General features: G+C 43.8%; 6 protein-coding genes and 1 pseudogene across 14 annotated transcripts; 3 read left to right on the top strand and 4 right to left on the bottom strand.

Annotated features, from left to right (window-relative positions):
- Nucleotides 1-6,436: 6,436 nt before the first annotated feature.
- Nucleotides 6,437-41,498, bottom strand: asz1 (ankyrin repeat, SAM and basic leucine zipper domain containing 1). Of its 2 annotated transcripts, none has more exons than XM_024380057.2 (14): nt 41,392-41,498; nt 41,139-41,268; nt 40,548-40,650; nt 36,486-36,608; nt 34,687-34,798; nt 15,375-15,486; nt 14,843-14,977; nt 13,157-13,281; nt 12,406-12,478; nt 11,885-11,941; nt 11,545-11,657; nt 9,353-9,458; nt 8,979-9,092; nt 6,437-6,836 (listed from the first exon to the last, which is right to left on the bottom strand). In XM_024380057.2, exons 1-14 carry the CDS (start codon nt 41,466-41,468, stop codon nt 6,684-6,686), a joined length of 1,533 nt encoding a protein of 510 aa, XP_024235825.1. In that variant the 5' UTR covers nt 41,469-41,498; the 3' UTR covers nt 6,437-6,683. The 2 variants fall into 2 exon arrangements, with proteins under 2 accessions (XP_024235825.1, XP_024235826.1); XM_024380058.2 differs by having other exon boundaries at nt 41,139-41,265.
- Nucleotides 41,499-54,898: 13,400 nt separating this feature from the next.
- Nucleotides 54,899-123,622, top strand: LOC112219020 (cystic fibrosis transmembrane conductance regulator-like). The gene is made up of 29 exons (XM_042301751.1): nt 54,899-55,310; nt 56,437-56,547; nt 58,233-58,344; nt 59,238-59,453; nt 59,702-59,791; nt 75,761-75,924; nt 76,468-76,593; nt 77,239-77,356; nt 77,643-77,771; nt 79,999-80,091; nt 81,985-82,161; nt 82,780-82,971; nt 88,536-88,630; nt 89,893-89,979; nt 90,710-91,262; nt 95,730-95,990; nt 96,226-96,354; nt 97,182-97,219; nt 98,216-98,502; nt 98,744-98,823; nt 99,560-99,710; nt 104,523-104,750; nt 105,770-105,870; nt 107,892-108,116; nt 109,422-109,577; nt 111,175-111,264; nt 113,808-113,980; nt 116,556-116,661; nt 120,879-123,622. The coding sequence occupies exons 1-29, from the start codon at nt 55,258-55,260 to the stop codon at nt 121,092-121,094; spliced, it is 4,557 nt and encodes a 1,518-aa protein (XP_042157685.1). The 5' UTR covers nt 54,899-55,257; the 3' UTR covers nt 121,095-123,622.
- Nucleotides 123,623-124,208: 586 nt separating this feature from the next.
- LOC121840086 (cortactin-binding protein 2-like) lies at nt 124,209-128,742 on the bottom strand. 2 transcript variants are annotated; one of them, XR_006079380.1, is made up of 6 exons: nt 128,670-128,742; nt 128,143-128,326; nt 127,988-128,039; nt 125,037-125,140; nt 124,702-124,803; nt 124,209-124,450 (listed from the first exon to the last, which is right to left on the bottom strand). XR_006079380.1 is itself a non-coding variant. In XM_042301750.1 (6 exons), the coding sequence occupies exons 4-6, from the start codon at nt 125,065-125,067 to the stop codon at nt 124,292-124,294; spliced, it is 297 nt and encodes a 98-aa protein (XP_042157684.1). In that variant the 5' UTR covers nt 125,068-125,140; nt 127,988-128,039; nt 128,143-128,326; nt 128,670-128,742; the 3' UTR covers nt 124,209-124,291. The 2 variants fall into 2 exon arrangements, 1 of the variants encoding a protein (XP_042157684.1); XM_042301750.1 differs by having other exon boundaries at nt 125,032-125,140.
- A 172-nt stretch (nt 128,743-128,914) lies between these two features.
- Nucleotides 128,915-230,833, bottom strand: LOC112219019 (cortactin-binding protein 2). Of its 7 annotated transcripts, none has more exons than XM_042301743.1 (11): nt 230,367-230,833; nt 218,224-218,331; nt 159,665-159,892; nt 144,502-145,782; nt 141,739-141,944; nt 140,020-140,111; nt 136,527-136,676; nt 135,493-135,728; nt 129,806-129,886; nt 129,364-129,508; nt 128,915-129,142 (listed from the first exon to the last, which is right to left on the bottom strand). In XM_042301743.1, the coding sequence occupies exons 1-5, from the start codon at nt 230,445-230,447 to the stop codon at nt 141,927-141,929; spliced, it is 1,716 nt and encodes a 571-aa protein (XP_042157677.1). In that variant the 5' UTR covers nt 230,448-230,833; the 3' UTR covers nt 128,915-129,142; nt 129,364-129,508; nt 129,806-129,886; nt 135,493-135,728; nt 136,527-136,676; nt 140,020-140,111; nt 141,739-141,926. The 7 variants fall into 7 exon arrangements, with proteins under 7 accessions (XP_042157677.1, XP_042157679.1, XP_042157678.1 ...); XM_042301745.1 differs by having other exon boundaries at nt 128,915-129,137; XM_042301744.1 differs by having other exon boundaries at nt 129,364-129,460.
- An 8,651-nt stretch (nt 230,834-239,484) lies between these two features.
- LOC112218845 (high choriolytic enzyme 2-like) lies at nt 239,485-244,566 on the bottom strand. The gene is made up of 8 exons (XM_024380056.2): nt 244,540-244,566; nt 244,092-244,170; nt 243,863-243,908; nt 243,501-243,653; nt 241,438-241,555; nt 240,303-240,481; nt 240,035-240,116; nt 239,485-239,701 (listed from the first exon to the last, which is right to left on the bottom strand). Exons 2-8 carry the CDS (start codon nt 244,155-244,157, stop codon nt 239,575-239,577), a joined length of 771 nt encoding a protein of 256 aa, XP_024235824.1. The 5' UTR covers nt 244,158-244,170; nt 244,540-244,566; the 3' UTR covers nt 239,485-239,574.
- A 1,752-nt stretch (nt 244,567-246,318) lies between these two features.
- On the top strand, nt 246,319-248,988 carry LOC121838720 (nuclear pore complex protein Nup160-like). Its single transcript, XM_042301180.1, has 4 exons — nt 246,319-246,496; nt 248,390-248,463; nt 248,691-248,837; nt 248,965-248,988. The coding sequence occupies exons 1-4, from the start codon at nt 246,394-246,396 to the stop codon at nt 248,986-248,988; spliced, it is 348 nt and encodes a 115-aa protein (XP_042157114.1). The 5' UTR covers nt 246,319-246,393.
- Nucleotides 248,989-253,852: 4,864 nt separating this feature from the next.
- On the top strand, nt 253,853-264,079 carry LOC112219018 (annotated as a pseudogene).
- The last annotated feature ends 724 nt before the right edge of the window (nt 264,080-264,803 follow it).

The raw sequence follows: 264,803 nt of genomic DNA, 5'->3' as shown, positions 1-264,803 counted from the left end.
GTGAGAATGCCAACAGGTGTGGTTCCCATGGGGGAAATATTCTATTCGGGAAAGGTTCCCATGGGGGTTGCCATGGAAGCCAAGAAGAGGAGGTGAGGTGTGTGTGTTTGCGCTCAAACACACATGCATGTGGGGGTCTGGGAGAGGAAGTGTGTTCATCTGATGAATGGGCATGTGCCTGAACTCAATTTTATACACTAATTGTAGCCTCAACCATTCATTTCTAATGACCGGGAACACCACAGGTGTACAAAAGTTAAATAAAACACCCAAAATGTAATGAAAATCATCTAAATGTATTTTGTGTGTTCAGATGCCCTGTGTGGACAAAATCATGGAACTTTATGACAATCAGATTAAATTAACTACATTTTTCAGAGAGAAAACATGTAAATTGGTCAAATTCCACCGGAACACAGCAGGAGGGTTAATATTAGGTATATTCGTAGTCATTAAATGCACAGATTCCTCAAAGGCCGCAACAAAAGGTGATGTGTGCATTTAAAATGGGATTATCACATTCTTTTGAACTCTTCTCAATCTGTACGATTGTCACATTGTATTTGCTTTATCTTTGATCTCTGTTTTATGTAAGCGATTTAATGTTCATCTCGTCTTTGTATTGGGAGGTCTGATCTTCTGACCGGATGAGATTAATGCTCAAATTTAAGTCACTCTCATGATCTTCGTGGAAGAATTGAACAAAACGGAAGTAAAATTCATAAAACCAATATGCCACCAGTATCAGGAAGAAACTTTGAGGCTTCATTGCTTGCTTTTTCAGCATTAAACACCACTCTATCAGGTGCAAGTATAGGCTAGTCCTACAGATTGCAGTGAAAGGATGATCAACTGAATTGCGTCACATGATATTCAATGAATTTTTATAGAGGCATTATAAACATGTAAGAATGAATAATACTAATTATAATCCCACAATATGGATGTCTTGAAACTATTTAGTTTATAAATTGTTAGATGTTCAATAGCAAAACTATCCACAAGTTGTTTCAATATCTGTTTTATTATGCTTAATGCTATAAACTATTTGGAGACAAAATATTAACCATAGTAATCTTTCAATTAAGTTTATGAACTCAATATAAATCTGTTCGAAAATAAACATAATTGAAATGGAAAATCTCTACTAAAAAGTATCTTTAAGGGAAGAAAAAAAATCTCCCAAAGACATATTTACTTTATATCTGAACATTTCAATATAGTATGCACCATTGACAGCATCCTGTCGGGCTGTATCACTGCCTGGTACGGCAACTGCACCTCGTGCAACCTCAGGGCTCTCCAGAGGGTGGTGCGGTCTACTCAATGCATCACCGGGGGCACACTGCCTGCCCCAGGACACCTACAGCACCCTAAGTCACAGGAAGGCCAAAAAGATCATCAAAGACATCAACTACCTGAGCCTCGGCCTGTTCACCCTGCAATCATCCAGAAGGCGAGATCAGGACAGGTACAGCAAAGCTGGGACTGGAAAAACAGCTTCTATCTCAAATCAAATCAAATGTATTTGTCACATACACATGGTTAGCAGATGTTAATGCGAGTGTAGCGAGATGCTTGTGCTTCTAGTTCCGACAATGCAGTAATAACCAACAAGTAATCTAGCTAACAATTCCAAAACTACTGTCTTATACACACAAGTGTAAGGGGATAAAGAATATGTACATAAAGATATATGAATGAGTGATGGTACAGAGCGGCATAGGCAAGATACAGTAGATGGTATCGAGTACAGTATATACATATGAGATGAGTATGTAAACAAAGTGGCATAGTTAAAGTGGCTAGTGATACATGTATTACATAAAGATGCAGTAGATGATATAGAGTACAGTATATACGTATACATATGAGATGAATGATGTAGGGTATGTAAACATTATATTAGGTAGCATTGTTTAAAGTGGCTAGTGATATATTTTACATCATTTCCCATCAATTCCCATTATTAAAGTGGCTGGAGTTGAGTCAGTGTGTTGGCAGCAGCCACTCAATGTTAGTGGTGGCTGTTTAACAGTCTGATGGCCTTGAGATAGAAGCTGTTTTTCAGTCTCTCTGTCCCAGCTTTGATGCACCTGTACTGACCTCGCCTTCTGGATGATAGCGGAGTGAACAGGCAGTGGCTCGGGTGGTTGTTGTCCTTGATGATCTTTATGGCCTTCCTGTGACATCGGCTGGTGTAGGTGTCCTGGAGGGCAGGTAGTTTGCCCCCGGTGATGCGTTGTGCAGACCTCACTACCCTCTGGAGAGCCTTACAGTTGTGGGCGGAGCAGTTGCCGTACCAGGCGGTGATACAGCCCGACAGGATGCTCTCGATTGTGCATCTGTAGAAGTTTGTGAGTGCTTTTGGTGACAAGCCGAATTTCTGCTACCCCTAACAGCACTGTACCCCCCACAGCAACTCGCCCAAGCCTTCCCCATTTCTCCTTCTCCCAAATCCAGTCAGCTGATGTTCTGAAAGAGCTGCAAAATCTGGACCCCTACAAATCGGCCGGGCTAAACAATCTGGACCCTTTCTTTCTAAAAGGATCTGCCGAAATTGTTGCAACCCCTATTACTAGCCTGTTCAACCTCTCTTTCGTGTCGTCTGAGATTCCCAAAGATTGGAAAGCAGCTGCGGTCATCCCCCTCTTCAAAGTAGGGGACACTCTTGACCCAAACTGCTACAGACCTATATCTATCCTACCCTGCCTTTCTAAGGTCTTCGAAAGCCAAGTCAACAAACAGATTACCGACCATTTTGAATCCCACCGCACCTTCTCCGCTATGCAATCTGGTTTCAGAGCTGGTCATGGATGCACCTCAACCACGCTGCCCAATACTACGCAGCCGTATTCATTGACCTGGCCAAGGCTTTTGACTCTGTCAATCACCACATCCTCATCGGTAGACTGGATAGCCTTGGTTTCTCAAATGATTGCCTCGCCTGGTTCACCAACTACTTCTCAGATAGAGTTCAGTGTGTCAAATCGGATGGTCTGTTGTCTGGGCCTCTGGCAGTCTCTATGGGGGTGCCACAGGGTTCAATTCTTGGGCCGACTCTCTTCTCTGTATACATCAATGATGTCGCTCTTGCTGCTGGTGTCTCTGATCCACCTCTACGCAGATGACACCATTCTGTATACTTCTGGCCCTTCTTTGGACACTGTGTTAACCCTCCAGATGTGCTTCAATGCCATACAACTCTCCTTCCATGGCCTCCAACTGCTCTTAAATACAAGTAAAACCAAATGCATGCTCTTCAATCGATCACTGCCTGCACCTGCCCACCCGTCCAGCATCACTACTCTGGATGGTTCTGACTTGTATATGTGGACATCTACAAATACCTAGGTGTCTGGTAAGACTCTCCTTCCAGACTCACATCAAACATCTCCAATCCAAAGTTAAATCTAGAATTGGCTTCCTATTTCGCAACAAAGCATCCTTCACTCATGCTGCCAAACATACCCTCGTAAAACTGACCATCCTACCGATCCTCGACTTCGGCGATGTCATTTACAAAATAGCCTCCAATACCCTACTCAATAAATTGGATGAAGTCTATCACAGTGCCATCCGTTTTGTCACCAAAGCCCCATATACTACCCACCACTGCGACCTGTACGCTCTCATTGGCTAGCCCTCGCTTCATACTCGTCGCCAAACCCACTGGCTCCAGGACATCTACAAGACCCTGCTAGGTAAAGTCCCCCCTTATCTCAGCTCGCTGGTCACCATAGCAGCACCCACCTGTAGCACGCGCTCCAGCAGGTATATCTCTCTGGTCACCCCCAAAACCAATTCTTCCTTTGGCCGCCTCTCCTCTCCTCTGCTGCCAATGACTGGAACGAACTACAAAAATCTCTGAAACTGAAAACACTTATCTCCCTCACTAGCTTTAAGCACCAGCTGTTAGAGCAGCTCACAGATTACTGCACCTGTACATAGCCCATCTATAATTTAGCCCAAACAAGTACCACTTCCCCTACTGTATTTATTTTGCTCCTTTGCACCCCATTATTTCTACTTCGCACATTCTTCCACTGCAAATCTGTCATTCCAGTGTTTTACTTGCTATATTGTATTTACTTCGCCACCATGGCCTTTTTTTTTTGCCTTTACCTCCCTTATCTCACTTCATTTGCTCACATCGTATGTAGACTTATTTTTCTACTGTATTATTGACTGTATGTTTGTTTTACTCCATGTGTAACTCTGTGTTGTGTGTCGAACTGCTTTGCTTTATCTTGGCCAGATCGCAATTGTAAATGAGAACTTGTTCTCAACTTGCCTACCTGGTTAAATAAAGGTGATTTTTTTCTCCAATCAATTGAATTCACCACAGGTGGACTCAAGAATGATCAATGGAAACAGGATGCACCTGAGCTCAATTTTGAGTCTCATAGAAAAGGGTCTGTATACATTTTCAAAAAATTCGAATGACCTTTTTTTGCTTCGTCATTATGGGGTATTCTGTATAGATTGATGAGGAAAATATGTATTTAAATCCATTTTTGAATAAGGCTGTAACATAAAATGTGAAAAAAGTCAAGGGGTCAGAATACTTTCGAATGTACTGTACATAGACATGGAATCCCTGGTCACTGTTTACATACTGTTTTATTCATTTCATATTTATATACTGTATTCTAGTCAATTCCATCCTATTAAACTATTGCTGTTTATGTACTATTCTATCCTATGTACTCTATAGACATACGAAATACTCTATCCACACACTGTCCATGATATCTATACATCCCATTCCATCCATCCATTCATATACTTAATAAAAATATAAACGCAACATGCAACAATGTCAAATATTTTACTGTTTCAGTACATATGAGGAAATCAGTCAATTGAAATTCATTAGGCTCTAAAATGCAATTGTGTTCATTGTCTGTAGCTTATGCCTGCCCATACCATAATTCCACAGCCACCATGAGGCACTCCTTCACAACGTTGACATCAGCAAACCACTCGCCCACACAACGCCATACGTGGTCTCTAAAACCACGTTGGAGGCAGCTTATGGTAGAGAAATTAACATTCAATTATCTGGCAACAGTTCTGGGGGACATTCCTACAGTCAGCATGCCAATTGCACGCTCCCTCAAAACTTGAGACATCTGTGGAATTGTTTTGTGTGACAAAACTGCACATTTTAGAGCTTCCTTTTATTGTCCTCAGCACAAGGTGCACCTGTCTAATGATCATGCTGTTTAATATGCCACACTTGTCAGGTGGTGGGATTCTTGGCAAAGGAGAAATGCTCACTAACAGGGATGTAGAGCTTAGAGAGAAATAAGCTTTTCATGCGCCTGGAAAATTTCTGGGATCTTTTATTTCAGCTCATGAAACATGCAACCAACACTTTACATTTGCGTTTATATTTTTGTTCAGTGTACACAAACACAGTACCAGTTAAAAGTTTGGGCACACCTACTCATTCAAGGGTTTTTCTTTATTTTTATTATTTTCTACATTGTAGAATTATAGTGAAGACAAAATATATTTGATGTTTCAGATTCATCCTCCCGTTGCCTTGACAGCTTTGCTGGCATTCTCTCAACCAGCTAATAAGGTAATGCATTTCAATTAACAGGTGTGCCTTGTTAAAAAGTATTTGTGGAATTTCTTTCCTTCTTAATGCGTTTGAGCCAATCAGTGACCATGAAGGCCTGATTCAGTCTCTGAACAGTTGATGTTGAGATGTCTGTTACTTGAACTCTGAAGCATTTATTTGGGCTGCAATTTCTGAGGCTGGGAACGCCAATGAACTTATCCTCTGCAGCAGAGGTAACTCTGGGTCTTCCTTTCCTGTGGCGGTCCTCATGAGATCCAGTTTCATCACGGCACTTGATGGTTTTTGCGACTGCACTTGAAGAAACTTTCTTGAAATGTTCCGGATTGACTGACCTACATGTCTGAAGCAAAGAGAAACGACAGTCCATCGTTACTTTATTTGAGCCGATTTTGATTTACCACCTTTTTTCTTATTACATGATTCCATATGTGTTATTTCATAGTTTTGATGTCTTCACTTTTCTTCTACCATGTAGAAAATAGTAAAAATAAAGAAACCTTTGAATGAGTAGGTGTGTCCAAACTTGACAGGTACTGTACATACCCTGGACATTGCTCGACTTAACATTTATATATTTCTTAATTACATTCTTTAACTTTTATATTTATGTGTATTGTTAGATATTACTTCACTGTTGGAACTAGGAATGCAAGTATTTCGCTACACCCGCAATAACATCTGCTAAATATGTGTATGTGACCAAAAAAATGTGATTAGATTTTTAGTAGCCTAAATAGTTTGTCATATAGTCAACTACATAAAGTATTGAATAATATGTAGGGGATGGATTTCCCTAATAGTGTCCTAACTTGTGCAGCAACTTAATGCAAAGAAAATGCTGGATAAAGAAATAGTTTTTATTTTACAAAAGCCCAGAAAATTGCTTAAAACAATTAAGAACTCAATAAAAAACAAGAACAAAGTATATAACAAATATAAGGAATCTCAATCAAAAACCAAACTTTTGCATTCGAGTTATTCTCATTCGGCATAATTCCTCAAACAGAAATGTAAATTAAGACAATTAAGCTAATTGATTGATAACCTATGACAAAGTAAGAGTAAATTGGATAATAAAGGAGCTGTCAGTCTAAAGGTAAACCTTGGCACTCTTTGCTCTGGACAGGGCAAACAGCAGGCCTGCGCCAAGCATGCTCAGTGCAAGCCTCTTCAGGACCCGTCTCCTCCAGTCGCCGTGGGAACCAGGTTGAGGAAGTGGGCAGAAATCTCCTGCTGGGTCCATCTTAGGAAGAGGAGCAGCAGAACGTCACAAGGTAAGAGGTGAGAAAGAGCACAATGGACACACAAACTAGAGATGCGCACACACCATGGACGTGTCCAAATACCCATACTAGTATAAAAAAATAAAGTGTTAAAGTATGACATTTTGAAAATAGTACTCCCCAAGTTAATCTGATTATCATGGGAGGGGGGAGGAGAGATTCGGTCTTCAACAAGGTCCACATTGAATTTGATTAGATTTCCTTGCCCTCAAAATATAGTTTTTTCTTCTCTTTTTTTAATGCTCCCTGACTATCTAGCTTTCATTTCAGTGATTATCAGTGAGCTGGAAAGTCCAGAAACTGTATGAATATAAGTCCATTATTGTTACTACACTGTTTCCATTTGGTTTTAGTCATATTGAGTTTGTTTCCCCCCCTTGGATTGAACAGCGTCAGATTGTATATTTGACACCCCTGCCCTACAAGAACCTTCCGTCTCGACACTAGATGGTAGCCATGAGCAGTGTTTTGTCATGTGACTTGTGTCCTATCAATCATTTATTAGGAATAAAATTAAACCGATCTGGGTGAGGTGATCAGCTTAAGTATGCAAATTAGAGTTTGAATAAGAGAACCACTCTGCACAGTGCTGCACCTGACAGGTACATATGGCACAGATCTACCATTCTACACAGTAATGTCCAACCCAGGGAACAATTCATGTCCCCCCCCCCCATCTCCAAACTTTCTGGCCGGGCAGATAGATTGTGTGTGTGTGCGCACCTGCGCTCTGTGTAGGGGGATGGGTGTCAAGACAAGCCCCCACAGATAAGATAAACGGGTGCAAGGGCCTTCCCCCCCTAGGCACTGAGCCAGTGTCTCCAAATGGCCTCTGTTGGTTGTCGGATTCCTGTCTGACACCGACAGCGTCAGGGGCTACCCCACTCCTTCCTCACCCCCTGCCCCCCCCATCTCTACTCTGACAGGACACTGTCACACTGTCTCTGAGTTATAGGCTGTGAGGACTCGCCCTGTCAGAATCCTACACACAGCGCACACACGCCGTGTGTAAACGCTGGATGAGCAATAGCGAGGATGAGAAGGGGAGTTGACCCAAGTTTGCAGGAAGCTTGGACCAGACCTGGGAAGAGATGGTTAGGGCAGTGAAAGGGTGTGGGGGACCAGACCTGGGAAGAGATGGTTAGGGCAGTGAAAGGGCGTGGAGGACCAGACAGAGAGATGGTTAGGGCAGTGAAAGGGCGTGGAGGACCAGACAGAGAGATGGTTAGGGCAGTGAAAGGGCGTGGAGGACCAGACAGAGAGATGGTTAGGGCAGTGAAAGGGCGTGGAGGACCAGACAGAGAGATGGTTAGGGCAGTGAAAGGGCGTGGAGGACCAGACAGAGAGATGGTTAGGGCAGTGAAAGGGCGTGGAGGACCAGACAGAGAGATGGTTAGGGCAGTGAAAGGGCGTGGAGGACCAGACAGAGAGATGGTTAGGGCAGTGAAAGGGCGTGGAGGACCAGACAGAGAGATGGTTAGGGCAGTGAAAGGGCGTGGAGGACCAGACAGAGAGATGGTTAGGGCAGTGAAAGGGCGTGGAGGACCAGACAGAGAGATGGTTAGGGCAGTGAAAGGGCGTGGAGGACCAGACAGAGAGATGGTTAGGGCAGTGAAAGGGCGTGGAGGACCAGACAGAGAGATGGTTAGGGCAGTGAAAGGGCGTGGAGGACCAGACAGAGAGATGGTTAGGGCAGTGAAAGGGCGTGGAGGACCAGACAGAGAGATGGTTAGGGCAGTGAAAGGGTGTGGAGGACCAGACAGAGAGATGGTTAGGGCAGTGAAAGGGTGTGGAGGACCAGACAGAGAGCTGGTTAGGGCAGTGAAAGGGTGTGGAGGACCAGACAGAGAGCTGGTTAGGGCAGTGAAAGGGTGTGGAGGACCAGACAGAGAGATGGTTAGGGCAGTGAAAGGGTGTGGGGGACCAGACCGAGAGATGGTTAGGGCAGTGAAAGGGTGTTGAGGACCAGACGAAGGAAACAGACCGTTCTCCAATTCGTTCTCTCAGAGTGGCCCACTGAGGGGAGCAGAAACATAGTGGCGGGTGCTCTTGGGTGACAGTGACACGTACACAGCAGTCAGAGACAAAGGTGTGAGATGTACCTTGTGCAGCAGGTTCTTGAGGCAGGCGACCTCTTTCTGCAGGTCTCCAGTCTGGGCCACCAGCTCATTACAGATGGCCTGGGCCTCCTTCTTAGGGTCCAGGGACAACACCAGCTGAGGACAAAGAAAGTTAGGGGAGCTAGAAACAGGTTCGCTCTAGAAAAATCCATCAGTACTATAGTGTCGGACTGAAAACGCACTCACTTAATCTAACCACAAACATGAGTGGGGGCGCCCTCCTTTCAGGGCTGAAAGGGAATTTGCTTTAGTAAGTTATACAACCATACTGTCTGCTTTCAGTCAGACAACAGCATTGATGGATCAGTAGCCAGTCCTTTAGATTATCAGAGAGGGACAGGGAATGACACACACACCTCAGAAGCTCGGCGGGGGAAGCGGCTGATGACGTCCTGTACTGTCTCTGTCAAGTAGCAGCATTGCTGCCTCAGACTGATCAGGAAGTTATACAGCTCCTCACTTCTATAAGGACACACATACACCATTAGACAACTTTTCACAATACTTCCCACTATCAGTGTTGATGACAGGGATGGTCATTTTAAATTATACAATTTTTATAGTCAACTCTTGACCAATTAGAATGCTGAAATGTACATGGCAGAGGTAAACAGCGGACAGGGTGCTTTTCTTCTGTAATTTGTCATCAACAGCGAAGGAAAAGTCAGATTTTGGCAATGATAGAACTGATTCTGTTACAAATAGCCTTTCTGGTGAGTGTTTTGCATTGATACATTTGCAGAGTGCCTTTAATTTCTACTTGAAGAGGGGTAAACAGCATACCGATGCCAGGGCAACCTGGAGGGCAGTAACTCAATGCACCGTTAGAAAAACTACATTGAAAAGATTTTTGTTTTACTAAATTAAAAATTTCAAATGTCATGGTATATCCTTGTAGGTAGAAATGTCACAAGGATAATTTAATTTAGACATAGCCTTTTCATTGTTAAAATAGGCCAAACATCCGGATATTCGATTAACCGTGACCATGCCTAGTTGATGAGTCTCCTTCTACCTCAACCCAAGTGTGTTTATGTGTGACTGTCAGTGTGAGTGGGTGAGCAGCACAACCCGTGTCAGTCTGCATTCCTGCCCATCTCAAGTATACCCCCTATAGGTCTCACCTAGACCAGGAGGGAGGGAGAGACAGAGGTCACCTACAACAGACAGACATCTCCCCCTCTCCTCTGCTCCTCTCTATCCTGTACTATCAGTCTTGGGTGCGCTAGATAAACTAACAGAGCTGTAGTCCCTGGTCCCGAGCCTCTGGAAGGAGATAGTAACTCCAGTCTGACTGACACTGTTTACACGACCACTGACAGAGTGTGAGCATCACAAAACGGCTGCTACACATGCAGGGATATGTACCACTAAGATAAAACAATCCAAAAACATACAAAGGGCATTGGAACAATCGCAGCAAAACATATTTAAAGATCGGGCCGCAATGAATACGATGTACAAATAATTTGGATGTAAAAGTTTTTAATCTAGTTTTGAGTTATGAGAGGAAATCCTAGCCATTGGCCACACACAGTCTTATGTCTGTTCATTTGTCTGTTGTGTAGAGGTCAGTTGATTTAACTGTGTCTGCCCAGTCGCCCGTCCGTGTCAGTTGTCCCCAAGTGTGAAGACCCCCCCCACCCATCTCTGTCTGTCAGTCCATTAGTGATGTACTACAAGTAAAAATCCATCTAACATCCCAGGCCAACTAGAACATCTAACATCCCAGGCCAACTAGAACATCTAACATCCCAGGCCAACTAGAACATCTAACATCCCAGGCCAACTAGAACATGAACATCTAACATCCCAGGCCAACTAGAACATGGACATCTAACCATCCCAGGCCAACTAGAACATGAACATCTAACATCCCAGGCCAACTAGAACATGGACATCTAACCATCCCAGGCCAACTAGAACATGAACATCTAACATCCCAGGCCAACTAACATCCCAGGCCAACTAGAACATGGCCAACTAACATCCCAGGCCAACTAGAACATGGCCACTAGGTCCTGGGATGAGCATAAAGCATAAGGGATGTGGTAATCTAGTGCTTTAATGTTTACAGTGTGGCCATCATCAGAGGATTTACTCCTGGGGGATTTAAAGGCTCAGTAAAAGGACCCCTGTACCCCTGGCCCTGACACTACAGTACTGCTTGGCCTGAGAGCTATCCTATCATCAGTCACAGAGAGAAGGGGGGGGGTGAAAGAGGGGATTTCATTCCATCTCCTCTCACCTTACAAATCATTACGGCCCCATTTAATAAACCATTAGGACTCTGCTCTCAGAAGCTCGGAGAGGATATAGGAGGTGAGGCAGTGGGAGAATAACAGTGGGATGGATGCTTTAGGTCAGTCTGAGGAATGACTTCCAGTGGTGTGCTGGAGGATGGACTGTGTCTAGTATGTCATGTAAGTCTGTAGGTGTTTGTGTTGCATATATCATGTGTCAAGAAAATATGTTATTGTGCTTGATGATTTGACCTGGAAGGAATTGCTCAAAATAATATTTTTTTCCCATTGTACTTTAATGTTACCCGGTGTCTATGTTCTCCAGCTGGTCGACAGTGTCCAGGTCGACCCGGTCTAGATGCATCTCCTTCACTGCACTCAGAACCTTCTGCTGGTCCTTTGGGTCAGAGATACCAATCTGGGGGAGAACGCAACATTAATAACTGGGCAACATACTGGTAACTCAGGTTGCAAAATTCCCAAAACGTTCCCAAAGTTCCCAGGTTTTTCAGAAATCCTGGTTGAAGCATTCCCAGTTGGAGGATTCCTTCCATGCTAATTCTCTACTGATTCCAGGAACCATAGATTTCTGAAAAACCTGGAAACTTGCTGCCAGACAGACTGACATAAAGAGGTCTTTCATACCTTCTCCAGGTCATCCTTCTCCATGGTTACCAGGTAGCTCCAAGTGATGTCATTTTCCTGCGGAGAGAAGAAAAACTACTTTGACGATCTGACAACTTGCAAACCAGCCTAAACCCTGAACAGATATTGTACAATCATTTACAATCTGCATTTGTGTAGCTACCTTTTAAATACCGGTAACCGATTACAGTATGTGTTTGTGTTGTGTAGCTACTTGTTACCGGTATGTCTATTCGATCTAATGATGAAAATATCAATCCACCCCCACCACCCCAAACTGAGCTTCATACACTATAGTTTTTCACCCAATCACTCCAGAGTCAGAACCACAGTCTTTACACCTGCCTGCTCAACATCAATAAGCCAGCAGTAGGGTTGGACAGGTATTTGATAATACCATATGCTGGGATATGGCATGAGGGAGATATGGAAATCTGAAAACTGTCCAATCACAGTGAGGATGAGGTACAGTACTCAAACAATGTCAGAGGTACTCCTGTGTGTGTGTGTACACTACTTACTAGCATTATGTCAGAGAGGTACTCCAGGTTGAGTCCGTGCAGAAGCAGCTCGATATCACACAGTTTGGACAGACTAGGAGACATTCAAAGTCGTTATTTTGAAAGTGAATGGGCGCGTTTGAGATTGACCACATTGCAGTCCAACTGTGCAGAATCTCTGATCAACAAATCAACCTTTAAATCACCTACTCAACATTATTTGTAAAATCAGTCAGTTTGCTCATGCTCACAGACAAGTAATGCATTCTCAATAACTTCCCCGGGTTAAATAAAAGCAATAAATACATAAATAGGTTTAAGAGCGTAAAACATCAACCCCACGTTGCCAAGTCGGCCGCCTAAAATATTTCAGAACAGATAAACATTGACAGATTAAACAATCCAAATTAAAACAGTGAATTTTCAACAGTCAAATAAAGACTAAATATGTTAAAGCATTATGGTGCAGATTTAGCAGCTAGTCCCTAGATGTTTGTTTACATCTAAAAACTGGTCTCATGGCATGGGACACTTAACTCTACGTCCACTAGAGGGCCCCAAATACCAATCACGGCTGCTGGCCTCCACTGACTGATCTGTGGCCTTTTCTCAATTCATCTTACCTCGATTCCTCGCATCCTCTGTCCTAAAAACAAATTGTAAAAGAACTCCTGAGGGGAGGGACCTTTTACCTTCTCCATTACGGTTGAGAAGAGGATATAGGATGTAAGGAATAGCAATAAGACGAATTGAGATTTAGCCATGGTCTCACCGCTCCTTGGAGTCAGCAGATAGATCTGGGTCCCTCTTGAAGAACTTGAAGAGGGTCTCCTCCTTCGAGGAGGTTACCTGCCCGTTGGTGAGGGCATTGCCTGGGGACGCCAGGATCCTGGCAATCTGCAAGGAAAGAAGACCTGATACACAAAACTCTTTCCATGGCAGACTGACCAGGTGAAAGCTATGATCCCTTATTGATGTCCCTTGTTAAATCCATTTCCGCCGGTGTAGATGAAGGGGAGGAGAGATTTTTTAAAAGGATTATTAAGCCTTGAGACATCGAGGATTGTGTATGTGTACCATTTAGAGGGTGAATGGGAAAGAAAATATTGAAGTGCCATTGAACAAGGTATGGTAGTAGGTGCCAGGTGCACCGGTTTGAGTGTCAAGAACTGCAGTGCTGCTGGGTTTTTCATGCTCAACAGTTTCCTGTGTGCATCAAGAATGGTCAGCCACCCAAAGGACATCCAGACAACTTCACACAACTGTGGGAAGCATTGGCGTCAACACGGACCAGCATCCCTGTGGAACGCTTTAGACACCTTGTAGAGTCCAAGCCCCGACGAATTGAGGCTGTTCTGAGTGCAAAAGGGGGTGCAATTCAATATTAGGAAGGTGTTCCTAAAGTTTTGTACACTCAGTGTATTTTATATGTTTGCAAGAGAAGGGGAAATTGGCGCTAGTCTACCGCCGCAAGACTACCATTTCATAGTGTGGTAAATTTGTGGCTGTGGTTAGTGTTTGGTTTTACTGTACCTGTGGTTGTTTAAACACCAGATTTAGGTGCCAGAGTTATGTACTTGGCTAACTATGTGGGAAACAAAGTTGTGACTGAGGTTCTGTTGGTTCTACATGTGGTCAATTGAACACTGTGGCTATGTCAGAAGCACTCTTTCCAGCCTCTTGATAATATATACTGAACTAAAATAGACGTAACATGTTGGCCCCATGTTTCATGAGCTGAAATAAGAGATCCCAGAAATGTTCCATACGCACAAAAAGCTTATTTCTCTCAAATTTTGTGCACACATTTGTTTACATCCCTGTTCGTGAGTATTTCTCCTTTGTCAAGATAATCCATCCACCTGACAGGTGTGGCATTTCAAGAAGCTGATTAAACAGCATGATCATTACAAAGGTGCACCTTGTGCTGGGGACAATAAAAGGCCACTCTAATATGTGTAGTTTTGTCACACAATGGCACAGATGTCTCAAGTTTAGAGGGAGAATGCCGTTGGCAAGCTGACTGCAGGAATATCGACCGGAACTGTTGCCAGAGAATTGAATGTTAATTTTCCAGTACGTCCAACCGGCCTCACAACCGCAGACCACGTGTAACCATGCCGGCCCAGGACCTCCACATTCAGCTTCTTTACCTGCGAGATCGTCTGAGACCAGCCATACGGACAGCTAATGAAAAAGAGGAGTATTTCTGTCTGTAATAAAGATTTTTTGTGGGGGATTTGCTGGGCCTGGCTCCCAGGTGGGTGGGCCTATGCCCTCCCAGGCCCACACATGGCTGCGCCCCTGCCCAGTCATGTGAAATCCGTAGATTAGGGCCTAGTTAATTTATTTCAATTGACTTATTTCCTTATATGAACTGTAACTAAGTAAAATCGTTAAAATTGTTGCATTTATATTTTTGTTCAGTATAAATAATATAATTACTGGTTGTGTTTACCTGTGGTCGTTTGAAGACCTTGGCCAAGTCGGCAGCACTCTTCTCTGCTTTGGTCTTGAGGGTCTTGTCTGCCCCCAGCTGGAGCAGCTTGAGGACGGCCTCTTCTCTTCCATACTGCACCGCCACACTCAGGGCCTGGGGTCAAAGGTCACAGCAGGTCATCACCTATCAATGTCTAGCGGCATCCTAATTACTATTAATAACCACAGTGTCACCAATCATTACTATCAATCACAGTTAGAATCAAGCAAGATAATGTAAAAGCATTTGATTGTTGTTAGCATGGGCTGGAGGGAGTTTCCAACATATTTCCTAAACCAGTCATTACCTTTCAAATAACATGTACACATATTTAGCAGATGTTATTGCGGGTGTAGCAAAATGCTTGTAAATGCTTTCAAACTATGTCCCAAGGGAAGTGAACAAGTCCGCACTTTTGGAGAAAGGAGAGATTATTGGGACGTAGGGAAGGCTGATGAATAAAATTGTCCGCTTATGTGAGACAGGCATTACACCAGGTAGGCATTCTTACCGTGTACCCATTTTCATCCTGGGAGTTGACCTCTGCCCCGTGAGACAACAGCAGGTTGATTACCTGACTGTAGCCGTCCCGGGACGCCAGCATCAGGGATGTCATACGAGACCTGGCAATTAGACTAGAATGAATAGGGTATCCACCTCATCTACCTAGAATGGGTGAAAATGCACTTCGGTAATGAAATTTCACTGCCTTCAGAAAGTATTCACACTCCTCGACTTCATTTGTTTATGTAGGTAGGGGTAAAGTGACTATGCATAGATAACAAACAGCGTGTACCAGCAGTGTAAAAACAAGTGTGTGTGTGGTGGTGGTGGGGGGGTGGGGTCAATGTAAATAGTCCGGGTGGCCATTTGATTAATTGTTCAATAGTCTTATGGCTTGGGCGTAGAAGTTGTTAATGAGCCTTTCGGTCCTAGACTAGGTGCTCCGGTACCGCTTGCCGTGCTTTAGCAGAGAGAACAAGTCTGAGACTTGGGTGAATGGAGCCATTGACAATATTTTGGGCTTTCCTCTGACACTGCCTAGTATATAGGTCCTGGATGGCCCCAGTGATGTACTGGCCCGTAAGCACTACCCTCTGTAGCGCCTTGTGGTCAAATGCCGAGCATTGCCATACCAGGCGGTGATGCAACCCGTCCGGATGCTCTCAACGGTTCAGCTGTAGAACTTTTTCAGGATCTGGAGACCCATGACAAATCTTTTCAGTCTCCCGTGGGGGAAAAGGTGTTGTCGTGCCCTCTTCACGACTGTCTTGGTGTGTTTGGATCATGATAGTTTGTTGGTGATGTGGACACCAAGGAACTTGAAACTCTCGACCCGCTCCACTACAGCCCCGTCGATGGTAATGGAGGCCTGTTTGGCCCGCCTTTCCCTGTAGTTCACGATTGGCTTCTTTGTCTTGCTCACAATCTTGTGGGTGAACAGGGAGTACAGGAGGGGACTAAACACGCACCCCTGTGGGACCCCAGTGTTGAGGATCAGCGTGGCAGACGTGTTGTTGCCTACACTTATTACCTGGGGGCGGTCTGTCAGGAAGTCCAGGATCCAGTTACAGAGGGAGGTGTTGTCCCAGGGTCTTTAGCTTAGTGATGAGCTTTGTGGGAAATATGGTATTGAACGCTGAGCTGTAGTCAATGAACAGAATTCTCACATAGGTGTTCCTTTTGTCCAGGTGGGAAAGGGCATTGAGATTGCATCATATGTGGATTTGTTGGGGCGGTACGCGAATTGGAGTGGGTCTAGAGTATCCAGGATGATGCGGTTGATAGCCTGTCAAAGCCTTTCAAAGCACTTCATAGCTACTGACATGAGTGCTACGGGGCAATAATAATTTAGGCAGGTTACCTTCGCTTCCTTGGGCATAGGGACTATGGTGGTCTGCTTGAAACATGTAGGCATTACAGACTCGGTCAGGGAGAGGTTGAAAAATGTCAGCGAAGACACTTGCCAGTTGGTCTGCGCTGAACACGTCCTGGCAATCCGTCTGGCCCCGCAGCTTTGTGAATGTTGACCTGTTTGAAGGTCTTGCTCACATCAGCTACCGAGAGCATTATCACACAGTCGTCCAGAATAGCTGGTGCTCTCATGCATGTTTAAGTGTTGCTTGTCTCGAAGCGAGCATAAAACGAATTTAGCTCATCTGATAGGCTCGCGTCACTGGGCAGCTCGCGGCTGGTTTTCCTTTTGTAGTCCGTAGTTTTCAAGCCCTGCCACATCCGACAAGCGTCTGAATCCTACTACACCGGCGCTATCTTAATCCTATATTGACACTTTTCCTGTTTGTTGGTTCGTCTGAGGGCATAGCAGGACTTCTTATAAGCATCCGGATTAGTGTCCCGCTCCTTAACCTCTCTAGGGTACATGGGCATCCCACCTCGTCAACAGCCAGTGAAATTCAAAACAGAAATCCCATAATTAAAATTCCTCAAACATACAAGTATTTTACACCATTTTAAAGATACACTTTGTAAATCCAGCCACAGTGTCCGATTTCAAAAAGGCTTTACGATGAAAGCACACCAAACAATTATATTAGGTCAGAGCCAAGTCACAGAAAAACACAGCCATTTTTCCAGCCAAAGAGAGGAGTCACAAAAAGCAGAAATAGAGATCAAATTAATCACTAACCTTTGATGATCTTCATCAGTTAACACACATAGGACTTCATGTTACACGATACATGTATGTTTTGTTCGGTAAAGTTCATATTTATATCCAAAAATCTGAGTTTACATTTGCGCATTATGTTCAGTAGTTCCAAAACCACCAGTGATTTCAATCAATTTACTCCCTCTTGCAGGAACTGCTGACACACTCCAGCCACATGAGGTCTAACATTGTCTTGCATTAGGAGGAACCCAGGGCCAACCGCACCAGCATATGGTCTCACAAGGGGTCTGAGGATCTCATCTCGGTACCTAATGGCAGTCAGGCTACCTCTGGCGAGCACATGGAGGGCTGTGCGGCCCCCCACAGAAATGCCACCCCACACCATGACTGACCCACCGCCAAACCGGACATGCTGGAGGATGTTGCAGGCAGCAGAACGTTCTCCACGGCGTCTCCAGACACTGTCACGTCAGTCACATGTGCTCAGTGTTAACCTGCTTTCATCTGTGAAGAGCACAGGGCGCCAGTGGCGAATTTGCCAATGTTGGTGTTCTCTGGCAAATGCCAAACGTCCTGCACGGTGTTGGGCTGTAAGCACAACCCCCACCTGTGGACGTCGGGCCCTCATACCACCCTCATGGGGTCTGTTTCTGACCGTTTGAGCAGACACATGCACATTTGTAGCCTGCTGGAGGTCCTTTTCCTGCTCCTCCTTGCACAAAGGTGGAGGTAGCGGTCCTGCTGCTGGGTTGTTGCCCTCCTACGGCCTCCTCCATGTCTCCTGATGTACTGGCCTGTCTCCTGGTAGCGCCTCCATGCTCTGGACACTACGCTGACAGACCTGCACTACCTGAGCCACTTGTGTGGGTTGTAGACTCTGTCTCATGCTACCACTAGAGTGAAAGCACCGCCAGCATTCAAAAGTGGCCAAAACATCAGCCAGGAAGCATAGGAACTGAGAAGTGGTCTGTGGTTCTTTTTTTTGTTGTATTTAAAAAAAAAAAAAATGTACCCCTTTTTCTCCCCAATTTCGTGGTATCCAATTGTTGTTGTAGCTACTATCTTGTCTCATCGCTACAACTCCCGTAGGGGCTCGGGAGAGACGAAGGTTGAAAGTCATGCATCCTCCGATACACAACCCAACCAGCCGTACTGCTTCTTAACACAGCGCGCATCCAACCCGGAAGCCAGCCGCACCAATGTGTCGGAGGGTACACCGTGCACCTGGCAACCTTGGTTAGCGCGCACTGCGCCCGGCCCGCCACGGGAGTCGCTGGTGCACGATGAGACAAGGACATCCCTACCGACCAAGCCCTCCCTAACCCGGACGACGCTAGACCAATTGTGCGTCGCCCCACGGACCTCCCGGTCGCGGCCGGTTGCGACAGAGCCTGGGCGCGAACCCAGGGACTCTGATGGCACAGCGCGCTGCAGAACCACTCCTTTATTGGGGATGTCTTGCTAATTGCCTATAATTTCCACCTGTTGTCTATTCCATTTGCACAACAGCATGTGAAATGTATTGTCAATCAGTGTTGCTTCCTAAGTGGACAGTTTGATTTCACAGAAGTGTGATTGACTTGGAGTTACATTGTGTTGTTTAAGTGTTCCCTTTATTTTTTTGAGCAGTGTATATATAATAATATATACATATTTAAAAAAAATCCTGTTTCTTCATTTCCATAATTAGTTAATGTTTGTAGTAATGTAGGAAATTTATGCAAAGGATTTTACCTCTCACCAGTCGAGCCATTACCAAATGTACATTATTGCAAGCAATTATTATATTAGCAAACAATCATTGTGAATCATCCTATATTGTCCCTAACATCTTTTACTCCTTCGCAACAGTTGTGGGATACGCATGCACACACACACACTCAACCATTTCCCCCCCAAACAACCATAGGCTACATTCTCAACAGTTGCACCATCCCAGAGTCCAACTCAAGAAAGGTCTTGATTTACAAATTAATATAAAGTTGCAGCTGTATGAGAAGGCCTGCAAGACCATGCAGGAAAAAATGGGCAGAAATGGAGAGATTTTATTAACCATTGCCACATCCTAGATGATGCAGGTCAAATGTACACATTTTCGCTGAAAACATCCACAATACGGTCCCCTGTATTGACCATATTCCCAAGCATCTCCATGCAGTCAGACTTTTGATTTTGTGCCACAATAATATACCCCCTCTCTGAATGTCCGAGTGTGACCCCCTCCACATGGGTTACTGCAGCTAGTGTTGCCAGTACTGCCACGGCCTGGGTGGGGGCACCCCACCGGAATCCCCACCGGCTAAGTACAAGGTTGTTATAACGTTCTCAATAGCAGCTTTGAGAATTTCCTTGTATAGTATGCTCTCCCTTTAGGGGGCTTTGGCTTTGCAGGTCCAACCCTGCCAAGCAGACTCAGAATCTTGAGGGGGCAGTGCTGCTCTAGGTCTCTGACCGCATTTTGACTGCATACATACCGCTTACAGCAGGCCCATAAAACAGTTCGGGACTTCTCCTTAGTATCTGGGTCATTCAGGTGGGTGTCTAGGGTATAGGGTTGTGGACTGTTCCATCAATATAGGATCAGAAACAAATAAGATATACAATTTATTTTTTAAATGTAATTCCCCATTATAGGACAATAAATAAATTAAATGTATAATTTAAAAAAACACTGTTCCACCATGATAGGACAATAAATTAGACAATTCATTATAAAAAGTATATCCATCATCTGAACAACAACATTGATACCCCGGCTCACAGCAATACATTGGTTCTGAGATATGCAACCATTTCCTTTCTCACTCAACGCCACACATTCCCAAACATAAAAAAAACACACCACACCATCCACACATACTGTGCCTTCTGTTTACTGAGTTTTTATCTTCACCATGTTGAATTAGTGCTTTTGTGTTCCAATTAGTTCTATTTGAAGATATATAGAAAAGCTATATTTTTTATTGTATTATTACAATCCATAACCGGGATAGAATTGTTTTATTGTTTTCCTCATCTATAAGAACGTAATACTTTTTAAAATAGCCATGGAGTAGTCTTTGTGTCTCTGAACAACTGGTTATCAATATATAGTTTATCGACGACGAGAGCTACTCGTTTCCCTTTTAATCTATTTTCCTTGAAAATTGGATACAGAACTCTACGCCGTTCTGCAATTTCCTTCGAGAACTGATCATTCATGCCAATTTTGGTCCCAGCAAGTCTTTTACCCAGGCTTCTCATCCATTATTTTATATTTAAATGAAGCAAATTTGCCAACGATTGGGTGTTTATATCTCTGCCCTCTTTGTCCGAATAGGTGTACACGTTCGAGTTACATTTAGTTGATAGCTTCTCGTGGAATCTGAACTCTAACTACAGATTCAGGAACTTCTCCTTTCTCTTGGATACCTGTAAGTACCAGATTCTAGTCTGTATTTCAAGTAAGGCTTCTCTCAGAACGGTTTTATCATTCACTTCGGTTTCAATCTTATTGACTCTCACTTTTAGCTTGTTTGTTTCCTTCTCCAATGTTGCAGCTTTTTCATCACTCATCTCGAGACTTGCCTTCAACTCTTATATCGTTACTGACTAATTCAAGTATACCCAGTTTGTCATTTATAGATTTTAACAGATCCGTTTCGACCTTTACCATCCCCGGTGGTGAAAATATTAAATCGTCTGTGTCTGTAGAAGAATCACGTTTTCGTTTTGAAATCTGTTCCCATGTCTTACTCTCCATCATGTTTGGGTGTTGCTTGTTTTCGTGATATTTGTCAATAAATTTCTCTATTCTTAAGATTTGTTTTGTGTTAATTATCCAGATTGAAGGTTATCACCCACCATGAAAAATATTTTACATTCACTGTCTAGTGATATGAATAACAATTTCAAAGTAGAGAAGTGTATGCAAGAAATAAAGAAATATTCCGTCATTGTTGACAACGATGGAATCTGTCTGACATACAAAAAGCTTGGGGAAAAATACAGAGGATGTCTAACTCGTTGACTAAAAAAAAGAGGGTCTTTAACTGTTCTAGCCGAAGTAAGAAAACAGGATGAGAAATTATTTCTGGAGAATCATGACAGGACATTGCAGAAAGATAAGAATAGTTTGAAAGCTCTTGGTGAACATAAAAACCTTGAGAGAAGAGATTCAACAATTACAGGAGAGGGTTGTAAAAAACAGACTTGGCTCCAACAAGTGGACCCTTTGTTCCCTCAATCTACCCTCACACTGAGTTGCGCAGGGATGATCGGGTTTCAAGAATCTGGTCAGCATTGCCTGGCATTGAGTCAACAGATTCTGACAGCAGTGATGAAAAATGTCTTAGGCCAACCAGAACATAGGCTGTAAAAGGTAGTAAAGAGAAACCTCCGGTGACAGTAATCACACATAAATCAGCATCTCCAAAACAGTTGGATGAATGGTCAAAAACTTTGAAGCATCCACAAGACGTGGGTATCAGAGATACGCAGGTTCCAAGTGAAACCAACATTATTCGTTCAGCAGATGAGAAACCTGGTGTGTCATTATTGCAGGATATGGTCACTGGCAACGAGAATGTCGGAAAAGAAAATGTGTTCTTATGAGGAATGGCCAGGAGAAGCAGGGTCTAAGGGGAAATGGAATGAAGACAGCCCCAACAACGCAAAGCTGATGCAGAAACTTAAGAAGCTCCAGCAGCAGAGTTTGCTGGATGCTGTGGAGGGGAACTTATAGACCCCCTCTTATGTTCCATCTCAGCTGGTGTACATATGAAATCAGATGGAATATGTGAACATGATGGTTAACAACTTTGCAGTAGATTTTTCAGTAGATACGGATGCTGAAGTCACTGTATTGCCCATATCTTATGTAAAACATATACAGTTGAATTTGAAAGTTTACATACACCTTAGCCAAATACATTTAAACTCAGTCTTTCACAATTCCTGACATTTTATCCGAGTAAAAATTCTTAGGTCAGTTAGGATCACCACTTTATTTTAAGAATGTGAAATGTCAGAATAGTAGTAGAGAAAATGATTTATTTCAGCTTTTCTTTCTTTCATCACATTCCCAGTGGGTCAGAAGTTTACACATACTCAATTAGTATTTGTTAGCATTGCCTTTAAATTGTTTAACTTAAGTCAAACGTTTTGGGTGGCCTTCCACAAGCTTCCCACAATAAGTTGGGTGAATTTTGGCCAGAGTCAGGTTTGTAGGCTTCCTTGCTCGCACATGCTTTTTCAGTTCTGCTCACAAAATGTTCTATAGGCTTGAGGTCAGGGCTTTGTGATGGCCACTCCAATACCTTGACTTTGTTGTCCTTAAGCCATTTTGCCACAACTTTGGAAGTATGCTTGGGGTCATTGTCCATTTGGATGATCCATTTGCAACCAAGCTTTAACTGATGTCTTGAGATGTTGCTTCAATATATCCACATTGCCTCATGATGCAATCTATTTTGTGAAGTGCACTAGTCCCTCCTGCAGCAAAGCCCCCAACAACATGATGCTGCCACCCCCGTGCTTCACGGTTGGGATGGTGTTCTTCAGCTTGCAAGACTCCCCCTTTTTCCTTCAAACATGACAATGGCCATTATGGCCAAACAGTTCTATTTTTGTTTCATCAGACCAGAGGACATTTCTCCAAAAAGTACGATCTTTGTCCCCATGTGCAGTTGCAAACCGTAGTCTGGCTTTTATGGCGGTTTTTGAGCAGTGGCTTCTTCCTTGCCGAGTGGCTTTTCAGGTTATGTCGATATAGGACTCATTTTACTGTGCATATAGATACTTTTGTACCAATTTCCTCCAGCATCTTCTCAAAGTCCTTTGCTGTTGTTCTGGGAGTGATTTGCACTTTTCACACCAAAGCACGTTCATCTTTAGGAGACAGAACGCGTCTCTTTCCTGAGCGGTATGACGACTGCGTGGTCCCATGGTGTTTATACTTGCGTACTATTGTTTGTACAGATGAACGTGGTACCTTCAGGCATTTGGAAATTGCTCCCAAGGATGAACCAGACTTGTGGAAGTCTACAAATGTTCTTTTGATTTCTCCATGATGTCAAGCAAAGAGGCACTGAGTTTGGAGGTAGGCCTTGAAATACATCCACAGGTACACCTCCAATTGACTCAAATTATGTCAAATTAGCCTTTCAGAAGCTTCTAAAGCCATGACATCATTTTCTGGGATTTTCCAAGCTGTTTAAAGGCACATTCAAATTAGTGTATGTAAACTTCTGACCCACTGGAATTGTGATACAGTGAATTATAAGTGAAATAATTTGTCTGTAAACAATTGTTGGAAAAATGACTTGTGTCATGCACAAAGAAGATGTCCTAACCAACCTGCCAAAACTATAGTTTGTTAAACAATACATTTGTGGAGTAGTTGAAAAACGAGTTTTAATGAGTCCAACCTAAATGTATGTAAACTTCCGACATCAACTGTATGTCCTCAGTACACCGGCAAGAAGATGAGAGCGACAGGAGTGGGTGGGAGACAGATATAATACAAACCGTTATCAATTTCTATTGGTCCAATGAAGATTGATGCAGGGCTGTTTGAACAACCTATTTTAGGCCTTGATGTTATTTTGCAACTTGACTCTACATTGAACAATTCAAGAAGGGATGGCATGACCGGAAGCATTGCCTAAGGTATTATGTAGTATACGAGCAACACATAAGAAAACCACAGGGTTGAGTCCGTTTGAGGTCATCACAGGTCGACCCATGTCACTACTAGGCATGTTAGATTTGAGAAAAGCAGACATTCACTTTATGAGTGACACAATGCTTAACTATTGCATACAACTCTAATGCAGTAAGGGAAGCAGACAGACAAGTAAAAGAGGTGTGGGGGATAAGTCCCGAGGGGGGACATAACATAGTACCAGGACAGTGGGTGATGGTAAAAAAAAAATTGTTTAAATGTGACAGACACATTAGGGCCAAAATAGGAAGGTCCTTATACATTTTTTGTCATAATGAGGTCAGCAATAAAAGTCTAGGGAAAATCACAATGTTACTCATTGTAAGGTTTTCCATTTTGATGACAAAGCAGAGCCTGGAGAATAAAGAACTGATTGATTAGCAATTGGGGGCCAATCTCGGGTGAAGAAGCATAGTAAGATGATCAGAACCTAATAAGATTCCATGTTGTACACCGCAGTCATCATATTAGGGATATCTAGGTGAAATGTCCAACTTTTTCATGAAAATCGGGACATGAGTCGCAATTCAACGGCTCAGACACAAGAGGTATGTGGCAGGGTCTACAGTCAATCACGGATTAAAAAAAGAAAACCAGCCCCGTCGCGGACCAGGGTGTCTTGCTCCCAGACACCTAAATAACTTTTTTGCTCGCTTTGAGGACAAAACAGTGCCACAGCCTGCTACCAAAACCGGCGGACTCTCCTTCACTGCAACCGACTCACTAAAACATTTAACCCTCGCAAGGCTACAGGCCCAGACGGCATCCCCAGCCACGTCCTCAGAGCATGCACAGACCAGCTGGCTGGTGTGTTTATGGACATATTCAATCAATCAATCCTTATCCCAGTCAGCTGTTCCCACATGCTTCAAGAGGGCCACCATTGTTGCTGTTCCCAAGAAAGCTAAGGTAACTGAGCTAAACGACTACCGCCCCGTAGCACTCCGTCATTATGAAGTGCTTTGAGAGACTAGTCAAGGACCATATCAACTCCACCCTACCTGACACCCTAGACCCACTCCAATTTTCTTACCACCCCAATAGGTCCACAGACGACACAATCGCAACCACACTGCCCTAACCCATCTGGACAAGAGGAATACCTATGTGAGAATGCTGTTCATCGACTACAGCTCAGCATTCAACACCATAGTACCCTCCAAACTCGTCATCAAGCTCGAGACCCTGGGTCTCGATCCCGCCCTGTGCAACTGGGTACTGGACTTCCTGACGGGCCGCCCCCAGGTTGAGGTGAGGGCCCTCGGAGTGTGGTGTCAGGAAAATAACCTCACACTCAACGTCAACAAAACAAAGGAGATGATTGTGGACTTCAGGAAACAGCAGAGGGAGCACCCCCCTATCCACATCGACAGGACAGGACAGTAGTGGAGAGGGTAGTAAGTTAAGTTCCTTGGGGCACACATCACGGACAAACTGAATTGGTCCACCCACACAGACTGCATTGTGAAGAAGGCGCCTCTTCAACCTCAGGAGGCTGAAGAAATTCGGCTTGTCACCAAAAGCACTCACAAACTTCTACAGATGCACAATCGAGAGCATCCTGTCTCGGGCTGTATCACCGCCTGGTATGGCAACTGCTCCGCCCACAACCTTAAGGCTTTCCAGAGGGTAGTGAGGTCTGCACAACGCGTCACCGGGGGCAAACTACCTGCCCTCAAGGACACCTACACCACCCGATGTCACAGGAAGGCCATAAAGCTCATCAAGGACAACAACCAACGAGCCACTGCCTGTTCACCCCGCTATCATCCAGAAGGCGAGGTCAGTACAGGTGCATCAAAGCAGGGACCGAGAGACTGAAAAACCGCTTCTATCTCAAGGCCATCAGACTGTTAAACAGCCACCACTAACATTGAGTGGATGCTGCCAACATACTGACTCAACTCCAGCCACTTTAATAATGGAAATGGATGGAAATGTATGTAAAAAAAGGTATCACTAGCCACTTTAAACTATGCCATTTTGTTTACATACCCTACATTACTCATCTCATATGTATATACTGTACTTGATACCATCTACTGCATCTTGCCTATGCCATTCTGTACCATCACTCATTCATAGATCTTTATGTACATATTCTTTATCCCTTTACACTTGTGTGTATAGTAGTTGTGGAATTGTTAGGTTAATTGTTGGAACTAGAAGCACAAGCATTTCGCTACACTCGCATTAACATCTGCTAACCATGTGTATGTGACAAATAAAATTTGATTTGCTTATTTAGGGAAATCTATGTGAAATACTCATTTCTCTTGAAACCAGGATATGTTACTTTCACTTTTTTGTTTCTTTTGTTACAGGCTATGAGAATCTACCGTCTGAAACTTAAGCAATAACCCTTGACCCAAGGACTGTACCTTAAACGATACAAGATCACCAATGAAGTGTTCATTAGAGAAGTCTTTATCAACTAGTGGAACAGAAGAATTCCTCACTATCGTCAGAACATCATTTATAATAGTTATCTATGAGGGACTGATACCAGTGTGGAAGAGATGATCACTTAAAATACTTGGTGAATGATTACCTTGCCAATAGGACAATTTAATATTATTGTCTTGATAATAGTAATAATAGTGTGTGTGCGCGCGAGTTTCCTCCTAATACGGGATGTGGTAGGAATCGTAAGGGACATCATCATTACACCTGTTAATACTTATTTTCTATAACTTTGTTCGAAATATATTTCTTATTGTAACAGCAAGTAAAATATTCCCTTTGTGTTTTATAGAAATGCAAGGTGTTTAATGTGAATTATTTAATTTTACATGTTTTCTATTGTTTTCTAAATATACATTGCAAGTATATATATATATTTTTAAATGGTCTAGGGAGAGTAAGAATATGTCGAAGATAAATACACAACGCAGAGGATGAGAGGACGAGAATTAACAATCAATGGAAATAGTTGTTTTTCAGTTCAACATCTGTTTAGAATCTGTTAGGAATCTCAGTCCTGAACTCAAAGCTACATGTGCTATGTTTTCATTTGTCTGAGTTTAGAGGATACTTTTTATTTGGCCATTGGCCCAGTTGTACTGCAAGGACTATTAATTGGTCAGGATAATTGGTCAGCCACAGGCTAGGGTGGGAAGTTATAAATGACATCCTGTTTTTTTTTTTCTGGGGAGAGAATCACTGAGGACAGGGGAGCCTGAATATCTACAACCCTGCATGATTTGTCCTCTTTGAATAAGAATAAACCCCAATCACTGCCCTGGGGCATTGGGATATTTCTTTTTTTAGACCAGAGGAAAGAGTGCCTCCTACTGGCCCTCCAACACCACTTCCAGCAGCATCTGTTCTCCCATCCAGGTACTGACCAGGACCAACCCTGCTTAGCTTCAGAAGCAAACCAGCAGTGGTATGCAGGGTGGTACACCTGTCTACACCTGTTGTATTCGGCGCGTGTGACAAATAACATTTGATTTTAAATAGCTGTGCAGCGACCCTCCACATCCAACCTGATAGAGCTTGAGGTTCTGCAGAGAAGAATGGGAGAAACTTCCCAAATACAGGTATGCCAAGCTTGTAGCGTCATACCCAAGAAGACTCGAAGCTGTAATCGCTGCTAAAGGTGCTTCAACAAAGTAATGAGTAAAGGGTCTGAATACTTATGTAAATATGTTTTTTAAAATAAATTTTCAAAAATTTCTAATAACCGGTTTTCGCTTTGTTATTATAGGGTATTGTGTGTAGGTTGAGGAAACAAATTAATTTATCAATTTTAGAATAAAGGCTGTAATGTAACAAATGTGGAATGATTCAAGGGGTCTGAATACTTTCCGAATGCACTGTATCTGGCCTCCATTGATTTAGTCACCCTAATTCTGGCCATCCTATAAGGGTAAAAATTCCAATAGAGAGACCTGAGGTTTGGACCAATGGCTTTCTTATAGGATTATCTACACAATTAACACTATTTTACCCATTGGCCCAAATATGTTTTTGATTGGACATCAAAGAAGGAAATGGAATAGAATAGATACTTTGTCATTTTTCTTTTTTAAGAAACAGACGTTTTTCTTCTCCCAATCTCAATGTCTTCTGCCGCTCTAGGTATGAAAGAATGATTGGTAGAACAGCTTTAAAACACTGGAGGGAGACAGACACCAAGCCCTCAACTCTTGAGTGACCAGCTACAGCAGACCTGCCCAGGTTACATTCACTATGAAAACATGCTGTAAGGGAGAACATTTTCCACAAAGCAGCGCTTGGCTTTGACACCTCTAGGGTGACATTAAACATATTGTAACTTACAGTAAGTAGTCTAAGTTAAACAATTACTGCAAGTACTGTATTACTTAGTGGCTCACCACACTGTTTGGCCCAAACAAGCAGTCTTCTAGGTCAGTCCCAAACTCTGTCCTGGGGCCCCCCTGGGTGCATGTTTTGGTTTCTGCCCTAGCACTACACAGCTGATTCAAATAATCAAAGCTTGAATTGGTTATTTGAATTAGCTGTGTGGTGCGAGGGCAGAAACCAAAATGTGCACCCAGGGGGGTGAGAAACCCTGCTCTACGTCAGTTGTTGTTAATCTGCCTTCTAACATTGGGGAACACCCAAAACACTATATTTTTGGGGAAAGAGTGAGGCAGCCCATGCCATTGGTTACCCATCCTATTGTGTTGAGCAACAAACCGGCAAGTGTCAACCACTGACACAATTCAACTTTAAATCACCCGACACTGACAGAACAGAGGGTGAGAAACTGCATCAATCCAGAGGTGTGGGAATGGCCTGTGGCCATTCATCACAATATGTGACGTTTCCCAGGGACACAGAGGGAGGATGTGTGTGTGAGAGAGAGAGAGTTTGTAAATCTGTGTGTATTGGTGACATCTAGAACTAGGAGAGTCAGGGCGTAGTAATCTATCATCCTAACACATTCCAGGTATTCCATTTTTCCTTCCTCTGAGCAGAGGAGACAGGAAAAACAGGTTTGGCCTAAGGTATTAGTCTCAGTGGCAAACCAGTGACAAGGTCATTGGCTCACGGTGGGGTGCAGCTAGAGAGTGAAGGGTGGTGTGTGTTTGTACTGTATGCGTTTTTCATCACCAGTTCCAAATGAGCAGAGAATCGATACGTAGACGGTTTTGAGCAAACACAACTCCGACGTCACAACTCTGAGAACAATGGCCTCGAGAGATAAAACAACCATACCAGATAAAACGATCAAACTCCCCTTCCTATGAAACCATTGTGACAGGTTATAATCAGTACATATCCTGTTCATAACCTCTGGAGAAGATGACCACACCATACACAGGCTGCCTACTCTCATCCTGCATCCCAAACAGTCCTTATCTCCTCAAAGGTTTCAGTTGAAACTGATTTCCAGGTCTTATCCAACTGATAGGGCTATAGGCTGGAGGAAAATGCTTGACTTTTTCACCTGTTATTCAAAAGCCAGAGGACAGACACCGTAGAGGACGCAGAGGACAGACACCGTAGAGGACGTAGAGGACAGACACCGTAGAGGATGCAGAGGACAGACACAGTAGAGGATGCAGAGGACAGACACAGTAGAGGATGCAGAGGACAGACACAGTGAGGACGCAGAGGACAGACACAGTAGAGGACGCAGAGGACAGACACAGTAGAGGATGCAGAGGACAGACACAGTAGAGGATGCAGAGGACAGACACAGTAGAGGATGCAGAGGACAGACACAGTAGAGGATGCAGAGGACAGACACAGTAGAGGATGCAGAGGACAGACACAGTAGAGGATGCAGAGGACAGACACAGTAGAGGACAGACACAGTAGAGGACGCAGAGGACAGACACCGTAGAGGACGTAGAGGACAGACACCGTAGAGGACGTAGAGGACGTAGACAGACACCGTAGAGGACGTAGAGGACAGACACAGTAGAGGACGCAGAGGACAGACACCGTAGAGGATGCAGAGGACAGACACAGTAGAGGATGCAGAGGACAGACACAGTAGAGGATGCAGAGGACAGACACAGTAGAGGATGCAGAGGACAGACACAGTAGAGGATGCAGAGGACAGACACAGTAGAGGATGCAGAGGACAGACACAGTAGAGGATGCAGAGGACAGACACAGTAGAGGACGCAGAGGACAGACACAGTAGAGGACGCAGAGGACAGACACAGTAGAGGACGCAGAGGACAGACACAGTAGAGGACGCAGAGGATAAACCAGAGATGTGATCATAACACCTGCTCTTTCCATTTATAGACTGACCAGGTGAAACCGATGATCCCCTATTGATGTCACACACGCACGCGCGCGCGCACACACACACACGAAGGAGACAGGTTACAGAAGGACTTTTAAGGCTTGAGAGATTGTGTATTTATTTGTGCCATTGAGGGTGAATGGCAAAGACAAAAGATTTAAGTGCCTTTGAATGGGGTATGGTAGTAGGTGCCAGACGCACTGGTTTGTGTCAAGAACTAACGCTGCTGGATTTTTCACACTCAACAGTTTCCTGTGTATCAGTAATGGTACACCACCCAAATGACATCCAGCCAACTTGACACAACTGTGGGAAGCATTGGAGTCAACAGGGCCAGCATCCCTGTGGAACACTTGACACCCTGTAGAGTCCATGCCCTGACAAATTGAGGCTGTTCTGAGGGCAAAACGGGGTATAACTCAATATTAGGAAGGTGTTTCTAATGTGTGGTATACTCAGTAGAGGTCGACTGATGATTTTTCAACGCCGATACCGATACTCGATTATTGGAGTACCAAAAAAGCCGATACCGATTAAATCGGCCGATTTAAAAAAATATTTATTTGTAATAATGGCAATTACAACAATACTGAATGAACACTTAATTGAATATAATAAATCAATAAAATGAATTTAGCCTCAAATAAGTAATGAAACATGTTCAATTTGGTTAAAATAATACAAAAACAAAGTGTTAGGGGGTCAGTTTGTTATATCTGGAGTACTTCTCCTGTCCTATTCGGTGTCCTGTGTGAATCTAAGTGTGCGTTCTCTAATTCTCTCCTTCTCTCTCTCTGAGGACCTGAGCCCTAGGACCATGCCCCAGGACTACCTGACATGATGACTCCTTGCCGTCCCCAGTCCATCTGACTGTTCTGCCTTTCTGCCTTATTATTATACGACCATGCTGGTCATTTATGAACATTTGAACATCTTGGCCATGTTCTGTTATAATCTCCACCCGGCACAGCCAGAAGAGGACTGGCCACCCCACATAGCCTGGTTCCTCTCTAGGTTTCTTCCTAGGTTTTGGCCTTTCTAGGGAGTTTTCCCTAGCCACCGTGCTTCTACACCTGCATTGCTTGCTGTTTGGGGTTTTAGGCTGGGTTTCTGTACAGCACTTTGAGATATCAGCTGATGTACGAAGGGCTATATAAATAAATTTGATTTGATTTGAAGAAAGTAATATGTGCCCATATGCACTATGTGCCATGTATGTGCCATGTAAAAATGTGTGCCATGTAAAAAAGCTAACGTTTAAGTTCCTTGCTCAGAACATGAGAACATGAAAGTTGGTGGTTCCTTTTAACATGAGACTTCAATATTCCAAGGCAAGAGGTTTTTAGGTTGTAGTTAATATAGTATTTATAGGACTATTTCTCTCTATACCATTTGCATTTCATATACTTTGACTATTGGATGTTCTTACAGGCAATATAGTATTGCCAGTGTAACAGTATAGCTTCCGTCCCTCTCCTCGCCCCCTTTCACATTGGTTACACCAGCTATTAGGCTGATAGGCTTCAAGTCATAAACAGCGCTGTGCTTGCGAAGAGCTGCTGGCAAAACGGACGAAAGCTGCTCAGTCAGACTGCTCTATCAAATCAGACTAAATTATAACATAATAACACACAGAAATACGAGCCTTTGGTCATTAATATGGTCGAATCCGGAAACTATAATTTCGAAAACAAACGTTTATTATTTCAGTGAAATATAGAACCGTTCTGTATTTTATCTAACGGGTGGCATCCCTAAGTCTAAATATTCTTGTTACATTGCACAACCTTCAATATTATGTCATAATTACGTAAAATTCTGGCAAATTAGTTCGCAATGAGCCAGGCAGCCCAAACTGTTGCATATACACTGACTCTGCGTACAATGAACGCAAGAGAAATGACCATTTCACCTGGTTAATATTGCCTGCTAAAATGGATTAGTAGTTATAACTAGTGATTATGATTGATTGTTTTTTATAAGTTAAGTTTAATGCTAGCTAGCAATTTACCTTGGCTTCTACTACATTCGCGTAACAGGCAGGCTCCTCGTGGAGTGCAATGGTTAGAGCGTTGGACTAGTTAACTGTACATTTGCAAGATTGGATCCCCCGAGCTGACAAGGTGAAAATCTGTCGTTCTGACCCTGAACAAGGCAGTTAACCCAACACTTTTTGGTTTCAGGTATAACCCATTTGTTTCCAGAGAGGTTTTTTACATTTTTTAAAATTTAACTAGGCCGTCATTGAAAATAAGAATGTGTTCTTAACTGACTTGCCTAGTTAAATAAAAGGTCAAAAAAATAAAATAAAAATCGGCGCCCAAAAATATCGATTTCCGATTGTTATGAAAACTTGAAATCGGCCCTAATTAATCGCCCATTCCGATTAATCGGGCGACCTCTAATACTCAGTGTATGTAATATTGTGTATGCAAAAGGATCTCACTTTGCTGCACCATCCAATGATTCAGGTTATTGTAGACCACGGTTCCCAAACTAATTTTATATGGCCTTCCTAAGTTCTGAGCAAAATATATAAATATATTTAAAAAATTATATACATATATTAAAAAATATATTATTAGTATTTTGGACATCTGTTCAAAAGTATTCCCACGCATTATATATAAATGCAAGCAAGATTTGAAAAGGTTGTGTTTTAGTCCAATATTATATATGTTTTGGCTTCTTGCAGTCAATTTGCAGTCTACAAATGATCTGAAATTATGTTCCGGCCCCCTGACCATCCACTCAAGAAAAAAAATGATGTAGTTGATGATCCCTGCTGTAGGTTGAGAGAGTGGACCCCACATCTTGCTCCTGAACAAACACACCATCTTTAAAGGTTCATTTGTTTATGATGCTGAGGGAAAGAAATGCATCTGGTGTGAATTGCTGGTCAAATACTCAGAGGTTAAGGCCATAGCTCTCTACCCACAAGAACCCCTGATCCTCTTTCTTCTCCTCCTGTTGTTGTAACTCTGTTCTTCCCCCCTTTCTTCTCGTCCACATCCCTTCTGTCTCTCGTTACCGTTCTTCAAATATTTTGTCTGGAGAGGAAACAATCAATTTCCTACCGCCTGCTCTCGCTCGCTTTCAGGACGGTGTGTGTGTGTAGGAGGGATGGGGTGGTGTGTGGCACGGGCAACGGCATAAGACAAGGGTGGCGGAGAGTTTGTGAGGGCAATGGAGGTGGAGGGGAGAAGGCTAAGTTCGGGGCTTTCTCCTTGACTTGCCATGAGAAATGTCCAGCGATAATGACAACGTGTAAGTGGTTCCAGAATCCTCCCTCCCTCCCTGCCTGCTCTCCCTCCCTGCCTGCCCCCCTCCCTCCCTCCTGCCTCCCCCCTCCCTCCCTCCCTCCGTGTCTGGGCAGCATCAGGCAGTACAGTGTGTTTAGGTGGTGTGGAGGAGGGCTTCTCTTACTCTTGTTTAGTCCTTCTCCCCCCCTGCTCTGTAAGTGTTTATTGTCTGTCTGAAGGGGATCTGGGTATGTGTGCATGCAAATGCCATAACAGGGCATTCCACACAAAAGATAAATGCAGACCAACACACACTGTACTGAAACAAACACACACTGTACTCCAAGTGGTATAGTGGTGAACAGGGACACTGGACAGCACAGGAGAATGTCACAAGGTGGTCAAAGCCAGGGTCAAGACATGGTGCCAGGCAACAGGAAACACTGCTTCAGTCCTGGTACATTCCATCACAGTAAATCATGTCTAAATTAATAAAACAGTGGGTGAATGGGAACTCTAACCCTTAATGAATGTAATAACATGTTGCTGTTCACGTCTATTATGCGATGCCAACATAACAGTGTGGTCCTGTGGCTAAAAGGAAATACATACTGTAGTAGTTTTCACAAGCTTGGCCATCAGAGGCTATATTATATTGTTACATTTTTTATTTAACCTTTTTAACTAGGCAAGTCAGTTAAGAAAAAAAATCTTATTTACAATGACGGCCTACCCTGGCCAAACCCAGACGACGCTGGGCCAATTGTGCACTGCCCCTATGGGGCTCTCAATCACGGCCGGATGTGATACAGCCTGAATTCGAACCATGGACTGTTGTGATGCCTCTTGCACTGAGATGCAGTGCCTTAGACCGCTGCGCCACTCTGGAGCCCATATCAGTCCCTGTGCTGCAGAGTATAAAATGTACCATGTCTTATGATGAAATGACATGAAAATCCACACAGAGATACTCAAAACATGACAGACAAAGACAGGCACATACACCGTCTCTCTCACCTGGTGAATGTGTTGGGATCAGCGTTTCTGGACAAGAGCAGCTCCACACACTGGACGATCTTGTCCTCACTGGCAGAAGCTGTGCATGCAGCCATCAGTACAGTGTACTGGTCTATGTAACACACAAAGAGCATTAGTACTGGGGCAGAATATGCAGTCCATGCATAATCTCATGACTATCATTTAACTAGACACAATTCAATGCCAACAAAACCAATGTCAATGGATAAAACATCACATTAGACATTCAATCAATAGTCATTACAATAATAAGAAACCAGACATCACACCAGACAGTGCAGGATGAGGCAGCATAATAAATATCATTTTGAAATTGGCCCTGTGAACGTTGATGTGATCGATATCCTTTTATCTTAACTCGGGATCTGTGGTGTCGACTTCAGTGGCATTGTCTTGACATCTCAAACTTGGAACACGAGAATGATGGCAATCTGCTGAATTCCTGCTTCGGCATGGACTGACTGTGTGCGTGTGTGGAGTGTACGTGTCTGTGAGTATGTTTTAGGTGGGAGCAATCATTGAGGGCAGTTGCAACCAGACTGACGGTTTGCGTCTGCAGTGGACCGGGGAAAATAAATACAAGTCTGGGGTTGGCCTAGTGCTATGACGACAGCACCACGCTCTGTGTACCAGCTTTATCAATCACTCCTGCATTCCTCCCCCTCTCTTTCTCTCTCTCTTGGAGAAACACAAAATAGGAAGTGACCGCCGCTCTCCCGTTTAATTGTTTCCTTTCAAAGCCTCTGGCAACAGACGCCGCCACGGTGTGTGTAAACACAGACACACACCAGTATTGTACACAACCATCCCTGTCGTATGTACTGACTGGAATAACATACACACAGACCAAGACACCTGTAACATCCAAATGTGGTAGCACTGTCCCCAGTCTATCCATGACTTAAAGTCTCCCTTTCCAAGATCACCAATACAACAGATGCATTCAATTTCTCCACGAGAGATAGAGAGAAAGACAAGAGGAATGAAACAGTCGAAGCTGTAAACTGAAAACACCCGCGGATTAGCAGCATGTTTTTCGACGGTTCCTCTTTAACGTCATAGATATTAAGTAATGGCAGATGAACTATGTAGCGAGGCTTCTAATTCGCTCTCCAGTCTTTGGCCGGGGCACGTGTGGAAATTGAAAGAAGGTGTGAGAAGTGGAGGGGGGGGGGTCACTCTGTATCACTGTGTGTGCATTGGAGTGCATGTGTGTGCTTCGAGTGCAGTGTGTGTGTGTGTGTGCGCATCATCAAGGAAAGCTGAAGTGGCACGTCAGAGGACGGGAAGATTAAGTCTGACCAAGCAAGGCTTGTGTCGTTCGATATCACAGAATTCATTCGTTTCCTTGTCCATTGTGGGTGTTCTGTTTCAGTATCCCGCCATCTGTCCTAGTTCTGACAGGCTGATGTAGTCAGCGGGAGCATTCTCTTTATTGCTCTCAGTCTCTACAGAGGTGGGTAGAGCAGATAGTCTCTTCTACAAGCAGAGACTTGCATAAACTGGAAGATGTGAAAGAGTCTGGCAGCAATGAGTCAAATTCTAGATCACACACCTGTCTATGAAACCCTGAAAATCCATGAAGTGCCAAAAATAACTCCCTGGTCGAATGATTCAACATTTAGGTCTATTAACTTTTGTTAGAATAAGGCTGTACTTTTGTTCAACTACAATGCAACACATCACACCTGTACTGCACCAGGATGTTGTCAACATCTGAGTGCTGGTGAGGGCATAGTATTGAATACAGCTAACATAATATGGCACGTCTTTCTTACCTCTGCTGAAGTTAGCGCTGGCCCCTCTGTCCAGCAGCAGCTTGGCGATGTCATAGTGAGCCATGTGCACAGCACACATCAGCGGTGTCCACTCAAACCCCAGCCTTGTCTCCACATCCAGGCCTAACAAGGCAGGGATTAGAAAGGTTAAACCAGTCCATACAGAGTTACAGCACTTCGCTATCTTACTAGGTACAAAGACCACAGATGGGTAAAATGTATATAGTATGTATAAGCTGGAAGTAGAGGCCTAAGTGTTGTTGTCCATTAGTTTACTCCAATTAGAGAAGGGTGGTAGGGTTAGGGGAAAATAATAAAGGATTTTTTTAAAGTTTTTTTTTAAATACATACGGGGAATTGGAAATGACACAGACAATTACATTGATGGAAGCTACAATCTATCTGCAATATTAAAGCTGAAAATATGAACATTTTATATATATATATATATATATATATATATTATATATACACACACACACACAAACAATCGTTCAAAAGTTTGGGTCCCTTAGAAATAAAAAGCACATTTTTGTCCATTTAAAATAACACCAAATTGATAAGAAATACAGTGTAGACATTGTTAATGTTGTAAATGACTATTGTAGCTGGAAACGGCTGATTTTTTAAATGGAATATCTACAGAGGTCCATTATCAGCAACCACCACTCATGTGTTTCAGTGGCACGTTGTGTTAGCTACTCGAAATGTATAATTTAAAAAGGCTAATTGATCATTAGAAAACACTTTTGCAATTATATTAGCACAGCTGAAAACTGTTGTTGTTCTAATTAAAGAAGCAATAAAACCATGCCTTCTTTAGACTTTTATTTTACCTTTATTTAACCAGGTAGGCCAGTTGAGAACAAGTTCTCATTTACAACTGCGACCTGGCCAAGATAAAGCACAGCAGTGTGACAAAAAACAACAGAGTTACACATGGGATAAACAAATGTACAGTCAATAACACAATAGAAAAATATACGTACAGTGTGTGCAAATGTAGTAAGATTAGGGAGTTAAGGCAATAAATAGGCCATAGTGGTCGAAATATTTACAATTTAGCATTAACACTGGAGTGATACATGTGCAGATGATAATGTGCAAGTAGAGATACCAGGGTGCAAAACAGCAAGATTATATATACATATATGACACAGATATAAATATAAAAACAATACGGGGATGAGGTAGTTGGATGTGCTATTTACAGATGCGCTGTGTACAGGTACAGTGATCCGTAAGCTGCACTGTCAGTTGATGCTTGAAGTTAGTGAAGGAGATATGACTCCAGCTTCAGTGATTTTTGCAATTCGTTCCAGTCATTGGCTGCAGAGAACTGGAAGGAAAGGCGGCCAACGAGGTGTTGGCTTTGGGGATGACCAGTGAAATATACCTGCTGGAGCGCGTGCTACAGGTGGGTGTTACTATGGTGACCAGTGAGCTGAGATAAGGCGGAGCTTTACCTAGCAAAGACTTATAGATGACCTGGAGCCAGTGGGTTTGGCGGCGAATATGTCAGGAGGACCAGCCAACGAGAGCATACAGGTCGCAATGGTGGGTAGTATATTGGGCTTTGTGACAAAACGGATGGCACTGTGATAGCAAATTGGATGCAGTCTGAGTAGTGTTGGAGGCTATTTTGTAAATGACATCGCCGAAGTCAAGGATCAGTAGAATAGTCAGTTTTAAGAGGGTAAGTTTGGCAGCATGAGTGAAGGAGGCTTTGTTGTGAAATAGGAAGCCATTTCTAGATGTAATTTTGGATTGGAGATGCATATTGTGAGTCTGGAAGGAGAGTTTACAGTCTAACCAGACACCTAAGTATTTGTAGTTGTCCACATATTCTAAGTCAGAACCGTCCAGAGTAGTGATGCTACGCAGGCGGGCGGGTGCGGGCAGCAATCGGCATGCATTTAGTTTTACTAGCATTTAAGCGCAGTTGGAGGCCACGGAAGGAGTGTTGTATGACATTGAAGCTCGTTTGGAGGTTTGTTAACACAGTGTCCAAAGAAGGGCCAGATGTATACAGAATGGTGTCGTCTGCGTAGAGATGGATCAGAGAATCACAAGCAGCAAGAGCGACATCATTGATATATACAGAGAAAAGAGTCGGCCCGAGTATTGAACCCTGTGGCACCCACGTAGACTGCCATAGGTCCGGACAACAGGCCCTCCAATTTGACACACTGAACTCGATCTGAGAAGTAGTTGGTGAACCAGGCGAGGCAGTCATTTGAGAAACAAAGGCTATTGAGACTGCCGATAAGAATGCAGTGATTGACAGAGTCGAAAGCCTTGGCCATGGGTCTAGTGTCTCGCCCAATGAAGAGGGGGATGACCGCGGCAGCTTTCCAATCTTTAGGGATCTCAGGCGATACGAAAGAGGTTGAACAGGCTAGTAATAGGGAATGCAACCATTTTGGCTGATAACTTTAGAAAGAGAGTTTTGTTTAGCCCAGATGATTTGTAGGGATCCAGATTTTGCAGCTCTTTCAGAACATCAGCTATCTTGATTTGGGGAAGTTACTGCGGGGGGTGCAGAGCTGTTGGCCGGGTTGGGGTAGCCAGGTGGAAAGCATGGCAAGCCGTAGAAAAATGCTTATTGAAATTCTCGATTATCGTGGATTTATCGGTGGTGACAGTGCTTCCTAGCCTCAGTGCAGTGGGCAGCTGGGAGGAAGTGCTCTTATTCTCCATGGACTTTACAGTGTCCCAAAACTTTTTGAAATTAGCGGTACAGGATGCAAATTTCTGTTTGAAAAAGCTAGCCTTAGCTTTCCTAACTGACTGTGTATATTGGTTCCTGACTTCCCTGAAAAGCTACATATCGTGGGGGCTACTCAATGCAGTACACCACAGGATGTTTTTGTGCTGGTCAAGGGCAGTCAAGTCTGGAGTGAACCAATGGCTATATCTGTTCTTAGTTCTACATTTTTTCAATGGGGCATGCTTATTTAAGATGGTGAGGAATGCACTTTTAAAGAACAACCAGGCATCCTCTACGGACGGGATGAGGTCAATATCCTTCCAGGATACCCCGGCCAGGTCAATTAGAAAGGCTTGCTCGCTGAAGACTATTTGAGTATCTGGAGAATCAGCATTTGTGGGTTCGATTACAGGTTCAAAATGGCCAGAAACAAAGTACTTTCTTCTGAAACTCATCAGTCCATTCTTGTTCTGAGAAATGAAGCCGATTCCATGCAAGAAATTGCCAAGAAACTCAAGACCTCATAAAACGCTGTGTACTACTCCCTTCTACTGTACTACTCCCTTCTAACCAGAATAGAGAGTGGGAGACCCCGGTGCACAACTGAGCAAGGGGACAAGTACATTAGAGTGTCTAGTTTGAGAAACAGGCGCCTCACAAGTCCTCAACTGGTAGCTTCATTAAATGGTACCTGCAAAACACCAACAGCGAAGAGGCGACTCCGGGATGCTGGCCTTCTAGGCAGAGTTGCAAAGAAAAAGCCATATCTCAGACTGGCCAATAAAAATAAAAGATGTAGATGGGAAAAAGAACACAGACACTGGACAGAAGAACTCTGCATCGAAGGCCAGCATCCAATCCAGCATCATTGGAACACAGGAGTGATGGTTGCTGATAAATGTAGATATTAAATAAAAAATCTGCTGTTTCCAGCTACAATAGTCAATTACAACATTAACAATGTCTACACTGTATTCCTGATCAATTTGATGTTATTTTAAAATGTTCCAAAAATGTGATTTTCTATCAAAAACAAGGACATTTCTAAGTGACCCCCAACTCTTGAACGGTAGTATACACACAATTTTTTTTAGGGGTTAGACCAGCTTTAATAGGACTAACAGATTGTAGCTTCCATCAATGTAATTGATATAAAAAAATAACTCAGATCAGTACCAAAGGTTGCAAACACTGTCATTTACAGAACATTGCCTGAACAAGAGGGCTAAAACCAAAGATTATAATATTCAGTAAAAGACTGACTGTATAACTGATGCTTCAATTTCAAAATTGTAACAGATCATAATGGCAATTTCCTAATGTAGAATTGACTGTTCATTATCAAAACCTGCCATTGTCCAACAGCTGCTGGACCAGCTGGACATCTTTGGTGTTGATGGCTCTTTTCAAAGTGGAGACCTTATCCTCTGCTTCTGGGACCCCTGCATCTGTGCTCTGTTAGTTTCAAGTTTTAATGTCACATGCACAAGTACAGTGAAATGCCTTTCTGTTAGAAATGAATTACACAATGCTGGTACATTAAATGATGAGTACTTCACTGTGTGTTGTATTTTAAAAGTGATTGTTGTCTGGTTGGTAGCTAGGTCATGAAGCTAGCCTGGCCAAACTACTAGACAAGACAGACCGTCTGGGATAGTTGTCGCCACCTGCTGGATTGGATTTACCATCTTCCTCTCACACGGTTACATGCACGCAATAGCTAGCTAGCTAGATTTTTTTAAAGTATCGTAACTAAACAATAAAAATACTTGTCTTGGATCATAATCAAACGAGATAACCTGACAAGTTACTGCGCATTCAACAGAGCTGGCAAATACCTAGCCAATTCATCTTAAACATTAACTATAGCTATCTAGCTGGCATTAGCATTTTAGCTGGCTCGAGCGAAATTATTGGAGAAACAAATAGGAAATATGTGTCACCTCAATTAAGGGGACCTTTATCGACTTTGAAAATCCAATGTCCCACTCGTCGTTGCTCCCATCGCTTTCGTCTCCTGCAGGGAAGGCATATTCCACCTTGTTGGACATGATGACCTCGAGTATGGATCTTCTGTAAAAAGGGGAACACTCTTTTCACCGCACTTCGATACCGAAGTTACTTTTTCGTAACAGGTTAGGAGACTGAGATTAGGGTTAGGAAAAGAGTTAGGGTTTGCGAAAATGATATTCTAACCTGGTACGAAAATCACTTCGTATCGAAGTAACGTGAAGAGTGTGTTCTGTATAAAGCTTCGAGACGCACGTGACCATGGAGGGCGCTCCATGAGGTCACCCGGGTGACCATGTCAGATTCAGGTCAAGTTTGCGCATCCAGGTCTACATCGTTCATATGCTATATACATCAGTGGTCTAGACCATAATCCAAAAGTATTTTAAGAACAGGAATTGTGGGTGTTGTAAAAACGTTTCAGAGTTCTACCCAGTGGAAAACTGATGGACCAAAGGGGCAACCTATTTGACTTTGAAGCTGCCATACCAGTTGTTGTAAGAATGTGCATGTTCTGTTCGTTGCAGCTATGCCAGCCTGCATGATTGTCAACCCAATCACTTCAAAAAGTAGGATTCCTGTGCAGTTCGAGATATAAGAGAGGAAGCCATATACAAGGTCAGTGCCAGTACCACATATTCAATGTGCAAGGATACTGAAGCCTGATCTCAGGAGCTTACATTCTCAGGAGCTTACATTCTATTTCGAAAAGATAGCTATTCTCTGAAGCAAGTGTGGACACTAGGCTGAGGAGTAAATTTCACACATCCCCATGAGCTACATAGGCAGGGATTACGAGAAAGTGACTGGTAAGCAGGGTAATTTTAGGGTAAAGTTGTGGTTGTGTGCATGGTGGTGTGTGTGTATGTAAGCAGCCGCATAGGGCCCCAGGCCCCCAAAATGTTTATATATTACATTTTTAGGAACTCAGTTAGGGTTTTAATTTACTTGTTATGTCAGTCACTGACAGTCACTCAATTAGCCATGTCAGCATTTTTTTTTTTTAGATTGATAAATTAGTCTAGCCAGATATCTAAACTTGGCTGACTACCGACCAGTCACGCAGGGCATGTGCCCAGGGGCCCTGACCTCAAGGGGGCCCCCATTGATTTTGTTAGTCAATCTCACTCAAGTATCATTAATTTCAGGAAATTAGCTGTAAAACTACAAAATGTTCTCTTCACTCCATGACATAATGTGTAGAATTGCACGTTTTTTTTTACTTTAACACTTTTATTTTATTTTAATCTCTGTCGTCAGGGGGGCCACTAAAATGTATTGTTTCTGAGGTGAGGGGCCCCACAAGTGTGTGTGTGTGTGTGTGTGTAACAGTATAACTTAACTTAGACCGTCCCCTCGCCCATACCCGGGTGCGAACCAGGGACCCTCTGCACACATCAACAACAGTCACCCACGAAGCATCGTTACCCATCGCTCCACAAAAGCCACGGCCCTTGCAGAGCAAGGGGAAGTACTACTTCAAGGTCTCAGAGCAGGTGACGTCACTGATTGAAACGCTATTTAGTGCACACCGCTAACTAAGCTAGCCGTTTCACATCCGTTACATGTGCAAGAGTGTCTATTACTATAACCTTTTAACACTTGCAGAAATTCATTTGCATTTTAATTACACTGAACAAAAATATAAATGCAAAATGTATGCACAAAAAGCTTGTCTCGCAAAAACGTTGTGCAAAAAATGTGTTTACATCCTTGTTAGTAAGCATTTCTCCTTTGCCAAGATAATCCCTCCACCTGGCAAGTGTGGCATATCAAAAAGATGATTAAACATGATCATTACACATGTGCACCTTGTGCTGGAGACAATAAAAGGCCACTCTAAAATATGCAGTTTTCTCACACAAAAAAATGCCATAGATGACTGAAGTTTTGAGGGAGTGTGAAATTGGCATGCTGACTGCAGGAATGTCAACTAGAGCTGTTTCTAGATAATTGAATGTTAATTTCTCTACCATAAGCCTCTTCAACGTTATTTTGGAGAATTTTGCAGTCCTTCTCTATGCAAAGGAGATGTGTCGTGCTAAATTAGGCTTATGGTCTTGCATGAGGTCTTCTCTGTTGCTAATACTGTTTTCTGATCCACGCCCCTACTTTTTCTTTAAGGTATCTGTGACAAACAGATGCATATCTGTATTCCCAGTCATGTGAAATTCATAGATTAGGTCCTCATTTATTTATTTCAATTGACTCATTTCCTTATGTGAGTTGTAACACAGTAAAATCTTTAAAATTGTTGCATGTTGTGTTTATATTTCTGTTAAGTGTATATAGTATCAAACATGTTTTGACACGCAATCTAAGTAGGGTGAGTCTAAACATCTCAGCATTGGTTTGGAGTTAATTGAGCCCCACAGTAGGTGCGTTGTAATACAATTCGTTTTTCCACCATTCATTTTTCCCAAATGAGATTTTAGAAACACTTAAAATTAAGTATGTGTTTGGTGTAGACTTACCTTAGCGTGACATTTTGATAACTGTGTAATTTCTCTCTCAGACAAGGTGAGTTTGATCAATATATTTACTCTCAAAATTGTTTACTCTCAAAATTGTTAAATGCTAATTTGCAACAGAGAAGACCTCATGCGAGACTACAAATTCCTGCAGGAAGCTTCTGCACGTCATCTGACCCTGTCAGGTACCCTCTGTGCCCAATCAATGAGGAATCCAAGTGCTGTATTAAAATGAATTGAATTAAATGTGATGAACTTCTTCAGTCCCCTTTCTCTCTGTCTTAGCTACCCACTGACTACACCTTAGCTAGCTAGTTAGCAGAGCAGTAGATACCAAACTATATGTTTTTACTTAGCCTGTATAATTGTTTGTACAGTATGTTGACTTTGGTCTCTATTTCAGACCTTATGGCATTTTTTGAAGGATGAGCTTGAGCATTAAAAGGTGGAAAGACTACTATAAGTCTGGCCATGTGGAGAAGTGCAGCTATGATGAAGGGCAACATACCGGTTTGGTCAGGGCCAGCATGAGGGATAAAGTTTATCCTGTGTTGGTGAGTGTAGCTATTAAGAAAAGTTTGAGCATCTTAGCAATACAGTGTGGATACCAGACTTAGATGAGTGATAACTCCGTTCTAGAATGTTGTCATTGATGAGAATGAATCAAAAAATCTATTAACATATTTATTGTTGAGACATCCAGAGACAAATCTTCAAATTTACTTTTTAGGAGTGGTCTGTCATAGAGCAGTAGTTCCCAACCTTTTTCGGCTACAGTATCACCAATTGAATTTTTTCTCTGCCCGGAGTACCCTTAAAGTACGCCCACATGTGCATTTTACCATTAGGCCTATGGTCTCATGAGTCTTCTCAAGTACCCCCTGTGGGTAGGCCAAGAACCTTCAGGGGTCCTAGTACCTCAGGTTGGGAACTACTGTCACAAAGCTATATGCATTCACAGTCTTAATTTGTATGATCCTTCCCATTGTAATTGATAAGTCAAGTGATAAAATCCAAAGTGATCAATTAAAAGTTTATGGAAAAACTGCACTAGTCCTCATATGAAAAGTATAGGAAAGTACTGATCCCATTATTTATCTTGTGTATTTCTGTATGGTTGTTGTTTTTAGTGTTGTCTGACACAGATACTGTATACAGGTCGCTGCAGTATGTTAAAACCACATTAGTTGCAACTCCCAGGAGTAGCTTGAAGGAGTGCATCGAACGGTACACTGAGTAGGTTTACTTCTGCAGATCCATCTAACTTGGAGTAGCAACTTCTACGTCAGTACAGTCAATGACCATCCAGTTGACGCATCAAACCTTAAAGTCAGACAGGAAAGTGATGTTCAACAGAGACCCAGGACCGTATTTGGGGAAGCCCTGACTTATAGGAGCCATGGGCTTAAGTCAAGTCGGTCAGTCATTTAACTAGTCATGTTCAAACTGTCTTTGATTTGTGTGGGGAAACTGTTGAGCCAGTCCCCAACAGCCTGAAGAAACACCTGGTGGGAATAACAAGAACCACAACTAGGCTACTAACTAAAGGCTATGGAGGCAAGCCTCACTCACTGGACAAAGAGTTGAAGCACTCCATTTTCTTAGAACACGGAGGTCACCACTTCTGGCAAATGTTTCCCTCAGAATGCTGAGCTGAAAAACCATGGGATGGAGGATTTATCTGTAATGCTCACCTAGATGATCAGGACAGTTTAGGATACTATTTGCCCCGAAAGAGGTGAAGTCTTGCGGTGAGCTATACGACTGTATTTCTGATTCTAATTCTCAAGAGGAAAGTTAACCGTCTGAGTCACGAGATCACTAAGGAGGACCAACAGTGGTTGTCGGATTGTCTGTACTGTACCACAGATGCATTCGTAAAACAAAACAGTTTTTGTGGTTTGTATGGGAAAAACATTTAGCCCACAAGATGCACCTCAGTGAGAACATTCTGGAATTGTGCCATGGTGGAGATGCCTGAAACTTCAATGTTTCCATTGGAGTCCAAATAAGAAGTAAGTAGAGTTGGATAGGACACCCTACGGAAATCATCTGGACTGCTTAACTAGACAGAGAGCAAGAGAGAGAGAATACATCTAAGAATGGGAGAGCCATTACTTCCACCAGATCTCCTTAAGGAGGGTGGCATTGAACATCATGCACTGCTTCTCATGGGGGGAGCCTGAAGATGTTCTGCATGTCATGCCTCATGTCTAAAACATGGGGAAAAAGGGGAGACAAAAGTCAATCTATAAATTCAATGTTTTACACAATATTGTATCACATTTGATGAGTTACTGACCTGTCCGTCCACATGCTCGATTGGCTGTCACATTTGATGAGTTACTGACCTGTCTGTCCACATGCTCGATCGGCTGTAGCCTCTACAACTGACTCTCGTGCTGGATCACACTGGCACAAGATGTCCATGCACCGGATGGCCTGAGGGATGTGGTGGGTCTTTTTCAATGCTGTATCACCATCTTTATCTGGACAGAAAATTTATTGTTTATCCTAACACAAACACACCTTGGACAACGTGACAAGTGGTCCCTCAACACCCAATCCTAAATCATGAGAACCATACACAAACATACTGTGCAGATATACAATGCATTCGGAAAGTATTCAGACCCCTTCCCTTTTCCACATTTTGTTACATTACAGCCTTATTCTAAAATTGATTAAATACAACTTTCCCCCCATCAATATACACACAATACCCCATAATGACATAATGAAAATGTATACAAAATAAAAAAACAGAAATACCTTATTTATATGTATTTGCTATGAGACTCCAAATTGAGCTCAGATGCATCCTGTTTCTATTGATCATCCTTGCGATTTTTCTACAACTTGATTGGAGTCCACATGTGGTAAATTCAATTGATTGGACATGATTTGGAAAGGCACACACCTGTCTATATAAGGTCCCACAGTTGACAGTGCATGTCAGAGCAAAAACCAAGCCATGACGTCGAAGGAATTGTCTGTAGAGCTCTAAGACAAGATTGTGGCGAGGTACAGATCTGGGGGTTGGGTACCAAAACATATATGCAGCTTGGAAGGTCAAAAAAAGAACACAGTGACCTCCATCATTTTTAAATGGAAGAAGTTTGGAAGCATCAAGACTCTTCCTTGAGCTGGCCGCCCAGCCAAACTGAGCAATCGGGGAGAACGGCCTTGGTCAGGGAGGTGACCAAGAACCTGATGGTCACTCTGACATAGCTTCAGAGTTCTTCTGTGTTGATGAGAGAACCTTCCAGAAGGACAACCATCTCTGAGGAACTCCACCAATCAGGCCTTTATGGTAGTGTGGCCAGACAAAAGCCACTCCTCAGTAAAAGGCTAATGATAGCCCGCTTGGGGTTTGCAAAAAGGCACTTAAAGGACTCTCAGACCCTGAGAAACAAGGTTATCTGGTCTAATGAAGCCAAGAGAGCTCAGACTGGGGCGAAGGTTCACCTCAACAGGACAATGACCCTAAGCACACAGCCAAGACAACGCAGGAGGAATGGCTTCGGGACTGGTATCTAAATGTCCTGAGCCCGGACTTAAACTTATCTAACATATCTGAAGAGACCTAAAAAAAATAGCTGTACAGAAATGCTCCCCATCCATCCTGACAGAGCTTGAGAGGATCTGCAGGTGTGTCAAGCTTGTAGTGTCATACCCAAGAAAACTCGAGGCTGTAATCGCTGCCAAAGGTGCTTCAACATACTAATGTAGCTAGCTAGCCAACCAAGGTGCCTAACTAGCTAGCCCACCAGGTGATATTTAGCTAGTTAACATTAGCTCACCGTTCATGTAGTCAGACTTTACTATGTGGTGACATGCTAGTTAACGATCCTTGCCATGGTGCTGTGCTAACGTTAGCTAGCAATATCACTACATCAAAAAGTATTACTACACGAACTGTGAGCTAAGGTTAACTAGCTGGCTTGTCAATAATAAAAGGTCACAACAGTAATTTTGCTAGCCTATGCTGGTTTTCTTTTTACTTGTAAGAAAGGTAACCGGTGTTATACACGTAACTATAGTCAGTGGTTATGTAGTTAATTTTCATAAGCACCTAGCTAACCACAGATCTTTGACTTATTACCCAAAATAGTTTGTTAGCAGCTAGCAAACGGCTTAGCTTATCACACGGCTCCAGCGACGGCTCTTAGAGGTTGGAAAACGATAAAGCACGTGTCTTTATCGGAGTAGTGGTTATAATCCGGTACATAGCACAGAACCATGCTTGCTTCTATCAACATAGATACCTAAGCTTAGCTAGCTAGCTATAAAGGCCAAGGTCATTTTCAAAAATCTGGTTTTAAAAAATGCTATGGTAGGTCATTTGAAAAATTCTGAACAACAATCAACATGATAAGTATACAACTTCAATGATGTAATCGAGAAACTACAAAAAGGCTATGATATTCTATTTGGCTTGACTTGGTAGGTTACTAGCTACTTGTTGACGTGAGTTTGCATGAAGAAATGTGGAGGTTTTTCCAACCCTTGAAACACTGCCTTGGGTGACGAAGTCAAAGCTTGAGACAGGATGTGTAATTCTGTATGATAGTCACATTAGCGGCTAGTTAGCATTTAATTTAGATGGGGTAAATGCAAGGTGAAAATATTGATAAAAGTGACCTTGTCCGAGAGAGATTTACACGGTCATCAAAACATCAAGCCAGGGTAAGCCTATATGAAACACAGACCTTATATGAAGTGGTTCTAAAATCCCCTATGGAAAACTGAATGGTGGAAAAACAGTTGGAACAATTTCCGTGTTTGACCTCAAGGTTTTATGGGTATTATGACTCATACTGTGGTATACTATAGCTGCGTTTAAAAAATGAGATAGGTCTAGAATTGTATTACCATTCTAGTCAGTGGCCCTTTTTTTTTGCCATTGTAATGCATTGGTATCCATAGCAACGGCTCCCGTTTGAGCTGCTCAATGATGCGATATGAAAGAGCTGTTAGCTGACGTTAGTTAGCTGCTTTTTGTCACTCTAAACTCTGACAAACAGCTGTAAGCGTTTACTCGAAATTTGTATGAGTATTCATAGCAACCATAGTATCTATAGCAACAGCTCCGTTTGAGCTGATCAATGATGAGTAGGCAGGCCGTCATTGTAAATAATAATTTGTTCTTAACTGACTTGTCTAGTTAAATAAAGGTTACATTTTTTTTTTAAAGAAGGTTTTATTGAGACATGAGAAACCTGTTAGCTGATGTTAGCTTTTTTTCCCCCCGTCACTCTAAACTCCTACAAAAACAGCTGTATGTTAGATCCATTGCGGAAATGTTTGTTCCGCAGACAGATTTGAATTGCAGAGTAGACAAAGATGGCATAGTCTCTAACTTTTTCTCTAACTTATTCGGAAAGTGGTCAAAATGTCAGTTGTTTATAAAACGTTACAGAAGATGTTGTCGATACGTTCACTTAAACAGCTGTAACGTGTGATTGGTACCAAATCATTTTGTTATTATTTTAGATTTGAATAGCAGAGAAGTAGAGGAAGATGTCATGCCCTCTAACTTTTTGTGTAAGTGTTTCGCAAAGTGGTCAAAGTAGCTGATTTGTGTCAAAAGTTGCATTTACAGGGAACGGAAGCTGGAAGTGATGATGTCACAATGAGGAGCTTTAGAATGTTGAATGAAGGACAAAAGAAAGACACAAATGTATACCGGTAGTTTAAAAAGTATAAATAATATTTAAAAAGTTGTATGCAAGCACATTATTCTAGACCAGTCTGCATATTTTAAAAGTTTGAATGGCTTTCTAGCTAGAACGGTGTAAGAGGAGTAGCATGCAGAAGAAGAATAATAAGAAAAAGAGGTATGACGAAGATTAAAGTCGGGACTTTTGCTTTGCAAGTCCCACCTAATAAAAAGTATGTCGAGAATTTAAAGTCGGGAATAAGAAGAAGTATAACGAATATGTAAAGTTGGGACTTGCGAAGCAAAAGTTTGCCTTTGTAGCAGTATATTCACCACTCTCAAACGTTTAACTCTGCCCTCTCACGGCACAGGCCGGGGGCCTGAGAGGTGAAACGTCCTACCCCAGCTCGGAGCCCGCTCAATTGAGCAACTAGAGACCCCGCAGACAGTGTGTTTGCGAGATACCGGAAAAAAAACTGTCCCGCGACTCTACAGACATCCCAATACAAACAAAAACCGACTTTCGGAGAAAGAGTGCACAACTGGTACTGTAAATAGTCGCTTATACCTGCCACCAGAGACTTCTATTGCAGTAATGTTGAAGGTTCCTGGCAAGTATTACTTAGCCAGCTAGGATGAAGGAGAAGCTAACGTTAAACTGAGTAAGAAATACATTACTAACTTCTCATAGGCTACCGAGACAGACAGTGGCATGGTGATCAGTGGTGTGGCTGAAGGCTGGTAAAGCAGAGGAAACAAGCATGAGGGGTTAGTACAGTGGTTCCCAAACATGGGGTCGGGGCCCCTTGTGGGGTCCCCTGAGGAAATCTGTACTAATCTCATCAAACAAGTTAACAACTTTAAAAAATAAGATATGTTTCATATAGGCCATGTGGATATTTTCATATCTTCCATATAGGCCGACATTAAAATGCAATCAAAATGCAAACAATACAGTAAAAAAATGTCATAGGTTTCTGTTTTGTCTCTGATGCTACGTGTCAGTGTGAATCATTTCTAATATTTCTCACTTTCAGGGGTACAACATTACAATTGTATAACTAATGTTTTTTCTCTTCTCCAAATAGCATATTACATTTTTTTATTTGTAAATAATTGCAGTAAATTATTTCGGAAACAGCCCCCCTCCTTCCAGACCTCACTAAAACTAAAATCTTGATTACGGCCCTGACCATGGTAGCTGTTTGGAGAATAGGGATTTTGTATGGTCTCACCTGACCATGGTAGCTGTTTGGAGAATAGACTAAAAGTTGAAAATTGATTTTATATTTGAGATTCTTCAAAGTAGCCACCCTTTGCCTTAGGCATTTTGCATGGTCTCACCTGATGGTGAACTAAGAAACACTGTGTGTAACCCGGCATGAGTGAATAGGGATTTTGCATGGTCTCACCTGATGGTGAACTGAGAAACACTGTTTGTAACCCGGCATGAGAGAATACCCGATGTGTCCTACACTCTTTGAAAAGGGATCTTCGGCTGTCCCTGTAGGAGAACCCTTTTGGGATCCATGTAGAACTGCAACTGTTCATGGGCTCCAGAGTGGCGCAGTGATCTAAGGCACTGCATCTCAGTGCAAGAGGTGTCACTACAGCCCCTGGTTCGATTCCAGGCTGTATCACAACCGGCTGTGATTGTGAGTCCCATAGAGCGGTGCACAATTGGCCCAGTGTCGTCTGAGTTAGGGTTTGGTCAGGGTAGGCTGTCATTGTAAATAAGAACTTGTTCTTAGCTGACTTTTTATTAGATATTTTTTATTTAACCTTTATCTACCTAGGCAAGTCAGTTAAGAACAACATTTTATTTTCAATTTTCAACCTCTGGAACCAAATGGGTTATACCTGAAACCAAAAAAGGGTTCTCCTATGGGGACTGCCGAAAAACCCTTTTAGGTTCGAGCACCTTTTTTTCTAAGAGTGTACAGATTATGATGAGGGGTCAAGATGTGAGAGAAGACTGTTTGTAGCCCACTAGCACGCTTCTTAAAGGCTACAAAGGAAGTTAAGGCTGGCTTTCACTTTTTATCTGTGTTCCATAATGGAATGTCTTGACTTTGTCTTGACTTTTTCATCCTCCCTAAAACTGTACTGATTAAATTGTGATTAAGCTGATAGAAAGTTTCAAGTTCTCTCAGTTAGCAGAGCCATGTTTGTTTTTGCTCCAGTAATCTCCGAATACGATTGTAAGAATTGTTGGTACTATACCTTTTTATGTCTGACATGGTGTGATCTGATCATTCTACAGCAATTTGTGAATGACATTGTTGAATCATTTGTTTCCTATCTCTATCTCTACTTGTTTCCTATCTCTACTCTAACGTTTTGTGAGTAAATACACTCAGGTTATTAAAATATAATACAGCATTGTGCATTAAGTAGCCTATTTTATTCTAAGCCATTGGATGTCGCACACACTATTCATTATTTTCTTGAAATTTCAACGTGTAGAAGAGTTGTTCCACGGAGTGAATCCTTTTTGTGTAGTGTAACTTGTTGAAAAAGGATGTTTGATTTCACCAAATTTGAACATTCTGTCATGAAGAGCACATAATAAAAACTTAATTAAAAAAAACATGTTTTCCCATTTTAAAGCTTCAGTATGTAACTTCTTGTGTGAAGTAGAAAAGTGAGTTATAGATCTGTCACTCTCATTGAAAGCATGTCTAAGAAGCGGTAGATCTGTTCTATGTGTGCTATTTATATGTTTCCCATTCTTAAGTTTAGCTTTTGCCTTACTTTCAGTTTTGTACACCAGCCTCAAACAGCTGAAAATACAATATTTTTGGTTAATGAAAATATCTCTCAGCATTTTAGATTGTACAATGATTCTCTACACATAATTCCCCCCAAAATTGTACCCTTATTTTACCAGGTAAGTTGACTGAGAACAAATTCTCATTTACAGCAATGACCTGGGGAATAGTTATAGTGGAGCCAGATTTGTATGAGGGCCAGACTGGTACGAGGGCCAGATTGGAATTTAGCCAGGACACCGGGGTTAACACCCCTACTCTTATGATAAGTGCCATGGGATCTTTAGTGACCACAGAGAGTCAGTTTAACGTCCCATCTGAAAGACGGCACCCTACACAGGGCAATGTCCCCAATCACCGGGGCATTGTTTTTAGACCAGAGGAAAGAGTGCCTCCTACTTGCCATATGAAAAGCCTTTTTAGTTCCTTTTACTGCACACATTCAGTTTAATCATTTGAAAAGATATTGCATCTCCTTTTTGGAAGATTTTGGCTTTCTGATAATATATCAATAATAACAAATAAAAATGTTAATGAGAAAATACAAGTTGGGCATAAACTCAAATTTTACCGCCTCTCAAACCTGATTCTGGGGCCCATTCCTCCCACACTGTCACTGTCCTCAAGCCGACTATCACAATCAGAGGGTATGCTCGATTAGGCTCCTTTCGCCCATAGAATGTCCCTGTGTTCATTGCCTGCGAAGGCTGTGAATGTCAGTGGATATGTTGGCATACCATTGACCAAGGCCATCATTTTACATCAAATTATGTCATTCATTGAGAATTATATTGCCCTGAAAAGTTGTCTACTGAACAACATTTCCCAGAGGCAACAAAAAAAGTAGCCTCTCCTAACAAAAATATATATATTTTTTTAAATATACAGTACCAGTCAAAAGTTTGGACACGCCTGCTAATTCAAGGTTTTTTTTTCTCTATGTTCTCCATTGTAGAATAATAGTGAAGACATCAAAACTATGAAATAACACATATGGAATCATGTAGTAACGAAAAAAGTTGAAAATTGATTTTATATTTGAGATTCTTCAAAGTAGCCACCCTTTGCCTTGATGACAGCTTTACACACTCTTGGCATTCTCTCAACCAGCTTCAGACATTGCACCCCAAATACATGCTTCACAGAGTTCAAGTAACAGACACATCTCAACATCAACTGTTCAGAGGAGACTGCGTGAATCAGCCCTTCATGGTCGAATTGCTGCAAAGAAACCACTACTAAAGGACACCAATAATAAGAAGAGACTTGCTTAGGCCAAGAAACATGAGCAATGGACATTAGATCGGTAGAAATCTGTCCTTTGGTCTGATGAGTCCAAATGTGAGATTTTTTGTTCCAACCGCTGTGTCTTTTTGAGACGCAGAGTAGGTGAACGGTGAACGGATGATCTCCACATGTGAAGCATGGAGGAGGAAGTGTGATGTTGTAGGGGTGCTTTGCTGGAGACACTGTCTGTGATTTATTTAGAATTCAAGGCACACTTAACCAGCATGGCTCCCACAGAATTCTGCAGCGATACGCCATCTCATCTGTTTTTCGCTTAGTGGGACTATCATTTGTTTTTCAACAGAACAATGACCCAACACAACTCCAGCCTGTGTAAGTGCTATTTTACCAAGAAGGAGAGTGATGGAGTGCTGCATCAGATGACCTGGCCTTCACAATCACCTGACCTGAACCCAACTGAGATGGTTGGGATGAGTTGGACCACAGAGTGAAGGAAAAGCAGCCAACAAGTGCACAGCATATGCGGGAACTCCTTCAAGACTGTTGGAAAAGCTACTTTAAAGAATCTAAAATATATTTTGATTTGTTTAACACTTTTTTGGTTTCTACAGAATCCATGTGTTATTTCATAGTTTTGATGTTTACACTATTATTCTATAATGTAGAAAATAGTGAAATAAAGAAAAACCCTTGAATGAGTAGGCGTGTCCAAACTTTTGGCTGGTACTGTATATAAAAACAAAATATGTTTTTTTTAAAAACAATAAAATATGCTTCTTTAGAGGTTATTACACTACTACATTTTTTTGGTCAATTTAGCTCTATTGAAACATGAAAAATAATTACATGTAATGTTACTGTACTTTTCACTCACACAATGCACTCAGGTGCTATTGGTTCCTGAAAGAAGGTCCCTCCCCCAATTGAGACATCATACCGACTTCTGGACCTCATTAGATTGTTTACAGACGTGTCATCACATATTATCATCACATATTGTCATGTGTAGGAATTTAAACAAATATAATTGGGGGGATAAAATGTTTCCTGTTGCCGATGTGCAGTTAGAGGGTTAAAAATCAGATTTATTGAATTTTCCACATGGTCTATATTAAAGGGCACTTAGTTTAATATAACAGGCATTTAAAATTAATTTCGTGGAATGACCTACAAAAAGATTTCACCTACTTTGTCTTGAATATTCTCCAGACTAACTCTATCATCTAATCTTTTTAGACTAATGCGTTCATTGCTTGGAGCCTCAGGTGATATAACTGGATTTTCTGAAGGATCACATTCATTCTATAAAATGTATGATATCACATATCCTCTTATTGATTCAAATAATAGGTCACATAATTGCAGAAGAGGTGATTTCTCTGAAACCTGCCCGCTAAAAGTTGTACGCCGTGTAGTAGTTTATGTCTCTGCAAATTGGGTTGCCACAATATGCAACCCGTGTCATTTTTGCAAAGGCCTGTCAGTATGGAAATGACGCGCTCGGGATCTTTGGCGAGACCATAAATTATTCTCTTGCTAACCACGGTGTTCTCATTGTTAGGATCAAGGAAAGGACAAGACAGCCCATTTTGCTGCGGTCAGTGTTGTGCGCTCCGCAGTGTGTGAGAACAGTGAATGCTGATCTGAGAAGTCGGATAGTGCGATAGTGGGTTGGATAGTGGTCGCAACTCCGGGTTGGGAAGAGACAATTTCACAACAGTGACATCACCTCTGATCTGCGCATTTAGGCTACAATCCGCACAAGGTGGGACAGTCAGAAAATCACAAGCGCTGGGTCATCCTCGAGAAAAAGGGAAGCAGAGGGACACAAATGTGAGCGACACAGCGAGGTGCAGTGATTTCACAGGTGCAGTGAAATCAAACTGGCGGTTCTCTTAGGATGCAGAAGTCACCGGTGGAAGATGCAAACTTCCTCTCCAAATATTTCTTCTGGTAAGGAATTATATGTTTTCTTCATCTATGTGCCGGCTGATTTGACGCGTAAATAAACCATGGAATGATTTTCTAGACGTGGTTGCTAGATTTGGAGAGCGCACTGTTGTTGAAAGGGGACCAGGTCAGGTCAAGGCAGGTCCCAGGGATCTTACTTATTATTTTATAGATGTTTCAATGGTCACTTTTAGGGCAACTATGCACCATAGACAGTTTCTGTGTCCTGTTTTGCTCTGAGAGGAAATTCCAGCAGCCCTTTTGCGCTCCAGTGCGTCACGTGTCGATTGTCCTCCAACTTTCATAATGATTATCTTTGTATGAAATGTGTAATTGATACTAAACATCTTTCGTCATTTTTCAGGCGCGTAAAAGACTTCTACATTGTCATCTTGTAGCCTACAATAGGCCTACTCACCACACGCTTCCTGCCATTAGAAAATCCCTTGTCATCCCAAAACTCATTATAATGCACATAGCCTACTCAGGATTGCCTATATATATTTTTTAACAAATAGATATTAAGCTATCATTTAACTATCTATATCGCTATCTAAGATGTAGTAGGCCTAATTCTCCAGCTACATACACTCTGCTATTTGCTTGCTGTTTGATTTTGTTACCCTATAGATATGACTGGGCGTTTGCTTAATTCATTTATACATTTATTGATTTGGCCGATCTGTGGTCAACTTCGGAGGACATTGATCTATGTAGGTACCCCAGAAGTAGGCTATATTCTATACACGCTGTATAGCCAACTCACTTGTTGTGAGTTTTCCACTGTGCAAAAACTGGTTGAATCAACGTTGTTTACATGTCATTTTAAAATCATGTTAAATCAACGTAGAAAACTGATTGGATTTGCAAAAAGTCCTAAACATGAGGGAATTTGGTATTTTTTTCATCCCACTGTTAACCTAAATCCAATGACATGGTGACATTAAAAAAAATGTAATGTTGAATTTGAATTTAAATGAATTGATAACTACATCAAATGTAAATCAAAACAGAACTTTGAAATTATGGCTGTGCTCAGTGGGATAATGTGTTCGCTTGTGTGAGTTGAGAAATGTGATAGGAGTTTGTTACCAACCTAACCTCCTATACCCATTTGGTTGTTTTGCAGGTGGACATCTCCACTGTTGAGGAAGGGCTTCAGAAAGAAGTTGGAGTTGACAGATGTTTATAAAGCACCATATTTTGATCTCGCAGACAATCTTTCTGAACGACTAGAAAGGTTTGTATCAGCCAAAGTGCCTCACTTTATGAAAATGTAAGGCACATTGGACTCATATTAAATTGATATAACCATTTTATAACTATTATTCTTAATCTAAATCAGAATCACAGACGTGTGCGGCATTGGAAGTTACTAAATACAAAATTAGAAACAAATTGGATTACACACATGTAGGCACATACAGTAGCCTACTTAGAGAACCTCTTTTTACTTGTGTCTTGTTCATTTGATTCCAGCCATATGAATGATATAGAACACAAAATATTTTGATGGAGGATTAGCCTAATGCTATATCAATATATCAAATTGAGTGCTCCTGTTGGCATTGTTGTTGGTCCTTTCTTTGTTGTTGTCTTGTTGAGTTGTGAGAGTTGATCATTTATGTTTCTTACTGCCCTTTAAGTGTATTTACTGTAATAACCCCCCATTCATTCCACCGCCCATCCAATGATTGCAATGTTTAGCTACGGAACTGGAAATTCTAGACAGACAACCCCAACCTTAAATATGGGATGCTTTTTGGTTGGAGGTGGACAGACAAACATAAACCTTAGCGTGTCCCAAACAAACACACTGGAGACGGGCTGGGCTCTCTTTCTCTAACGTCCTCCTCTCTCTCAATCTCACTTTCTCTCCAATCTCTCTGTCCCTTTCTCTCTCTGTCTCTCCCCTTTCCCCTCACTGTATGTGCCCTCTCCTCTCCGCTCTGTCCCCGTTATTTAAGAGCAAGTAAATGTCACACCTTTGAGAGGATTGTAGAAAGAACAAAGAAAAAAGGGAAGGATCTTAGGCCACCCGTTAAATGCCACCCGTGTTTTCGCCCCCGAAACAATGCAAACACAACCCTTATCCTGCTGCGGGGGCCCCTATGAGGCGGGGGCAGGGGCAGCGTCACGGTAAAGGGTGCCAGCAGCCCTCTAAATGGGTGTAAAAGTCGACCTTTAAAAGGGCCAGATGCCCGGAGAGTGATAAATGACCGGGTCATTTTTTAAATCTGCCAAATACTGTTGGTAGCTGCATGGGAATTTGAACTTTACATTGAATTAACAGGTTGGTATGGTCCCTCAATCTATGATGCGCGCACGTGTTCTCTTACACCCTCTTTCTCTGTCTCTCTTTCTCTCTCAATCTCTCACTGTCTCTCTCTCTTTCTCTGTCTCTCTCTCTCTCAATCTCTCACTCTCTTTCTCTGTCTCCCTCTCTCTCAATCTCTCATTCTCTTTCTCTGTCTCTGTCTCTCTCTCTCTCAATCTCTCACTCTCTTTCTCTGTCTCTCAATCTCTCACTGTCTCTCTCTCTTTCTCTGTCTCTCTCTCTCTCTCTCTCTATTACCCTCTTTCTCTGTCTCTCTTTCTCACTCAATGTCTCTTTCTTTCTCTCTCTCTCTCTCTCTCTCTCTCTCTCTCTCTCTCTCTCTCTCACATTTTCACATTTTTTCATCCTCTCTGCTTTTCTCCCTCCCTCCTTGCTCTATTTTTCTCATAAATGTTGTCATCTTTTTCTCTTTCCTCTTGTTCTCCCTCATTTGTTAAGGTCTCGCACGCCGTGTAATAAGTTAACCAAATCACCCAGGTTATACACCAGTGCCCTGAACTATGTGCCCCTACTCTACTTTTACTGTTAGCTAATGTGTGTGTTTTTTGAACAGTTTCTAACTCCTCTGGTCTGTGTTCTTGGTGTAGAGAATGGGACCGAGAAGTGGCATCGGCCAAGAAGAAGCCTCGGCTCTTGCGGGCACTCTCCCGTTGTTTCCTCTGGCCTTTTGTGTTCTACGGAATCCTGCTGTACTTTGGGGTGAGTCCATCTCTCCGCGTGAAGCACAGTTGGCCAACGGTTACCTGGAGAGGCTGCAGTTTAACAGTCTAATTGATCAGGTGTGTTGGAACTGGGCTGGAGCAAAAGCCTGCACACATCGTGGGCATTGGAGTTGTCAAAAACGTTTGTCAAAAAGGCCTCCATACTTTATTAGTACGATACCAGATGATGAATCACTTTGTATTTCAAATGTAGGTCACTGTTTGGTTCTTATTATAGTGTTATTTCACCCAGCACCTAAATATACTGTGATACGCACATGACAATATCTCACATATGAGAACATGTCATGTATTGTGACAGCAGACGTGTTATACCATTGCTATGGTTGTGTGTGTGATCAATTCCATTTAAATTCAGGAGGGAAATGGACATTTCCAATTAAAGAATTTTAAAAAAGTGCCCATTTATTGTCAATGAGGAGTTGACAAGGAGTTCAAATTCACTTCCTAAATTGATGGAGAGAGTTGGAACTGGAATGGAACTGACCTCAACCCAACCCAGGCTGGCTGTTAGCCTGTTCTGTCCTGTACGTGTGTGTTACTTACTAGTGAATTAGTGGCATGACCAGAGTATGGAGAAGATGCATGTGTCACTGCAGTGTGAGTATCCCAGTGTCCCCGGCTCGGAGAGGAAGCTGACGTCAGTAGCAGGTCTTGCGTAACCTAGTGGTGTGGGGTGTTCCCCGTGGAACCTTCTAGGAATGCCCATCAGTTCAGTTCAGAGTTGATTGGAAATAAGACTAGAGGTATCAAGGTACATAGTTAAGACAATGTTATCAAGCTGCCACTAAATTGTATTTTGTAGGATATATTCTGAACTCTTTACATCAATGTCTCTGGATGTTTTTTTTCTCCTCTCTTTTCTTACAGGAGGCGTCGAAGACAGTGCAGCCCCAGCTCCTGGGTCGTATAATCGGCTCGTTTGACCCCATCCATGCCCCTGAGCGGGAGCAGGGTTACTACCTAGCCCTGGGTCTCTGTCTTCTCTTCACTGCTCGCTTCCTGCTCCTGCAGCCAGCCATCTTTGGACTGCACCACCTGGGCATGCAGATTCGCATCGCTCTCTTCAGCCTCATCTATAAGAAGGTGTGGGGGGAGGTGGTGTGTGTGTTTGTGTGGGCAGGGTGTGGGTGTGTGTGTATGGGCACATCCTTGGCATGCCACCACCTTGGCAGGCATGAAGATCTACATTGCCCTCTTCAGTGTAGCCAGACTCTTGTGTGAGTGTCGGGCTGTGTGGCTGCAACACCCTCTTAGTGTCACACTGCAGCCTCTCCTGCTACAGCTTTTTAACCCTTTGTGTCTGTCCTAACCCCTGACCTTTGACACCTCAGACTCTGAAGCTGTCCAGCCGGGTCCTGGACAAGATCAGCACAGGTCAGCTGGTTAGCCTGATGTCAGCCCACCTCAACAAGCTGGATGAGGTAAGAACCACCCAACTCATCTGCTGTACTAACCCTAAGCTCAACCTCAATAATCTTGATGAGAAGTAAGGACCCAAGTAATCTACTTATTAACTGTCAGTTTACCAGTTTAGTCGACTGAGAATGCATTCTCCTCTATAACAATGATGTCAAGAAGAGCATTGTCTTATGTCAGAAAGCGTGATTTTCTTCACCATTGCATAAGAGTGACGAAACATGTCAGAAGACAATGGGAGAAGAGTTTCAGTGGTGAAAATGGGGGATTTGAATGAGCCAGTTAGTTAGGGGATAGTTAGGTGGCCATGGTGGTGTGAGGGGACCAGGCTGAAGGGACCAGGTTGAAGGGACCAGGTTGAAGGGACCAGGTTGAAGGGACCAGGTTGAAGGGGCCAGGTTGAAGGGGCCAGGTTGAAGGGGCCAGGTTGAAGGGGCCAGGTTGAAGGGGCCAGGTTGAAGGGGCCAGGCTGAAGGGGCCAGGTTGAAGGGGCCAGGTTGGGCCAGTATACCGTAGTCAAGGGCAGGAGTGACATTTTGCAATCTCAACTACTTTGAATCAGTGTCCAAACACCAAGCTATGCTTTCTAAGAATTGAGACACCACAACAATTGAACTATGTGGTAACAAAAAAACTGCAGCATGGGCCGAATCCCAGCTCGAGATACACACGCAGCCAGGCAACTCCAACCTCCCTGTAAAATCATACATCATGCAGATGTCAATGTGAGAAGGACGTAAAAAATGTGAGTCACACTCCGAGCACATTTCTCCACTCCTGTTAGGCTTGGGCATGAGTCTTATGTCAGTGCTCAGTGGTAGAAAACAAGTGAAGCCAGCCGTTTGTCAAGTCAACATGGGATGAGAGGGGTGTGTAATTTAGCCGTAGCTAGGCTAGTGAAGGCTGAACGTTAGGAGTCCTAGAGCAGGGGTGTTGAATGTCAATACACTCTGCTACCTGCTCCTAGGCAATTATCACCTGGATTGGATGTGGCCTCAAACTCTCACTTGTTCCCAAGCTCTCTCTTCTCCTCTCTTGTGGCTTAGCCCAAAGCTATCTCTACGAACTAGCTTGAGTTTACATTGCCAAGCCCTCCAATCTAGGCTTTTTGGATAAAGGGGAAGACGGTTAACACTTCACTTGATTTCGGGCACTCTGAAACAAATCTCACATGTGAGCAGGCCTGCTAGATTGTATTGTTTTGCTAGATAATCTAGGCCTGCTAGATTGTATCTCCAGCACCACCCCAACATCAACATATGTGATCCACCGTCTCTTTTCAGTCTTATGTCCTACAATTTGAAATGGTGTTTTTTTTACATTGGATAAAGGTACAGACTCAGATCTTCAAAATGGCGTATCATACACTGTAGTTAGAGGAAACATGGGGAAGTAATGCTGCCTTCAAAGTTGAGCAATTTATAATCCAATTTAGAAGAAAAAGGCATTCGAACATTTAGATTTTCACACTTGCTCTACATCAATCCTTGGGAATCATACAGAATATTTAGAAAAGGAATCATTTCACCAAATTGCCAACATCGATTCTCTGAACATTATTTCACCAGGTTCCCAGATTAGCCAAACCAAAAATTGTTGTATCATAAAGATAACCTTCACATTGATCAGCTACAGTGCTGTTCTTTGTTTATGCCCATTTAGCATCATTTACACCCTCTAAAGCCTTAGACCCACCCGTCTCTTAAATAATTCATATTGAAACACATGTGAATGTGGCCACGTGCTAGTGTTTAAAAAATTGTAGTAGCCTACAATTAGGAAAAATGTAAAACACATAAAGGCTTAGGTAAAAAAATAATATCTAGACCTAGGCCTATATAGTTGTCACACCCTGACCATAGTTTGCTTTGTATGTTTCTATGTTTGTTTGGTCAGGGTGTGATCTGAGTGGGCATTCTATGTTGTGTGTCTAGTTTGTCTGTTTCTGTGTTTGGCCTGATATGGTTCTCAATCAGAGGCAGGTGTTAGTCATTGTCTCTGATTGGGAACCATATTTAGGTAGCCTAGGTTTCACTGTGTGTTTGTGGGTGATTGGTCCTGTCTTTGTGTTTTGCACCAGATAGGGCTGTTTTGAGTTCTCACGTTTATTGTTTTCGTTAGTTTATTCATGTATAGCGTCTTCATTAAAGAAACATGAATAACCACCACGCTGCGTTTTGGTCCTCCTCTCCTTCACCACAAGAGAACCGTTACAGAATCACCCACTACAACTGGACCAAGCGGTGTGGTAACGGGCAACGGCAAAAGCAGCAGCAGGAGAAGCAACAGATGCAGCAGCAACAGGAGCAGCAGCAGTAGCAGTGGGAGAGGCTGCACTACTTGGAAGAATGGACATGGGAGGACGAATTGGATGGTAAAGGACCCTGGGCTCAGCCAGGAGAATATCGCCGCCCCAAAGAAGAACTGGAGGCGGCGAAAGCGGAGAGGCGCTGGTATGAGGAGGCAGCGCGGCGTTGTGGATGGAAGCCTGAGAGTCAGCCCCAAAAATTTCTTGGGGGCTCACAGGAGTATGGCTACGCCAGGTAGGAGACCTGAGCCAACTTCCTGTGGTTACCGGGGGGCGAGAGAGACCGGGCAGGCACCGTGTTATGCTGTGAAGCGCACGGTGTCCCCAGTGCGGGTGCATAGCCCGGTGCGGTACATTCCAGCTCCGCGTATCGGCCGGGCTAGAGTGGGCATCGAGCCAAGTGCCATGAAGCCGGCTCTACGCATCTGGTCTCCAGTGCGTCTCCTTGGGCCGGCTTACATGGCACCAACCTTGCGCACGGTGTCCCCGGTTCACCTGCATAGCCCAGTGCGGGCTATTCCACCTCGCCGCACTGGCAGGGCGACTGGGACCACTCAACCGGGTAAGGTTGGGCAGGCTCGGTGCTCAAGAGCTCCAGTGTGCCTGCACGGTCCGGTCTATCCGTCACCACCTCCACGCACCAGCCCTCCGGTGGCAGCCCCCGTACCAGGCTGTCTCTCCGGTCCATCCTTACAGGGGCTCCCTCCTCTCCAGCGCTGCCGGAGTCTCCCGCCTCCCGGCGCTCCAGAGCCTCCTCCTCTCCAGCGCTGCCGGAGTCTCCCGCCTCCGGCGCAGAGCCTTCCTCCTCTCCAGCGCCGCCTGAGCCACCCGTCTGCCCAGCGCCGCCTGAGCCACCCGTCTGCCCAGCGCCGCCAGTGCCGCCCGTCTGTCCAGCGCCGCCAGTGCCGCCCGTCTGCCCAGCGCCGCCCGTCTGCCCAGCGCCGCCAGTGCCGCCCGTCTGCCAGGAGCTGCCAGTGCCGCCCGTCTGCCAGGTGCCGCCAGTCAGCCAGGGGCCGCCAGTGCCGCCAGTCAGCCAGGGGCCGCCAGTGCCGCCAGTCAGCCAGGGGCCGCCAGTGCTGCCAGTCAGCCAGGGGCTGCCAGTGCCGCCAGTCAGCCAGGGGCCGCCAGTCAGCCAGGGGCCGCTGTCCCGAGCAGCCGCCCCTCTGTCCCGAGCTGCCGCCCCTCTATCCCGAGCTGCCGCCCCTCTGTCCCGAGCAGCCGCCCCTCTGCCCAGAGGCGCCAGACCCCCTCTGCCCAGAGGCGCCAGACCCCCTCTTCCCAGAGGCGCCAGACCCCCTCTGCCCAGAGGCAGCTGCCCCTCTGTCCCGAGCAGCTGCCCCTCTGTCCCGAGCAGCTGCCCCTCTGTCCTGAGCAGCTGCCCCTCAGTCCAGTGGGGTCATGTAGTAGGGTCGCCGTAGTTAGGAGGCCAAGGAAGCGGACAAGGTGGCGGACTAAGACTATGGTGAAGTGGGGGCCACGTCCAGCACCAGAGCCGCCACCGCGGACAGATGCCCACCCAGACCCTCCCCAATAGGTTCAGGTTTTGCGGCCGGAGTCCGCACCTTGGGGGTACTGTCACACCCTGACCATAGTTTGCTTTGTATGTTTCTATGTTTGTTTGGTCAGGGTGTGATCTGAGTGGGCATTCTATGTTGTGTGTCTAGTTTGTCTGTTTCTGTGTTTGGCCTGATATGGTTCTCAATCAGAGGCAGGTGTTAGTCATTGTCTCTGATTGGGAACCATATTTAGGTAGCCTGGGTTTCACTGTGTGTTTGTGGGTGATTGTTCTTGTCTTTGTGTTTTGCACCAGATAGGGCTGTTTTGAGTTCTCACGTTTATTGTTTTCATTAGTTTATTCATGTATAGCGTCTTCATTAAAGAAACATGAATAACCACCACGCTGCGTTTTGGTCCTCCTCTCCTTCACCACAAGAGAACCGTTACAATAGTTAAAATGGTGCCGGAAGAAATGGCAGCAGTTTTACAGGCGCCCAACCAATTGTGCTATTATTTGTTTTTTTACGCGTTATTCTTAACTTATTTTGAACATAATGTTTCTGCAACCATATCTTACGGTAAAACAGAGGTTCTGGATATCAGGACAGCGATCACTCACCTCAGATTGGACGAAGATTTTTTTTCTACAACAAGCAGGACGCACAGGACATTCTCCAAACACCCGACAGGGCCGACATCCCCGTTATTTGCAAGAGGAAGCGATGCAGGTACAGAGGACAAAGAGTCAGATGTCTCGTGAGGACCCGCAGAAGGCGAGTGGGAAAGCTGCCGTTACCGTCAATACTACTCGCCAACGTGCAATCAATGGACAATAAATTAGACGAGGTACGATCACGAATATTACCTATCAATGGGACATCAAAAACTGTAATATCCTATGTTTCACGGAATTGTGGCTGAATGATGACATGGATATTCAGCTAGCAGGATATACACTGCACCAGCAAGATAGAACAGCACACTCCGGTAAGACGAGGGGGAGCGTTCTGTGCATATTTGTAAACACAGCTGGTGCACGAAATCTAAGGAAGTCTCTAGATTTTGCTCGCCTGAAGTAGAGTATATTGTGATAAATTGCAGGCCACACTACTTGCCTAGAGAGTTTTCAGCTATACTTTTCGTGGTTGTTTATTTACCACCACAGACAAATGCTGGCACTAAGACCGCACTCAGACAGCTGTATAAGGAAATAAGCAAACAGGAAACCACTCAACCAGAGGCGGCGCTCCTAGTGGCCGGAGACTTTAATGCAGGAAAACTTAAATCAGAACTACCAAATTTCTATCAACATGTTAAATGTGCAACCAGAGGGGGAAAAATTCTAGATCACCTGTACTCCACACACAGAGACGCATACAAAGCTCTCCCTCGCCCTCAATTTGGTAAATCCGACCACAATTCTACCCTCCTGATTCCTGCCTACAAGCAAAAATTAAAGCAGGAAGCACGGGTGACTCGGTCTATAAAAAAGTGGTCAGATGAAGCAGATGCTAAACTACAGGACTGTTTTGCTATCACAGGCTGGAACATGTTCCGGGATTCTTCCGATGGCACTGAGGAGTACACCACATCAGTCACTGGCTTTATCAATAAGTGCATCGAAGACGTCGTCCCCACAGTGGCTGTACCCCAACCAGAAGCCATGGATTACAGGCAACATTCGCACTGAGCTAAAGGGTAGAGCTGCCGCTTTCAAGGTGCGGGACTCTAACCCGGAAGCTTACAAGAAATCCTGCTATGCCCTGCGACGAACCATAAAACAGGCAAAGCGTCAATACAGGGCTAAAATTGATTCATACTACACCGGCTCCAACGCTCGTCTTATGTGGCAGGGCTGGCAAATTTTTACAGACTACAAACGGAAGCACAGCCGCGAGCTGCCCAGTGACACGAGCCTACCAGACAAGCTAAATCACTTCTATGCTCGCTTCGAGACAAGCAACACTGAGGCATGCATGAGAGCATCAGCAGTTCCGGACGACTGTGTGATCATGCTGTGTGATCATGCAGGGCCAGACGGATTACCAGGACGTGTGCTCCGGGCATGTGCTGACCAACTGGCAGGTGTCTTCACTGACATTTTCAACATGTCCCCGATTGAGTCTGTAATACCAACATGTTTCAAGCAGACCACCATAGTCTCTGTGCCCAAGGACACAAAGGCAACCTGCCTAAATGACTACAGACCCGTAGCACTCACGTCCTTAGCTATGAAGTGCTTTGAAAGGCTGGTAATTGCTCACATCAACACCATTATCCCAGAAACTCTAGACCCACTCCAATTTGCATACCACCCAAACAGATTATGCAATCTCTATTGCACTCCACACTGCCCTTTCCCACCTGGAAAAAAGGAACACTTATGTGAGAATGCTATTCATTGACTACAGCTCAGCGTTCAACATCATAGTACCCTCAAAGCTCATCATTAAGCTAAGGATCCTGGGACTAAACACCTCCCTCTCCGCAACTGGATCCTGGACTTCCTGACGGGCCGCCCCCAGGTGGTGAGGGTAGGTAGCAACACATCTGCCACACTGATCCTCAACACTGGAGCTCCCCAGGGGTGCGTGCTCAGTCTCCTCCTGTACTCCCTGTTCACCCATGACTGCATGGCCAGGCACGACTCCAACACCATCATTAAGTTTGCAGATGACACAACAGTGGTAGGCCTGATCACTGACAACAACGATACAGCCTATAGGGAGGAGATCAGCGACCTGGCCGGGTGGTGCCAGAATAACAACCTATCCCTCAACATAACCAAGACTAAGGAGATGATTGTGGACTACAGGAAAAGGAGGACCGAGCACGCCCCCATTCTCATCGGCGGGGCTGTAGTGGAGCAGGTTGAGAGCTTCATGTTCCTTGGTGTCCACATCAAAACAAACTAGAATGGTCCAAACACACCAAGATGGTCGTGAAGAGGGCACAACAAAGCCTATTCCCCCTCAGGAAACTAAAAAGATTTGGTATGGGTCCTGAGATCCTCAAAAGGTTCTACAGCTGCAACATCGAGAGCATCCTGACCGGTTGCATCAACTCCTGGTTGATGGCGTGGCTCGGCCTCCAACCGCAAGGCACTACAAAGGGTAGTGCGTACGGCCCAGTACATCACTGCGGCTAACCTGCCTGTCATCCAGGACCTCTACACCAGGCGGTGTCAGAGGAAGGCCCTAAAAATTGTCAAAGACCCCAGCCATCCCAGTCATAGACTGTTTTCTCTACTACCACATGGCAAGCGGTACCAACAGTTTTTTACCCCAAGCCATAAGACTCCTGAACTGGTAATCAAATGGCTACCCGGACTATTTGCATTGTGTTCCCCCCCAGCCCCTCTTTTACGCTGCTGCTACTCTCTGTTTATCATATATGCATAGTCACTTTAACTATACATTCATGTACATACTACCTCAATACCAGTGCTCCTGCACATTGGCTAACCGGGCTATCTGCATTGTGTCCCTCCACCCGCCAACCCCTCTTTTACGCTACTGCTACTCTCTGTTCATCATATATGCATAGTCACTTTAACCATATCTACAAGTACAGTGCGGCAAAAAAGTATTTAGTCAGCCACCAATTGTGCAAGTTATCCCACTTAAAAAGATGAGAGAGGCCTGTAATTTTCATAATAGGTACACTTCAACTATGACAGACAAAATGAGAAAAAAAATCCAGAAAATCACATTGTAGGATTTTTTATGAATTTATTTGCAAATTATGGTAGAAAATAAGTATTTGGTCAATAACAAAAGTTTATCTCAATACTTTGTTACATACCCTTTGTTGGCAATGACAGAGGTCAAACGTTTTCTGTAAGTCTTCACAAGGTTTTCACACACTGTTGCTGGTATTTTGGCCCATTCCTCCATTCAGATCTCCTCTAGAGCAGTGATGTTTTGGGGCTGTTGCTGGGCAACACGGACTTTCAACTCCCTCCAAAGATTTTCTATGGGGTTGAGATCTGGAGACTGGCTAGGCCACTCCAGGACCTTGAAATGCTTCTTACTTCTTCCTTCGTTGCCCGGGTGGTGTGTTTGGGATAATTGTCATGCTGAAAGACCCAGCCACTTTTCATCTTCAATGCCCTTGCTGATGGAAGGAGGTTTTCACTCAAAATCTCATGATACATGGCCCCATTCATTATTTTCTTTACACGGATCAGTCGTCCTGGTCCTTTTGCAGAAAAACAGCCCCAAAGCATGATGTTTCCACCCCATGCTTCACAGTAGGTATGGTGTTCTTTGGGTGCAACTCAGCATTCTTTGTACTCCAAACTCGACGAGTTGAGTTTTTACCAAAAAGTTATATTTTGGTTTCATCTGACCCTATGACATTCTCCCAATCTTCTTCTGGATCATCCAAATGCTCTCTAGCAAACTTCAGACGGGCCTGGACATGTACTGGTTTAAGCAGGGGGACACGTCTGGCACTGCAGGATTTGAGTCCCTGGCGGCGTAGTGTGTTACTGATGGTAGGCTTTGTTACTTTGGTCCCAGCTCTCTGCAGGTCATTTACTAGGTCCCCCCGTGTGGTTCTGGGATTTTTGCTCACCGTTCTTGTGATCATTTTGACCCCACGGGGTGAGATCTTGCGTGGAGCCCCAGATCGAGGGAGATTATCAGTGGTCTTGTATGTCTTCCATTTCCTAATAATTGCTCCCACAAAGGATTTCTTCAAACCAAGCTGCTTACCTATTGCAGATTCAGTCTTCCCAGCCTGGTGCAGGTCTACAATTTTGTTTCTGGTGTCCTTTGACAGCTCTTTGGTCTTGGCCATAGTGGAGTTTGGAGTGTGACTGTTTGAGGTTGTGGACAGGTCTCTTTTATACTGATAACAAGTTCAATCAGGTGCCATTAATACAGGTAACGAGTGGAGGACAGAGGAGCCTCTTAAAGAAGAAGTTACAGGTCTGTGAGAGACAGAAATCTTGCTTGTTTGTAGGTGACCAAATACTTATTTTCCACCATAATTTGCAAATAAATTCATTAAAAATCCTACAATGTGATTTTCTGGGGGGGGAAAATTCTAATTTTGTCTGTCATAGTTGAAGTGTACCTATGATGAAAATTACAGGCCTCTCTCATCTTTTTAAGTGGGAGAACTTGCACAATTGGTGGCTGACTAAATACTTTTTTGCCCCACTGTACATACTACCTCAATCAGCCTGACTAACCTGTGTCTGTAGGTAGCCTCGCTACTTTTATAGCCTCGCTACTGTATATACCCTCCCTACTGTTATTTTTCAGTCTTTTTACTGTTGTTTTATTTCTTTACTTACCTATTGTTCACCTAATACCTTTTTTGCACTATTGGTTAAAGCCTGTAAGTAAGCATTTCACTGTAAAGTCTACACCTGTTGTATTTGGCACACATGACAAATAAACTTTGATTTGATTTGATAATCAGATCCTTTGAGTAACTTTGGTTCAGGTCATGTTACGATATGAAAAAAGGAATCTAGCCATAGAGCATATTTCTGTCCTGCCATTTGGAGCAGGACATGTAATGTCCATGGCCTTTTCACTTCAAAAGTCGGGTTGTGTCCAGCCCGGGGGATGATTTCACATCTCTGGGAGGAATGACGTCAACATTGCACAGCAGCTGAAACCTGGTTCCATCTGAGTGAAAGCTCCTTGGCTACAACAACACCAGGCTCCAGACAATTAAAGCTGGAAAGGAGGAAAACAGACAAAAATACGTAAGACATTAAAACTTGCATACCAGCAATAACATTAATTGACCCCCAAGTCCAAGCAATAAGCTGAAGTGTTGCTTGTTCACCCTCGATCATCTCCTTCACTCAAGATGGCGTCTACAGACATGGCAGCTCTGCTTCTACCTCCAAAGCAACTTTGCAGTATTTTCTTTTTGTGTTATTTCTTACGTTATTAGCCCAGAACATTTTTTGTGTTATTACATACAGCCAGAAAAATGTACAAGCATTTCGCTACACCTGCAATAACATCTGCTAAATATATGTATGTGACCAATAAAAATAGATTTGATTGGATTTGTACAGTATGTGAAAATTGCGCATTTCTATGTTTTGCAGTAAAGAAGATAGGGGAAGACAAGTGTTTCCAATGACACCATCGTGTGATTTTAACCAATTATGAGTAGGCATTACCTACTAATGTCCTACTAATTGGTTGATGATATCATTGGAAACACTTGTTTATGACAAAACATGGAAACATGCCATTTTCACATATGTTGATGTTGGGGTGGTGCTGGAGATGATGAATATGAAGTTGAACATTTTAGAAGTCCCTTTAATGCTAACAATCTGTTTTGAGAGACTATGTTTATGAATTATGATTCAGTTATTATGCATTCAGAAAGTATTCAGACCACTTCACCTTTTCCACATTTATTTATGTTACAGCCTTATTCTAAAATTGATTAAATCTACACACAATACCCCATAATCACATAGCAAAAACAGGTTTTTAGACATTTTTTCAAATGTATAAAAAATAAACAACTGAAATATTACATTTACATAAGTATTCAGACCCTTTGATCAGTACCTTTGGCAGCGATTACAGTCTCGGGTCTTCTTGGGTGTGACGCTACGAGCTTCGCACACCTGTATTTGGGGAGTTTCTCACATTTTTCTCTCCAGATCCTCTCAAGCTTGGATGGGGAGCGTTACTGAACAGCTATTTTCAGGTCTCTCCAGAGATGTCTGATCGGGTTCAAGTCTGGGCTCTGGCTGGGCCACTCAAGGACATTCAGAGACTTGTCCCGATGTCACTCCTGTGTTTTTTCTTGGCAGTGTGCTTAGGGTCATTGTTTAAGTAAGGAGGAAAGGCAATAAATAGGCCATAGTGGCGAAGTAATTACAATTTAGCAAATAACACTGGAGTTATAGATGTGCAGATGAAGATGTGCAAGTAGAAATACTGGTTTGCAAAAGAGCAGAATTATTATTTTTTTTAAATATTGGGATGAGGTAAGTAGTAGGTTGGATGGGCTATTTACAGATGGGCTGTGTACAGCTGCAGCGATCGGTAAGCTGCTCCGACAGCCAATACTTGAAGTTAGTGAGGGAGATATAAATCTCCAACTTCAGTGATTTTTGCAGTTCGTTCCAGTCATTGGCAGCAGAGAACTGGAAGGAAAGGCGGCCACATGAGGATTTGGCTTTGGGGATGACCAGTGAAATGTACCTGCTGGAGCGAGAGTGCTACGGGTGGGTGTTGCTATGGTGACCAGTGAGCTGAGATAAGGCGGGGCTTTACCTAGCAGAGACTTGTAGATGACCTGGAGGCAGTGGGTTTGGTGGAAAATATGTAGCATACAGGTCGCAATGGTGGGTAGTATATGGGGCTTTGGTGACAAAACGGATGGCATTGTGATAGAGTGCATCCAATTTGCTGAGTAGAGTGTTGGAGGCTATTTTGTAAATGATATAGCCAAAGTCAAGGATTGGCAGGATAGTCAGTTTTACGAGGGTATGTTTAGCAGCATGAGTGAAGGAGGCTTTGTTGCGAAATAGGAAGATGATTCTAGATTTAATTTTGTATTGGAGATGCTTAATATGAGTCTGGAAGGAGAGTTTACAGTCTAGCCAGACACCTAGGTATCTATAGTTGTCCACATATTCTAAGTCAGAACTGTCCAGAGTAGTGATGCTACGATGGCGGGCAGGTGCGGGCAACGATCGGTTGAAGAGCATGCATTTAGTTTTACTAGCATTTAAGAGCAGTTGGAGGCCACGGAAAGAGTGTTGTATGGCATCAAAGCTCGTTTGGAGGTTTGGTAACACAGTGTCCAAAGAAGGGCCAGTTGTATACAGAATGGTGTCATCTGCGTAGAGGTGGATCAAAGAATCACCCGCAGCAAGAGCGACATCATTGATATATACAGAGAAAAGAGTCGGCCTGAGAATTGAACCCTGTGGCACCACGATAGAGACTGCCAGAGGTCCGGACAACAGGACCTCCGATTTGACACACTGAACTCTATCTGAGAAGTAGTTAGTGAACCAAGCGAGGCAGTCATTAGTGAAACCAAGGCTGTTGAGTCTGCCAATAAGAATGCGGTGATTGACAGAGTCGAAAGCCTTTGCCAGGTCGATGAAGACGGCTGCACAGTACTGTTTTTTATTGGTGGTGGTTATGTTATCGTTTAGGACCTTGAGCATGGATGAGGTACACCTGTGACCAGCTCAGAAACTGGATTGCATAGAGGTACGGTGGGATTCGAGATGGTCGGTGATCTGTTTGTTCACTTGGCAGTTGTCCTGTTGGATGGTGAACCTTCACCCCATTCTGAGTTCCTGAGCGCTCTGGAGCAGGTTTTCATCAAAGATCTCTCTGTACTTTGCTCGGTTCATCTTTCCCTTGATCTTGCTTTGTTTCCCACTACCTGCTGCTGAAAAACATCCCCACAGCATGATGCTGTCACCACCATGCTTCATCGTAGGGATGGTGCCAGGTTTCCTCCAGACATGACGCTTGGCATTCAGGCCAAAGAGTTCAATATTGGTTTCATCAGACCAGATCATCTTGTTTCTCATGGTCTGAGAGTCCTTTAGGTGCTTTTTGGCAAACTCCAAGTGGGCTGTCATGTGCCTTTTACAGAGGAGTGGCATCCGTCTGGCCACTCTACCATAAAGGCCTGATTGGTGGAGTGCTGCAGAGATGGTTCTTCTCCTGGAAGGTTCTCCCATCCCCACAGATGAACTCTAGAGCTCTGTCAGAAGGTACCCTTCCCTAGATCTGTGACTCCATACAATATTGTCTCGGAGCTCTACAGAGTTTTCCTTTGACCTCATGGCTTGGGTTTTGCTCTTACATGTACTGTCAAGGAGGCGTGCAAACCGAAGAACACCATCCCAACCGTGAAGCATGGGGGTGGCAGCATCATGTTGTGGGGGTGCTTTGCTGTAGGAGGGACTGGTGAACTTCACAAAATAGATGGCATCATGAGGTAGGAAAATTATGCAGATATATTGAAGCAACATCTCAAGACATCAGTCAGGAAGTTAAATCTTGGTCTTAAAATGGGTCTTCCAAAATGACAATGACCCCAAGCATACTTCCAAAGTTGTGGCAAAATGGCTTAAGGACAACAAAGTCAAGGTATTGGAGTGGCCATCACAAAGCCCTGACCTCAATCCTACAGAACATTTGTGAGCAGAACTGAAAAAGCATGTGCGAGCAAGGAGGCCTACAAACCTGACTCAGTTACACCAGCTCTGTCAGGAGGAATGAGCCAAAATTCACCCAATTTATTGTGGGAAGCTTGTGGAAGGCTAACCGAAACGTTTGACCCAAGTTAAACAATTTAAAGGCAATGCTTCTGAATACTAATTGAGTGTATGTAAACTTCTGACCCACTGGGAATGGGACGAAAGACATAAAAACTGAAATAAATCATTCTCTCTACTATTGTTCTGACATTTCGCATTCTTAAAATAAAGTGGTAATCCTATCTCACCTAAAACAGGGTATTTTTACTAGGATTAAATGTCAGGAATTGTGAAAAAACTGAGTTTAAATGTATTTGGCTAAGGTGTATGTAAACTTCCGATTTCAACTGTACTTTCTTTGGTTTGCAAGCCTCCTCCTTTTTCCTCCAAACATAAAGATGGTCATTATGGCCAAACAGTTCTAATTTTGTTTCATCAGACCAGAGGACATTTCTCCCAAAAGTACGATCTTTGTCCCCATGTGCAGTTGTAAACCGTGGTCTGGCTTTTTTATGGCAGTTTTGGAGCAATGGCTTCTTCCTTGCTTAGTGGCCTTTCAGGTTATGTCGATATAAGACTCGTTTTACTGTGGATATAGATACTTTTGTGCCTGTTTCCTCCAGCATATTCACAAGATCCTTTGCTGTTGTTCTGTTATTCTGGGACTTTTCACACCAAAGCACGTTCATCTCTTGATGAAGGTGGTACCTTCAGGTGTTTGAAAATTGCTCCCAAGGATGAACTAGACTGGTGGTCTACTATTTTTTTTTCTGAGGTCTTGGCTGATTTCTTGTGATTTTACCATGATGTCCAACAGAGAGGCAGAGAGTTTGAAGATAGGCCTTGAAATACATCCACAGGTACACCTCCAATTGACTCAAATTATGTCAATTATTTATTTTATTAGTTCATTATTTCATGAATATCACTAACAGCAACAGAATAAACAAAATTGTAATTACATACCTAGAGTAGAAAATAGGAGAATATTTTCTCTCATGATGTCAACTTTATTTCTCAACTTCTAATATTGAGCTAATTACACTCACTGGAGCTAATTACACTCACTGGAGCTAATTACACTCACTGGAGCTAATTACACTTACTGGAGCTAATTACACTCACTGGAGCTAATTACACTCACTGGAGTTAATTACACTTACTCGAGCTAATTACACTCACTGGAGCTAATTACACTTACTGGAGCTAATTACACCCACTGGAGCTAATTACACTTACTGGAGCTAATTACACTCACTGGAGCTAATTACACTCACTGGAGCTAATTACACTGACTGGAGCTAATTACACTGACTGGAGCTAATTACACTCACTGGAGCTAATTACACTGACTGGAGCTAATTACACTCACTGGAGCTAATTACACTCACTGGAGCTAATTACACTCACTGGAGCTAATTACACTGACTGGAGCTAATTACACTCACTGGAGCTAATTACACTGACTGGAGCTAATTACACTCACTGGAGCTAATTACACTGACTGGAGCTAATTACACTGCCTGGAGCTAATTACACTCACTGGAGCTAATTACACTCACTGGAGCTAATTACACTCACTGGAGCTAATTACACTCACTGGAGCTAATTACACTGACTGGAGCTAATTACACTGCCTGGAGCTAATTACACTCACTGGAGCTAATTACACTTACTGGAGTTAATTACACTTACTGGAGCTAATTACACTCACTGGAGCTAATTACACTCACTGGAGTTAATTACACTTACTGGAGCTAATTACACTCACTGGAGCTAATTACACTTACTGGAGCTAATTACACTCACTGGAGCTAATTACACTCACTGGAGCTAATTATACTTACTGGAGCTAATTACACTCACTGGAGCTAACTACACTCACTGGAGCTAATTACACTCACTGGAGCTAATTACACTTACTGGAGCTAATTACACTCACTGGAGCTAATTACATTCACTGGAGCTAATTACACTGACTGGAGCTAATTACACTCACTGGAGCTAATTACACTCACTGGAGCTAATTACACTCACTGGAGCTAATTACACTCACTGGAGCTAATTACACTCACTGGAGCTAATTACACTCATTGGAGCTAATTACACTCATTGGAGCTAATGACACTTACTGGAGCTAATTTTACTTACTGGAGCTAATTACACTCACTGGAGCTAATTACACTCACTGGAGCTAATTACACTTACTGGAGCTAATTACACTCACTGGAGCTAATTACACTCACTGGAGCTAATTACACTGACTGGAGCTAATTACACTCACTGGAGCTAATTACACTGACTGGAGCTAATTACACTCACTGGAGCTAATTACACTTACTGGAGCTAATTACACTCACTGGAGTTAATTAAACTCATTGGAGTTAATCACATTCACTGAGGTATCTCAGATAGGCTTAGAAAAAGCACCTGCGAATAGTTGACCAGTGTGGCAAGTGCCGCTGGCTTGCTGGTGAGCTTTCCTGAATTGGACATACATTTTTGCCAACACATGGCTAACCTTTGTTTGACCGGCGTAACACCTTGTTTTAGTGAAAATGTGTTTGGAGTCACCTTTCTAGCTAATAGGCTATATAAGAGTTTACACTTCCTCTTCCAATTATAATGTGGGGAGGTCAAAATTCTGAAAAACTATTATTAACTACTATTTTAAAATGTTGATTACTTCTCTTTGCCATTATCATTCACCTGATTGTAAAACAACAACAACAACAAAAGTTTTTTTGCTAATGTATTATGGGGTCCCTGGGGTGCCGATTTGCCTGGGAGGGTTGAAGACCCATGGTGTAAAATATGTATTGTAGATTTGTCGTTACATATATATTTTTGTTGTGCTTGTGTTTGTGTGAGTGTGTTCTGTGTACATATAAATGTTACTGCGTGTGTCTTCTCTTCATACATTCATGTGGATGTGTGTTGCAGAGTCTTGGCCTGGCCCACTTTGTGTGGATCACCCCTCTGCAGTGCATCCTGTGTGTGGGGTTGATCTGGGAGCTGATCGAGGTGAATGGTTTCTGTGCCCTGGCTGCCCTCACCCTGCTGGGCATCATACAGGCTTGCCTCTCTCAGAAGATGGGGCCTCACAGGTGGGTACTGGCTGGTCAGAAGTTCACACATACACACACACACACACACACACACACACACACACACACACACACACACACACACACACACTGTGCACTCTAGATGGGTCTGTACAGGACAGGTATCTCTGATCTCCACCACTGATCTCATCTTACCCACATAGAACAGAACGGCATGGCCTGTGCCCCTGAGAAATGTCAACAAAGTAGGAATAACTGCCTATTCAGATGGGCACAACTTTCACTGTTCCACATAAAACTCTTTTGATCCAGAAATAAATCTTGTTAATTAACATCCAAACCTGTTAAATCTTCATGTTTATGTTCTCAGCCATCTCTCGGAAGTTGAAAAGTCTCATTAATTGTATCAATATGGTGTGTGTGTGTGTGTGTGTGTGTGTGTGTGTGTGTGTGTGTGTGTGTGTGTGTGTGTGTGTGTGTGTGTGTGTGCGTGTGTGTGCTGTGTGGTGTGTGTGTGGTGTGTGTGTGTGTGTGTGTGTGTGTGTGTGTGTGTGTGTGTGTGTTTGGGGGTCCTATGATCAGGCAGAAAAGAGCAGGGTTAATCAGCAGGCGTCTGGCTCTGACCTCAGAGATCGTAGAGAACATCCACTCAGTGAAGGCCTACGGCTGGGAGGAGGTGATGGAGACCATCATCAAGAACATCAGACAGTAAGACACACACAAAACACTCCATGACCTAACTATAACCTAATACTGTACATAAACAGAGACAAGTGATCTTACAAGCATTAGCCACTGGGTGGTTCCAGCCCTGAATGCTGATTGGCTGACAGCCATGGTATATCAGACCATATACCATGGGTATGACAAAACACCCCCCGTGCCTTATTGCTTAAATGTCCAAGGCAACAATCCCAGAGCTATAGGGAAAGTGGTCATGCTTTGACTCTGTTGTAGTACTCTGAAAAGTCATGTTAGCAACAGGAACTTATCTATCTAAGATCTTCTTGGAACTAAAAACTGTTAGTTTGGATAGATGATATGTGACTCTCATTAATGAGATTCCCATCAAGATAATTTTGCTTCAATTCCTTTAAATATGACTCAAAGCTCAAAGGAAGCATTAATTGCACTCTATGATCATGACACATGACTTTCACAAACAAAGCCAATCAGAGCAACAATCCTGCATTGTGAAGTCCAGTCAATCAATGGAGAGCTCTATCCTTGATGCGTTGTGTTTTTTGGTTATACAGTCCTTGAGTAAATTGGCGATGTTCAATGTTTAATCCCTGTCTGATTTGGGAGAATGTGGGGCTAAATCCATAATCCTCCCCTCCCCTCCCCTCCCAGGGATGAGATGACGCTGACGAGGAAGATTGGTTCTCTGCGGTACTTCTACAGTGCCTCCTACTTCTTCTCTGCCATCCTGGTCATTGTGTCAGCTATCGTGCCCCACGCCCTCAGCAAGGTACTTTCCCCACTGGTCTATATATATTTATTTAAAATCTAATTGACTTGTGATGTTTTTGATGTTGTGAGTATTTGTTTTGTGTTTGTATTGTTGACAAAGTATGACAAATTATTTTCCCCTTGGGGATTAATAAAATACCTTTTCTTATCTGTTTCACTACAAAACACACACTTTTCACATACGTAGACACCGGTATTGTGGTGGATATAATGAAAATGAGGTAAAACATTGTGAAATACTTCTATTGGGGATGAATAACATACAATCTGAATGGTCTATCCAGGGCATCATCCTGAGAAGTATCTTCACCACAGCCTCTTACCTCATGGTGCTCCGTATGACCCTCACCAGACAGCTGCCCGGCTCCATACAGATGTGGTACGACACCCTGGCGCTGGTCACAAAGATAGAGGTGAGGCGGTTATGTATACTTGGGCATGGGAGGAAAAGGCCGATGGGGGGGAGAAGGATGGAGGGAGGACAGTGGGAGGTGAGAGGGATGGATGGGGGTTCAACGTTCCATTCAGATGCGGTACAGTACGCTGGAACATTGGGTCACCGTCGAAGTGGGAATTTAACTTTGGTAGAGTCCAGTAGAGGGCTGTAATAGTTGGGAGTTGGGTTGGAGAAGCACATGTTGTAGGCATGTTGTAGTCTGTATATAATGTATATAATGTAAATAGGCATGTGGAATGTACAGACTTGAGGAGGTGGAGGGGAAATGAGTGCTTGTTAACAGAGGTTGATGATAACTCTGTTTTTGTCATTGTCAACTCTTGTTTTGTCAGTGTCCCCCAAAGTTTATGTCAGTGTCCCCGAAGGTTATGTCAGTGTCCCTGAAGGCTATATCAGCGTCCCTGAAGGTTATGTCACTGTCCCTGAAGGCTATGGCACTGTCCCTGAAGGTTATGGCACTGTCCCTGAAGGTTATGGCACTGTCCCTGAAGGTTATATCAGCGTCCCTGAAGGTTATGGCACTGTCCCTGAAGGTTATGGCACTGTCCCTGAAGGTTATGGCACTGTCTCTGAAGGTTATGGCACTGTCCCTGAAGGCTGTGTCACTGTCCCTGAAGGTTATGGCACTGTCCCTGAAGGCTATGGCACTGTCCCTGAAGGTTATGGCACTGTTCCTGAAGGTTATGTCAGTGTTCCTGAATGTTATGGCACTGTCCCTGAATGTTATGGCACTGTCCCTGAAGGCTATGTCATTGTCCCTGAATGTTATGGCACTGTCCCTGAAGGCTATGTCACTGTCCCTGAAGGCTATGTCACTGTCCCTGAAGGCTATGTCATTGTCCCTGAAGGCTATGTCACTGTCCCTGAAGGCTATGTCATTGTCCCTGAAGGTTATGGCACTGTCCCTGAAGGCTATGTCATTGTCCCTGAAAGTTATGGCACTGTCCCTGAAGTTTATGTCATTGTCCCTGAAGGTTATGGCACTGTCCCTGAAGGCTATGTCATTGTCCCTGAAGGTTATGTCATTGTCCCCTACAGTTATGTCAGTTTAGGTGATTTTTTGTCAGTATCTGAAGAATCTGTATCTGTATCTGAAGACTCATAGGAATTGGCACAAACACACACACACATACATGCTCATGTACACAACTGCATGTTCAGACACACGGATCAATGTTTCCCCTTTTTTCATTTAGCAACGGCTATTTCATGTGATTTTTTTCATAATTTTCGGGATGGTAAAGTGTTTACAGTGTAAACTTAAACAACTTAAACCAGATATAAAGTATTTAGAGATAATGGAGCTATATATTTTTGAATAAGATTTTTGAATAACAATCACCAAAATAATAATAACACACACACACACACACACACACAGGCAACCACACACACACACACACACACACACACACACACACACACACACAGGCACACACACACACACACACACACACACACACACACACACACACACACACACACACACACACAGGCAACCACACACACACACACACACACACACACACACACACACAGGCAACCACACACACACACACACACACACACACACACAGGCAACCACACACACACACACACACACACACACACACACACACACACACACACACACACAGGCAACCACACACACACACACACACACAGGCAACCACACACACGGAGGCATTCAATCACACGCACAAAGAGGAAGTAGAAGCTACCTGTTTGAGGTAATGGAGTCATCTTTCCAGTCCAACATCTGGAATCCACAACACACACAGCCCCCTACCCACACCAACTGCACCCCAAGACACATACATGCCCTTCATACTGCCTTGCCATAAGGACCATCAAGAAATAGAGAGAGAGACAGACACGTCGTCCTCGGCCAAAAAGGCCATATTAGGGTCACAGTACAGTTGTTGTTGTGTCATTCTTATCAGGGAGTCCTCTCTATCTCCTGAACATGTTGTATATTCTGTCTGTGAGCAAGTACTGCACAAGGCACTACAGTAGGACAACACGTTTTTGTATTTCAGCCACTACTGTTTGTTCTCCACTGTGTGTGTGCGTGTATGCGTGTGCGCGTATTGAGCTGACTTGTTGTTGCCAAGATAATATTATTGTCTGTTTCTATTTGTAATACATTAGTGGTTTTAACTCTTGTTTTGTCTGTCCTGTAGGAATACCTCTGTAAAGAGGAGTACAAAGTATTAGAGTACAACCTGACCACCACTGAGGTAGAGCTGGTGAACGTGACCGCCTCCTGGGATGAGGTACGTGTGTGTGTGCGCGTGTGTGTGTGTGTGTGTGCGTGCGTGTGTGTGTGTGTGTGAGTGCATTCTATTCTTCCTGATAATAATCCTACTATTGTGTAGGTAAAAGGCAATTCATAATCATGACCACAGAACAACGTTATCAGTTTGAAGTGTCGCAGGCAGTACATTTAACTTTATGGACACATGTTATGGCCATCCCAAGTAGGTAAAAAATGATTTGTGTTCAGATGCTTTGTGCACCAATTTAGATAACCAACACCAATGCTATGCTGCACGGTGGTAAACTAGACTAAACCTATTCTATGCTGGACTGTGGTAAACTATACTAAACCTATTCTATGCTGGACTGTGGTAAACTATACTAAACCTATTCTATGCTGCATGGTGGTAAACTATACTAAACCTATTCTATGCTGGACTGTGGTAAACTATACTAAACCTATTCTATGCTGGACTGTGGTAAACTATACTAAACCTATTCTATGCTGGGAAAATCTGGTTAGGAATCCATTCATTTATCACATCCAGGATTCTATCCCAGCGTCTCCTCCTGTGAAAGTTGTTTTGGAAATAGGCCAGAGTTGTCAGACTGGTCTTTATTGTGGACTGCATGTACGTCAGCTCATTTGAATATGAATGTGACGCAGTGTAAGCTATAGAAGTGACGGAAGCCCTTGGCATTAGAAGATCACTGACCCATAAAACGTCACCAGGTAAATGATTTAACAAACCAACCAGGTTCACCGTTTCTCTCCTACAGAACTCTCACCAGTGATTTGATTTCTATAGAAATGTTGATGGATTAGGGGCCAATACTGGCATTTGAGGCCTTTTTTCTTTGGGGCGCAAGAGTCTCCTATTTCTCAGTGATTCCCAGAATCTTGAAAATAAATGACCAAAAAATTCTTTCTCATCTTTCTAATTTTCCCAGCTGGATGGGAAAACATTTCAGCATAAAGCCATCATCAGAGCATTGTATCACTAGTCTGTTGTCCCCTTTATGCACAAATAGTATTTCTAATACAACCAGAGTTGTACACACATGAGCTCACTCTTTCAGACAAGCTGGTCTGGTCATATTGTATGAGAGAAATTTACATTTGATGTAATGTAAAGCTATTTCTCACTCTCTCTCTCTCTCTCTCACCCTCTCTCTCTCTCTCTCTCTCTCTCACACCCTCTCTCTCACCCTCTCTCTCTCACACCCTCTCTCTCACCCTCTCTCTCTCTCTCTCTCTCTCTCTCACACCCTCTCTCTCACCCTCTCTCTCTCTCTCTCTCTCACACCCTCTCTCTCACCCTCTCTCTCTCACACCCCTCTCTCTCACCCTCTCTCTCTCACCCTCTCTCTCACCCTCTCTCTCTCACACCCTCTCTCTCTCCCACCCTCTCTCACCCTCTCTCTCTCCCACCCTCTCTCACCCTCTCTCACACCCTCTCTCTCTCCCACCCTCTCTTTCTTTCTCACCCTCTCTCTCCCTCTCCCCCTCTCTCTCTCTCTCTCTCTCTCTCCCTCCCTCCCTCTCTCTCTATTTCTCCCCCAACTCTCTCCCCCTTTCCCCCTCTCTCTCTCCCTCTCCCCCTCTCTCACCCTCTCTCTCCCTCTCCCCTCTCTCTCTCTCTCCTCTCTCTCTATTTCTCCCCCAACTCTCTCTCCCTCTCCCCCTCTCTCTCTCCCTCTCCCCCATCTCTCACCCTCTCTCTCCCTCTCCCTCTCTCTCTCCCTCTCCCCCATCTCTCACCCTCTCTCTCCCTCTCTCTCTCTCTCTCTCTCTCTCCCACCCTCTCTTTCTTTCTCACCCTCTCTCTCCCTCTCCCCCTCTCTCTCTCTCTCTCTCTCCCTCCCTCCCTCTCTCTCTATTTCTCCCCCAACTCTCTCCCCCTCTCCAGGGTATCGGGGAGTTGTTTGAGAAGATAAAGCAGGAGAACAAGTCTAACGGCCACCCTAACGGTGACGTAGGGCTGTTCTTCACCAACCTATATGTTACTCCCGTCCTCAAGAACATCAGCCTGTATCTGGAGAAGGGACAGATGCTGGCCGTGGCTGGGTCCACCGGCTCTGGAAAGGTACCACTACCACTCACTGTCTGTCAGGGAACACTGGGGTGGATGGAGGAGGTCTGGGCCGTTGTAGTTTACTTTTTTGGGTTGATTTGATTTGACACGAACAGTGTACATGAATCAACATTTCTGTACATGTGCCAACTGCAGTCCCTGTATTTCTTACATCTCATTATGTCATAGTGTCTTCCATTCCAACGATTAGCCTACTATTGACATTTTCCACTGGAAACACAAAGAAGCAAGTGTTTCCGGTGGAAAATGTTAGTCGTAGGCTAGTGGAAGACTCTGGATAAAAACTGGTTCTAAATGCGTTTTTTTGATAGCGACGGACACATTTTACCTGCCAACTTGTAAGTAGTATTCCTAGAAATTATAGATCTGCTTTTGTTGACAGGCAAAAACAAATGGTGTGAAAACTGACACTTTAGGTTAGGGTTATTTTCCATTGTCAGGCACCAGAGAGATGCTCAACTAAGGGAGTCCACAAATGTCAGCCCAATGTCCCAACAGACTCCTGAAGTTGCATCTGGAAGCTAACACACACACTAATGTGTGTCTTCCATAGAGATAAAATTGTATTTTATCTGTGTCTGTTGTCTTTAATTCTGTCTCTCCCCCCAGAGTTCACTGCTGATGATGATCCTGGGAGAGCTGGTCCCGTCAGAGGGGAAGATCAAACACAGTGGGCGGATCTCCTTCTCCCCCCAGACCTCCTGGATCATGCCCGGAACCATCCGTGACAACATCCTGTTTGGTCTGACCTACGACGAATTCCGCTACACCTCTGTCATCAAGGCATGTCAGCTGGAGGAGGTACGGTGGACTGAAATATGTAACCTTGTTGTTTGTTAACTTGATTAGAATTCCTTTGGTCTCAGGTCTGGTCTTTGATGTGATTGTGTCTGATGTTTCTTTACTTTTTCTGCTTTCCTTTGCATTTGCTTTGTTCTTTTGCTTTGTTTGTTTTTTACCTCCCCCTGTTCTGTTGCTACTCTCTCAACCTCCCCCTGTTCTGTTGCTACTCTCTCAACCTCCCCCTGTTCTGTTGCTACCTCCCCTGTTCTGTCTCTCAACCTCCCCTGTTCTGTTGCTACTCTCTCAACCTCCCCCTGTTCTGTTGCTACTCTCTCAACCTCCCCTGTTCTGTTGCTACTCTCAACCTCCCCTGTTCTGTTGCTACTCTCTCAACCTCCCCTGTTCTGTTGCTACTCTCTCAACCTCCCCTGTTCTGTTGCTACTCTCTCAACCTCCCCTGTTCTGTTGCTACTCTCTCAACCCCCCTGTTCTGTTGCTACTCTCAACCTCCCCTGTTCTGTTGCTACTCTCTCAACCTCCCCCTGTTCTGTTGTTACTCTCTCAACCTCCCCTGTTCTGTTGCTACTCTCTCAACCTCCCCTGTTCTGTTGCTACTCTCTCAACCTCCCCCTGTTCTGTTGCTACTCTCTCAACCTCCCCTGTTCTGTTGCTACTCTCTCAACCTCCCCTGTTCTGTTGCTACTCTCTCAACCTCCCCTGTTCTGTTGCTACTCTCTCAACCTCCCCCCTGTTCTGTTGCTACTCTCTCAACCTCCCCTGTTCTGTTGCTACTCTCTCAACCTCCCCCTGTTCTGTTGCTACTCTCCTGTTCTGTTGCTACCTCTCAACCTCCCCCCCTGTTCTGTTGCTACTCTCTCAACCTCCCCTGTTCTGTTGCTACTCTCTCAACCTCCCCTGTTCTGTTGCTACTCTCTCAACCTCCCCTGTTCTGTTGCTACTCTCTCAACCTCCCCTGTTGCTGTTCTGTTGCTACTCTCTCAACCTCCCCTGTTCTGTTGCTACTCTCAACCTCCCCTGTTCTGTTGCTACTCTCTCAACCTCCCCTGTTCTGTTGCTACTCTCTCAACCTCCCCTGTTCTGTTGCTACTCTCTCAACCTCCCCTGTTCTGTTGCTACTCTCTCAACCTCCCCTGTTCTGTTGCTACTCTCTCAACCTCCCCTGTTCTGTTGCTACTCTCTCAACCTCCCCTGTTCTGTTGCTACTCTCTCAACCTCCCCTGTTCTGTTGCTACTCTCTCAACCTCCCCTGTTCTGTTGCTACTCTCAACCTCCCCTGTTCTGTTGCTACTCTCAACCTCCCCTGTTCTGTTGCTACTCTCTCAACCTCCCCTGTTCTGTTGCTACTCTCTCAACCTCCCCTGTTCTGTTGCTACTCTCTCAACCTCCCCCTGTTCTGTTGCTAGCTAGTCTCTCAACCTCCCCTGTTCTGTTGCTACTCTCTCAACCTCCCCTGTTCTGTTGCTACTCTCTCAACCTCCCCCTGTTCTGTTGCTAGTCTCTCAACCTCCCCTGTTCTGTTGCTACTCTCTCAACCTCCCCTGTTCTGTTGCTACTCTCTCAACCTCCCCTGTTCTGTTGCTACTCTCTCAACCTCCCCCTGTTCTGTTGCTAGTCTCTCAACCTCCCCTGTTCTGTTGCTACTCTCTCAACCTCCCCCCCTGTTCTGTTGCTACTCTCAACCTCCCCCTGTTCTGTTGCTACTCTCTCAACTACCCCTGTTCTGTTGCTACTCTCTCAACCTCCCCTGTTCTGTTGCTACTCTCTCAACCTCCCCTGTTCTGTTGCTACTCTCTCAACCTCCCCTGTTCTGTTGCTACTCTCTCAACCTCCCCCTGTTCTGTTGCTAGTCTCTCAACCTCCCCTGTTCTGTTGCTACTCTCTCAACCTCCCCTGTTCTGTTGCTACTCTCTCAACCTCCCCTGTTCTGTTGCTACTCTCAACCTCCCCCCTGTTCTGTTGCTACTCTCTCAACCTCCCCTGTTCTGTTGCTACTCTCTCAACCTCCCCTGTTCTGTTGCTACTCTCTCAACCTCCCCTGTTCTGTTGCTACTCTCTCAACCTCCCCCTTTCTGTTGCTAGTCTCTCAACCTCCCCTGTTCTGTTGCTAGTCTCTCAACCTCCCCTGTTCTGTTGCTACTCTCTCAACCTCCCCTGTTCTGTTGCTACTCTCTCAACCTCCCCTGTTCTGTTGCTACTCTCTCAACCTCCCCCTGTTCTGTTGCTAGACTCTCAACCTCCCCTGTTCTGTTGCTACTCTCAACCTCCCCTGTTCTGTTGCTACTCTCTCAACCTCCCCTGTTCTGTTGCTACTCTCTCAACCTCCCCTGTTCTGTTGCTACTCTCTCAACCTCCCCTGTTCTGTTGCTACTCTCTCAACCTCCCCTGTTCTGTTGCTACTCTCTCAACCTCCCCCTGTTCTGTTGCTACTCTCAACCTCCCCTGTTCTTTTGCTACTCTCTCAACCTCCCCCTGTTCTGTTGCTACTCTCTCAACCACCCCTGTTCTGTTGCTACTCTCAACCTCCCCTGTTCTGTTGCTACTCTCTCAACCTCCCCTGTTCTGTTGCTACTCTCAACCCCCCTGTTCTGTTCTGTTCTGCTACTCTCTCAACCTCCCACTGTTCTGTTGCTACTCTCTCAACCTCCCCTGTTCTGTTGTTACTCTCAACCTCCCCTGTTCTGTTGCTACTCTCAACCCCCCCTGTTCTGCTGCTACTCTCTCAACCTCCCCTGTTCTGTTGCTACTCTCTCAACCTCCCCTGTTCTGTTGCTACTCTCTCATTCCCAACCCAATTCTCTCTCCTTCTCCCTTGACTCATATGTTCTACTTGACTGTCTACACAGTAGCCTTTGTGAGGCGTTGATGTGTCATATTTCTCCAGTTTGTGCACACACACACACACACACACACACACACACACACACACACACACACACACACACACACATGCCGTCCCATCCCTTTGTGGAGCCCCATTGTTAAGTCTTGGGCAGTGTGTTCAAAGTGCTGCCTCAGCAGGGGGGCCGTGTCACTGGATTACTGTCCCAGACACTCCCGTTGCCATGGATGCACCACATTATGTCATTGGGATGGAATATCAGCTTGCTCAGAGACACAGGCATTGATGTAGATTAGACTAGCACTCATTGTCAATCTGTGTATCTGTATATATTTAGGATCAGGAGTTTTTCCTGACTTACATGACCTGACCAGAAAACTCTGGGCAGCAGAGCTACTATACAGTAGTTATCATTGGTTTTACATTTAGACTTTTGAGAAGGTGTGAAAATGATTAGAGTGGCCAATTGGCACCACTCATGCCCTGGGGTATTGATGATTTGCCACAGATAAAGTGGATGGTGTGTTACACAATGGCTGTTTGAACAACATCAGAGTGTGTTTAAAGCAAACACTACTGTATGAACATATTTAATCGCTTTGACAGCTCACGATAGTGACCATTCCCTCGTATGTAACTGCAACGTCTACCTTTATCCACACTGTCAATTGAGCGACTTTAGAAGAGTCATGAATATGAAATCTCTCAAAGTGAGTTATATGACAAAAGCAATTTGGTGTACGTGGTCTGAGACAGAGAGAAAAGCGAGACACCTGTTTCTGTGTGCCCAGACGAATCAGACTGTGTTTAGTAGGACTTGTGATTGTGCTGCAGACTATTGTGGCCTGTCCCAGGACCAGACATCTACCATTGGTGGGCTGTGTCTTGTAAACCCCATGGATTTGACACATTTGCCCTTGGTTAGCTTGTAGGTTTCAGCTCCAGCCTAACAGCGGACACGTTCCAAATGGCAATCTATTCCCTATAAAGTGCACTACTTTTGACCAGGCTACTGTTCAAAAAGAAGGGCACTATATAGGGAACAGGGTGCCATTTGGAACGAATGCAGTGGCTTTGTTCAGTATGAGACACAGAAGGTGCCTTTTTCCACTTGCTGTGTTTTAAGACCTGTTAAACCACATGTTAACTTAATTCCCAATGCCTTCCTTTTGGACAGCGGAAGTAGCATTAAAAAAGGTAGGCGGTTTTATGATGGTAGACTGTGTTCCATCACTGTCTGACTCCATTCATTATTTTACATGTTGGTGTACATGTGTGTCAGACGTTTGTGTTTGAAATAGTTAATAATGAATTTATCCTCAGCTGTGATCGTTTTTCATACTCCTTTTATGTTTCAGTGTTTCTGGTTTAGTATTTTTGATGTGGTGCTATTAGACTTTTGAAATGAAACCATTGTGTCTTTCAGCGTGGTACTTATACTGTAAATAGCTTTTTTAAATAGCTTTAAGGACATGTGATTTGATTACGCTGCGGCTGTATCCCAATGTGGAAAAGGAATTGGATTTGCAAAACTCAACAAGTTGTACATTTTCAACAGGTTAATTTAATTTCCCATTTAAACACTGGACAGAAAAACTAGGGGATGTTGAATTGAGTCTTTGCCCAGTTTGTTGTCAACATTCTTTCAGAAGTCATAGATTTCTTTAGCTGCCATCTCAGTCTGTTATGTCTGCTAACACAGATGTAAACAATAAGGTATTGAACTTTTGATTTTGTTTTCCTCAACATGTTTAGTCGGGCTATGATGTCCCTACTCCCCTACATTTAGTAGAGATGTGATGTCCCTACTCCCCTACATTTAGTAGGGCTATGATGTCCCTACTCCCCTACATTTAGTAGGGCTATGATGTCCCTACTCCCCTACATTTAGTAGAGATGTGATGTCCCTATGTAGGGCTATGATGTCCTACTCCCCTACATTTAGTAGGGCTATGATGTCCCTACTCCCCTACATTTAGTCGGGCTATGATGTCCCTACTCCCTACATAGTAGGGCTATGATGTCCCTACTCCCCTACATTTAGTCGGGCTATGATGTCCCTACTCCCTACATAGTAGGGCTATGATGTCCCTACTCCCCTACATTTAGTAGAGCTATGATGTCCCTACTCCCCTACATTTAGTAGGGCTATGATGTCCCTACTCCCCTACATTTAGTAGGGCTATGATGTCCCTACTCCCCTACATTTAGTCGGGCTATGATGTCCCTACTCCCCTACATTTAGTAGAGATGTGATGTCCCTACTCCCCTACATTTAGTTGGGCTATGATGTCCCTACTCCCCTACATTTAGTAGAGATGTGATGTCCCTACTCCCCTACATTTAGTAGGGCTATGATGTCCCTACTCCTCTACATTTAGTAGGGCTATGATGTCCCTACTCCTCTACATTTAGTAGGGCTATGATGTCCCTACTCCTCTACATTTAGTAGAGATGTGATGTCCCTACTCCCCTACATTTAGTAGGGCTATGATGTCCCTACTCCCCTACATTTAGTAGAGATGTGATGTCCCTACTCCCCTACATTTAGTAGGGCTATGATGTCCCTACTCCTCTACATTTAGTAGGGCTATGATGTCCCTACTCCTCTACATTTAGTAGAGCTATGATGTCCCTACTCCCCTACATTTCTTATTTCAGCTTTTGATTTGTGTGTGTGCATCTCAAACATGTATCTAAACCCTCGCTGCTCTCGCCTCAGGATCTGGCCCTGCTGCCGGAGAATGACAAGACACCCCTTATGGAGGGAGGGGTGACCCTTAGTGGAGGTCAGAGGGCAAGGATAGGTCTGGCCAGGTAGGTACCTATAGGCACACACCTGTCTTTTAGCATGCATCACTCACCCCCAGCACCTTTCACCGTCTGTCACCATGGCAACATTCATTCATTGAATCTCCCCCGTTCATTATAAAAGACCCACAATATGTTGAGTCACTCATTCTATGATCTACTCGGCAAAACACTGTGGTTGATTTTTTGAAGTCATAGTGAAGACTAGTGTTGAGACTCGTTAAATGTATGGGACAGTGTATGGATAGTGATTCCTGGTCGCAATGCCCCATGAAAAAGATGATTACTACAGTTTCAATGCTTTCATCTGACTGTTCGTTCAGCTTAGAGGTCTTCTCGGGTCCAAAAAGTCAGACCTGAACGGACCCAACAACAACCAGACCCAGAACAGACCCGATTGGACCGAGTGACCAAAAAAATATGTTTATCAGTCAAATTGCTCTTCTGGTTAACGAATAGTCCTTTATATGTTGGCTAGGCCTTCTATAAGTCAATAAATGAACCTTATTAGGGTAAACTTAATATGCTCTAGGCATGCTTCTACATCTGCATTGCTTGCTGTTTGGGGTTTTAAGTTGGGTTTCTGTGAAATCTGTTGATGTAAAAAGGGCTTTATAAGTAATATATGCAGAACCCTGGTCGGATCCACTCGTGTCTATCAGCTGTAGCTACATAGATCCGAGACTCGATGACAATCAAACAGGACCTGACCAAAAAGAGCAAAAAGTTTGAATTTTGGACCCAGACTCGCTCGAGTCTTGGGTATTCGGGTTCGGGTGGATCCGTGAAGACATAGTCCAGCTCCTATAACTGTAGTGTTTTATGATCTAATATTTCTGGTGCTTCTGCAGACTTTTTTTTACTCCCATTAAATCTCTATGTCTAGTCCAACATTCTGAACATATGCATTATTTATTGGTTTTATTGTCCCGGTATCCATTTGCTCCCACTTAACTGAGAGCATCACTGCCAGTTTGGCCAGATGTATCACTTAAACTGAATTGAATCCCACTAGGACTTGACTTCCTAATTAGATGCCTGTTTGATTTATTACTTACTTCCAATTATATTTGTGTTTGTGCATCTCTGTGTATCTGTGTATGAGTGTGCATCTCTATGTGTGTGCATCTCTATGTGTGTGTATGTCTGTGTGTCTGTGTGTGTGTGTGTGTGTGTGTGTGTGTGTGTGTGTGTGTGTGTGTGTGTGTGTGTGTGTGTGTGTGTGTGTGTGTGTGTGTGTGTGTGTGTGTGTGTGTGTGCTTTTACAGAGCCGTGTACAAGGATGCTGACCTCTACCTGTTGGATTCGCCTTTCACCCACCTGGACATTGTGACAGAGAAAGAGATCTTTGAGAGGTCTGTCTGTGGCTCAACACTGAAGCTTTCATATGGGCAAGGGTCTGGGAGATGAGGTTGGGGGATGGGCTGGGGTCTGGGAGGTGAGGGTGGGGGGTAGTCTGGGAGATGAGGGTGGGGGGTGGGCTGGGGTCTTGGAGATGAGATTGGGGGATGGGCTGGGGTCTGGGAGATGAGGTTGGGGGATGGGCTGGGGTCTGGGAGATGAGGTTGGGGGATGGTCTGGGAGATGAGGGTGGGGGTGGGATGCGGTCTGGAAGATGAGGTTGGGGGATGGTCTGGGAGATGAGGTTGGGGGATGGGCTGGGGTCTGGGAGATGAGGGTGGGGGATGGGCTGGGGTCTGGGAGATGATGTTGGGGGATGGGCTGAGTCTGGGAGATGAGGGTGGGGGATGGGCTGGGTAAATGGTTAAGGTGAAGAGAGAAGGTTAAGATCAAGGTCTTGTTGTCTTTGACCTATTGAGCAATTGGGTTAGGTGGTGAGGTGTGGGCTTTTTGCGGAAATGTAACTTTGTGTCTGACATTCATGACCTTTGATCTAATTTTCAGACATTTGTGTTATCAGCATCTTTCCTCTCAGAAATGAGGGCAAGCACATGATTGAACAGCAATGTGAAACTTCTTCGCGTTCCTAGGAAACTACAAGTTTTCCAAAGGTCACTTCATGCCTGTCTGTTAAAGTAAAGGTTGATAAACTAAACAAAGGATACACGTATTTTCTCTTGCCAGGTGTCTGTGTAAACTGATGTCCTCCAAGACTCGTATCGTGGTCACCAGTAAGCTGGACCACCTTAAGAGAGCAGACAAGATCCTTCTGCTTCACAACGGAGTGTGTTACTTCTACGGCTCCTTCTCCCAGCTGCAGGCCAAGAGACCAGACTTCAGCTCCCTGCTCCTGGGCCTGGAGGCCTACGACAACATCAAAGCCGAACGCCGCAGCTCCATCCTCACCGAGACCCTCCGACGTGTCTCCATCGACGAATCCGCTGTCTTCCGTAGCCACGAGCCCATCCGCCAGTCCTTCCGCCAGCCCCCGCCTTCGGTCATCAACGGAAACACGGGACCTCAAGGCATCACCATCGCCGGGGGCGACGGTCTCACAGTGGTGGAGAAACGTAAACAGTCGATTATCTTAAATCCATTAGCAACGGCACGTAAGTTCTCCTTCATCGGGACTGGGCCCCAAAACAGCCAGGCTCCAACCCCAGGGTCCACTACCATCGAGGATGGCGTGCGGGAGCTGTCGGAGAGGAAGTTCTCTGTGGTGCCCGAGGATGATCAGGTGAGGGTGCTTTTCTATTTTTTATTTACATAGTGCTCTTAGAGTTTGGTAAGGTCAGAGGAGGGTGTCTCTTTATTAACAACAGCTGGAGTGCGATCTCTAATATTAAGGAAGTCTCGAGGTTCTGCTCCCCTGAGTTAGAATACCTCATGATGCTCTATAGACCATACCATTTACCAAGATAGATTTCATATGTATTTTTCATAGCTGTCTATTTACCACCACAAACCGATTCTGGCACTAAGTGTCACGTTCTGACCTTAGTTCCTTTGTTATGTCTTTGTTTTAGTATGGTCAGGGCGTGAGTTGGGTGGGTTTGTCTATGTTCCGTTTTATATGTTGTGTTTGCGTTTGGCCTGGTATGGTTCTTAATCAGAGGCTTTAGTTGTCTCTGATTGAGAATCATACTTAGGTAGCCTTTTCCCACTTGTGTTTTGTGGGTGTTTATTTTCTGTGTCTGTGTGTTCCACACGGAACTGTTTCAGTTGGTTATTTCACGTGTCGTTTCACATGCTTGTTTTAATAAAGAGCATGAACACGTACCACGCTGCTTATTGGTCCTCCGATCCTTACTACTCCTCCTTGTCAGAGGAGGCAAACCATCAAACAGGCAAAGCATCAATACAGGACTAAGACCGAATCTTACTACACCTCCTCTGATTCTCATCGTATATGGTAGGGCTTGCAAACTATCACGGATTACAAAGGGAAACCCAGCCCAGAGCTGCCCAGTGATGCAAGCCTACCAGACGAGCTAAATGACTTCTATGCTCACTTCGATGTAAGCAACACTGAAACATGCATGAGAGCACCAACTGTTCTGGATGTCTGTGTGATCACACTCTCCATAGCCGATGTGAGTAAGACCTTTGAGCAGGTTAACATTCACAAGGCCGCAGCGCCAGATAGATTACCAGGATGTGTGCTCGGAGCATGCGCTGGCAAGTGTGTTCACTGACATTGTCAACCACTATCTGACCAGTCTCTAAAACCTACATGTTTTAAGTAAATCACCATAGTCCCTGTGCCTAAGAACACCAAGGTAATCTGACTAAATGACTACCGCCTGTAGCCCTCACATCTGTATCCATGAAAAGCTTTGAAAGGCTGGTCAAGGCTCACATCAACACCATCATCCCAGAAACCCTGGACCCACTCCAATTTGAATACCGCCCCTACAGATCCACACTCCACACTGCCCTCAGATCCTCAAAAAGTTCTACAGCTGCACCATTGAGAGCATCTTGCATCATCTACAAGACCCTGCTAGGTAAAGTCCCCCCTTATCTCAGCTCGCTGGTCACCATAGCATCTCCCACCTGTAGCACACGCTCCAGCAGGTATATCTCTCTAGTCACCCCCAAAACCAATTCTTTCTTTGGCCGCCTCTCCTTCCAGTTCTCTGCTGCCAATGACTGGAACAAACTACAAAAATCTCTGAAACTGGAAACACTTATCTCCCTCACTAGCTTTAAGCACCAACTGTCAGAGCAGCTCACAGATTACTGCACCTGTACATAGCCCACCTATAATTTAGCCCAAACAACTACCTCTTTCCCAACTGTATTTAATTTTTATTTATTTATTTATTTTGCTCCTTTGCACCCCATTATTTTTATTTCTACTTTGCACATTCTTCCATTGCAAAACTACCATTCCAGTGTTTTACTTACTATATTGTATTTACTTTGCCACCATGGCCTTTTTTGCCTTTACCTCCCTTCTCACCTCATTTGCTCACATTGTATATAGACTTGTTTATACTGTATTATTGACTGTATGTTTGTTTTACTCCATGTGTAACTCTGTGTCGTTGTATCTGTCGAACTGCTTTGCTTTATCTTGGCCAGGTCGCAATTGTAAATGAGAACTTGTTCTCAACTTGCCTACCTGGTTAAATAAAGGTAAAATAAATAAATAAATAAAAATCTTGACTGGCTGCATCACTGCTTGGTACGGTAACTGCTCGGCATCCGCAAAGCTCTACAGAGGGTAGTGCGTACCAACCAATACATCACTGGGCCAAACTCCCTGCCATCCAGGACCTCTATACCAGGTGGTGTCAGAGGAAGGCCCTAAAAATTGTCAAAGACTCCAGGCATCATAGACTGCAAGCGATACCAGCATGTGAAGTGTGGGACCAAAAGGCACCTGAACAGCTTCTAACCCCAAGCCATAATAGTGATTCAAATGGTTACCCGGACAATTTACATTGACCCCCCCCTATTATTTATTTATTTATTTATCTTAATTGTTTTGCACTGGCTCTATGCACTCTCACTAGACTCTACTCACACACTCACACATGCAATACTGACACTCCAACACACACACACACACACACACACACACACTACATATGCTCACACACACAAAACACATATGCTCACGAACATGCATCTTGACACCACTGTCGTGTCTTTACTATCATTAAATTGAAGACTTATAGTTTTTCTCAAAGATTCTCTGTAATTAGTATTACGCGATCAACTGATTAATCATGTAATTGTAATTAACTAGGAAGTCGGGGCACCAAGGAAAATATACAGATTACAAAGTTATCATTTCCTAAAATAACTTTTCAGATATTTTATCTGATCAATTAGTCTGAATTATTTACTTTACATCACGTTAGTCTCATTCCAAACATCGTAAATTGTTGGTTATCTGCACGAACCCAGTCTTCACTATGAGTCATCCATACATCAATTGTCTTAAATCATTCATTTATTACTAACTAAGTAATTCACAGAAATGCATAAACAAACAAGGTAAATGTGGTTACATGAAATGATAGGAGAATGTGCCATAGTGGGCTAAACCGGCATGGCGGCTTGTTAGACAAAAGGGAAGTGGGGGTCGACTAAGAAGTCACTACAGAGTTAATAATTATAACAAATGAAATGCTAATCCTTTACACATGAACGCTCACTCATTCGGGAACAATTGCAATCAATATATATATATATATATACACTCAGTGTGTCGTCTTGATCGCTGTTGAAAAGTTTGTTTCTTTTGGAGAGTTTCGTCCTCTCTCTCTCTCTCTCTCTCTCTCTCTCTCTCCCTCTCTCTCTCTCTCTCTCTCTCTCTCTCTCGGTTAGAGAGGATAGTTATAGTTATTGGATAGAGGGGATAGTTATTGGATAGTTATTGGTTAGAGGGGATTGTTATAGAATGGATGTTTCGGCGGTTGTCGTTCTTCGCGTTCAATGATACCGAATTCCTAGCTGTAGACCAGTAATTAATATCAAAGACTTGTTCTTATTCTGTCGGTATCGATAGTCTAAGAGTTTAACCACGTGGTATGGTTAAAAGATTCAGCAATGGTCTACAACCTTTGTCCTCTCCAAATGGAAAAAAACATGGTCTGGTGATAATTTCTCAAAGTTGGGTTTTATTAGGAATTGCAGAAAAGCGCTGTCTCAGGACGCTTGACCCTAACTGGGCTCAGGGGCGTTCCTCTTATTTAGTTAACTCCAATTTCCTTTTTTAGTTTTTCTTCATTAAACAGCCCAAATTCACATTGTAAAATTGTGTAAACAGTATCATACCCACTCATTCATCTTATACAACAATTAGATTATATAAACAGTGTTATGGTAATGTGGCCACGCCGTCTCCCATGAGCTTCCCCAAGTTGTAACAAATGGACCAGTTCGTAGCTGAATTCTTCACCGATCTTCTATACTTTCTCCGGAACATGAAATTTGTTCGGACCTCGAGTTCTGTGAGGTGGAAGACATTCCCCTGTTCTCTATGAAAATTTACTCTCTCTATACTGTATTTCCATGAGGAGATCCTCAGGAATTTACGACGTCTCTCTGACCACAGCAGCATAGTTGAAGGAGGAAAGGTGGAGGCAGGGAGAGGGGGATGGGGCTCGCCACATCCAAAGAGGGCAACGTCATGACACCACACACATGCACACTCACACATAGACAGACACACTTTCACACTTCACATACGCTGCTGCTACTCTGTTTATTATATATCCTGATTGCCTAGTCACTTTTACCCCTACCTATGCATACATACTGTATTACCTTCATTATCTCTACTACCTCGTACCCCAGCACATTGACTTGGTACTGGTACTCTTTGTATATAGCCTCTTTATTGTTTTTGTGTTACTATTTCCTTTTTTATTGAACACAATTGTGGCATACTTTTTAACTCTGCATTGTTGGTTAGGGGCTCGTAAGTAAGCACTTCACTGTAAAGTCTACACCTGTTGAATTCGGGGCACGTGACAATTGAAGTTGGTCTTATTGTGTTTTATAGCTGTTACACTGTATGACACGAGAGCTTGTGTGTAAATGTGTTTACACTACTTCGCTGTATCCTGTACAAATCACAAATAAACTCAGGTCGTTGTTAATGAGAATGTGTTCTCAATGACTTACCTGGTTAAATAAAGGCAAAATATATACAAAAAAATCTAACTTTAATTTTACTTGATTATAGGTGGAAGAGTCGCTGCCCCGGGGGAACCTGTACCACGACGGTCTGCAGCACCTGAGCGGGCAGCGGCGCCAGTCTGTGCTGCAGTTCATCACCAACGCACAGGGGCAGGGCAGGAGGGAGCAGCTCCAGACATCCTTCAGGAAGAAGCTGTCCGTCACGCCGCAGTGCGAGCTGGCCTCTGAGCTGGACATCTACGCACGACGCCTGTCCAAAGATAGTGTCTATGACATCAGTGAGGATGTGGATGAGGAGGACATGGAGGTAGGTTCAGTGAAGGCAGCAGCTTGGACGTTTTCCCCTGTAGCTGCAGGTCTTTAAGAGCACATGGAGGTTATGGTTAGGATCAAGGAGTTGCCAAAGGGACGTCATAGAATGTTCACCAGTGTTTGAACCACCTTTTCCAAAGTAAAGTTTGAACATAAACGTTTGAAGACAAAACACAAAGACAGCTAGGCTTTAGTATTTAATTTGACGTATCTCTTTTGTCTGTTTGTAGCAATGCTTTGCAGACGGGCGTGAGAACGTGTTTGAGACGACGTCGTGGAACACCTATTTGCGTTACATCTTCACCAACAGGAACCTGGTCTACGTCCTCATCTTTATCTTCCTCATCTTTGCTCTCGAGGTAATGATAGCTTTAGATGATCCCTGACTCGGAGATACTGTAGAGCAAGGATAGGCAACTGGCTGCCCCGCTTTTCAAGGCCCTCGGATCAATATTTTTTTTCTTTTAGGGTGGAACTCAGTCTGGGTCGTAACTTAATGTTGTGAGTTAGAATAGTAGAATACACAAGGTGAATTTCAAAATGTGGTTGTGCATCAGCAGTTTTTCTCTTGTTATTTCAGTCACTGATAGTCAGTCAGTTATCCCATGTCAGCTAGCATTTTTTAGATTGCAAAGTTAGTTTAGCGAGCTATCTAAACTTGTTATCATGGTAGAATTACCGGCCAGGGGCCCCATGATGCTCGCAGACCAGCGAGCAATTGCGGCCTCTCATTTTTATTTATTTTTACGTTATTTTTCTTTTCAAGTCAGTTAAGAAAAAATTCTTATTTTCAATGATGAATTCAAATTCTTTGTGGCACCCATCCCCATCAAAGTTGCCCATCCCTGCGGTAGAGATTCTATAATAAACAATAACATCACTGTATTAGAGGATTTTGTAAATAAACGCCCTTCTTGCCATTTTTACTCTCCTGCGCCTGACTCTACACCCACCTCTCCTAGGGAGAATCTGACAATTAACCCATAATGATACTGTATTAGAGAATCCCTAAACTCAACTCCAGCATTTCTGGACTTTTCCAGATTCTTGAACAAGAATGTGGACTGATATCTGGGAGCGCTAGACTAGAGGGTCCCTGTTGGATCATAATTGCATTTATTGACAGTATTATTTAAATGCATGCTGTTGCCACCCTCAGTCTAACTGTGTTTATTCTGTGCTGTAGGTTGCTGGCTCTGTCCTGGGGATATTTCTTATCACAGAGTAAGTACTTGTTTGTTTTCACATGTGCTATAATATTCATCACAAGGAACTAGGATGATCAGCCTACAATGGTAAACAAGTAGTATCGACCAAAAGAAACCCAGATCAGCCTGATAACATGTAAACAGCTCAGATCAGCCTGATCACATGTAAACAGCTCAGATCAGCCTGATCACATGTAAACAGCTCAGATCAGCCTGATCACATGTAAACAGCTCAGATCAGCCTGATCACATGTAAACAGCTCAGATCAGCCTGATCACATGTAAACAGCTCAGATCAGCCTGATCACGTGTAAACAGCTCAGAACAGCGTGATAACGTATAAACAACTTAGATCATCCTGATCACATGTAAACAGCTCAGATCAGCCTGATCACATGTAAACAGCTCAGATCAGCCTGATCACATGTAAACAGCTCAGATCAGCCTGATCACGTTTAAACAGCTCAGAACAGCGTGATAACGTATAAACAACTTAGATCAGCCTGATCACATGTAAACAGCTCATATCAGCCTGATCACATGTAAACAGCTCAGATCAGCCTGATCACGTGTAAACAGCTTTATTAAAGTGGCTAGAGATTTTAGTCAGTATGTTGGCAGCAGCCACTCAATGTTAGTGATGGCTGTTTAACAGTCTGATGGCCTGAGATAGAAGCTGTTTTTCAGTCTCTCGGTCCCTGCTTTGATGCACCTGTACTGACCTCGCCTCCTGGATGATAGCGGGGTGAACAGGCAGTGGCTCGGGTGGTTGTTGATGATCTTTTTGACCTTCCTGTGACATCAGGTGGTGTAGGTGTCCTGAAGGGCAGGTAGTTTGCCCCCGGTGATGCGTTGTGTGTTGTACATGTAAACAGCTCAGATCAGCCTGATCACATGTAAACCGCTAAACGCAAAGTACTCAAACAAAAGAGCAGTTGAAAATATATATATTTTGAAGAAAACACAGTTCAGATACTGTTGTAACCATTGTACTCTCTTCTTTCCCTCTCAGTAAGATCTGGACAGAGGAGGCCAACCCATCGGCGCCTAACTACGTAGACCAACAACACTCCAACGCCTCGTCACCTGCCGTCCAACAGTCAGTCATCGTCACGCCAACCAGCGCCTATTACATCATCTACATCTACGTGGCGACGTCGGAGAGCGTTCTGGCGCTGGGGTTCTTCAGAGGCCTGCCACTGGTCCACACCTTACTGACCGTGTCCAAGAGGCTGCATGAACAGATGCTCACTGCTGTGCTCAGGGCCCCCATGGCTGTACTCAACACTATGAAAACAGGTGAGGCCCACTGCTGAAACCCCTGGCTTAACCAAGGATTATGTATCAGCTAGAGATACATATGTACATGCATCTACCGGTACTGTATCTGAACACAGGATACATGTCTAATTTATCAGTCAATTGTCTGTGTAATCTCACAGCCTGTACATCAGTCAGTTAGTCAGTACGACCGCCACCAGTCGATGCCTCTAACTTTCAGCAGCAGTCAATTCCATGTGTGTGTTTTTCTGCCCTGTAGGTCGGATCATGAACAGGTTCACTAAAGACATGGCCACCATCGACGACATGCTTCCTCTTGTACTGTTTGACCTCATCCAGGTAGGTGACTGGCTGCTCTGTCTGTCTGTCTGTCTGTCTGTCTGTCTGTCTGTCTGTCTGTCTGTCTGTCTGCTCTGTCTGGCTGCTCTGTCTGTCTGTCTGTCTGTCTGTCTGTCTGTCTGTCTGTCTGTCTGTCTGTCTGTCTGTCATCCAGGTAGGTGACTGGCTGCTCTGTCTGTCTGTCTGTCTGTCTGTCTGTCTGTCTGTCTGTCTGTCTGTCTGTCTGTCTGTCTGACTCTGTCTGTCTGTCTGTCTGTCTGTCTGTCTGTCATCCAGGTAGGTGACTGGCTGCTCTGTCTGTCTGTCTGTCTGTCTGTCTGTCTGTCTGTCTGTCTGTCTGTCTGTCTGTCTGTCTGTCTGTCTGTCTGTCTGTCTGTCTGTCTGTCTGTCTGTCTGTCTGTCTGTCTGTCTGTCTGTCTGTCATCCAGGTGGGTGACTGTCTGCTCTGTCTGTCTGTCTGTCTGTCTGTCTGTCTGTCTGTCTGTCTGTCTGTCTGTCTGTCTGTCTGTCTGTCTGTCTGTCTGTCTGTCTGTCTGTCTGTCTGTCTGTCTGTCTGTCTGTCTGTCTGTCATCCAGGTGGGTGACTGGCTGCTCTGTCAGTCTCATTCTCTCTCAAATAAATTCTCTATCTTAATCTATCTCTCTCTGTCTTTTATTGTTTTGAGGGTTTTCTTTTTTGTTTTTTTGATTTCATGAAAGCTCTGTATTTTATATTATTCATATTCTTTCCCTCTAGTTAACTCTGATCGTGTTGGGAGCAATCTTCACTGTGTCCATCATGCGGCCGTACATCTTCATCGCCGCGATCCCATTGGCCGTCATATTCGTGGTCCTGAGGAAGTACTTCCTGCGTACCGGACAACAGCTGAAACAACTAGAAGCTGAGGGTGAGACTTGTAGGGTTATTGGATGGGGCTGGGGAATTTTCAAATACAGGAGGTGTGCTTGATTTATCTCGACTGTCGAGAAAGGTGAACAGACTTTTCACTTTTTGAACAACTCCAGAAGTTACATTGTACCGGGCAGGGAGTCAAAGAAAGTAAGGGATATAAAAGAAAGCAGGATGGAGAAGAGAATTGAGGGAGGAGAGGGTGGAGGCTGGAGAGGATGCACAGAGGGGCGAGGTCTGCTGGAGGGGAAGTGGGACATAACGGAGTGGGAGGTCAGCTCTCGTCCAATCAGATTTTAGATCCCATAACCCCATACACAACCAATAAACTTTGATTTGATTTGAAAATAATGGATGGGTGGTGTCTTCGGATGCCTAAATCTGTCCTTGGGTCCTTTAGTTAGATGGAAAGTGGTGGTCCTTTAACAATTGGATACTTCCTCTCGCCTTGGAGTAACCACTGATCTGACATGACTGGATAGGGGATATGATACATAATGGTACTATTGCTTGAGTTCTCCCTCACCAATACAATTCCCAACATTCTGCAAACATTCCATGCATTCCCCGTAACTTACATGTACCAAAGTGTTGGTTTGAAATAGTGAGAGAAAGGTGTGTATCTGTGTTGGGACTCGGGACATTCTGACTCCTGTCCTGATCCTGTCATTCTGTGTGTGTGTCACAGATGGCCATAAGGCCTTTCTGCAGCCACGGAGGGGTCAGAGTGAAAATCCGATCAGGGATTTCCTCTGGCTCCATCCTGGCATCACTCTCTCACTGTTCCTCACCGGACAAAACACACACGACTGGACAAAACACATACCTTCTCTATCACTGTTCCCCCCTGGACAAAGCACACACACTGTCCTCAACAGGCCAAAACACACACACTGTCCTCAACAGGCCAAAACACACACACTGTCCTCAACAGGCCAAAACACACACACTGTCCTCAACAGGCCAAAACACACACACTGTCCTCAACAGGCCAAAACACACACACTGTCCTCAACAGGCCAAAACACACACACTGTCCTCAACAGGCCAAAACACACACACTGTCCTCAACAGGCCAAAACACACACACTGTCCTCAACAGGCCAAAACACACACACTGTCCTCAACAGGCCAAAACACACACTGTCCTCAACAGGCCAAAACACACACACTGTCCTCAACAGGCCAAAACACACACACTGTCCTCAACAGGCCAAAACACACACACTGTCCTCAACAGGCCAAAACACACACACTGTCCTCAACAGGCCAAACTGTCCTCAACAGGCACACACAACAGGCCAAAACACACACACTGTCCTCAACAGGCCAAAACACACACACTGTCCTCAACAGGCCAAAACACACACACTGTCCTCAACAGGCCAAAACACACACACTGTCCTCAACAGGCCAAAACACACACACTGTCCTCAACAGGCCAAAACACACACACTGTCCTCAACAGGCCAAAACACACACACTGTCCTCAACAGGCAGTCCTCAACAGGCCAAAACACACACACTGTCCTCAACAGGCCAAAACACACACACTGTCCTCAACAGGCCAAAACACACACACTGTCCTCAACAGGCCAAAACACACACACTGTCCTCAACAGGCCAAAACACACACACTGTCCTCAACAGGCCAAAACACACACACTGTCCTCAACAGGCCAAAACACACACACTGTCCTCAACAGGCCAAAACACACACACTGTCCTCAACAGGCCAAAACACACACACTGTCCTCAACAGGCCAAAACACACACTGTCCTCAACAGGCCAAAACACACACACTGTCCTCAACAGGCCAAAACACACTGTCCTCAACAGGCCAAAACACACACACTGTCCTCAACAGGCCAAAACACACACACTGTCCTCAACAGGCCAAAACACACACACTGTCCTCAACAGGCCAAAACACACACACTGTCCTCAACAGGCCAAAACACACACACTGTCCTCAACAGGCCAAAACACACACACTGTCCTCAACAGGCCAAAACACACACACACTGTCCTCAACAGGCCAAAACACACACACTGTCCTCAACAGGCCAAAACACACACACTGTCCTCAACAGGCCAAAACACACACACTGTCCTCAACAGGCCAAAACACACACTGTCCTCAACAGGCCAAAACACACACTGTCCTCACTGTCCTCAACAGGCCAAAACACACACACTGTCCTCAACAGGCCAAAACACACACACTGTCCTCAACAGGCCAAAACACACACACTCTCTTGTTGTATGTTGCTCTTGTTCTATATTTGTCCTTTATTGGTACAGAGACCTTAAAGATCCATATAAGATCCATATAAATCCACCTAAATTCATATAATACCCCTTAGAGAGAGAGTTTCACTCACCTGCTTGTGATCAGAGTAGATAAACTGTCAGGTTTATTTCTTCCTTCCTTTCATTCATTTTCCTGCCTGTCTCTCTGTGTGTCCGACTGTAGTAAGAGATACGTGAGAAACATCACTGTTCATCTCACAACAAGAGAGACTTGGCTTTACGGTGGCCTGAGAAAATATACTCTCTATTGTTGTGATACTGTCTGGTGCACTTCTATTTTCTCCTTTTTTCTCCTCACATAACAATGTCCTTCTGAAACAACAAACTCCGATGTTTTCCAGTTTTAATGTCACATGCTCAATTACAGTGAAATGACTTTCTTACAAGCTCTAAACCCAACAATGCAGTAATCAATATCAATGTAGTAAAATTAACAAGGTAGAACAGAAACACACAGGATATAACATTAATAAATAAGAAAAACACAATAAAGTAAGTCAACATGCTATATACAGGGTCAGTTCCAGTACCATATTTACAATGTGCAGGGATACTGGATCGATAGAGGTAGATATGTAGAGGGGTAAGGTGACTAGGTATCAGGATATATGATAAACAGAGTAGCAGCAGCGTACATGGTGATTGTATGTGAGTGGGTGTAGAGTCACTATAAATGTATGTGCATATTACGTGTGTGTGTGAGCAAATTCTGTGAGTGTTTGTACGTAGGTTGGAGTAACAGTGTGAGTAGTGTGTAGGGTCCTGTGAGTTAGCGGTCTTATTGCATGGGGATAGAAGCGTTTCCGGAGTATGTTGGTGTCAGACTTGATGCACCAGTACCGCTTGCCTTGAGGAAGCAGAGAGAACAGTCTTTGGCTTGGGTGGTTGGTCTTTCCTATCACACCACCTGACTTAAGTGGCGTACTGTAAATCAGGGTTGGGGCCAGGATGTGAATTTAAATTCCATCAACAAGTTGACATCACCCGTTAGCTACGTACATTTTGGTCAAGAAGTACCTAGATGTTATGTCGGACATCCTGTGAGTGATTTACTAATGCTTCTGTGTTTCTACCCTCCCTCCATTCCAACCTCTCTCCCTCCATTCCAACCTCTCTCCCTCTATTCCAACCACTCTCCCTCCATTCCAACCTCTCTCACTTCATTCCACCCTCTCTCCCTCCATTCCAACCTCTCTCCCTCCATTCCACCCTCTCTCCCTCCATTCCGACCTCTCTCCCTCCATTCCACCCTCTCTCCCTTCATTCCACCCTCTCCCTTTCTCATTCCACCCTCTCTCCCTTCATTCCACCCTCTCTCCCTCCATTCTAACCTCTCTCCCTTCATTCCACCCTCTCTCCCTCCATTCTAACCTCTCTCCCTCCATTCCAATCTCTCCCTCCATTCCACCTTATCCCTCCATTCCACCCTCTCTCCCTCCATTCCAACCTCTCTCCCTCCATTTCAACCTCTCTCCCTCCATTCTAACCTCTCTCCCTCCATTCCACCCTCTCTCCCTCCATTCTAACCTCTCTCCCTTCATTCCCCCCATTCTTATCTCTCTCCATTCTAACCTCTCTCCCTCCATTCTAATCTTTCTCCCTCCATTCTAACCTCTCTCCCTCCATTCTAATCTTTCTCCCTCCATTCTAACCTCTCTCCCTCCATTCTAACCTTTCTCCCTCCATTCTAACCTCTCTCCCTCCATTCTAATCTTTCTCCCTCCATTCTAACCTCTCTCCCTCCATTCCAACCTCTCTCCCTCCATTCTAACCTCTCTCCCTTCATTCCACCCTCTCTCCCTCCATTCCACCCTCTCTCCCTCCATTCCTCCCTCTCTCCCTCCATTCCTCCCCTCTCTCCCCCTCCATTCCACCCTCTCTCCCTCCATTCCTCCCTCTCTCCCTCCATTCCTCCCTCTCTCCCTCCATTTCACCCTCTCTCCCTCCATTTCACCCTCTCTCCCTCCATTTCACCCTCTCTCCCTCCATTTCACCCTCTCTCCCTCCATTTCACCCTCTCTCCCTCCATTTCACCCTCTCTCCCTCCATTCCACCCTCTCTCCCTCCATTCCACCCTCTCTCCCTCCATTCCACCCTCTCTCCCTCCATTCCACCCTCTCTCCCTCCATTCTAACCTCTCTCCCTCCATTCCACCCTCTCTCCCTCCATTCCACCCTCTCTCCCTCCATTCCACCCTCTCTCCCTCCATTCCACCCTCTCTCCCTCCATTCTAACCTCTCTCCCTCCATTCTAACCTCTCTCCCTCCATTCTAACCTCTCTCCCTTCATTCCACCCTCTCTCCCTCCATTCCACCCTCTCTCCCTCCATTCCACCCTCTCTCCCTCCATTCCACCCTCTCTCCCTCCATTCCTCCCTCTCTCCCTCCATTTCTCTCTACTTGCCTCCCCTCTTTGTCTCTCTCCCTTTTTGCTCTAATTTTTCTTCCTCTGCTCACTCTCTTAATATCTCTCTTTCTGTCTTTCCCCTCGTCCCAGCCCGAAGCCCTATCTTCTCTCACCTCATCATCTCTCTAAAGGGTCTGTGGACCATCCGTGCGTTTGGACGTCAGTGCTACTTTGAGACGTTGTTCCACAAGGCCCTGAACACCCACACGGCCATATGGTTCCACTACCTCTCCACGTTGCGATGGTTCCTCTTCCGCTGTGACATCATCTTCGTCTTCTTCTTCAGCGCCGCAGCCTTCATTGCCGTGGGAACCAACCGTGAGTGGTGGACGGACAGACAGACACACTTAATATTATTAGGCTATTTCCAATACAGCATTTAACTGAAAAGGAGATTGGCATATTACAGATGCCGACTGCTTTGCATATTTACTTTAGGCCTGAGTAAATTGTTCCTGCCTTCTCATGGACAACGTGGAAAAGATCTTTGTGTGACATAGAGAATCTCTCAATGCACCACAGTGTTTATGTTGGTAGTGAATCTAGGGGTAATTTTACAGACCATTGAATACCTGTGTGTTTGTGTGTGTATGTGTATAATAACAAGGGGTTGCAGTGACGTATGCTATGACGTGTGTGTGTGTGTGTGTGTGTGTGTGTGTGTGTGTGTGTGTGTGTGTGTGTGTGTGTGTGTGTGTGTGTGTGTGTGTGTGTGTGTGTGTGTGTGTGTGTGTGTGTGTGTGTGTGTGTGTGTGTGTGTGTGTGTGTGTGTGTGTGGACGTGTTTAACTATACTTGTGGGGACCAGAATAGTAAACGAACAAACATTTGACCAAGTGGGGATATTTTGTTCATCCCCACAAGGTCAAATGCTATTTCTAGTAGGTTTAGGGTTAAGGTTAGAATTAGTGTTAGGATTAGAATTAGTGTTAGGGTTAGAATTATGTTAAGGGTTAGGAGCTAGGGTTAGTTTTATGGTTAGGAGCTAGGGTTAGGTTTAGGGTTAAGAGCTAGGGTTAGGTTTAGGGTTAGGAGCTAGGGTTAGGTTTAGGGTTAAGAGCTAGGGTTAGGTTTAGGGTTAAGAGCTAGGGATAGTTTTAGGGTTAAGAGCTAGGGTTAGAAGCTAGGGTTAGGTTTAGGGTTAAGATTAGGTTTTGGGGTTAAGGTTTAGGATTTTGAATGGGACGAAATTGTGTGTCCCCACAAGTTTAGCTGTACAAGACCGTGTGTGTGTGTGTGTGTTTGTGTGTGTGTGTGTGTGTGTGTGTGTGTGTGTGTGTGTGTGTGTGTGCTAGCGCGTCAGTGGGCACGATAATGTGATGTGTGTGTGTTCCACAGAGGACAAGCCAGGGGAGATTGGCATCATCGTGGCCTTAGCCATGCTTATCCTTGGTACGTTCCAATGGGCTGTCATCACCAGCATCACTGTGGATGGACTGGTATGTAAACACACAGTTTTCATCAATCACGGTAGATAGACTTCTATTTGCATTCACATACCACATTACCAGTAGGCAGTTATCAGTTTCACACATATAAACATGCACAACACACTCACACATATATGAATCTCATGAACCTTTTACACTCGTTTGAATTGGCCTATATGGATAGAGATACAGTTAAATGTTTCTTACAGAAGAACCATTGTATAATTTGAAAGGGAACAGTTTGGAGATTATGGGAAAATTATTAGACCAAAGTTGAGGACACAACAGTTCACCTGACGCAAGACTGAATCCAAGACTGAATCCTGTTGATTAATATGTGCATTTTACATTTACTGTACTTTTTGACACATGAAAATAATCTATTTACATTCAGTCACATGATAAGAATATTCCTGGAAAATGTGGGGTTGGTGCAACATAAGACAACAAAATGACAAGAGTTTGAGAGAGAAAGCTAAATATGTGTATGCGACCAATAATATTTAGTTTGATTTTATTTTGATTTGAGGACTAACTGGTGCACTTGTATGACTCAAAGAAGGGTCTTCAATTATAGGTGCTTTTATGAGCTCTCCTAGCTGTGCCGTTGAAGAGCTAAAGAAAGCACACTTGTAGTTGTTTTGTTTGGAACACAAAATGTGATGGCATCCTCACCATCACACAATTACTGTTGTTGTTTACGAAATCCCAGAATGGCCCTATATAAATCGCAATCTGGGTCAGGTGGGCGTCATTTGAAAGCTTGTTCTATTGCCAACATGACTAGTTATAAAACAAGATCTTGCAGTGTGATCTTGCAGTGTGATCTTGCAGTGTGATCTTGCAGTGTGATCTTGCAGTGTGATCCTGCAGTGTGATCTTGCAGTGTGATCTTGCAGTGTGATCTTGCAGTGTTAGGGTTTCACACGGCAATTCAGAGAAACAGATCGTAATTCTAGTGCGCATAGAAAGGAGTCAGGTGTGTGTTCTGCTGCAAATTCCCTTCACAATAGACAAACATAGGCTCATTCTGTTCAGAACAACCCAGGGTATGACGCCATGTCATCTTGTAACTGTACATTAAACATAGTGATTATAAACATTGACACAGTATATGACATGAGTTTTATGATGTGAAGTGCACATTTGGACTCACGGGTGTTTGTCTTGCTTGCTGAGATATCCATCAAATCAGTATTTATTATAATCCTCAACGTCTCATCTTTCAAAATACATGGAGTCCTCTTAATTTACAGCATTTCCCTCACTCAGACAACAACAACATTTTCTAAAGTCAGAGGGATCAGGGAAACTTCTTGTTGTGTGGTGCTGAAGTTCAGAACGGTGAAGCACAGAGACTGAGCTCTGATGTCATTTATAGCATGTTACTGTACAGCCACTACGTTCCAATTTAGATGCTTATCAGTGTCAAAATCTGCCATTTTCATCCTGTATACGGGTACGAGTGTGAAAGGCTACTTTTACTTGAGTGGGATACTCAACTTGTCTTGTTTGTTGTTTGGTAAGGTGTCAAAATATAGAATAGTGTATATTCAGTTTACACACCCCAGTGTTGTTGTTGTGGACATGAGCTTTATTCAGGCTTAGGATTCTGAACAGTGCAGGTCATTTTATGTATTCTCCTTGTTTTAGAAAATGAATCATTACCACCAGACTGACTCATACTACCATACACTGATACTACTCACTAATGTGATAATAGACAGTATATAACTATTAATATTAATAGCACATTAACAAGTATGAAGGAGGTCACTACTCTAACATACCGTCACGGGTACAGTATTAGGTCACAAACTAACACAAACACACACACACACACACACACATACACATACACATACACACACACACACACACACACGCACGTTTCACTCCCCCCCACACACGTTGCACACATTCCCACAGGTTCCTACTCACTTATGTAATCTCATGTCACACACACATAATATATACACACACACACCTACCCCTTCCTCACCTCTCTGTGGCCTATTTTCCGTCTGCAGATGCGATCGGTAGATCGGGTCTTCAAGTTCATCGACTTGCCGCAGGAGGAGCCTAGACCCAGTGGTGGTGGTAAAGTCACAGACCTGGTCCTTGACAACCCCCACGCACAAGACTGCTGGCCCATCCAGGGCCACATGGATGTCCAGGGGCTGACTGTCAAGTATACAGAGGCCGGGCGCTCTGTGCTGCAGAACCTGTCCTTCACCGTGGAAGCGGGCCAAAGTGTAGGTGGCGGAGATGGAGTGGAGATGGGGTGGACATGGGGGTGGAGATGGGGCGGAAATGGAGTGGAGATGGAGTGGAGATGGGGGTGGAGATGAAGTGGAGATGGGGTGGAGATGGAGTGGAGATGGGGTGGAGATGGAGTGGAGATGTTGTGAAGATGGGGGTGGAGATGAAGTGGAGATGGGGTGGAGATGGAGTGGAGATGGGGTGGAGATGTTGTGGAAATGGGGGTGGAGATGAAGTGGAGATGGGGTGGAGATGGAGTGGAGATGTTGTGAAGATGGGGTGGAGATGAAGTGGAGATGGGGTGGAGATGGAGTGGAGATGGGGTGGAGATGTTGTGGAAATGGGGGTGGAGATGGAGTGGAGATGTTGTGAAGATGGGGGTGGAGATGTTGTGGAGATGGAGATGGAGTGGAGATGGGGGTGGAGATGTTGTGGAGATGGGGTTGGAGATGTTGTGGAAATGGGGGTGGAGATGGGGATGGGTGCAGGTGTGTGTGCATGTGTGAGGCTGATGCTCCCACCCATATGTGGGGTACACTCCCGCTCAGCCCAGTCAAAGCTCTTCTCTGTCCTGGCACTCCAATGGTGGAACATCAGGATAGCGAAGTCCCTGGCCATCATCCGAAAATGTCACAAACCTTACATCTTTTTAAAAAAATAGACCTGCACTTCTTTTCAGACTAGCACTGACTTTGCTGCTAACATTTTTATTGAGGGAAAATGTACTTGCTATAAGTGATAGGTGGTTGTTCTCACCTACCTATTTTAAGATGAATGCACTCTGGATAACAGTGTCTGCTAAATTACTACAATGCAAATGTAATGTAGTAGACGGCCTGATCTGCCCTCGGGTGAACCGACTGTAGATTCATTCCTATCCGTCTGTTAAGAGTCTTGAGAGGTAATTACAGAGAAAGAGCTCTCAGTAACGAGACCTGAGGGAGGCTTGCTCATTGGGCCTAGATTAGCCATTAGCACTTTAACCTAGCCATTAGCACTTTTGCTTAGCCATTAGCTAAAGCTTCCTGCTAATGGCCTAATTGTCACTGACGCTCTGGGCCTGAGGGAGAGTAGAGGGTTTCTAGTTTACCACAGTTCACAGTGTAGTTTTATGTTGTATGCTACGTAGCGTATAGTATCAATGTTGTATCAAGATCTTTATTGAAAATGAGCAGGTTAATGGGAGAGACCTATAGGAAGACAATGGCTGCGTCTGGCTCGTGGAGATATTGGGTACATATTCTGAATTAATTATGGTACATATTCTTATCTAAGTGTACGTTTGTTGCTGTCCATAGGTGGGTGTGTTGGGGAGGACGGGCTCAGGGAAGAGCACCTTGCTCTCTGCCCTGCTGCGCCTGGCCTCTACAGATGGAGAGATATCCATTGACGGGGTCTCCTGGAACTCTGTCACACTACAGACCTGGAGAAAAGCCTTCGGAGTGGTGCCACAGGTAAATATTTCCCCGCTTGGGGTTACAAACAGCTCCCCTCAAGGACCTGAAAACAGCTCAACTATTGTACCATCAATCCCTAGGGTTGTTACGGTAACAGTATTACCGCCCATCAGTCCCTAGGGTTGTTACGGTGACAGTATTACCGCCCATCAGTCCCTAGGGTTGTTACGGTAACAGTATTACCGCCCATCAGTCCCTAGGGTTGTTACAGTGACAGTATTACCGCCCATCAGTCCCTAGGGTTGTTACGGTAACAGTATTACCGCCATACCCGAGGTCACGACTCATGGTAACGGTAACTAAGCCTACTCCAAAACTATTGTCTGTAAATGAATGTCACTGATTTCCGTTAGTAGCCGACCAAACTTGCTAATGGCCTGGTACTCAGCGCTCTATTGTCCATTAAATCACTCTGACATTAATGCAAATGCAATCGACAATCAAATCAAACACTTCATGTTTGAGATGATGGGAGTTATAGATGATGGGAGTTATAGGTCCCGTTCCCAAATGAACCTGGGGATTTCCCACCCGGACCCGCTATGCATAAATAACATTTTAAAACATTCCATGTTGTCGTGGATCTTGTTTCAAGCTCAAAGCCTAACACAACGGCAGCCATTTGGATGCATGTTGAATGTGAGGCTAATAATTAGCTGGTTGATAAGCTGAATCAGGTCAGTAACCTCTTGAGGTTGGAGCAAAAACCATCAGGAAGGTATCTCTCCAGGAACAGGGTTGGAAAGCCCTGGCATACAGCGTTTGAGCAGGATATCACCTGTTGTGCAGTGAGAGCCAGCTCCTTAAACAGCTGGTTGATGCATGGAATGAAATAAGTTTATAAGCCCAGTAATTGCACAACATTTCTAAACTGCATGTAATCACGTGTGAAAACAGAGTTTGGATGGCGTCTATTAAAAGAGGAGGATCCCAGCTTTCTATTGCTTGGCTAAAATATGTATTTATCAAGAGCTAATATTAAGCACAGCTTTACAAGCTTTTCAACCGAAACATCCTAAAGTAGCATGAAAATGAGCCACAGGAAAAGTGTCCTCCAATGCATACTGATTACATGTTTTTTTTCTTTTCCCCTGCCCCTTGCAATGTACGATTGATAGCGGCCCATTCTTAATCTAATTTCACACATCAGTACTTTCAAGTACTATTGATAACTCCATATTGGTCAACAAGTACAGTGTGGCTACAAAGAACGACTCTCACACAGCTCACCCTGAAAAACAAAACAACTCACACAGCTCACCCTGAAAAACAAAACAACTCACACAGCTCACCCTGAAAAACAAAACAACTCACACAGCTCACCCTGAAAAACAAAACAACTCACACAGCTCACCCTGAAAAACAAAACAACTCACACAGCTCACCCTGAAAAACAAAACAACGCACACAGCTCACCCTGAAAAACAAAACAACTCACACAGCTCACCCTGAAAAACAAAACAACTCACACAGCTCACCCTGAAAAACAAAACAACTCACACAGCTCACCCTGAAAAACAAAACAACTCACACAGCTCACCCTGAAAAACAAAACAACTCACACAGCTCCTCAATTTTCTCTTTTCTTTGACAGAAAATCTTCATCCTGACTGGAACATTCCGTATGAACCTGGATCCGCACGCTTGCCACAGTGACGAGGAACTGTGGCGGGTGGCTGAGGAGGTGAGACACTAAGTTAACATTAGTCACACTGGTGTCTGGTCCAACCCTAAACCAAGTTTTATGCCCACATCCTGACTCAACCCTAAACCTAGCCTCAATCATAACCCTAATCCTAGCTTTATGTCCACATCCCGATTCAACCCTAAACCTAGCCTCAACCATAACCCTAATCCAAACCCTAATCCTAGCTTTATGTCCACATCCCGATTCAATCCTAACCCTAGCCTCAACCACAACCCTGATCCAAACCCTCAACCTAGCTTTATGTCCACATCCTGACTCAACCCTAAACCTAGCCTCAACCATAACCCTAATCCAAACCCTAAACCTATCTTTATGTCCACATCCTGACTCAACCCTAAACCTAGCCTCAACCATAACCCTAATCCAAACCCTAATCCTAGTTTTATGTCCACATCCTGACTCAATCCTAACCCTAGCCTCAACCACAACCCTAATCCTAGCTTCATGTCCACATCCCGGTTTAACCCTAGCCTCAACCACAACCCTAATCCTAGCTTCATGTCCACATCCCAGATTAACCCTAACCCTCAACCACAACCCTAATCTTAGCTTCATGTCCACATCCCGGATGAACCCTAACCCTCAACCACAACCCTAATCTTAGCTTCATGTCCACATCCCGGATGAACCCTAACCCTCAACCACAACCCTAATCCTAGCTTCATGTCCACATCCTGGATTAACACTAACCCTCAACCACAACCCTAATCCTAGCTTCATGTCCACATCCTGGATTAAACCTAACCCTCAACCACAACCCTAATCCTAGCTTCATGTCCACATCCTGGATTAACCCTAACCCTCAACCACAACCCTAATCCTAGCTTCATGTCCACATCCTGGATTAAACCTAACCCCCACCACCCCTAATCAACCCACATAATCCCTAGCTTCATGTCCACATCCTGGATTAACCCTAACCCTCAACCACAACCCTAATCCTAGCTTCATGTCCACATCCTGGATTAAACCTAACCCCCACCACAACCCTAATCCTAGCTTCATGTCCACATCCTGGATTAAACCTAACCCTCAACCACAACCCTAATCCTAGCTTCATGTCCACATCCTGGATTAAACCTAACCCAACCCTAATCCTACTTCATGTCAACCTGGATTAACCCTAATAATCCTAGCTTCATGTCCACATCCTGGATTAAACCTAAACCACAACCCTAACCCTATTCACAACCTATTCATTTTTTTGATATAAGGAAGGCTTTGTTAGCATTTACTACCCTTCCCTTAATGCACTTGATTTGGCCATATTAGCACTTATAACTTTATAAATTATTTATTATTTATTTAAGGGTCTATATATATATATATATATATATATATGGGCTATATTTACACAGCTCCTGAACATGTACAGTAATGAGCTTCATGCATTTGGGCCTACCTGTGGCTATAAAATGCCATCTAGTGGCCCTTTATAAACACCACAGAGCACTCTGTTGATTCTGTCAGAAGTTTGGAGCGTTCTGTGAGACCCTCAGCCATACACTCTTAACAGCTTGTACAAGTGTTTTCTTTTAACTAGTGATTAATACAATCATTTGGTCAAGTCCCTATGTGCCTGTACACCCTGTCCCTCTTGAGGGTAACAGACCTCAGTCCCCTTACCTAAACCCTCAACCCTAACCCTAGCTTCATGTTCACATCCCGGTTTAACCCTAACCCTAGCCTCAACCACAACCCTAACCCTAGTTTCACGTCCACATCCCGGTTCAACCCTAACCCTAGCTTCATGTTCACATCCCGGTTTAACCCTAACCCTAGCCTCAACCATAACCCTAACCCTAGTTTCACGTCCACATCCCAGTTCAACCCTAATCCTAGCTTCATGTCCACATCCCACACAGACAAACATCCCGTTTGTCTGTGTGTCTGTCTGTACACTGCAGAGAGGGACACTGATCCCCTTCCTTCCATACAGCAGTAACCTCATTCCAACATGCTATGCTGATGTTAAGGTGTTGCTGTGTACGTGTGTGTGGAGCGGGGCACTGACAAAGCCACCATAAACACACCATAGTGGTGGTTGTATAGCAAGCACAGCCAGGAGACTCACACGAGACTCCTTCTCTTGACTCTGACCATAGCTGATGTCATGTCTGATGTGGAGTTCAGGTTAGTACTATGTGTTTTGAAAGGTCCACCACCTTCATTTTTTGAAGGTTTGACGATCTATGATGTCATGTATAGGAGAGCAACATGACATCATAGATCGCCCAATGCACATACCGTATTTGTTTCAACCCCTTTAAAATGAAGGTGGTGGACCTTTCCAAACACATAGTATTAACCTGAACTCCACATCAGATGTAAATGACTCCACCCTCCAGGTCACCTGATCTGTTCTGCCCTGCATATGTCCCTTGTAGGTTGTTTTTTTCAACAGGGGATACACATATACCACATATGAATCAATGAGTCGGTACATTTCATTGTTTGTTTGTTTGATTGATTGACTGACTGATTTTTCCTGTTTTCCTGTTGTCCTATGTGTTGTCCAGGTGGGTCTGAAGTCCGTGATAGAGCAGTTCCCAGACAAGCTGGACTTCCAGCTGGAGGACGGGGGTTATGTCCTGAGTAACGGACACAAGCAGCTCATGTGTTTGGCCCGCTCCATCCTCAGCAAGGCCCGCATACTGCTGCTGGACGAACCCAGCGCCTACCTCGACCCCATGTAAGGGAAGAGGGAGGGAGGATGAGGAGGAGAGAGAGAGATGTGTGTGTGTTTGAGTGTCTCACTGCATATGGTGACAATTCCAGGACTTACCGTAACTGTCATTGGATGTGTGGGTACGTACAGTATGTAACCACACGTACCGACACAGGACTTTACGCTAAATGGGGCCTGTAATGAGTGAATTAGTGGTTGTTGATGATGCTGGTTAACTTCAAACCTGCTGCTTTCATCTTAACCTCAGCAGGAAGTGCACATTAGTGGGCTTACGGGAGGAGTTTGTAGGGTGAGACGGGGAAATGTGTACGTAAAGGGAGAAAGAGAGAATGTGTGTTTTAGATTTTTTTTATTTAGATTTTTTATTTAACTAGGCAAGTCAGCAAAGAACAAATTCTTATTTACAATGACGACTTAGGAACAGTGGGTTAACTGCCTTGTTCAGGGGCAGAACGACAGATTTTCACCTTGTCAGTTCAGGGATTCGATCTAGCAACCTTTCAGTTATTGGCCCAACGCTCTAACCACTAGGCTACCTGCTGCCCTGTTTATACACGCTATATATACACCCTTCAAAAGTTTGGGGTCACTTAGAAATGTCCTTGTTTTTGAAAGAAAAGCACATTTTTTTGTCCATTAAAATAACATAAAATTGATCAGAAATACAGTGTAAACATTGTTAATATTGTAAATTACTATTGTAGCTGGAAACGACATATTTTTTATGGAATATCTACATAGGCGTACAGACTCCCATTACCAGCAACCATCACTCCTGTGTTCCAATGGCATGTTGTGTTAGCTAATCCAAGTTTATCATTTTAAAAGTCTAATTGATCATTAGAAAAGCCTTTTGCAATTATGTTAGCACAGCTGAAAACTGTTTTCCTGATTAAAGAAGCAATTAAACTGGCCTTTACACTAGTTGAGTATCTGGAGAATTAGCGTTTGTGGGTTTGATTACAGGCTCAAAATGTCCAGAAACAAAGAATTTTCTTCTGAAACTCGGCAGTTTATTCTTTTTCTGATAGATGAAGGCCATTCCATGCGAGAAGTTGCCCAGAAACTGAAGATCTCATACAATGCTGTGTACTACTCCCTTCAAAGAACAGTGCAAACTGGCTCTAACCAGAATATACAGAGTATACGGAGTGGGAGGCCCCGGTGCACAACTGAGCAAAAGGACAAGTACATTAGTGTCTAGTTTGAGAAACAGACACCTCACGAGTCCTCATTAAATAGTACCCGCAAAACATCAGTCTCAACGTCAACAGTGAAGAGGCGACTCTGGGATGCTGGCCTGGTCAGAGACAGTTTGCGCTATTCTGTGAAGGGAGTAGTACACAGCGTTGTACGAGATCTTCAGTTTCTTGGCAATTTCTCATATGGAATAGCCTTAATTTCTCAAAACAAGAATAGACTGACGAGTTTCAGAAGAAAGTTATTTGTTTCTGGGCATTTTGAGCCTTTAATCGAACCCACAAATGCTGATGCTGTCTGTCCTGTCTGTCCTGTGTGTGTGTGTGTGTGTGTGTGTGTGTGTGTGTGTGTGTGTGTGTGTGTGTGTGTGTGTGTGTGTGTGTGTGTGCACAAAAACTGGAGAAATATGACACATCAACGCCTCACAAAGGCTACTGTGTAGACAGTCAAGTAGAACATATGAGTCAAGGGAGAAGGAGAGAGAATTGGGTTGGGAATGAGAGAGTAGCAACAGAACAGGGGGAGGTTGAGAGAGTAGCAACAGAACAGGGGGAGGTTGAGAGAGTAGCAAAAGAACAGGGGAAGGTTGAGAGTAACAACAGAACAGGGGGAGGTTGAGAGAGTAGCAACAGAACAGTGGGAGGTTGAGAGAGTAGCAACAGAACAGGGGGAGGTTGAGAGAGTAGCAACAGAACAGGGGAGGTTGAGAGAGTAGCAACAGAACAGGGGGAGGTTGAGAGAGTAGCAACAGAACAGGGGAGGTTGAGAGAGTAGCAACAGAACAGGGGAGGTTGAGAGAGTAGCAACAGAACAGGGGAGGTTGAGAGAGTAGCAACAGAACAGGGGAGGTTGAGAGAGTAGCAACAGAACAGGGGAGGTTGAGAGAGTAGCAACAGAACAGGGGAGGTTGAGAGAGTAGCAACAGAACAGGGGAGGTTGAGAGAGTAGCAACAGAACAGGGGGAGGTTGAGAGAGTAGCAACAGAACAGGGGAGGTTGAGAGAGTAGCAACAGAACAGGGGAGGTTGAGAGTAGCAACAGAACAGGGGAGGTTGAGAGAGTAGCAACAGAACAGGGGAGGTTGAGAGAGTAGCAACAGAACAGGGGAGGTTGAGAGAGAAGCAACAGAACAGGGGAGAGGTTGAGAGAGTAGCAACAGAACAGGGGGAGGTTGAGAGTAACAACAGAACAGGGGAGGTTGAGAGAGTAGCAACAGAACAGTGGGAGGTTGAGAGAGTAGCAGCAGAACAGGGGGAGTGTGTGATATGTAGGCCTATCGTTAAACTCTGTGGTTCTTTTTTGTCTACTCTCTGTTTTGTGTATGATTGACAGAGGAACGTTGTCTAATGGTTGTGTAAAAATGTTTTTCTGGTTGACAGAACATTGCAGGTCCTGAGGAAGACGCTGAAACAGTCTTTCTCCAACTGTACAGTCATACTGTCAGAACACAGAGTGGAACCACTGCTGGAGTGCCAGTCCTTCCTGGTTAGTACACACACACACACACACACACACACACACACACACACACACACACACACACACACACACACACACACACACACACACACACACACACACACACACACACACAAGATCTATCCCCTTTAAGCATGAGGTTTTCCCCTTCGTTACCCCCCCCATCGCTTCCATTAAAATGCTTTAGTATTTCCCTGTTGGAGCTGAGAATAGAGCACCAATCACCAGCTAAATCATTTATCCTCCATTTTAGTGTAATTAAATTCTTCTATCAGGGCATCGCCATTTGTTAGCCTCAGAGTAAATCACTTATTTGATTAACAGTGTACCATGATATAGGGCAGGGCTATTCAACTCTTACCCTATGAGGTCTGGAGCCTGCTGCTTTTCCTTTCTACCTCATCATTAATTACATACATCTGGTGTGCCAGGTCTAAATCACTTCCTGCTTAAAGGGAAACAATGAAAAAAAGCAATGGAACTGGCTTCGAGGTCCAGAGTTGAGTTTGAGGGATTTAGGGCATGGTGTGGGCCGCATGCATATGTGTGTGTGTGTGTGTGTTTATTTGTTTGGGAAATATAAGTGACCACCAAATATAAGTGTTTGTGTTCACAGAAGCAGAGAGCATGACAAGGCAGGCACAGTGACATACAATGCATTCGGAAAGTATTCAGACCTATTCACTTTTTCCACATTTGATTTACTTTACAGCCTTTACAGATCTGTGTCGAGGCACAGATCTGGTGAAGGGTACCAAAAAATGTCTGCAGCATTGAAGGCCCCCAAGAACACAGTGGCCTCCATCATTCTTTATTGGAGGAAGTTTGGACCCACCAAGACTCTTCCTATAGCTGGCCGCCTGGCCAAACTGAGCAATCGGGGAGGAGGGCCTCGGTCAGGGAGGTGACCAAGAACCCGATGGTCACTCTGACAGAGCTCCAGAGTTCCTCTGTGGAGATGGGAGAACCTTCCAGAAGGACAACTGTCTCTGTAGCACTCCACCAATAAGGCCTTTATGGTATAGTGGCCAGACGGAAGCAGGCAGGGACTGGGAGGCTTGTCAGGATCGAGAGAAAGATGAACGGAACTCCCCAAATACAGGTGTGCCAAGCTTGTAGCGTCATACCCAAGAAGACTTGAGGCTGTAATCACTGCCAAAGGTGCTTCAACAGAGTACTGAGTAAAGTGTGATATTTCAATTGTTGTTTTTGTATACAAAAAACACAGTTTTGTTTTTACCCCAATGTCATGGTATCCAATTGTTTTTAGTAGCTACTATCTATAACTGTCTCATCGCTACAACTCCCGTTCGGGCTCGGGAGAGACGAAGGTTGAAAGTCATGCGTCCTCCGATACACAACCCAACCAAGCCGCACTGCTTCTTAACACAGCGCCATTCAACCTGGCAACCTTGGTTAGCGCGCACTTCGCCCGGCCCGCCACAGGAGTCGCTGGTGCTCGATGAGACAAGGATTTCCCTACCGGCCAAACCCTCCCTAACCCAGACGACGCTAGGCCAATTGTGCGTCGTCCCACAGACCTCCCGGTCGCGGCCGGTTACGACAGAGCCTGGGCGCGAACCCAGAGTCTCTGGTGGCGCAGCTGGTGCTGCAGTACAGCGCCCTTAACCACTGCGCCACCCAGGAGGCCCACATTTTTGCTTTTTCATTATGGGGTATTGTGTGTAGAATGATGATGGGGGGAAAAAACAATTTAATCCATTTTCACTTTTTACACATAACAAAATGTGTAAAAAGTGAAGAGGTCTGAATACTTTCTGAATGCACTGTAAGACATGATGCTGGGTGCTTGACACTGGAACATTTTTACACTCTCCCTGCATTACACAACCAGCATTATTCATTCTCCCTGCATTACACAACCAGCAGTATTCATTCTCCCTGCATTACACAACCAGCATTATTCATTCTCCCTGCATTACACAACCAGCAGTATTCATTCTCCCTGCATTACACAACCAGCATTATTCATTCTCCCTGCATTACACAACCAGCAGTATTCATTCTCCCTGCATTACACAACCAGCATTATTCATTCTCCCTGCATTACACAACCAGCAGTATTCATTCTCCCTGCATTACACAACCAGCATTATTCATTCTCCCTGCATTATACAACCAGCATTATTCATTCTCCCTGCATTACACAACCAGCATTATTCATTCTCCCTGCATTATACAACCAGCATTATTCATTCTCCCTGCATTACACAACCAGCATTATTCATTCTCCCTGCATTATACAACCAGCATTATTCATTCTCCCTGCATTATACAACCAGCATTATTCATTCTCCCTGCATTATACAACCAGCATTATTCATTCTCCCTGCATTACACAACCAGCATTATTCATTCTCCCTGCATTATACAACCAGCATTATTCATTCTCCTGCATTATACAACCAGCATTATTCATTCTCCCTGCATTATACAACCAGCATTATTCATTCTCCCTGCATTATACAACCAGCATTATTCATTCTCCCTGCATTATACAACCAGCATTATTCATTCTCCCTGCATTATATAACCAGCATTATTCATTCTCCCCGCATTACACAACCAGCATTATTCATTCTCCCTGCATTATACAACCAGCATTATTCATTCTCCCTGCATTACACAACCAGCATTATTCACTCTACCTGCATTACACAACCTAGTGTGGTCATTTTAGTGCTTTACTGTACCACATTGGCAGCAGTTTTACTTTGGTTTGTATGCTCAGTGAATTGACTGGAATTACGTTCCAAATTGCGGTGTGGTTTGAGGAGAACGCTTACATTTTGTCAAGGCCGAGACCCTGTGGACACACTGGATGCATTAATTCAAGTGTAAACCTAATGACCCTTTTAGAATGTACATTTTGGTGGGGCAAACTCCCCCCATTTTCTTTTGATGATTGCCAGAACAGCCCCTACACAACACAACACTAAACAATACATTAATTGGACTATAACGGTGACAAACGGTGCCCACAAACTGTTAGGGCCTACATAAAGCTGCCCCAACAGAGTCCCAAAACCTTACCACTTCTACACCTGGCTTTCAGGGAGCCTTGTCTGTTAGCGAAACAGTTCATTCAGCCTCATTTACTGCCTTTAAAAAGAACATATGGCTGACTTGCTTAAACAAATGTGGTTTCTAGTGACAATTGAATTGTACAAACAATAGCATAAGGGGACAACGAGTGGATAAGAGGCAATCCGTAATTTCGATGAAGACATTAATGAGCGAGCTAGGATGGACGTAGTCAATATAGCTGTTTGTTCACCACTTTTTAAATGTATAGAGACAGAATTCAGAACATGGGCCATTCTTACAGTATTCTCCCTGTACACCAAGTCAGAACCATAGGATAAATAAATGGATATAAGCAGACAATGAAAGCTCTTACAATATTCAGTGATGACATTTCTTTAAAACAGGCTATGGGCTACATGTGCACCACCAAGTCAGAACAGTAGGCTCAATTATGAGGGGAAAAGGGACCAAATTATTAGGGTGAGCAATTTGGGCAGTTCTCGCTGCAAACACCAAAATAGATGATTGTTGAGTTGCGACTGTCGGTGTAAGCAGAAAGACCCAGCCAGGCATATCACAATATTTAAAAATACAATCGCGGAAAAACTGTTTGGAAAGCAAATGGCTATTGCTATAAAGTGATAACAATGAAAATACTCCAATCTGTCTTTTAGTTAAAACATTCTAAATTTAGGCTAATTGAAGCGAACAGTAGCCTAGTATCATATTGGCACCAGCGGAGAGCATCGTCCATATCCGGTAGGCCGTCATTGGAAATAAGAATTTGTTCTTAACTGACTTGCCAAGTTAAATAAATAAATATCCCCGGTGAGTGTGCATATTCACTGTCTTGGGTCAGTGCCACTTTAGTTTGTTTTTGGACAATCATTTCCTCCTCCAGGTTAGATGGACGTCATATTGTATTTGTATCTCCCCTTTTCGTAAGGCAATTATATGGATTGACAACATGTTTTTTATTGATCTGTTTGTCAATGTCAGCAGCGTAGGCTACCCTGTTATTTTTGTAGCATAAAAAATGCATGCAAGAACTTGGGTGTCATGTACCTGTAAAAAATGGAATCTACTTTCACCCCTGGTCTAACCCATGTAGCCATTGGAACCTACCGACTCATCCCTCCCCTCCCTCTTTCCCCTCCTCCCTCCCTCCCCTCCAGATGATCGAGGGCAGTTCTATGAAGCGGTATGACTCCATTCAAAAGCTTTTGAACGAGACCAGCCACCTGAAGCAGGCCATAAGTGCTGCTGAGCGCCTCAAACTCTTCCCCCTGCACCGCCTCAACTCCAGCAAGCGACCCCCTCAATCCCAGCAGCCCAAGATCACCGCCCTGCAAGAGGAGGCTGAGGACGAGGTCCAGGACACACGTCTATAAGAAGGAGCACCTGACTAACTGGATGACATTTTGTCTTCTGAAATGCTCTTTCTCAATTGAACTTTCCTCGTTTCCTTGCATCCTCTCTCCTCGACTCCTTTTCAAAACACATTGGAGAAGTAGGCCTGGGAGGAGGTACCTTGGACCTTCTCCTCCAATATGGTTGAGACGGAGGTAAGGAGATAGGATGCAAGGAGTTGTGAAAAGACAAACGGAGAAAGAGCCAAGTTCCCTTTAATGTAGATGATAACAGTGTGAATGTGAGATGTGGTCTGTCCCTTTCTTTGTCTGGTCCTTATTGGTACAGGTATGGCTCTGTTCAGTCAAAAACACCATCCAGGTATTTCCAGAGGGAGGTTTTGTTGAATTTTAATAACATTGGGATGCTAGTTTTGTTTGAATATAAGCCCATACTTTTTGGCCAAGATTGTAAAGTTATAGGGTCCCTAACCCCAATGGAAAGCTGTCTGTAAATACAGAGTACAATGAAGTTGCCCACAGACACTGATTTGATTTTTGTTTCCCTCGCAATGCTTAAGGTTAGTGCCTCAGGGCAACTTATATTCAAAGCTGTAAATACACAAAACAGGAATGAGAATGATGGGTGATGCTATGGACAAGTGATTAACCTGAAGTAGCCTTATTTGTTCTATTTGTATGCACTTTAAAGAAACCTGAGGTACTCTTTAGTTTTTTCATGGTGGTCTGGTGGGTTAATAGCAAGGAAAATAAATGATCAAATTCAAAAAAAGAAAGAAAAAAGAAACCCGCTTTTTTAAATGTGATTTGTCAAGCGTCCTTTGTTACTGTGGTTACTGGTCAGACTGAATTCTAACTGTGACAATGGCAGAGTTTTTTACAGTGTAAATGAAAAAAACAAAGCTATTTCTTATTCATAGGAAAGGGACACACATGTCCAAAAATGTATAAATGACGTGTTTTGTTTTTCCAGAATCAAGAATATTTTGTTTTCAATTGATTATATTTCCAGTAAAACGATTTTTTAAAAAGTTTGTGAGTGGTCATTGGTAAGACAGTGTTTTTCCTCTGGTCCTGGATGCCATCTAGCCCATTTTATACCTGGTTCTAACTTGCGCCATTTGTCCTGATCTTGTCCACATTCTGATTGTGCCCATATTTTTAGACAGTTGTAGACAATCAAAAGACACATTGTGATCCGATCGTGATCAGATCATCTTGCCCACCTCCGGATGTAGTCAGATACACATTGTGTCTGGATATCTTACAAGTGTAAACAGATCTGGACAGAGAAACCATTTAAATCATAGTTATTCCACTCTCTAAAGTAATTGACAGGTGGCACCATTGATTGATTACATCAATATAAATCTTACAATAAATCAATATTATTTTGAAAGAATAGGTGTGAAATTTGCATAAAGGAAGGGATCAGGATATCTGGTCACAATGCAGACACTGGATGGATAACAGGAATTTTAATACCATGTGTTGTAGACACATTTCTGGAAATATGGGCACAATCAGAATGTAGACAAGATCAGGACATAGGACCCATGTTAGCACCAGGTATAAACATGCCTTCTGTGTAATTAAGTTTTTTTTATTCCATGACTTTCTCCCATTAACATGACCCAAGTTATAGAGAATTACACCTGCAGTCTTGAAGTAAAGTGTTACTGCTTTCCCTTATAAATCATTTGTGAAGCATCTTGTACTTAATGTATGCTCTATGAAGCCTTCACAAGTTTTTTATTTTAAATTCTCAGTGGAGAATGGTCTGGTATGAGAAGACAAGAGGTGGAGGACTTGGGGTTGACAGTGCAGTTTTAATGGTTGTGCTTAAAGGAACCAGGACATTTCTTTAAACTTCAGACAGCTATCATACAGAACACCAAAGACTGACTAAAATATATCCTGTACATAATTCAACAATGGCCATTCAAAATAACACATCCCCCCTCCCAAAATAAATTAATAAAACGTTTTTAAAAAGAAAAAAAAACGTGCTGCTTTGAAATTTATATCGGGCTCCACTTAGAGGTCAAAGGTGAATCGAGGGATGGAATTCTGGGTAGTTTAAAGTATTTATTTATGGTTCATAGTCAAAAGAAAGAAAATGTCCCGTGTTTGCAATTATCTTTACTTATTGCCACATTCCAATCACTTGGAATTCTCCTATTATTACAGACATATATACAAGGGGTTTTTTTCTTCCACTTTTCTTTTGGACTTCTTCACTGTACAAGCTTAATACCACATACACCAATCTATATACCATTAATTTTACTAATCGTTCTTATTTACAAATATTTGGTAAAACCTTTATTCATTTCAGCAGTATTTAAAACAACCTTGCAACTATTTAAACATAAAACACTTGAATATTCGAAAATACGTAATAGCTAAAAATGTCCTGTTTCTATTCTTTCACCCCAAAAGGTAAAACCTGTTTTAAGTACTTATTTTTCTTTTGACATAATTCCCTGCGAATTTCTTTTCTTTCTTTTTTAAAACTTCTTTCAATACTTAAATACTGTATAATATCATAAAACTATGGTCCCCAAGTACACAATTGTTATACAGTGTAACAAGTACGGATAACAAGTACAAATACTAAAAGGTCGTCATTAACCCTAACTTTACAACATGGAGGGATCAAAGCAGAGTGGTGGGAAGGATGGAAGGAAGGAAGGATGGAAGGAAGGTGAAGGAAGGAAGGAAGGTGAAGGAAGGAAGGAAGGTGAAGGAAGGAAGGAAGGAAGGATGGAAGGAAGGAATGATTAAAGGAAGGATGGAAGGAAGGATGGAAGGAAGGATGGAAGGAAGGAAGGAAGGAAGGAAGGAAGGAAGGATGGAAGGAAGGATGGAAGGAAGGATGGAAGGAAGGAAGGAAGGAAGGAAGGAAGGAAGGAAGGAAGGAAGGAAGGAAGGAAGGAAGGAAGGAAGGAAGGAAGGAAGGAAGGAAGGAAGGAAGGAAGGAAGGTGAAGGAAGAGGAAAAAGGGAGTTCATCTAGTACTTGGTATGGTTGTTGTTTTCATGCAGGTCTCGGTGTAGGATCGAGATTTCCTTGTGTTGTTGGTTGTTTTCGTTGTTGTTGTTGTTGTGTCTGGTTAGGGCCTGCCTTGTTTTGCTGCTGCTGCTTGGTTCAGTTCTGTTCGCGTTGCAGTTAGTGTTCGTAGTGGGTGTTCGTGGTGCGGAGGCACTGCTGCTGCTGCTAGGCTAGTGGCTGCTGTCCCCTGCTGCTGGAGACAGGGAGCTGGGACATGGGTAGGACATCGATCGCCTCTTGCAAGAGGCTGCCTAAGGCAGGGATGGTGTTGGAGGCAGGGATGGGGTTGGAGGCAGGGATGGGGTTGGAGTGACTGCTGCCGGTCTGTAAAGGGGTACAGACAGACAGATAAGCATTAGGGCCTCTTTACCAGTGTTTCCCAACCCTCTAATGGGGGACCACCAGACAGTTCACATTTTTGTTCTAGGCCTGCACTTAGTGAGGTGAATTAGTTGAGTTAGTGCAAGGCTGGAATAAAAGCCTGTAAACCACAACCAGTGCTTTAGTTCGGTTAAACCTCCTTTTGACCATCTGTGTTCAATACTACAGCCTCTAACCGACTGCACTTTTCTCACCATCTGTGGTAGAGCTTTTTCTTTATGGTCGGTCCTGCGGCGGGGTGATTGTCCATTTGGAGAGCCAGAGAAGACGATGAAGTCCTCCTCGGACTGAGCAATCTGCAACACATAGAAATACACCCGAAAGAAAAGGTCAACCTCATGGTATGTGTATGAGAGAGAGAATGATAGAGAAAAAGTGTGTGTGTGTGTGTGTGTGTGTGTGTGTGTGTGTGTGTGTGTGTGTGTGTGTGTGTGTGTGTGTGTGTGTGTGTGTGTGTGTGTGTGTGTGTGTGTGTGTGTGTGTGTGTGTGTGTGTGTGTGTGTGTGTGTGTGTGTGCATGGTACCTTACTGATGTCTGGCTCTGACTTGCTGGAGCACATGGTCTGTAACTCCCTGATCAGATCAGTCTTGTAAGAACACAGAGACAGACTCACATGGTCCCCATCTACAACACTGCAATCACACACAGTATAGTACAACATCAGCACAATCACACTATTACAACATCAGTACAATCACACTACAGTACAGTACAATCACACTACAGTACAGTACAACATCAGTACAATCACACTACAGTACAACATCAATGCAATCACACTACAGTACAACATCAGTACAATTACACTACAGTACAGTACAATCACATTACAGTACAGTACAACATCAGTACAATCACACTACAGTACAACATCAGTACAATCACACTACAGTACAACATCAGTGCAATCACACTACAGTACAACATCAATGCAATCACACTACAGTACAACATCAGTACAATTACACTACAGTACAGTACAATCACACTACAGTACAGTACAACATCAGTACAATCACACTACAGTACAACATCAATGCAATCACACTACAGTACAACACCAGTACAATTACACTACAGTACAGTACAATCACATTACAGTACAGTACAACATCAATACAATCACACTACAGTACAACATCAGTACAATTACACTACAGTACAGTACAATCACAGTACAGTGCAGTATAACATCAGTACAATCACACTACAGTACAACATCAGTACAATCACACTACACTACAACATCAGTGCAATCACACTACAGTACAGTACAACATCAGTACAATCACACTACAGTACAGTACAACATTAGTGCAATCACACTACACTGCAGTACAACATCAGTACAATCACAGTACAGTACAAAATCAGCAATATCACAGTACAGAACAGTACAATATCAGTACAATCACAGTACAGTACAACATCAGTACAATCACACTACAGTACAACATCAGTACAATCACACAGTACAAGATCAGAACACTACACTACACTGACCCCTGCTGGATGGTCTCAGCAATACTCCATTCTATCACACATTTGTGACACGTTTCAGAAAACTAGGTGTATGTCACAAGTCACTACCTCAAAGGAGAGGCATTTGAATGCAAACATTTATTTTTTATCAAACTGCGGTTTTGGGCAGAAAACCCTTCTGAAACGTGAACTTTCATGTGCCTTAATAACAAACTTGTATTCCTTCCGTAAATACGAATACCATTGTTAAATTATGAGCCTAGTTGGTTTAGCAATGGACAAAGACAGGAACCTTCCCACTAGCCATGATTGGCTGAGATAATTGATGGGCTGGACATGCCGGGAGATGAGTTTGTAATGGTCTGTCATGTAAAATGCTTCAGTCTATAACATGAGCTGTTCAGTATGTGTTGATAGTCCTTTCCACCGTGTACTTATTTAACAATAGAACGTTAGCCAATCGAGAACTCCAAAAGTTTTGCTACTTTTCGCAACAACATCAATGCCCTAAATTTAGTAGGCGATCTCGACAGATCAGTTGCAAAAAGTGATGGGCTACTTTCTGCACACGCCACGGTCAATGTGAACCGGAGTGACTTGACACAACGCTGGCCAAACAAGTTAAATGGTTTCAGTCTGCGGTGAAGCATTTATCCATGTATACATACGGGTAAGAGTCTAGCTACATTTTCAAATATTAAAAGTTTATAATTTTGTCAGAAATTCATTTTCATTGCAAGTTAAATCACATGTTAGCTATCTGGCTCGCTAACTAATGTTACGTGTTCGAGCTGTGTAGAAATGTTCTTGAATCAGAAATCCATTTGCATTGCTAGTTATAGCCTAATGTTAGCTAGCTAACATTGAACCTAGTTGGTTCGCTTTAGCTAACTGCAGAGTCATACTACAGCTATGACAATGTTTGTATTGGTAGTAGTATGAGTTGGGATTATGCCAGTTCATTGTTTAGCTAGCAAGCTACATGTCTACAACACTAAACCAGATGATTACATGACCCATCAAATTAGCCAGGTGTGGCTGGGGGTGATTACAGCCATCTTTTATTTTTCATGAACATGTGTACATGTCTAGACAATAGTGACCCATCCACCTAGCTAGATGTGGCTGGGGGTGATTACAGCCATCTTTTATTTTTCATGAACATGTGTACATGTCTAGACAATAGTGACCCATCCACTTAGCTAGATGTGGCTGGGGGTGGTTATAGCATTTCCTTCACATGACCCATCAATTTAGACAAGTGTGTCTGATAAGCATCATCTAATAATGATAAAATATTTATACAATTTGTTTATCTGGACACTTTCTGTTTTTGATATTGGTACTATGCAAGTAACCACTTCACTGTACTATTTACACCTTCTGTATCCTGTGCATGTGACAAATAAACGTATATATTATTTGATATAGTGTGTGTTTACCAGAGACGGTAATGTAAAGAACAACATGACCTGCACCAAAGTCAGATTAGGATATAGGCCAAGAACTAGATAAAGTGTATTTTTACCTGGTGTTTTCCCTTATTGTAGGCTACTACTTTTACCACTTTTAGTCTTGAAATCTTTGGTTGTTTACTAAACTACTGACTCTGTTTAGTATATAACCTCACATGTGTGAATCCTTAAAGAGATGGGTGGGGTTAAGGCTTAAGAGGGTGTGAATGATCCTGAATGGGTGTAGACGAAGAAGAGCTCTCCAGTGAGGTTACAAGTTTATTACTTTCCCATTGTTCCTCAACTATTTTCTAGCTCTGAGTCTCTACTTTTATCCAATATATATAAAAAAAAAAAAACATTTTGCTACTTATGACCAAATCTAGGCACCGGTCACATTTCATAGAGGCTAGAACACAGCATGCTACATGATATCAATAACATACTAGTGGTTGCATCATATAAACTCATTCTACTGGAAAACAATCCTAATGGATACTTCCCAAAAGGGTCAAATGAACGGCTCAGGTTAGCATCACTGACCTCGGAGTATTGCCGTTGGTGATGAAGAGGACATCAGCGCTGGACAATGACCCTGCAGGCAAGAAAAGGACAACATGAATAACCATTATGGCTATTCAAACTCAAAAGGTAGGGTAAACTTTACAACAGTAGTGAAAAACACTGATTCATCCTACCTTCTCTGAGAGAATCTCCACAGCTCCAGTTGGAGGCGGGGTTTCCCCTTCTTTCGCGGGCTGGTATTGGCTCATCTCCACATGCTACTGTCCTACCCCTTCCTGCCACCGCCCCCTTTACAGGAGCCAATGGTTGAGAGAGGGAAGGTCCCACCTCGGAACTTCATCAGGTGCCTGTTAATCTCTGATGAGGAGGGAAACACATGGACATTTAGGACTATTAAACTATTCTCTCTATCCACCTATACAACTACCAATCTACCTTCCTCCCAACCAGGCAAACAAGCAGTCTACCTATCATCCATCAATCCAAAATACATAAGACAAACACAAATTCAACCCAGATGAACACTATAGGGCCAAACCGATCCAAGCAAGACGAGCTGTACTGAGCTGGCCTGGTAACGCATCCACCATAGTTGCTGGACCCGTGCTGGAAAGGACAATGTGAAAAGAAACTAGCTGAGCCATTACAGGTCTGGTCGGCCCTATAGTTTAATTCAGGCAATAGTGTAGTGTGTACCCACCGTGCCGTGGCAAAGGGCATCCCTGCAGGACGGCTTTGTTGACCAGGATACTGAGAGCAGCCTTGACCACCGCAGAGCCAGGAGACGATGGCGTTCCAGAGCCGGGAGACGATGGCTGGCCTGAGCTCCACTATGTTCCAGAGCCGGGAGACGATGGCCTGAGCTGTTTGCTAGGTGATGCCCAGTTACTCCACGTGAAGGACCTCCAGAGAGCCAGGAGACGATGCTAGGTGATGCCCAGTGTCCAGGAGCCGGGAGACGATGGCCTACTCCACGTGAAGGACCTCCACTATGTTCCAGAGCCGGGAGACGATGGCCTACTCCACGTGAAGGACCTCCACTATGTTCCAGAGCCGGGAGACGATGGCCTACTCCACATGAAGGACCTCCACTCTGTTCCAGAGCCGGGAGACGATGGCCTACTCCACGTGAAGGACCACCACTATGTTCCAGAGCCAGGCCAGCCACCTGGACTAACACAGATACAGAAATAACAGAATGAAGTCGCCCACAATCCCGGATCTTAGTTTTGTCAGTTTGTGTTTTCTGGTCCGGATGATGATCCTAGATCTGTTCCTAAGGGAGCAGTGTCTTCCTGTGACTGACCTTATGGAGCAGCATAATCCAAGATTACTGAACAGAATGAGGCAAGTATAACTCTAGTTTTATAACAACATTTAGAAATACTATTTACCACAGTTGATGAAGGTGTCCAACAGATGTTCTTTAGTGAGACCCCTGTCCACCTCCACCCAGATGTCACAGGCCACACCCACAGACTCCTGCTTCATCTTGATGCAGAGGGAAGTCTGATTGGCTAGGTACTCTTGACAGGTCCCCTTACGGCCCATAACACAAAGTGACACACTAAGCGTCCTTTCTATCCTGTCCTTTATTAGCAAGCAGTTTCAGACACACTTATGGAGAAAGGCAGAGAATTAGGACACAGCCACATTTTCATTCCCCAAAATATGTGGCCAGTATACATGTGGCCAGTAGAGGGCACAAAAATACTAAACCCAAAATCCAAGTGACCTGTTTTGTGAATCCATATAATCATATTCTATTTCTCCTCTTTCCTTGTGTGTGTGTGTGTGTGTGTGTGTGTGCGCGTGCGTGTGTGTGTATGTGTGTACCAGGAAGATGTAGTTCTGAAGCAGCTGAAGAGGCATGAGGGATTCCAGGGCCAGCTCATCAAGGCACGACCCCTGACAGGCCTGTCAAGAAACACAAAAACAGACAGGAAATGAGCAAATCACAACACACACACTCATATGCAGACACATAGACATATGAAGACAAACAGACAGACAGACAGACAGACAGACAGACACACACACACACACACAACAGTTCAATTCAGACACATAGACATTTGCTCCCAAGTGGCGCAGCGGTCTAATTCAATGAAGACACACACACAGTGTTTGACAGTGCTTTAAATTTCAGCTACGCTGTCTCAGTGTCAGAAACTAGAGGAATCTTCCCAGTGCTGTCAAAACACAGTGTTCTAAGCAGACAGGAAATGAGCCAGCCAGCATTACACAGCAGAAAGAGAAACAGCTAGCTAAAGCTTCCCAGGCAACACTACAACACTCTGGCAGTGGGTGGATAGGGGATCAATAAAGACCCGAATCAGGTACACACACGCACACATTCATACACACACACACACATTCATATACACACACACACACATTAACAACAGCACCACACTGTATAAAAACACACAATACATGCTATACTCAAGCACACACACACACGTGCATACCGACAATAAATACAGTACAAAAACTTAAACCTCCACATACTGTGTCTAGACAACTTTACTTCAACATTGCACATTTACACAGTTGATACTTTAAAGGTTCTGTAAGCACACACAGAGTGCACCCACCCACACACCCACTCCCTTACAGGCGACAACGAAGACAAACCCATAACCCATCGGGGGTGCTGATCTTCACTGACACAGAAACTAGACATATTTCTCTAAAACTGCCAAACTCTCTCCCTCCCTCCTTCCATATCTCATCCATAATGCATCCCCATTTCCACTGTTCTCTTTCTCTTTCATCCCACCCTTCACTACGGATTCCCTCCCTTACTCTCTTGTCCTTGTGTTTTGATAAAGCGGTTGCTCCGGCAGAATTCCCACAGATGGTTTCCCCTTGACGTGTTAAACTGAGGACAGACCCCTCCTCCTCTCCATTGTCTGAGCTCAGACAGACTGGATGATCTTTCCCCTGGCTAGACTAGATTTCACTCCGTCGGTTCAGACTCTATGTAATGAGCCAATCATTCACTAGGCTCTTGTGACAGCTGTCATAGCGTTGACTATCATTAAATGTGAAGACTGTATATTCCCAAATCAATTCTCTATGTGTCATTTAATAACACGATTAAACAAATCATGTCACTTTAATTAACGAGGAAGTAGGGGCACCACAGGAAAATGTTTAAAGAGTATTTATTTCCCGAATTAACTCTTCCGATATTTTCACATCTTATCGTTTACAGTCACTTATTAATGTATTATTACCTCATCAGTCTCATTACTGAACGTTGCACACCCTTGGATATCTGCACGAACCCTAACATAAATCAGGAATCAGCCATATACAAATTGGCTTAATTATTTTATTTACTAACTAATCAATCACAGAATTACATAAAAACACACACAATTGGTCATACATTGGTTACTGACATGATAGAAAAGTCCCTAGTGGGCTAAGCCGATATGACGGCTTGGTAGACAAAGGAAAGGGGTGGGACAGCTCAAGAGTGGGAAACTCAGTGCTGATAACTACACTCATAGAAATTGCCTTGAACATGAACAACCCCTCATTCGAAAATAAATGGCAATTTAAATATTTACGAGTGTAGGACTTGCTGTCCCACTCTGCAATCGCCGGTCCGTCTGCTGGATATTAGTTCATCAGAGAGTCTCTGGTTGTTTAACTCTGGTCACTGTGTCCTTTGTAGCTATGTTATAATGTATACGTCAACGTACCCTGTAGTTCTTAGAGTTGTTCTCTTAGAGTAGATGCTCCCGCCATTGTCTGTATTCTCGTCCTAGACATACGTATATTTTCAGCTGCGGACTGATAAAGGTTACGGTCTAGGATTTACTTCTTCAGTAGTGATCGATAGTTTCAGAGTTTAGCCATTTCAACGTGGGAACTCCTGTGCCTGCGTTTTTAACTAGTGTAAATGTTGTCAGGAGTCCTTTATAAGCACTCGCCTTAGATGGCGGTTCCATCCCTTTTTTCCCAATGTGCTCGCGTAGCCGTGGTTACTGACTGGGAAAAACTTTACATGAAAGACAATTCTCATTTTGGAGGCTAAAATACATTTCATCTTTATATTTGTGAGAAGTAGTTTCACAACATGCAAGATGCAAATCTGAGAAATACATTGTGAAAGCTCTTAAAGTTACAATGTTTCCGTTATAACGTCACACAGTAAATGTTGGACATGATTATTGTTTAAATACCCACGGACCATTCCAACTGGTTGGAATACAGAAATATTGTTACATTAGAAAACCTTTTGAGGTTATCGTACTGCAAAGTCTTTCTCTGTGGTAACAAAGGGATTTTCAACTTTCCTTTTGGCAGTGGGGAAAGGAGTTTCGGTATTTACGACCGTCATAAAACAGCCGACTTCCCACTCTCCCCCTCTACGAGAGAGCACGCTCTAAAGCGGACCCACTGTAACCTGATCCTTCAGATCTTCACAGGAGAGTCATGACACAGCATTAACATTGAAACATTGAAATTGGAATAGTTGATTTGGTTCTGGGTGCCGAGATTAGTCATTCATAGACAGGACCCAGAGTAGATTAGTAATTCTTAAACAGGACACATTGGGGAGTTTGTCCAAACAATGTGACCGGGAAATTGCCTCCTTGGAGAAATATATTAAATATATTATATACTAATCGACTCAATTATAGAGAGGTAAAGGTGTAACGGTCTTCTTCTTCCTCTGACGAGGAGGAGTAGGAAGGATCGGAGGACCAAAGCACAGCGTGGTACTTGTTCATCTTATTTATTTTAACTGAACAACATCAAACAAAAAAACACAACCGACACAGCTCCGTCAGGTGCAAAACACACTAAACAGAAAGTATAATCACCCACAACTCAAGGGTGAAAACAGGCTGCCTAAGTATAGTTCTCAATCAGGGACAACGATTGACATCTGCCTCTGATTGAGAACCATACCAGGCCAAACACAGAAATACCAAATCATAGAAAAGAGAACATAGACTGCCCACCCAACTCACGCCCTGACCATACTAAAACAAAGACATCACAAAGGAACTAAGGTCAGAACGTGACAAAAGGGCTCTATTCAATCTTGACAGATTCAATAGAAACTTAATGGTAATTTCCGACTGAGTCTACATATTCAGTGTTTATTGTGAATGCAGTCTCCACTAAAGCGGGAACATTGCCTTTAAATTTCAATCACGTTGTAAAGCTGAACTTCCGCGATGTGGATTGAATTAGAGCCCAACGTGTGTGTGTGTGTGTTTATTTTGGGCAGCCTCTCAGTGTGAGTGTGGTGTGTTGTGATTGGGCCAAGATCAATTAGGCTCGTGGCCCAGCCCTCTCCAGCTTGGCCCGGTCACACCTTTGGACAGGACCCAGGGACGAGTGTCATCCAACAGAGCTGCCCTGTGTAAGGATGTGTGTGATACAGAAATAGAAAGAGAGTGATAGAGAGAGATTGTGTGTGTGTACATGTGTGCGTGTGTGTGTGTGTGTGTGTGTGTGTGTGTGTGTGTGTGTGTGTGTGTGTGTGTGTGTGTGTGTGTGTGTGTGTGTGTGTGTGTGTGTGTGTGTGTATGCATGGGCTTGTGTGTGTGTGTGTGTGTGTGTGTGTGTGTCTATGACCTTTGCTACACCAGCTGCAATGCCAGGTTCCTGGAAGAGCCCCGATATCAATAATCAGCTATCAAGGAGTCAATTATTTCCAAAACGATTCACCCAACAGTCACTGCAATTCAGCTTTTACCTGTGAATGTGAATACAACTAAATTAAACTTTATTGACAGTCATTCATAAGACAAAAATGTATTCTTAACAAAAAAAAGTTTGTTTTATTTTACAGCCTGCTATTCATCTACTATTTACTCCTAAATGTCCAATTAAATAGTGAGTAACGTTGAGAGATAACAGAGGGCCGGTGATTCATTCAGTGAATCAAATGAAAACAATTTTTCTTAAGACCCATACTTCCCATAGTGATTCCCCTGGAATCAACTTACACTGTAAGAGCGATTTATCAGAGAGAATAAGAAAGATTCACATGTATATAAGTGATTCGGTTCAGCAGGGAGTCGCTGGGTGCTTGGTATTCCGTTGGGTGCCATCCATTCCATCATGCTGACAAGGGGAAATTCAAACTTGAATCAGGAGGCGGTCAGGAGGCGGTCAGGGACAGCAGCTGTTTGGACCGTGTTGTGTTACAGCTCAAAATAGACCGCAACACCTCGGTAAACTTGGCTCTGGTTGGAGGATACGTCTAAAATAACAGACAAGGCTCAGCTCACTGCCTGAGATAGGGACCAACATGCATTCTCTCTGTTTTGGGATATCCTTTAGAGATAGCGGGCTAGTCGGGATATTCTTTAGGGATAGCGGGCTAGTCAGGATATTCTTTAGGGATAGCGGGCTAGTCAGGATATCCTTTAGGGATAGCGGGCTAGTCGGGATATTCTTTAGGGATAGCGGGCTAGTCGGGATATCTTTCAGAGATAGCGGGCTAGTCGGGATATCCTTTAGGGATAGCGGGCTAGTCGGGATATTCTTTGGGGATAGCAGGCTAGTCGGGATATCCTTTAGAAATAGCGAGCTAGTCGGGATATCCTTTAGAGATAGCGAGCTAGTCGGGATATCCTTTAGAGATAGCAGGCTAGTTGATATATCCTTTTGAGATAGCGGGCTAGTCGGGATATTCTTTAGAGATAGCGGGCTAATTGGTATATACTTTAGAGAGGGTAGCCTAGTGGTTAGAGTATTGGACTAGTAACCTAAAGGTTGCAAGTTAAAATCCCCAAGCTGACAAGGTACAAATCTGTCATTCTGCCCCTGAACAGGCAGTTAACCCACTGTTCCTAGGCTGTCATTGAATATAAGAATTTGTTCTTAATAAGCTGATTTGACTGGAAGACACAACCCTGCTAGCATGCTCTCTGTCCTCATAGGTAAGGAGCTGTAATGATTGTCTTTCAATTGATTCACTTCTTATCCTATTATAAATACCAATATGACTTTAACACTTTGACATGGCCTCAGCTATTGATGTTGATGTTTACCACAGTGTAGCTTAGCATGCTATCTCTAAAGGATATCCCAACTAGCCCTCTATCTCTAAAGCTCAACTAGCCCGCTATCTCTAAAGGATATCACGACTAGCCCTCTATCTCTAAAGGATAACCCAACTAGCCCGCTATCTCTAAAGCCCAACTAGCCCGCTATCGCTAAAGGATATCCCGACTAGCCCACTATCTCTAAAGGATATCCCGACTAGCCCACTATCTCTAAAGAATATCCTGACTAGCCCACTATCTCTAAAGAATATCCTGACTAGCCCACTATCTCTAAAGGATATCCCGACTAGCCCACTATCTCTAAAGAATATCCTGACTAGCCCACTATTTATGTTTTATTTTACTAGGCAAGTCAGTTAAACCATACAGAGAGAAGTTCCTGATGGTGTGTTTGTGAGTCTATATGTATAGTACTGTACGTTATTCAGTATACCTCCATATGTCTGAGACAACAGTACATGATCAGTGTCCCAGTACCTTGAAGCCCCTGGCAGCAGTGATGTGTGCAGTGGTCCAGCCCTCACAGTTATCCTGGTTGAGCAAGGTGCTAGACAGGACCGGGATCGTGGCAGGACCAGGACTATGGTTGCAGTCAGGGTCATGGTGTGGGTACAGTCAGGGTTAGGGTCATGGTGTGGGTACAGTCAGAGGCAGGGTGGCAGAGTGTCTACATGTCCCAAGCTGAATGCCTCGTGGAGACCCTTGCAGCTGTCCTGTGGATCACACACACATATTAGCATTGGGACACACACACACACATACACGCGCGCATGCACACACGCACACAAAGAAATTATCCACCTACACACACTCAAACCTGTTCACACAAAATTGGCAATGCTTTCTGTGCAATATTAGTCAATATAATTTCTACAAATGTGATATGACAAAAATAGCCCAGTGGAACTGTGTAAGTAGGTAGTTGCCCAGGGACAACAATGTGGTGGCTATTCACAGAGGGGAGTCACCAATTATAACGGAACTAACTATAAAACTAAACAAAACACATTCATAAATCATTGTCAAGAACAATTAGTCATATGCCATATAGTTGCTATAGAGACACAGGAAACCTATATGTGAAATGTGTTGAACCATGATCACAGACTTTATATTTTTAAAAAGGCTCTGTTGGTTTCTGGTCCTATGCTATGTTGTAAAGGTCCTTGTGTTGTGATGCAAATGTAATAGTGAATTCCCTTGGAGGGAAACAGTGTTTTGAAGGGTATTTATTCTAGTGACAGGATGCCACGACTCGCCTATCAGACTTGAAAACCCAGTAGCTTTCTGTGATCTTGATTGTTTGTTCAAAAACAGTCCTGAGTGTGACAATAACAGACAGTTGAGTAATTGAGAGGACAAAAGAGTGAGTCATTAGACAGACAATAACAGACAGTCTGAAAACAGGGGAACTGGGGGGAGGGGGCTGCAGAGGACAACAGGGCACAGCTGAGAACAGCTGGGGCCAGTTGGGGACATTATGGGACAAAATAGGCCAGGTGGTGACTTACGGTGGTGGCTCTTGAGCGGTCGGCCCCGGCGTTGACCAAGGCACTGGTACAGTCCAGCCTGTCGGCTCTGCTGGCCATGAACAGAGGGGTCTTCCCCCAATGGCCCTTTGGTCCACATCAGCCCCACCGAACACTAGGGCCTCCACACACCTGGACATGGGGCACACACAGGAGAAGAGGTTGGGTTATACACATAGATGTAGTGAAACTCTGCGACTATTAAAGGTTTTGGGAACATCTCTGTGCTGTCAAACTGTCAACCTCTCTCTGTATTGTGAGAGCAGACATACAGTACTGCTCTGAGGATGTTTAGTTGAGGCAGGCCAATGAAGGTCTTTGTGTGTGTTTTTGGTTTTACTATGCTTGTGGGGACCAGAAGTAAAACAAGTAAAATATGGACAAGTGAGGACATCTAGCCGGTCCCCACAAGGAAAAAGGCTATTTTAGGCTCAGGGGTTAGGTTTAAGATTAGGGTTACAACTAGGCTTTGAGGTTTAGGGGTTAGGGCAGGGGTGGGCAACATTTTTGGCTCGAGGGTCACATCGAGATTTTGAAATTCAACGGAGGGACGCGTTTTTTGGGGGACCAATTGTTTGTTAAAATCAATTTGCGGGGGCCTCCTGAGTAGCGCAATTGGCCCAGCGTTGTCCGGGTTCCTTGTCCCATTGTGCTCTAGCGACTCCTGTGGCCGGCTGGGCGCATGCCCGCTGACACGGTCGCCAGGTGTATGGCATTTCCTCTGACACATTGGTGTGGCTGGCTTTTGGGTTAAGCAGGCATTGTGTCAAGAAGCAGCACGGCTTGGCTGGGTTGTGTTTCGGAGGAGGCATGGCTCTAGACCTTCGCCTCTCTGAGTCTGTATGGGAGTTGCAGCGATGGGACAAGACTACCAATTGGATACCACAAAATTGGAGAGAAAAAAGGAGAAAAAAAGAAGAAAAAAAAAGAAAAGGTAATTTAGGTAATCTCACAGGCCAGATTGAAGTTCCGGCGAGCCGGATATGGCCCGTTGGCTGTACTCCCCCCTTGGGTTAGGTTTAGGGGTTTGGTTTAGGGCTAGGGGTTAGATTTAGGAGTTAGGTTTAGGGGTTAGGTTTAGGGCTAGGGGTTAGATTTAGGAGTTAGGTTTAGGGGTTAGGTTTAGGCCTGGGGTTAGATTTAGGAGTTAGGTTTAGGGGTTAGGTTTAGGGCTAGGGGTTAGATTTAGGAGTTAGGTTTAGGGGTTAGGTTTAGGCCTGGGGTTAGATTTAGGAGTTAGTGTTAGGTTTAGGAGTCAGATTTAGGAGTTAGGGTTAGGTTTAGGGCTAGGGGTTAGGTTTAGGAGTTAAGGGTTAGATTTAGCAGTTAGGGTTAGGTTTAGGGGTTAGGTTTAGGAGTTAGGGTTAGGTTTAGGAGTTAGGGTTAGATTTAGGGCTAGGGGTTAGGTTTAGGAGTTAGGGTTAGGTTTAGGAGTTAGGGTTAGATTTAGGGCTAGGGGTTAGGTTTAGGGCTAGGGGTTAGATTTAGGGGTTAGGTTTAGGAGTTAGGGTTAGGTTTTGGGGATTGGGGTTAAGGTTAGGCAGCGTGGGCAGCCTAGTGGTTAGAGCATTGGACTAGTAACCAGAAGGTTGCAAGATCAAATCCCCAAGGTCCAAATCTGTCATTCTGCCCCTGAACAAGGCAGTTAACCTACTGTTCCTAGGCTGTCATTGAAAATAAGAATTTGTTCTTAACTGATTGTCCTAGTAAAATATGATTTTGACTAGGAATCAATTGTTTGGTCCCCAGAAGGAGAGTAAAACAAATAATATTGGGGGAAAGCCGATCGGCACGCTGACTGTCACATCACACACAGAATACATGACTATACATTACTGTAGCTCTGGTAATATACTGTATGCTCTGCCCAGGGACAGGATTAAGGCCTACTTCAGCTGCCTTTCTTCAATTTCCACACTCAACAGAGCATGCTATTGGCCCTGGGCTGGCAATGTGTGTCCAGCGCAGCACTGCTGACATAAAGGAAAAGGCATCCAGGTTTCTTGGGTGTCCACACAGCGGCGTGAGACCATGGGCGGCACCATTGAGGACATCTCCATGTTGATGTATTCAATTTTCTTTGTTTACTGGTAAACAAACTGAAATGGTGCATCGTGCCTGTAGTGTGTTTGTTTGAACAGGTACCTAGGTACTGCCACCTGCAGTGTGTTTGTTTGAACAGTGTTTGTACCTAGGTACTGCCACCTGCAGTTATAGAATGTTTGCTCACAAGTATAATTCATTGGCTGATCCCTCCTGATGACACCCAAAGATGACACCCTTCCTTAACCCAAAGGAAGTCTCACCCGGTTGACTACTTCAAAATAGTGCAAGTCCTCAATGGCGCTGCCCATGCTAAAACTAGCTTTTGGACCCTAGAGTCCTCTATCATTCTCTATGCCCTAAACCAGGGGTGGGCTTGATCCTAGATCTGTGCCTAAGGGCAACTTCTACTCGGAGCCACCAGCCAAACACGGAGAGGACACTATATTTAACATGTACAGTAACACTATGATATGTAACACTTTCAGTGACATATTTGACAGCTGTATGTGTTACAATATCTGAGAAACACTTTCTGTCAGTTTATTGGAGGGACAAATACTGAGCCAACAGTTACTGACAGCGGCTCTATCTGGAGCCAGACAGTAGCCCTTTCCTGCAGTCAATGACCATTACACCTGTTTGGTGTAATGGGTGGAATGTTATTCATATATTTCATAATTAATAACAATGAAAATCTGTTGTTTCTATGTCAAATGGGTTTGTTACATTTCAGTTTTCTGTGATAAAATGTTATATTGGTATGTAAACTCAAAATGTCATATATTTCTGCCTCCCAGGTGGCCCAGTGGTCTAGGGTACTGCATCACAGCGCTAGCTGTGCCACCAGAGACCCTGGGTTTGCGCCCAGGCTCTGTCGCAGCCGCCTGCGACTGGGAGGTCTGTGGGGCGATGCACAATTGCGTCGTCTGGGTTAGGGAGGGTTTGGCCAGTAGGGATATCCTTGTCTCATCGTGCACCAGCGACTCCTGTGGGGGACGGGCACAGTGCATGCTAACCGCAGTGCACGGTGTTTCCTCTGACACATTGGTGCGGCTGGCTTCTGGGTTGGATGCGCGCTGTGTTAAGAAGCAGCTTGGTTGGGTTGTGTTTTGGGGGACGCGTAACTTTCGACCTTCATCTCTCCTGAGCCCGTACGGGAGTTGTAGTGATGAGACAAGATACTAACTACTAACAATTGGATACCACGAAATAGGGGGGTAAAATTCAAAACAATTTTTTTTTAAATATATTTCAACTCTGACATGTCTTCTTTTTGTAAGCCTATGAGGTGTATACTTTTGTTTCAAAGTAGACTTGTTTAAGACTACCAAGAAACACTCTGTGTGACCCTGGTTCAGCCTAGTAAAAGGTTAAAGAGGCTGCTGTATATAGCAGTGATTGACAGTGGTTAGTTGTGTTGTGGACCAACCTGTGGTGTCCATGTGAGGCGGCAAAGTGTAAAGGCGTTTAAATCAGAAACATCAGTAGACACCCCCGAAGTCAGCAGCAGGTTAACGCAGTCTGAGAGAGGGGGGGGGGAGAAAGAGGGGGACAGGGGTAAGAGAGGCGGAGAGAGAACCATTGATTTCTCAGTGCTGTGCTCTCTCTGTCTTCTCCTTTAAATTACATGATAATAGTAGGTTTAACAGTTAACCTTCAGTACTGTTTATAGATCAATGATCCTTGAATGGCAGAACAATATCAAACATGACAGAAAGGCTTCAAATCTTAGCTGCAATAGGTAGTGTGTGCGTGTGTGCGTGCGTGCGTGCGTGCGTGCGTGCGTGTGTGTGTGTGTGTGTGTGTATTCCCCAAGAGTGGAATACAGGGGCTTTCTCTGAGACACTTGAGTGAGCAGGCATCTCTGTCCCTTGAGGCCACATTTCCCATGTTGTCTATCTACAGTACTTCTGTGCTTAATGTCGATTACAATAACCATATTGACTAATATGAATGGATTCTGAATATCTTCGAGAGACTGCACCCATAGAATTGCATATAGGACACTAATACTACAATATCACAACTACAGTAGTAATTTAACAGGAGCTCATTGTGTTAAAATACCCATACTAACATACTGTATACTACATACTTAATGAGTATATACTACACACTATATACTATTAGTTCATTTTAGTATACTGTAAACAAACAGGATCCTTTCAGTTGAGTGTACTCAGCGCTTTACCTTTTTTTTCCCGGAAGTAGATGTTGTTGCTATGCAACCTCTTGCTAGCTTGTTAGCATAACAAATGACTAGTTAGACATTATACGACTTCAGGTGTCTTTGTAAATTCAATGTGGAGTGCCAAAGTGCGCTCTGGACCTTCGTAAATTCAGAGCTTTGTCAGATTGTCCGTTCGTAAATTTGGAGCGCACACTGTACGTTCCTCTGGCCGAGGAGTAGGGTTGATCCGAGCGTTCTGACCTCAACTGCAATGAAGCACCTAAGCTAACTGGCTAATGTTTGCTAGCTTGCTAGCTACTTCCAGACACAAATGAGAGAACACCTCACTCTGACCATTTTACTCACCCTAGCAGAGGTGGTTAGCCCATTTTCTGAAGAATTGCATTACGGGCCCTAAAAGCACTGAAATAGTGTGCACTGCTTGTATACTTTGTACTTTGGCGAATTTAGTACGACATCCAGGAAATTTGGCATACTAACTATATCCATACTATGACCAATAAGCATACTAACTATATCCATACTATGACCAATAAGCATACTAACTATATCCATACTATGACCAATAAGCATACTAACTATATCCATACTATGACCAATAAGCATACTAACTATATCCATACTATGACCAATAAGCATACTAACTATATCCATACTATGACCAATAAGCATACTAACTATATCCATACTATGACCAATAAGCATACTAACTATATCCATACTATGACCAATAAGCATACTAACTATATCCATACTATGACCAATAAGCATACTAACTATATCCATACTATGACCAATAAGCATACTAACTATATCCATACTATGACCAATAAGCATACTAACTATATCCATACTATGACCAATAAGCATACTACATACTCCATTTTCGTCACAAATAGTAGGGTTAATGAGGTTAGTATGAGTATTCCAACACAGCTTATGACTGTCCCACTGTACCTGAGCGTCCATTTTGAGCAGCAGAAAACAAAGCAGAGGTTGGGTGGTCTTCAAGGAGACTAATATTATCCGTTGGATCTCGGTTAAGCAGCATTGACAATAAAGTGACATTTCCTGGGAAGCAGCTTGGAGGAGCAGGGGGCGCCCGTCGTCCAGGGCAACGGGCCCACCGCAGTTTAGCGAGGGGACTATGGAGGGACGCCAGCCTAACAGGAGTTAGAGGGGACAAGGTTGAACATGGCAGAGAAACTTTGATAGAGAGGAGAAGGGGAATGAGGGAGATGAACACCACAACACCTGAGTTCCACAACACAGTCTGGTTATTGCTCAAAAGACAATGAATGCATGAATCTATACTGAACAAAAATATACAAAAATGTGAACGCAACAAGCTACAATTTTAAAGATTTTACAGAGTTACAGTTCATATAAGGAAATCAGTCAATTTAAATAAATGAAGGCAGGGGCATGCCCCTGGGCAGGGGCATAGCCATGGGTGGTTCTGGGGTGGCATAGGCCCAACCACTCAGGAGCCAGGGCCAGCCAATCTTAATTTGTTTTTCACTACAAAAGGGCCTTATTACAGACAGAAATTACTCCTCAGTTTCATCAGCTGTCCGGTGGCTAGTCTCAGATGATCCCGCATGTGAAGAAGCCGAATGTGGAGGTTCTGGCTGGTGTGTTTACATGTGGTAATGGAGGTCAGGGAGGTAACCAAGAACCTAATGGTCACTCAGACAGAAACTGCGCAAATACAGGTGTGCCAAGCTTGTAGCGTCATACCCAAGAAGCCTCGAGGCTGTAATTGCTGCCAAAGGTACTTCAACAAAGTACTGAGTAAAGGGTCTGAATAGTTATGTAAATGTGATATTTTAACTTGTATGCGGTGTTGTATGTAGAATGATGAGGGGAAATGATGACTTAATCAGTTTTAGAATGAGGCTGTAATGTAACAAAAGGTGGAAAAAGTCAAGGGGTCTGAATACTTTCCGAATGCACTTTAGAACTTAAATGTTCAATTAAAAGGCACCGTATTGTATAACGCTAATATGTAGCAAAATGCTAAACTCTACTCTATGGATGGGGTGGGAGGGAAAGTGAAGGTCATTGTTAGCTACAATGCTATAAAGGAACGTCATGGGTTATTTGGCACTTCTCGGGACATGCAGGTGAAAAGTGTTCAGTTTAGAGCAAAAAGAGCTGAAGACCTTTAGATTACACCCTTGTCTGAAAGACTGAAAAGGAGAGGGGGTGGAAAGGAAAGGGAAGTGTATTTCATTATTTTAACGACATCAGCGGTTGACAGCCATTACCGTTGCGCTTTCCAAGACGTCTGACTAAGTTACTGTTTTGGGATACTGAAGTAACAGAAACTACTGGTGACATTAAAGCTGGTGTTCAGTTTGGTCTTTTGAGGTGAAAGTCAAATTTGTTTCACTGCTGTGGAGGAAGACTTAGTATAGTGCAGTTGTAGTATAGTCTTAATAGCAGTGTGTTTTGGCAAAAAAAAGTCTTCTAGGTAATGATGACATTTTAGCCAACATATTGTAACATTAAGACAAATTTTACTTGTAAGAGATCTGACGTGAATCTTACCCTAAAATGCTGATATATCCCTTCATGAAATAAATGGAATCAGTAGAGAAAACGAACACATTCCTCATTTGTTTCAGCCAAAATTCTATAAAGCACTTTTCTCATCCATACACATTGGGATAAAATCGAAATAAAACAAACATGACTTGCGTCAACTTCTCTACTCGATTGCTTGAAATGTGTTATGAAATGTGCTTTTTCAACCAATTGCGACGATAAATCCATGTTGCAATATAAACAGAAACAAGAATATTACATTCATAGCACTATAAACATCCACATGAAACTGTAAGTACATCATAACATACAGAGTGGAGGAATATGGAGTTGAAACAGGAAGGAAAATGGAATGGACAGGGGTCAGAGGGAGGCGGTGGTGTGTGTATGGAGAGGGGTGATGATGATGAAGAGGAAGAAGCATGCTAGTGGACTGGGGATGAGGGGAGAGAGCAGCCTCTGGCATCAGCTTCAGAGAGGAGGGGGTTACTCACAGGAACCCTACACACCCATCTGAACAGGGAAAACTTAGCCTTAAAACCTCATTGCCTCAAATAACACTGGTGTGACACTCCTCGAGATAGCTAGCCTAGCTATTGACCCTTTACCCTGCAGGCACATGATATTGGCCTGCCACTAGTCTGCTTACAGCTGCTAGCTGGGGGATAACGTGTCAGAATAGGACTCTGGTGAAGCAGGGAGACGACAGGCTCCAGAAGGAGCGGGAGGAGGATTAAGTATGCGTACAGAGAGATCAGGTCTCAAGCAGTGGTCGGTTTAGGGCCGAGAGGGATACAGTCACTGCAACAATTAGCAAGAGTTAACATGACTGACCCTGCTCCTTTGTGTTCTCCTTTGGACTCCTGTGGTTAAAGCAGGTTCCTTATGGCCTGAATCCTACGTTAGGCTAGGCTAGCCTAGCATTGGAAAGATAGTTGGAGCGGAGAGGTAGAGGCAGTAAGGGGAGAGCGGTAGGGGGAGCGTGGTGCCCCTTTACCTGATGCTGTTGCCAGGGGGCTGCCTGGGGCTACGGGATGGAATGCTAGCGAAGGAGGAGGGGTTTATGGAGGAGGGGCTACTGACAGTGATGGCAGCGCTGGCAGGGGGGCACTCTGCACACGTGGCCTGGTGCGGCCCCCTCACCCCCCTTGCGGGGGGACAGGCACCCACCTGAGACGCCGTCAAAGCTGGGACCAGGTCCAGGGCGGGTTTGGGCGGCAGCTGGGGCATGCCGGGTTTTAACCCCGCCCCGGGGGAACGGTTGCTGTCCCCCACCACTTTGATGGGCGGGTGGGGAGGGGAGGGGGTCTGGGAGAGACCCGGCTTTTTGGGCGGGATGGGGGGCGGGTTTCCCCGGTCGATCCTCGCCACTGTGGGGGACTTGAGGCCGATGGGGTGGCCCAGGCGGCCAGGGAAGGGCCCCCCTTCTGAGGTGGAGTGGGGCAGGCCGGGACGGAGGGCTCCGGGGCCACCTGCTGGGGGGCTGGTGAAGCGTGAGAGGACCTGCGTGACGGTGTGTCGCGCTTGCTGCTTGGCGGCAAAGTTGTCTCGGTTGGTGGGGGATAGGTCACGGGTCGGCGGGCTGCTCTGGGAGGATGTGCCGTTTTGGTCCTGCTCCTGGAACTTGTAGCGGGCAGCCTGGACACGAGGGCTCACCCCCATGGGCAGGGCTGAAGTGGGGGCAGGGGAGTATAACCCACCATGGGGCGTCTGGCCCTCGGCTCCATTCTCCCCTGTTTGAAGAAGTCCTCCTGAGCTGCTGTGGACCAGCCCCCGGCCTGCGCTGGGCGTCTTGGGCAGGCTGAGGCCTGCGTAGTTGGTGGGAGTGGGTTTTACAGGGATGGTGAGGGGGATCGTCTTCTTCTGCCCCTCGGCCTCTGGAGGGGGCAGGTCCGTTTGGCAGGAGGCCGTCTGGGAGCTGACTGGGTCTGTGGCCACAGCAACAGATGCTGTGTTTTTGGGAGGTGGGGGGTTGGTGGTAGAGGTGGGATCCACAGCAGTAGCTGCAGCCGGTTGGGCTGGGATACCGGCTTTACCATCCTTACCGTCGTTAACGTCCTTACCATCCCGTTCAGTCCTGAGCTGCTCTACCTGCCGGCGCAGGCTCAGGCTCTCTGTCTCCTCTCGGCCCAGCCTGGCACGCAGCTGCTCGCGTTCAGTGTCCAGCTCTGACAGCTGCTTCTCCATCTTGGCCTCCATCTGCTGTCCACGCTGCCTCTCTGCTGTCAACTCCTCCTGCAGCCGCCCGGCCAAGCGGCTCTCCTCATCCAGCCGGGCAGAAATCTCGTCGAAGCGCTGCGACTCCTCCACCACGCGCGTCGCCAGCTGCTTGCACTCCCTCACCAGCATCATAACCATGTGCTTGTTCTTCTCCCGCTCGTCCTTTAGCTGGGCGGTTAGTTTACGGTGCTCCTGCTCCAGACTATGCAGCTGTAGCTTCTCCATCTCCAGCTGAGAGAGAGATAGACCACAAGTTAGTCAGAGGAGATGTCGTTTAGAAAACACACGCATACTATATGGCAGACAGACAGAACGACCCACAGCTCTCCCAAACTGTAACACTGTAACCCTTATCCCAAACTGTAATACTGTAACCCTTATCCCAAACTGTAATACTGTAACCCTTATCCCAAACTGTAATACTGTAACCCTTATCCCAAACTGTAATACTGTAACCCTTATCCCAAACTGTAATACTGTAACCCTTATCCCAAACTGAAAATACTGTAACCCTTATCCCAAACTGTAATACTGTAACCCTTATCCCAAACTGTAATACTGTAACCCTTATCCCAAACTGTAATACTGTAACCCTTATCCCAAACTGTAATACTGTAACCCTTATCCCAAACTGTAATACTGTAACCCTTATCCCAAACTGTAATACTGTAACCCTTATCCCAAACTGTAATACTGTAACCCTTATCCCAAACTGAAAATACTGTAACCCTTATCCAAAACTGTAATACTGTACCCTTTATCCCAAACTGTAATACTGTAACCCTTATCCCAAACTGTAATACTGTAACCCTTATCCCAAACTGTAATACTGTAACCCTTATCCCAAACTGTAATACTGTAACTCTTACCCCCTCTATACCCCCTCAGTCACGCGTCAGAACATACTAATACAAATGCCCAGATCACACCTACACCAACAGTCAGGAGCTCAGATTATCTACAGTAAACTCACTTTTCAGCAACACACAAACACATGTCTGTCAGGACATACACATACACACACACGCCCAGATCACACCTACACTAAACATCTCAGATATAGCTAGAGCACCCACATCTGGAATATCCTTCACACCACAAACCTTCATGTCACATTCACGCCCCCACATGACATGACAATATACATTGCATTCGGAAAGTATTCAGACCCCTCCATTGTTCAACATTTTGTTACATTACAGCATTATTCTAAAGCTGATTAAAACATTTTTCCCCTCATCAATCTACACCCCATAATGTAAAAGCAAAAACTGTTTTTATTTATATAAGTATTCAGACCCTATGCTATGATACTCAAAATTGATCTCAGGTGCATCTTGTTTCCATTGATCATTATTGAGATGTTTTTACAACTTGATTGGAGTCCACCTGTGGTAAATTCAATTGATTTGGAAAGGCACACTCCTGTCTATATAAGGTCCCACAGTTGACAGTGCAAGTTAGAGCAAAAACCAAGCCATGAGGTGAAAGGAATTGTCCGTAGAGCTCCGAAACAGGATTGTGTTGAGGCACAGATCTGGGGAAGGGTACCAAAAAACTTCTGCATCATTCTTAAATGGAAGAGGTTTGGAACAACCAAGACTCTTCCTATAGCTGGCCGCCTGGCAAAACTGATCAAACGTGGGAGAAGGGCCTTGGTCAGGGAGGTGACCAATAACCAGATGGGGACGCATGGTGGTGGCAGCATCATGCTGTGGGGGTGTTTTGCAGCGGCAGGGACTGGGAGACTTGAACGGAGCAAAGTAGATCCTTGATGAAAACCTGCTCCAGAACGGTTAGGTTCTCAGACTTGGGCAAAGGTTCCCCTTCCAACAGAACAATGACTTGAAGCACACAGGCAAGACAACGCAGGAGTGGCTTCGTGACAAGTCTCTGAATGTCCTTGAGTGGCACAGCCAGAGCCTGGACTTGAACCCGATCAAACATCTCTGGAGAGACCTGAAAATAGCTGTGCAGCGACGCTCCCCATCCAACCTGACAGAGCTTGAGGATCTGCAGAGAAAAAGGGGAGAAACTGCCCAAATACAGGTGTGCCAAGCTTGTAGTGTCATACCCAAGAAGACTCAGGGCTGTAATCGCTGTCAAAGGTGCTTCAACAAAGTACTGAGTAAAGGGTCTGAATACTTATGTAAATGTGATATTTCAGTTTTTTATTTTTAAAACCTTTCTGGGAACGGGGTTCCGCTAGCGGAACAAATTCCAATTCAATCAAAAGAAATCTCAAAAATCGAATCTCTCAAACACACAAGTATTAGGCACCATTTTAAAGATACAATTCTCGTTAATCCAGCCGCAGTATCTGATTTCAAAAATGCTTTACTGCGAAAGCTCCACAAATGATTATGTTAGGTCACCACCAAGTCACAGAAAAACACAGCGATTTTTCCAGCCAAAGAGAGAGTTGTCACAAAAAGCAGAAATATATATCAAATTAATCACTAACCTTTGATGATCTTCATCAGATGACACTCATAGGACTTCATGTTACACAATACATGTATGTTTTGTTTGATAAAGTGAATATTTTAACATTGCCGTGTTATGTTCAGTAGTTCCAAAACATGCAGTGATTTTGCAGAGAGCCACATAAATTCACAGAAATACTCATAATAAACATTGATAATAGATACAACTATTATACATGGAACTTTAGATTTTAGACTTCTCCTTAATGCAACCGGTGTGTCAGATTTAAACAAATACAATTTTAAAAAAGCATAATCTGAGTACGGCTCTCAGATGACAAATCAAGCCAAACAGATATCCGCCATGTTGGAGTCAACATTAGTCAGAAATAGCATTATAAATATTCAATTTTTATTTGATGATCTTCATCAGAATGCACTCCCAGGAATCCCAGTTCCTCAATAAATGTTTGATTTGTTCGATAAAGTTCATAATTTATGTCCAAACACTTCCTTTTGTTTGCACGTTTAGTAAACAAATTGAAACTCACGAGGCACGGGCAATTCCAGAGGAAATGTCGGACGAAAAATCCAAAAAGTTATATTACTGGTCATAGAAACATATCAAACAATGTATAGAATCAATCTTTAGGATGTTTTTATCAAAAATGTTCAATAATGTCCCAACCGGAGAATTCCATTGTCTGTAGAAAAGCAATGGAACGAGAGGTAACTTTCTCATGACCGCGCGTCACGAGCCCATGCCAGACCTCTGACTCATTCCCCTCTCATTCAGCCCCCCTTCATAGTAGAAGCATCAAACAATGTTCTAAAGACTGTTGACATCTAGTGGAAGCTTTAGGAAGTGCAATATGACCAATATCCCACTGTGTCTTCAATAGGGGATGAGTTGAAAAACTACAAGCCTCAGATTTCCCACTCCCTGTTTTGATTTTTTCTCAGGTTTTTGCCTGCCATATGAGTTCTGTTATACTCACAGGCATCATTCAAACAGTTTTAGAAACTTCAGAGTGTTTTCTATCTAATAATATAATAATTATATCTAATACTAATAATAATATGCATATATTAGCATCTGGGACTGAGTAGGAGGCAGTTTACTCTGGGCACGCTTTTCATCCAAAAGTGAAAATGCTGTCCCCTTGCCCAAACAGGTTAATACATTACAGTCAAGATGTAAAAGACCACACAAGAAGAAACAGTTACTGGATGAACTATGCTCACACAGACACAAAAAGGATGAGGGAATCTAACGTTTTAAACATGAGTGAATTTCAATGTTTTGTCAACCCCGGGCGATTATATCTGGAGTGTGGCTGCTATTGTTAGCTGTGCGTTGGCAGAGAGGGTACAGGCTTAGCTGGACATTCCGAGCGATTGCCTGCCCCGCTACTCTAACAAGCCCAAACAATGAGGCTGAGACTGAGGCTGATATCCTTTATGCTGCCTGGCTGCCCCCCCTCAAACATAACCCCCTATAATACTCACTGGAATGAACACATATCATCTCTGGCTGATTGACTGAGTCACTGCTATGTCATTGTTATGAACCTGAATAGCTTCTAGGAAGCTGAACAGCAACAGAATGACATCCTTTTTAAATGAAGCACTTCTAATAGTATTATTATACAGTAATATGGTGAGATCTGTTGACTTGATCAAATATTGTAATTTCTCCCATTTAGGATAATGTCTTGTTACAATAGTCTTTATTACCCCTATAGGACCATTTCATTTACTTGTATTGTCCACCCCATGTATACACCTCACCAACATCATGTATACACCTCACCAACAACCTGTGTACATCTCAACAACATCATGTATACACCTCACCAACATCATATATACACCTCACCAACATCATGTATACACCTCACCAACAACCTGTGTACATCTCAACAACATCATGTATACACCTCACCAACATCATATATACACCTCACCAACATCATATATACACCTCACCAACATCATGTATACACCTCACCAACATCATATATACACCTCACCAACATAATATATACACCTCACCAACATAATATATACACCTCACCAACATCATGTATACATCTCACCAACATAATATATACACCTCACCAACATCATGTATACACCTCACCAACATCATGTATACACCAACAACATCATGTATACACCTCACCAACATACCAACATCATCATATATACACCTCACCAACATCATATATACACCTCACCAACATCATATATACACCTCACCAACATCATGTATACACCTCACCAACATCATATATACACCTCACCAACATCATGTATACACCTCACCAACATCCTGTGTACACCTCACCAACATCATGTGTACACCTCACCAACATCATGTGTACACCTCACCAACAACCTGTGTACACCTCACCAACATCATGTGTACACCTCACCAACATCATGTATACACCTCACCAACATCATGTGTACACCTCACCAACAACCTGTGTATACCTCACCAACAACATGTATACACCTCACCAACATCATGTATACACCTCACCAACATAATATATACACCTCACCAACATCATGTATACACCTCACCAACATAATATATACACCTCACCAACATCATGTATACACACCTCACCAACAACCTGTGTACATCTCAACAACATCATGTATACACCTCACCAACATCATATATACACCTCACCAACATCATATATACACCTCACCAACATAATATATACACCTCACCAACATAATATATACACCTCACCAACATCATGTATACACCTCACCAACATCATGTGTACACCTCACCAACATCATGTGTACACCTCACCAACATCATGTGTACACCTCACCAACATCATGTATACACCTCACCAACATCATGTGTACACCTCACCAACAACCTGTGTATACCTCACCAACAACATGTATACACCTCACCAACATCATGTATACACCTCACCAACATCATGTGTACACCTCACCAACATCACATGTACACCTCACCAACATCATGTGTACACCTCACCAACCACCTGTGTACACCTCACCAACCACCTGTGTACACCTCACCAACAACCTGTGTACACCTCACCAACATCACATGTACACCTCACCAACATCATGTGTACACCTCACCAACATCATGTGTACACCTCACCAACATCATGTGTACACCTCACCAACAACCTGTGTACACCTCACCAACATCATGTGTACACCTCACCAACATCATGTGTACACCTCACCAACAACCTGTGTACACCTCACCAACATCATGTGTACACCTCACCAACATCATGTATACACCTCACCAACATCATGTGCACACATCACCAACAACCTGTGTATACCTCACCAACCACCTGTGTACACCTCACCAACAACCTGTGTACACCTCACCAACATCACATGTACACCTCACCAACATCATGTATACACCTCACCAACATCACATGTACACCTCACCAACATCATGTGTACACCTCACCAACATCACATGTACACCTCACCAACATCACATGTACACCTCACCAACAACCTGTGTACACCTCACCAACATCATGTGTACACCTCACCAACATCATGTGTACACCTCACCAACAACCTGTGTACACCTCACCAACATCATGTGTACACCTCACCAACATCATGTATACACCTCACCAACATCACATGTACACCTCACCAACAACCTGTGTACACCTCACCAACATCATGTGTACACCTCACCAACATCATGTGTACACCTCACCAACATCACATGTACACCTCACCAACAACCTGTGTACACCTCACCAACATCATGTATACACCTCACCAACATCATGTGTACACCTCACCAACATCACATGTACACCTCACCAACATCATGTGTACACCTCACCAACATCATGTGTACACCTCACCAACATCATGTGTACACCTCACCAACAACCTGTGCACACCTCACCAATAATTCATGTACACCTCACCAGCATCACGTGTGCCACCTCATGGATTGAACTCTACCCTGTTCTTCGTGAATCATCCATGATGCAGGGCCTTCATTATGCCAGCACACAGCCTTAAAGGCTGCGTCCACCAAAGCGTATAACATACATGGCTTAAAAACGCATCAATACTCCAAGAAGCTTACTCAGAGAAACATGCATAAACATGGTATAGAATAAAACGTTGGCTTTGTTCTGCAGTCTAGCAACCAAGACTTGAGCTATACAACTCAAATGGCTTTGTTCATGTTATGTCACAGTATGTTATTATTCAAGGGCCAGCGATAACGATTTGTTTCATATTTCTCGTGTTGTTGTCATGTTCTGGTGTGTGGCGAATGTAATAGCTAGCTACAACCATGCAAGTAAAGGACCGGTCACCATAACAACGGATGGTAAGTTGGTGATTTATTCCAGGAGTGGAAAGGAGAGAATGAGGGTGAGGAAGGTGAGGGGTGTTGGAGAGAGAGAGGGAGGGAGGGATGGAGAAGGGGCTGGGGTAATCATTTCCTACTGATGACAATGGGGGATATTCTCGGAAGGAAAGGGGGAGTAAGGGGGGCAAGCAGGGAGGTAATGGAGAAAATTAGCCAAGAGATTTTAGTGTTTTAGACTCCATGCTGTGCTGCTGTAGTGACACTGGGTCACAATGGAGCGGTAGCAGCTTTTATTGTGTCAATGGCTGGTTCATGTTCAGTGGGACACACTGTAGCAAAACGGTTAGGAACAGAATTAGTATTGGAACAGGATCCCAGTGTCAATACTCCTCCTTCGCCTCCCACTCTTCCTCTACCGCTCTCATTCTCCCATTCTTTCCTCCTCTATCCTTCCCTCTCCTCCTCCTCCCCTGGCTATTGTCCAGTATTGGCCTGGCTGGCCGGCTGTGTGTCTCAGTGCTTATCTGGAGCACACAGTGAGTGCTGGCTAACAGAGATGTCTCTGTGGCCAGACAAGCCCAGTTGGAGAGTCTCTGGATCTGCTGGCTCTGTGACTGGTGGAGGGGTTCAGGAGCTGGCTCTGTGACTTTTGGGAGGGTTCAGGAGCAGGCTCTGTGACTGGTGGAAGGGTTCAGGAGCTGGCTCTGTGACTTTTGGGAGGGTTCAGGAGCAGGCTCTGTGACTTTTGGGAGGGTTCAGGAGCAGGCTCTGTGACTGGTGGAAGGGTTCAGGAGCTGGCTCTGTGACTTTTGGGAGGGTTCAGGAGCAGGCTCTGTGACTGGTGGAGGGTTCAGGAGCTGGCTCTGTGACTTTTGGGAGGGTTCAGGAGCTGGCTCTGTGACTTTGGAGGGTTCAGGAGCTGGCTCTGTGACTTTTGGGAGGGGTTCAGGAGCAGGCTCTGTGACTGGTGGAAGGGTTCAGGAGCTGGCTCTGTGACTGGTGGTGACTGGTGGAGGGTTCAGGAGCAGGCTCTGTGACTGGTGGAAGGGTTCAGGAGCAGGCTCTGTGACTGGTAGAAGGGTTCAGGAGCAGGCTCTGTGACTGGTGGAAGTGTTTAGGAGCAGGCTCTGTGACTGGTGGAGGGTTCAGGAGTAGGCTCTGTGACTGGTAGAAGGGTTCAGGAGCAGGCTCTGTGACTGGTGGAGGGTTCAGGAGTAGGCTCTGTGACTGGTGGAAGTGTTTAGGAGCAGGCTCTGTGACTGGTGGAAGTGTTTAGGAGCAGGCTCTGTGACTGGTGGAAGGGTTTAGGAGCAGGACAAGGAGAGCTGTGATATTATCACTTATCACACACAGGTACGCTTACACACTTACACACTTACACACACTTACAGTTGCATGGATGACACCAAGGTTATTATAGTTTCATGTTTTTATATTGACTTTTATTTCTATTCATTTGGGGATTTTAAAAAACATTTCAGTTTAGTTTCAGTTATTTTTCAGACCTGATTTGCATATTTTTAAATATTATTGTTTAAGTTGTATAAAAAAATATTTATATTTAGTTTTTATATGATCTCATTTTAGTTTTAGTGTTAGTGTTAGAGACAGAAAGCATTTGTGGGAGGCGATTTGTGGGAGCAATTTGTGTAGAATATATTTGTGTGTGTTTTTTTGGGGAAGTCACTTTGCAACTGTGGGGCAGTAATACATAAGGTGATGGGTCATGTCATAGTTTACATTTGTATTCAGACCCTTTGCTATGAAACTTGAAGTTGAGCTCAGGTGTATCCTGTTTCCATTGATCATCCTTGAGATGTTTCTACAACTTGATTGGAGTCTACCTGTGGTAAATTCAATTGATTGGACATGATTTGAAAAGGCACACACCTGTCTATATAAGGTCCCACAGTTGACAGTGCATGTCAGAGCAAAAACCAAGCCATGAGGTGGAAGGAATTGTCTATAGAGCTCAGAGACAGAATTGTGTCGAGGCACAGATCGGAATAAGGGTACCAAAAAAATTCTGCAGCATTGAAGGTCCCCAAGAACACAGTGGATTCTTAAATGGAAGTTTGGAACCACCAAGACTCTTCCTACAGCTGGCTGCCTGGCCAAACTGAGCAATGAGGGGAGAAGGGCCTTGGTCAGGGAGGTGACCAAGAACCCGATGGTCATTCTGACAGAGTTCTAGAGTTCATCTGTGGGGATGGGAGAACCTTCCAGAAGGACAACCATCTCTGCAGCACTCCACCAATCAGGCCTTTATGGTAGTGGCCAGACAGAAGCCACTCCTCAGTAAAAGGCACATGACAGCCCACTTGGAGATGGCCAAAAGGCACCTAAAGACTCTCAGACCATGAGAAACAAGATTCTCTGGTCTGATGAAACCAAGATTGAACTCTTTGGCCTGAATGCCAAATGTCATGCCAAAGTACAGAGAGATCCTTGATGAAAACCTGCTCCAGAACACACAGGACCTCAGACTAGGGCGAAGGTTCCCCTTCCAACAGGACAACGATCCTAAGCACACAGCCAAGATAACGCAGGAGTGGCTTCGGGACAAGTCTCTGAATGTCCTTGAGTGGCCCGGACTTGAACCCGATCGAACAGCTCTGGAGAGACCTGAAAATAACTGTGCAGTGACACTCCCCATCCAACCTGACAGAGCTTGAGAGGATCTGCAGAGAAGAATGGGAGAAACACCCCAAATACAGGTATGCCAAGCTTGTAGCATCATACCCAAGAATAATCAAGACTGTAATCACTGCCAAAGGTGCTTCAACAAAGTACTGAATAAAGGGTCTGAATACTTATGTAAATGTCATATTTTAGTTTATTTTTAATACATTTGCAAAAAAATCTAAACCTGCTTTTGCTTTGTCGTTATGGGGTATTGCGTGTAGATTGATGAGGGAAAATCAATTTAATCAGTTTTAGAATAATGTTGTAATGTAACAAAATGTGGAAAAAGACAAGGAGTCTGAATACTTTCCCGAAGGCACTGTAAGTATTGAAATAGCTACAGCAAATAGGATTAGGCCAATTACTCCGAATGTCACTTGTTGTGCTGCCCTGCTGTGAGACTCTTTGTTTTACTGCGCGGTGCCAGTCAAGTTGAAATAGGCTAACGCCCAACCCTAGCATATGTATGTCCAGACCTCTGAGTCTCAGGATATATGAATAACTCTACATCCAGATGTGTGTTCTCTCTCTCTCTCTCTCTCTCTCTCTCTTATTCTCTCTCTCTCTTATTCTCTCTCTAATTCTCTCTCTCTCTCGCGCTTCTCACTCTCTCTCGCTTCTATCTCGCTTCTTTCTCTCTCTCTCTCTCTCTCTTACTCACCCTCTCTCTCTTACTCGCTTCTCTCTCTCTTACTCTCTCTCGCTTCTTTCTCTCTCTCTCTTACTCACCTTCTCTCTCTCTCTCTTATTCTCCCTCTCTTTCTCTATTCCAGGAGAGGTAGTTGTTGAAGGTTGGAGTGGGTGAGGGTGTATGTATGAGAGGTTGGCATGGTGAATGAGGGAGTGTGAGTGGGAGGGGGGATATTTAAGTGTGTGTGCCGCTTTTGTCTCTATGTGGTGCATGCTTGCGTGTAAGAATGTGTGTGTTCCAAGGTTATTATAGTAAACTGAAACAAAAATGAAAACGAATTATGAAAAAAGAGTAGTAAACTGAAAAACAATAATTAACAGATGAATGAAAAACGAAAACTATTATCTTTGACTCCAAAACGAACTAAAGTCAAATATAAACCATCATGAATTATGTTCAGCATTTTGAGGGTTTTCAAGCTACTGAAGCTGGTGGATAAATATGACCAGTAGATGGCGATGTTTCAAATAGGCCTAGCTTGTGCATCACTATCACTAGCTAACAGGGGAAAAAATCATCTAGGTATTTAAGTTCATTCAATTTTTTAAAACAAAATTTAAAAAGCATTGGATTGGTGTAAACATGGGCGAGAGAGAGTTTCCTTCTATAACGAAGTTAAGAACATACCTTAATCTCACTCCACAGCTAACTTGAAATTGTAGTTATTTTTCTATAGGTCAAACGTGCGTCTGCGAGTAGAGAATCACTGGTTCGAGCACCGTATGGGGACAGGGACAGTGGAGGAAGCTACACTGTTAGCAGCACACTGACGTCTGTTTCACTGGTTCCTTGACTCGGGATCAACAGCTCAGCTCAACGACTGGGGTCACTCACTGTGTAGTCAGTTTGAAAGGGGTGAGAGTAATGGACTTAAGAACGTACTAAACTCACTCCACAATGTCACTGATGGAGCTATCAAATTAGGTATTTATTGATAGCTCAAACAGTTGGTATGTTGTCAATTAGGGCAGTCACATGTGTCTACAAGCAGAGGATCACTGGTTCACACCCAGTATAGGGACAGGAGGAAGCTACACACTAACATCTGTTTCACTTCTGTATGTTTTGCACAAATCTATACTTTATCATTTAAACCTAACTTAAATAAGGTATTTCTGTAAAATTGTTAAAATAAATTTGCTACAATTTCGACAACCTGTTTTCACTTCGTCATTATGGGGTATTGTTTGTAGATTTCTGGGGATAACTATTTTAAAAATCCATTTTAGGCTGTACCGTTACAAAATGTGGAAAAAGTCAAGAGGTCTGAATACTTTCCAAAGGCACTGTAAGTGATAATGCCTGAGAAGCCGGTGTTTGGAGGATATACGTGACTCGTTTCAGGAAACTAGGCGTATGTCGCGCGTCACTACTTCAAAGGAGAGCCATTTGAACGTACAATTTTTTTAAATTATCAACATTTGTTTTTTGTCAGAAATGCCTTCTGGAACATGTGAACTTTCATGTGCCTTAACAACAAACTTGTATGCCATCTGTAAATACGAATTAAATTGTTAAAATTGCTGAGATAATGAGTGGGCTGGACATGCCGAGAGATGAGTTTGGATTGGTTTGCCACGCTTCTGTCTATTTGAGCTGGTCAGTATGTGTAGGTAATCCTGTCTAACGCAGCTTAAAAAAAACATTGTGTAGTAGAACTGCATAAGTGTTGCTCTCCACTTTCTAGAGGACTGAGTTTTGAAATCAGTGGAATTGGAGTATGATAGCTTAGGAGAACATATGTCTACGGATTACATCTTCAAACTAAGGGCAACCATGGCATCTGTGACAGAAGCGTCCAGCCATGTATATCGGTAAGATAGTCCAGCTTGCTACATTTTCAGATATTACACATTTCTAATTTAGTCAGAAATTCATTTTAAATGTCAAGTTAATGTGTAATGTTAGCTAGCTAACATTAGCTGGCTCTCTAGCTAATGTTACGTGTACTGTATGATCTGTGTAGTAATATTATTTGTATCTCAGAGCCATTTGCATTGCCAGCTATAGCCTAATGTTAGCTAGCAAACATTGAACCTTGTTGGTTAGCTACCTGCAGATTCATGCAGGGTAGTAACGTCATGAGTTGGGATTATGGTTCATTGTTTAGCTAGCTAGCTACATGTCTTAACAAAAGTATCCATTTCATTAAAATGTTCATGATGTCACTGCAACACGACAGCTGTTGACAGACGTAGCTGGTAAATTCTGCTACATAAGAACGAATCGAGCCGGTCGGTCACATATTGGTACAGTGTTAGGCCCGAGATGAGAAGGTGAGTGCCTGCAAACCATGCCAATATATCCTTCAAACACCGGCTTCGAGGGCATTATCACTTTTATATAACAGGTTACATTTTCAAATATGTATATATTTTTTTTAAATTAAAAACTTTATTTTGATGAATTTATTTATACTATTTCATCCTTCCACAAGATATAGTCCTGACACAAATCTAGTGTTGCTTCCCAATCCGGCTGGTCGTTTGTTCTTGCCAGAGACACGACCCAGTCATTAAGTCTTTTTGTTCCGTATCGATTTGTTCGTTCTAAATGTTCCATTGCCATACTGGCTGGCAACGTTCTTATCCCTTGCTTGCTAGCTGGCCAACTATGGCTAATTTACAGTCACGTAACCAGAATTACAACAAAGTATCTGCATTTATATTTGTTTAAGCTCTTTTCTAGTGACATTTATTTGGATACATCCATAACATTGAGCTAATGATTTCACCTGGCATAGAAAATGTGCTCTTTTGTCAGAACACTGTTGTTCAGAGGGGCTAGCCAACAACACAGATAAGACAATAACTTCAAACTGAAGCTGGAAAGACAGCAACTATCTGCACTTCGTTTCTTTGGCCTGTTTTCTATTGATATTTCTCTGTATATATTCATCAAATTATGCTGATTCATGATTTCGACTGGCTGACAAAAGCTGCCTGCCTCTTTGTCTCATTCTGGCTCCTGACGCGTTCATTACTACGCGACCGCTGGAGATCGAATTTGAATATTGAAACAATATTGCAAATGTTGGAGATACAGAACGCAACGTTTATACAACGTTATACTAATCTCTAAATGTTAGTCTAAAAGAAATGTGAGATAATATCAAGATGCTTTTTATAGTGAAGATTTTGTTTATAAAGTACCTGGCTGGGCTGATGAGACAGAGGATTGCGCAGTCAGATGGAACAGAGTAAAAAGGCCTTTTAACGTCATAGATTTAGACACACACATTGTACAAATATGTTATATAACCTACAGCATCGTATATCCCAATGTTTTATGGGTACATAATCACGATAGGACAAAGGTTGATATCGCCCAACCCTAATATATACACCATCTCTCTTTAAGATGCATACATTATCTCTCTTATCTCTCTTACGCACACATACACACATGCACGCACACAGAACATGAGCCAAATGGGCCAAATCACATCACATTCACACACACACACACACACACACACACACACACACACACACACACACACACACACACACACACACACACACACACACACACACACACACACACACACACACACACAAACACACACACACACACACACACACACACACACACAGAACATGAGCCAAATGAGCCAAATCACATTCACACACACACACACACACACACACACAGAACATGAGCCAAATGAGCCAAATCACATTCACACACACACACACACACACACACAGAACATGAGCCAAATGAGCCAAATCTCATTCACACACAAACTAGTAAACACACAAACAAATCAATGTGTAAAGTGCACGTAGGTGTGCACTTTAGTGTCTACATAATATACAGTTATGCAGTGTTAACTTTAAGTCGATATACTGTAAGTTAACGAGTTTGCTAGTCTGCAATCTCGGCAGGTCTGCATGTCATCATATCATGATATTGTATCGTAGCATCGTATACCCTCTTCTGCCTGCTCTCGGCAGCAGCCAGCTGTGCTGACATCCTCTCCTGCATCTTCCTGCAGTGCGCCATGACTGCCTCCAGGACTGAGATGGGGCTGGAGCCAACTGGCCGGCGTTCTTTGTCCCCCCCAGGGACACAGTCAAAGTCCCTCTGCAGGGCCAGGAAGGGGTCCGTCAGACTGAAGTGGCCGTAACGCTCCTGGAGGAACACATCCTTACGCCGCGCCTACGGAGAGATAGAGGAAGACAGAAAGTTACATTTGAAAAGAATCACATCAATCACTGACCAAGAGCGTTGGTCATGTTCATATACAGAGAGACAGAGAGCGAAAGACAGTGACAGAGAAAGAGAGAGACAAATGAGGGTTAAGTATAGATAACCATTTTATAAGAATCACATCAGTCTATGACTATTTGATTTATATAACCGATTTATTCTTAAAAGCAAAGTGCATTAGGTAGGTATTTGTTTGATGACTACTATATGAACTGATTGAATATCATTATCATGATATTGCCAATTATTTCAATGACTATTTCACTAGTAAAGTGGAAAAACTCAGAAGTGAAATGATAACATTAAACGGTGAACCATCATATTTTTGTATAAAATATCAAATAATGAAAGAGGATTGTTGTTTTGAATTTGGTCAAGTTACTGTGGGAGAGGTGGAAGAACTATTGTTATCCATCAATAATGATAAACCACCAGGTAGTGACAACCTTGATGGGAAACCATTGAGAATGGTAGCAGACTGTAATGACACCCCTATTTGCTATATCTTTAACCAAATAAATTAAAATAAAATGTTATTTGGCACATTCGCCGAATACAACAGGTGTAGGTAGACCTTACAATGAAATGCTTACTTACAAGCCCTTAACTAACAATGCCATTTTAAGAAAAATAGATCAGTAAAAAATAAGAAATAAAAGTAACAAATAGTTAGAGCAGCAGTAAACTAACAATTGCGAGGCTATATACAGGGGGTACCGGTACCGAGTCAATGTGCGGGGTCACACGTTAGTCAAGGTAATATGTACACTACCGTTCAAAAGTTTGGGGTCACTTAGAAATGTCATTGTTTTTGAATTTTTTTGTCCATTAAAATAACATCAAATTGATCAGAAATACAGTGTAGACCTTGTTAATTTTGTAAATGATTATTGTAGCTGGAAACAGCAGATTCTTTAATGGAATGTCTACGTACAGAGGCCCATTATCTGCAGCCATCACTCCTGTGTTCCAATGGCACGTTGTGTTAGCTAATCCAAGTGTATCATTTTAAAAGGCTAATTGATCATTAGAAGACCATTTTGCAATTATAGCAGCTTCATTAAATAATACCCTCAAAACACCAGTCTCAACGTCAACAGTGAAGAGGCGACTCCGGGATGCTGGCCTTCTAGGCAGAGTTCCTCTGTCCAGTGTCTGTGTTCTTTTGTCCATCTTAATCTTTTATTTGTATTGGCCAGTCTGAGATATGGCTTTTTAATTGCAACTCTGCCTAGAAGGCCAGCATCCCGGAGTCACGGCTTCACTGTTGACGTTGAGATTGGTGTTTTGCGGGGGAACTATTTAATGAAGATGGCAGTTAAGGACTTGTGACGTGTTTGTTTCTCAAACTAGACACTCTAATGTACTTGTCCTCTTGCTCCGTTGTGGACCTCCCATTCCTCTTTCTATTTTAGTTAGAGCCAGTTTGTGCTGTTCTGTGAAGGGAGTAATACACAGCGTTGTACGAGATCTTCAGTTTCTTGGCAATTTCTCGCATAGAATAGCCTTAATTTCTCAGAACAAGAATAGACTGATGAGTTTCAGAAGAAAGTTCTTTGTTTCTGGCCATTTTGAGCCTGTAATTGAACCCACAAATGCTGATGCTCCAGATACTCAACTAGTCTAAAGGAGGACAGTTTTTTGCTTCCTTATCAGAACAACAGTTTCCAGCTGTGCTAACATAATTGCAAAAGGGTTTTCTAATGATCAATTAGACTTTTAAAATGATACACTTAGATTAGCAAACACAACGTGCCATTGGAACACCTATGTAGATATTCCATAAAAAATCTGCCGTTTCCAAGCTACAATAGTAATTTATAACATTAACAATGTCTACACTGTATTTCTGATCAATTTCATGTTGTTTTAATGGACAAAAAAATAAGCCTCTCTTTCAAAAACAAGGACATTTCTAAGTGACCACACACTTTAGAACAGTAATGTACATGTAGGTAGAGTTAAAGTGACTATGCATAAAAAAAACAGATAATAGCAGCAGCGTAAAGAAAGGGGGGGGGATGCAAATAGTCTGGCCATTTGATCAGCTGTTCAGGAGTCTTATGGTTTAGGGGTAAAAGCTGTTAAGAATCCTTTTGGACCTAGACTTGGCACTCCGGTACCGCTTGCGATGTGGTAGCAGAGAGAACAGTCTATGACTAGGGTGACTGGCGTCTTTGACAATTTAGAGCCTTCCTCTGACACCTGGTATAGAGGTCCTGGATGGCAGGAAGCTTAGCCCCAGTGATGTACTGGGCCATATACACTACCCTCTGTAGCGCCTTGCTGTCAGATGCTGAGCAGTTGCCATACCAGGCAGTGATGCAACCAGTGATGCAACCATGCTCTCGATGGTGCAGCTGTAGAACTTTTTGAGGTTCTGAGGTCCCATGCCATATCTTTTCAGTCTCCTGAGGGGGAATAGGTTTTGTCGTTCCCTCTTCACGACTGTCTTGGTGTGCTTGGACCATGATAGTTTGTTAGTGATGTGGACAACAAGGAACTTGAAGCTCTCAACCTGCTCCACTACAGCCCCGTCGATGAGAATGGGGCCTTCTCGGTCCTCCTTTTCCTGTAGTCCACAATTGTCTCCTTTCTCTTGATCACGTTAAGGGAGATGTTGTTGTCCTGGCACCACATGGCCTGGTCTCTGACCTCCTCCTATAGGCTGTCTCATCGTTGTTGATGATCAGGCCTACCACTGTTGTGTCATCAGCAAACTTAATGATGGTGTTGGGGTTGTGCCTGGCCATGCAGTCATGAGTGAACAGGGAGTAAAGGAGGGGACTGAGCATGCACCCCTGGGGATGTGTTGTTACCTACCCTTACCACCTGGGGGCGGCCGGGATCCAGGAAGTCCAGGATTCAGTTGCAGAGGGAGGTGTTTAGTCCCAGGGTCCTTAGCTTAGTGATGAGCTTTGAGGGCACTATGGTGTTGAACGCTGAGCTGTCGTCAATGAATAGCATTCTCACATAGGTGTTCCTTTTGTCCAGGCGGGGAAGGGCAGTGTGGAGTGCAATAGAGATTGCATCATCTGTGAATCTGTTGGGGCGGTATGCAAATTAGAGTAGGTCTAGGGTTTCTGGGATAATAGTGATGATGTGGGCCATGACCAGCATTTCAAACCACTTCATGGCTACAGACGTGAGTGCTACAGGGACTATGGTTGTCTGCTTGAAACACGTTGGTATTACAGACTCAGATAGGGAGAGGTTGAAAATGTCAGTGAAGACACTTGCCAGCTGGTCAGCGCATGCTCGGAGTACACATCCTGGTAATCCGTCTGGCCCTGCGGCCTTGTGAATGTTGACCTGTTTAAAGGTCTTTTCTCACATCGGCTACGGAGAGCGTGTCATCCGTAGTCGTCCGGAACAGATGATGCTCTCATGCATGTTTCATTGTTACTTGCCTTGAAGCGAGCATATAAGTAATTTAGCTCGTCTGGTAGGCTCGTGTCACTGGGCAGCTCGTGGCTGTGCTTCCCTTCATAGTCTGTAATAGTTTGCAAGCCCTGCCACATCCGACGAGCATCGGAGTCGGTGTAGTACGATTTGATCTTAGTCCTGTATTGACGCTTTGCCTTTTTGATGGTTCGTCGGAGGGAATAGCAGGATTTCTTATAAGCTTCCGGGTTAGAGTCCCGCTCCTTGAAAGCAGCAACTCTACCTTTTAGCTCAGTTCGGATGTTGCCTGCAATCCATGGCTTCTGGTTGGGGTATGTACGTACAGTTACTGTGGGGACGATGTCACCAATGCACTTATTTATGAAGCCAGTGTTTGCCTAAAGGAGTACGTGTCTCCACAGACGTGGAAGGATGCTAAAGTTATTCCACTGTCTAAAAAGTAAAGCACCCTTTGCTGGCTTTAACAGCCACCCAATCAGTTTGCTGCCTGTTCTTAGTAAACTGAGGGAGAGAATTGTGTTTGACCAAATACAGTGCAATTTTTTGGGGAATAAGTTAACTATTGACTTTCAGCATGATTGGTTAAAATAAATGGATAATAAGACGATAGTTGGAGCTGTATTGTTAGATTTTAGTGCAGCCTTTGGTGTTATTGATCATAAGTTGTTATTGAAAAAAACTAACTTGCTATGGCCTTACATGGCTTGCCATCACATTTTTGGGGAGTTATTTATCCAGTAGAACCCAGAGAGTGTTCTTCAATTGAAGCTTGTCTAACATCAGATATGGACAGTGTGATGTCCCGCAGGGCAGTTGCCTTGGGCCATTACTCTTCTCTATTTTTATAAATGATTTGCCACTGGTCTTACACAAAGCTAAAATGACTATGTATAAGGCTGATTCCACACTCCTGAGGAAGTTGAGGTAACTAAACTCCGAAATATAACATTCGATGGTCAATTATCATTGTCAAGTCATAAACACTTAACCCTAATTTCTTCTGTAAGTCGCTCTGGATAAGAGTGTCTGCTAAATGACTCAAATGTAATTGCAAATGTAAAATATTGACAAAGTTGTTGTGAAGATGGGGAGGGGTATGTCTGTTATAAAAGGGTGTTCTGCATTTTTGACAGAAAAAAATAAACTGTACTAGTTGTTCAGGCACTGGTCTTGTCCCATCTTGATTACTGTCCGGTAATATGGTCAAATGCAGCAAATAAAAACCTAGCAAAACTGTAGCTGGCTCAAAACAGAGCAGCACGCCTTGCCCTTAACTGCACATACAGAACTAACATCAACAACATGCACACCATGTCTTTCCTGGTTGAGGGTTGATGTGAGATTAACTACTTCTCTTAAAATTTTTATGAGAATTATTACTGTGATAAAAATTCCAGCTTGTCTGAATAATCAAATAACATACAGCACTGACACACATACATACCTCACAAGACATGCCACCAAGGGTCTCTTCACAGTCCCCAAGTTTTAAAAAACGAATTCACGGCAATGCAGTGTTATCCAGAGCCATGAATGCATGGAACTCCCTTCCATCTCCAATTACTCAAACAAACAGCAAAATGACCCTTTAAAAATGGATTTAAAAACATCTCACGGCACAATAAGGACTGTGAAATGACACACAGACACAAACACTCTCTAAAACACAATCTACAAACACATTATTCTTTAGTTGTATTGTTTGTATATCATTGCATTGTATATTGCTGAATTAAATTTGTGCGACTGTCCTTGTCTATCATTGTATCTGTGTTTTGTTTCTTGTCGTGTTTTATGTTTTTGTTTGGACACTAGGAAGAATAGCTGCTGCTTCGGCAAAAGCTAATGAGGATCCGAATAAACCAATGTCTGTGATTATGTCTGTGGTCATGTCTGTAGTCTTGTCTGTGGTCATGTCTGTGGTCATGTCTGTAGTCTTGTCTGTGGTCATGTCTGTAGTCTTGTCTGTGGCCATGTCTGTGGTCATGTCTGTAGTCTTGTCTGTGGTCATGTCTGTAGTCTTGTCTGTGGTCATGTCTGTGGTCATGTCTGTGGTCATGTCTGTGGTCATGTCTGTGGTCATGTCTGTGGTCTTGTCTGTGGTCATGTCTGTGGTCATGTCTGTAGTCTTGTCTGTGGTCATGTCTGTGGTCATGTCTGCAGTACTAAATGTTTGAAAAAGCAGTAGCTCTACAGGATAAGAACTGGCCACCGCTATTCTAGACCCACATATATGCTTTTGCCTGAGCACAGCCTAAGCTGAGACCCAACCTTGCACTCTGCTCAGGACAGTCTTAGCTCAGCTGAGCCCCAGACCTTGCACTCTGCTCAGGACAGTCTTAGCTCAGCTGAGCCCCAGACCTTGCACTCTGCTCAGGACAGTCTTAGCTCAGCGGGTCGTGGGAAAGACGAGTCCAGACAGGGATACTGTCCCCGCTATACCCTCTCTGGCTAGGGCCAGTTTCTGAGCTCCACTGTCCTGTCCACCCACTCCCTTCTACAGCAGCCATGATGATTGTCTGGTGTTAGATTACATGGGAGGTGAGAGGGGAGATACATGGGGAGGTGAGAGGGGAGATGAGGGGACTTGTAATGCTGGGTTTCATCTGTTAGTAATACCTGGTGGAGATGAGGGAGGGAAGTGTAATGCTGGCTTCATCTGCTAGTACTGACTGGTAGAGATGAGGGGGTAATGCTGGGTTTAATCTGAGATGGTGGAGATGGGGGGGAAGTGTAATGCTGGCTTTAATCTGCTAGTACTGACTGGTAGAGATGGAGATTTAATCTGAGGGGGAGATGAGGGGGGTTAATGCTGGGTTTCATCTGTTAGTAATATCCTGATGGAGATGAGGGAGGGTTAATGCTGGGTTTCATCTGCTAGTACTACCTGGTGGAGATGAGGGGAGGGGGTTAGGATGCTGGGTTTCATCTGTTAGTACTACCTGCTGGGTTTCATCTGTTAGTACTACCTGGGGGTTAATGGGGTTTCATCTGTTAGTACTACCTGGGGGGTTAATGCTGGGTTTCATCTGCTAGTACTACCTGGGGGGTAATGCTGGGTTTCATCTGTTAGTACTACCTGGTGGAGATGAGGTGAGGGGTTAATGCTGGGTTTCATCTGTTAGTTCTATACTGGTGGAGATGAGGGGAGGCTTAATGCTGGGTTTCATCTGTTAGTTCTATACTGGTGGCTGTAACACTGAAATGGTCAGATAAATAGGTTGGATATGGGCAGACAGGTTCCTGGTAACTGTCACGGATCCCCCCCGATACTGATGCTCATTCTGTTCACCAGTTACGGAGTTCTACGTCACCAGCTTTCTAGGCTTCACTGAACGGGATTCACTATCATCAACCCCGGACTGTCTTGTCTGATAACACACACCTGGTTCCATTATCATCAACCCCCGGACTGTCTTGTCTGATAACACACACCTGGTTCCATTATCATCACCCCCCGGATTGTCTTGTCTGATAACACAAACCTGGTTCCATTATCATCAACCCCCGGACTGTCTTGTCTGATAACACACACCTGGTTCCCATTTCCACTGATCAGTATATATGTGCCCTCTGTTCCCTCTGTCTTTGTCGGTTATTGTTCCCATGTCCGTTGGTGGTGTGAGCACCTATGAGTTGGTGCAGCTGTTATGCTACGTGCTTTATATATTGTGTATTACTGTTATGGTCCCGTGGTTTACCCTCACTCTTTTGTTTGGCTACAGCCCAGTGTTTCTGTATACATGTTTGTTTTGGGTGTATTACTGTTATGGTCCCGTCTGTTTACCCTCTGTTTGGCTTGTTTTTGTATACATGTTTGTTTTGGGTGTTCCCTGTTATGGTCCGTTGGTGGTGTTTACCCTCACTCTTTTGTTTGGCTACAGCCCATGAGTTTGGTGTATTACAGCTGTTATGCTACGTTTGGGTACAGCCCAGTTTTTTGTATACATGTTTGTTTTGGGTGTATTACTGTTATGGTCCCGTGGCGGTCAGCGAGGTTTACCCTCACTCTTTTGTTTGGCTACAGCCCAGTGTTTTTGTATACATGTTTGTTTTGGGTGTATTACTGTTATGGTCCCGTGGCGTTCAGCGAGGTTTACCCTCACTCTTTTGTTTGGGTACAGCCCAGTGTTTTTGTATACATGTTTGTTTTGGGTGTATTACTGTTATGGTCCCGTGGCGTTCAACGAGGTTTACCCTCACTCTTTTGTTTGGGTACAGCCCAGTGTTTTTGTATACATGTTTGTTTTGGGTGTATTACTGTTATGGTCCCGTGTCGGTCAGCGAGGTTTACCCTCACTCTTTTGTTTGGGTACAGCCCAGTGTTTTTGTATACATGTTTGTTTTGGGTGTATTACTGTTATGGTCCCGTGTCGGTCAGCGAGGTTTACCCTCACTCTTTTGTTTGGGTACAGCCCAGTGTTTCTGTATACATGTTTGTTTTGGGTGTATTAAAAACACTAATTGTGTATTCCTGCGCCTGTCTCCAAAATCCTTTATACCAGCGTGACAGTAACAAATCAACCATCAGTTCTTAAGTACTTTCTAATGCCCCAGCATGGCTTTGTATCGGGCAAGAGTCTTCATCAGACATGACATGAGAGCAGGGGTGGGGGAATTTGGGGCACTGCTATGATATATGAGTCAGTTAGCAAACACAGCTATACTAAGCTACTGTAGTTATTATTACCTAGGCCTTCGGGACACTATTGACACTATTAACTGTGGACACTATTAACCACATAATAATCATTGAGCTCCTGGACCAGTGACAAAGACAATAAACCACTTCAAACCAAACTGCTGGTTGGCATTATACAGGATAAACATGAAATAGGTACTTATCACAGTGGGAGGCCGTTCCTTCTCTTGCTAGAACAAAAGCAGCACCTGATGCATGCCAACCTGGTAGCGACAAACCTACCTTTTCTACTTGTAGAATCGGAATGTCAGGGCTTCCAGCCAATCAGACTTTGAGCCAATCAGAGAGCACAAACCCACACATGGGGAGGCCAACAGAAGTGACAACAAAAATGAGGGGGAAAAAGGTCATTTTCTAGGGAATATGCTAGCATTAGTTAACTAGATAAACATTTCTCTATGGGCTGGCAGCATGGGATCATGGAGAGAGAGAGGGAAAGGAGAGTGTAAGAGGGAGAGTAAGAGGGAGAGTAAGGCTCGTCGTTGGGAGATAGAGAGGAGGACCAAGGTGCAGCGTGGTCAGTATTCATATTCTCTTTTAAAGAAAACGAATACTCGAACAAAACAACAAAACACCAGAACGAAACAGTCCTGAACGGTGAAATACAAACACAGAACAGAAAATAAACACCCACCAAAAACAAGTGGGAAAAGGCTACCTAAGTATGATTCTCAATCAGAGACAACTAACAACACCTGCCTCTGATTGAGATCCATACCAGGCCAAACGCAAACACAACATAGAAAACGGAACATAGACAAACCCACCCAACTCACACCATGACCATACTAAAACAAAGACATAACAAAGGAACTAAGGTCAGAATGTGACAGGGAGAGAAAGAGGGAGAGAGTAAGAGTAAGAGAGAGTAAGAGAGAGAGAATAAGAGGGAGAGATAGAGTAAGAGGGAGAAAGAGAGAGAAAGAGGGAGAGAGTAAGAGAGAGAGAAAGAGAGAGGGAGAGGGAGAGGGGAGAGAGTAAGAGAGAGAGCGTAAGAGGGAGAGAGAGAGTAAGAGGGAGAGAGAGAGAGTAAGAGGGAGAGAGAGAGAGTAAGAGGGAGAGAGGGAGAGAGAGTAAGAGAGACGGAGAGAGAGTAAGAGGGAGAGAGAGAGTAAGAGGGAGACAGAGAGAGTATTTTAAAACACTCTACAACATCGTTCAAATTGACACAAATGCAGAACAACGCCAAATTCATGAGAAGTTGAATGGATTAGAAAGAGCGATAAAGGACAATCAAAATCCATTGGACTCCCCAGTTACTGACCAGGAGCTCTATAAGACACTAAACTATTACTGACCAGGAGCTCTATAAGACACTAAACTATTACTGACCAGGAGCTCTATAAGAAACTTCAGGCCCTCAAATTTAAAAAGCATGTGGACCTGATGGCATCCTACATGAGATGCTAAAACTCACTAGTGCAACATTTCAAATTGGCTATATTAAAACTGTTTAATTTGATGCTGAGTGTAGGTAATTTGCCTGACATCATGAATCAAGGAATCATACCCCAAATCTTTAAAAACTGAGAGAAATTTGATCCTAACAATTACAGAGGCATTTATGTGAACAGTAACCTGGGGAAGGTTTTCTGTAGTATTATACATGTAAGAGTTCTAAACTTCCTTAATAAGCACAATGTCTTGAGTAAAAGCCAAATTGGAATTATACCAAAACATCGCACAACTGATCATATTTACACCCTACACACCCTAATAGATAAACATGTCCACCAAAATAATACCAAAATATACGCTTGCTTTATCGACTTCCAAAAAGCATTTGATTCTATTTGGCATTCAGGACTGTTCAACAAGGTTATTGAAAGTGGTGTAGGGGGTAAAACATATGTCATCGTTAAATCAATGTATACTGGCAATATGTGCAGCATTAAAACTGGCAAGAAAAGAACAGAATTCTTTAACTAGGCTCGGGGCCTTCGTCGGGGTTGCAATCTGAGCCCTGCACTCTTCATTATTTACATCAACGAATTGGCCACTATTCTAGAAAAATCCTCAGCCCCTGGTGTTAGTCTCCACAATTCAGAAGTTAAATGCCTACTCTTCGCAGATGACCTATGCCTGCTGTCACCCACAACACGGCCTACAGCAGAGCCTGGACCTGCTAGAGCAGTACTGCTAGACCTGGGCCCTGGCAGTAAACCCCAAAAATACTAAAATAATGATTTTCCATTAGACCAAAGTTCTCAATTGGTACAACATATATAGAGTACTGCACATACTACAATTACTTAGGTTTAAAAATAAGCTCAACTGGACACCTTAATGAAGCAGTGAATGAACTGAGAGAGAAAGCACACAGGGCATTCTACGCCATTAAAAAGCTAATTCAAATTGAAATACCTATTAAAATTTGGCTAAAACTAATCGAATATGTCATTGAACCAATTGCACTTTATGGCAGCGAGGTGTGGGGTCCACTTGCAAAACAAGATTTAATCAAATGGGACAAACACCCCATTGAAACCCTACATCTTTGTAAGATTCTCCTACATGTCCAGAGGAAAACTACAAACAATGCATGCAGGGCAGAATTAGGCCAATATCCACTAATAATAAAAACTCAAAAAAGAGCAATTAAGTTTTGGAAACATCTAAAATACAGTGACGCCCTCTCATATCATTACCAAGCCCTGCAATGCCAAGTGCTGAGCAAAGAAAAGAGTCCCCTCATCCAGCTGGTCCTGGGGCTGAGTTCACAAACCTGTTCTACTAACATACTGAAGCCTCAAGACCAGAACATCCAATCAATCAGGATAAACCAAATTACAACACAGTCAAAACAAAATTATATTGCTTATTGGGAAACACAAGCACAAAGCAAAATGCAGTGCTATCAGGCCCTAAATCAACAGTACACCGTGGCTAACTATTTGACCATGGTTACTGATCAAAACCTTAGAAAAACCTTGACAAAGTACAGGCTCAGTGAGCACAGCCTTGCCATTGAGAAGGGTAGACACAGGAAAACCTGGCTCCCTGTAGAGGAAAGGCTGTGCAACCACTGAACAACAGCAGAACCTGAGACGGAGCTGCATTTCCTGACAAAATGTAAAAAATATAAAACAATTAGAGAGTGTCATTTTCCCAAATTTGAAACCCTTATTCAAGGTTTCAAAGACCTCTCTGATGAGGATAGGCTACCCATCCTGTTGGGGGAGGAAGCAGATAGCTGTGGGTTGGCAGCGCACTACATTGCTCCCTGCCATAAGTTGAGGGACAGTGTCTGAGAGACCAATCAACCTGCACATGTACTCTACTGTATGCTTATTGTTATGTATGCTTATAGTTGAATATATGGTTATTTTGAAACTTGGTTATTGTTGTTACTGTTGTCCTGTTGACAATTTTGATTCTCATTTTTTTAATATTGTAAATATCCAAAATAAGCTTTGGCAATATGTACATTGTTACGTCTTGCCAATAAAGCAAATTGAATTGAATTGAATTGAAAAATTGAGTAAGAGGGAGAGAGAGAGAGTAAGAGGGAGGGAGAGAGAGAGAGTAAGAGGGAGGGAGAGAGAGAAGAGGAGATTAAGAGGGAGGGAGAGAAGAGGGAGAGAGAGAGAGACAGTAAGAGGAAGGAGAGAGAGAGGGAGGGAGAAGAGGGAGGGAGAGAGAGAGAGTAAGAGGGAGGGAGAGAGAGAGAGTAAGAGGAAGGGAGAGAGAGACAGTAAGAGGGAGAGAGAGAGAGACAGTAAGAGGGAGGGAGAGAGAGACAGTAAGAGGGAGGGAGAGAGAGAGAGTAAGAGGGAGGGAGAGAGAGAGAGTAAGAGGGAGGGAGAGAGAGTAAGAGTAAGAGGGAGAGAGAGAGAGTAAGAGGGAGAACCTTCCCAAACCTTCCATAACAAAGCCATCACCTACAGAGAGATGAACCTGGAGAAGAGTCCCCTAAGCAAGCTGGTCCTGGGGCTCTGTTCACAAACACAAACACACCCCACAGAGCCCCAGGACAGCAGCACAATTAGACCCAACCAAATCATGAGAAAACAAAAAGATAATTACTTGACACATTGGAAAGAATTGACAAAAAAACTGAGCAAACTAGAATGCTATTTGTCCCTAAACAGAGAGTACACAGTGGCAGAATACCTGTCCACTGTGACTTACCCAAACTTAAGGAAAGCTTTGACTATGTACAGACTTAGTGAGCATAGCCTTGCTATTGAGAAAGGCCGCCGTAGACAGACCTGGCTCTCAAGAGAAGGCTATGTGCACACTGCCCACAAAAGGAGGTGGAAACTGAGCTGCACTTCCTAACCTCCTGCCCAATGTATGACCATATTACAGATACATATTTCCCTCAGATTACACAGATCCACAAAGAATTCGAAAACAAATCCAATTTTGATAAACTCACATATCTACTGGGTGAAATTCCACAGTGTGCCATCACAGCAGCAAGATATGTGACCTGTTGCCACAAGAAAAGGGCAACCAGTGAAGAACAAACACCATTGTAAATACAACCCATATTTATGCTTATTTATTTTTGCCTTGTGTACTTCAACTATTTGTACATTGTTACAACACTGTATATATATATATATATATATATATATATATATATATATATATATATATATATATATATATATATATATAATATGACATTTGTAATGTCTTTATTGTTTTGAAACTTCTGTATGTGTAATGTTTACTGTTAATTTTTATTGTTTATTTCACTTTTGTATATTATCTAACTCACTTGCTTTGGCAATGTTAACACGTGTTTCCCATGCCAATAAAGCCCCTTGAATTGAATTGGGAGAGAGAGAGAGTAAGAGGGAGAGAGAGAGAGTAAGAGGGAGAGAGAGAGTAAGAGGGACTAGCTTGGAAAGACAGTACCGTGCAGTATCGAATGGCCCTCACTGCTGCTCGATCATCCTATTTTTCCAACTTAATTGAGGAAAATAAGAACAATTCGAAATGTATTTTTGATACTGTCGCAAAGCTAACTAAAAAGCAGCATTCCCCAAGAGAGGAGGGCTTTCACTTCAGCAGTAATAAATTCATGAACTTCTTTGAGGAAAAGATCATGATCATTAGAAAGCAAATTACGGACTCCTCTTTAAATCTGCGTATTCCTCCAAAGCTCAGTTGTCCTGAGTCTGCACAACTCTGCCAGGACCTAGGATCAAGAGAGACATTCAAGTGTTTTAGTACTATATCTCTTGACACAATGATGAAAATAATCATGGCCTCTAAACCTTCAAGCTGCATACTGGACCCTATTCCAACTAAACTACTGAAAGAGCTGCTTCCTGTGCTTGGCCCTCCTATGTTGAACATAATAAATGGCTCTCTATCCACCGGATGTGTACCAAACTCACTAAAAGTGGCAATAAAGCCTCTCTTGAAAAAGCCAAAACTTGACCAAGAAAATATAAAAAACTATCGGCCTATATCGAATCTTTCATTCCTCTCAAAAATTTTTGAAAAAGCTGTTGCGCAGCAACTCACTGCCTTCCTGAAGAAAAACAATGTATACGAAATGCTTCAGTTTGGTTTTAGACCCCATCGTAGCACTGAGACTGCACTTGTGAAGGTAGTAAATGACCTTTTAATGGCGTTTTAAACTCGGACAAAACAAAGATGCTAGTTCTAGGCCCCAAGAAACAAAGAGAGCTTCTGTTGGATCTGACAATTAATCTTGATGGTTGTACAGTCGTCTCAAATAAAACTGTGAAGGACCTCGGCGTTACTCTGGACCCTGATCTCTCATTTGACGAACATATCAAGACTGTTTCAAGGACAGCTTTTTTCCATCTACGTAACATTGCAAAAATCAGAAATGTTCGGTCCAAAAATGATACAGAAAAATTAATCCATGTTTCTGTTACTTCTAGGTTAGACTACTGCAATGCTCTACTTTCCGGCTACCCGGATAAAGCACTAAATAAACTTCAGTTAGTGCTAAATACGACTGCTAGAATCCTGACTAGAACCAAAAAAGTGTATCATATTACTCCAGTGCTAGCCTCCCTACACTGGCTTCCTGTTAAGGCAAGGGCTGATTTCAAGGGTTTACTGCTAACCTACAAAGCATTACATGGGCTTGCTCCTACCTATCTTTCCGATTTGGTCCTGCCGTACATACCTACACGTACGCTACGGTCACAAGACGCAGGCCTCCTAATTGTCCCTAGAATTTCTAGGCAAACAGCTGGAGGTAGGAGTCCATTTCTAGAGAGCTCCATTTCCATTATAGAGCTCCATTTCTATGGAATGGTCTGCCTACCCATGTGAGAGACGCAGACTCGGTCTCAACCTTTAAGTCTTTACTGAAGACTCATCTCTTCAGTGGGTCATATGATTGAGTGTGAAGGTCATATGAAGGAGTGTGAAGGTGAACGGAAAGGCTCTGGAGCAACGAACCGCCCTTGCTGTCTCTGCCTTGCCGGTTCCCCTCTCTCCACTGGGATTCTCTGCCTCTAACCCTATTACAGGGGCCGAGCCACTGGCTTACTGGTGCTCTTCCATGCCGTTCCTAGGAGGGGTGCGTCACTTGAGTGGGTTGAGTCACCAACGTGGTCTTCCTGTCTGGGTTGGCGCCCCCCCTTGGGTTGTGCCGTGCCGGAGATGTTTGTGGACTATACTCGGCCTTGTCTCAGGATGGTAAGTTGGTGGTTGAAGATATCCCTCTAGTGGTGTGGGGGCTGTGCTTTGGCAAAGTGGGTGGGGTTATATCCTTCCTGTTTGGCCCTGTCCGGGGGTATCTTCGGATGGGGCCACAGTGTCTCCTGACCCCTCCCGTATCAGCCTCCAGTATTTATGCTGCAGTAGTTTATGTGTCGGGGGGCTAGGGTCAGTCTGTTATATCTGGAGTACTTCTTCTGTCTTATCCAGTGTCCTGTGTGAATTTAAGTATGCTCTCTCTAATTCTCTCTTTCTCTTTCTCTTTCTCTCTCTCGGAGGACCTGAGCCCTAGGACCATGCCTCAGGACTACCTGGCATGATGACTCCTTGCTGTCCCCAGTCCACTTGGCCATGCTGCTGCTCCAGTTTCAACTGTTCTGCCTGTGGCTATGGAACCCTGACCTGTTCACCGGACGTGCTACCTGTCCCAGACCTGCTGTTTTCAACTCTCTAGAGACAGCAGGAGCGGTAGAGATACTCTTAATGATCGGCTATGAAAAGCCAACTGACATTTACTCCTGAGGTGCTGACTTGCTGCACCCTTGACAACTTATGAACATTTGAACATCTTGGCCATGTTCTGTTATAATCTCCACCCGGCACAGCCAGAAGAGGACTGGCCACCCCTCATAGCCTGGTTCCTCTCTAGGTTTCTTCCTAGGTTTTGGCCTTTCTAGGGAGTGTTTCCTAGCCACCGTGCTTCTACACCTGCATTGCTTGCTGTTTGGGGTTTTAGGCTGGGTTTCTGTAGAGCACTTTGCGATATCAGCTGATGTAAGAAGGGCTATATAAATACATTTGATTTGATTTTGATTTGATTTGAGAGAGAGTAAGAGGGAGAGATAGAGAGTAAGAGGGAGAGAGAGAGAGATGTGCACACTGCCCACAAAATTAGGTATAAACTGACCTGCATTTCCTAACCTCCTGCCCAATGTATGACCATATTAGAGAGACATATTTCCCTCAGATTACACAGATCAACAAAGAATTTGAAAACAAATCCAATTTTGATAAACTCCCATATCAACTGGGTGAAATTCCACAGTGTGCCATCACATCAGCAAGATTTGTGACCTGTTGCCACAAGAAAAGGGCAACCAGTGAAGAACAAACACCATTGTAAATACAACCCATATTTATGTTTATTTAATTTCCCTTGTGTACTTTAACCATTTGTACATTGTTACAACACTGTATATACAGTGGGGCAAAAAAGTATTTAGTCAGCCACCAATTGTGCAAGTTCTCCCACTTAAAAATATGAGAGAGGCCTGTAATTTTCATCATAGGTACACTTCAACTATGACAGACAAAATGAGCATTTTTTTCCCAGAAAATCACATTGTAGGATTTTTAATGAATTTATTTGCAAATTATGGTGGAAAATAAGTATTTGGTCAATAACAAAAGTTTCTCAATACTTTGTTATATACCCTTTGTTGGCAATGACAGAGGTCAAATGTTTTCTGTAAGTCTTCACAAGGTTCACACACACTGTTGCTGGTATTTTTGCCCATTCCTCCATGCAGATCTCCTCTAGAGCAGTGATGTTTTGGGGCTGTTGCTGGGCAACACGGACTTTCAACTCCCTCCAAAGATTTTCTATGGGGTTGAGATCTGGAGACTGGCTAGGCCACTCCAGGACCTTGAAATGCTTCTTACGAAGCCACTCCTTTGTTGCCCGGGCGGTGTGTTTGGGATCATTGTCATGCTGAAAGACCCAGCCATGTTTAATCTTCAATGCCCTTGCTGATGGAAGGAGGTTTTCACTCAAAATCACACGATACATGGCCCCATTCATTCTTTCCTTAACACAGATCAGTCGTCCTGGTCCCGTTGCAGAAAAATAGCCCCAAAGCATGATGTTTCCACCCCCATGCTTCACAGTAGGTATGGTGTTCTTTGGATGCAACTCAGCATTCTTTGTCCTCCAAACACGACAAGTTGAGTTTTTACCAAAAGGTTATATTTTGGTTTCATCTGACCATATGACATTCTCCCAATCTTCTTCTGGATCATTCAAATGCTCTCTCGCAAACTTCAGACGGGCCTGGACATGTACTGGCTTAGGCAGGGGGACACCTTTGGCACTGCAGGATTTGAGTCCCTGGCGGTGTAGTGTGTTACTGATGGTAGGCTTTGTTACTTTGGTCCCAGCTCTCTGCAGGTCATTTACTAGGTCCCCCCGTGTGGTTCTGGGATTTTTGCTCACCGTTCTTGTGATCATTTTGACCCCACGGGGTGAGATCTTGCGTGGCGTCCCAGATCGAGGGAGATTATCAGTGGTCTTGTATGTCTTCCATTTCCTAATAATTGCTCCCACAGTTCTTCAAACCAAGCTGCTTACCTATTGCAGATTCAGTCTTCCCAGCCTGGTGCAAGTCTACAATTTTGTTTCTGGTGTCCTTTGACAGCTCTTTGGTCTTGGCCATAGTGGAGTTTGGAGTGTGACTGTTTGAGGTTGTGGACAGGTGTCTTTTATACTGATAACAAGTTCAAACAGGTGCCATTAATACAGGTAATGAGTGGAGGACAGAGGAGTCTCTTAAAGAAGAAGTTACAGGTCTGTGAGAGCCAGAAATCTTGCTTGTTTGTAGGTGACCAAATACTTATTTTCCACCATAATTTGCAAATAAATTCATTAAAAATCCTACAATGTGAATTTCTAGATTTTTTTTCTAATTTTGTCTGTCATAGTTGAAGTGTACCTATGATAAAAATTATAGGCCTCTCTCATCTTTTTAAGTGGGAGAACATTCACAATTGGTGGCTGACTAAATACTTTTTTGCCCCACTGTATATATATATAATATGACATTTGTAATGTCTTTATGGTTTTGAAACTTCTGTATGTGTAATATTTACTGTTAATTTTTATTGTTTATTTCACTTTTGTATATTATCTACCTCACTTGCTTTGGCAATGTTAACACGTGTTTCCCATGCCAATAAAGCCCCTTGAATTTAATTTCATTGAATTGAGAGGGAGAGAGTAATAGGGAGAGAGTAATGGGGAGAGAGTAAGAGGGAGAGAGTAATAGGGAGAGAGTAAGAGGGAGAGAGTAAGAGGGAGAGAGTAAGAGGGAGAGAGTAAGAGGGAGAGAGTGAGAGGGAGAGAGTGAGAGGGAGAGAGAGAGAGAGTAAGAGGGAGGGAAAGTGAGAGAGAGAGAGAGTAAGAGGGAGGGAGGGAATGTAAGAGAGAGAGAGAGAGTAAGAGGGAGGGAAAGTAAGAGGGAGAGAGAGAGAGTAAGAGGGAGCGAGAGAGAGAGGGAGAGTAAGAGGGAGAGATAGAAAGTAAGAGGGAGAGAGAGAGAGTAAGAGGGAGAGAGACAGTAAGACAGAGAGAGTAAGAGGGAGAGTAAGATGGAGGGAGAGTAAGAGGGAGAGAGAGAGAGAGTAAGAGGGAGGGAGAGGGAGAGTAAGAGGGAGTGAGAGAGAGAGGGAGAGAGAGAAAGTAAGAGGGAGAGAGAGTAAGAGGGAGAGAGAGAGTAAGAGGGAGAGAGAAGGGGGCAGTGAGGTGGTTGACTCCCAGCCATCAGGTCCTCTACACTGGGCTTTCACAAATCTCCTCCCTGATCACAGAGGATCTACCACACACTGACCCCCACCACACACACACACACACACACACACCACAACCACACCACACCACACACACACACACTCCTTTATCCTCATCACATAAACCTCTGCTCATCTCTTCTATATCCCACACACACACACCACCCACCCTTACTCTCAATCTCAGCCCCATCACTGAAACCCTTCCAAACTCCAGACACACATACAGACCCACTCTCAATCTCACAGACTTCCCACCTGCAGGCTCAATGTAGGTTACACACACCCACCTACCTCATTCTCAAAGCAGGTTACACACGCCCACCTACCTCATTCTCAACGTAGGATACACACACCCACCTACCTCATTCTCAAAGTAGGTTACACACACCCACCTACCTCATTCTCAAAGTAGGTTACACACACCCACCTACCTCATTCTCAACATAGGTTACACACAACCACCTACCCCATTCTCAACGTAGGATACACACACCCACCTACCTCATTCTCAAAGTAGGTTACACACACCCACCTACCCCATTCTCAACGTAGGTTACACCCACCCACCTACCTACCTCATTCTCAACGTAGGATACACACACCCACCTACCTCATTCTCAACATAGGTTACACACACCCACCTACCCCATTCTCAACGTAGGATACACACACCCACCTACCTCATTCTCAAAGTAGGTTACACACACCCACCTACCCCATTCTCAATGTAGGTTACACACACCCACCTACCTCATTCTCAACATCAAATCAAAATCAAATCAAATTTTATTTGTCACATGCACATGGTTAGCAGATGTTAATGCGAGTGTAGCGAAATGCTTGTGCTTCTAGTTCCGACAATGCAGTAATAACGAGCAAGTAATCTAACTAACAATTCCAAAAAAAACTACTGTCATACACAGTGTAAGGGGATAAAGAATATGTACATAAGGATATATGAATGAGTGATGGTACAGAGCAGCATAGGCAAGATACAGTAGATGATATCGAGTACAGTATATACATATGAGATAAGTATGTAAACCAAGTGGCATAGTTAAAGTGGCTAGTGATACATGTATTACATAAGGATGCAGTCGATGATATAGAGTACAGTATCAACGTATGCATATGAGATGAACAATGTAGGGTAAGTAACATTATATAAGGTAGCATTGTTTAAAGTGGCTAGTGATATATTTACATCATTTCCCATCAATTCCCATGATTAAAGTGGCTGGAGTAGAGTCAGTGTCATTGGCAGTGTGTTGGCAGTAGCCACTCAATGTTAGTGGTGGCTGTTTAACAGTCTGATGGCCTTGAGATAGAAGCTGTTTTTCAGTCTCTCGGTCCCAGCTTTGATGCACCTGTACTGACCTCGCCTTCTGGATGGCAGCGGGGTGAACAGGCAGTGGCTCGGGTGGTTGATGTCCTTGATGATCTTTATGGCCTTCCTGTAGCATCGGGTGGTGTAGGTGTCCTGGAGGGCAGGTAGTTTGCCCCGGTGATGCGTTGTGCAGACCTCACTACCCTCTGGAGAGCCTTACGGTTGAGGGCGGTGCAGTTGCCATACCAGGCGGTGATACAGCCCGCCAGGATGCTCTCGATTGTGCATCTGTAGAAGTTTGTGAGTGCTTTTGGTGACAAGCCAAATTTCTTCAGCCTCCTGAGGTTGAAGAGGCGCTGCTGCGCCTTCCTCACGATGCTGTCTGTGTGAGTGGACCAATTCAGTTTGTCTGTGATGTGTATGCCGAAGAACTTAAAACTTGCTACCCTCTCCACTACTGTTCCATCGATGTGGATGGGGGGTGTTCCCTCTGCTGTTTCCTGAAGTCCACAATCATCTCCTTAGTTTTGTTGACGTTGAGTGTGAGGTTATTTTCCTGACACCACACTCCGAGGGCCCTCACCTCCTCCCTGTAGGCCGTCTCGTCGTTGTTGGTAATCAAGCCTACCACTGTTGTGTCGTCCGCAAACTTGATGATTGAGTTGGAGCGTGCATGGCCACGCAGTCGTGGGTGAACAGGGAGTACAGGAGAGGGCTCAGAACGCACCCTTGTGGGGCCCCAGTGTTGAGGATCAGCGGGGAGGAGATGTTGTTGCCTACCCTCACCACCTGGGGGCGGCCCGTCAGGAAGTCCAGTACCCAGTTGCACAGGGCGGGGTCGAGACCCAGGGTCTCGAGCTTGATGACGAGCTTGGAGGGTACTATGGTGTTGAATGCCGAGCTGTAGTCGATGAACAGCATTCTCACATAGGTATTCCTCTTGTCCAGATGGGTTAGGGCAGTGTGCAGTGTGGTTGAGATTGCATCGTCTGTGGACCTATTTGGGCGGTAAGCAAATTGGAGTGGGTCAAGGGTGTCAGGTAGGGTGGAGGTGATATGGTCCTTGACTAGTCTCTCAAAGCACTTCATGATGACGGATGTGAGTGCTACGGGGCGGTAGTCGTTTAGCTCAGTTACCTTAGCTTTCTTGGGAACAGGAACAATGGTGGCCCTCTTGAAGCATGTGGGAACAGCAGACTGGTATAGGGATTGATTGAATATGTCCGTAAACACACCGGCCAGCTGGTCTGCGCATGCTCTGAGGGCGCGGCTGGGGATGCCGTCTGGGCCTGCAGCCTTGCGAGGGTTAACACGTTTAAATGTCTTACTCACTTCGGCTGCAGTGAAGGAGAGACCGCATGTTTCCGTTGCAGGCCGTGTCAGTGGCACTGTATTGTCCTCAAAGCGGGCAAAAAAGTTATTTAGTCTGCCTGGGAGCAAGACATCCTGGTCCGTGACTGGGCTGGGTTTCTTCCTGTAGTCCGTGATTGACTGTAGACCCTGCCACATACCTCTTGTGTCTGAGCCGTTGAATTGAGATTCTACTTTGTCTCTGTACTGGCGCTTAGCTTGTTTGATAGCCTTGCGGAGGGAATAGCTGCACTGTTTGTATTCAGTCATGTTACCAGACACCTTGCCCTGATTAAAAGCAGTGGTTCGTGCCTTCAGTTTCACACGAATGCTGCCATCAATCCACGGTTTCTGGTTAGGGAATGTTTTAATCGTTGCTATGGGAACGACATCTTCAACGCACGTTCTAATGAACTCGCACACCGAATCAGCGTATTCGTCAATGTTGTTGTCTGACGCAATACGTGTAACATAGGTTACACACACCCACCTACCCCATTCTCAACATAGGTTACACACACCCACCTACCCCATTCTCAACATAGGTTACACACACCCACCTACCCCATTCTCAACGTAGGATACACACACCCACCTACCTCATTCTCAAAGTAGGTTACACACACCCACCTACCTCATTCTCAACATAGGTTACACACACCCACCTACCCCATTCTCAACGTAGGATACACACACCCACCTACCTCATTCTCAAAGTAGGTTACACACACCTACCTCATTCCAACGTACCCCCCCCATTCTCATTCTCAAAGTAGGTTACACACACCCACCTACCCCATTCTCAATGTAGGTTACACACACCCACCTACCTCATTCTCAATGAGGTTACAGACCCCACCTACCTCATTCTCAACGTAGGTTACACACCCCCACCTATCTCATTCTCAAAGTAGGTTACACACACCCACCTACCCCATTCTCAATGTAGGTTACACACACCCACCTACCTCATTCTCAACATAGGTTACACACACCCACCTACCCCATTCTCAACATAGGTTACACACACCCACCTACCCCATTCTCAACATAGGTTACACACACCCACCTACCCCATTCTCAACGTAGGATACACACACCCACCTACCTCATTCTCAAAGTAGGTTACACACACCCACCTACCTCATTCTCAACATAGGTTACACACACCCACCTACCCCATTCTCAACGTAGGGTTATACACACACCCACCTACTCATTCATTCTCAATGTAGGTTACACACACCCACCTACCTCATTCTCAACATAGGTTACCCACCTACCCCATTCTCAACATAGGTTACACACCCCACCTACCTCATTCTCATTCTCACCCCCACCTATCTCATTCTCAAAGTAGGTTACACACACCCACCTACCTCATTCTCAATGTAGGTTACACACACCCACCCACCCACCTCATTCTCAAAGTAGGTTACACACACCCACCTATCTCATTCTCAACGTAGGATACACACACCCACCTACCCCATTCTCAACGTAGGTTACACACACCCACCTACCCCATTCTCAACGTAGGTTACACACACCCACCTACCCCATTCTCAACGTAGGTTACACACACCCACCCACCTACCTCATTCTCAACGTAGGTTACACACACCCACCTATCTCATTCTCAACGTAGGTTACACACACCCACCTATCTCATTCTCAACGTAGGTTACACACACCCACCTACCCCATTCTCAACGTAGGTTACACACACCCACCTACCCCATTCTCAACGTAGGTTACACACACCCACCCACCTACCTCATTCTCAAAGTTTACACACACCCACCTCTCATTCTCAACGTAGGTTACACACACCCACCTATCTCATTCTCATTTACTCTCATTCTCAACGTAGGTTACACACACACCATTCTCAAAGTAGGTTACACCACCCACCTATCTCATTCTCAACGTAGGTTACACACACCCACCTACCTCATTCTCAACATAGGTTACACACACCCACCTATCTCATTCTCAACGTAGGTTACACACACCCACCTATCTCATTCTCAACGTAGGTTACACACCCACCTATCTCATTCTCAACGTAGGTTACACACACACACCTATCTCATTCTCAACGTAGGTTACACACACACACCTCTCTCATTCTCAAAGTAGGTTACACACACCCACCTATCTCATTCTCAACGTAGGTTACACACACCCACCCACCCACCTATCTCATTCTCAACGTAGGTTACACACGCTCACCTACAGCGCCTTCAGAAAGTATTCATACCCCTTTACTGATTTCCTCACCCATCCACACACAATACCCCATAATGACAAAGTGACAGCATGCTTTTTGCCATGTTTGCAAATGTATTGAAAATGAAATACAGAAATATCTCTTTTACATAGGTATTCACACCGCTGTGAGTTCCGTTTCATTCTGTTTATTTTTTATCTTGAAAAACTCCCCAGTCCTTAACAATTGCAAGCATACCCTTAACATGATTCAGCCACCAGCATGTTTGACAATATGGAGAGTGGTACTCAGTAATGTGTTGTATTGGATTTGCTCCAGACATAACACTTTGTAGTCTTGATACACCATCCAAAGTGTAACTAATAGCTTCACCATGCTCTAAGGCAGTGGTTCCCAAACTTTTTATAGTCCCGTACCCCTTCAAACGTTCAACCTCCAGCTGCGTGCCCCCTCTAGCACCAGAGTCGGTGCATTCTCAAACATTGTTTTTTGCCATCATTGTAAGCCTGCCACACACACACTATACGATACATTTATTAAACATAATAATATGTGTGAGTTTTTGTCACATGGCAGGTCGTGGGAAGTGACAAAGAGCTCTTAAAGGACCAGGTCACAAATAATAATAATCAATAACTTTGCTCTTTATTTAGCCATCTTACATATAAAACTTTATTTGTTCATTGAAAATTGTGAATAACTCACCACAGGTTAATGAGAGGGGTGTGCTTAAAATGATGCACATAACTCTGCAATGTTGGGTTGTACTGGAGAGTCTCAGTCTTAAATCATTTTCCACACAGTCTGTGCCTGTATTTAGTTTTCATGCTAGTGAGGGCAGAGAATCCACTCTCTTAGGTGTCTCTGCTCTGACTATTCATCTGGTTAGTCCAAGGAAAATGTATGCAGGCATTTGTTACAGTTGTATAACAGGTATAAGATATGGATGGGCAGTCCTTACATGATTATGATTCTACTTTACCAAACACAACACAGCTCTTAGGGCACGTTGTTAACTAGCAGAAACATGTGTTTACCTCAACAAACAAACAGCCTGTGGCTCCCTGTGAAGGAGACGGCATCTGTAACCAGCATTTATCTCTGGTGGGGATATCCATCCAATAATATTTACACTGCAGAGGAGAGAACAAGGCATTTCATGACCTGCAGATAACCTCACTAGAGGCAGACCCTTTCTACTATTAATAAATGTTTAATAAGAGATTACTAAATGCTGTATGTGTAGTTAGTAAATGGTTAATAAGGAAGTAATTAGTGCTTTCTTTGAGGAAGGGCAGAAAACAAGACATTTTCACACTAGAGTTTAGGGTCGGCCCTATTGTGGCAGTCAGGACGAAATGGGGAGCTGTCGATATCCTGGTGAGCTGGAAGAGGTCAGGGGTCACACACTAATATCCCTCTGTGGTGCCATGAGAGGGTCATTATAGCATGATGAGAGGGACGGTGCAGCAACCAGGTAGATCCTCAGAGATCTCAGCTGTCAGTCTCTGAGTCCCTCAAGGCCTCGTTGATCCTATTGATGATGCACTAGAGGTAATTAATTAATAGCTAAAGCATTTTAGCAGGATGGCGCCGACAGACATGGTCACCCTGTTACCCTTCGCAGTATTGTTTTTGTGTGTGTGTGTTATTTATTACATTATTTTCTCCGAAAGTATGTTTTATTATTTCTGACACCCGGAAATAACAGCAGGGTTCTCCGTCCATCGTGCAGACAGAAAGAAAGAACTCACTGGGAAAAAGAAAGGCATAGAGGTTTGTTTCATGATTAACAACTCATGGTGCGATTGTGGTAACGTACAGGAACTCAAGTCCTTTTGTTCTCCTGATCTTGCCGACGGCTCTCAAGGAACTATACTGGACTATGTACATATTGGAAACTGCATATCCTGAGGCCACATTTATTGTAGCTGGGGACTTTAATAAAGGAAATCTAAGAAAAACGCTACCAAAATTCTATCAACACATCACCTGTGCTACACACGCATGACAGACTCTGTATCATTGCTACTGTCCCTTCCGGGAAGGCTACAAGACCCTCCCCCAACATCTTTTTGGCAAATCAGATCACGCCTTCATTCTCCCGACCCATAGGCAGAAACCTAAGCAGAAAGCACCCGTGGTGAGGACTGTTCAATATTGGTCTGACCAATCAGAATCTATGCTTCAAGATTGTTTTGATCACGCAAATGTTCTGGTGATGTGGGTTGCCTCTGAGAATAGTATCGACGTATACACTGACTTGGTGACTGGGTTCATCAGGAAGTGCATAGAGGATGATGTTCCCACTGTGACGATTACAACTTATCCAAACCAAAAACCGTGGATAGATGGCAACATTCGTGCAAAACTAAAAGCGCGAACCACTGCATTTAGCCATGGCAAGGTGACTGGGAACATGGATGTGTACAAACACGCTGTGGACACTGAAGCCTCTCTCCTGGACGAGTTAAACACCTTCTTCTCCCACTTCGAGGAAAACAACATGGAGTAGCCGACGCAGGCCCCCGCCACTTACGAGGACTATGTGCTCTCGTTCTCCGTGGCCGACATGAGTAGGTCATATAATAATGTTAATCCTTGCTAGGCTACTGGCCCAGACGACATCCCAAGCCGCGTTCTCAGAGCATGTGCAGACAAGCTGGATGGAGTTTTTAAGAACATATTCAATCTCTCCATATCCCAGTCTGTTGTTTCCACTTGCTTCAAGATGTCCACCATTGTTACTGTACCCAAGTATATTTATTTCCCCGTAGCACTCACTTCTGTCATCATGAAGTGCTTTCAGGGTGTAGTTAAGGACCATATCACTACTGTACCTATGTAAGAATGCTGTTCATCGACTACATCTCAGTCTTCAACACAAAAGTGCCTTCCAAGCTCATCACTAAGCTCAGGGCCCTGGGTCTCCCTGTGCAACTGGGTCCTGGACTTCCTGACGGGCACACCCCAAGTGGTGAAGGTAGGCAACAACACTTACGCCAAGCGATCCTCAACATGAGGGCCCCAGAGGGGTGCGTGCTCAGCCCCCTCCTGTACACCCTGTTCACCCATGACTGGGTAGCCACACACATTTCAAACTCAACCATTTAGTTTGCTGAAGACAAAACAGTTTCTGATTACCTACAACAATGAGACAGCCTACAGGGAGGAGGTGAGAGGCCTGGCGGAGTGGTGCCAGGAAACGTCAACAAAACGAAGGAACTGATGGTGGACTACGGAAGACAGCAGATAGAGCATGCCCTCATCGACTGCGCCGCAGTGGAATGGTTCAAAAGCTTCTAGTGCACTTCACTGAGGAATTGAAATGGCCCATTCAAACAGACAGTGTGGAGAAGAAGGCGCAACAGTGCCTCTTCAACCTCAGGAGGCTGAAGAATATCGTCTTGGTCCCTAAAACCCTCACCAACTTCTACAGATGCACCAAGGAGAGCATCCTGTCGGCTGTATCACCACCTGGTACGGAAATTGCACCGCCCGCAACCGCAGGGCTCTCCTACTACTAATAGAGTATTTCATATTTCCAGAGTTTTATTTACCAGTAAGCCCAACACATCACCGGGGGCACACTGCCTGCCCTCCAGGACATCTACAGCACCCGGTGTCACCGGAAAGCCAAAAAGATCTTTAAGGACCTCAGCCACTCTCAGCGGAGACATTACATGTGCATCAAAGCTGGGACCGAGAGGGATAAAATAGTTTCTATCGCCAGGCCATCAGACTGTTAAACAGTCACCACCCAGTACCCTGAACCTTAGTCACTGTTACTAGCCGGCTACCACCCGGTACATGCACTTTAGAGACTGTTACTAGCCGGCTACCACCCAGTACATGCACCTTAGAGACTGTTACTAGCCGGCTACCACCCGGTACATGCACCTTAGAGACTGTTACTAGCCGGCTACCACCCGGTACCTTAGAGACTACTGCTCTATGTACATGCCTTGTTAAATAAAGGTTAAAAATATATATATATAAAAAGACAGTCATTGAACACTGGTCACTTCAATAATGTGTACATACTGTTTTACCCACTTTATATGTATTTAGTGTATTATTGTCATGGCTCATCCTATATACAGTAACTACTGCTGGATACACCTTTTCTATTCATATAGTGTCCATACTGTCTAAACACACCATACTGTTATCATATAGCTGTGGTTTCATATGGATAAATACATCATATTTGATGAGTTTATAGTAGGCTACATACAACAGTAAATACATATATTTTATTTTTATGGGTGGAGGGGTTAACAGAGGACATCAGGGGACTTTATGGAATGTTCTATTAAGTCAATAGGTTTTCTGCCTGGTGTGCTTAGAGATCAGGACGTGTGTGTGTTTTATTATGTCCAGGAGCAGATGTTTTCAGTGTGGGTGGGGATTCCTCTACGCCTGTGGCAAACATCCTATCAGAACCAGAGGTTGAGCACACTCCATTATCCATGTATATGGCACAGTACTCAAACTGAAAGTATTAACAGTTCTGGCATGTATTAGCATCTCAGAGTTATTTTATCTAGAATTGTTAGTTACCAGTGTGGCCCTTGTATCAATAAGTTATTAACAGAGAAGTTAACTACTAACAGAGAATTGAAATATTCATAGCGTTTTATTTACCAGTAAGGCAGCAGTACCATGGTTGTATTTACTGGCGGTGCTGTGAGTATACTAAGGCCTCAGTCAGTATTATTAGCATAAACCTTTAGAAGCATTCAACGCAGCCAGAGAAACATAGAACAGTCAAGGAGATGGAGGAAGGGAGATGGAAAGAGAGAGGAGGAGAGAGAGAGAGGAGGAGAGAGGGAGTAAAATATAGGGGGAGGGGCAAGAGGGAGAGAGGAGAGGAGGGAGAGAGAGAAAGGAGGAGAGGGGGGTCAGAGGGAGAGGGAAAGATAGATGAGGAGAGAGAGAGAGAGGAGGAGGAGAGGGAGAGAGAGAGGGAGGGGGAGAGAGAGAGAGAGAGAGAGAGAGAGAGAGAGAGAGAGAGAGAGGAGGAGAGAGGGGGAGGGAGAGAGAGAGAGAGATAGAGAGAGAAAGAGAGAGAGGGGAGAGAGAGAGAGAGGGGGAGAGAGAGAGGGGAAGAGAGATAAGGAGGAGGAGAGAGAGAGAGGGAGGGAGGGAGAGAGCGAGAGAGAGAGGAGAGAGGGGGAGGAGAGAGGGGAGGAGGAGGAGAGAGGAGGAGGAGACAGACAAGGAGCAGAGAGGGAGAGAGAGGGGAGGAGGGGAGAGAGCGAGAGAGGAGTTAGAAAGGGGAGGAGAGGGAGGGAGAGAGGGGAGGAGAGGGAGAGAGAGGAGGAGGAGAGGGAGAGAGAGGAGGAGGAGAGGGAGAGAGAGAGGAGGAGAGAGGGGAGGAGAGGGAGGAGGAGAGAGGGGAGAGAGAGGGGAGGAGAGGGAGAGAGAGCGGAGGAGAGGGAGAGAGAGAGGGAGGAGAGAGAGGGGGGAGGAGAGGGAGAGAGAGAGAGAGAGAGAGGAGGGGAGAGAGATGACTGAATGGACAGATGAATCAGAGTGAGAAAAAGAGAGAGGGAGTATGAGAAAAATGGGTAGAAAGAGAGAGAGGGTGAGAGAGAGAGGAGGAGAGGGGGAGAGAGAGAGAGGAGGAGAGGGAGAGAGAGAGAGGAGGGAGAGGGAGAGAGAGAGAGGAGGAGAGAGAGGGAGAGGAGGAGAGGAGAGAGAGAGAGGAGGAGAGGGAGAGGGAGGAGGAGAGGGAGAGAGAGAGAGGAGAGAGAGAGGAGGAGAGGGAGAGAGATGACAAAATGGAAAGTAGAGCAGGACAGATGAATCAGAGTGAGAAAAAGAGAGAGGGAGTATGAGAAAAATGGGTAGAAAGAGAGAGAGGTGAGAGAGAGAGGAGGAGAGGGGGAGAGAGAGAGGAGGAGAGGGAGAGAGAGAGAGGAGGAGAGGGAGAGAGAGAGAGGAGGAGAGAGAGGGAGAGGAGGAGAGGGAGAGAGAGAGGAGGAGAGGGAGAGAGAGGAGGAGAGGGAGAGAGAGAGGAGGAGAGAGAGGGGAGGAGAGGGAGAGAGATGACAAAATGGAAAGTAGAGCAGGACAGATGAATCAGAGTGAGAAAAAGAGAGAGGGAGTATGAGAAAAAGAGGTAGAAAGAGAGAGGAGAGAGAGAGAAAGATGACTTGGAATGAGTATGAGAACAAAACAGAGAGAGTGGCAGTGGAATAAGGTAGAGAGTGAGATAAAATAAATAGAGAGAAACAGAGAGAGAGCGAGAGAGAAATGAAATAGAGAGAGTCGTTAGCGGTAAGTAACAGAGAGAGAAATCAATCAAAGCTGGTCTGAAGAAAAATGATCATTGTGTAATCATGACCATCTGAAATGTACATCAGAGGCAGAGTGTCTTCATGCATACATCAATATCCCTAACAGCTACAGCAACAACATTACATACTTATATAAGTACACCGGGAAAAGACCAGCTAAATCTAGAAGGCATGAATTCTAAATGTACATTTTGTTTTTTCCTCTACAATCCCTCATAGAAAATGATTTCACACTGAAATGAAAGGAAAGGTAAGTAAGGCCCTTAGAGATATTGAGACTCATTCTTATGGGTTATAGCCTCAATGGCGCTGTCCATGCTGTCACAGAAGCTATAATGGCACAGATACACAGATGAGTCCTCTATCTATTTCTATGGAATCGGATGCAGCAGGGGACAATTTGATTGGCTGAGTCGAAAGGTCAGCCATGAGAGAGGCTTTTGTGTTGACTGTGTGTGTGTGTGTGTGTGTGTGTGTGTGTGTGTGTGTGTGTGTGTGTGTGTGTGTGTGTGTGTGTGTGTGTGTGTGTGTGTGTGTGTGTGTGTGTGTGTGTGTGTGCGTGCGTGTGTGTGTGAGGACCATTTCAACTAGACACACACAGCAAGCTCTTTGTGGTATTTAAAGACTTGTGCCTTTTCTCTCTCCTCTCGTCACACACTAGCTTGTTCTTAGCAGGAACCAGGGGAAATGCTTTTGGGTAATTAACAAAAAAGCTAAAGATCATGTCTGTATGCAAGAGTTTCTGCCTCAAGCTGCCTATCTGAAGATTCTGCCTTCTGATATTCACATGCACACACACATGATTGGCATGCCTGCTTTCCCCTGGTTCCATTCACTAAAACCCCTCATTTGTGTTTCTAGGTCAGCTTAGTGACTACAAACAGAATATATTATGACTGGGGATCAAGTCATAATATGATAGGCTGTCTATGATCCTGTGTGACTGCCCATTGGAGGGATTTGTTGGGCACATTTTTGTTCTCAAGAGATTTACTGGGATACTGGACTTTGCGTGTGTGTGTTTGTGTGTGTGTGTGTGTGTGTGTGTACAGGGTGTGGGGGTAGGGGTTCCCTAGGGCAGTATGTATCCTGGGGGAGCTAGGGAAAAAATCCCCCAAATCTCTCTCCCATCTGTCACACACACACACACACACACACACACACACACACACACACACACACACACACACACACACACACACACACACACACTCCTTTATCCTCATCACATACAACTCTGCTCATCTCTTCTATATCCCACACACACACACACACACACACACACACACACACACACACACACACACACACACACACACACACACACACACACACACACACACACACACACACAAACTCCTTTATCCTCATTACATACAACTCTTCTCATCTCTTCTATATCCCTGTGATGGCCAACAGGCCAAGATAGGGCAAATGTCAACATCTATGGGCCATAAAACACAACTTAATCTGTATATATACACCATACATTCTATATTCATAGCTACCGGTATGCTATCCCTCAACCCCCCCCCGATGTAAAGCAGAGGATGGAGGGAGAAAGAGAGAGGGGTGAGTCATCATGGGCGTCTCTTTCTGTCCCTCCTCTTCTAGATGGGGTGGATTAGCGTACCCTTCGACTGTGCAGCAATGCCTCGTGGGAAAAACAAATATGAAAAGACTTGCGCTTCCTGAAATGCACACCGATGCTGGTGATTGGTTGAGCAATGAGAAGGGAGGCAAATAGAGGGGGCACGTCACAGTCTGTGCTCTACTCAACAAGCTGCGCTTCTTTGCCGACACCTGGCGGCACACCTACCTCACGGCACTCACACATACCTCACGGCACTCACACCGACCTCACGGCACTCATACCGACCTCACGGCACTCATACCGACCTCACGGCACTCACACCGACCTCACGGCACTCATACTGACCTCACAGCACTCACACATACCTCACGGCACTCACACCAACCTCACAGCACCCACACCTACCTCACGGCACTCACACCAACCTCACAGCACCCACACCTACCTCACGGCACTCACACATACCTCACGGCACTCACACCGACCTCACAGCACTCACACATACCTCACGGCACTCACACCGACCTCACAGCACTCACACATACTTCACGGCACTCACACCGACCTCACAGCACTCACACCTACCTCACGGCACTCACACCAACCTCACAGCACTCACACATACCTCACGGCACTCACACCGACCTCACAGCACTCACACATACCTCACGGCACTCACACCGACCTCACAGCACTCACACATACCTCACGGCACTCACACATACCTCACGGCACTCACACCGACCTCACGGCACTCACACCGACCTCACAGCACTCACACATACCTCACGGCACTCACACCGACCTCACAGCACTCACACATACCTCACGGCACACACACCGACCTCACAGCACTCACACCTACCTCACGGCACTCACACCGACCTCACAGCACTCACACATACCTCACGGCACTCACACCGACCTCACGGCACTCACACCGACCTCACAGCACTCACACATACCTCACGGCACTCACACCGACCTCACAGCACTCACACATACCTCACGGCACTCACACCGACCTCACAGCACTCACACATACCTCACGGCACTCACACCGACCTCACAGCACTCACACCTACCTCACGGCACTCATATCGACCTCACGGCACTCACACCGACCTCACGGCACTTACACTGACCTCACGGCACACCGACCTCACGGCACTCACACCGACCTCACGGCACACCGACCTCACGGCACACCACCTGCCGGCACAACGACCTCACGGCACACCACCAGCCGGCACACCAACCTCACGGCACACCACCTGCCAGCACACCGACCTCACGGCACACCAACCTGACGGCACACCGACCTCACGGCACACCACCTGCCAGCACACCGACCTCACGGCACACCACCTGCCAGCACACCGACCTCACGGCACACCAACCTGACGGCACACCGACCTCACGGCCCACCGGCACACCGACCTCACGGCCCACCGGCACACCGACCTCACGGCACACCAACCTGACGGCACACCGCCTGACGGCACACCGCCTGACTGCACACCGACCTCACGGCACACCGACCTCACGGCACACCGACCTCGCGGCACACCACCTCTCCCCTATTTAACTTAGATAGTTTGTGTGTATATATTGATATGTAGGCTCTGTGTGCCTTTTTAAAAATAAAACAGTTTATTGATGTATTTCTGTCCTATTCTTGTCAACTAATGTTCTGTATTATGTCATGTTTCATGTCCTGTGTGGACCCCAGGAAGAGTAGCTACTGCTTTTGCAACAGCTAATGGGGATCCTAATAAAATACCACAAATTCCCCAAACTATAAACAGAATATGGAAATAATTTGAAGATCTGATTAAGGTAAAGACACACGTATCCGAATGTATAAACACGCACACACCAGTTGGGTTGCTTACTGGAACACCGAAACAGATCTGCCTTGGCAGCCTTGTGGTGATAGCGTTGGGACAGTAAACAAACGTTTCCTTGTTTGAATCCCCGAGCCAGCAAGGTGGAAATATCTGCTGTTCTGCCCTTGAGCAAGGCAGTTTTCCGCCACAACACCTGCTCCCCGAGTGCTGATGACGTGGATTAAGGACAGCTCCCTGCACCTCTCTGATTCAGGGGGGTTGGGTTAAATGCAAAACTGACTAGATGAGAGAAAGAGAGAGAAGGGAGAAGAGAGAGAGAGAGAAGGCGAGAGAGAAAGAGGGAGAAGGGAGAAGAGAGAGAAGGTGAGAGAGAAAGAGGGAGAAGGGAGAAGAGAGAGAGAGAGAACACGTGGCTAAGAAAGGCAGTCATGAGGGATTTCACTTTGCTGAAGGGATCAACAAACACGAGCATTTACCAGAGAGAGGAGAGTGAGAGAGAGAAGGAGAGAGAGAAGGGGGCGCGTGAGAGAGAAAGAGAGAGCAAGAGGGAGCGTGAGAGAGAAAGAGAGGGAGAGTGAGAAAGAGAGAGAGATGGGGGCGTGTGAGAGAGAAAGAGAGAGAGAGAGGGAGCGTGAGAGAGAAAGAGAGAGAGAGGGAGAAAGAGAGAGAAAGAGAGGGAGAGGGAGAAAGAGAGAGACAGAGAGAGAGAGAGAGAGAGAGAGATAGAGAGGGAGAGCGAGAGAGTGAGAGGGGAGAGGGAGGGAAAGAGAGAGAGAGAAATTAGGTGAGGGAGAGTAAGAGAGACGGGAGAGAGAGTGAGAGAGATGGGGGAGAGAGAGAGAGAGAGAGAGTGAGAGAGAGAGAGAGAGAGAGAGAGAGAGAGAGAGAGAGAGAGAGAGAGAGAGAGAGAGAGAGAAGAGAGGAGGAAAGATAGTGAGAGGGGTTGAGAGAGAGGGGGGAGAGAGCGAGAGGGGGAGAGAGCGAGAGGGGGAGAAGGGAGGAAAGAGAGAGGGAGAGAGAGCGAGCGAGAGTGGAGAGAGAGAGGGAGATAGAGAGAGAGGAAGAGAACGAGAGAGAGAGCGAGAACAGGAAAGTTAGTTTTGTTTGAGGAGTGACTCAGGGGTCAGTAAATGGAAACACCAAGATATAAAGCTGATTTAAAAGACTTTCACACATGGGTAGACAAGTAGAATCAGTTGATGTTTTAACTGTTGCGCAATAGAGTTGACAACAGTAACGGCAGCGTTGGATTGGATCAGGTCTTTCAACAACACAGTTATTATGTGTGAGCACATCCTCCTTGCATGTACGACAGGACTAAAACATCAAAGCTGAAGCAGTGCATGTTACAATTACATCTGCATGTAGCCCTAGAGGAAAAAAGCAATATGTTTTGTACGCTGTTTAAAGCTACAAAGCGAGTGGCCGGTCTATCCATTGTCTGTCTGTGTATTCATACTGTACTATAGTATTCAGCTGCTTGATCACAGTGGAGATATTCTAGTACCCAGTATGTTATTATCATCTGGGGAAATGCTACAGGGCATTATTACCAACAGGTTTTTAGCAACACTCTCCATCCCCCTCTCTCTCTCCATCCTCCTCTCTCTCTCTGTCGCTCTCTCCATCCCCCTCTCTCTCTCCGTCTCTCTCTCTCTCTCTCTCTCTCTCTCTCCATCCCCCTCTCTCTCTCTGTCTCTCTCTCCATCCCCCTCTCTCTCTCCATCCCCCTCTCTCACTCCGTCTCTCTCTCTCTCTCTCTCCATCCCCCTCTCTCTCTCTCTCTCTCTCTCTCTCCATCCCCCTCTCTCTCTCTCTCTCTCCATCCCCCCTCTCTCTCTCCATCCCCCTCTCCATCCCCCTCTCTCTCTCCGTCTCTCTCTCCATCCCCCTCTCTCACTCCGTCTCTCTCTCTCTCCCATCCCCCTCTCTCTCTCCGTCTCTCTCTCTCCATACCCCTCTCTCTCTCTGTCTCTCCATCCCCCTCTCTCACTCCGTTTCTCTCCCTCACTCCATCCCCCTCTATCTCTCCCTCTCTCCATCCCATCTCTCTCTCCGTCTCTCTCTCCATCCCCCTCTCTCACTCCGTCGCTCTCTCTCTCTCTCCACCCCCCTCTCTCTCCGTCTCTCCATCCCCCTCTCTCACTCCGTCTCTCTCTCTCCATACCCCTCTCTCTCTCTGTCTCTCCATCCCCCTCTCTCACTCCGTCTCTCTCCCTCTCTCCATCCCCCTCTCTCACCCATCCCCCTCTATCTCTCCCTCTCTCCATCCCCTCTCTCTCTATCCCCTCTCTCTCTCCATCCCCCTCTCTCACTCCGTCTCTCTCTCTCTCTCCACCCCCCCTCTCTCTCTCCGTCTCTCCATCCCCCTCTCTCACTCCATCCCCCTCTCTCTCCCTCTCTCCATCCTCCTCTCTCACTCCATCCCCCTCTCTCACTCTGTCTCTCTCCGTCTCTCCATCCCCCTCTCTCACTCTGTCTCTCTCCCTCTCTCCATCCCCCTCTCTCTCTCTGTCTCTCCATCCCCCTCTCTCACTCCGTCTCTCTCTCTCTCCACCCCCTCTCTCACTCCGTCTCTGTCTCTCTCTCTCCATCCCCCTCTCTCTCACTCCGTCTCTCTCTCTCTCTCTCTCCATCCCCCTCTCTCTCTCCGTCTCTCCATCCCCCTCTCTCACTCCATCTCTCTCTCCATCCCTCTCTCCATCCCCCTCTCTCTCCATCTCTCTCTCTCCCTCTCTCCATCCCCCTCTCTCAGTCCGTCTCTCTCACTCTCTCCATCCCCCTCTCTCAGTCCGTCTCTCTCCCTCTCTCATCCCCCTCTCTCAGTCCGTCTCTCTCCCTCTCTCCATCCCCCTCTCTCAGTCCATCTCTCTCCCTCTCTCTCCATCCCCCTCTCTCACTCCGTCTCTCTCTCTCTCTCTCCATCCCCCTCTCTCTCCGTCTCTCCATCCCCCTCTCTCACTCCATCTCTCTCTCCATCCCTCTCTCCATCCCCCTCCCTCTCTCAGTCCGTCTCTCTCCCTCTCTCCATCCCCCCCTCTCTCAGTCCATCTCTCTCCCTCTCTCCATCCCTCTCTCTCAGTCCGTCTCTCTCCCTCTCTCCATCCTCCTCTTTCACTCCGTCTCTCTCCCTCTCTCCATCCCCTTCTCTCAGTCCGTCTCTCTCCCTCTCTCCATCCCCCTCTCTCAGTCCGTCTCTCTCCCTCTCTCCATCCCCCTCTCTCAGTCCGTCTCTCTCCCTCTCTCCATCCCCCTCTCTCAGTCCATCTCTCTCCCTCTCTCCATCCCCTTCTCTCAGTCCATCTCTCTCCCTCTCTCCATCCCCCTCTCTCAGTCCGTCTCTCTCCCTCTCTCCATCCCCCTCTCTCAGTCAGTCTCTCTCCCTCTCTCCATCCCCCTCTCTCAGTCCGTCTCTCTGTAACTGTTACACCGTTCCTCCCTCCCTTCCTCTCTCTCATCATAATTCTTTCCCTGTCTATTTCTATCACAGCATGTTTGCTTAAATCCTTTCCTACTGAAAGATGTATCCGTTGCGTTGAGTTGCGTTGCGTTGCCTTGCGGGTGATTGTGACGGCAGAGGAACAGTCAGTGACAATACATTTACATTAGCTAGTGTTGTGCTTCCCACGGCGCCAAACAAACTACTCTTATATAACCAGCTGAGCAGTAGGCCAGGCAGGCAGGCAGGCAGTGTGTGTGTGTGTGTGTGTGTGTGTGTGTGTGTGTGTGTGTGTGTGTGTGTGTGTGTATATACATGCGTGGCTCTTTCAGTCCCACTACATGGACTTTACAGCCCTAGATGCTAACAGCCCTGGCTAGGCAAGCAAGAACAACTCAGCAGCTATGAGTGTTTCTTCTGTCACAACCAATCGGAAACCTGATACTGATGTGACTAATGGGTAAATTGAATTCAGTCACCCCACCTCACCCCCATCCCAAATAGCCAGCTAGATAATTATTGATGTCCTGTAATTGATGTCCTGATGAGTGTAAGTCATGTGGTGGTAAAACCTGTTAAAGATTAAATGAAAATAGGATGTAAATGTCATAGAATAGAAACATCGACACAGTCGTACAAACACACCATAACATACGCACTATGCACACTCCTTATAGATACAGTGCCTTGCGAAAGTATTCGGCCCCCTTGAACTTTGCGACCTTTTGCCACATTTCAGGCTTCAAACATAAAGATATAAAACTGTATTTTTTTGTGAAGAATCAACAACAAGTGGGACACAATCATGAAGTGGAACGACATTTATTGGATATTTCAAACTTTTTTAACAAATCAAAAACTGAAAAATTGGGCGTGCAAAATTATTCAGCCCCCTTAAGTTAATACTTTGTAGCGCCAACTTTTGCTGCGATTACAGCTGTAAGTCGCTTGGGGTATGTCTCTATCGGTTTTGCACATCGAGAGACTGAATTTTTTTTCCCATTCCTCCTTGCAAAACAGCTCAAGCTCAGTGAGGTTGGATGGAGAGCATTTGTGAACAGCAGTTTTCAGTTCTTTCCACAGATTCTCGATTGGATTCAGGTCTGGACTTTGACTTGGCCATTCTAACACCTGGATATGTTTATTTTTGATCCATTCCATTGTAGATTTTGCTTTATGTTTTGGATCATTGTCTTGTTGGAAGACAAATCTCCGTCCCAGTCTCAGGTCTTTTGCAGACTCCATCAGGTTTTCTTCCAGAATGGTCCTGTATTTGGCTCCATCCATCTTCCCATCAATTTTAACCATCTTCCCTGTCCCTGCTGAAGAAAAGCAGGCCCAAACCATGATGCTGCCACCACCATGTTTGACAGTGGGGATGGTGTGTTCAGGGTGATGGGCTGTGTTGCTTTTACGCCAAACATAACGTTTTGCATTGTTGCCAAAAAGTTCAATTTTGGTTTCATCTGACCAGAGCACCTTCTTCCACATGTTTGGTGTGTCTCCCAGGTGGCTTGTGGCAAACTTTAAACAACACTTTTTATGGATATCTTTAAGAAATGGCTTTCTTCTTGCCACTCTTCCATAAAGGCCAGATTTGTGCAATATACGACTGATTGTTGTCCTATGGACAGAGTCTCCCACCTCAGCTGTAGATCTCTGCAGTTCATCCAGAGTGATCATGGGCCTCTTGGCTGCATCTCTGATCAGTCTTCTCCTTGTATGAGCTGAAAGTTTAGAGGGACGGCCAGGTCTTGGTAGATTTGCAGTGGTCTGATACTCCTTCCATTTCAATATTATCGCTTGCACAGTGCTCCTTGGGATGTTTAAAGCTTGGGAAATCTTTTTGTATCCAAATCCGGCTTTAAACTTCTTCACAACAGTATCTCGGACCTGCCTGGTGTGTTCCTTGTTCTTCATGATGCTCTCTGCACTTTTAACGGACCTCTGAGACTATCACAGTGCAGGTGCATTTATACGGAGACTTGATTACACACAGGTGGATTGTATTTATCATCATTAGTCATTTAGGTCAACATTGGATCATTCAGAGATCCTCACTGAACTTCTGGAGAGAGTTTGCTGCACTGAAAGTAAAGGGGCTGAATAATTTTGCACGCCCAATTTTTCAGTTTTTGATTTGTTAAAAAAGTTTGAAATATCCAATAAATGTCATTCCACTTCATGATTGTGTCCCACTTGTTGTTGATTCTTCACAAAAAAATACAGTTTTATATATTTATGTTTGAAGCCTGAAATGTGGCAAAAGATCGCAAAGTTCAAGGGGGCCGAATACTTTCGCAAGGCACTGTATGTGCTAGTAGAGTAGGGGCCTGAGTACACACACTTAATATGTTGTGAAATCTGTTATGAATGTATTGTGATGTTTTTCAGATGTATAACTGCCTTCATTTTGCTGGACCCCAGGAAGAGTAGCTGCTGCCTTGGCTAATGGGGATCCATAATAAACCCCAGGAAGAGTAGCTGCTGCCTTGGCTAATGGGGACCCATAATAAACCCCAGGAAGAGTAGCTGCTGCCTTGGCCAATGGGGACCCATAATAAACCCCAGGAAGAGTAGCTGCTGCCTTGGCTAATGGGGATCCATAATAAACCCCAGGAAGAGTAGCTGCTGCCTTGGCTAATGGGGACCCATAATAAACCCCAGGAAGAGTAGCTGCTGCCTTGGCTAATGGGGACCCATAATAAACCCCAGGAAGAGTAGCTGCTGCCTTGGTAATGGGGACCCATAATAAACCCCAGGAAGAGTAGCTGCTGCCTTGGCTAATGGGGACCCATAATAAACCCCAGGAAGAGTAGCTGCTGCCTTGGTAATGGGGACCCATAATAAACCCCAGGAAGAGTAGTTGCTGCCTTGGCTAATGGGGACCCATAATTAACCCCAGGAAGAGTAGCTGCTGCCTTGGCTAATGGGGACCCATAATTAACCCCAGGAAGAGTCGCTGCTGCCTTGGCTAATGGGGACCCATAATTAACCCCAGGAAGAGTAGCTGCTGCCTTGGCTAATGGGGACCCATAATTAACCCCAGGAAGAGTAGCTGCTGCCTTGGCTAATGGGGACCCATAATTAACCCCAGGAAGAGTAGCTGCTGCCTTGGCTAATGGGGACCCATAATTAACCCCAGGAAGAGTAGCTGCTGCCTTGGCTAATGGGGACCCATAATTAACCCCAGGAAGAGTAGCTGCTGCCTTGGCTAATGGGGACCCATAATAAACCCCAGGAAGAGTAGCTGCTGCCTTGGCTAATGGGGACCCATAATAAATACAAATACAAATGCTCATTTAGGCAAAACCAAGGCTTGTGCCAAAGGGGAATGCCAAAATGTCAATACACAAATAAGGCTATGGTATAGCTGCACGGACTTGATACACGCTCAAATTCTACTTATCCTTTACAGGGCTCGACATTGCCCTCTTGTCTGGGACAAGTTAAAAAAATTGTAGGACAAGAAGAATAGAGATTTAAGTTGTCCGAAAGGACAAGTAAAATAATCACAATATCAAACAACTACTCCGATCAGAAATGGATCAGAGAGGCCAACATTGGAATAATATTCAAATCTATTTTTCATGTGCATAAATATAAAAAGGTTAAACGTCAATATGTAGGTGATATGCATATTGACTACAGCCTTATGTCCAAACTGATGCTGACATGAGGGAAGCGCCAGAAAATGGAGCCAAACTTTAATGAGACTTGTAATTACATACTTATAGGCTAAACCACAGTCATGTTGGAGAAATACAATGAAGGATAATTAACATTAAAGTCTAAAGGCTTGATTCTGTCGACACACCCGAGGCTCGGTTCGTTCAGACCAAATGGTCAAAACACCGGAGAGTGAAGGACAGGGCCTACTGCACATCACCCACCTTGAATCTTACCGAAGGCGGTCAGCATTTTTTACTATTTAACCATAAACTTAATTGTTTAAAACCTGGACGTTTTATGTCATTTTATAAAGCATGTCTTGCCTTGTTTCAAAGTAGCCGAGTCAAAATATGACCATAGAAATGTTGTGGGAATTATTTAAATACTTATTAATATACCATGGAAAGCAGCATTTTTTCCAAAGCAATGTTATTTTATTGTCCAGCAGCAAAAGGCATGATCCTAGTCATATTAGTAACCCGTGCTGGTTGTGGAAGGGGTGCTGAGGAGTACTTCTGTTTGTAATAAAGCCCTTTTGTGGGGAACAACTCATTCTGATTGCCTGGGCCTGGCAGCCAAGTGGTTGGGCCCATGGCTGCACCCCTGCTTAGTCATGTGAAGTCCATAGATTACGGCTTAATGAATTTATTTCAATTTATTTATTTCCTTATATGAACTGTAACTCAGTAAAATCTTTGAAATTGTTGCATGTTGCGTTTATATTTTTTGGGTTCAGTACATGTTGTATCTGTTGTCCCAGAACTGTCCCAGAACTGTCCCAGTCTGTTTTAAACTGTAGACATATTTTGTATCGTCCCAGGGATGACGGGACGCCCTTCATTTCGAGCACTGGAGGGAATCATTTTATAAAATAGATAAAAAGCATTTGGTTGTAATTGTAACGTTGCAATATCTTTGGGGCTACAAAGGGTGACCCAACCATCCTCCTGGAGAGTCTTATTAAAGGGTGACCCAACCATCCTCCAGGAGAGCCTTATTAAAGGGTGGCCCAACCATCCTCCAGGAGAGCCTTATTAAAGGGGCGGTGTTGTATTTTGAAACAGGCTTGAATATGCAGAGAAGCCAGTAGGCAGAGTGTAGCCTACATTAAAAAAGTTAATGTCAAGCCCTGCTTTACATATCAAAGTTGGGGTCTGGTCCACAAGGATATAAATAGTAGTGGCTCAGAACCACATGGGGTTGGGATGGGGACGTGTGGTCCATGTGGTTATGTATCTCTGGTATTCCTTGACTGTCATGTGTTTTGTCCCTGCTAAGTATATTTGAGGCTACTTGTCAAATGGTTGCCTACTGTAAATGGAATACCTGGGTATGGGAAGGGGCTAACAGTATTTAAACAAGTACATAAGATAGAAACACACACAGCAGAGAGGAATTCCTCCTGTGTTACTGAGCAGACTAGGGGGTGGCGAGTGGTGTGGCTCTATTTTCTACCCAGAACGCACCGGTGTGACAGCTCTGTTTAATGAGCTCAGCTGGCGGCCAAAATGAAAATTTAATGAAGCCCCTGATACAGTGCAAACACAAGCACACTGATACAGACACACACACTGATACAGACACACACACTGATACAGACACACACACTGATACAGACACACACACTGATACAGACACACACACTGATACAGACACACACACACTGATACAGGACACACACACTGATACAGACACACACTGATACAGACACACACTGATACAGACACACACACTGGTACAGACACACACACTGGTACAGACACACACACTGGTACCGACACACACACTGGTACCGACACACACACTGATACAGACACACACACTGATACAGACACACACACACACTGATACAGACACACACACACACTGATACAGGCACACACACTGATACAGACACGCACACTGATACAGACTGAGTATTCTATAAGAGAAAGAAGCTGTCTCATAATATGACATATTCGCATGCATAAGCCTACAAACACACACATGCTCATTCACCCATGTAAGAATATTTTGAAGATAAATACACAACGCAGAGGACGAGAGGTCAATAGAGTACTAATGATCAATGGAAATAGTGTTTTTTCTGTCATATCAATGGGTCAGAGACATGGGAGGAATTTCAGTCCGGGACTCAAAGCTACATGGCAAGTTCTCATTGGTCCAAATTGATTATACATTGAATCTGAAATAGGATACTTGTTATTTGGCCATTGGCCCAGTTTTATTGGCCCAGTATTATTAGAAATTCTAATAGGTCAACCACAGGCTAGGGCTGGGTTATAAAACTACATCCTGTCTCTTTGTTCTGTGGAGAGAATCACAGGAGAGAATCACAGGAGAGAATCACTTGAGAAAATCACAGGAGAGAATCACAGGAGAGAATCACAGGAGAGAATCACAGGAGAGAATCACAGGAGAGAATCACAGGAGAGAATCACAGGAGAGAATCACTGAGGACAGAGAAGAAGTGACCACCTACCATCTACTTCCCAGCATGATTTATCCTCTTTGAATATACCTATTTTCGTCCCCCTGATTTTCTTTGGGGTCTCTGTGTTATTATACATGTAGGCCAGTGGAGGCTGCTGAGGGGAGGACGGCTCATAATAATGTCTGGAAAGGAGCGAATGGAATGGCATCAAACACATGGAAACCATGTGTTTGATGTATTTGATACCATTCCAATAATTCTGCTCCAGCCATTACCATTAGCCCATCCTCCTCAATTAAGGCACCACCAACCTCCTGTGATGTAGGCATACACATGCATAAATAAATATAAAATCTATAAAAACTCTTGCACACAGAAGCTGGCATATACGGTTTACATACTACTGTTTGGTGTTCCTTGGTTTTCTAATGGTCGTGGTCCGGTAGCCCATCTCAACATTTTAGCACACCTAATCCTAATCTAACTATAGCCCAGTGACTATTGCCTCCCTACCTCACTCCCTCCCCTTTTCTCCCTCTCTCCTCCATTCCAAAACCAGGACTGTAGGCAATGTCCATGGTCTCCAATAGGATCTCAGACCAGTGACTTGTTTCAGGGTCTATTTTTAACTAGAATGCCATCATACACCAACATAAGGGTTCTGCTTGAATAAACTCTATTGTTCTGATGGGATTTGCATGAGGACAAAACAAGCCTGAAACATTTGATCTGGGTGGATGATAAAATAAATGCTCAATCATAAAAAGATATGCAAGAACATGAATGCACACGAACACACACACACATACAATCACAGCGTAAATGCTGAAAGTTCATTTATTTCCTATGTAAGTGAATATGGGACATTGGGTTTATGCACAGTGCATTGTGTGGGTGCATCTGAACTGGACTGAAGTGAGTGTCTGTGTATTTGTCACCATTCTGTTACCAGGGCTAGTTGAAACAGGCTGAGGTGTTAACCTCTGGGGTATTTCCAAGACTGTGTCCCAAACAAAAGTAGCGCACTATGTAGGGAACACACACACAGACACACAAAGACACAAAGAAAACACTCACACACACACACACACGGACACAGACACACACACACAGACACACACACAGACACACAGACATGCTCACACACACACGGACACACGCACACACACACATACACGCACACAGACACACACACACAGACATACACACACACACACACACACACACACACACACACACAGAGATACACACACCCGAATACCGACCTATAACAGTGGGTGGCAAAGGTCATTGCTACCACTGCTAGCCAATGACTGTAGGGTACGGTGACTGTGGGAAGAGAGAATGTAGCAAGACAGTGACAGGCCCCTGAATACACTGTCCTTAATACACAGGGGAGCAGTGAGAAGAAGCAGGATGAAATACTACCTAACATACATGCCAGGGATGGAGACAGGGACAGGAAAGAGAGGCAGAGAAAGACAAAAAGAGGGTTGGTGAAGGATGGAAGAGAGAGTGAGAGGGAGAGAGGAAGGGGGAGAATGAGAGAGTGAGAGGGAGAGAGAGGGAGAGAGCGCGAGAGAGAGAGATGGGGGGACAGGGACGTTGACCGTATTACCGCCACACCGGCGGTCACGAGTCACGAAGCCAGTCAAATTCCACATGACTGTTCAGTCACGATAATTAGGCTTCTCCAAGCTATGCTGCTGCTGGTCATTAGTAACCTACCAAACGTACTAACTGCCTGGTAATCAACACTCTATTCTCCTTCTAATCACTCTGACGTCAATGCAAATGTATTCGAAAATCTAATCAAACACTTTATGAGAGGCCATGAGCTCATGTTGTGCTACATTTCTATACGCTATGCAATTGCGGGAGAAAACAGAGTGATGGCCTCTATTAAAAAGAGGAGGATCCCATCAGCTTTAGGACTACTATATTTATTTCTCAACTTTCCTAATATTAAGCACATTGCTTATATTTACAACAGGAGTAGAGCCTACCTGGCTGGAATGAAAACAAACCATGAGGAAAAGTGTCCTCCATTTGCTATTTAAGCGCATAGATTACTTTTATTTCCCCGCTACCCATTTCGATACAGGTGCAGTGGTGTAAAGTACTTAAGTAAAAATACTTTCAAGTACTACTTAAGTATTTGTGTTGGTATCTGTACTTTACAATTTACATTTTCTGGCAACTTTTACTCTTACTTCACTACATTCCTGTAGAAAATAATTTACTTTTTACTCCATACATTTCCCCTGACACCCAAAAGTAATTGTTACATTTTGAATGCTTAGCAGGACAGGAAAATGGTCCAATTCACACACTTATCAAGAGAACATCCCTGGTCCCTATTACCTGATCTGTCAGATTCACTAAACACAAACACTTTGTTTGTAAATGATGTCTGAGTGTTGGAATGTGCCCCTGGCTATCCGTAAATCTTTTTTTTTTAAACAAGAAAATGGTGTAGTCTGGTTTGCTTAATATAAGGAATAAGGAAATGATTTATACTTTTATTTTTGACACTTAAGTACATTTGATCAATTACATTTAATTGATAATTAATTTTGATATTTAAGTATATTTAAAACCAAATACTTTTAGATTTTTACTCAAGTAGTATTTTACTGGGTGACTTTCACTTTTACTTATTTTACTTAGTTATTTTCTATTTTCTATTAACATATCTTTACTTTTGACAATCGGGTACTTTTTCCATCACTGTACAGGTGCATGATAATGGTCTATTCTAAATCAAAACATAATAACTTCTTAAAATGCAGCACATTAATCTGCTTTACAAGGGGTGTAGAGCCGAACTGGCAGAGCCAAAATAAGCAGCGCCAGAGTTTCAAGTTTCACCATAAAAATGCACCTTTATAATAAAAGCATTACATGTATAATTGCATTTGAGGTCACTTTTGATAATGATGTTTTCCATTAATGGAACATTCGCACTGATAGTCTACTGCCGTATGCGCATTGCTGCGCTTATAATGTGATGAAATAGCCTAATAGTTTATCAACATTTTAAGTTAAACGTTCTAATCTGTTGTGTCAGCCACATTGGAAAAAAAAAACTTTTTTTTGATGCTAGTGGTTGTATTAATTTGAGTTCTATCGCATCCCACAACTGTCCCAGACTATGTTTGGAATATTTATATCTCGCACAGAATAGGTGGACTTTTGTACTATGGGGGATAGTAGATTGACATAGGCTAGTGCTTTTGCTGTTCATTAGGCCTACTCATCTTGTCGGCTGACGAAAAGTAAATGTGGACAATTCTTCCAATATCTTCAAGATGCGCCTCGGAATTGGATAAGGACGAGCGCAGTTGCGTCCCTGATGTGTCTGTCTTCACTTGTAGCCTGTGAGAAAGACCTGATCTGGTGATGGAGAGCTGTGTGAGTGAGAGACGCTTGGGATTTAGCAGCACGCTCAGGAAGAAGGGCACAATGCAGCGCTCCAGACCGCAAAAGACATGTATTTTTTAAGGTGCATTAAGGCCATAAAGGGGATGCCGCCGTGAAATTCGAGGCATTATAGGCTTGTCAAATTGTGAATGAGAGACTATTGGAGTGTGTACAGCCTGTGCAAAAAAACAAAGCAGAGCTCATGCCTTTCAAGTGACAATCAACATTAGTCTCATCATGCAGCCTTACAATGTATTAAACATCTAAGCATTTAGCCCAACGTTTGTAGAACAACTAAAGTTACATTAATAACTTTAAATTCAGCATATAGTACTACCTATTTCTTTGTTAACCGCTCAAACAAATCGTTTGGAGAAAATATTGATATTTTATTCAGCTTTGTTCAATTGTATTCTTCATACTGTAATTATGCCATGGAATTCTAAGCAAATCTTGTCTGCAACCGCACACGGTTCATTACACGATGAAACTCACGGTCGCTAACTAACAACTACTAACTCACTGTATGTGACAGACGAGTAGAAGTTTAAGGGGAACCTGAGTGTGTCCGTGTGTGTGTGTGAGTGTGTGTGTGTGTGTGTGTGTGTGTGTGTGTGTGTGTGTGTGTGTGTGTGTGTGTGTGTGTGTGCGAACTGACTTGCCTGTGGTCTCGTAGTGAGGAGTGAAGACCAACCATAGTGTTTAACCCCAAAACCGCAGGGCCTATGTTCGACCCGTCACCACACATCCACCCCAAATACAGACTGACAGGTCTGGGTTTCATTTAACAAACACAGACCCAGACACACAGACAGCAGACCACCACGGGTGCCTAACCCACCTACCCACTTTAGAGACCCCCTTCCAGAAATCTTCAATACACACACACACACACACCCACACCCCACCCGCCGACACAGACACACACACACACACACCCCTCGCCCTCTCCCTAAACCATGCAGCTTTCTCCTCTAGCCTCGCTCCCCACAGAAACTCTTACCACAGGTTCCAATAAAATGAGGCCACACTGTAACAACCCCAAAGAGCTCGTCATCCTTTAAACAACAAGCTCCATTCAGATTGAATTAAAGTCCCCTGCCTGCCTGGGAATATTGCCACCAATTGAAACCCATCAAATGAGGAGGGATTGAGGAAGGCAGTAAAGGCACCAGGTGGCCATAAAGTGGATCAGTTGGATGGTTAAGTAATGTTGGGATTTATTTTCCAATAGGAAGTGGTATGGAACAGATGAGGCCCTGCAAAGGGAAGGAAAGTCCATGTTACATTAAAGTAACTTTAAAGATGCACTATGCATAAATTGATCTGCCATTTCCTGGTTGATAAAATATGAATAGTTCGCATAATTTCAGTTTATGTGACAAAACAAGCAATGTATAGTGTAGAGAATCATTGTACCATCTAAACTGCTGTGAAATATCTTTCCTGTCTGTCTGTCTGTCTGTCTGTCTGTCTGTCTGTCTGTCTGTCTGTCTGTCTGTCTGTCTGTCTGTCTGTCTGTCTGTCTGTCTGTCTGTCTGTCTGTCTGTCTGTCTGTCTGTCTGTCTGTCTGTCTGTCTGTCTGTCTGTCTGTCTGTCTCGCTCTGTCTCTCTCTCTCTCTCTCTCTCTCTCTCTCTCTCTCTCTCTCTCTCTCTCTCTCACTTTCTCTCTCTTACTGTCACTCCCTCTCGCTCTCACTGTCTCACTCTCACTGTCTCTCTGTCTCTCTCTCACTCTCTCTCTCCCTCTGTCTCTTTCTCTCTGTCTCTCTCTTACTGTCACTCCCTCTTGCTCTCACTGTCTCTCTCTCACTGTCTCACTCTCACTGTCTCTCTCTCTCTGTCTCTCTCTTACTGTCTAGCAAGTTTTAAGTTCCTCGGCATACACATCACAGACAAACTGAATTGGTCCACCCACACAGACAGCATCGTGAAGAAGGGGCAGCAGCGCCTCTTCAACCTCAGGAGGCTGAAGAAATTTGGCTTGTAACCAAAAGCACTCACAAACTTCTACAGATGCACAATCGAGAGCATCCTGTCGGGCTGTATCACCGCCTGGTACGGCAACTGCTCCGCCCACAACCGTAAGGCTCTCCAGAGGGTAGTGAGGTCTGCACAACGCATCACCGGCAAACTACCTGTCCTCCAGGACACCTACACCACCCGATGTTACAGGAAGGCCATAAAGATCATCAAGGACAACAACCACCCGAGCCACTGCCTGTTCACCCCGCTATCATCCAGAAGGCGAGGTCAGTACAGGTGCATCAAAGCTGGGACCGAGAGACTGAAAAACAGCTTCTATCTCAAGGCCATCAGACTGTTAAACAGCCACCACTAACATTGAGTGGCTGCTGCCAACACACTGACTCAACTCCAGCCACTTTAATAATGGGAATTGATGGGAAATGATGTAAAATATATCACTAGCCACTTTAAACAATGCTACCTAATATAATGTTTACATACCCTACATTATTCATCTCATATGTATACGTATATACTGTACTCTATATCATCTACTGCATCTTTATGTAATACATGTATCACTAGCCACTTTAAAACTATGACACTTTGTTTACATACCCTACATTATTCATCTCATATGTATACGTATATACTGTACTCTATATCATCTACTGCATCCTTATGTAATACATGTATCACTAGCCACTTTAACTATGCCACTTTGTTTACATGCTCATCTCATATGTATATACTGTACTCGATACCATCCGCTGTATCTTGCCTATGCCGCTCTGTACCATCACTCATTCATATATCTTTATGTACATATTCTTTATCCCCTTACACTTGTGTGTATAAGACAGTAGTTTTGGAATTGTTAGTTAGATTACTTGTTGGTTATTACTGCATTGTCGGAACTAGAAGCACAAGCATTTCGCTACACTCGCATTAACATCTGCTAACCATGTGTATGTGACAAATACAATTTGATTTGATTTGATTTGATTCTTTCACTCTCTCTCTGGTCATCAGGCCTCTTATCCATGACAACAGTGAAAGCTTGGTGACGTAACATCAACAGCTCTCAGCTGCTCCTCTCATTCTGTCATGAGCAACAAACTCCACCGCAAAACACCCACAGTGAATTAACAGTCTGGCTAGTATGCGGTCAATTTCCTGCTACCGCTAACAAGCGTCCGTTCCGCTGTGCACACATACTATAGAGCTCAGCTCAACATACCATACTGTTCATGCATGCTTGGGCATTACAGGCAATAGCCCTGTGCATATCGATGACAGTTTGCGTGACGTAATATAGTGACGTTATAAAGTGATTGTCACACCCTGACCTTAGTATTCTTTGTTTTCTTTGTTATTTTGGTTAGGTCAGGGTGTGACATGGGTGATTTATGTGTTTTTTGCCTTGTCTACGGGTTTTGTATGTTTATGGGGGTGTTTCCTATCTAGGTGTTTTTGTAAGTCTATGGTTGCCTAGATTGGTTTTCAATTAGAGGCAGCTGTCTATCGTTGCCTCTGATTGGGAACCATATTTAGGTAGCCATATTCTTTGGGTATTTTGTGGGTGATGGTTCCTGTTACCAGTGTTCCTATGTGTTAGTGTTCACGTTACGGGACTGTTTCGGCTTCGTTGATTTTTGTCGGTTTATTGTTTTGTTCGTTGTTTAAGTATCCCATTATCATGGATTACCATCACGCTGCATTTTGGTCCTCCTCTCTTTCACCTGAAGACAGTCGTGACAGTGATGTTATAGAGTGTTGTTATAGAGTGATGTTATAGAGTGATGTTATAGAGAGATGTTATAGAGTGATGTTATAGAGAGATGTTATAGAGAGATGTTATAGAGAGATGTTATAGAGTGATGTTATAGAGTGATGTTATAGAGTGATGTTATAGAGAGATGTTATAGAGTGATGTTATAGAGAGATGTTATAGAGTGATGTTATAGAGTGATGTTATAGAGTGATGTTATAGAGTGATGTTATAGAGAGATGTTATAGAGTGATGTTATAGAGAGATGTTATAGAGTGATGTTATAGAGTGATAGATGGATAGAAAGTGGAAGGGAGAGGGGAGGGAGATGGATAGAAAGTGGAAGGGAGAGGGGAGGGAGATGGATAGAAAGTGGAAGGGAGAGGGGAGGGAGATGGATAGAAAGTGGAAGGGAGAGGGGAGGGAGATGGATAGAAAGTGGAAGGGAGAGGGGAGGGAGATGGACACGATCAACGACACAGACAGACAGATGAGTGACCGCCTGGCCACGCCCGCCTGCCTCTCTTGGACATGCTCTCTCAACTCCATGGTCTCCAGACTAACCTGTCTCTCAGCCTGACAGGGCTTCAAATCCTCCCCTCTAATCACAGTCAGAATAAATAAGCCCCCCAGGGACGTGGAGTAACAGGTGATCCCACTTCCTCTGATGTGGGGGGAGTTGGTACAATGAGTAGTCGGCTATTCAAAAGCTTTTACGATCAGAAGAGGTGATGTCAGTCAGCACTCAGCAGGGGTGTAACACCATCCAAAAAGCTTCACGAGGGCTCTGTTGCTAGGCAGGAGGGGGTCTGGTTGCTATACAGACAGCGGAGTCGTGTGGTTGGATGGTAGGGTGGTTCGATGCTAATTTGCTAATGTGTGGCGGAGAGAGTAGGGTTAAAATAACTTAAGACCCGTGTAGACCTGCCTCTGTAGACACCCAGTCTGTCCATAAAGAGCGAGAGAGAGGAATTGTAGGAAAAATTCCCAGCAACAGGCCATGCCTTAAATAGCATAGATCATTAGATATAACGTGACACAAGAAACCATAGTTGCTTGGGGCATCCTGTTATTCCATGCATAAAAGCTGACTACACAATGGCTTAAGGATAAGGGGACCAAAGCATCTCACTCATACAGGAGATCTCTGTTGTTGAGAGCAAGGTTACGTCATGACCATGAACCAACCAAGTCAGCAGTGAGCGGAATGAATATAGACCTAGGCTGTTGTACCCGTGTCCTGTTGGAATACTTAGCCTGTAAAATGCTTCCTTCCTCACTGCTGTGAGATAATCACTGATCTAAGCGGATTGCATGGGTCTAATCAAGTACTCAACCATACAGTTTTCACCCATCCAGTCGTTACCGATCAGTAAAGTAAGTAACACAGGGAGGACTCTAAAATGATTCTAAGGCAATGTGTTGGATTAACGTAGTTTTTGGACACTGGCTGACATGCCGTGCCTACGGAAGATGTCCAAAAGTGCGTGGGTTTCTTCTCTTTACTCATCTTATTCAACTGTTACCGTGCACCTGCAACAAAGACAGTTCAGATGTGCGAGGGCCTTTTGAACATCTTAACAAAATGTATCCAGTCTTCGATCAAGTGGTTGAACAGTTCCTACTCTACTTTTGGACAAAACTCTGGTTGTTGACAGCTGATCACAGACAGACTGAGCCTCAGCCACCATAAGAATGGGAGGGCTGTGCTGCTGCTGTATTTATCATGTGACTGGTCTCGTTTGGATAATCTGTTTACGGCCCCTTCTATTCTCCGGGGTGAAACCTGATAGCCCGGCTCAGCCAGCTTTAGCCACACGCTAATTAATCGACACCACCAAAGCCTATTAATAACGCCCAAGTGCCACAAACAAACTCAGATACCACTCTAATCTGTCTGGACAACATTTCAGAGGGGACATTAGAGAGAATGGGTGTAGGTTTGGGTCGTCTGGTGTTTTGTAGCGTAGTGGCTTTGAAGGAGAACAGGAGTATTATCTATGTATATGATATCGACGGTGCTATTGCCCGCAGCCAGCTGGTGTTCCTTCTGCCGATTTGAGGGGTTTTGTTATCCTAATCCTTTCTGGCCCACCATCCATCCTGCTTGAACAGAGCATGTGGGCTTCTCTCTCTCTCTCCCATTTCCCCTCTCTTTCAGCATCTCTCTCTCTCTCTCTCCCATATCCCCTCTCTTTTAGCATCTCTCTCTCTCTCTCTCTCAATTCAATTTAAGGGCTTTATTGGCATGGGAAACATATGCTAAAATTGCCTAAGTCGATAATAAACAAAAGTGAAATTAACAATACAAATGCACAGTAAACATGACACTCACAAAAGTTCCAAAAGAATAAAGACATTTAAAATGTCAAATTATGTGCAAGTAGTTCAAGTACAAACTAAAAAATAAATAAACATAAATATGGGTTGTATTTACAATGGTGTTTGTTCTTCACTGGTTGCCCTTTTCTTGTGGCAACAGGTCACAAATCTTACTGCTGTGATCAGGGAAAGGGGATACCTAGTCAGTTGTATAGGGAAATGGGATACCTATTCAGTTGTATAGGGAAAGGGGATACCTAGTCAGTTGTATAGGGAAAGGGGAATACCTAGTCAGTTGTATAGGGAAAGGGGAGGGGATACCTAGTCAGTTCTATAGGGAAAGGGGGATACCTAGGCAGTCGTATAGGGGAAAGGGGGAGGGGATACCTAGTCAGTTGTATAGGGGAAGGGGGATACCTAGTCAGTTGTATAGGGAAAGGGGGATACCTAGTCAGTTGTATAGGGAAAGGGGATACCTAGTAAGTTATATACGGAAAGGGGGAGGGGATACCTAGTAAGTTGTATAGGGAAAGGGGAGGGGATACCTAGTCAGTTGTATAGGGAAAGGGGGAGGGGATACCTAGTCAGTTGTATAGGGAAAGGGGGATACCTAGTCAGTTGTATAGGGAAAGGGGATACCTAGTCAGTTGTATAGGGAAAGGGGAATACCTAGTCAGTTGTATAGGGAAAGGGGAGGGGATACCTAGTCAGTTGTATAGGGAAAGGGGGAGGGGATACCTAGTCAGTTGTATAGGGAAAGGGGATACCTAGTCAGTTATATAGGGAAAGGGGATACCTAGTCAGTTGAATATGGAAAGGGGGATACCTAGTCAGTTGAATATGGAAAGGGGGATACCTAGTCAGTTATATAGGGAAAGGGAATACCTAGTCATTTGAATATGGAAAGGGGGGATACCTAGTCAGTTGGATATGGAAAGGGGGATACCTAGTCAGTTGAATATGGAAAGGGGGGATACCTAGTCAGTTGAATATGGAAAGGGGATACATAGTCCGTTGAATATGGAAAGGGGGATACCTAGTCAGTTGAATATGGAAAGGGGGATACCTAGTCAGTTGAATATGGAAAGGGGGGGATACCTAGTCAGTTGAATATGGAAAGGGGATACCTAGTCAGTTGCACAACTGAATGCATTCAACAAAAATGTGTCTTCTGCATTTAACCCAACCCCTCTGAATCAGAGAAATGCGTTGCCTTAATCAACGTCATCGGCACAGTTGTTGTTAGGGGTTAACCTCCTTGCTCAAGAGAAGAACAGACGATTTTTCCACCTTACCGGCTCAGCGATTCAAACCAGCGACCTTTCGGTTACTGGCCCAACGCTGTTAACCGCTAAGCTACCTTATCTCAGGGAGAACAGCAGAGTCTTTGTGTTACAGTCAAAACGGCAGTAAAGAGGGCTTCATTTTTTTAGCAAGATGCCAGAGAGAAAGAGAGGAGTAAGAGCAGAGAGAGAGAGAGTGTATGAATGAAAGGGTTAGGGAGAGAGAGAGAGAGAGAGAGTGTATGAATGAAAGGGTTAGGGAGAGAGAGAGATAGAGTGTATGAATGAAAGGGTTAGGAGAGAGAGAGATAGAGTGTATGAATGAAAGGGTTAGGGAGAGAGTGTATGAATGAAAGGGTTATGGAGAGAGAGAGAGAGAGTGTATGAATGAAAGGGTTAGGGAGAGAGAGAGAGAGAGAGTGTATGAATGAAAGGGATAGTGAGAGATAGTGAGAGAGAGCGAGAGGGCGCGAGAGAGAATGAAAGGGATAGGGAGTGAGAGAGAGATAGTGTGTGAGAGAGAGAGAGAGAGTGAGAGAGAGAGAGAGAGAGAGAGAGAGAGAGAGAGAGAGAGAGAGAGAACAGCACGTCAGAAATCAGCTCAATGTAATTGAAGAATCCACAGACTCTAACCACCACTGGGAAAATTGGAAAACACTAAACAAACATCAACACGAAGAATTATCTACCCAAAATGGAGATGTATGGGTAAACCACTTCTCCAATCAAAATGGCAGTAAAGAGGGCCTTATTTTTTAGCAAGATGCCAGGGAGAAAGAGAGGAGTAAGAACTTTGTTGATTTCAAAAAAGCCTTCGACTCAATTTGGCATTAGGGTCTGCTATACAAATAGATGGAAAGTGGTGTTGGGGGTAAAACATACGACATTATAAAATCCATGTACACAAACAACAAGTGTGCGTTAAAATTGGCAAAAAACACACATTTCTTCACACAGGGTCGTGGGGTGAGACAGGGATGCAGCTTAAGCCCCACCCTCTTCAACATATATATCAACAAATTGGCGTGGGCACTAGAAAAGTCTGCAGTACCCTGCCTCACCCTACTAGAATCCGAAGTCAAATGTCTACTGTTTGCTAATGATCTGGTGCTTCTGTCACCAACCAAGGAGGGCCTACAGCAGCACCTAGATCTTCTGCACAGATTCTATCAGACCTGGGCCCTGACAGTAAATCTCAGTAAGACCAAAATAATGGTGTTCCAAAAAAGGTCCAGTCGCCAGGACCACAAATACAACCACCTAAAAGGAAGCGATTCCCAAACCTTCCATAACAAAGCCATCACCCACAGAGAGATGAACCTGGAGAAGAGTCCCCTGAGCAAGCTGGTCCTGGGGCTCTTTTCACAAACACAAACACACCCCACAGAGCCCCAGGACAGCAGCACAATTAGACCCAACCAAATCATGAGAAAACAATAAGATAATTATTTGACACATTAAAATAATTTGACACATTTGACACATTCAAAGAATTAACAAAAAAACAGAGCAAACTAGAATGCTATTTGGCCCTAAACAGAGAGTACACAGTGGCAGAATACCTGACCACTGTGACTGACCCAAACTTAAGGAAAGCTCTATGTACAGACTTAGTGAGCATAGCCTTGCTATTGAGAAAGGCCGCCGTAGGCAGACATGGCTGTCAAGAGAAGACAGGCTATGTGCTCACTGCCCACAAAATGAGGTGGAAACTGAGCTGCACTTCCTAACCTCCTGCCCAATGTATGACCATATTAGAGAGACATATTTCACTCAGATTACACAGATCCACAAAGAATTCGAAAACAAATCCAATTTTGATAAACTCCCATATCTACTGGGTGAAATTCCACAATGTGCCATCACAGCAGCAAGATATGTGACCTGTTGCCACAAGAAAAGGGCAACCAGTGAAGAACAAACACCATTGTAAATACAACCCATATTTATGCTTATTTATTTTCCCTTGTGTACTTTAACAATTTGTACATTGTTACAACACTGTGTATATATATATATATATATATATATATATATATATATATATATATATATATATATATATATATATATAATATGACTTTTGTAATGTCTTTATTGTTTTGAAACTTCTGTATGTGTAATGTTTACTGTTAAATTTGATTGTTTTTTTCACTTTATATATTATCTACCTCACTTGCTTTGGCAATGTTAACACATGTTTCCCATGCCAATCAAGCCCCTTGAATTGAATTGAGAGGGAGAGGGAGAGGGAGAGGGAGAGGGAGAGAGAGAGAATGAAAGTGATAGAGAGAGAGAGAGAGAGAGAGAATGAATGAAAGGGATAGGGAGAGAAACAGAGGGAATGAGAGATGGGTGTAGTATAATGTAGATCCAAACTAAGCACAGCTACACAGCCTCTAAGGCAGGGCTTCCCAACTGGCGGCCCGCGGGCGGAAACTTGGCCCCCCAAGTTTTCTGAGCAAAACAAAATGTAATTGTTGGTTATAAAAGACTGTCAAATCACCTGGAAATCTGTTCCCAAGTATTCATCAGCATTATAGAGAGATGTGTGATTGTACACAAATAATACAAATGTATAATAATTGATTAGATTTATTTAGCACTTTTCTACCAACTGACTCACTCAAAGCTCTTTAGGGGGAAACTCAGCTGATCCACCACTAATGAGTTGCACCCACCTCAGTGATGCACAGAGAACATTTCTCTGCCAGAACACACACCACACATCAGCTATCAGGTGGAGTGGTGAGGAGTGATATATGCCCATTAGGAATGAGGGGGGATGATTAGATGGCTATGATGGAATGTGGCCAGATTGGGAATTTAGCCAGCACCCCCGGGGTGAACACCCCTACTCCTACAATAAGCGCCATGGGATTTTGAATGACCACAGAGACAGGACACACCGAAAGACGGCACCCTACGCAGGACAATATTCCCAAATGTAATCAAGGTTTGAAATTATTGTGTTTTAGTCAAATATTATATCTGTTTAGGCTTCTTGTGGTCAATTGGCAGTCAAAAAATATATTTTTTCATTATGTTCTGGCCCCCCGACCATCTGCTCAATAAAAAATGTACCCACGGCTGAATCTAGTTGATGATCCCTGCTCTAAGGCCAAGCAAGGAGAAGCAAGGAACAAGGAGAAGAAGAATAGAAAACACTGTTCAATGCCAGTCAGATCGATAAGGACAAAAACGGACTACATCAAAGAAAAACGTCAATATCTACAAGCACATTTTCAGAGAATAGAGAACAATGAGCGGATTTCAATGTAATGTTCCAGAGGCTAAGAGAAAACAGAGAGATTGGTCTCTATCCTGTCTACAGCCCTGGTCTCAGAACTACTCAACTATCCCACATTAAGAAACCTATTAAAAAGTTTAAGAGGACAAGACAGCTGAAAGTGGAGCACTAGGCAAAACACGCCGATACTGATTCTGACCTAAATACAGCAGAGAGAGAGAGAGAGAGAAAGAGAGAGAGAGGGAGAGGGAAAGAGAGGGGATAGAGAGTGAGAGATGGGGAGAGAAAGAGAGAGAGGGAGAGAGAGAGAGGGGAAAAGACAGCGAGAGGAGGAGGAGAGAGAGAGAGAGAGAGAGAGAGAGAGAAGAGAGAGAGAGAGAGAGAGAGAGAGAGAGGGGGGAGAGAGGAGGAAAGAGAGAGTGAGAGAGAGCGGGAGGGGGGAGAGAGAGAGAAACAGCGAGAGATCGAGAGAGAGAGAGAAACGGGAGTGTGAGGGAGAGAGGTGGAGAGAGACAGAGCGAGAGAGCGAGAGAGCGAGAGAGCAAGAGCCAGAGAGAGAGAGAGAGAGAGAGAGAGAGAGCCAGAGCGAGAGAGAGAGAGAGAGAGAGAGAGAGAGAGAGAGAGAGAGAGAGAGCAGAGAGAAAGGTTGTTTCAGAAATAACTTGCTACTTTGCCCTGAGGAGGACAGCTAGTAACCTCAATGCAAACTGGCTTCACTTTAACCACATCATCGATCGCATCTGTACCACAACCTCATCCCTCATCCATCCACATACAGTAACCTTGTCAACCATAATGTAAAACCTCATCTGTTCACATAACCTCATCCCTCATCCATCCACATACAGTAACCTTGTCATCCATAATGTAAAACCTCATCTGTTCACATAACCTCATCCCTCATCCATCCACATACAGTAACCTTGTCATCCATAATATAAAACCTCATCTGTTCACATAACCTCATCCCTCATCCATCCACATACAGTAACCTTGTCAACCATAATGTAAAACCTCATCTGTTCACATAACCTCATCCCTCATCCATCCACATACAGTAACCTTGTCAACCATAATGTAAAACCTCATCTGTTCACATAACCTCATCCCTCATCCATCCACATACAGTAACCTTGTCAAACATAATGTAAAACCTCATCTGTTCACATAACCTCATCCATCCACATACAGTAACCTTGTCATCCATAATGTAAAACCTCATCTGTTCACATAACCTCATTCCTCATCCATCCACATAGTAACCTTGTCATCCATAATGTAAAACCTCATCTGTTCACATAACCTCGTCCACATTATCTATATGCCATGATCTGAAATCTCATCCACGTTGAGAAAGTAGTGAGTAGCACACCTGCAGGTCTGCTTACTTCAACACTCATTACATTTTTACTACAGTGGGATGAAACAGCTCACTGAGCCACAAGCCCTGTCTGAGTAATGCCACACGGCCACAATACCATTTCTAGTATAAACATGACAGAACTGTGTTAGAGCCACGTAGTTCAAAACATAGAGAACAGAGGCCAAGACAACAATATGTGTATACAACTATCAAACCCTGTAGTAGATGCTGAATACAAGTGTGTGTGTGTGTGTGTGTGTGTGTGTGTGTGTGTGTGTGTGTGTGTGTGTGTGTGTGTGTGTGTGTGTGTGTGTGTGTGTGTGTGTGTGTGTGTGTGTGTGTGTGTGTGTGTGATCCAGACTCACCCTCAGGGCTTCTATGACCAGGTCCCGGGCCTCCAGCTCCCCCTCCATGATGCTGAGCAGGGTCAGGAGCTCCGGCTTGCTCAGATTATCCATGTTAAACTCACATTTCTACAACACACACACACAAATAAATACATCTTACTTATCACATATTAACAGTGAGCGATGTATTAAAAAGTTTATTTTTAAATGTAACTGGGACACACATTTTTATACAATATTATACTCTCTTCTTAGAAAACACTCATAAATATGCATGTTTGTAATCAAATCCAAGGGAAATGACAAATGTTTTGGCAAAGAGGGACATGAAACTTCAGAGCACCAACTTACTGAAAACTGCATCAACAGCAACAAAACAGTAGAGTTAGAAATGTGCATGATGACTAACAACACTCCTCAGATGGGTCTCATTAAGGTTTGTTATAATGAAGCTGAATGTCTGGCTGTACATTGAGGCCATTAAGGTCAAACTACATTTAGCCACATCATTAAAAGCTGATTTGGCCATTTGGACCCACAGGGACAACGGACAGATGGATTGGGATGGAGGATAGAGGTAATTGTGAGTGACCAGACCACTTTCTGCTTTTGCATCATCAATCAATTAAAAGCTTTTCCAACCTCTCTGAGAAATGGCTGGCTATGCATTCCTGGGTTTACCGGTAGAGTTTTTGGCGAGGAGAGAGAACATTGGAACGGTGGCTGCTTCTGGTTCGTCTCATTCCATGATAGAGACGACACTATCAAACTGACTGACAGATGACAGACTGACGACTCGTTGTTCTGATTGAATAAGACTAACTTGTCTGTCATCCTCCTTCCACAACTTAAGATGATATTGGGAGCTTAACTAAATTCATATAGGTGTACAATGAAAATGATGCAACCTCACAGGCTGAGAGGTGCACTGAGATAAGATTGGAGGTGATAAAGTTACTTGGCAAGAACATCTGCAGAGAAACCCTCTCTTATAGCACTAGATACAGGGGTGGGCAACTCCAGTCCTCTGATTGGTGTCACAGTTTTGCCCCAGCTAACACACCTGACTCCAATAATCACCTAATCATGCTCTTCAGTTTAGAATGCAATTTGATTAATCAGCTGTGTTTGTTAGGGGATGGAGATAGAAGAACATCCAATTCCCTTTTCCATTCTAATTTCTTTAAGCTGAGCTTTTGTTTTTGCACAGCTATTTGTTCAATAAACCAATAAACGGGAGGGAGAGACGAGCTCCTAGCCTCTAGTCACAAGCGTTCTATTTTATCTCTGCTAAGGCAGATGCGTTTGTACCTGTTCAATTTGGTGACATTCAATCACCCTGCCACAGATACGTGATTGTCTATCATAATTCTGAATCCCTGCCAATGTTTCTCCATGTTCATCATCGATCCAGCAGCCTCCTTCATAAAGATCCATTAAATCACAGACAGAATATATAACCTATGAAACCAGCCTGGTCTTTCAGCAGGCTGCTGGAGTTCAAAGAGTTCCTAAATACTAGGCGTTCCAATACTGTGTCTGGATGACAAGACATCGTAAGACTCTAATGGCTTGAGATTAGAGGTCGACCGATTAATCGGAATGGCCGATTAATTAGGGCCGATTTCAAGCTTTCATAACAATCAGTAATCGGTATTTTTGGACACCGATTTGCCAATTTAATTTTTTTTTTTTTAAATGTTATATTGTTTTTTGTTTTTTTTACACCTTTATTTAACTGGGCAAGTCAGTTAAGGACACATTCTTATTTTCAATGACGGCCTAGGAACAGTGGGTTAACTGCCTTGTTCAGGGGCAGAATGACAGATTTTTACCTTGTCAGCTCAGGGATTCATTTTTGCAACCTGGTTACTAGTCCAACGCTCTAACCACCTGCCTTACATTGCACTACACGAGGAGCCTGCCTGGCAGGCTGACTACCTGTTACGCGAGGGCAGCAACAAGCCAAGGTAAATTGCTAGCTAGCATTAAACATATCTTATAAAAAACAATCAATCTTAACATAATCACTAGTTAACTACACATGGTTGATGATATTACTAGTTTATCTAGCGTGTCCTGCGTTGCATATAATCGATGCGGTGCCTGTTAATTTCTCATTGAATCACAGCTAATTCGACAAACGGGTGATGATTTAACAAGCGCATTTGCGAAAAAAGCACTGTCGCTGCACCAATGTACCTAACCATAAACATCAATGCCTTTCTTTAAAATCAATACACAAGTATATATTTTTAAACCTGCATATTTAGTTAATATTGCCTGCTAACATGAATTGCTTATAACAAGGGCAATTGTGTCACTTCTCTTGCGTTCCGTGCAAGCAGTCAGGGTATATGCAGCAGTTTGGGCCGCCTGGCTCATTGCGAACTGTGTGAAGTCCATTTATTCCTAACAAAGGCCGTAATGAATTTGCCAGAATTGTACATAATTATGACATAACATTGAAGGTTGTACAATGTAACAGCAATATTTAGTCTTAGGGATGCCACCCGTTAGATAAAATACGGAACGGTTCAGTATTTCACTGAAAGAATAAACGTTTTGTTTTCGAATTGATAGTTTCCGGAATCTACCATTTTAATGACCAAAGGCTCATATTTCTGTGTGTTATTATGTTATAATTAAGTCTATGATTTGACAGAGCAGGCTGACTGAGCGATGGTAGGCACCAGCAGGCTCGTAAGCATTCATTCAAACAGCACTTTCGTGCGTTTTGCCAGCAGCTCTTCCCTGTGCTTCAAGCATTGCGCTGTTTATGACTTCAAGCCAATCAACTCCCGAGATTAGGCTGGTGTAACCGATGTGAAATGGCTAGCTAGTTAGCAGGGTGCACGCTAGTAGCGTTTCAATCGGTAACGTCACTCGCTCTGAGACTTGGAGTAGTTGTTCCCCTTGCTCTGCATGGGTAACGCTGCTTCGAGGGTGGCTGTTGTCGATGTGTTCCTGGTTCGAGCCCAGGTAGGAGCAAGGGGAGGAAGCTATACTGTTACAATGGCAATACTAAAGTGCCTATAAGAAAATCCAATAGTCAAAGTTATATGAAATACAAATCGTATAGAGATAAATAGTCCTATAATTCCTATAATAACTACAACCTAAAACTTCTTACCTGGGAATATTGAAGACTCATGTTAAATGGAACCACCAGCTTTCATATGTTCTCATGTTCTGAGCAAGGAACTTAAATGTTAGCTTTCTTACATGGCACATATTGCACTTTTACTTTCTTCTCCAACACTTTGTTTTTGCATTATTTAAACCAAATTGAACATGTTTCATTATTTATTTGAGGCTAAATTGATTTTATTGATGCATTATAATAAGTTAAAATTAGTGTTCATTCAGTATTGTTGTAATTGTCATTATTACAAATACATTTTAAAAAACGGCCGATTAATCGGTGCCGGCATTTTTTGGTCCTCCAATAATCGGTATCGGCGTTGAAAAATCATAATCGGTCGACCTCTACTTGAGATACCGTAAAATCATTTTAGTCAAGCAAGTAAACCAAGTTACAGTAAGATTGAAGCCCTTAGAAAGTATGGCAATCTATTTCCTTCAGAACAGCCCCAACCAAGCTAGGATGGGGTTAAAAGTGAAGAATCCAGCGATTGATTCACTCTGTTTCAAGCTTTCAAATGAATTCCCAACCCCTACGCAGCATTCTCCCCATGTTGTGCTGCTGCCAGTGAGCCATTTGGAGAATTGGAAGTCTTCGAAGGCTTGCATGACACTATCCCAACCAAAGCCTGTACGTGATGCTGTCATGTGGGCCCCCGGTCTTCGTCAATGTACTCGGTTGGCATTTCTCCCTCCTGCATTTCTGTACAGTGAGCAGGTGAGGGAAGCTAAGGCTAATTTGTTCCAAGAGCCGTGAGTTAAGTTCCTAATGGTAGCCTATTCCCTATATAGTGCACTACTTTTGACCAGAGCCCTAGTAGTTCACTACATAAGGAATAGGGGGTCATTTGGGAAGCAGATGTGGTGTGCTGTGCTGCGCTGCCTGCAAAGGGCAGGAGCCTGGCTAGTATTCAGCTAACTCCTCACTGTACTGGAGTTAATCAGGACTATGTCACTTCCCATTGGGACACACTGAAGAGGACAAGACTGAAGACCAGCGTCAAGCTTTAAGGCCTCGTGTTTTTGTTACATTGGAAAATGTTACTGCATATGCTTAGAAACTAGGGCTGTGATGATACCAGTATCACTGACCAGTGTGGCCCTACCACCACCATTCATCAACCTCTGACCCCTCTCTACACCAAGTGAACCGGTCCTCAAGGGCCCTTCAGAAAAGAAACTCCCTAACCGAGGGCCAACAAAAGAGGGTGTTGCAGGCAGGACTCTATAATGCAACTAAATATTTTGCTGTGCCACCCGGAGTTGTACTTTGGGAGTACAATGAGCCTAGAAAAAATTATTCCAGATAATAATTGTTGTAATCATAAGGCTTCGCTGTACCATTGTTTCCGAGTCCCTAGAGAAAAACAAGAGTGCATATTCGTTAGCATCATGGTTGCACCATTACTACAGAGAAAACGGCTTGCTTCTAGCCCAAACAGGTCAAATGATCTGACCCATATTACTGGAGAGGACGGATGGTTGGTTGATGTGCTGTCCTCGAGGCACCTGTTCAGCTGAACGCTAAGTGTAAACTAGCCTCTGGGCCGTAAAAGCAAGGGAAGGAGTGCAGTGTGCACTGAACACGCTCAGTAGAGCTGGGCTGGCGGGCTGGCTTGGCTGACACTGACACGGTACTCTGAGCTATGCCAGCTGAATCACTGAAATGAAGACCAATTTAGAAACGTCTCCGGTGTACATACCCCCTCCCCTCTCCTTCTCTCACTCTGCTCTATCTCTGGCCTCCTTCCTTCCATCTCTCTCTTGCTTTCTTTCTGCCCCCTTCCATTACTTTCTTACTTTCTCTTGCTTTTCTTGCCTTCTGAGTCATTCCATGTCATTTCAGCAAGCCATGACACCCACCATCTCAGATGGTTCTGAAATCGTTTCTGTAGTTAGAAACAGGTAAGATTGGCATTCCTGAAACATAATTTTGTTTAAATTTAAGCTAATTAATTACACCCAAATTGACCATTTTAATTTATAGGATTCAGATCCTATTCAATAAATATATTACCCAACATCAGATGTGTACCAAACATTTTCCTACCAAAGAGTAAGACATTTTTTGTCAAAAACCACCAACGGACCCTCCACACGCCACGCCAATCTCACCCCAACAACCAGTATACAGTATCAGCTCTCTTTATTTGACAAGTATAAAATAAAGCTGTGACTTGGAGTATTGCTTCTTCATACTATGTAATATATTCCCTGTGAATCTGGTGATGTTTTTTTTTGCCCTGTTCAGATAAATTTGTCATTGAAGTTACCATAAAGAAGTGTGGAAGTACCCGATTTTGACTACTGGATGCCTCTGCTCCTGCTATAACACCACACTCTATTATCCATTTTAGTGTGCTACTTTGGGTAGAAAACCAATAGATTTTGCTCATGATGAAAATAAACTGTGTGGTCATCCTCACAAGTCAAGTCAGTACTCCATGAAAGCAATTCAGTTTGTCCGTCTCTTAGCAACCTAATACTTCAACCCAACTCCCGTTGAATGGTCCAACAGTGGCAGCTCACTGAGAGGGCTATCACTTTGACTTTTCCTACAAGCCCAAAACTTTGATGGAGAAATGGGCTAGGGACTACCCTAACAAAACAATACATTGCATGGCAGTATTGTGTTTTTCAACAAAAATAAATATCATGAATCAGCTATATCAGCTATATTTACCAGCTATATTTACCATTAAACCCAACCCAATACCATTACCATTGTAAAACACTATACAGTGTGTGTTGGGACTTTTACCATTGAAGACCATCACATGGAAACCATTAACTGCTGTAGCCCAATGGTTTGCTTGTCCACCAGGAATAGTCTAACAGTAACTAATCCAGACCTTTTTTGATGGGAAAAAACATACACAAAGGGGACGTTTCTTGGACACAGATTAAAGGAAACTGTCAAATATTTTTCAACTTCATATTCATTATCTCCAACGCAACGCCAATGTCAACATCAACATAAACAACATAAACATTTTTAAAAAGTCCTCTCACTGTCAATTGCATTTATTTTCAGCAAACTTAACATGTGTAAATATTTGTATGAACATAACAAGATTCAACAACTGAGACATAAACTGAACAAGTTCCACAGACATGTGACTAACAGAAATGAAATAATGTGTCCCTGAACAAAGGGGGGGTCAAAATCAAAAGTAATAGTTAGTATCTGGTGTGGCCACCAGCTGCATTAAGTACTGTAGTGCATCTCCTCGTGGACTGCACCAGATTTGCCAGTTCTTGCTGTGAGATGTTACCCCACTCTTCCACCAAGGCACCTGCAAGTTCCCGGACATTTCTGGGGGGAATGGCCCTAGCCCTCACCAGCCCCCAACAGGTCCCAGACATGCTCAATGGGATTGAGATCTGGGCTCTTTGCTGGCCATGTCAGAACCCTAACCCTAACCCTCTTTGGTCTCCTAAGTTTTCATAACTGTGACCTTAATTGCCCACCGTCTGTAAGCTGTTAGTGTCTTAACGACCGTTCCACAGGTGCATGTTCATTCATTGTTTATGGTTCATTGAACAAGCATGGGAAACAGTGTTAAAACCCTTTACAATGAAGATCTGTGAAGTTATTTGGATTTTTACGAATTATCTTCGAAAGACAGGGTCCTGAAAAATGGACATTTCTTTTTTTTAGTTTATGTGAAAATTGCACGTTTCTGTGTTAGATAGAGGAACATACGTATTTCTAATGAAATCATCGGTGTACATCATGTGATTTAAACTAATTATGAGTAGGCAATGCCTACTAATTGCATACTAATTGTCTATTAATTTGAATTGTGAAGACTTGAATTGTGAGGGCGATCACACAATTTACTTTCAATCATGTGCCAAATGTATTGGTTTTCGACCCAAAGCTGCAAAAGAAATGTTGCACTCTTGAGTGCTAATGTTTGGAGGATATATTGGCATGCGTGTTGTTAGGCCCAAGATGAATTCGAGGGCTGGCAAACTGTGCCAATATATGCTCTAAACACCGGCTTTGAGGGCATTATCACTTTTATACAACGGGTTACCAACATATTCAAATAATGATTGACATATTTTCATTAAATGGACGTATCAATGGACGTCATCCAGTCGTTCAGTCTTTTTGTTCTGTATCTATGGACGCGACCAAGTCGTTCAGTCTTTTTGTTCTGTATCTATGGACGCGACCAAGTCGTTCAGTCTTTTTGTTCTGTATCTATGGACGCGACCAAGTCGTTCAGTCTTTTTGTTCTGTGTCTATGGACGCGACCAAGTCGTTCAGTCTTTTTGTTCTGTGTCTATGGACGCGACCAAGTCGTTCAGTCTTTTTGTTCTGTGTCTATGGACGCGACCAAGTCGTTCAGTCTTTTTGTTCTGTATCTATGGACGCGACCAAGTCGTTCAGTCTTTTTGTTCTGTATCTATGGACGCGACCAAGTCGTTCAGTCTTTTTGTTCTGTATCTATGGACGCGACCAAGTCGTTCAGTCTTTTTGTTCAGTATCTATGGACGCGACCAAGTCGTTCAGTCTTTTTGTTCTGTATCTATGGACGCGACCAAGTCGTTCAGTCTTTTTGTTCTGTATCTATGGACGCGACCAAGTCGTTCAGTCTTTTTGTTCTGTATCTATGGACGCGACCAAGTCGTTCAGTCTTTTTGTTCTGTATCTATGGACGCGACCAAGTCGTTCAGTCTTTTTGTTCTGTATCTATGGACGAGACCCAGTCGTTCAGCCTTTTTGTTCTGTATCTATGGACGCGCCCAAGTCGTTTCATACTTTTTGTTCTGTATCTATGGATGCGACCAAGTTGTTCAGTCTTTTTGTTCTGTATCTATGGACGCGACCAAGTCGTTCAGTCTTTTGTTCTGTCTATGGACGCGACCAAGTCGTTCTGCCTTTTTGTTCTGTATCTATGGACGCGCCCAAGTCGTTTCATACTTTTTGTTCTGTATCTATGGATGCGACCAAGTTGTTCAGTCTTTTTGTTCTGTATCTATGGACGCGACCAAGTCGTTCAGTCTTTTTGTTCTGTATCAATGGACGTGATCCAGTCGTTAGCTCTAAATGTTCCATTGCCATGCTGCCTGGCAACATTCTTATCCCTTGCTTGCTAGCCAACTATGCCTAACTTACAGTCACGTCAAAAAGTGCAGCCAGAATAACAGCAAAGTAGCTGCATTTGCATTTGTTAAAGCTTTTTTCTAGAGATATTTATTTGGATACATCCATAACAATGAGCTGATGAGGTGCAATTTCACCTTGCATAGAAAATGTGCTCACTTGTCAGGACACTGTTGTTCAGAGGAGCTAGCCAACAACACAGCTACAGTAACAAAATCACTTCAAACTCAAATCAAATCTTATTAGTCACATGCGCCGATTACAACAGTGAAATGCTTACTTACGAGCCCCCAACCAACAATGAAGTTTTAAAAAATACGGACAAGAATAAGAGATAAAAGTAACAAGTAATTAAAGCGCAGCAGTAAAACAACAATAGCGAGACTATACACAGGGGGGGGGGTACCGGTACAGAGTCAATGTGCAGGGGTACCGGTACAGAGTCAATGTGCAGGGGTACCGGTACAGAGTCAATGTGCAGGGGTTCCGGTACAGAGTCAATTGGCAGGGGTACCGGTACAGAGTCAATGTGCAGGGGTACCGGTACAGAGTCAATGTGCAGGGGTACCGGTACAGAGTCAATGTGCAGGGGTACCGGTACAGAGTCAATGTGCAGGGGTACCGGTACAGAGTCAAAGTGAAGGGGTACCGGTACAGAGTCAATGTGCAGGGGTACCGGTACAGAGTCAATGTGCAGGGGTACCGGTACAGAGTCAATGTGCAGGGGCACCGGTGAGTTGAGGTAATATGTACATGTAGGTAGAGTTATTAAAGTGACTATGCATAGATGACAACAACAGAGAGTAGCAGCGGTGTAAAGAGGGGGGCGGGGCAATGCAAATAGGCTGGGTAGCCATTTGATTAGATGTTCTGGATTCTTATAGCTTGGGGGTAGAAACTGTTTAAAAGCGTCTTGGACCAAGACTTGGCCCTCCGGTCCCGCTTCCCGTGCGGTAGCAGAACTGAAAAGCTGGAAAAACTGCAAATTAGCTGCATTTCGTTTTACCTTCTTTCAATAAATATTTTTTTGTATATATCCATTCAAATTATGACAGCTGATTCATGATTTCGACTGGCTGAGAAACGCTGCCTGTCTGTCTCATCCTGACTCCCGACACGTTCATTACTATGGGACAGCAGAAGATTGGATTTGAATATTGAAACAATGTTGTAAATGTCGGAGAGACAGACAGCAAGGTTTATACAAATCTCCGCTGTTGAAAACTAGATGTTAGTCTAAAAGAAATGTGAGATAATGTCAAGATGCTTTTTATAGTGGAGATCGAGTTTATAAAGTACCTGGCTGGGTTGATGAGACAGAGGATTGCGCAGTCAGATGGAACAGAGTAAATAGGCATTTTAACATCATAGATTTAGCCGGTGGCAATTTGTGGAATAGACACCGTCTGGAATGCGGTTATAACCAATCAGTATTCAGGATTAGACCCACTCGTTGTATAATATGTAATAAACACAAGAGACCAGCAAAATGGATAAAATGGTGAGGCGGTATATCAGGAACAACAAATCAAATCAAATCTAATTTATTTGTGACATGCTTTGTAAACAAAAGGTGTAGACTAACAGTGAAATGCTTACTTGCGGGCCCTTCCCAACAATGCAGAAAAAAAGAGAAATAATATAAAAAATAATAACACAAGGAATAAATACACAATGAGAAACGATAACTTGGCTAGATACACGGGGTACCAGTACAGAGTTGATTTGTGCAGGAGTACAATTACATTTACATAGTAAGGAAAAGCAATACTCCAAACCACATCTTCATACAACTTGTGAAACATACAGAACTGATACTGAATACTGGTTGTTAGGGTGGGAATGGCTACCCAGACTACCCCCCCCACACACACACACACACACACGCTGCTGCTACTCTCTGTTATTATCTTTGCATAGCCACTTTAATAACTCTTACCCACATGTAAATAATTATCTAAATTACCTCGACACCGGTGCCCCCACACATTGACACATTGACTCTGTACCGGTACCCCCTGTATATAGCCCAGCTATTGTTATTTACTCCTGCTCTTTAATTATTTGTTATTCTTATCTTTTACTTTTTGGGGGCATTTTCTTAAAACTGCATTGTTGGTTAAGGGCTTGTAAGCATTTCACTGTAAGGTCTACACCTGTTGTATTCGGCGCATGTGACAAATAAAATTTGATTTGATTTTGATTGGTGTGGGGTGTCCGTAGCTGGGTTTAATTTTTTTGTCTTACTCATTAGTAGGAAGAAGTTTGGTCCAAATCAGATGTTGGGTACTATATGTATTGAATATTATCTAAATCCTATACATTAAAATGACCAATTTGGGTGCAATCAACACACAAAAAAGAAAGTGCAACTAACAACACAACCAATTTCAGAACAATCTGAGATGGTAGGTGTGGAAACTCCTCTTTCTTGTGCTTTTTGAGGTGGAACGACCCTTGTTCTTCTACCACCACCCACATCTCTTCTCTTCTTCCCATTTCAACAGCTACCTGCCTGTCTCGTTCCCCCCACCCCAAGGGGATCTTCCAGTCAATCATTTCAATAGCCTTTGAACCTCAAACCCAGAACAGTTATTGCATTTCCTGTGCCCTATAAGAATATGCAAATGCTTAAGAAATGCTCAATTACATATAAACATATATAGAATAGGCGTAGTTCATGGTAAAGTCAAGTGGCTAATGGGAGACTGGCCAGCCCAGTGCCTATTCTGCATGAATTGACTGACTGGTCAATAGACAGCAATGGTCTGACTGAACAGAGCACATGGAACCATCCAAGCATACCACAACCAGGGAAAGGTACCACGGACACCTCCCGCGGGGCAAAATATTGATTCATTTGCACAGAGGGGTAGCAAGCTGCTGCCCTGGCACATATGTATGTTGTAACCTGCCTGTCTGCAAGACGAGGGGCCAGTGTGAGAAGTCCCAGATAGATGAGTGTAAACAAGTGCAACTCAGCCTGATTAGTCAGGAGACTGCAGACAAACAAACACTTTCACTAAGATTCAACATTTCTAATACTGTTCTATTGGTCACAGGTCAAATCTAAAGTATTAGTAGGCCTACAGAATACGGAAACGTTTTTTTGAGTGCAAATAGCCAACAATGCTTTATGTTCAGACAAGTGCTGCTGAATATTGGATTGTAGTGGTTTGGTTTGGGGGTCCTCATAGGATAGCCTATATAGGCCTTTCTTTTCTAACCATAAAGGCAATATTTTCCAAACGCAAATTTGCATGTAGGCTACATCAGATAACAATATATTCACATTAAAGCCACAATGACACAAAGCACAAACCAACCATTAACATATGTTGTTTCAACTTAGAGCTTTTGATGTAGAGAAGAATTACAGCATTGTGCATTGAACAGCCATCTCAAAAGCAGCGCCCTATCTCGTAGCCTATTCAGAAGACGAGCCAGTGCAAACCTATAGCCTAAATTGTGTTTCAAATGTAAGTTGCCTACACATTGAAACCACCGTTTTAACCAAACTGTAACAACTGTATTACAACACCGCAAATCAGTGCTTTATAGCCAACTACGCTTCCCCATATTGGCCGTGCCAACAGACTGAGCTTTTTGAGGTGTGAGAAATATATTAACCCAATTCCTTTGATTTTAATTCTCATAACAGACTTGGATCATGTGTATATAGTCTATTTGGAAAAAAATCTGAGAACCTTTGTTTTGCTGTTCGCTACATTGTCACAAGAATAACATCTTGCTGTTGCTTCAAGATGAACACTCAGGTTCATAGAGAAATGCACCGTCTTTCTGTATTCATTATTCCTGTGCCCGGTGCCTTTATTCCAAAACGAATCATGCAAATATAGAAACATATAGACCTGGCTATAATATGAAAAGGTCTTACCGCTTCGACACTTCCAAGCACTGTTGTTGCCAGTGTTTGTACCGGAGGACGCTGTTCCCCGCTCGCTCCCTCCGACGCCATCTTCCTACTGTAGCGGTCTGCTGGAGTGCGGGCAACACACAGAACATAAAACAACGCATTCAGTACCACTTTAACTACTACGCTGCTGAATGCAAATTTCACATACGACTGTAGCCTAAAATTGTAAAAACACTCGAGAGAAAAATGTGTCTCCGCGGATGAGACAGTCTAGACTAGACCAGACCATGGCATTTCGGGGAGCGCAGGTTGGTTAAGGGCAGTAGGCGTGGACCCTAGGCATATTCCAGATGAGAATGCGTTCTCAATTTGAAAGGAGGTGCGTTGCGCGGTGGCTAAAGAGTGACAAAAAATGTTGTGGTGGGGACAAGTGTAGCCAAGGCTGTGTCCTATTTCTGCCTAAACCCACCATGCCAAGGCTTACAACCTAGGCTACCTCTTACCCTTCCTATGACTGTGTGGAATCGGTGGATGTGTGAATAACATAGCCTGATGAAGGATGGTCTTCATGTTGTGTTGTCATGAGTTATATTAACATGCCGACAGTCAGAGTAACGGTTTCGGCCTATTGGGATAACGTATGCCTAAGAATGCACCATAGATATAGTAGCCTATATCATTCACTGTTTTGTATAATTATATCAAATATTCAAAGTGCATAATGTCAGCTAAAATATCCAGGATATACACCTTTTTTACAGGTTATATTTTCCTGCAATTATTACCTCATAGCCTAAACGTTTTTATTAAATGTAGGCCCAAAGACCTATAGGCTTGTAATCTAGATCTGCGGCCTGAGATATGCCTTTGGATCGATAGATCATGTATCATTTCTGGCACCATTTATTTCAATGCTGTCAATAATGGCTCTGCAGTCTCGACAGATGATCGACCATTGATATGAATGAGTTATACTGGGGTTTCCAGATGTACCATTTAGGATTACAGAGTTGATCCCTGCTGCCTGATTATTTATTGCCTTGATACACTATTTGGGTCAAATAGCATTGTGATGATGTACAATAGGCCTGCGATAATTACTGACGGGCGCTTGTGTTTGGACTCTTTTATAGCTGGTGCCATTGCTGCTTTGAAATTACACGCACAGTGGAATACCTTGGTGATGTCACTTCCACAGTGTGTCCCATTTCTCTGTTCCACAGACTCTCTTAGCTTCATACTGTATGTCATAGTTAGAATTAAGTGTGTATAGTACAGTACTGGGTTGTCTCAATTACCACACCTACAGGTGCAATCAAAGTGGACAGCTGCCAGTCAGTCTGTGCGCTGTTCATTTAAGATGTGGCCCAGGCCCTTGGCTCGCAGACATAGCCTATTATTGTCCTGGCTCCTGTCATGCGTCAAATCCAAAACTCATGTCTAAATCAGATGCAGATCGCTGGACATTGCTGGAGATGTCATGCAGAGATAATCTTTTCCATCCATCCCCTTTCTCAATCAGGGTGCTGAAGGGAAACGTGTCATTAGTTGGAGATTATGGGGACTGTTTGGATGAAAGGGGCTCAGTGCCTTCAGAAAGCATTTACACCCCTTGACTTTTCCACATTTTTGTGTTAAAGCCTGAATTCAAAATGTATTATGTTTAACAATACCCCACAATACTTTATAATGTCAAAGTGGAATGATGTTTTTCAAAAGGTTTACAAATTAATTATAAGTGAAAGCTGAAATGTATTGAAAAAATGAATATTCAACCCCTTTGTTATGGCAAGTCTAAATAAATTCAAGAGTAAATCTGTGTTTAATAAGTCACATAATAAGTTGCATGGACTCACTCCGTAGGCAATAATAGTGTTTAGCATGATTTTTCATGCACATTGAACACATTGAATATCCCTTTGCACATTGAATATCCCTTTGAGCATGGTGAAGTTATTTACACTTTGGAGGGGGTACAGTGCCTTGCGAAAGTATTCGGCCCCCTTGAACTTTGCGACCTTTTGCCACATTTCAGGCTTCAAACATAAAGATATAAAACTGTATTTTTTGTGAAGAATCAACAACAAGTGGGACACAATCATGAAGTGGAACAACATTTATTGGATATTTCAAACTTTTTTAACAAATAAAAAACTGAAAAATTGGGTGTGCAAAATTATTCAGCCCCCGTAAGTTAATACTTTGTAGCGCCACCTTTTGCTGTGATTACAGCTGTAAGTCGCTTGGGGTATGTCTCTATCAGTTTTGCACATCGAGAGACTGAAATTTTTTCCCATTCCTCCTTGCAAAACAGCTCGAGCTCAGTGAGGTTGGATGGAGAGCATTTGTGAACAGCAGTTTTCAGTTCTTTCCACAGATTCTCGATTGGATTCAGGTCTGGACTTTGACTTGGCCATTCTAACACCTGGATATGTTTATTTTTGAACCATTCCATTGTAGATTTTGCTTTATGTTTTGGATCATTGTCTTGTTGGAAGACAAATCTCCGTCCCAGTCTCAGGTCTTTTGCAGACTCCATCAGGTTTTCTTCCAGAATGGTCCTGTTTTTGTCTCCATCCATCTTCCAATCCATTTTAACCATCTTCCCTGTCCCTGCTGAAGAAAAGCAGGCCCAAACCATGATGCTGCCACCACCATGTTTGACAGTGGGGATGGTGTGTTCAGGGTGATGAGCTGTGTTGCTTTTACGCCAAACATAACGTTTTGCATTGTTGCCAAAAAAGTTCAATTTTGGTTTCATCTGACCAGAGCACCTTCTTCCACATGTTTGGTGTGTCTCCCAGGTGGCTTGTGGCAAACTTTAAACAACACTTTTTATGGATATCTTTAAGAAATGGCTTTCTTCTTGCCACTCTTCCATAAAGGCCAGATTTGTGCAATATACGACTGATTGTTGTCCTATGGACAGAGTCTCCCACCTCAGCTGTAGATCTCTGCAGTTCATCCAGAGTGATCATGGGCCTCTTGGTTGCATCTCTGATCAGTCTTCTCCTTGTATGAGCTGAAAGTTTAGAGGGACGGCCAGGTCTTGGTAGATTTGCAGTGGTCTGATACTCCTTCCATTTCAATATTATTGCTTGCACAGTGCACCTTGGGATGTTTAAAGCTTGGGAAATCTTTTTGTATCCAAATCCGGCTTTAAACTTCTTCACAACAGTATCTCGGACCTGCCTGGTGTGTTCCTTGTTCTTCATGATGCTCTCTGCGCTTTTAACGGACCTCTGAGACTATCACAGTGCAGGTGCATTTATACAGAGACTTGATTACACACAGGTGGATTGTATTTATCATCATTAGTCATTTAGGTCAACATTGGATCATTCAGAGATCCTCACTGAACTTCTGGAGAGAGCTTGCTGCACTGAAAGTAAAGGGGCTGAATAATTTTGCACGCCCAATTTTTCAGTTTTTGATTTGTTATAAAAGTTTGAAATATCCAATAAATGTCGTTCCACTTCATGATTGTGTCCCACTTGTTGTTGATTCTTCACAAAAAAATACAGTTTTATATCTTTATGTTTGAAGCCTGAAATGTGGCAAAAGGTCGCAAAGTTCAAGGGGGCCGAATACTTTCGCAAGGCACTGTATGTGTGTTTCCTGTCCTTCATGAGATCACCAAATGAAGCATACTCGTCACGACTGTCCCTTAAGTGTCCACGGACCATTCCCACATTCTCAAACGTAGAAACATTGTTTAGTTCTCTCATTTTGGAGATTAGGAGTTTTGAACAAAGAGAAACTCTTTGTTCTGGTAGACTCTCTCCCTCAGTACTGCATGGCAGTTTCTACCAGGTATTTATGACCATTGTAAAACCTGCCGTGTGTGTGTGTGTGTGTGTGTGTGTGTGTGAGAGAGAAGGAGAGACAAGGAGGGGGGGGAGCCACTATATACACCCAAAAGGCCACTTTGTGACAGTCCCCCTCTGGTGGGTTCAATCTTGTGATTATCCTGCAAGTTGCAAACCAACATAAAAATAATGACCAAGTGATGTCCTGGTTGTGGATCATTGTTGCAGTCCCCCTCTGGTGGTTGACCTTGGTAGGCTGTCTGAAAGTGGAGCAGTCCACCACAAGGATGGGCAGTGGATGTCCGGTTGGTGATCGCCGTTGCAGTCCCCCTCTGGTGGCCGACCCGGGTAGGATTTCTACAAGCGGAACAGGCTGCCACAAGGATGGGCAGCAGATGTCCGGATTTGGATTGCCGTTCTGGACCCGTCGTCCAGACTGGAAGATCTGGGCAATAACTTAGGCAGATGTTAACAACGCACACACACTCAAAAAATATATAATTGCATTTCTTTCCAAATGAGCGGTGTGGTGATGGTGTGGTGATGGTTGAATGGTTGTATGATGGTGATGGTTGTATGGGGACTTTGTTTATGGCTCTATTGCTTCCTAAGTGTCAAAGGAACTGAAACGTAAAGGAATGAAAGCATAAACAAAAGATATACAAAATATAGTTCTCACAACAATCATCTAATTGGACTGTATTCTACATACTTTCAAGATCTTGGCAAAATGACCCTATCATGGCATTGTCTAATGATCAAGTTGGGGCTGAAAATTTGTTCTCATTTGTTACTGACAGTTACCCTCTGTGTGTAACTTACTGTGTGTAAACTGTGGACTCCGGCGCTGCTGTAAGATATACAAATCAGCTATTTTTAAACCGCTGAAGGGGGCTACTATTCCTGTTCACTCAGCCTAATTGAAAACTGACTCGGGGCCAAATCTGGCTAATCATGTTTAGGCTAATTGGCCGTCCAGTGTTCCCAGGCCCAGGCGGAGGCTAGGCTTAGGCAAGGAGGGGGCCAGGGGCATCACAGCATAAACTATTGATATGGGACTGGCCAGGTCTGGATAGTGGGGGTTAGGGAACAGTAGACCTGAGCTGCATCCCAAATGGCTCATTATTCACTTTAGAGTACACTACCTTTGAAAGAGGATGCCATTTGGGAGAAGTAGACCTGCCCTACCTCCCATGGAGGACCCCATGTGAATGGTAATCTAACGAAGCCTTATTTTACATGACGCTCATACAATATGATCATGCAATGTACTGCAGAACTATTAGCCTTAAGCTGAGGTAAACCACAGCACAGTGGCTTATCTCAAGCTTTTAACAATATAGAAAGTTGTTATGGGATGCTTATCATTTTTTGTAGAGCAATATTATGATGGAGATAAATGCATCATAGGAAATGTGTTGTCGTACACATTATATGCAGTAAACCAAAACTGGTCCTTAGGCCCCACAGGCTTTAAGCCTTGTGTAATTGATATCCTACCTAAAAGAAGTGATTAAAAGAAGTCATCATGCATGCCCCTACATATTGACCCAAGATCAATGTTGCGTTACTAAGGTAAGTATTCGAGGAGGGTAAATCTGATCCTAGATATGTTTCTAACACACAGTATAAGGAGTGTCTTCCCTGGGGGATGTGAGGACACTCAGGACAGCCCACAGAGGAAGTAGCAATCAGAAAGAGAGAGAGAGATAGGGAAAGAGGGAGAGAGAGAGAGAGAGGCCTCTGTAACTGGAGATGTGTGGACTGGACTGATAGTGATAGATGAGGCCAGCTATGGGGAACTGACCTGAGGCTAGGCTACATGCCCCTCTTCCTCTCTCCCCCCAACCCTCTTTTGGGACTTGGCTCACAGTGACTCGCTCATTGTCGGGACACACAGTAGGCACAATAGTTTCCTGTTGGCGACGAGGTGGGAAGGAGTGGGAGGAGGGGTACCAGTGTGCTCGTGCGTTTGGGTCATTCGGCAGACAGACCCGACGACCCAGATAAAATGACTCTGTCCCGGATGAATCTCATGTCCTGGCGAGAGCTTCAAATGGGGAGACACAGAGGGTCCGGATAGTGACTAGTGACCAACAGAAAGAGAGAGAGAGAGAGAGAGAGAGAGAGAGAAGGACGAGGGGATGTAGGGAGAAGAGGAGGAGGGGATGGAGAACGGAACTGGGCCACATCTTCCTGATTGTCCTGAGTGGATGCCAATGGCTGAAGCAGACCTCTCTGTTGCGTCACCACCGCGGCCCGCGCCTCTCTCTCTAAAACTTTGGGCCAACATCTTCTGTTTGAGGAGCAGGAGGAGCAGGCGAAGCAGGAGGAGCAGGTGGATTAGGTCGAACAAGTGGAGCAGGAGTGTGTTTACCCATAATAGGGCATTTTGTAAATAAGAAATGGTATTTGTCATAGCAATTACCCATTGCAAGATCTACATATACTTCTACAGATCAAAACACAAACTGGTTTGAAATGATATGACAAACCACAAAGGAATAGACAATGAAGACAGGTTGCTAGGGAGGTAAACGTGTGAGGCATGCAGCAAGACTGTCAGGGAGAGATCCCAGCATATATTCTGTTTGGAAGGAGGTGTGGAAAACGTTAGGTCTGCACTATGGCAAGTATGGGCTAAAAGAAATATGCATACTGTCACATTCACCAGATTCACCGATAGAACAATGAGCCAGATGTTTAATCAGATGTATAAATTTGAAGGATCCGGTTGGCATTTCCACTCACAACCAAATATGGTGATGAGAGGAAGCACAGGGGCCGGCGGTGGGAGAAGATGGAGCGAGATGGATTTTTTTCTGACATTCTGCAAATTTTCTCCTCGATGAAACATTTTATCTCAATACAGTTTTCTGTTACCAAAACTAGAATCTGTTATGAACAGACTTGAATATGTTTTGGACACTTTCCCCTTTGCAAAAGTTTCACATTTTTTATTTTTTATTATTTTTAGAAGTGCAAGGTCGAATTTAATTATTGTACAAGAGCACTTCACAGAGTAGGCATTGCCTAACAGAAATATGCAAATACATGCTAGAATGCGCCAATAGGATCTCGCTTGCTTGTGCTTGGCTCTGCCCACCTCCTTGCTTTGTCTGCCCACTATGATTCATTTTCTCTTATTGGAAACGACAGGCTGTGGTCTATCTTGGGTTAGTTATAAAAATCAACAGATTTTTCAGTTACTGGGCCACAGCTCTAACCCCCCTCCCCCCCAACCACCCACTCAGGCTTTCATATTGACTCCTAGCCTAGGGGTTGTGAATGTGATACTGGCAAGCGTCAGAGAGAAAGACACCCTTGTTCAAAAACGGTCCCCGACATCAGTTCAAATGGATGTAGAAACTTGATGACTTTAACACCAACATGGCATGTCAGTCAACCCTACCAGGAAGTTACATGTTACAGAAAAACTCATTCAGGAGTTGGCCCACAAATACTATTGTGTAGATCAATGATCCTGAATAAAGTTATGTGTAACACTAAGCTTATCAGATTTCAACTTTGACTCTATTTAGCATTTCAGAACCAACCTTTTTAATTAGAGTCTGTGTCTCTTTCTCAAGTAGACGGAAGAATGGAAGAATTGTGTTTATGAAACATGTCCGTTGGGATCCAAGTCAAAATGCAGACAGCCATCAAACTCTCATTTGTAATTACAGTAGCCCTATAACCTATAATTTCACAGAAAGTGATAACCTATATTTGGCTTAGGCAGGTAATGAAGATATACTGATCCATCTAGTCAGCTCTTCATCACAACCACACACTGACTGGTTAGTCTCTCTAGACATCCGCCTTCCACAATTTAAAAATGCTCTGACCTAGGGTCTGGTTATCCAGACTACTTCCTGGTGGTGGTGATGTGCTTGAAGTGCCAACAACTCTGTGCTTTACATTAAGTAATACAGATAGTAGGTTCTCTGCCTTACAAACATTTAAACAGTTTGAGCATTTAAAATCAGGGATGGTGATGTGTTCTGTTGAATATATGTTATTTATTTAACCTTTATTTAACTAGGCAAGTCAGTTATGAACAAATTCGTATTTTACAATGACGGCCTACCCCGGCCAAACCCTAACCCTAACCCGGTCTACGCTGGACCAATTGTGTGCCGCCCTATGGGACTCCCGATCAAGGCTGGTTGTGACACAGCCCGGGATCAAACCAGGGTCTGTAGTGACACCTCTAGCACTGAGATGCAGTGCCTTAGACACCTGTCACTCTGGAGCCTGGGAAAATAGTGTCTAAAATGTTCATGCATTAAAACATCATCTGGATTCAAATTCATTCTATTGTGGGAGATGGGGAGTCTGATGACACAGTAGTATACTCATCCATGGGATCAATAGTGGACGGCCGGGGTAGGGAATGGGAATGGGGGCGTGCTCGGTCCGCTTTTTCCTGTAGTCCACAATCAAGACAAAGGAGATGATTGTGGACTACAGGAAAAAGAGGACCGAGCACGCCCCCATTCTCTTCGATGGGGCTGAAGTGGAGCAGGTTGAGAGCTTCAAGTTCCTTGGTGTCCATCACCAAACAAACTAACATGGTCCAACTATACCAAGACAGTCGTAAAGAGGGCACAACAAAACCTATTCCCCCTCAGGAGACTGAAAAGATTTGTCATGGGTCCTCAGATCCTCAAGAGGTTCTACAGCTGCACTATTGGGAGCATCCTGACTGGTTGCATCACTGCCTGGTATGGCAACTGCTCGCACTACATAGGGTAGTGCGAACGGCCCAGTACATCACTGGGGCCAAGCTTCCTGCCATCCAGGATCTCTATACAAGACGGTGTCAGAGGAAGGCCCTAAAAATTGTCAAAGACTCCAGCCACCCTAGTCATAAACTGTTCCCTCTGCTACCGCACGGCAAGCAGTACTGGAGGGCCAAGTCTAGGTCCAAGAGACTTCTTAACAGCTTCTACCCCCAAGCTATAAGACTCCTGAACACCTAATCAAATAGCTAACCAGACTATTTGCATTGCCCCCCCCTGCCCCCTCTTTACACCGCTGCTACTCTCTGTTGTTATCATCTATAGTCACTTTAATATCTCTACCTACATGTACATATTACCTCAACTAACCGGTGCCCCCGCACATTGACACATTGACTTGGCGGGGTTTACAGTTTGAGGACTATTTCCTTGGTTCCATTGGGCCACGCATGCTCAATCAAGCCCAGGTAAAGTAGGCTATTTAATATGATTTCAAATAATATATATATATATATATATTTTTTTTTTATCCACGCTGTAGAAAAATATATTAAGACTTTAAAATGATGAAACAAAAATACTGTATATTTTTGCCGGTTTATTGAACTTTACTCTGATATCAACACTGAGTCATTGACACAACCTTGTGAGAGGACAGAAACACAAGGTGTCTGTTTAACAGTTGTACAGCCTGTTGAGACGGGTGATGTCGCTCTGGCTCATCTGGGAGGCGTTTCCAATCTCCACGTTCTGGTTGGGGATGGGAACCATGGTGGGCTGGTTGTTCTTGGAGAAGGCGTACCTGCAATCACATCACACCATCATGAACACTTGGGATGAGTGGGGGTAGGCTTACCATATTGTTATATTTTTGGGCATGGTTTTACGCTTATCTAGACAGGTTAGAAGTAGAATCGGTCAGATAGATGAAAGGGACACAGTATGAAGGGCGGAACCAAGAATCGGATTGAACATAATGTTAAATTCCACATTAATAACATGTGCGAGGAGCTGGGTGTCTTACTGTTAAACCACAGGCTCTGTACATAATTAGAATTCTATGAGGCTGGTTAGACAATTATTCAACTGACTAAGCATCTACTGGTGTGAAAGTGGTAAAACAATGGTGACTAACCTGTGGTACTGCATGACGGAGTTGTAGTCATAGGCCGTTCCCTGGTTCAGGGTGGCGATCTTGTTGAAGTTGTGCTCCATGCCTGGAAGAGAGAGAATATGTCTAGATTTACCTTGCCCTAATAAATAAATGCAACGGTTGGTGACCGATGCAACAGTGTGTGTGTTTGCCCGCATATGTAATGGACATGTTTGTGTGTGCGTGTGGACATTCAAAGAATATAATAGACTGTCTGTGTATGTACATGGGAATGTGAAAGGGATCCTACCGGACTGGACATTCTGGAGGAGAACGCGGATGTGATTGTCACGGTCGCTGCGGGTCTGTTCGTGGTTGAAGCCCAGGGCATGGAGGAGCTCGTGCTGGGTGGTGCCGTGGTACACACAGCCAGATCGGCTCAGAGACACAACCTGGGCATTGCCAGAACGACCAACATAGGACCAGCACCTGCCATGAATGGGTTGGACAGAGTTGTAACAGTGCAATTAGTTTTAATTGTCTCTGACAGACCCACACAAATGTACTTATACACACACACTGTTAACAGAAGTGTGTCATGCCTTATAATGCAGTTTCATGTCTCACACTGAACTGTCCTAACCAATGATGTATATAAACCCTGGATGACTGACACTGGGTGCTGTATTGAAGGCCCCCGCAGCAATCTTGATACTCCTCCTCTATTGTAATTTCTTGGGGGAAGCAAAAGAAATGCATTTATTAAAGATGCAATATGCAGAAATGGCTCCTCAATTTCCTGGTTGCTAAAATTCTAATAGTTCGGCTTATTTCAGTTTGTGACAGAACAAGCACCCAGAGTGTAGAGAATCATTGTACCATCTAAACTGCTGTGACATATCTTTTGTTTGAAGCTGGTGTACAAAACTGAAAGGGGAAGCATAGAAATAGAGCACGTAGAATAGGTCTACTGCTTCTTAGGTTTGCTTTCAACGAGAATGACAGATCTATAACTCAAATCTCTATGTGAATTTGGTCAGATTTCCCCAAAAGTTGACACATTTATTATTTTACAGACGGCTTAATGCATCATTTTAAATGATATTGTGTGAGCTAAACATACAAATATATAAAAACATTTTCCTTGAAGTAGAGAGTACTAATGTTACTGTCCCCACTACAAAAAATACTTAAATACATGTAATTTTGTCCTTGAAATATTTAACTGAAATACTGTAGAATTATATAATTCCTATTGAGGACTGCTCCAACTGGGGAGTGCTGACCAGTGGCTTCAAAGCTTCTCACTGGCCAATACATAGCATCTGCAGTCCAGGGTTCATATATATATATATATATAACTCAGCCTGGTTCTGCACGTCATAAAGATCCTCATGTAGAATAGTAAGACCTATGAATTATATGTAATTCCATAGTGCACATACCCGTTCTGGGACTGGATGTGCAAGTAGTCTCTTTGGTTGGTGCGCTTGATGAAGTTGATGCAGGAGAAGCCTGCAAAGGACTGCAGACCACGCTCAATGACTTCCAGCTCCCTGGTGGCTGGCAGGACACAGATGGAACAAGAAAAACTACTGTTAAAAAACGACTACTCTATCATGAAACTTGCTACACAATACAGTTAATGGCCAGTAACACGGTTGGGGAATAATAGATTACATGTCATCTGTTACATGTAAGGGATTACAAAAACCGGTATCTGTAATCCGTTACATTGCCAGCAAAAATAGTAGTCAGATTACAGATATTTTTGAAAAACTAGATGATTACTTCGAGGATTACTTTAAATTCAGAAAGGATGTTTGCGGAAAAAAAATCATTGACACTTCTCTGTTTTCTCAATGACATTCAAATCAGAGTTGAAAAAAGTTTAAATTTGTTCCATCTGAGCGAGTCTGACCACAAATCAGAGACCACTACACAAAATCTGTTCGATGGATCGCGGGAAAAGAGCAGGAATAGGCTTTGTAGGATAAAGTCCAAGCTATGTCTTCCAACGGTGCGACTGCTGTCGTCATCCAAAGATTATTCAATTTGAATAAACGTTTAGAGGTAAGGATGACAGCAGTGGTGTAGTCTACGGCGATACGGATATCCCTTATTATTGATGTCTACATAGCGCATTGATGTGAATCACACTGCTGCTTTCTCATTTAGCTATTTGTGCCTTACGGTTGGTTGTTGTGGACGGCTGTTCACAATTCTAAATATGTATTTGAACCCAATAATGGTTGAATTCAATACATTTACGGTGCCTATCAATCAATGTTTTTGAAACCAGTGAAAAATGCGCTCTTGCAACAGCTGCATAGTGCAGATCGCAGCCTATGGAATAAAGTGGGGCTTTAAGTGCTCAATATAATTCATGTTGATCAAAAAAATCCATAGGCCTAATGGACACATGCTCAAACTCGCACACTTTTGATAGACTTAAAGGGGTAATCTGTAGCCAATTTTTTGAACAAATAAATTATATAAATCCATTAAATCTTGAAAGATATAACTTATAAATGCCGTATGAGTTTAGTTCAACTGTCACACTCCATGAGATCCCAAAATATAATCTTGTTTTTCTCCGATGTTTGTAAATATTCTAAATGTAAAGAAACACTGTATAGTCTTTTAACATGGTTAAAACAATAATGTTTATATCATGGATGGTCAGTCCTTGCATCCATAGCTCTGTCTACTATCTGAGAAGTTACATTTCTCCAGGCCCATCCCTCAACTTTTTACCAAAACAGAGGCGGGGCAAGTATTTCCAAGTCATTTTCTTGAAGATCAAGGGGTATAAAAATGTATTATAATGACTGGAATACTGATAGACATAGTTTTTAATGTAAAGATATAATTTATTCGTATTATTATATGTAGTAGAAAGCGATGGGTTAGATAGAAGAAGCCTACATAACCAACCCATAAAGTAGAATGTAACTTCCATATGTGGCCAGCTATTTAAACTTTAACATAGATTTAGCCTGCAATAGATGTTGTTCAATTGGTAACGTACTTTTTTGTCTTCTTCTAATGCCTCTTAAGGGGAAAGTAATCTAAAAGTAACTGAATGTAATCAGATGACGTTACTGAGTTTGGGTAATCCAAAAGTTACGTTAGTGATTACAATTTTGGACGGGTAATTAGTAACTAACGGATTACATTTAGAAAGTAACCTACCCAACCCTGGCCAGTAATGATTAGTTGTTACTTATATGGCCTACTTATATAGCTTTATACAGTAGTTTGGGACTCATGTACAGATGTAGGACATTAATATGTAGTGTAAAAGGGCTTCTGAAGTTTATAATTTACACTTTAATATGTAAGACTTGATTTGAGCCTTTTTTGTTTGATCAAACCCTACAAAAAAAATCGATTAATTACAATCCACATTTGCTGTTGCTGCAGGATTATTTTCCTGCTCTAGCAAACTAGCTCAAGTTAATATCCAACATCGTTAAATAAGATATCATCATGACATGGTACTTACAGTACTGGTTGGCGATGACGTAGGGCACATAGACTCTGCCGTCGCTGGACTTGGGCCACATGCAGCCGCGAGATGTGCAGGGGTCAGCGTTCCTCTCAGCCTCGTTGACGTAGGCGATGTCATCCACAATCAAGGGCTCGTTACGGGTATGCACTGGAGGGACGGGGACAGGACAGGACGTCAAAGTGTGACACCTTGGATCAGTTTCCCTGATACCGATTAAGCCTAGTCCTGGACTGAAAAGCAATGCGATAATGTATTGTTTTTTTCTAATACATCTTTATTTCATATTGCATATCACTCATAATGTAATCTGAAAGTGTTGGCAGGTATTGTATATCACAATTTAAAAACTGTCTTACCAACATTCCTGTTGGCCTTCTCCAGCAGCTCAGAGACAGAGAGCTCCTATGGCACCATGCAGCAAAGACAGAGAGAAATAATGTCTTTGACAAATCAGCAAACATCTTACTATGAATAGTTAGGTTGTTTCACAAAATATGCATACGTCCACACATGGACGACACACACACATGCATGGATGCAGACACACAACACATACAGTAGAGAGTTTAGTAGAGTTTTACTCACCTCCTCGGCCCAGACGGCCACTACAAGCAGGGCCAGAAGGCCCAGAGTGTACTTCAATGCAGACATGTCAACAAACAACCTGCCAGGGTTAGACACTGTCAATAACTCTGAATAACACCACAGAAAGTAATTGACTTACTGTAACTTTCCTGTAGTACAGGTGTAGGATCTTAATTTGATCACATTGTTGTTGCAGGAAATGCAAATATGTAGTATATTCAAGGCTTGTAATCCTTCTAAAGTTTGTCATTTCCACTTACAAATGTCAGACTTGATTTGCTCTAACATAAAATGTATCAACGCCTACATAAATGTCCATTAATTATAATCACCTTTCCTTTTGCCTCAGGATTTTTTTCCTGCTGAGAAACTGGTCAAATTAAGATCCTACACATGTAGCTTGCATGACATAGCTAGAGAATGCAAAGCACATGAACAACACTCTTACCTTTCGGGAAATGAAGTGAAGTTGGTTTACTGGTCCAGACACTGCACCTTATATAGTGGAATGCATACGTCTACCGGAACATTATCAATTTTTGGACGAGTTTGGCAATGACATTGAAAACACCCCTTTCTGCTGATAAGATGCAGATATGTTGTCTCGATGACATATGGCTAATTCTCAGACTTATCAGAAAAAGTTAGAAAGCCTTTCCTAACTTCTCTATTCCTTGAAAATGCTATTTAATATTTTGCAAATACCCATGGCCTGAGTTCTGTCAGTAAGATAATCACGAAACCAATAATAATCATGAAACCCCTGTGGATTACTTGTTGGCTATTGCTAGCAAAGTATTGAGGACATCTATTTCTGTAAATAGCCTAAAAGAAAGGCTTTGGCTATAATTTATCTGGTTATTCAGCAAGTTTCCTCTATCAGCATCCAGCCCAATATCATTGTGAATAGGCTTAGAAGTTCTGATATAGGTGGCAGTACTCATTTTGGGTGCTGGTACTGTTTATATTTAGGTGAAGGAGCTCCACAATATTTTTGAGCTAATATTATATAAGAGGCACAGGAGCTCAATCAGTAGAAATCAGCAAAGAGTTGAGCCTAATCTTTTTAATTTAAAACTTTGACATTGTATAGACTAAGTATACTCTATGTATATTCATATGATATGAGTCATTAGCCAAACTATGCATTTTTGTGACAAGCAGTCACAACTGTTCGCCCTTTACTGTGACAGCAACACTATGGAAGTCGGTTAATCTGCGACTTCAAGTTGTCTTGAATGTTGGCTCATGCTGTATATTCCATATACATAATATTACTTAATTTAAAAAAAAATCTCTGATCAAAAGAATAATATGGCTCAAGGGTGGGCGGGAGGTGTGACCCTTTCTGTCCAATGAGGACATTTCTGTACAATATTAACTATTAGGGGAACCAATTAGACCCTCCTGACACATCCAGAAAATACTTGGATGTTGGTGTAAATGTCAGTGTGAAGCCAAAGGCTCAGAATTACACAACAATAACTTTTCTATTCTATAGAATTGGGACATTTGAGTGTCCTAAATCACTATTATTTGTGAAATGTTTTTTTTAATCATAATACTAGCTACACCTAGTATTATTTTTCTTATTTTACTCTAGCTAAATTAATTGGTCTTATGTTTTATAAGAGCCAGAGAGGTTTTCTCTGGAGAAGCTAGCTAATACAGCTTTAAAATGAAGAAGAGAAGGCAGTATATTTCCTTGTCAATCCCACAACTCAATGCGGGGAAGATGGTGGCGGTTTTAGAAAGGAGTTTCATAGAAATAAGTCGGTTTGAGAGGGAAACCCTACCAACATTCCGGGAAATAACTGTAAACCTAGGTACATCTTCATGGGATATTAAAAGAGTGACCCACTCTTTATTTGCTCATATGAACGGTTTATATGACAAACTGTGTATAGAATATGGTCGTGAGTGACCCACCATGCATGCTAACTATTGACATCATGTAGCTGGCGTGTGGCCAACAAGCTATATTGCTAGTTAGTATGATAACGGTATCCTCTGCAGGTGCATTTGTTACCTCCGAGCCCCAACCTAAACCAAAGTTAGCCAACCGTACTGTACGCCGCTTTAGCTACACCTTATGCCGAAATCATTCTCAAGTATCGGTATCCTGGTGCATGAGTTGTTTGGTAGCAGCTTTCCACAGTCTGGTTTTCCTCGTTTATTGACAGCTGTCTTTTAGTTATTGGGCAAAGAGAGCGTTGTGATGGTGCAAACCTAGCAAGTGGTCAACCACCTGTCAGACCTAAACAGTTTGAGACTGTCATGTGTGGTTTCTTGACGGGTCTGAATGCTCTTCCTGGCAGTGTGGTATACCCAGACAGAGCAGGAGGCTTTCACTATGAGGGAAGTGGAACACTCCTGTCCATCACTAGCAACAGATTCCTACACTGGTGAGTTTTTTTAAACCTTTATTTAACTAGGCAAGTCATTTAAGAACAAATTCTTATTTTCACTGACAGCCTAGGAACAGTCTTAACTGTCTTGTTCAGGGGCAGAACGACAGATTTTTACATTGTCAGCTTGGGGATTCGATCATGCAACCTTTCAGTTACTAGCCCAATACTCTAATCACTAGGCTACCTGCAAGTTGTGCTTGCTATGTATGTTCTTATATACCATTGGTCATGTAGTGTATGTGGACACCTGCACGTTGAACATCTGATTCCAGATTCATGGGCATTAATGAGGTTGGTCCCCCCCCCCCGCTATAACAGCCTCCACTCTTCCGGGAAGGCGTTCCACTATATGTGGAACATTGCTGTGGGGACTTGCTTCCATTCAGCCGCAAGGATTAGTGAGGTCGGGCACTGATGTTGGGCGATTCGGCCTGGCTCGCAGTCGGTGTAACCAATTCATCCCAAAGGTGTTCGATGGGGTTGAGGTCAGGGCTCTGCAGGCCGATCTAGACAATCCATTTATGTAAGGACCTCACTTTGTGCACAGGGAAGGGCATTCCCCAAACTGTTGCTACAAAGTTGGAAGCACAGAATCGTCTAGAACAGTGGTTCCCAAACTTTTTATAGTCCCGTACCACTTCAAACAATCAACCTTCAGCTGCGTACCCCCTCTTGCACCAGGGTCAGCGCGCTCTCAAATTAGTTTTTTTTGTCATTGTAAGCCTGCCACACACACACACTATACGATACATTTATTAAACATAAGATTGAGTGAGTTTGTCACAACCTGGCTCGTGGGAAATGACAGAGCTCCTATAGGACCAGGGCACAAATAATATAATCAATCATTTTGCTCTTTATTTAACCATCTTACATAATCTTATTTGTTAATTGAAAATTGTGAATAACTCCCCACCGGTTAATGAGAAGGGTGTGCTTGAAAGGATGCACATAACTCTGCAATGTTGGGTTGTATTGGAGAGAGTCTGTCTTAAATAATTTTTCACACAGTCTGTGCCTGTATTTAGTTTTCATGCTAGTGAGGGCCGAGAATCCACTCTCACATAGGTACATGGTTGCAAGGGCATCAGTGTCTTAACAGCGCGATTTGCCAAGGCAGGATACTGAACATAGCCCAATCCAGAAATCTGGCAGTGGCTTCTGATTAAATTTAATTTAATTTTCACAGAACCACTTGTTGCAATTTCGATGAGGCTCACTTGTTCAGATATCGGTAAGTGGACTGGAGGCAGGGCATGAAAGGGATGACAAATCCAGTTGTTTGTGTCATCTGTTTCGGGAAAGTACCTGCGTAATTGTGCACCCAACTCCCTCAGGTGCTTTGCTATATCACAAATGACATTGTCATCTCAAGTTAATTTGCACACAAAAAAATCATACAATGATGGAGACTAGAGGTCGACCGATTATGATTTTAACACCGATAACAATTATTGGAGGACCAAAAAAGGCCGATACTGATTAATCAGACTATTTTATATATATATAAAAGTGGGACACAATCATGAAGTGGAACGACATTTATTGGATATTTCAAACTTTTTTAACAAGCCCAATTTTTCAGTTTTTGATTTGTTAAAAAAGTTTGAAATATCCAATAAATGTCATTCCACTTCATGATTGTGTCCCACTTGTTGTTGATTCTTCACAAAAAAATACAGTTTTATATCTTTATGTTTGAAGCCTGAAATGTGGCAAAAGGTCGCAAAGTTCAAGGGGGCCGAATACTTTCGCAAGGCACTGTATCAAGAGATGATCTCTGTAACATTGTGAATTTGGTTTTCTGGTAGGAAATGAATATAATTTGAAGTGCTTTCCATTTCCTACTCTGCTTACCTCTATTGTGACGTCACCGTTCCACGGCAGGTCAGTGGAACCAGGTGTTTGTGCAGCCTGGCCCTGAGGAAGAGGTCCACATCGGCACAGACCAGGACCCCAGGGTAAGACAACACCACATCATTCATCACTGATATCAAATGGGATTTGAATTAATTAATCTGAATTTAATTTATTAAATTAACTGATTAATCATAACCTGATTTGATGACTTCACCCTCTATCCAAACATCATTGCAATTTATAAGTATCCTCTTATTCCATATTGTCACTATTGTGCCTACCCACATCAGAAAAAATATAATTTGTCCTATCTATTGTGTTATGACAGGAGACCTACCTGGACATGCTCTTCTCCCCCCTGAGATTCACTGCCTCTGCTATAGTCAAAGCCCTTCAGATTTACAGGAGAGGCACAGAGAGAATCACTGACCCACAGACCCTCAAGAAAGAGTTGACGGTCACTGTGGAGGGGGAGGTAAGCTAGACAAGGCTCCCTGCTTTCTGCGTATTCTCTCTCCATCTGACTCACACACCGTCTCCTGACTTTTTTCTCAGCTTGTTTCTGCTGCGTTTCCTACATGTATGACTCTCTCCCCCTCTAGCTGCAAAACAGTGACAGAGTTTGAGTTTAGCCAGGAGGAGTACAGGCAGCTACAGGTGGAGTTCTGGTCCATGTTCTATGCCTGCTGTCTACAGTACCAGGAGGGTCTGGCCACACCACTGGGCCTGCTGCTCAACCCACATACACACATAGTTTGTGTGCTGAAGAAGGTACAGATTGGAAGAGAGACTACATTCTTGCATATGTTTAGTTGATTTGGGACCATGTGACCCAAAAGGGGACAAAGGAAACCTGGTCATTTAAAACATACTTTTTTAATGTTTCATATTAAAATAATTTTGCTGGATTGCAGTGAATACGTGACTGTTTGATCCAGGGCTTTGTCATTCCTGGTGCCCTGCTTTGCTGTGGAGCACCTGTACCTGTATTTTGATGAGTACCTGTTCTCAGAGGAAGAGACACACGTGGCTGAGGGTAAAGACCTCTCTCATTCATCTGTCTGAGAATGTATAGTAGCCATTTTAGATCCAGAGTGCTCTTTACCTACTGGGTTTTTGTCAAGTGTAGCCATTCACACTAAGTGGTTCAATGTGAATTTGTTTCTCCTTGTTGAAAAGGTAGACATTGTTTTCCATTTTGGCTCTGCAGGGCTCCCTAACTCATCCCAGTTTCTCCTCATACCATGTTTCCCTATGTCCAGACCCGGAGGTTGGTCGTGACGTGCTGGTGCAGTGTCTGAGGCTGGTGAGTGCCGGGGGACATGGCCTACAAGATGGAGAAAGCCCTGGACATCTCCAGTCACCTGAGAGGGCCCGTGCGGAGATGGTGCTGGAGAACTTACTGGTCAACAAGAAGTCAATACGCGCACACCTCAACAGTTTTTGAAAATTACTATGTACTGTCTATGGAGGCTAGTTGAAAGTCAATTAATGATTTGGGAAAAAATTGTCATAGGAAAAATAATTTCAACCAACAAATATTCTTGACCTCCTATGGGTCATTCACATGCAGGCATTGCCGTGCTATGTGGAGTTTCGTGACTGACTGTTATGCAGCTTTCATTCCCATCATAGCGAGAATGTGATCGAGGACATCCATAACAAACTACAGGACGTCCATAACCCTTTGGCAGCCATGGCCGTGCTGATCAGAGAGATGGACCTGGAGACTGACTCGGAGCCAGGAGGAGAAGGGTCTCTCGCCATAGGTAAGTCTTATATAATATTATACCTACCACACTATACCATGGCTAATATACAGTACCAGTCAAAAGTTAACACACCTACTCATTCCATGGTTTTTATTTTGTAAAATGTTCTACATTGTAGAATAATAGTGAAAACATAATACATGATTCCATGTGTTATTTCATAGTTTAAGCAAAAAGTGTTAAACAAATCAAAATATATTTTATATTTGAGATTTTTCAAATTATCCACCCTTTACTTTGATGACAGCTTTGCACAGTCTTGGCATTCTCTCAACCAGCTTCATGAAATAAGCCCTTGGAATGCATTTCAATTAACAGGTGTGCCTTGTTAATTTGTGGAAATTCTTTCCCTAATGCATTTGGGCCAGTCAGTTTTGAAGTTAGCCCTATTTGGTAAAAGATCAAGTTCATATTATGGCAAGAACAGCTCAAATAAGCAAAGAGAAATGACAGTCCATCATTACTTTAAGACATGAAGGTCAGTCAATCTGGAACATTTCAAGAAAGTTTCTTCAAGTACATTTAATAAAAAAACATCAAGCGCTATGATGAAACTGGCTCTCATGAGGACCGCCACAGGAAAGGAAGACCTAGAGTTACCTCTGCTGTGGAGGATTAGTTCATTGGTGTTACAAGCTTCAGAAATTGCAGCCCAAATAAATGCTTCAGAGTTCAAGTAACAGACACAGCTCAGAGGCATGGAATTTCTGCAAAAAAAACACTACTAAAGGACACCAATAAGAAGAGACTTGCTTGGGCCAAGAAACATGAGCAATGGACATTAGACCGGTGGAAATCTGTCCTTTGGTCTGGAGTCCAAATGTGACATTTTTGGTTCCAACCGCCGTGTCTTTGTGAGACGCAGTGCGGGTGAACGAGATGATCTCTGCATGTGTATTTCCCACCGTAAAGCACGGAGGTGTTATGGTGTGATGGTGCTTTGCTGGTGACACTGTCAGTGATTTTATTTAGAATTCAAGGCACACTTTACCAGCATGGCTACCACAGCATTATGCAGCGATACGCCATCCCATCTAGTTTTCACTTAGTGGGACTATCATTTGTTTTTCAATAGGACAATGCGCCAAAACACACATCCAGGCTGTGTAAGGGTTGTTTGACCAAGATGGAGTGCTGCATCAGATGACCTCCACAATCCCCCAGCCTCAACCCATTCATGTACATACTACCTCAATTGGGCAGACCAACCAGTGCTCCTGCACATTGGCTAACTGGCCTATCTGCATTGTGTCCTGCCATCCACCACCTGCCAACCCCTCTTTTACGCTACTACTACTCTCTGTTCATCATATATGCATAGTAGTTTAACCATATCTACATACTACCTCAATCAGCCTGACTAACCAGTGTCTGTATGTTGCCTCGCTACTGTATTTAGCCCCGCTATTGTTTTTCAGTCTTTTTACTATTGTTTTTATTTCTTTACGCCACCTATTCACCAAATACCTTTTTTTGCACTATTTTTTGCTACTTTTATAGCCTCGCTACTGTATATAGCCTGTCTTATTACTGTTTTATTTACTTCCCTATTGGTGAGTCTAAGTAAGCATTTCACTGTAAGGTCTACACCTGTTGTATTCGGCGCACGTGACATACATTTTAGATTTATTTGAATTGGGATGACTTGGACCGCACAGTGAAGAGAGAACAGTCAACAAGTGCACAGCATATGTGGGAACTCCTTCAAGACTGTTGGAAAAGCATTACAGGTGAAGCTGGTTGAGAGAATGCCAAGTGTGAAATTGTCAAGGGTGTCTTTGAAGAATCTAAAATTATATTTTGATTGAACTTCACTTACCTCATGATTCCATATGTTATTTCATAGTTTGTCTTCACTATTATTCTACAATGTAGAAAATGGTAAAAATAAATAAAAATCCTTGAATGAGCAGGTGTCCAAACTTATGACTGGTACTGTATGTCAACACAAGATTTGCCCTAGATAATTCTATATGGTGTCATTTATTGACCGGTAAGTTTAGTTATTATTATTTGAGTAGGAACTTAAACTGAATGTTTGAGCTGTGTGTGAAAATGGACCAGTTTAAACTGATGTGTGCCCCCCAGCAGGCCAGTCCCTGTCATGGCGGATCAGTCTGTCCCAGCTGTATGGTAGCAGTGTGGCGGTAGCTGTGGTATGTCAGGCTGTCTGTCAGATGGCCATGTCCAGAGCCCTGTTCTGTAGGGACCTGCTCATACTGCAGCAGCTCTACCTACGTCTAGGAGACAATGTAAGTAGTAGTACAAACGCATCACACTAGGGCTGACCCCAACAAAAACAAATCTTGGTTGACTGAGAGAAGACTGTTCTTTCGACCAATTGGAATTGTACAACTTATTTTTGTAGACACAGCCTGTGTTTCAATCAAACCAACTATATGCACTGAGCTTGTCTAATTCTAAGCACACTGTTTGAAATAATTAAGACACATTCATGACCAGAGACTGTCAATTGCAGACTTGCTGTGTTAAGAATTAGTGAGTGACCGTGTGACTAGCACCCATTGTCTGTCTCCTCCATGCTGCAGCTAACACTACAAAACTTAAGTGTTTATCACGCTGTCCATGTTGCTGAAGCTGCAACATAATTACAGCCATTTCTGACTGAATTTTCGTTACCAAAATCCCTCATTTGTTTAAGAAAAGCATTCCCTATATCCTCAAACCTTTGCTCTCTTTCCTTGACACACGTATGCAATGCATGCACGGGACCAATGGGGCCTGACCTATAGCATAGCATATCATAATCCCATTAATAAATTGGTTATAACAAACTCGGAACACATGTGACAGCAAAATGAATACAAAGGACGTGACGAACCAACTCGCAACGGGAATCTTTACTGGTTGTTCAGGGGGTAAAGGGAAAGTCGGATGTGTGGAATAAATGACTAGTTGTGGAAAATACTGGGTAAAGAGAAAAGGTAAGGAGCAAGCACTGCATGCATATTATGTGTGCCAAACAGGTGCTGTTGGATTACAATATAATTTTTACAATATAAACCTTTATTTAACTAGGCAAGTCGGTTAAGAACAAATTCTTATTTACAATGACAGCCAAACCCGGACGACACTGGGCCAATTGTGCGCCGCCCTATGGGACTCCCAATCACGGCTAGATGTGAGACTGGATTTGAACCAGGGACTGTAGTGACGCCTCTTGCACTGAGATGCAGTGCCTTAGACTGCTGCGTCCGTGTTAACTATTTAACTGTACTAGAATACTTAAGGCCGCTAAAATAAGTATTGGTATCGTTTTTTTTGGCAAGGAAAATATCGGTATTGGCCGAAAATGTCATCGGTGCATCACTAATTGAAATACATGCCTAAGTTACAGTATTAAGACGAAACAGGATGTGCTCTTTGGCCTACAGCTCGATGGTTGTCATACAAGGCTGCTATACTAAGCCTATTGATGACATTACTTATTATAATGATGACCATGACAATATCAAGAAAAAGTAAATATATTTGGAAGTGTAAACAACACTAAATAAATTGTAAGTAATACCAGAGGCTGTTTTAATGGGGAAAAAAGTGTAAAGCCTTTATTACAGCATGGCAAAGATTTTAAAACGGCCACATTTGTGAAATTGTTTGACTGACATGTAGTGGCTGAGGCTTAGTGCTCACAGAATCAGTAGGCTATTAAACAAACACAAAACAGAAGCAGGATCTGTCTTATTTCTGTTTACGTATGATTTATAAAGCCAGGTGTGTTTAAGTTAAGCTATTCATTATGGACCTAATTAAGTTGGCTTTTTCTCTTTTGCTAACTCCAACTGCTGCCTCCGCCGCTTTGTTCTCAACACCAATCTGCTGGTTAACTTTGATATTATGCACACAGCAACATGGTCTAGGAAAAGGCGCCAATTCAACAGCGCATTGATGTTTCAGAACCGTGGAGAGCGACCACTATCCAACGCGGGAGAAAGTGCATTTGTTATAAAATATTTGTATTAGTGTTGCACCATTGTTCTTAGGTAATATAACCATATACAATTTCAATAGCGCGTGTCTTAGTGATTGACTGCCATCCTCACGGCCTCCACATAGACAGGTGCACTATCAGACGGGTGTCTTGTACACCGTGAAATATTATTTGTTACTGCTCGACTGAAGGAATCTTAGTCGACCAACAAACAATTGACCAGTCGACTAAATATGGCCCGCCCTACGTCACACACACACGTCAGTCTGCTCTTTTGACTTAACTGTGTGTGTGTTCCCGGGTGGAGGGCCTCAGCTGCTCCAGCTACAACAGGACCTGATCCCCCGCTTCTCTCCTCCTATCTCCTCAAACACATCACCCAGAGCCTGACCACCACCGTGCCTCTTGACGTCATGTACGCACGCACACAAACACACACATTCCATCACAACACACAGTATTGAAGTCAGTGAATTCTGCCTGGTTGACATTGTGTTCTCCCTCCAGAGATGCCACCCTACAGCACCTGTCAGTCCTGGAGCTGTCTGATTCTCCAGCTATGGCTAGCAACAGATCAGGTCAGGTCCTATGTGTAGCCTCCGTCTCTCTAAGAGATTACTTTTTTTCCTGTTTTAATCAGGAATTCCTGCTTTTCTGACATTGCCCTCTATTCATCCATCATTGCAATATGCCTAGATAACCCAAACCAATATCATACTTTTGTCTGAATTTTCCTGATCACATCCCTGTATCCAACTCCGTTTTCTTTTCCCCTTAGTCCGGAGCCCCCAGACGGTGGTGGAGCTGTTCTACCAGAGCGTAGCGCAGAAGGCCATCATTACCCAAATCTACTCCAAGCAGCACAGCCCTGCTCCACTGGCCCCACATGGTCTCCAGCATGGTCACCCTGCTGGCTCGGCAACTGTATCCTACCACACACACACAGGACTGTGCTTGGCTAAGCAAAAGTTGATGTTTCCCTAGGAAAAGTTTTCTACACAGCTGGCATATTTTTAAGCTGGGCGAGCCCCAAAAATGGATATTTAGGCAATGTTATTTCTGTCCTCATACACGGCTAGGCTAGAGTTAATATGCTTTACGCAAGGTTATTACACACCACATGGCTAGCACATGCTATGCTATTAAAGTGAGGCGAAGCTACATTTGATGTGCTTTAGGCAAAGATTTGACTTCAGCCTTAGAGGGTTGCAATGAGGTGCACTGTAAATAATGTCAAGGTTGGCCCTTAACACTATCTTTATAGCTGGCCCAACAACCTTAGCTTCCAGTTCCCTGAGTGTCTGATGGGAAACTGCCAGTACGCACAACTACAGGTGAGACGCTTCCCACGGACTCAACAACTCTCTCACATACTTTGTGTTGCATCATGTTTTCGTTTTTTTTTTACCTTGACTGCATAACCAATGTCATAATTGGGACAATAAATATGTATTTATTGATTGAAGCAGATTTAATTAAAAAGCCAACTGATGCATTTTTAAATATAATATTTTCTTAAGTCCTCCTTTTCTCTCCCTTCAGGAGTATGTGCGTCTCATTGGGCCGTGGTGTCAGGTTAACGTGGGCTCCTGCCGCTTCATGCTGGGCCAATGTTACCTGTCCAACGGAGAGGGACAGAAGGTGTGTGTGTGTGTTTTAAAGTGGTACTGATGGTGTTTAACTTTTCACATATGGAACAGACAATCATCAGTCAACTTTAAGATGGAACAATGTTCAAATGTTCATAAATGACCAGCATGGTCGTATAATAATAAGGCAGAACAGTTGAAACTGGAGCAGCAGCACGGCCAGGTGGACTGGGGACAGCAAGGAGTCATCATGTCAGGTAGTCCTGGGGCATGGTCCTAGGGCTCAGGTCCTCCGAGAGAGAAAGAGAGAATTAGAGAACGCACACTTAGATTCACACAGGACACCAATTAGGACAGGAGAGGTACTCCAGATGTAACAAACTGACCCTAGCCCCCCGACACATAAACTGAGACAGGAGGGGTCAGGAGGCTGAGACAGGAGGGGTCAGGAGACACTGTGGCCCCATCCGAGGACACCCCTGGACAGGGCCAAACAGGAAGGATATAACCCCACCCACTTTGCCAAAGCACAGCCCCCACACCACTAGAGGGATATCTTCAACCACCAACTTACTACCATCCTGAGACAAGGCTGAGTATAGCCCACAAAGATCTCCATAGGAGGGCATAGACCCATCTGCCAGGCCCTGCCAATCAGGAGTTTTTCCCCACAAAAGGGCTTTATTACAGACAGAAATACTACTGTTTTATCAGCTGTCTGGGTGGCTGGTCTCAGACGATCCCGCAGGTAAAGAATCCAGATGTGGAGGTTCTGGGCTGGCTTGATTACACGTGGTCTGCAGTTGAGGCCGGTTCAACGTACTGCCAAATTCTCTAAAACTACATTGGATGCGGCTTATGGTAGAGAAATTAATATTAAATTGTCAGGCAAAATTTCTGGTGGAGAACTTGAGAAATCTGTGGCATTGTTGTGACAACTGTACATTTTAGTGGCCTTTTATTGCCCCCAGCACAAGGTGCACCTGTGTAATGAAGATTCTGTTTAATCAGCTTCTTGGTATGGCACACCTGTCAGGTGGATGGATTTTCTTGGCAAAGGAGAAATGCTCACTAACATTGCTGTAAACACTTATGCACAAAATTTGAAAATGTTTTTTTGGTGTGTATGGAACATTTCTGAGATCTTTTATTTCAGGTCATGAAACATGGGACCAACACTACATGTTGTGTGTGATTTTTGTTCAGTGTATATAATTCACCAGTACATTTCTTGGTAGTTAAATTATTGCTATCAGGTAAATCACAGCTGGCCTGGTACAATGTTTTGCTGCCTTCATTCAGGGATGCAGTGTTTCAATGTCTCATAATTTTGTACAAAAACGGATGAATGTAACAAAGGCTGGGACTGACAATACAATCAAACTAACAAGGGTGATGATCACAAGTCGGTCATAATGTGGCTAATAGGCAACAAGCTAAAAACACGGAGCCTAATGTTAGCTAGCTGCTAGGAAGATGTCATGTCATTGGAGGAGTGGGTCGAATGACTTTTTCCCCTCATATCGTTTTCCGGTGGCTATACACCGCTAGAGATGCAGGTGTAATTTGGTTAGCTAGCAAGAACTTGAACGACTGTTATCCAGTTAGCATATCTCTTGCGTTTGCAAATTCACTCTGGCTATCTACTCCAATTTCAGAGCACTCATCTGAGTATGCCAGAGCTCAGAATAACTGATGAATTTACAAACATCAACACCTGCTGAATGTGGCTGGTGTCAGTAAACGTAGGCAAAGTAAGTTAGTCATGAACGCTCTGGATAACCTGTAAACAGCCTAACCAGCTCTGTTAGGTTGAGTAAAATGGTCAGAGTAAGGCGTTCTCTCATTTGTGTCTGGAGCTAGCTAGCTAGCTAGCCAGCCAAACTTTTGCTATCAGGTTGTAAATCACAGCTGTCCTGGTACAATGTTTGCTGCCTACATTCGGGATGCACTGTTTCAGTTTCAAAGGCTCAATATTTTGGATTAAAAAAAGGACGAATGTAACAAAGGCTGGGAATGACCATACAATCATTTAGCTTTGGGTGCTTGGTTGGGACAAGCATGCATTGTTAGCAGGTAAGCTGCAGAAGAACGAAAGGGCTACAATTCCCTATCATGTATCAGTGCAATTTTGACGGCCAACTAGTTGAAGTTTTGGTTTATCTAATGTTCCTTCGTTAGATGTTAGCTCATCTTTCTCTGGCTTGCATTAGTTGTTGATCTTTATGTTGATGTCCATAACTGAGGGAGAGAGAATCTACCTTTTCATGTTTGATCAATAGGACTGTAAAGTTCCCAAATGTAAGAGGACTCCCAAGTGGTATTGACATATTGGCAGAAATCCATGCAGGTGTATTTTGAGGCTTTTGGCGACTGCGTTCTAATGATCAAAAGTCGTACTGTTGTAATTGCCTGTAAACACACAGTCCAGTTCACTGTGAATGATGGCAGGCCTGTGGCAAATAAAGGCCTACTGTAGCTCCGATTGGCTATGGCGCACTGGTCTGCGTAGACGCTGGTCCTGGATGAGGGATGTTATATTTACTGCAGTTAATTGTCCAAACGCATGGCTGCTTTCCCACTCTATATTGCTATAGAACTTTCACAAATGCCTTATGGTCATTTTCAAGTTTACGTATACTAAGTGCTCACTTGTCAGAAAATGTTTGAAAGTGTCATGCTTCCTGGGGGTTCACATTAACATATGTTAATCAGATATCATGTTGCTCAAATGCAGTCAGTTCCACTTTAAGGGTTGAGGTTGCATTTCAACGTGTCATTATGACCATGGGAAGATTTGTTGCGATAGTACAGAAGGTGTAGTGGCTGAAAGTTGTTGCTTCACAGGTGTGACAGAGCAGCACCAGTAGCCGTTTTCTGACCCCCATTTGTGGCATGTGTCCAGACACTGCAGTGTTTCCAGGAGGTAGAGAGGGAGGAGTTTCTTCTGAGAGTGACAGGAGCCGAGGAGGAAGCTGCGGCTGCACCGGGACTACAGTACTACAACAAGGTTACTATGGGAACCCATTCTTTAAATAATATATTATTGGATTATTTATTAAATGTAGTCGGGTGCTCGTGCCCTACGAACCCTTTCAATCTGGGTGTGTGTGTGGAATGAGTTTTTTTTTTTTTTGTATTTTTTTTGTTGTAGTGTTTTTACTTATTCTCAAGTGCTGCGGTTGCTGGAGGATGTTGGTCTGCCAGAGCTGGTCATCCATCTAGCCACTCTGGCCATCACAGAGGCCGTCAATGACCCCAGGAGTCAGGCTGCCCTGTGGACCCGCATCTTCAAGCATCACCTGGACCTAGGACACAACAGCCAAGCCTACGAAGCCCTCACACAGAACCCCGACTCCAGCAGCCCAGTTAGACTGTTTGCGTCAGCTTGTTGTGGTTGTGTGAGCGTTCTCAACTTCAGGACCTGGTCCAGTTATCCTACGTCAACCTGCACAATGAGGTAGACACACTTACAGTAGTGGCCAAAAGTTTTGAGAAGTCTGCTGCCTCAGTTTGTATGATGGTAATTTGCATATACTCCAGAATGTTATGAAGAGTGATCAGATGAATTGCAATTAATTACAAAGTCCCTCTTTGCCATGCAAATGAACTGAACCCCCAAAACATTTTCACTGCATTTCAGCCCTGCCACAAAAGGACCAGCTGACATGTCAGTGATTCTCTCGTAAACACAGGTGTAAGGCTGGAGATGACTCTGTCATGCTGATTGAGTTCGAATAACAGACTGGAAGCTTCAAAAGGAGGGTGGTGCTTGGAATCATTGTTCTTCCTCTGTCAACTATGGTTACCTGCACGGAAACACGTGCCGTCATCATTGCTTTGCACAAAGGGCTTCACAGGCAAGGATATTGCTGCCAGTAAGATTGCACCTAAATCAACCATTTATCGGATCATCAAGAACTTCAAGGAGAGCGGTTCAATTGTTGTGAAGGCTTCAGGGTTTCCAAGAAAGTCCAGCAAGCTCCAGGACCATCTCCTAAAGTTGATTTAGCTGCGGGATCAGGGTACCACCAGTACAGAGCTTGCACAGGAATCGCAGCAGGCAGGTGTGAGGCGAAGACTTTTGGAGGATGGCCTGGTGTCAAGAAGGGCAGCAAAGAAGCCACTTCTCTCCAGGAAAAACAACAGGGACAGACTGATACTCTGCAACAGGTACAGGGATTGGACTGGGGTAAAGTAATTTTCTGAATCCCCTTTCCGATTGTTTGAGGCATCTGGAAAAAAGCTTGTCCGGAGAAGACAAGGTGAGTGCTACCATCAGTCCTGTGTCATGCCAACAGTAAAACATCCTGAGACCATTCATGTGTGGGGTTGTTTCTCAGCCAAGGTAGTGGGCTCACTCACAATTTTGCCTAAGAACACAGCCATGAATAAAGCATGGTATCAACACATCCGAGAGCAACTTCTCCCAACCATCCAGGAACAGTTTGGTGACAAACAATGCCTTTTCCAGCATGATGGAGCACCTTGCCATAAGGCAAAAGTGATCACTAAGTGGCTCGGGGAACAAAACATCAATATTTTGGGTCCATGGCCAGGAAACCCCCCAGACCTTAAACCCATTGAGAACTTGTGGTCAATCCTCAAGAGGCAGGTGGACAAACAAAACCCCACAAATTCTGACAAGCTACAAGCATTGATTATGCAAGAATGGGCTGCCATCAGTCAGGATAATTGACAGCATGCCAGGGCGGATTGCAGAGGTCTTGAAAAAGAAGGGTCAACACTGCAAATATTGACTCTGCATCAACTTCATGTAATTGTCAATAAAAGCCCTTGACACTTATGAAATGCTTGTAATTATACTTCAGTTTTCCATAGTAACTTCTGACAAATATCTAAAGACACTGAAGCAGCAAACTTTGTGGAAATTAATATTTGCCATTAAAACTTTTGGCCACGACTGTACATTCTCTTTACATTTGGTTAGAGCGCATTATGGACTATATAAATGTATCAGATCAAGTTTTGGACCTTGTTTCTTTTCTGGCTGCAGGTGGTCAGCATCATAGAGTCCAGAGCCAGAGCAGTGGACCTGATGTCCCACAACTACTACGAGCTGCTCTACGCCTTCCACATCAGACACAACTACAGGGAAGGTGAGAGGAGCCTGGGACTCTGTCAGATATTAGCACTTTGTTTAGAAATGAGGCTACCGGTATTTCTTTTTACTCACTCTCCATTGTGTTTTATTTTGATGTGTTTGGCCCTATCTGTGTCCTCCAGAGGGTAGGGTGATGTTTGAGTACGGCATGCGTCTCGGCCGGGAGGTGAGGACCCAACTGGGTCTACAGAAACAGGTCAACTGTTGCCTGGCCTCCCTCAACTGTCTACGCCTGGATTGTCCAACCCACCTCTGGATCGGTGTATGAGAGGCCTGCTGCATCACCAAAGAGGAACTACGATGGAGAGTTTACTACTGGTCCAGGTGAGATACGATAGGCTAAGATAACTATTTGTGGTGATTATAATTTACTGCTATAAATGTGACTTTTTGGTCATTACCATCTTTACACCACTATGTTTGGGAAATGTGTATGATAACATGCTCTTTAAATTCTACAGTATTGTAATTGTTTGTCCGTTAAGTTAATGTTTTAAGTATCTCTATTTCTGTTATTACGGGGCTATCACTCTGTTATTAGTGTGCCCGTGTCTCGTAGTTGCTGATCCTGGCCTGAGTGCAATGGCAACCGTGTATTGTGCTAATACGGTTGCGTAAACCTTGTTAAACTGGAACCTTGTCGTTGTCATTTTGAGTTAACATCCGTGTCCCTGCAGTGAGTGGTCAGAGACATCCTGGAGCTAAAGGACCTTCAGAAGGAGTACGCCCTTGCCCGTAGCCACCTCACCTTGGCTCAGCATCACCCACCCTCCACTGCCATTGCAGGTACAAACACTAACATATTCCCAAAAGTGAATGGAAAGTGACTTGTCAGTAAGCCATCGCCAATGATGTTTTGCCTTGATACCTCTTAATGTGATCATTTAGAGGGGGGAACATTATTCCTGTAAGGAAACGAAACCCCTAATAGAACACCAGAAATGTAACAGTTCTGTGTGTGGTGTTGCAGGCAGCGCCTCTGCAGTGGAGATGGTGTCCCTACTGGTCCAATCAGGACTGTTCGACTGTGCCCTCACTCTCTGCCAGACATTCAAACTCTCCCTCACTTCAGTCTTCAAGGGACTTGCCTTCAAGTAAGTAACAGGCTCAGTTAGGGCAGAGTCAACTGCATGGAGTGACCTGAATTTATATGCATATCTCTCGTTGACGATGCATGAAGTTAGTATTCAACCCGTAGTGATCACACCAAAGTAATCAGTCTTGCCTTATCTGAACTAACATGTAGATACAGGGGTTTCCTTCCTGTGGGTTGATAGTGGTGTGGTGATGCTTGCGGTTTGTATTTTCAGGTGTATAAAGTTACAGTACGGTGGAGAGGAGAATGAAGCCTGGAACTGGCTGGCTGCCAATCAGCTGTGTACCGTCGCAACCAAAGAGTCAAGGTTGGTTAAATGTATGAACTCTTCATGGTACAAATTGGCTAGGAAATACCACATTGTCCACCTTGTGGAGCAGTTGGGAATATTAAAAATGTCAACTTGAACAATAAAAATAGAAGTGAAATCATGTAAAACATTTCATATATGACTTCCGCCAGTGCGACAGATGAGGCGTGGCGACTTCTGGCCACTTACCTGGAGAAGCATCCTACTCAGAATGCTCAGCACCATCGCTGTGTCATCAACAAGCTGCTGTCACACGGTGTACCGCTGCCTGACTGGCTGGTCAACGCCTACCAGGTGAGAGAGCGCAGTATTTGTGCATGTATTTTATTGCCCTAAATGCAAGACATATTTTCTGAGAAGGACCTCTAGATATGAATTAAATGGAAGAGTCCATAAATGTACCTTTTTGTAGTTGTATTTGCTCCCCATGTATGATAAAACAAGCTTGTTTTGTTTAGGGGGTGGATGCTGCAGCGTTGTTACGGCTCTACCTGAACTACGACCTGCTGAAGGCAGCAGCTGAGCTGGTGTTGGAGTATGTAGATTCCCTCCTGGGGAAGGGACACCAGTACTTTGGCATCAAGGTACACTATACACTGAGTGTACAAATATTAGGAACAGCTGCTCTTTACATGAGACTGACCAGGTGAAAACTATGATGTCACTTGTTAAATCCACTTCAATCGGTGTAGATGAAGGAGAGGAGACCGGTTAAAGAAGGATTGTTAAGCCTTGAGTCATGGAATATTTGTGTCCCATTCAGTGGGTGACTGGGCAGGACAAAAGAACGGTATGGTAGGTGTCTGGTGCACCTGTGTGTCAATAACTAAAACGCTGCTGGGTTTTTAACACAACAGTTTCCTGTGTATCAAGAATAGTCCACCATCCAAATGACATCTAAACAACTGTGGGAAGCATTGGAGTCAATATGGACCAACATCCCTGTGGAACGCTTTCGACACCTTAGAGTCCATGCCCCAACGAATTGAGGCTGTGTGGGCAAAAGGGGATGCGACTCAATAATTAGGAAGGTGTTCCTAATGTTTTGTACACTCTGTGTACGTCACTTCCCATGTTTATGATGCATGGTTGTTTTACCCATCTTAGTTGAACACTTGATTCTTATCTCTAGAAAAGGGTCTAAAATGTCAATATAATGGATTGAAAAGTCAAATGTTTGTCCTTTAATTGTTTCTCTCTGGTAATGGTGTGTTGTACAGAGGCCCCTCTCAGCCACAGCACCGTTGGTGTGGCTCCCATACACATCCATCGACCAGCTCCTCCAGTCGCTCACCGAGGCCCAGACCAACGCCAGAGTAAGTTGATTCGAAATACTGTTTTTGAAATTGGTTTGACAACCTGTGCTGACTGACATCAAACCTGACATGACTGTCCTCAGTTTAAAAGTTAACATGCACCACCACGCTCCTCATTACTTGTCCTCTCCATCTCAGATGTACAAGAAACTGCAGGACAAGCTGAATGACTACCACAAACTGGTGGACCAGACGACGAGGAGAAGGCTCCAGGCCCAGTAGAAGCACCGTCTGTCAGTCAAAACACAGCACTGCTTGCATCTAGATTCTACTCTGCTACCAAAGTGTGCACTTGCACACTCAGTCATGGATTTCAAAGCATTGGATTGGTGTAAGAATTGGCTGGGGGATGTTTCCGCCATTGCTAATTCCATGACGGGGAAGATGGAGGTGCACACTTTAGGAGATGGGTGGAGAATCGGGTACAGCCTGGCCCCACTGCCCCTCCAGGTGCTGTCACTATGGCCATGATTCTGTGGAACACAAAACAGACTCAATGGAAGGGAAATACATGTATTTTTGTCTTAAGGGTAAATTAAACTGACTTATTCGTATGCACTTTGCCAGATTGTTTTGTGGTAGACATTTTGTGTTGTCTAATTTCTGGCTAACGTTGAGAATGAGGGCTCAAGAATATGGAAAAGAGGAATGGGGGAAAAAGTGACGAGTCTTACCTGCTTGCTGCATTTACATCTACTGTATACACTCACTTGCTAGTTAATTAGGTACACCCATCTAGTACTGGGTCAGACCACTCTTTGCCTCCAGAACAGCCTGAATTCTTTGGGCATGGGTTCTACAAGGTTTCAAATGTTTGTTGGTATCAAGGGACCTAACGTGTGCCAGGAAAACATTCCCCATACTCGTACACCACTGCCAGCAGGATGGGTCCATGGATTAATACTGTTTACTCCAAATCTTGACTGCCGTCAGCATGGTGCAATGGGAACCAGGATTTTTTTTAGTGCCCAGTTGATAGGAGTGGGCGTCTGCTGCAATAGCCCATCCGTGACTAGGATCAACGTCGTATCTCGGAACGCACAACTCGTCATGTCTGTGGCCCTCCTGTTAGCTTGCACGATTCTTGCCATTCTCTATCGACATGTCTCATCAACCTGTTTTTCACCCGCAGGACTGCTGCTGACTGGATGCTTTTTTGTTTGTTGCACCATTCTCGGTACATCCTAGATCCTGTCGTGCGTGAAAAGCCGAGGCGGTTGGCAGATACTGGATCCAGCATGCCTGGCACCAATGGTCATACTATGCTCAGTCACTTAGTTA

The sequence above is a fragment of the Oncorhynchus tshawytscha genome, linkage group LG19 (assembly GCF_018296145.1).
Source record: "Oncorhynchus tshawytscha isolate Ot180627B linkage group LG19, Otsh_v2.0, whole genome shotgun sequence".
Taxonomy (NCBI): Eukaryota; Metazoa; Chordata; class Actinopteri; order Salmoniformes; family Salmonidae; genus Oncorhynchus; species Oncorhynchus tshawytscha.
The sequence above is the reverse complement of the archived record's forward strand: the minus strand, read 5'-3'. Positions and strand labels throughout refer to the sequence as shown.

Coding starts and splice junctions, on each gene's coding strand:
- LOC121840086 (XM_042301750.1), bottom strand. CDS start 125,067: ATGTGCTCCAGCAAGTCAGAGCCAGACATCAGTAAG. Junction 124,804..125,031: donor CAGAGCCAGACATCAGTAAG/GTACCATGCACA, acceptor TATGTGTTGCAG/ATTGCTCAGTCCGAGGAGGA. Junction 124,451..124,701: donor AAAAAGCTCTACCACAGATG/GTGAGAAAAGTG, acceptor ACCCCTTTACAG/ACCGGCAGCAGTCACTCCAA.
- LOC121838720 (XM_042301180.1), top strand. CDS start 246,394: ATGCTCTTCCTGGCAGTGTGGTATACCCAGACAGAGCAGGAGGCTTTC. Junction 248,464..248,690: donor GCACAGACCAGGACCCCAGG/GTAAGACAACAC, acceptor GTGTTATGACAG/GAGACCTACCTGGACATGCT. Junction 248,838..248,964: donor CGGTCACTGTGGAGGGGGAG/GTAAGCTAGACA, acceptor CTCCCCCTCTAG/CTGCAAAACAGTGACAGAGT.
- asz1 (XM_024380057.2), bottom strand. CDS start 41,468: ATGGTCACGTGCGTCTCGAAGCTTTATACAGAACACACTCTTCACGTT. Junction 14,978..15,374: donor AGGATGAAAATGGGTACACG/GTAAGAATGCCT, acceptor CTTTGACCCCAG/GCCCTGAGTGTGGCGGTGCA. Junction 13,282..14,842: donor AGGTCTTCAAACGACCACAG/GTAAACACAACC, acceptor CTTTCCTTGCAG/ATTGCCAGGATCCTGGCGTC.
- LOC112218845 (XM_024380056.2), bottom strand. CDS start 244,157: ATGTCTGCATTGAAGTACACTCTGGGCCTTCTGGCCCTGCTTGTAGTG. Junction 240,482..241,437: donor CACATCCAGTCCCAGAACGG/GTATGTGCACTA, acceptor CATTCATGGCAG/GTGCTGGTCCTATGTTGGTC. Junction 240,117..240,302: donor CCTCCAGAATGTCCAGTCCG/GTAGGATCCCTT, acceptor TCTCTCTTCCAG/GCATGGAGCACAACTTCAAC.
- LOC112219019 (XM_042301743.1), bottom strand. CDS start 230,447: ATGGCGTCGGAGGGAGCGAGCGGGGAACAGCGTCCTCCGGTACAAACA. Junction 159,893..218,223: donor TGGTCATAGAAGCCCTGAGG/GTGAGTCTGGAT, acceptor ATCTCTCCGTAG/GCGCGGCGTAAGGATGTGTT. Junction 145,783..159,664: donor CCGAGAGCAGGCAGAAGAGG/GTATACGATGCT, acceptor TCTCTCTCTCAG/CTGGAGATGGAGAAGCTACA.
- LOC112219020 (XM_042301751.1), top strand. CDS start 55,258: ATGCAGAAGTCACCGGTGGAAGATGCAAACTTCCTCTCCAAATATTTC. Junction 55,311..56,436: donor CTCTCCAAATATTTCTTCTG/GTAAGGAATTAT, acceptor GTTGTTTTGCAG/GTGGACATCTCCACTGTTGA. Junction 105,871..107,891: donor GCATCACTGTGGATGGACTG/GTATGTAAACAC, acceptor TTCCGTCTGCAG/ATGCGATCGGTAGATCGGGT.